Raw genomic sequence first — 288,358 nt, 5'->3', positions numbered from 1 at the left:
CTTTTCCCAAGTGACTTATCACCATTTATTATAACATTAGCATTTTTTCCAGTGAAAATCATCTACTTTCCTATGTTTAATTTACTAATCATGAAGATGTTCATAAAAGCTCAGAGTAAAGTCAAAGATTATTTTATCAAAACAGAAAAAAACTGAAGAAAACGTGACTTTTTCAGTAAAATCTATCATTAACTCGACATAAAACCAGTGTGTCCATCCACTGTCATCGATCCAACTCCATGGGTTTTAATGGTGAATCAATGTTGTAGAAGATGATGGTGTTTCAATGTTCACTACAGAGCCTCTAAACGTCCAAATGAGTCATATCTGCTGACCATAAAAAGATGAATAACAGAATTTTACACCAATTATTTACATGTATTGATAGGATTAGTGGGTAAACAGTTTAGCTCAGTAGATGCTTTCGGTGGATGTTTGGGTCTTTATGTGTTAAAAGGCTACAACACAACAGCCCATCTAAACTTTGAGGATAATGCCATATAAACAGCATTTTGGCATTGTCCCTTGTCATGAAAGCTTGCCAGAGCTTGCAATTGGCTTACATATATTGGATAGTAGCCATAACAGTGAGGGACTTAGCAAAGGATCACTCTGCTGGACCTCTGTTGAATTAGGTCAGTTGAGTCACTTTCAAGGGGATGAATATTTATGCAATCACTTATATAATTTTAATTTAACAACATTACTTTGCAGAAAATTCTTTTCACTTTATCAGTTTTGTTTTCTTCTTTTCAGAAAGGGGTGAACTGACTGTGATTCATTTTCTAAAAGCAATAAAAGCAGAAAATATCCAAGGAGGTGAATACTTTTTTTATGGGTACTGTGTATATACATAGGCTGAAATAATCCATCTAACACCATCTCTGTGGCACAGATGAACACCACATAAGACGTGTCACAGTTTGAACGGTCTTCTTTCTTTCTTATTATGCATCTGCAGGTCGAATCAGGTCTTTAATAGATGTGTACCTTTACATACATGTGCGCAATTAACAGTAATACCATACTATTCTTGTCCTTGCTTCGATATATACTTGGGATATTGCCAATACGTGTTACATTACATTTAGTGCAAACAAGCATGATTATCATATGTATACACACAATCATGTTACAGTCTTCATAATTCATATTTCATCGCTGACTTTTTAGCTACTTAAGAGCTTGTCAGTCTGAATGATTTGTCAGTGGAAGCTGTCAGAGGTTTGTAGGAATACTGAACCTGTTGTGACCTCAAAGCAAAATGGCTGTGTAATTTAAGCAAATGAACCAATCCATACAGAGCGCACCATAGAAGAGGGAATAGGGTAATCAATATTTATATATCAATCATGTTTTGTATACATTTGGCAGTGAATTGGCTTTAATTTCCATCTCATGTGAATTGAGAGTTTGGTATTAAATTATACAGGCAATGAGATCAATGAATTCAGTACTCATTACATTGCTGCACATGGGGCTTTAACATAGACCAATATTAACCCAGGGAAATTTACTGAGCATTGATCAAAAGGAGCCACTTCAAAAATCTGTCTTTGTAAAACACACAAATGGTTGGCTGATCAACATCCTTCAACAGATCGAGTTTTATTGTACAATAATTCACAGACTCATTGCCATGGATAAGAGGGTTTTACATAATGCCGCTTGCTATTCATTCCAAGAACAAAGTGGAGCCCCTCCTCATGTCTCACTCCCAAATCTGCGGGTGAGCTTGTGATTAATGTGTAATTGACTTGATGAATGGGTTTCCCATTCCGTGAATCCATCAAAATACTGCTTGATTAAGCGTCCTCTGCGCCTCTGATTAAAAACCAGCAAGATCAGCTTCATTTAAACACAAGCACGGACCCATCATGTTTCAAAATCTGGTCACGCCCACTGATTATCTCCTTGCAGTGTGGGGTAATCAATGCACATAGAGGCTCTGTATCGGGGGTGACATAGTTGTGGTTGTAAGGGATACTTTGCCGGCAGTGTGGTGGAGGATCGTCTCAGTTTCAGCAATCAGTCATGCCAACAGAAGCAGAATAGGATGGATAGGGGGCGGAGGAGGAGATGGATAGTGGAGCGTAAGAGTTTGAGAGGTGAGAATGAGATAGAATGGGATTCAGACAGGGATGGGGAGATGGTAAGACAGTGTAGTGAAGAAAGTTTGATAAGAAAAGTGGGGAGTGAGATGAGGGGGGGGGGGGGTCGAGATGAGGGAGAGGCGCTGACAGAAGAAATGATGATGAACAGACACATGGAGACATGTTAAGAGGTATTACGAAGAGAAAAATAAGGAAGAACTCACATACGACACCCTGATCCTCACTTCGTTCTGCAGGAATCTATACCCCTGGCTGTCTCGCTGCTCAACTTGTCAGAGTGTAATTACAAACTGATGATGACCAGGAACTAACCTTCACAGCTACAGGGATGACTCACAGCAGCTTCCCCAGTACATCACTACATGTTTCTGGCCTCTAAATGTAATGTTACATTTGTTTTCTAAGCTACTGGTAAACTACAGTAAGTCATTTAATCATTGTATATTTCGCATTAACGTGAATTCAACTTTTCATACGATACATCAGCCATATGGCTACTGTATTGTACTAATTCCCCTGAGGCTTTATGTTCTGTGACTGTCTGATGGAATGCCACGACAGCACCGCCGTACTCACAAGGGTTATAAATACCTGCTGGATACTGATTTCTACATTTGATCAAAGAGAAAAAGAATAATAGGACCATGTTCCATATGGTGCTTTTCCTGTACACAGATTATAGAATAGAATAGAATAGAATAGAATAGAATAGAATAGAATAGAATAGAATAGAATAGAATAGAATAGAATAGAATAGAATAGATCTTTATTGTCACTGTTACAGGAACAATGAAAATCAGTTTAGCAGCTCTTTTCTGTTTAGTAGCAAAAACACTTAGTGCAAAAAGACTGTATTAAAGTATCTCACATAATATCACACAAAATGCTAAAAATGTGGGCATGTGCAAAAAAGCTACAGGACAAAATATTCAATATGCATATGCTACTAAAGTACTAGAAAAAATACTAAAATATACAAAAGCTAACTCTATACTATAGATGAGAAATATGCACAGCAGATAAGGATGAATACAAGCAATACAGGAGATATATACAGGTGAGATTAAGAAGCCAAGGTGCATGCATTGTAAATATTGCACTGTCCATTAGACTGGGGGTAGTGGGTTAATCAGTCAGTGTGTGTATGGGGGGGGGGGGCACATTTTACCACTTGTGGGTAAAAACTGTGCTTGAATCTGTTCTAGTCCTGACTGTTCTGAATCTCCTTCCAGAGGGTAGGGGAAAGAAAAGGGGGTGTTCCAGGGTGTGAGGGATCTGCAATGAGTTTCCTGGCTTTCTGCTGAAGTCTGCCAGTGTAGATGTCTCTGAGGGGAGGGGGGGGGGTTCCCAATCACCCGTTCTCACCCCTTGCTGCAGGTCCTTCCTGTCCTCTGCAGTACAGCAGCTGAACTACACCGTGCAGCAGTAGGTCAGGAGGCTTTCCATGGTGGAGCGGTAAAAGTTGGTTAACAGGGGTCGGGGTAGGGGGGCCTGACGGAGCTTCCAGAGGAAGTAAAGTCCCCAACTGTTGAGAGATGTAAGTGGACCAGGTGAGGTCAGCTGAGATGTGGACTCCAAGAAACTTAAAGCTCTCCACCCTGTCTACCTCCTCCATCGATGTAAAGGGGGGGGCGGTGCTCAGTCTCTTTGGATTTCCTAAGGTCCATTACCATCTCCTTGGTTTTGGATGTGTTTAGGTGCAGGTTATTGTCGACACACCATCGCCGAAGATGCTGGACCTCCTCCCTGTGAACTGACTCATCGTTGTCTATTATGTTGTTAATAGATGTTCCAAACAGAACACTGCAAATAAGCACCAGTATAAGGATCTTCTATTTTGTTTCCTGTTTTGAACAATATTTTTAGAATTCTCCATCATAATTTATGTATCTGATATGATCTGAAAAATGTTATGCCTGACTGGGACATGATTAAAACTAAATACACACATTTTATTTGTAAATCCAACACAGACTCCACTACAGGCTGCTTAGTAAAACACAAAACTACATTACAGCATTAGCATTGGCTTAGAATCATAATACAATCCCTCAGCAGCTCAGTGACAAAAACAGAATAGATGTGAAGCCTAAAACAGAAAATACTTCAAAAATACACACACACGGCATTTCTATCACAACTATGTCTTTTAAATGACCGCTGAAAAACATGTGTAGACAGCTTTTGAGTTATCTCCAACACTTCACCTAAATGTCATCTTTACCATAAAACTGGAAGGTCTCAGTGCTTCTGTCTGTAAGTGTATCTGCACAGTTCTAAGATACTGAGATGGTTTTAACTGGCCAATTTGGTACCTACAGTTGTAGAATATAGTCCCATCTCCACATTAAATATCTTTTTTTTTTTTTTTTTTTTTTAATTCTATTTCTTTAACTCAGCAGGGACTGATTTAATTCACGTTGCTAAGCAGTTGCCAGGGAGAGGGACAGGAAGCAACCTTGCACATCAGGAGAAAGTTGCACAGTACAATGCTGCACGATGGGAAATAAAGTTAAAAACAATACATTTACTAACTTCAGTCCCTAGATATCGGTCTTAATATATTAATTGTCATTTAAATTTGAAAGAATGATTTACCAAACAATACTGATGTCAGTACTTATAAAATATAGACTAACATTTTTCCCAAAAGTCAGCTCTCCCCAGCAAAAAAAAAAAACTACCACATCTAGAGCCTGTGGTTCCCCATGGGTCAACGCACTAGTGTGACAATAATTTCAGTGGCATAAATTTAATGGCAGTTGAAGAAATGCTTGAATCTTGAGTTGCCTAGCAGCTTGGTGGCAGTTGTGGGTGGATGGCGTGTGGTTGCATTACACACTATTACAGAGAGTATCTGAGAGGCAAGCAGAAACATGGGTCATTACATATCTTTCCATCAATATTTCATATTTCACTCTATTTCCAACTGATGTTTACACTCTTAGTATTTTATTATGTATTTAGTATGTATTTACTGTTTTCTGTTTCTGCACTGACGCTTCCGTAGGTGTAAGTGCCTTGCTGTCTTCTAAACCCTCATTCCACATTAGCATAAAACTCAACACTACTCTGTATCAAAAGGCAAGATTTAAAGGGGTCATATTTATCTAAACCCACTTTTATTTGTGTATTTGGACCCTAATAGTTCATAAAGTTTGATTTTGAACCCTCCAGGTGGTGCGAAGCTATGTTTATATTCATTTTGGCAAAAATCAAGTGGATTTCTACAACCTGTTTTAATTCCTGCTTAATTTGTTAAATTTTATAACTAGTTACGTCATGACATTTGCACATATAAGGTCAAGACTTCTGACGAACATTTGTCCGAGTATGACATAACTGTTTGTCAGCAGCAGTGGTTGTAGTCCAAACTGAAAATACAGTCTACTCTCGTTAAACCGCCCGCCGTTATACCGCCATTTTCACTCACCGCCGACCAAAACCATTGCACAAAAATCCCCAATGCATTATTCCATTAGCTACCGCCATTTCCGCCTATCGCCATCCGCCAGCCCAGTTCCATGCACAAACAACACTTATACCATTGATTTCCCGACCGTTATACCGCCAGCGTGATTGCCATCGAGTACACATAAATTTTAACAATGCACTGAAACAAACGCGCCAGACGCTGATCGCGACAAGCTACGAGTAGGTCTACGGAACGGCCACCGTTCATTTATCGCAGAACACTCAGTAGGTCAGGATGTCGGGAAGAGGACGTGGGATTAAGCCAAAGCCTCAAGATGATGGGGTGTCATTTCCCGACACGGTATAATAATGCTTAAAAGGTTTCCCCACTTTAAATGATCCCTTACAACATAACAGAATCAAGATTTATTTAGAAACGCAATTAGAACGGGTTAACGGAGGCAGCATAGACATCATATAGTAAAGACATGCACATTATGGACACAACCCGTTGTAACGCCATTTTCGCTATACCGCCAATTTGGCCGTGAACGGAAGTTGGCGGTATAACGAGAGTAGACTGTATGTCCAAACTTTGAGGTGATAACCTAAAATGTTCAGTTGTTGGTTGTATTAACGAACACAAGTGGCTGAACAGGATAGAAAGCACAGTCAACAACCCAAAAGGGGATGGGGTCATGTGCATTTAAAGGGCCAGCGCTCAAAATGACCTTTCTGGTGTCATTACTCAGAAATAGGGTTGAAGATGGACCTGTGGAGTTGAATTAATGAAGAATTCAGACTCAAGTATAGCATTTACAGTTTATGTAGAGCACAGGGAAATGTTTTAAGATGCATAATTCATTTTTTTTTTTGTTGTTTTTAAAAAGCAAAATATCACTCCTTTAACTACATATGAGTCATACAGTGTCAAAGTCTTGATGTTTTACCATATCTGGAACTCTTCTAAAGAATGTATTTTCTTCAGTTTACATATAGCGTGTGTTTTATCCACTAAAATGAGGCCTTTGATTATCTCAGATTTTCTATAATGTTTTGTCTTTTTGATCTACTCGCTGTTTAGTTTGCAGCAGTTGGAAGTTAATGAGACTTTGGTTAGTCTCTGCATACAAGAGCATTCATTAAGACTCAAATGAGTATTATCTGTGTAAAATCTTTCTTTCTCACTTCTCTCCTCCCCCTCCTTCAACCCATTCAGTTAGAGGTCTTATGTTCCTGGCAGCCATTAGTCAAGCCTGTATTTTTCCAACTGTGTAACCTTTAAACTGTCAGCCTTGCCAGATATGACTTTCGTTGTATGCTTTTTCACATTCTAATGTGCACCCATGCCTCTTATTCTACTAATTTCTCTTTTTAGTTCTATCTCTGTGTAACCCCTTCACCATCACCTATCCTACAACCCCCGCTACTCACTATCGCCCCCCCTTCAGAACATCAAACAGAATCCATTTCCCGTGGAGAGCAGGACTAGCCCCCTCTGAGCTGCTCTTGATGTCTGTCCGAGCATCCCTGTTTGACAGATTACAAATGAGCCTGACCCCTGGTAAACAGGACATACAGCCTTACATGACCACAAGTGTTGCAGTGATTGTAATGTCTGTCATGAAGCAGGACCTTTGCGGAGCTGGCGTCTTTGTCAAACATCAGCTAAGTCTGCTGACCTTTGCATTGATGTCTCACTTTTGACAGCCTGACCTCCAACCCTGTGGTGTCATGGTGGTAGGACATGAAAAGTCTATAAGACATGCACATGTTCAAAAGAGACATGTATGATAATGATTAAAAAAAAACAGTTACCCACTTAGAATACACCACCAAGTGACCATTTATCCTCCCCTAGTGTTAGCCTCTATGTAATTCACTTCTTCAGCATGCACTATCTGTCAGCAGTGCAGCATTAGTATCACTGCTGCACTGTTGAGTTGTACGCTAACTGCGACATTGGCCCACTGTGCCTCCTGACATTAGGTTCACACAGATGCCTGAAAAGCTCCCAACACACTTCTGCTGTTTTGCCCAGGATGAAAAATTCATAGGAAAGCCTGGCAAAAATCCCTGTGCAGCTTGATCCTATAAATATTTATTTGCCTGTTAACTATTGTGTTTGTGGAAGAGGAGAAAAGGGGGCCTACAGGGGCTAAAAGGTCACCAATCCTAAATAAAACCACTTTTTCTAGGTGAGTGACTAAAAGCAAACGACTAAAACATAATTTTATCAACTCAACCATGAAGCAGAACAGGTGGAAAGTAGGTTTTTCAAAGTTTTGTGAAATGTATACTTTAATGTGAAAATAATGAATATCAATCCAATCCCAATACATAAGCACTATTCAGACTGGATTGGTTTTACATTTTACATGGGCATGTGGGGTAATGCCACTTTACCACAGGACGTTGGTAATATTAATGGCCATTTCGCATGGGATACAAAATATCCCTAAAACTACCACAAGTGGGAGGGGTAAATGATAATCCATTAACGCACTGCCGTCCCCTCATGTGCGTATGACGTTACTTCCTTAATTTTAACTCAAAAAGACCCAGTGCTACTTTTGTGGTAGTTCCCAAATGATTTTTTTCTCTATTCTTAACTTTTCTTAAATGATTTATCAACATTTATTCTAGTAATATGCTCAGTATTTTGCATTCTTAAGTGAAAATCAGGTATTTTTCTACATTTAATTCACTGATCATGATTGATGTCCATAAAAGCTCAAATTAAAACTGAAGGGTACTATATCAAAAACTGAGAAAATGGAGGAAAAAGTGACTTTTACAGTAAAATACTGTATATCATTAACTGAACATAAAAACAAGTGTGTCCATCCACTGTCAGGGATCTAACTCCATGGGTTTTACTAGTGAATCAGTGTTGGAGAAGATGACGGTGTTTCCATGGTAACTATAGAGCCTATCTGAACATCCAAATGGGTCATATCTGATGACCATGAAAAGATGACAAACTGCATTGTACTCTATTTTTTTTTATATCAGTAAATGATTTTGGTCACCAGTGGGTGTTTGGGTCTTTATGTTCCCATGCCTTGAAGAAGTGCTTTGGACGTTCTTTTGCTTTTGAATTGTGTTTGTCATACGCCAATTCCAACAGTACACGAGGTTTCACACACAGTTACTTACACCTGCTGGAAAACTGAATGCTTCTTCAAGAGCCTCCATGCTGGACAATCCCAAACCAATCAAAAACCACCTATAAACGGGATTTGAAGGAACATCTACACACACATTAACTACTGGTCTATTTTCACGAGATTAGTATTACCTGGGGTCATTTTCCTGGACCCTTTTACAGAAGGTAAAAGTCGTAGTAATCTTGACTGCCATTGTACGGTAATGATTACTGACGTAGCACATTCGGACAGGACTAAAATCTCTGGCAATTATTATTTTACCCCACGTACCTATGTCAAACTTATCCCATCTGAATAGGGCTATCGTCAACCAAACTTCATTTATTTTGTTCTGGGTCAGAATTCTTGTTATTGCCTCCACCAAGGAGGTTTGTCTGTCTGTTTATCTGTCGATGTGCAAGATAACTCAAAAAGTTCTGGACAGATTTGGATGAAATTGTCAGGAAATGTTGATACTGGCACAAGGAACAAATGATTCAATTTTGGTGGTGATTGGGGAGGGGGCTGATCTGCCTTGGTGGAGGTCTGCGCTCTCCAAGTGCTTTTGTAGTTACCTCCACTAAGGAACGGCAGAGGTTATGTTTTCATCGGGGTTTGTCTGTTTGTCTGTTAGCAAGGTAACGGGGGAGGGAGGGCGGATTTTTGGTTTGTTCGTGTATCTGTTAGCAAGATACCTCAAAAAGTTATGGTCGGATTTGAATGAAATTTTCAGGAAATGTTGATACTGGCATAAGGAACAATTCATAAGATTTTGGTGGTGTTGGGGGGGGGGGGTCTGATTTGCATTGGAAGAGGTCTGCGCTCTCCGAGTGCTTTTCTAGTCTTGTTTTGGGTCAGAATTCTTGTTATTACCTGTTTGTTAGCAAGACAACTCAAAAAGTTCTGGACAGATTTGGATGAAATTTTCAGGAAATGTTGATACTGGCACAAGGAACAAATGATTCAATTTTGGTGGTGAATGGGGGGGTGGTTTGATGACATTTTCAGGAAATGTTGATACTTGATACTGGCATGAGGAACAGATGGTTAAATTTTGGTGGTGTTGGGGGGGTGGGGGGGTGGGGATGGGGGTGATCTGCCTTGGCGGAGGTCTGCGCTCTCCAAGTGCTTTTCTAGTTTGGTTGTCTGTCTGTTAGCAAGATAATTAAAAAAGTTAAAGATGGATTTGGATGAAATTGTCAGGAAATGTTGATACTGGCACATGGAACAAATGATTACATTTTGGTGGTGATTGGGGGGGTGATCTGCCTTGGCGAAGGTCTGCGCTCTCTGAGTCCCTTTCTAGTTCGAATATGAAATAAAAATCCACAGTATGCAGTCTTTGCTTTCACAGCTGGTGAAAGATGCTATCCATCAGTGTGAAAATGACGTGACTGAAACTGTGAAGATTGTTCCCAAAACTTGCCGCTTTATCAAGTTAAATTATTGGCCATGAAGGACCTCAGTCAGTGAGTCGACCTGGGATTCAAAGCCACACTTCAAATGTTTGATCAAGACCTGGAAAGCATGGCCCACAAATGTGGTGTGATGAAACAAAAATTGACCTTCAACTGCTGTTATGTCGGACAGATGTCAGCACAGCACAACTCATCTTTTCCTTAACATCATCCTACTGTGATGCATGCAGGGGGAAGAATCAGACTGCGGAGAGAGGTTTATGGCATAAGGGACTGGGAGACTTCTGATACAACAAGGAAGACTCTACAGACAGAGGACCATGTACCTCCTTTTCTACTGTTTTAAGACTAGTCTAAAAACTGTCCTTTTTGACCAGTGTGTTAAGCCTAGAGTGGAGGTTGGCTCAGGTGATGCTGATCCATCCCTTAGTTCTGTTGAATAATCAACAGAGTGAACAGTAACAAGCACCTCTTTCTCTTTCTCCATGTATTTATTAAGGATGGGCATTTTAATGTAAATCGAACAATGAAGCCAGTATTTGGATGAATCATTCAATTGCTTGTAGTGTCAACATTGGGGGTGGGGGGATAGTATAGTCACCTACCTTTTTAAGACTTTTTTTTTTTATCCTCTCCTTCTATTAACACAGTAACAGACAGCAGCACAGCGTCTCTGTTACCATGGCTAGCATAGTTACTTCTACCTCTGCCTATATTATTTTTATTTTTTATTATTAGGTATATTGTAACATGTGAATATTGTGTTATTGCTCTGCTACTTTATCTGTCCTATTTTTCACTTCCTAATAGAATGGATGTTTGGTGTGAGAGATGACAAGAATCTGAGTTAAATCAAAGCAAGCATGTTGTAATAAATGCACAGACTCACAAAGACACCTTATCTCAGTGGTTCCCAACCTTTTTTGGCTCGTGACCCCATTTTAACATCACAAATTTCTGGTGACATTCAAAACAGAGCCATTTTTAGCTTACCAGCCAACAGGCCGTAAGCTACTGTCATCATGCGGCGTCCGTCGGCATCTGTCGGCATTTGTCGGCGTCTGTCATCCATCGTCCGTTACAAAAATTTCAATCGTCTTCTTCTCCGAAATTACAATTCAAATTGACTTCAAACTTGGTGTACAGCTTCTTTATGATGATGTCAACAAAAGTTAGTGAAATTATTTGGATCCGGATCTGATTCTGGATTTGGTGCAACTTTGAAAAATGTCCCCATTATAACAGATAGGAAGTGGATCGATGCAATAACTCAGTAAATATAAATGATATCCAGTTGAAATTTCTCCAGTCCAGCCCTGATGGGGAGATGACCAAAACATAATGTCCACATGCTGATCAGGATCTTCTTCTGGATCCGGGAACTTATGCAAAAGTTAACATGGGCTCTTATGGGGAAAAAATTTCAACCATCTTCTTCTCCGAAACTCCAGTTCTGATTGACTTCAAACTTGGTATACAGCTTCTGTATGATCATGTCAACACAAGGTATTGAAATTATTTCAATCCAGATCTGATTCTGGATTTGGTGCGACTTTGAAAAACTTCCCCATTACAAGAGATAGGAAGTGGATTGATCCAATAAATCAGTAAGTATCAATGATATCAAGTTGGAATTTGAATTTTTTATAGATCTGACTGGAATATGACCAAAACATGGGATATTTCTGTAATATAATAAATACACATAACTGGGTGATAATAAATGGCATCTTGATACATTTCCCAAAGCTTTTAATTTGGCCGGTAAGCTACAGGGCCATTGGTCCTATTTTTTTTGCTAAAATTAATTTGTTTTTGATCATTTTATAGTTTGCTATACTATGCTGCAAATAAATGGTAATTTTAGACAAATTTAGTCTGTATAATGTATGATATTATGGACGGAGGCAGAAAAGCCAGGTGTAGATTACTGCACAAAGTGAGAATTTTATTTTCCTTGGTCAGGATATGTACAGTCAGTCCAGCTTGGATTTACAAGGCTGACAATTAATACTGAACAAACAACAACTCAAACTATGAATTATGAAAGAGCTGCAGCATCTGAAACTGACCACAATGAACATTTGAAAAATAAACAGTACCACAGTGCTTCAGTTTCAGCTTCACGGTTTGTCTTTTATGGATTGGGATTGTCTCTGTCAACTCACCATATATCTTTTATTATGAAGTTTTGTTTTGTTTTATTTTTATCAGTTACTAGAAATTTTAGGTGACTCCATTTGAATTCCAGGCGACCTCACGTGGGGTACCGACCCCAAGGTTGAGAAACACTGCCGTATGGCTTCATTACCTATTTGCTGATTATCTAACGTTAGATTTGTCTACAGAAATTATGTTGTTGCTTTTTAATGTAATCAAGCTGTCTAACTGTTGAGAAGCTAATCAGTTCAATGTAAAACAAAACACTGAAAATATTAATTAATGAACTGCCAAATAAACAACGAATGATAGAATTTCCATGAACATTCATACTCATCTTATCTCTTTGACATCAATATTAGTCATACTTTCGGGAGCTGCCATTTCAGGGTTTGGATCAGTTGTCCTTTTTGTGCAGTCATGCATATACATGTGTGTATATTATCTAATGTACTGTAATTTGTGTGGTTAGTTGCCTTTTCATCACTGCATTAAAATGTAAACAGCACACATCCCAAAATTAATTTACATCATTAGCAACATGGTTAAGTCAGACTGTAAGATCATGGCAGAGCAAACTAGAGGATGGCCGACTGCTCCACTCTTTATCATTAATGGGAAACACTGCTCGACATATGAAACACTCTAGTACAGGGGTGTCAAACTCATTTTTATTCAGGGGCCACATTAATTTGATCTGAAGTGGGCCAGATCAGTGAAATAATAACATAATAATATACAAATAATGTCAACTCCAACCTTTTCCTCTATGTTTTAGAGCAAAAAAAGTAAAATTATGGGATGAAAATGTTTACATCTACCAACTATCCTTCAAAACAATGTGAATAACATAAACAAACTGGAATTTCTTAAGAAAACTAAGTGCAATTTTAACAATATTATGTCTCAGTTTATCAATTACACATGTTAACTTACAGATCACAGGGTATCTACAAATACACAAAACATTTAATAACAGGCAGAATACTGGTAAACTTGCACTTCAGACATTTCAAAATGTTCATATTTGTTAAGGTCATTCACGTTTTTGGGAAAAGATAGTTTGTTTTAATGTAAATACAGTAAAATGGCATGAAAATGTTTATGTTTACAAAGAGAAAAATTTGGAGTTGTGAGTATTCATAGGTTATTATGATAGTATTTTACTGATCCGACCCTCTTGAGATTAAATTGGTCTGTATGTGGAACCTGAAATAAAATGCTTAATATCTTCTGTGTAATTTTTGCATTTCACAAATTCATCCCACAGGCCAGACTGGACCCTTTGGCAGGCCGGATTTGGCCCCCAGGCTACATGTTTGACACCTTTGCTCTAGTATGTATATGTATCACTATTGTAAGTAGAACTTTACACCTACCCTGTCCCATAATTTGTGCTTTTTTCCTCTCATTACCTGCTTCTTTCTGCTAAATCCTGTTGTGGATGTGCAGTTGTGGAGCCCAAACTGCCCAGCGTTTGACTGTATGGTCCATTCTCTGTGCCGTTTGTTGCTCTTTCTGTGTGCCTCTCTCTTCTAACTCCTCTTTCCATTCATCCCATCCACTCGAGGTAGATGGCCACTTCCCTGGAGCTTTGTTCTGTCAGAGGTATTTCTCCTCCATAAAGAAAGCTTTTCCACACCACTGTGGCCCTGGGTTTGTTCTTGGAGGTCGTGTTGGTTTGTACATTGTATTGTACTGTAACAGCCTTGACCTAAATTTGCGAAATTCTTTTATGTTCATGCCATCACGTGTTATGTTCAGTTCTATAGAAGTACAATTGAATTGAATTGGATTAAGAACTATCATCGTTAGACAAAATCAAAACTAGTTTCAGAACAAGAATTTGAACATCAGTGATTTTTTTAGCCAATCCCCAGAACTGAATGCATTGAAATAGATGCTCACAGATGCTCCCTAAATCTGTGAGGAATAATCAGCAAATATATAACAGAATGCAGTTTGGTTTACCAGACATGCTGTCTGTGTTTTCCTTGCCTGCTACTGAGTTCTTATTAATATAGCCATAATTATGATTTTTTTTTTTTTTTGGCTGATCAGTTTCAAAGATCTGATGCACACCAGAGGATCAAGGAGGGTTTGGAAGGGTTTCATTTCCATTTCTGTAACACAGTATATGCACTGTTGGTATATGATAAAATAAAACAACTAAATTAAATATGTCATTTTTGAGAGGATTACTATTGTTAACATGTTCTTTTATTGGAAGCTCCAGGGATGAGTCTGGATTCAGATCGGTCTCAAAATGGACAAAATTTATTCAGGTCACAAATAAGACGGACATTCAGCACTGATGACTCAAAAACAATGAGCCCCGAACATTAGATGAAGTGTACACTTATTTTCCTTATGGGTGGGCTCACCCGTATAAATGGGTTGGTTTTTAACTTAGCGTTATCTAAAAAGGTCAAACAGATGTGGGGCCTCAACTGTAATTAAACTTATGGCAAAAATAAGTTTCTTTCTTATCACCTATGTTTGACAACACTATGTGTGTGAATATGTGTGTGTGTTCAGACGTGTATCTAGAGGAAGAACAGAACATACTTAACTCTTGTGCAGACAGATGTTTCCTATCTTAACAAGCAACAACCCACTGACAAAATATTTAAACCAAAAAAAACTACTACATAAATCCTGGTCACAAAGAACTCACTATTAATATTACTGAACTAAAACAAATTAAACAAAAGAATCGTATTTCAAAACAATAACTACTTAATACTAAAACAATTCATCCTAAAACTTCAATATCTAAATATTAAAATTATATTTCACAATGAATGACTTCACATTTTGAAGGTGCAATGTTTTCTGTTGAGCTAAAAGCACCTGGAGGTTTTGACTGGCTGCTATGAATTGTAAAAGTAATTTTCAGAGTGTCCCACTGAAATTAAAAGCAAAAACAAACATGAGTTAAATTTACAGAATTTATCAAGTGATTATAATTTTCCCAGTTGACTGCCATTACATTCAGCAGATACAAGGAATCTGTTTATATTTACCAGCACCCTGATGTTTTCCATGGAGCTGATTTCAGGGCTTACGCAGATAATGAATGGTGTTACTTACCGAAGAGAGGCCGCTGTTGAGTACCGAAAGAGAGAGAGAGACGGAGAGAGGGAGAGGAAAGGGCTCAGAGGAAGGCAGATGTGTGTGTGTGTGTGTACAGCCCCGTGGCCCTGAGCTAAACTAGCCTGTCCTGTCTCTTCTAGGCAGGCTCCCTCTCACACACAGCGCTCCTCGACATAACAGCTCCCAGGCACATGCAATTGCACACACTCCTACGCAGCATCTGTCCTCTGTTGGCTAAAGCAGCCCATGAGGTGCTGTAGTGATGAGCGGTTCCAGCAGCGATTTGGCTAAACTGACAGCAGCAAGAAAGCAATGTGTGTATGTGTGAACATGCTCGCGTGTGCTTTCAATATGAAGCCATTTTTATCTGAATCGAGCGTGCTGGTGTTTCCAATAATAATTTGTATATTGTGTGTGTGTTAGTATAACCCCCCCTGACACGTGTATGTTTAGACTGTGTTTACATGTGGATATATATGGATCTGTACGTGCGTGGCTGCAGTCGGATGTGCTATTTACATACAGCATGCCTACGTGCGGTTGTGTTCCTGCTCTATTTTGGCTTCAGGGTTGACAGTAGTGGAGCAGAAGGACCTATAAACATGTATTATAATACGACAGCAGAAACAGAGGTCATCGTACCGTACACCAGTGTAGCGCTAGAGCTGTTTAATAGTTTACTGGATTGTTCAAATGGACAGGTAACGGACTGCCTGCTTGTCAGTTAAAACATGTACCTACAGCGTAACAACCATACACAACCTACACTCTCCCCTTTTGACTTCTGTTGATGGTCGGTTAATGTGGAAGTGACACGGCTGGTTGGTTGTGCATACATGTAAACACATGCAGGTGTTTTATATCTGAAATGAAAACACTGCCAGTGCTGGATAGAGCTTAGAGATTTGTCCCTGTGATTTTCACCTTTATATATATTTTTTTATTATTGTGTGACATCCAAGCACCTTATGTACCGGGTGGGGAAGCAAAATTTACAATATTTTGAGGCAGAGATTGAAAGACAGTGTATGACCAATTAGTTTATTGAAAGTCATGAGAATTTATTTGCCACAAGAAAATTGACATAATAGAAAATGTTTTTATTCTATGTGTCCTCCTTCTTTCGCAATAACTGCCTTCACACGCTTCCTGAAACTTGCGCAAGTGTTCCTCAAATATTGGGGTGACAACTTCTCCCATTCTTCTTTAATAGTATCTTCCAGACTTTCTCCTAATAGTTTTGCTCATAGTCATTCTCTTCTTTCTATTATAAACAATCTTTATGGACACTCCAACTATTTTTGAAATCTCCTTTGGTGTGACGAGTGCATTCAGCAAATCACACACTCTTTGACGTTTGCTTTCCTGATTACTCATATGGGCAAAAGTTTCTGAAAAGGTATGGATAATAGTGTTAGGTATGATTATGACATCAATATATGTTTGGTTGCAAAACAATTGACGTAGTGCCTGTTGAGAAAAAACAACTAAATGTTCATTGTAAATTTTGCTTCCCCACCCTGTAGTTGGACTACACCTACTTTTCAAACCACAGTAGATCACTTAAATCACTGTTACAATTTAATCACTTTTTCACTTTTTATCATTGCCCTGAAATGTGTAAATACAATCAGAAGTCTTTATGTACAGTACTGTACAGGAAGCTCTTTTAGAGGTAGTTCTTTGCAAGTGTATTTTAGAGTATATATACTAACCTTAATGTCAACCTGGTTACTAACCCACTGTTTTTGTTTTGTTCTGTCTGTTTTTTGTCTTCTTGTGCTGTATGCAAAGTTGATGAATACTTGAATTTCCCTGAGTATCAATAAAGTATCTATCTATCTATCTATCTATCTATCTATCTATCTATCTATCTATCTATCTATCTATCTATCTATCTATCTATCTATCTATCTATCTACAGGGTGGGGAAGCAAAATTTACAATGAACATTTAGTTGTTTTTTCTCAGCAGGCACTACGTCAATTGTTTTGAAACCAAACATATATTGATGTCATAATCATACCTAACACTATTATCCATACCTTTTCAGAAACTTTTGCCCATATGAGTAATCAGGAAAGCAAACGTCAAAGAGTGTGTGATTTGCTGAATGCACTCGTCACACCAAAGGAGATTTCAAAAATAGTTGGAGTGTCCATAAAGACTGGTTATAATGGAAAGAAGAGAATGACTATGAGCAAAACTATTACGAGAAAGTCTGGAAGATACTATTAAAGAAGAATGGGAGAAGTTGTCACCCGAATATTTGAGGAACACTTGCGCAAGTTTCAGGAAGCATGTGAAGGCAGTTATTGAGAAAGAAGGAGGACACATAGAATAAAAACATTTTCTATTATGTCAATTTTCTTGTGGCAAATAAATTCTCATGACTTTCAATAAACTAATTGGTCATACACTGTCTTTCAATCCCTGCCTCAAAATATTGTAAAGTTTGCTTCCCCACCCTGTATCTATCTATCTATCTATCTATCTATCTATCTATCTATCTATCTATCTATCTATCTATCTATCTATCTATCTATCTATCTATCTATCTATCTATCTTCCATCCATCCATCCATCCATCCATCCATCCATCCATCCATCTATTATGACCCTGGGTCTGAAAATTTAGGTTTATATGTATATATTTTCTGTTATAGTATGTGTTTTCCCCCAGTCCTGCAGTGGTGCAGTGCTTTTTGTGTCTTTTTTTTTGTTTCCCTTGCAGGAGGAAGCTGCTGATTGGTGGAGCCAGATTACCCTACCATTTAAAAATGGCCCTGGATCCAGCAGCTAGTTCTCTCTTTACTCTCTGCCAGCTCCCAACAAGAGATCCTGTGTGTTTGGTTGCCAGTCATTGTGTTTTCTTTTCTGTCTGTAGTAGTTCGTATGTTGTAAATATAGGGTGTCCCAAAAAATGTATACACACTTTAAACAATTGTAAAGTATGTGTTTATTAATATTCATTTAATTTTCAAAATGTAATAGAATTTACAAAGATCATTTTATTGTTTTGTCACCACCTGTTCTCAAACTGACGTCCATTCTGGTCCAGACACTGCTGACAACGCCAAGCAATGGAATCACACACATCACCAAACAGTTCCCTCGGTATTTGTGTGCATTCACGTTCAGTGGCTGCTCTCAATTCAGTGATTGTTGCAGGTCTCATAGACTTTGTCTTTTAGGTATCCCCATAAAAAAAAAAAAGTCTAGTGGTATGAGGTCTGGTGAGCGTGGAGGGTATTCAACAAAACCCCTGTGTCCAATCCACCTGTTTGGCAAGTTCACCAGAGCACACACCACTAGACTGTTTTTATGGGGATACTTAAAAGATAAAGTCTACGCTATGAGACCTGCAACAGCCACTGAACTGAGAGCAGCCATTGAACATGATTACACAAAAATACCAAGGGAATTGCTTGGTGATGTGTGTGAGTCCATTGCTTGGCGTTGTCAGCAGTGTCTGGACCAGAACAGACGTCAGTTTGAGAACAGGTGCTGACAAAACAATAAAATGATGTTTGTAAATTCTATTACATTTTGAAAATTAAATGAATTTTAATAAACACCTACTTTACAATTATTTAAAATGTGTGTATACATTTTTTGGAACATCCTGTAGTTGTAAATAATGTTTTGGGGTTTTTTGTTTTTTTTTTTTTACAGTCCTAATTTCCTGGTAGGGGAGGGGGGCTCTTTTGTTTTTACCTTTTCTCCTGTTTTTGGTTGAGGGAGTTTAAGTTAGTTCAATATATTTTATTTCTTGAATATATTTTGGAATGGGAAATTTGGTTTTGACTTACAAGAAGACTGTTTGTTTGTTGTTTTAGCTGAGCCCTCCCCTAAACCTCCATGAGTTATTTAAGAATAAACAATTTAGACTTTGATTTTGGTCTGGCATTTGTGATTGGGAGTTGGGAGGGGACGAAGAGAGCTTATTATGTACATCCTGGTTAACCCCGAGGCCGAGACATAACATAATTTTTCTTCAACTCGCTGCGATTACTTCTTAGTATGTATTACAAGTACAAGTATTGATTTGGATTTGTCTAGTGAGGCTAGATGGGAGGGTTAGAGCAAGTAGGGCAGAGATGTAGGGGATGATTTGTTGAGTTGTGAACAGTGTTATGTTTTATATTTTAATCGTTTAAAACAAGCAGTTGTGGACTATTGTTAGCCTAAATGTCGATCATGCCAAATGGACAACGGTCCAAGCTCTGCAATCCGTCACACAGACCTTTTAGGAAAGAGCATTTCTTCATTTAAAACTAGAAAGGTTACAGGAAGAATAGAAAGGTTACGAGAGTAGGAAAGTAAGGGTGCTATTTTTACTTTCTTCAACTATCGCTTTAAGAAAACTAGACATCCTTGTGCACGTGTTGAATAGATTTTTGTGTTGACCATGTGTTCACAGTAATTGTCATGTCTGTAACTGCCTGACGTCAGACTTCCTGATGGCTACTCACCATTTCTGTCTAAAAAAAACAAAACAAATGGAAATGATGAGTGATGAATGACACTTCTAACCAGGCACCCTGGATGTGAACAGCTACCTTGTAATCGCAGTTAGGACTGAGGTATTTGGTTATTTTTAGAAACCAGATCCCTCCCTTCACTGGCAAGACCTGTCTGATTGCTGCAAAGCTGCCAATTCCTCTCCCTAAAATTCTTCACTTTTCTGAATTCACTTCTGTCTAAATTATACATATTTTTTTCTTTTTCACCCATGTCTTCCTCTTCAATCTCTGTACATTTGTGTTCATCTTATTCTGCCACTGTCATTCATGCCTTTGTCTCCCTTTCTCTCTCTACTTCCTATTCCCTCTGTCATTTTTACTTGAATGATTCACCTCTCCTGTACCTTCCCTTCTGTATTTTCAAATCTCCAACCATGCTCCACGAGTCTACCCCTCCCTACCTGTTCTTTCTCCCAAAGTCATCCTAATTAGTGTTTAAAGCCCCTGCTCCCCCACGGCGAGGTCGTCTGTGCCCGTAAGCCACCGCTGCCTTGTCTTTGCCGTGCCAAGTCTAATGAAACCGCCCTATCTGCTGCCATCGCCGCGTGTGTGTGTGCGCGCGCGCGTAAGAGAGAAAAAGAGACCACTCACACATCATTAACAACATTACCTCAATTACACAGTCTGACAATGAGAACTAGCTGAGAGAGATGGGGAGTGAGTGAAAGAAGTGGGGAGGGAGGCAGGTATTGACAGAGAGTAAAGTGAGTGGGGAGGGGGAGGGGAGGGGGATCTGCTCAGCGTAACTGAGGAAACTCAGCAGCCAAATTGTAACTGTTTTACACACCTGTCATGGAAATGTAAAACTGTACACAAAACGGATACCTTGACTGGACCAGATTTAATCCTCTCAAAACAAATTCACTCATATTCAACACATATCCTGGTTTGATTGAATATGCGCTGACACATCACAGTGACGGAGCGATAGCAGTGGGTATTTGCGTGTCTTTGCAGGGGCCTGATGCAATCATGCCGGAATTGTTTGGTTTTTTTTTGTTTTCTCCTCTCTTTGTCTCAACTTCTTGCATGACAATGCTTCCCCTGCTTCCTCAACAACAGTAACTACATTTGTCAAGAATTTACAGCCTCTTTTCCTTCTACATGGTTGGCTTTTTGTGGAAAAAAAAAAGAAGAAAAACATAAAAAGAAAGAGAGCAAAGAAAAGAAAAAAGAAAGAAAAGATGCCTGTCTTTTATTTATCATCAAATTTCCTCTGGGAACAAGAAACCAAACAACAAAGGTCGGATAAAAAAGAACCAAAAGGGGACACGATGGAGGTGGAGACGGTGCCGGTGGAGAGAAAAATGGCACAGATCAATATTGTGAATCTACTGGGATTTGAAATGGTGCCCAGGGACAGTTTAGAAGCAGCATATCCGCTGCCGATTGTGTGTTTCACCCAAGGGGCAAGGCCAGTCAGTGCTGCTCGACCACAGTGCTCAACAAATCAATATTTCTACATTTTGTGTGTGGTGTGGTGTGTGTGCTATCTGCCCACAAGCCCAACGTCCACTGACAGAGAGGGCCAGGTGAAGAATTGACAGAGAGGGCCAGGTGGGTGAAAAAATTGTGCAAACAAGGAAGTTGTTATGGGAGCTGGGGGTAAATAAATGCTACAATAAAGGCCCCGAGGTGAGGCTCATGTGAAGTTTAGGTGCTTCACAATGTATTTTTTCTTTGCGCAGTAACTGACACTTACTTGTAGAGACGAAATTCAGTGAATTGAGCAAAATCACTGACAGTTACCTGTACATTTCTATTAAAACTAGGCCTGTCAAAATTAATGCATTAACGCAGATTAATCCATCATCATGATTAATCTGATGAAAAATGTTAACGCAATTAATCCATCATCCAGAATGACTTTGAACGTCTCTGGCAACGCAATGGGGCAGTTTGTCCAAGTAGAGTTACTGTTGCACATGTGCAAATGGGCAGTTGATCAGGTAGTGACAGGCAGCAGAACCAACCCATAAAGATGGAAGACACTGAACAGCACGTTGGCCCTCTGGATGGAAATATGAGGACAAAAAAACCCAGGACGGAACAGGTGTTTCAAGTTGTTTTGTTAAAACTGTTGAAGGTGTTTAATAAACATGTTAAGTGCATATGTATTCCCTTCTTTTTGAGTCTGTTTGCTCATGCAAAATGAAATGCGATTAATATAGATTAAAAATATAGATTAAAAATATTTAACCGTGATTAATGTAATATAATCCACAGCAACCCTGTGATATAATCTGATTAAATATTTTAACCATTTGACAGCACTAATTAAAACATCACTACAGTCCTGTATAACAGTTGTGTTTTTGATTAGTAATTTAACTATGTAACATTGTTGCGCAAACAATTCTACACATGCAAAAGCATTAGTGCTAACATACAGATGACACTAACATTGCATCAATATCCTTATTACCCATACAGTTAGACAATTAAATGGAAAACTGTGATTTTGACAAATATCAAATAGCCTACATATATTTAATGATGCTATATAAAGCTATTTTAGATCATATATATACTGTAAAAAATGTTATTTTTGCAGACAACTTTAGCATTATTCCAACACATCCTCTGACCTTGCCAACGAACCAAACTGAACTGAAGTCCCTTCTTTCTCATACGAAGCATAGCAGCATTTGATGGATTAGAACCCATACCTGCAGAATGACAAATTACATGAAATTCCAGATACTGCCACAAAGGAAAAGCCTAAAGAGGAAAGAAAAAAGATTGCAGAGCCATTATTGGGTCACGGTAGGAGGACACTTTAGGTTGTCAATCCTTCAAAAAGAACTTGAGGTAAAAATAACAACCACTTTGTCATGTTTACTGCTGTATGCACAGAGCACTCTGTGCTCCTACCTGTCAATACCATGGTACATGCATTGGTCATTCGTTAGGTGTTCATGCTGCACCTCTTGTTCAATATGATACAAAGTAAAATCCTTGAGGCTGATATCATTTAGTCTGAATTAAATATGAGAAGCAAGTTGATATAATTAAAAAACAATTACAACAAATTAATGTTATTTTTTTTATTATAAGAGCTGACAAACAGCTGAGTTAAGAGTTTAAATGATGCATTTCAGGAGAATTAGATTATACTGCAGTGTTTATGCAATGAGATAGACCCAATGTCTAATTAATATTTAATGTTACATTTCTGTGATGAGCCAAAGGGGTAAGTCAAGGGTGAAGTCACACTGCAGCAGGTCACAAATTGGAGTTATCAACCAAGTGGAATTATTGTATCTGGTTTTACAATATTTCAACATGTTAACATAACTCTCCAATTACTTAGCTGATACTGATAAGTTCACTTTCACTGTATAAGCTTTGCAACCTACTAGGTCAAGTAGTACAAACTATGGGCCATTAATATGAGTGAACTGTGTAAGAGTTAAATTCACAATGTATGTTCAAATTCTCTTCATAAACATATTTTAAAAAATCACAAAACAACAATTCACACTAAATTCACAAAAATATACTATAATGTCAGTAGGCCTTTTTGTCTAAACATGAGTGTTGTACACACACATTTATATGCATGTTTCTTTCAAACTCTCCCAATTAGCATACTGTACTGGAGGCAACAGCTGTTGTTCCATACTTGAGTGCATTATCTGTAAGCTAGGGAACAAACACGTGTACTCTGTTGTTGTTTTGCAAGTCAGTATCATTATTATTGCAAAGCTAAAAAGGAATGTGAAAATCAGGCAAGACAGCTGAGGGCATAACATGAGGAACAATTTGCATGTGCTGTTATTTCTATCAAGATTATTCTATTATTCTGTTATATGAAAAAGACACAGTGGAGGGCTTTGTGTGATTCAGAGCACCATCAGTTTGGCAGAAAGCGTTTAAGTGCACAAATATTGCCATTGTCAATACGTTGTGGATCACACAGGGTCAGATGACAAAAGGCTGTGTGTATTTCTTCCTGAAGTCATATATAGACACTCACAGCCATTATATTAAATTAGTCATGTTGCAGAAACTCACAGAATGCAGGTATTAAAAAATAAACTGTTTCTCAAAGTCAAGGACCCTTCTGTTTCTAGCGGGGGCCTTCTGAGTCAGGTCCTTCATAGTCTAAGCAGGACTCCTTCATAGCGATCAATAATCTATAAATGGAACAGTCTAGCGAGTGTGGCGGTTGCATCATTGACAAGGTGCCATGGCCTATTTCATCTTTCAGCAGGGCATATATTTGACACAGTTATTAATAGATGTCAGAAAAACGCAAAATGAAACTACAAATGAAGGTGGTAATACCAAGCCAGCTACATTCAGTCTTAATCAGATTGGATACGTTGTTAAATATTATACATTTACACTGACAGCAGCAGACATTTTTAAATCCAGGTTAAAAACACTGTTCTTTTCATGTGCCCATCCCTTTTTTTGGCCACACTATAACATCTTGTAAAGGCTACTCTCAGCAGGATAATGTGCCATGTCAAAGCTTTCATCACCTGAGACTGGTTTCTCAAACAGGACATGAGTTCATTGTACTCGAGTGGTTCCCATAGTCACAGATCTCAATCCAATACAGTACTTTGAAACAGTAGAACTGGATATTGACATGATGAAAGTGCTGGCCACAGGTATACTGCAACTATGAAACACTATCCTACTGATATGGAAAGTTTCAGCCCCCAAACCTTGTTGAATATGTTGCACAAAGGGTTAAGGGGGTCCAACCTGTTTCCAGGAGATTGATGTGTACATCGGTTGTGGTCAGCTCGGAGGGGAATGGTTTTTTGGCAAACATGCGGCACTACAGCTGTGAGATTAAAGTGTGGTGCGTCCACTAGTTACAGGCCAGTAGTAATTTGAGGTAATTAGTGTTATTTGAGAGTTGATGATGTTCTACATAAAAGCTCATATTGACAAGAATTGAAGGCTAATTGTTCCACTGAAGTATAAGAGTTCAGCAGCAGAGCTACAGTACACCTCCGCTATGTTGAGGGAAAAATTTTGTCAAAAAAGCACCAAAGTTTCATTTCTTTTCCTCCAATGTTTTAGGGCGCTTTCACACTACGTACCCATACATTTGACCCCAAAGTTCGCTTAATTTCCCAAGTCCCAATATAAACAATGGGGTGATCGTTCATTTGCTGTTGCTGCAGCAAAACTGTGGAACTCGCTGCCTCCTGACTTGCGAGTCCTCACTGACCTGCCCCTGTTCAAGTCCAGGTTAAAGGTGCGGGAGACTTTCGTGAGCAATTTTTCATCAAATCTGTCAAACCTCAGTCATAGCCTAATCACGAATCTGTCAGTCTTTCTGTGATTACTCGCCTGAATCTCTTGTATTACGGTGAACAATTTCTTAGTGCCATCCACCATAAACAAACCATGTGTTTACAAACAGAGCTGGGAGGTAACTCGGGCATCTTCGGAATTTTGTCGCGACGTGCACTGTGGGAAGCGAAGGCTCGCGCCGCCGCCTTACAGTGGCAGTGCGACCATGATATTATATGGATGAAACAAACACAACGTAGAAACGGCTGAAACGCAGAAACGGCTGGAGGAATATGCATAGAGGGAAGGGAACTCTTGCCGTTTCCACCTCGTGTCTGTAGCAGCTGCTGCTGCCAGACAGCGGCGCGAACCGCTGTTTCCCACAATGCACGTCCCGACAAAATTCCGAAGATGCCCGAGTTACCTCCCGGCTCTGTTTGTAAACATATGGTTTGTTTATGGTGGATGGCACTTCAAAATTGTTCACCGTAATGCAAGAGACTCAGGTGAGTAATCACAGAAAGACTTACAGATTTGTGATACTTAGACTATGACTGAGGTTTTACAGATCTGAGGAAAAACTGATCATGAAAGTCTCCCACACCTTTAAAGACACACCTGTGTAGACTGGCTTTTAACCCTTAGCACTGAGACGCCATTAGGTTTTAACCTGTTTATGCATATTTATGGTACTTGACTAACCTGTTTCTATATTATAATTTCTATCTTATAGTTTAATCATGCTTTTAGATATAAAGCACTTTGGGCTTCTTTATGTTGTTGTAAAGTGCTATATAAATAAACTTTGATTTGATTTAATTTAATTTTATCCATGTGAATGCAAACGTTCCGTGCTCGAATACCGTACCTGAATCCAGCTGAGAAGGTAGTCCTGGGTACAGACTGTGCGGACTCCAGTACGGTATGCTGCCGTGTGAAAGCGATCCGTGCCCGGGACCAGAAATGACCTAATCACCATTCCGACAACAGAAGTGACCTAATCACCACGAGACCATAGACAGTACTTCTGTTGTCTCCTGAAAAAGCCTCAGATCCGCGTGGCACAGGCTCGCCTTATCGACCGAACCACTCGGTGATATATCAGGGACAACAAAGGTCGCTCTGCTTCACTTTGCCTCAAACAGGCTAACAAATAGACAAATATTACCGCCATTGTAGACAAATGAACAGAGCAGTCGCTTTGTTGATGACATAAGGGTTTGTCTTCTTCTGACTTCCACATTTGTTGAATAGCGACAGAATTCCTTCTGCACCACCACCTACTGTTCCAACCCTGTAACACCTACTCGTACTCGGGCATGGGCTGCGGTACGTGTTTGTGAACGCAACATCTACGGCAAAGGTGTGAACGTATCCCAGTACGGCACGGACTCGAGTACGCTGAGTGTAAACACATTTAACTCTTAGCTGCTGTCATTCATTCATTTAAACATTCATCACAGGGCTGACATATACAGACAGACAATCATTCACTTTCACATTCACACCTACAGATGATTTAGATTGACCTATTTACCTATTAGGGTGTATGTCTTTGGATAGTGGGAGGAAGGCAGAGTACCCAGAAAGGACCCATGCAGACACAGTGAGAAACATGCAAACTCCACACAAAATGAACTCACATTGATAAGAAATGAAAAACATGTCATGTTGGACTAAAAACTGTCATTATCTGTCAGTTTTTGATTTTGCTGTACAATACTCATGAGTATGTAGAAATTGCCATTTTACTGCAGATACTGTATAAGAACTAATGTCTCCCATCTTTCTCACCACCCATGGAGATCTCAAATTGATTTTCCAGCTGCTGAATGCCACCAATTTGCCGTAAGGTAACCATGAAGTGCTCCACTCAACCGCTAGTTGGTCTTAACAGTGAAAAAGAAGTACTTGCCTGGTGTATTTCCCCTTTGGTTCATTTAGCTGAGTAATACAGAATGGGTTGAGGCAAATCTGATGAGTCATCCATTCAAATGGTTTCTGATGGTCCTGCTCTCTCTTCCACTAAGAGAAACATCCTCTGTAATATTGGAGTAAAAATATGCTTTTACTTCCGAATCAGTCTAAATATAATCTAAATTGATCCAATTTATCTGAGGCATTATGGCATCTTTAAACAGATCTATTTTCTACAGCAACCTAAAGCTACATTTATCTTTCCTCAGAGGACTATTGAACAAGTGAAAACCCATTCAAGCAATGTTAGAGGTGGGGGTCTGGCTTTTTGCAGATGTCTGCACTTGCACTGTGGTAGAGAACACAAATTAGTGACAGTACAGCTTTTATTTCTCTGGTGAGCTTTATCATTTATAGACCGAGAAGGGGAGGGTCTGTCACTATGAGCTTTGTTCATCTCATAGACCTTTCACTGAAGTATGAGCTTTTACATATTCCTCCTTTTCAGTCCTCTGCTTTCATATGTTTGCATTTTTTATGACTATTATCCTGCCTTTTTCTGTGTCTGCCTTGTTTTTATTTTATTGCTTTCTGTATCATTACTCCTGTCTGCCATAAAATTACCTTTTTCCTTTGAGGCAGTGTGATGATTGTCCAGTGATTTGTAAATAAAAATAAAATCTAATGAAATATTCATCCAACAAAGGATGTTAACCCTGTCTGCATAAGACACATGAACACAAACTCCTTGTTTTAATAGACTTCCCCTCCCTGATATACACAAAGCCAAAATATTAGTCTGACCTACATGAGAGTGTAGTCTTCCAGCGAGGGAACGCTGCATGTTCAGCGATTCATTCACAGAGGTACACAGCAGAGCTGAGTCAGCAGCTCAAACTGCCAGAAATTCACACCCAGCGAGTTCAAGAGTTGAACTGTAGATCAGTTAAAAGACTTAAAAGTCATTAAAATAAGCGTTTATCTTTGAGTATTTAGAATATTAAGAATTATACACACTCATGTTACTGTATTTTTTCATCCAAAACCAGCAATTACAGGAAGTTCATTCATTCATTCATTATCTGAACCCGCTTTATCTCACGAGGATCGCAGGTCACTGGAGCCTATCCCAGTTACTTATGGGTGAAGGCGGGGTACACCCTGAACATGTTGCCAATTCATCTCAGAAAGGTCCCACCCCCATCGACTGGTGTTGGAACCGAACCCAGGACCTTCTGGCTGTGGGGCACAAGTGCTATCCACTGCACCACCATGTCACTTAATTACAGGAAGTGTTGTTTGTTTTACACAGTAATCAGTAGATTTTTCATAATCGAATACTCTGGTGCTAAAAGTACTGAAGCCACAAAAAAAGTCTGTTAAAATATTAATAGGGTGGACCTAACTAAACAAATACAACATGTTCATATGCTCAGCTTGAATTGGCCAAAAATGTGACTACAGTACTTTTAGCACCAGGGTCTTCAATTATTAAGCTAGGAAAAAAATGGATTCCAGATATTCAGTCAGTCAATAAATGTTTGATAAAGAGTGCTGTATCCATTTGTGAGTTATTCTTCTCATTGACAAGTAGACAGACAGAAGGGAAAATTCAACAAAATCTTTACATATCACCTCAAAGGCCTTAAGGATCTGTAAAATGTAACAAGCTCCATCCTTAGTTTGACTCTTAGTTTGAGTGAGGTGCTCCTTAAGCTGGATGTATGGTTGTGTGTAGCTCTGCGTCACGTAGGTACGCCATATCTGACGACAGTGAATGTGTTCTTGCACTTGAGCGTACTGCAGCGGCTTTGTTTTGAGAAAGTGTTGTAGTTTCTTTTCCAAATTGGAAGGTGGCAGTAGTGCTGGTATTGGCTGGTTTTAAAGATGAAACTCCACTCTGCGGAGTTGTTTCCATGGTTTTGATATTTTCTAGCAGGCATTTCTTGTTTTAGAAGAAGTCAAGGAAGATATTGTTCTTTTAAAAGTATTACAGCATAAGCGACGGAGAAGGAGGCAACGTAGGAGATGGGCCGTGCAACAGCTGAACGAAAATAGGTTAACTGATGGGGAATACCAAAATCTAACAAGTGATTATACTCAAATGAAGGCACAATTTTGTAAAATTATGTGAGTTTTTTTAATGTGCATAACCACACAGGTTTTTCAGGAGCCAAAACTAACAGACAAGAAGAAAAGTGAAATAAGTATTGAAACAAAACCAAATGAACTATATACAGCGGAACCCCACAGCATTTGTTGCTGTATAGTCCTACAGTCACATAATCATAAATTGGCCAACCAGGAGGGGGTGTCTCTGCGTTGCCGTGCTGCGTAGTTACAATCTGGAAGAGGTGCCTGTTGAGCCAACGCACCACTGTCCAAAGTGACGGCGTAGGTAGTGACACCTGATGTCCGCGCAACCATAAATCCAGGTTTACAGGGGGAAAAAAATGGTATAGAAACCTCAGGAAAAGCCACAGAGGAGGGAAAACAATCCCCTGTTCATTCACAATGCTACAAAATAGAGGTTTGGATTCTTTAGATGTGAAATAAGAGCAAGGATAAAACAAAAAAAAACATATCAGATCATATATCATATTGTATCATATCATAGCGTCTTGTTCAGACGTTGACATGCTGGCGTGCTTTGGTGCATTTGAACTCAAATGGTTTTTGATTGAATTTTTCTTACATTTCACCCAGTGATCAATAATGAGCATAAGAGATCCATCTCCTTCCTTTCTGTTGGCCAATCAGCAGTTAGCAGCCATGTGTTTTGCTCAAGGCAGTCCTCAATATTGCCAGAAATCCTATTAGAAATTTCCTATTGGGGAAAAAAAACTAACAGGATCCTCTATTGGTAACAGTTGATGGTGTATTGTGTAATTGCTGATAATGGTTGGTGATAGAGCAATGCTGACGGCTACACCAGAGGACTCTAGATTGTAGGTTGGACGGAGACTGTCAATCACTGTTCACTGTTTGTGACAGGTAGACATAGACAAGGCACACATGCACACACTCACCCATCTATTTCTACATAAACCATTACCCAGCCTCCTCCATAAACCTCCCTGTAATTACGTTCTACGTGTAATTGTGCCAGTAAATGCAGGAAATAACCCATAACTGCCCTGAAAATCACTGACTGTACAATAGCAGACAAAAAGGTCATTAAAAACGACATGGGTCACGCTGAAGAAATCACACCGACGAGGGCATTGTCACTGCTCTCCAGGCAGTATATGTGACGAAGCAACAAGGTCCTGACCTGCTCACCACACACTGATGCTTCAATTACTAGACCATAGGGCCTTGGGGCAGACGCTTTCAGACAGCGGTTTGAACCCTGAATCATTCCCTTAATTCAACTTACCATACTTTCTGTAATACTGATGAACCTGGGTCAACTTCAGATGAGTGTCCTGCGAGGAAAGAATAAAAATGTGAGAAATGTGAGTTGTGTATGGACAAAGATATTCAGTATATATATACCAGTGGTGGCTGTTCGTCTTTCAGAAAGGGGAAGCTCATTGTCAGCTTACATCAAAAAAAAAGTTAAGTTATTTAAACATGAATTCGACCCTCCGTTCCTTTTTAAGAAAATGGTCAACAAGAAAACATTGAATTATGTTAAATTGAAATAAGGAAGTGCAATGAGTGTTTTATTTACAGTGCAAGAAATGAACAAGTAATTTCGTAGTGGTTTCTCTCTCGATTTCACAGCAGAATGTGCGACGGTGTTAAACTGAACTCTGTCAAGTGAAGGAGTAGATCTCAAACTAGCTGTCAGTCAAACAGGATTCAGCCTTTCGACTGATCCTCCAATCAGCACGTGGAAGCCTGGCGTCCAGCCCAGCTGAGCTCCGCCCACAGCTCCATTCACCCCCAGAGATGCTGAGCGTTCGGGGGCGGGATAACATCATGGCATTTATCCAATTACCATCCAGTTTTGAGGCAATGAAAACAACTATTCCACTCAGTCCCATTGAAGTGCATGGACGCTGAGTGTCTACGGGCAAATGAACTGAGCATAGATCGTATGAGAAAACAGCGCAACGGGAATGTATGAGAAGTGAACAACATCGAGTCCATTGATTTGTGATAAAGCTGATTCTGAACAAACTCGTCTGTGAGATGAACGTGTTCTAACACATTTGTAGTCAATGAAATGTCAACACAACCGAACATATTTAACCATTTAATTTTTGTAATTTTAGGGGAAGCCGAGCTTCCCTTGCGGTCTATGAGAAATCGCCTCTGATATATACCTCTTAAAAGGCAACAGACATCATACATCCCATACATCCATGAGTACAGAAATCCTACTGTGTGTATATTGCAGTTTTGGTAGTAATTCTAACTGCATAAGATATCTCTTTTACTTTTTTTCCACATTATTACACTTTACATCAAGCCTTTTTGCACCTGTACTGTATATTTTATAATTGTTAAAACCAGTCCTCATTTAATGAAGTTTCTTTGTTGTACTTTCATATTGTAAATCTCATCATTGCGTAACTGATAATTTAAAATCATTGCAAATACATACAGTATTGTGCAGGGGTCATCCGCCACCCTTAGCTATGTTGTAATGAGCATAATATTTATTTCTCAATCTCTTTATTAAAACACAACAAAACACAGGAGGGTAGAGAGATATATCATGCATAGCATTAAAAACTCACAGAAATATAATGTAAACTACATGGGCTTCTACAAGAAACAGTCATTATTTAGTGTGATCTTTTATATGACCGAAAATAACCGAAACAATAAGAAACATTGAACATGTGCTTCACAAAACTGAAGATTAGTTCAATAAATATCACGTGTGTACAGAAGATTCTCTGTCGTTTTGTTTTTTTTTTGTTTTGTTTTTTTAACTGTTGTTCTATATTTCAGTTGTATATTGTTGCTGAGACTGAGAAATGTGTTTGTACATTATATTGTATCATGATACTCTTGCTAAAACAACAAACCTTCTGTTAACGTGTTCTATTGTTGGAAGCTGTTGGAAGTCTGGATTCTTTTAGGTCCCATTTTTATGAATTTAATTTTGACTTGATCTGACCACAAACAAAAAATCACTCAGTGCTGAGGATCCACACACCAAGCAGGAAATGGATCCAGACATTCTAATGCACATCACTTTTATGATCCTTGTAAACTGATCCCCCAAATAATGGGCTGACCCTATACTAAGTTGGGTCACCAACAATGGGCTAGAGTTCTCTAACTCTTAAATCAAGTAGATGTTTAACCCTATACTGACAGTGTGTTTACATCGTATCTGCTATGGTTTACACTCCTATGTGGGCATATGTATTTAACCCTTTCATGCATGAATTATGAGAACCTTAGTTGAGATTTTTTTCCTGAGTGTTTTTATTCTTCTTTAGGCATGAAAAAACAATGCAATTGATTTTTTTAATAAACCTGTTTTTTTTCTCCCCTTTTTTATGAAGGTAGATTTGTTTCTTTATTGCTTTAACTAAAAAAAAATTCAATTAAAAAAAAAGTGTTTGAATGAAAAAAAAAAAATTTACAATCCAAAAAATTGCATTTGAACACTTTTTTTCTTTGATTGAAGTGACATTATTTTTAATTGTTTTTTTTTTTTTTTTATGAAAATATTTTTTGGGGGTTAAAGCAATAAGGAAACAAATCTACCTTCATAATTTTTTGTGAAGTTCCAAAAATGTCCACTCTGCTGGACACCATATGTTTAATTTTTGAATATCAGAAAGAGATATACGAAATCAAAAGATTTTTAATGTAGCTAATCTGATGTTTTTTTTGGCATTTTATCATATTCCCAATTTTTATAAGCAATTGATTTACACTCAAACATGTTAGTGCAGATCAGGTTTATCAAGAACAGCAAAGTTACAGTAATGGTATGAATGTAAGTGCATGAGATGATGCATGAGTGTCCGCTGTGTTGGCTGATATGGAACTAAAACAACAAAACAGTGAACAGATGTAAAATAACTGTCCACTGGAGTGACCACTATGCATGAAAGGGTTAAAAGTGTGCCTAAGGTAAAACTTAAGTCCTGTGATCATAAATCTGTCAGTTTAGTATGTTGACCAAGATGTGAGCCATACTGTCCTAAGAACTTTACCACTGACCAGTGAAACAAAGGAATCCTGACTACTACTGACTAATATGTGATTAAACTTAAGACTTCAGTTATCTAAATTAAAATAATATTTCACTACTTACAGTGTTTACTTATAACTGGCAGCACAGTGGTTTAGTATTTGTTGCTTGCCAGAGGGTAAGCATATGGGTCAGTTAGTATGTCTGTCTGTTTGTGTATATGTGCTCTAGCCATCACATTTCAAGAACTACTGATATTAAACCATGACCAAATGACTGTCCATGTTCTCTCGTGGACCTGATTAGTTTTGCCAATATTAGGCCAAAGTACAGCTGAGATATAGGCCAAAGTTAAAAAATAGGTATGTCGCCATAAATTCCGTCAAAATCATTGTATCAACTTGAAACCAAAGCCAAATAGTGCATTTTTCCATTCTGCATCCGATGGCATAAATCACAGGTGTCAAACATGTGGCCCGGGGGCCAAATCCGGCCCGCCAAAGGGTCCAATCCGGCCCGCGGGATGAATTTGTGAAATGCAAGAATTACACTGAAGATATTAACAATCAATGGTGTCAAAATCATTTTAGTTCAGATTCCACATACAGACACATATAGTCCAATTAGATTTCAAGTGGGTCAGACCAGTAAAATATTATCATAATAACCTATAAATTATGACAACCCCAAATTTTCTTTGTTATTTTGGTGTAAAAAAGTACAATTACATGAAAATGTTTACATTACTAAACTATACTTTTGCAAAAAAATGTGAATAACCTGAACAAATATGAAAAAACAGAAATGTCTTAAGAAAAGTAAATGCAATTTTACCAATATTCTGCCTGTTACTAAATGTTTTGTGCGATTGTAATGCACAAAAAAATGATAAACTGATAAAACGAGGCAGAATACTGTTAAAATTGCACTTGTTTTTCTTAAGACAATTCAAATTGTTCATGTTATTCGGATTTTTAAGGAAACTTTGTAGATCCAAACCTGATCATAATATAATTTTACTTTTTTCACTGTTATTATTTTACTGGTCCGGCCCACTGGAGATCAAATTGGGCTGAATCTGGCCCCTGAACTAAAATGAGTTTGACCCCCCTGGCATAAATCATGATGTCATAAGGGTCAAGCCCTCACTAGCACCCCAGGGTCAATATCAGTGGGGTCAGTGAACTCAGTTTTCTGAAATTTCAAATGGCTGTAATATCGCATATATTCATCGGATCATACCAAAATTTAATACACAACATCTCTGTCCAAGTCCCTTCTCATATGCCAAATTTTACAACTCTAGGTTGTGTGACTTCCGGTTGCTATGGTAAAGTATGTGTTTGTTGTTAATAACTTCCCTTCTGTTTGTTGTAGCGATTTCAAACTAACGCCATATTATTGGACATTCAATTCTCTGTCCATTACTTACCTCATTTTTCACACGCGTACATACAGATTTTGAGTTACTGGCATCTAAAGTGACCAGGGCTCAAGCACCCAATTTGCATGTTCACAAAATGGCTTCTATCTTGAAAACTAAGATGGATATCAACTAACTTTGTATTATTGACTTATAGGAAGTCAGATATGGTCTTTCATTTGGTACCCATTTTGTTGACTTTCAATGAACTTGAAAGGTTAAACTCAAGGTCATGATTTTCAAAACACCCCATTTTTGACCGTAACTCCCTGAAACAACTAGAATTACATTGTAAAGCATGAAAATATAGATGGACGTTCTCTTTTAAATGCCTCCGGCAAACGCACAGCCTGTGGCAGTTTCATTTAATTATTGCTATATGTCAGATCGCTGTTTAACCCTTTCATGCATCAATTATGAGAACCTTAGTCAAGAGTGTTTCTTTTCCTACTTAGTCGTGAAATAAAACAGTGTGATCGACTTTTCTTTCTTTTATTTTCATGGAGTTACAAAAATGTCCACTCAACTACACCATGCATTTGATTTTTGAAGCAAAGAACCATGTATTTAAAACCCAATCTTAGAAAGTGATATGAAAACAATCAAATAAAAACATTTTTAATGCTGCTAATCTGATATTTTCTCACATTTTAACATATTCTAATACTAGTAATTACTCACTTCATGGAGATAATATATAAAAAATCCTTTTTGTTTAACCCTTTCATGCATGAATTATGGAACCTTTGTCAATATTTCCTGAGTGTTTTTGTTCCACTTTAGGCATGAAAAAAAGAATGCGATCAAGGTTGTTGTTTTTTTTTTTGTTTTTTTTAAGGAGTTACAAAAATGTCCACTTAGCTGGAGATCATGCATGTAATTTTTTGAAGCAAAACATGTATTTAAAACCTAATATCAGAAAGTGATATGGAAAACTATGCAACTAGAAGCACTCGGAGAGCGCAGACCTCTGCCAAGGCTGATCAGTGGCCCCCCCCGTGGGCCCCCCCACGCCAAGGAGGTTATGTTTTTGCCAGGGTTTGTTTGTTTGTTTGTCTCTCTGTCTATTTGTCTGTCCGTTAGTGTGCAACATAACTCAAAAAGTTATGGACAGATTTGGATGAAATTTTGTGGTCTGCACCCCCCCCATGGGCCCCCCCACCCCCGATCACCACCAAAATTTAATCATTTCTTCCTTATCCCATTTCCAACAAACCCTGAAAATTTCATCCAAATCTGTCCATAACTTTTTGAGTTATGTTGCACACTAACAGACAGACAAACAGACAGACAGACAAACAAACAAACAAACCCTGGCAAAAACATAACCTCCTTGGCGGAGGTAATAAGAACGTTTTTAATCCTGCTAATCATATGTTTTCTCACATTTTAACATACTCTAATACTATTTATTATTATATTATATTATATTACACAACTATTTATTATTCACTTCATGGAGATAATATGCAAAAAAACCAAAAACTTTTTGTGAAAAAAACAAAAACAAAAACAAAAAAACACAACCATTAATTACAGCCAAACATGTCACTGCAGATTAGATTTATCAACAACAGCAAAGTTACAGTAATGGACTGAATTGCAGTTCATGGGATGATGCATGAGCGTCCACTGTGTTGGCTGATATGAAACTAAAACAACAAAACCCACAAATATATAAGAGAACAGCTGGAGAAGAACTGTCCACTGGAGTGACAAGTATGCATGAAAGGGTTAAATATCATACATTTACAAACTATTTTGACGGTGGATATTGATGTGAAAAGGGAAAAGCTGTTCACAATAGCTGAGCAAAACAGAAAAGCTCAGTGGGGGATTAAAACAACCCTTTATATTAAAGCATCCAGAATTAATTATGTGGATTTTTCTGTGACAAAGAAAAATGTACAATACAGTCTTGACCAATCTGTTTGCAATTTTTTTAAAAAAAGATTATTAATTTCTTTCCTTGCCAGTAAGTCTCTGTTTTCATGTATTGTAACTGCTTTCTGCATTGTGAAACCTTGGCCTTCGTATTTTATTGTCTTCTCTATCATATTCTTTCCTATGTATGATGAGAAGCGTTTATAATGATGACTGACCTTAAATTATTACATTTCCCTGCAATGTTGGTTATAATTTTTCTATCAAAAGTTCTATGAAAATAATTTACGCCACTTCCTGACACTCTACGTAGAGATTCAACCATTACTAGAGTAGAGTAGAATTTTTTTTTTTTTTTATTCCTGCACTTTTGTGTTTCCCTTTGAATTAAATTACCTCCTTTTTTGAGAGAAACCCACACAATAAAAGGAACAGAGTGGCACAAAGAAGCCGAAGAATAACTGGGTAAAACTGCTTTCAGTGGAGCCAGATAGTTTTTGACACAATTTTGATTAAATACAGTTTTTAACATTTTTATTTTCTTGTGCTGCCATGAAATTCAAACAGCTTCAGCAAATTACAGCAGAGTGAGAGAAATGCGTTGGCAGCCATGCGCGGATAAACAGTAGGTGGAAATACTTCAGCTGCAGTTTACAATCTTAGCAAAGGCAAGGAATAAATGTGTGGTTAGACTCAACAATGTAAGGAGGAAACTTTTTGGAGGGGTGTGCTAGGAATACAATTAGTCAACTTTGTGTTTGAAGCAAAAATCTTATGAAAGAACTGGTTCATTGGACTTAATATGTAGCGTTTACAGAGTAGAAACAGGGTCGCGTTTCTTCAGGATTGGCTAGCCATGCCAGCAAAATTGAAAAAAAAAACTAAAAAAAGCTAAACTGTGAAGGGGTGCTGTGAGTATGTCTGTGTGCGTGTGAGTGAGAGATGCAAAGGGGAGGGGCATCTGCACTGAGATTGAAATCCAGTTGGAAAGTTTGACTGTTTGCCTTTGCATGCCTTACTTGCCAGATGGCCGTGGTTTGTGGTCTGGGACTGCTGTGGCACAGTCCATAAGGCAGCCGTCTCTCAAACCCATGTAAGAATCCCCGCGTGTGGAGTTGTTTTTTGTCCTCTGCAAATTCTTATTGTTTGCAACAGGCTCTGCTGTCTCAGTGCCTGAATAATAGAGAACATACACAAGGAGGACATCACGTCGCTGGCAGAATATATATAACTGATGTATATTTTTTTAATGTTGTGAATATCATACCCTTACATAACTGCATCATAGAAACAAGGTTAAACATACTGGATGAGCTTAAGATGTATGTTTTCTTTCTGTGATCCCATCATAGGTGAGCAAGAGATCAATCCTATTGGATTATGGATTTCCGAGGGATTTATCTGTGATCTGCAAAATTATCTAATGAAGCTGCACAGCACAACTCAGTGTGAACCCTGCATGATAAGTTAAGATTTGATGACCAATATTTAAGCATCAGTTCAGAATATTTCATTCATCAGAGAGACTGCATTAGTACTCAGTTCAGTTTAACACGAAGACTTGCAAAAGCATTCTTAAAAGAACCCCCAGCCCAATGGTTAATTAATTAATTAGCAGATATTTATATAATCAGTACAAAGTGTAAAAATTGCTGTTTTATGGGGGCTGTGTGCTGAATCATTTCTGACTGAATGTAGTATCACTGGGTTAATGAATAATTCAGTGGTATCTCTTAAATTTTCAATATTCTGGCAAAAACACACTTCAGTCTGGCAAGCAAGCTAACTTGGCTGAACAGAAACATAGTCTTTGGCTACAAAACAAAATTGAAATATACACAGCCTGGCCAAAAAAAAGTCACACACTCTAATTTTTCATTAGACCCCCCTCTAGCTTTGATTATGGCACACATATGCCGTGGCGTCATCTCAATAAGCTTATGCAATGTTGCGACATTTCTTTCTGTGCATACTTGCATTAATTTTTAGTCAAGATCTTTTATTGATGATGGGAGAGTCAGACTTTTTCCAGCACATCCCAAAGATCTGCAATGGAGATAAGGTTTCGTGCTCCATGAAACATTCCTTCACAGTATGAGCCTGGTGAATCCTTGTATTGCTATCTGGGAATATTTCTGTGCCATCAGGGAGGAAAACATACATTGATGGAAAACACTGATAATTCAGTATGTTCAGGTAGTCAGTGGGCTTCAATGGGTACGGTTACATGATGTTTTTTAAATCCGATTTATTTTTCCAGAGGAAATTAATCCGGAACCGGAACTTTCTCTTCTGTTTACATGGAAATGTTAAACCCAAATAAAGGTTTACATGAGAAACATTTATTTGGTTCTCGCAGCCCTTCTGTTAGCTTAGCTTAGCATAGTCTCTGCATTTCCATGGTCACATGTAGCCAGTTTTTTTTAAAGGTGATCTGTAGTCTTTTGTAAGTGCTTTTGTGAAATCCGATTCTCCCTAATTATTTCTTTAGATCCACGACTTACTGCACTCATACAATCTTGGGACTGTTGTGTTGACGGAAGTTGGAAAATCTTTTTGTTGGAAGGGATGCATGCACTAAATTAGCTTTGCTTTACCGTTTAAGCTTTGCATTAGTTTTTAATTCCCAAGACTTTATTAGTGTAGTAAGTCACATCACCATGATTTGAGCCTCAATTTGTGATCATATTGACCTCACTGGACTAAAGTAATGATTAGGGAGAACTGAATTTCACAAAATCACTCATACAATACTACAAATCACCTATAAATGCCTGGCTACGTCTGACCATAGGAATGAAGCGATTATGCTAAACTAGGCTAAGCTAAGCTAACGGAAGGGCTGTGATAACAAGCCAATCGGTGCACTGCAGTGCAAACTGATTAGCCCACTTATCGAACTCATGAATTAATAAAAAAACAAGTGGTGAACTCTTCCTTCAGGGTTTTCCAGGATGGTACATTCCATCAGAATAGCCCACTGGAACAGTTTGGGTTGACTAGACTGCAGTGCATATTCTTCCGCCAGTGCAGAATGTGTGCATCGTTGCGACAGGACAAGACAACGAGCATGTGCAGAATGGCAGGAATAAAGTCCAAACAGAATAAAGGGTTTACATGTCCGAGGAATAATTTAGACCGGATTAAAAAGTAGATTAAACCAGTGACTTTAATCGGGTTTAAATTTAATCCGAACTTTTCTTTTTCAACTGGTATAAGGCATTTACATGGGCATCTTAAATAGGATCTAACCTTTACTCCGTTTAAACCAGGGATAAAAGTTGTCATGTAAATACACAGAGTGTTATTGAACCTAGACCTGAGCAACAAAAGTAACCCCAGATCATAACACTGCCCCTACTGACCTGTACTGTAGGCACTAGGTAGGGCTGCACGATATTGGAAAAAACTGACATTGTGATTTTTTGTAACCCTGCGATATATATTTCGATATGAAAAAATACTCAGGAGGATATAAAAGCTGTGTGGCGCTGACGTAATTGGTCAAACAAATTAGTTGTGTTTCCTCTCATTGTGGTGACACAGAACACGTGTTTCAGTATCATCCTTCTTGTAGCCAAAATAATTCCAGATAAATTACAATGCTTTTCTTTTTGGCAGCAAGTCTTCATTTTCGGTGATTTTCTCTTGTTTGTTGCTCATTTTTCAGTGTTGTTACCAGCGACTCAGCAGGGGCGTGGTCTGCACATGGAGAATGATTGTGATTGGTGGATCGCTGTGCACAGTGTGTCAGCTACCCAGGTTGAAATTCGATGAGAACACGGTGAGTTCATTTGCCTCCTACATTACAGGACCTGCGATGTGACTATTGCGCACACGTACATTGCGATGACGATGCTCAAACGATCTATTGTGCAGCTCTAGCACTAGGCATGATGGGTAATCACTGCACCCACCTCTCTTCTCACCCTGATGCATCATCACTCTGGAACAGGGTCGGTCTGGACTCATCAGACCACATGACCTTCATCCATTGAAACACAGTCCAATATCTATGCTCTCTATCAAAGCGATGGTTGTTTAAAAAATGAGAATCTCAATCAAGGTTTAATAACTTGTTCTAACTGAAACATATTCACCACTACTGTATTTACACAATGAAAGTTTCTTACTTATTTGTTATTTTATTTTTATTTATTTATTTGAATGGGAATGTGAAATATCAGCATTCAAGGTTAAACTTGTTCTCCCCTGCTCTGGTAACACTAGTTTTTTTTTTTGTTTTGTTTTTTTTGCACAGGTTAAATTAATCTTAGGAGTCAAACATTAAAATGCACTTGGTCCTTTAGTGGCAGTGTCTAAAACAGTTTCAGCCTTACATTATGGTTGCCCGGTGAGTACACTTGGAAACCACGTTTTTATGATCAGAAAAAAAATGCATATATTTTGGAATATTCCCCTTTTTTTGGGTATCAAGCTCATTTGTTTTTAAAACTAATTGTCACTGAGAAATGGGCCCTAAGACTATGACCCATAGTTTGCAGAACTTTTTCCGCAGCCACTGGGATAGAGGTCACATTGGAGGTTTTTAAGGCATTTATTATCTTTATACCAAAATTAAGAAAACAATGCTGAAGTTGCGTGGAACTATGTGAAAGGGAGCAACCTACAGATGACATTGCAAAATAGGAAAGTAATTACTAATTTCGCAGTTAGTCTGTGCTCCTTCTGACTGTACTCTTCAGCAATAGTTTTTTTTTTTCCTCTTTTTCTTCGCCTTGTCCAACTGTTTACCTCCATTTTGCGTTCAATGCTGACCCTTACTTTTAATATGTTTGTCATATTTTCCCGTCTGTTTGATCACATCCTTTCTTCCCCCTGCTACTAACATTCATCTCTTCCCGTCAGACCCTCCCATCCTTTCTTTATCCATCCATCCCTTTCAGCCTCCCATGTGGACAGGCTGCTCTGACCTGTATCTGTCTGGCATGGATGAGTCCCAGGTTTGGTTTAAATGCCCCAATTATTCTCCTGAATTATGATGTCCTGCTCTGGGCTATGTAGCTCCGTCTCTGTGGCTCTCTTATGAAAGCTGGCAAGGCACAACAGAACCATTTACAGAGGCCAAATTAAGGTCACGTTCACATGAGCAGTTCTTCCTACACACCGGGACACAGAAAGCTGTCGGTAGGTGTGTAAAACTGACCGCATGATGCATTCCGACCTGCTCTCATCTATGGCTGCTGGGCCTCTTTACCATCATGTTCTTTTAGCGGATTATGTCCAGATTAATTGTTCCTCGGTTCAAAGAAATGTTGTAACTGACCTGATGTCAAGCAACTCACATGAAATACACGCCATTTTAACTGTGTTTAAAATGAATGAAATACTCACATGACCATTGTTGAACGGTCTGCTTCACCTATTATGCCCTTAGCCATTTGTTTCCAGTAGGAATCATTTCAATGTAACACAAAGCAATGGCGATAGCAGAAGTGTCATTCATATTAAACAAGTTATAAGTGGGAAAATAGCAAAGGTAAGACTAAATTTATAATTATTACTTCATAATGTAACCTTCATTTTTGCACTTCATCAGCTCATTTAGTGAGTTTTAGTGGTAGAAAAATAATATTATGTACTATTGGACCTGCTTAGCGTTAGCTTAGCATGTTAGCTTGTCCCATTGGTGTGTAGTTGTATGAAATATTCATTGCATACTCTGGTCTTGAACTATTAGTTTATTTTAGATATTTGTCCATTTAAATGCTTATTGTTTGTTTGAGTTGTGTTCTGTTGTTTGACAATAGGTTTTGTTGAGCTTTTAGCTGAAGTTCTTCTACTTACATGGATGTATAGCATGTACATAGCTGCAAGCGTCATGTAGTATTGCCATGGCAACATAGATGGAACTGTGGCTGGCCCGGTATAACAGAACTCCCCCACCCCCCCAGACAACTTCAACCCCCAGGGGAAAGTCCCCCCCACCCCCACCATGGCATCGTGGCATAGCGCACTGTCTTTTTCTGAAAAGATTCAGAAAGTGCACTACTACTTGTCATCACGATCATACCCCAATGGACAAAAAGCGTCTTTTATTTATTATTTCATTAGGAGGTACATGTCTTTATTTATCTAATATACATTGTAATTGGTATAATATAATTGTGATGTAATATCTACCTTCTATCCCGAGGAACAGTTGACCAGGTGGGAGGGGAGTTGTCCGGGGGGGAAGTTATCCTGTAATACCGGTACCTGGGACAACTGGGATTATGGATTTTAATGTTGCAGGTGATTCACTGACTATTGAGTGATACTAGACATTCTGGACAGCTAAAGTCCATTTTAAATCAAATTTTAGCAAATCAGATTTCATGGACAGTAGACTGTAGAACTCAAGAGAATATATTTCAAAACATTTGTGCTGTCTCTCGATTTGGCTTACACAGTAGAAACTAGAAATGTATCCTCACTAGACATCACTGCAATAAGCTACAGTTCCACAAGGTTATGTGCAATTATTTTCACTGTATATTTTTCTGGTCTGTAAATATTTTTAGGTATGTAGATTTTGTATTATTATTTTATTTTAATACTTCATATTTTTAAATTCTTTCCATTCTTAATTTTATTACTATCTTTTCTGTTCCACGAACTTACTTTACTGTAAATGTTGCTGTGACACTTGAATTTCACCACTGTGGGATCCATTAAGTCCTGTCTTATGTCATCTTGTCTAAAAAAAAATATGTTATTAACCCTTTCATGCATGATTTATGAGAACCTTAATCCAAAAAAAAAAAAAAAAAATCCAAAAAATGTGATTTTTTGGATTTTTTTTTCCATCAACCTATTTTTCATGGAGCTACAAAAATGTCCACTCAGCTGGACACCATGTGTTTAATTTTAAAGGCAAAGAAATATGTATTTACTGATATACTGTGTGAAAACTATTAAATAAAAACATTTTAATGCTACTAATTTGATGTTTTCTCACATTTTAACATACTCTAATACTAGTTATAGCTTACTTCATTGAAATAATACGCAAAAAAAAAACAAAAAACTTTTTGTTTAAATATGAAAAAAAAAAAAACATTAATTACAATCTAATAACAATTTGCATTTTTTTTGCACTCAAACATGTTACTGCAGATCAGATTTATGAAGAACAGCAAAGTTACAGTAATGGTATGAATTGCAGTGTATGGGATGATGCATAAATGTCCACTGTGTTGGCTGATATGGAACTAAAACAACAAAATCCATGAATATATAAGAGAACAGCTGTAGAATAACTGTCCACTGTTGTGACCAGTATGCATGAAAGGGTTAATGTTTTGTTATTTCAGTGTTGTGGTTGTTTGGTCATGTCAGGCCATAAGGTTTGTAATATGCTTGCTTTGTGCTCTATCTTAGTCTTGTCTCAGCCCATCATTGTCTCTGTCTTAATACACTCTAACCTCAATCATGAATTGGCCTTGGTCTAGGTGGTCTTGATTACAATACTAATGGATATTGAAATAAACTGGCATGTTGAAGGGAGCATTCTGTACGGGTAAAGCTGGAAGGGGTACAGAGCTCTGTCAAGACTCTGTCTATGTAGTTAATGGTGCCCATGCTGTTACCAAAGTAGCCCATGTAGATAGATTGGTGATGTCTGGACATACAAATTCAGTCTAATCACTGGTACAGAGTGCACTCTGATTTAAAATATCTGATTTAAGGAGCAAATCTAATTTTCCTACAGTCCGAGTACAGGCAAAGTAACTCAATCCAATGCCCCTGTTGTGCAAACATGTGGTGCACTGGTCACTGATCTCTCTACTAGAAAGCACAGAAGACATTCACCTCACACTTGGATAAGCCCAATATACCCTAACCCTCCCATCCTTTCAAAGCAACTGTGTAATCCAGCCTCCATGGTTATATTCCTCATTTTTACCACCAGCGTAATCCTACATTACAACTGAACCCACTAAACCTCGGGTGACATATGTTCTACACTCTGAAAGGTAGTCTAATCATCCAGCTCTTTTTCTTCACCCTATAATTGATCATATCGCATGTGGCCTTGATTAAACACCCACTCGCACTTCAGAATTAATCATGCATTGCATGAACTTAGCATTAATCACGGTATAACCCCCGCTCCATCTCCATTCCTCAGTCGGACTGTAATGGGATATTCATCTCTTCAACAATTAATAACATCGGCATGGGGGCTCCTGCTCACCAGCCCCATTCTCTCTGTTCCCACAGTGTTATTTTAAGCTGGTCGCGGGCGATGATTGAGGGGTCACAACTAGAGCTTAAATGGGATTTATTCGCGTAGATGCCAGAGGTGAGGAAAGGAAAGAAGATGTGAAGAAGCAGTGGGGTGACTGAAAAATCAGATGAAGCAGAGAGAGGCAAACAGAGAGCAAGGGGAGCAAAAGAATGAAGACCTAGAGGTGATAGAGTCATTGGCATGTTTTCACGTGTGCGTCTGCTGCGGGGACATCAATCTTCTTTATCTCTTTTAGATATTTTATATCTCTGTGTTTTTCTCTCTGTAATAACCCCCTGCCACCTACCAGGTGATTCATCGGAAACACTCCATGGCATAGCTCCTCTGGGGTTCATACAATACCTGCCACTACGATCCATAACAGTACATAACGACACACGCACAAGGAAATAAGAGAGCTGTAAAAGAGATTATTATGCTCTTCTGAAAGCTTTACCTGACCATAACAAAATGAGGGTGGCCTATCACGCACACTGCTACAGACTATAAACGATGATTTTTTATTAATTTTTTGTTGTTGTTGTTGAGGTCAGATACATCTGATGAGGTTTTGATTCACAGCTCCTTTAAATAATAATATGGATTTGGTTTAGCAATTTTAAAGGCTATTATTAAGAAATTAGATTTTTAAATGAGCAGTTGGATTCATCTCAGGAAAATGCATTCATCCTCATACCAGTGATGTATGTGTGCTCCTCCAGTCGAATATTTTTAATGTATGTTTGCTCTGTATGCCACTTTACCCATCTACTGTCTTAATTCTGTTTGTTTTTCTTCATGTTGTTGTGGAAATGTTCAACTGATAACCCACACACAAAGACGAGGAGAGAAAGTTAGAGTTAAAATAAATAAATGCATTTATTGAGAAGTCAATCACAGAGAAACTCTGTAAGTGAAGTCTGATTAACCATGAAAATATTAAAGATTATATAGACCAAAAATCCAACCCCCCAATGGTGACACCCAAATGACAACCCCATATGTTAATCATACCACTCCATACCAGTCCTTCCGGTTCCGGGGGGGAAGAGGCCATATTGGCCTCTTACCCCTTACCTTGTTTAAATAATATCTAGCATGCAGGCGCCATCACATATCCAAACATTTAGGTGTTTGGGTTTTAACTCAAGGTAAGAACTCCGTTCCCGAGTCGGGGGTGTTACAGAGTGGTAACCATCACACATAAGCATATGCATGAAGAATGACTCAGCATTACTAACAGTATAAAATATTAAAAGTATAAAATATAAAGAGTATAAAATATAAAAAGTAAATTTTTCCACCACAATGTCACACAATACTCATGTAGTGGCAAAATATGTGTCGCAGCATTTATTTAGTTAGTTTTTCACCAGTATCTTGTATTGATGACGGGAGAGTCGCAAAGCCTTCTCCAACATAGAGATCCTCACTGGGGTCCAGGTCTAGACTTTGTGGTGACCAATCCATGTGTGAAAATGATGTTTCATGCAGTGATGCACCCGTCAGTCTGGACTCATTAGACCACATGACCTTTTTCCATTGAAACACAGTCTCTACCAAACAGATGGGTGTTTGAGAAATGAGAAGCTACTATGTCACTTAGGGTAAAAGAACTTGTTGCTGCTGAAATATATTAAATACTGCAGTAATTATCCAGTGGACGGATCTGAATTATTTGCTGCATAAATTAACCCATAAAGACCCAAACATCCACCATCTACCACAATCATCTACTGATATAAACTGTTTAATCCCTGTTGATCCACTAATATATGCAAATCATTGGTGTAAAATACAGTTTGTCAACTTTTCATGGTCATCAGATATGATCCATTTGCACATTCAGAGGCTCCGTAGTTACCGTGGAAACACTGTCATCTTCTACAACATTGATTCACTAGTAAAACCTATGGAGTTTGATAAATGACAGTGGATGGAAACACTTGTTTTTATCTTCAGTTAATGATAGATTTTGCTGAAAAAGTCCCTTTTTCTTCAGTTTTCTCTATTTTTTGATATAACCCTCAACTTTACTCTGAGTTTTTATGAACATCTACATGATTAGTAAATTAAATATAGGAAAATACCTGATTTTAACTGAGAAAAAAAACCCACAAAATACATAAGGTAATATTACAATAAATGGTGATAAATCACTTAAGGACGGTTAAACAGAGAGACATATTTTTTTGGGACCTGACACAAATGTCACACTGGGTTCTAATGGGTTAAGGTGGTGGCTTTTTATTTGGCTGGGTAATGTGTTATTATATATCAGTAAACATGGGCCTAGTAAATATATTTATATACTGTACTACTGCATATATGATAAACATTTAATATACGTATGTCATTTTTGTATCAAGAAATTAACACATTGTGGCAGAAGCTGTTGTTTCTGGTGTTCCATTTTTTATTTTATTTTTTCAAATATAGTGCATTTCTACCACATACAATGCTGTGTCATAGAACACTGTTAGCTTTGTTGTATCTGCAGGACTGAAAAGCCTATATATCTATTAACTAATCTCTTTATTCAAGTAAAAAAATCCATATTTAGACCTACTGTAAAATACAAAGAATGGTTTCTTTCAACTTTATGCATTTTACCCATTTGCCTTATATTCAATTTATATCAACAAAGAGAAATCCATATTTTGCTCATATTGGTAAAACAATCAACCTAATGGTGGCCTAGAGTTTTGTTTTTTTTTTGCAGCATTGTGCAATGGTGAAATAAAAACACTCTGGACAAAGAAATGGAAAAGTTCAGGCTTGATTCACTATAATAAACAACAGCTGTTACACTTCCTCAATTCCTCAAACTATTCATTGTCCTTTTCCTGCATCTATACTATTTTAGGTCCCAGATTCATCTAATGACACCTTTAAGTAGAGAAGATAATCTTAGTTTCTACATTCCATATGAAATTTGCTGTTAGTCAAAAGTTCATATCTGGAAATATTTAGATATGTGTATTTTGTTTGTATCATTTAACAAAAACTCAGTGTCTCAGTGAAAGTGAAAATGAAGTGAAACATATTGTAGGAGGTTGAAACATCTTGAGGCAGCCACAGACACACACCAGGAGATGAAATGTCCAAAAGAGAGTCTTTGCTTACCTGGCATCACCAGACTGGGACATCTCAGTTTATCTTTGATTTTCAAGGTTGGACGTTATCAATGAGCACAGACCAAAATATGTTTCGATGCAGCTGGACAGACCTACAGCTAATCAGAGCAATGACACATGGGATGTTGAGCCAGCTGGTAAATTAAACTCAGCAAATCCTGTTGGAGATATGGGTGCAGTTGTTTTTATTTTTTGTGGAAATACATGGACTGGACCAGTATCATTCAGTACAGAAGATTTACGGGTCCATTCCCTTATTTACCACCTAAAAGCCCATTAGATGCAATTTTGGAATGAGATTGATGTAATTTATACAAAAATGCAAGAATTAAAGCCTGTTTCGTGGGATAAGACTAGACAGGCTTGGGAGCGAGACCTGGTTGTGGATATTTCGGAGGAGGCATGGGGAGAGGGCCTAACGTGCATCCACATCTCTTCACTGTGTTTGCGGCATGGGTTGATTCAATTTAAGGTTGAACCCCCTTTCTGGAACAGGCCCCAGATAACCTTTGAATGTAAGGAATAAATACAATAACAAACACGCCACTTGGTTTCGTCTGTGGCAGCGTCCTTAGCAACGAGCATAGCAACGGCAGAAAACGTTCAACTGTAACAATTTTACGTGAAATATTCATCGTTATAACAAATAAATCAAAGATCATTTACAAAAACTGAATGAATATTGTGAAATTTCAATGTATATTTCTTGCTAGAAATATCACCAAAATGTTTTTTTTATGTCCAAACTATCTTTAAATACTACATTTTCCACTGAGAATAAAAGGAGTGACCGCCATGTTTATATTTTGAGAAGCCTAGCTGTAAGCGGTCACGTGACCAGTCTGCAGGCCAATGGAAAAGAATGGGATAAAAAAAAAAAAAAAAGGTGAACATTTCACAATTTTCAGGCCCTAATTGTGAAACTGATACTTTTTGCACTGTGGATAAACGTAGCTATTTCACATTTTGATATGAGACTGGGTTGTCAATCGCCTACATTATTCAAGAGACAAGCTAGCAAAAGTCTTTCCGAATACTAATCCTGGTTGTCCGAGATGTAATCATAGCCCTGCATCAATAGGACATGTTCTGGATGTGCGCCTCTCTTAACAATTACTGGGAAAACATATTGGTGTTACAGTCACATATTTGCGAACAGACCATAACTCCCAATTTTTACACAGCTATATTTGGCATACCACCCCCCATCTGTAAAATAAATTAACTACAAGCCTCTAACTACATCCTCTTCAACTGGAAATCAGATAAAGCTCCATGTTTCCTACAATGAGTGAAGGAGGTACTCTCCCTACTACCACTGGAAAAGCTTAGATACAGAATAGATAAAAAGTGGAGGGATTTCACTTTAACTTGGGACGCTTTTGTAAACTTTATTCAAGGTATCCCCTTCCAGTAGACTTCTTCATTCCTTCTCTTTTTTCGTTTTTGTCCTCATCTTTGCAGTGACAATTGGTATCATATAACTTAGGGCTGCTCGATTAAAGAAAAAAATAATAATCCCGATTATTTTAGCAATAATTGAAATCCCAATTATTAAAAACGATTATTTGTTAACCTTAAAGTTGTTTATTTTTTTCTTGCAAAACAATGTAAAATATACTCTTTAAACATAAGTAAAGCTTTTAACCACTAAAACAAAGTATGTTCACTTGAATGCAAATAAGTATACTGTAAATTCAAGTATGTTTCCTTTTGTAAACAAATAGTGCACTGTAATTAAACTGCTATAGACTTGCCATAGAACTGTAGCAATAAAAAAAAAAAAAAAAAAAAAAAAACACGTAAAGTGCAAATTATAAATTCAAGTATGTTCAATGTAGTATGAAACATAGTAAATTCAGTGGCGTGCCATGAGGTTTCAGTTAAGGCCTTCTGTATACATCAGCCATATATAGAATACGCTCATTAGGGTTATACGGGTTAGGTTAATACGGGAGTTGCAGCGTAAAGAGATTCGGAGACTGAAGATTGCATTGCGGACGAAGTTGTAGACGGAGTTGTTTTTATGTGTTTTAGTTTTTCATACGATTATGATAAAGGTTGCGGTGGTTAAACTTTAGATCAGGGGTCACCAACCTTTTCTCTTCTGTGGGCTACTTTTACCTAATGAAGTTGCCGGAGGGCTACTCTAATTTAGCAACATTTATTTACATAGCTATTTTTCATACATACACATATTTTGTATCTTACGTTTGTAACATTGTGCTCCTCATTTATTTTATTTATTTATATATCTTTGTTTTAACATTTACAATACTTAAAAAGTGTTAATATGAAACTATTATTTTACTTTAATTAAGAAAATCAGAAGTAGAAAAAAACAAATACAAGCATTTGCTACTGTATTCCTAAATATTTTAATACTATGTCAAAAATTATGAAATGGAACAATCCTGCACATTTTTATAGAATTATTAAAAACAAATAATACACACCTCTATGTGCATTTTTAATACTTTGAAATTGTGAAAACGAACGCTGTCACTCACACAATAAAACTTCACTAGCATGTGCTGCTGTTTTTCTGAAGGATTTGACCTTTTCTAAATTCACATATGCTGTCAAAACATATTAATTAAAACCAGAACTTTGTGCACATAAATCCACCATCCCCGTCACTTCTACAGAGTCATCACACTGGAGTAAAACGCAGAGGCACCTGTTCAGGTCCCACTCCAGCTGTCTGAGCGCATGCGCAGATAGTGTACATATGTTTGCGCTTGTCTAGGATGTGAACCACTTTACTGATGCCTCTGCTGAAGCGCTGGCCTTGGTCAGTTTAGTGAACATGGACTGTTGTTTTTGGACTTTAGTTTTCAGCTCTTTTTCCTTCTCTTCACAGAGGCTGATTCCCACCGGAGAATCTCCAGAAAAGTTGCTGTGAACTTTGGTGAAATTCCGCTCCACGTTGCATGTTTTACTGACTTTCAGGCTCACGCCACAGATCAGACACACACTCATCTTTCACATTTGTCAAACAGAAGTCCGTGCCTCATCGTTGGTGAAAATAACTCCCTGACTATATTTGTCCCACATCGCTGTGGGGCTAAACCCACTACCTGCCTGGCATCTGGCTCATCCTGGGCCCCGCCCCTCTCCAATGACAGGCAGCAAACCAGCGCTAAAGTTTGACTGACAGCTAGTTGACTGTTTCATCTCGGGAGGGGGACACTTGTAATTTTGATTGGGTGGAAATTTAGACCTGTTCTACCAAATGACGAATCAACTTTGTGTTCTTATATTAGTGACCATTGGGGAACCACCGGTAGATCGCGAGCAACATGTTGGAGAACCCTGAACTAGTTCTATTTTTAGAGCAGGCCTGCGGGCGACTCGCGTGGTCCCTGCGGGCGACCTGGTGCCCGCGGGCACCGTTTTGATGACCCTTGCTTTAGATGGTTAAAAAGGTTTGCTGTGTTAGTGGTCAGTGCGGACACAACTACCAAACACTTTTTGCACGTGATGTGTTTTTGCTCTTCGTCTTCGTCATCAAACCCAAAGTGATTCCATACAATTGAATTTGACTTGCCTTTTTTGTTTACCAAGCACTTCTGCTGTGATTCTCCTGCCATTTTTCCAGACCGCTAGGTACAACTTTGGGGTGGACCTGCCGGCTAGCTGGCAGCAGTAGCTTAGAGGGGGGCGGGGCAGAGCAGCTCATGGTAGCTTGCATGCGTGTGAATTAAAACAACTCAAAATTAATAGTCGTTTTTTTCTCGATTACATAATTTTTGTAATCGTTGCGTGTAATAATCAAAATCGTAATTGAATTTCGATTAATTGCACAGCCCTAATATAATTGTTTACAAATAACAGACTATTAACACAACCATTACACATCTGTAATCTTTATTTAAATTTATTTATTTTTCCATGATAAAAGTCAGTCAAACTATGTGCCCCCTTTTCTTTTCTTTTTATTTTGTTTTCATTTATTTTTCCTTCTCTCTGAGCCTTTGGGTGGGTGGGCTTTGATGTTTGCGTGTGTTGTTCTGCCTTGGACTAGTTCATTTGTCCTAAGTTGATGTAGATGTCTATTTGAAAACTGAGAAAAAAAAAAAAAAAAGTCTTTAAAAAAGGAAGAAGAAGAAGATTTACTGTTCCATTCTCATATGCTTTTGATTTTCTTTTTTTTCCTCTCTCTCACCTGGCAATCACAAAATCAATTTTCAGAACTTGATTTTCAAATCCATTGATAATGTCCACATTAAAATGCAACAAGATCATTAGAAGATGAACGTCTCACATTCATAACACAGCTGTATAGAGGGTGGGGAAGCAAAATTTACAATATTTTGAGGCAGGGATTGAAAGACAGTGTATGACCAATTAGTTTATTGAAAGTCATGAGAATTTATTTGCCACAAGAAAATTGACATAATAGAAAATGTTTTTATTCTATGTGTCCTCCTTCTTTCTCAGTAACTGCTTTCACACACTTCCTGAAACTTGCGCAAGTGTTCCTCAAATATTCGGGTGACAACTTCTCCCATTCTTCTTTAATAGTATCTTCTAGACTTTCTCGTAAGAGTTTTGCTCATAGTCATTCTCTTCTTTACATTATAAACAGTCTTTATGGACACTCCAACTATTTTTGAAATCTCCTTTGGTGTGACGAGTGCATTCAGCAAATCACACACTGACGTTTGCTTTCCTGATTACTCATATGGGCAAAAGTTTCTGAAAAGGTATGGATAATAGTATTAGGTATGATTATGACATCAATATACGTTTGGTTTCAAAATAACTGACGCAGTGACTGCTGAGAAAAAACAACTAAATGTTCATTGTAAATTTTGCTTCCCCACCCTGTATATTGCATACAGCCCATTCCTAGTCTGCTCTTTTCACTGACACAAGCCGGCTACCTTTCCTCAGACAGTTAACGGTATAAAAATTGCCTGAATTATGACACGCATCGAGAGCAAGTGGAGGATGTGGGATGTGAGGTGAGCAGAAGGAATAAAGGAGAAGGTATTATTTAGAACATAAAGGTCACTTACATATATGTTCTTCGTGCATAACAGGGGCTTATGCAATAGACAGTTCATATAATCATTACTCAACTGCAAAAAAAGAAAAAAATCTGTAGTGAGGCTTGTTGAGTGCTACCTATTACAGAGTATTTCATTGTTGCATTCAGTGGATTTTCTTAAAGTATGATTGTTATGCTTTCCTAGGCCTAGCAGCAGATAAACAGTGTTGTTAGGCTCAGTCGGATCGATGCCGAGTACAAAGCAGGTTAACAAAACACAAGAACTTAGCTAGTTGTTACAAATTCCAGCTCAAATTTTCACAGTAGAACAACACAGTGGGACAAAGGCTGGGATGCTTTGGATCAAAAATGAGGAGGCACAAAGACAAGAGACCACGCAGATAAAAACACAATGAAGGAAAGGAAGATGAGGTGCAGGGGAAGAAGATAAAAAAAGAGCAGGTAATCAGGCAGGAGGCAATGAAAGATGAAGAGAAGAAAGTAATATAATGAGCAAGCAAGCAAACAGGACAAGACCTCATATAGTAGAAGGCGAAAAATATTTGTACACATTTGACCTAATACCCGACATTTTAAATTAACCCATAAACACCCAACGCTACTTTGGTGGCAATTCCTAAATATATTTTTCTCTCTATTTAACCTATCTTCAGTCATTTATCACCCTTTATTATAATATTTTCTTCTGTATTTAGTGTTTTTTCAGTGTAAATGACGTATTTTCTTACATTGAATCCACTCATCATGTTGATGTTCATTAAAGTTCAAAGTAAATCCAAAAGTTATTCAATCAGAAACAGAGAAAACTGATGAAAAAGTGACATTTTCAACAAATATATCAATAACTGAGTGGAAAACAAGTGTCTCCATCCACTAGCACTGATCAAAGTCTATGGGTTTTACTGGTGAATCAATGTTGTAGAAGATGACGGTGTTTCCACGGTAACTACGGAGCCTCTGAACATCCAAATGGGTCATATCTGATGACCATGAAAAGATTACAAACTGCATTTTACACCAATTATTTGCATACATTAGTGGATCAACAGGGATTAAACAGTTTATATCAGTAGATGATTTTGGTAGATGGTGGATGTTTGGGTCTTTATGGGTTAATTTATGCAGCAAATAATTCAGATCCGTCCACTGGATAATTACTGCAGTATTTAATATATTTCAGTGGCAGCAAGTTCTTTTACCCTAAGTGACATAGTAGCTTCTCATTATTTATATGGATTGATAGGATTAATGGATCAACAGGTATCAAACAGTTTAGATCAGTAGATGCTTTGGTCGTCAGTGGTCGCTTTCTATTGACCCTCAAATTGCGCAAATATAACTTGCGCTTAAAAATGGAAAAACGACAATTTCGCCAAAAGTCTCATTTTTCGATTAAATGTTTTTGCGCTGGCAAGAGGTGGTTTTTTGGGTGTAGCGCAAACGGTATATCACACAAAACTGCAATGGAAAAACCTTTTTTCACAACTAGTCACGTGAATTAAAAAATCGGATGTTGATGTACGTTACAACAAGCGAAGAAGAAACATGTCTCGGTATGTGTGGACACACCAGGAAACCCAATCATTTTTGAATTTAATACGAGACAGAGGGGGGAATTTATAGTGCTAATGAATATATCTGTAAATCAACACCATATTTACATTTGTCGCCATGTTTATGGAATGACTTCTCGTGTCATCTCGTGATAATAAATAAACAAATCATCGCATTTGTGATTTAATGGAAAAACCAACATTACGCACTTCTGTTTTTTCGACATTTAGTAAATCTCAGTAAAGTTTTGCGCAGATGTCCAATGGAAAAGCGACTAGTGGCAGTTTGGGTCTTTATAGGTTAAAACTGAATAAGTACAGATTCTGATGAACTCCATTACCGTACTCACATCTAGAATATAGGTAGTTATAATTAATGATTTCTACCAAAAAAAAAAAAAAAAAAAAAAAATCTCCGTCTTGCATCAGTGGACAGTTTTCACAGCTGGGAACCCACTCTGTCTGCCATAGCTGGTGTGGCACATGATGCCAAAGCAAGGATGTTTCTTGGCGGGAAACACACAATGCCATCCAGCTTCAAAGAATGCCAGGATCTTTGAAGCTCCTTGGCAGCTGCCACCCAGTACAGATGTGCTTCACAGAGCTCCCAACAGACATAATGTGAACCGCAGGGGACAGATGTTTCACTCGTGTTGCTTTTACGGTTTAATTTCTTAATGCTTTTGTTTCAGAAGAAAACAGACAAGTAGGGGTTCAGCGGCTTGCTTCGGGACAGTTCAGTACGGTAAGTGCCTAGTGACTCTATCAGAGTGAGGCCGGCTATTCACTGGTTTTATGTTCAGTGCCTTTTTACTTCAGCAAATGCCTGCAGTCACAAAGAGAAAACACCATGACACCACAGCAAAAAATGTATATGCTTCAATTTAACAGGGCAGAACTTGGAAGTACACACTCCAATAATAAGTCAAGTCAGTTTATCTATATAGAACAGTTAAAAACAGAAACAATTTTCAGCCAAAGTGGTGTAGAGATACAAAGAAAACTGAATTAGTGTATATGCTGTAGGGAGCTGGGCAGCTATACAAGGTGAAAGCAACAAGGGGCACCAACACTGACAGAAACACTGGTATTACTTTATTGTTTCTGAAATAATAAAGGCTTTTTTCAATGTTTGTGTCATTCAGTAACACTGCAAATTGTTCCTTGCTGTGTCTAGAAAGCTATTTAATACCATTCCTTCTTTACACAATACACCTTATGAAACATAGATATAAAACTATCCTAACTATAATGAAATAAAAGAATAAATGTACATTCCAATAAATGTTGTACTTTAATTGATACTATGCTTTTCTGCAGCTGTGGATTGAAATGTTTTGTGTGAAAGTACAGGTCTAGGTTAAAGGGATTAACATTCAACATGTAGCTAAGGAATTTTCTTCATTCATTCTTCACCTGAACCCGTTTTATCCTCACTAGAGTCACAGTAAAGAATATTAGTTTTCCAAATATTGCAGCATGAGTATCGAAGTAGAATCTCATGATATTACACTGTGAACTTCAGGAACCTCAATACAGTGAGGGGCATATTTCATAACAGTGTGAACAGCACAAATCACATAGAAGTTGATCTATTCAGTTCTGATCTTGACTACTTTAGTATGTGGACCTCACAGCACCAGAATGAATGGAATTCATGCAACTCCTTATCACTCTTGACTGAACTTTGTTACAACTCTGCACAGGAGCGGTCATTCAAATCTTATAAAGTACAAATGACTGCAACCTTAAATATGTACAGCAGTAAAATGCAGCATACACATTAAAGCAGTGTTTTTCAACCTTGGGGTCGGGACCCCATGTGGGGTTGCCTGGAATTCAAATTTGGTCGCCTGAAATTTCTAGTAATTGATGAAACAAAAACAAAAAGTTACTCATAAAAATATATGGTGAGTTGACAGAGACAATCCCAATCCATAACAGACATGACAAACTGAAGCTGAAACTGAAGCACTGTGGTACTGTTTATCTTTCAAATGTTCATTGTGGTCGGTTTCAGATGATGCAGCTCTTTCATAATTCACAGTTTGAGTTCTTGTTTGTTCAGTATTAATTGTCAGCCTTGTAAATCCAAGCTGGACTGACTGTACATATCCTGACCAAGGAAAATCAAATTCTCACTTTGTGCAGTAATCTACACCTGGATTTTCTGCCTCTGTCCATAATAATATACATTATATAGACTACATGTCATCTAAAATTAACATTTATTTGCAACACAGCATAGCAAACTATTACATGATCAAAAATAAATAAATTTTAGTAACAAAAAAAAAAAACCTCTCTGTTTTGAATGTCTGGGGTCGCCAGAAATTTGTGATGTTAAAATGGGGTCACGAAACAAAAAATGTTGGGAACCACTGCATTAAAGCAATGACTCAGTTCACGACGATGACTGGGTTCACACTGGATCTGATGTTGACCACATTTAGAAAATAGTGTGACCAACAAAACCAGTCCAATCTGAGCCATAAATCTGAAATGAACACTTAGTCTGTTCCAGTGGTGGTTCAAGTTGTCCTTGTTCCCCACAGTATCTGACCTCAAAGGAATCCCTGCAGCCATCTTAGGGGTTATTCCAGTTCTCTGAAAAACTGAAGTGAACTTGTTGAGACCAACCCTCAGGGGGCTGAGGCAGGGAGCTGACAAAGATGACTACTTCAGGGCTGTATGTCACCCATGATGCACTGCAGTTTAGCACTTGGTGCAAGGTTCATGTATGCACCAGTGTGTGTAAATAAAGCTGTTGATGCCAGAGTTACTGCTAATGACTGAATGAGCAAGGCAGTGCTTCAAATAATATGAAAGAAGAAACATTACTCACGTGTAACAAGCAGAGAACGACACATTTTCACAGACAGATTCATTTATCATAAAGTAATTTTACAATATGGCATTTTTTTTTAAATCTTAACTTACATTTGCATCTGCTTATTTGCTGCCTACGTTAATGTTCTGTGGCATAATGAAACATTCTAATAGCTATGATTATCCTGTATATTATTGTTAATATGTTGTGACAGTAGCGTACACAGGTAGGTGTGTTCCATTTATCCTGGCATGCCTCCAGCTCCATATGTGGCCTCCGCATGACACATGTATTACCAAGGGCCAAGAGGATGTCAACAAAGGGCTGAAACAGTTACTGGACACTAACTGACTGTGTGCTATTGTCTGCTGGATCAGATAGGATGGCAGCGCTCTGCACACCTATCCCCCTTTTCCACTGCATGGTACCAGCTTGACTCGACTCGACTCAGTTTGGTACAGTGCCATCGCTTTTCCACTGCAGTTGGTATCACCTCGGCACGAATGAGATGGGCGTGGCCAGTGGAGTCGAAAATGACAAACTGTATTTTACATCAATTATTTACATGTATTGATAGGATTAGTGGATCAACAGGTATTAGACAGTTTAGATCAGTAGATGGTTTTGGTCGTCAGTGGCTGTTTGGGTCTTTATGGCTTAAAACTGAATAAGTACAGTTCCTGATGAACTACATTACCGAGTCAACTCGACACGGTTTGGTACAGTGCCGTCGCTTTTCCACTGCAGTTGGTATCATCTCAGCACAAATGAAATGGGCGTGGTCAGTGGAGTTGAAAATTTTGAGACGTCGTTCTAGTATAGTAAACAGCAAAGACAATGGTTGACATAGAGGTGTCTCTGTACTTGTTGCTCACTCTGTGGCTTTTTGTCACAGAGAGAGAGCTAGAAACAGATACAAGCAGTTAGACAAAACACGCTTGAAAAGCAAAGGAGAGTTATGAAAGCCATACAGAACTATGAACCCGGAAACCAGTGGATAAGACAGTGTTTTTCAATCTTGGGGTGGGAGCCCCACGTGGGGTCACCTGGAATTCAAATGAGGTCACCTGAAATTTCTAGTAATTGATAAAAATTAAGAAAAACTTAAATAAAAAAATACACGGTGAATTGAGAGAGATAATCCCAATACATAAAAGACATGTCAAACTGTGAAGCTGAAACTGAAGCACTGTGGTACTGTTTATCTTTCAAATGTTCATTGTGGTCGGTTACAGATGCTGCAGCTCTTTCATAATTCATAGTTTGAGTTCTTGTTTGTTCAGTATTAATTGTCAGCCTTGGAAATCCAAGCTGGACTGACTGTACATATCCTGACTAAGGAAAATCAAATTCTCACTTTGTGCAGTAATCTACACCTGGCTTTTCTGCCTCCGTCCATAATAATATACATTATATAGATGAAATGTCATCTAAAAGTAATGTTTATTTGCAACACAGTAGAGCAAACTATTACATGATCAAATTCAAATTAATTTTAGCAAAAAAAATGTCTCTGTTCTGGAGTCGCCAGAAATTTGTGATGTTAAAATGGTATCACGAGCCAAAAAAAGTTGGGAACCACTGGGATAAGAGCTACCAAGAGACGATGTCTAATGGAAATCTAACGCCTTATATCCAATAGATGTCCCATTGAACGGTGCAGTCTGTGTGGACTGAGCCTCCAGTAAAATGATAGAGGCTATTTGAAGATCTTCTCTGCTATCGGTCTTGTCGGTGTTCGCATTTAGACGCTCAAGCCTTGTGCACGTGTGACAACACTCCCTCTGACCAATCAGTGGCTGGCAGTGAAATTTCAGTGGCAACTCAGCCAGGATAGAACCTCGCTGATGGTGGTACAAAGAAAAAGTACAGTTACCAGGTACAACCCCCAGTGGAAAAGCACTAAAACCGTGTCAAGTCGAGTTGAGCCGAGTCTTGCTAGAAAGGTGCAGTGGAAAAGGGGCACTGTGCACCATGGCCTGTGTGACCTGTCACAGCTGAGAATGGTTAAGGCCAAAGTTTCTCACTCAGTACCACATTTATAGATATTCGTCTTGATAAGAATGAATGAAAATCATTTTTAAAAGAAATAAAAATGCAATATCAGATTCTTTCCCTCACACTTAAGTCTTGTCTTACATATGAGAAAACAAAATTAAACTGAAAATTCTGCACTGTGTTTCCGGACTTTCAGTATATTCCCTGCACTGCCACCCACACTCCCACTGGGCCGTGCATTTGAGTGTTATGCCGAGGACGTGTGCATGTGTAATGCAGTGGAAAGGAAATGACCTGGGCTTGTACACTTGAGATACCCTGGAATCTATATTTCATATAACCAGACTACTTTTAATTGCATGGGTACATCCAACCAGAGTTTTCTGTCTAAGTGCTTAACATCCTCTTGCACCCATTAAGTCCATAATTGCAGAATTTTTTTTATTTTTAAATGAGATTTGGCCATGACTTTTTTTGATTTGTAGGCAAAAACATTACTACATGCTACACTTATTGTAGACCAACTTAAAATTAATGTCAATTGGAACAATGTTTTCAGATGTACTCAAAGAACTTTTTGCTCCATTTGGCCACTGCACTGAAAGGAACATTCAACAGAACTTATTTGCATGAGGCTTATACTTCCAGGAATGATCTTAGACACTGAGTTCTTGCTCTGCATATGTCTTGCCTCTGGTGTGTGTGGGCAGTTACAAATGTGATGTGGGGGTGGGGAAGTCGGAGGGTTTAGCATCGGAGAGAAGACTTCCTGGGGCCTCAGGTGTTACTGATTACTGTCTATACCACACACACAATTCTAGATTAGAGGAAGTAAATCCTTGCGAATGCAGCATCATTAAAATATCTACATATTTTTTTAAGATTTCACTGTAGAAATTATCAGAAACTGGCAAAGCAACAGGGAAACTGGTTTGGATAATGAGATGACTCACTGCCTTTCTCCCAAATTTAATGAAAAAGCTACTGCAGAAAATGGAACCTGCATCAGCAAATGTGCTGAACACACTCTTTCTTTCTGTCTTTTTGGTGTATTATTTCTACCAGAAGTTGGCACTGAGCTAACACCAGTAACATCCACATATACTGAGTGCATTGTTCACATGATGTATAATACATCGCATTCAGAATACATGTTACTATAGATACATGTTTGACTTTTAGAGATTCTGTAAACATTTTGTGTCATTAATCAGTGTGTTTTGTGACATTGATCCCTGTTTCCATGTCTTTAACTGTGGTCATAGTTTATCGTTGCTCTAACCATTTTCAAAGAGACTGACGAATGAAAAACATGCAAGGGACTCCAGCCTTTCCACCCCCCTCCTCATCTTAGTTTTATTCTGAGACCTCATGCTCTGTACCTGCTTGTACTTTGAGTATTGCTGAGGAGGATCTATGCTGTACATCTAACCCCACAGTCACCAATCGCTTCAGGTAAGGCTGCAGGGTTTTCCTCTCACCCCTGTTCTGTTGATCTGTCAAATCACCACAGACTGACCTGCCCCCTCTGATCAAGCAAACACTGAAGTAGCCACCAGAGCACCTTAACAGGTCAAGGCATATCATATTCTCTCTCAAAGAATGGATGGACAGAGCTGCCATATCTTTATTTTTTTTCCAACACTAGTACTTGGCGAGAAAGTACTTTGGAGCTGGTTTATCTACTCTAAAGAAGTATGCGATGCTTTTGTTGGTTTCTCAGAAGGACATCAGACTACTTTGTGAATCACTTAAGAATGCAATTCAGGTGATACACGCAATATGACCAAAGTGTGAAGAAGTGGAAAGGGTTAGAGGTTTGCCTTGAAAGTGGTCAAACAATACACAGACAAGCAAAGGCACTTGTTGAGTCAGATAAGAAGTGCAGTATTGGAATACTGAAGAATAGAAGTGATAATCAAATCCTTTGACATATCACCCTGACCCTGAGAGGATTCACAAACTCATTCGACTCTGCTGAAACTACTTGAGACACATACTGAGGTTTGAGAATGAAGCATTGAACATGACAACCCAATCTGTACATGAGCTGACAAGTGCCATTAGTTGAATAGTAATAGTGGGAATGGTAGGTGAATACAGGCTCTGCAATTACATATCAGTTTTTATCTTGAAAAGGTCTGACAACCTGAATCAGGATTACAACAGCTGACAGTTGTATGATGGTGTAAACATGAGGGGCAAAAAGAAAGGTTAACAAGACAGATTATTGGCAATAAACTCCACAGCTTTATTTGTGCCATGTGCAGCTCATATATTAAACCTAGCGGTGGCTGATACTGCATAAGATCCCATGGTCTGTCTTGAAAACACGAGTAAAAATCACATTGAAGTCATGGTCAAAGATATGATAAGAGCTCTGTTTAAGGTCAAAGATAATGTAAGAGGCTGTCTTTCACAGAGAAAAACCAGATCCTTTCATTTCTCCATCTGCTGACTTGTTGATATAGTTTGTACTTATTCAAATGGATGCGGTGCAGGGCAGTAGCTCAGGTTTTGACAACACTGTCAGGACCAATTCTGCTCAAATCGACAAAGGTTACCGCCACTAAATGACCACTGATCTATTTGTATAAAGGAAGATGTTCACTGTAGTTCTTGAGTGTTTCATGCAGTGTTGGCACTTTAAATACACACGGTGGGTGTGTAGTGCGAAACACTTTGTGTAATTACAAGATGCACAGGAACAAAAGATCATTTGCTGTTGCTAAATACATCCTGTGTTTCCTCTGGCTTTTTTCCCGCTTCCCTCTGTTTGTGTTATATGCTCACGTCTTTATCTTTTCTCATTTCTTTTTACTTTTCTCTATTCTCTTCACCCGTGTGTGTTTGTTTCTGTATTTAACTGTTAAGATTATGCCACAATTCATCTACTGCACTGGCTGGGAAAGTGTGTATCTTTGTGTATTTCTATATAGTTTTGTACCTCAGGGGGTAAAATATTTGTCTTTATTAGGGTAGTTTGAGGGTTAACAGGTGGTTTTTTACAACTGCATTGTGCATTTGGTTTATCTTTATTTAAATGGCTGGAGTTTTGGATTTGTGTAATATTTGGATGGGGTTTTTTTTAACGCCTTCATTAAACGTTTCATGTCTGGACAGTAAATATGTACATAGCAGAAAGACTGAAAATTCTTCATGTTTATTTACATTAATGTAAATGAATACTGGAGTTTCATTTTTTAGAAAAGCAGATGAGAGAAAATAGGATTTATCAATTATCTATTCATATAACTAATGATGTGTAGGGGAAAACTCAGGTTGTGTACCTAGCCACGCTTAAAATCTATGCAAATATGTTTGAATGCATAGGTATTATGGCATATGTTGATTTAAATCACTTAAGGTTATCTTTTTTAACCACTAATTTCTCTGTTGCTGTTTAAATCAATCTTTTCCGTGTTCATATTGTTTGTTCTTTTGTCTTTCTATGTGTTTTTTTTACAACACTCATGGGTATTTTTAATGTTTTCATATGTGGGAAACAGACAAGTATTATTGGAGGAGTTGTGTATGGCTGAGGTGCTTGGCCTGGACAGTTTTATTTCTGATATTAGTTTCACACAGTGTATGAAATACCCAGGGGGAATTGGCGTCCCCCCTACCAAATTCTCCATTGTTATGTTCAATATGCAATATACAAGATTTCATGGATGCAAGCCAAAGCAATCAACTCGGTTGTAATATGCTTTGTACACAAATTACCAAGGATAATATCATTAACAAGAAATTGCCATTCACACTGCTGTGATCTTCCCAAAATAATAAAAATTACAATACAAGTAAATAAAATAATAAGCATATTCATTTTATTGCTTTATTCACTCTATGAACAGTCAGTTCTCAGATCAGTCACAATACATAGTACAAGTATTAATAATAACAGTAATATTTGGTCCATTATTTCATTCATAAATGTAAGTCTACAGCTTCACAACCATGCAACAGTTATGCCTTCTTTTACAAAATAATCCACACAGCTCACTCACTTAATTTGACAAACATCCACACACATATCAGAAAAATGCATTTGTGTGTCACATTTGTGTGAAAACAGATCAAAAAAGGATCTTCACCAGCTCTGTTACATTTTCTGAACCAGCCTTTGAGGAACAAATTCTGATTTTGCAAGTAGGGCTGCAAGTCAAGCGTGACCATAATGTCAAAGTGGGAAAATAGCCACAGATTTTCAGGTTGTGCGTCACTACAATACTAGTATGTTCTGGATTTTTGACCACTTGGAACAGTATCATTTGCTGTGTGACATGCTGAGCTTTTAAAACACAATGTTAGCGAAAATAGTATCTTAAAAAAAAAATTCCAGAGACCCCCCTAGACTCCCTGTATTTCACACCCAGGTTTCGCACAGTGATCTTGTTTGTCAGCCTTTTAATAAGTTACGTGAAATAAAACACATTTGGTCCCTAATGCCATATCTCAGAGGCAAAGTGATACTGAGGTAGTTTGCAGTATAACACCACTTCTGACAAGCTGTAAAGTGACTTGATGGCAGAAGTAGACGTGTTCAACACTGGAAAAGAAAGGGGGAAAATCTAGTATATCTCACCAAAGTTTGTACAAGGCTGGGGAGGAAATGCTCTTTTTTTTTTTTTTTGAAAGGATAAATCCATACACTATGCTACAGTATAAGCAAATGAATATGTAAAATTATTTTCCATAACTAAAAATATTATTTGTAGTGATGTAAATATGTTGCATTAACATATTACATAAAGAGCTCTTGGGCCTAAGTGATATGAGATGGAGTCAGTAAGTATTAAAAAAAAAAAACCTGTTTAGTACAACACTCGCAGAGGGATGATTGAGATCCCTGTACACCAAACATAAACGAATGCTCTGGAAAAATGATTTGCTCTTGACATGTTGAGAGTACCGAGCAATTACAAACAACATTAAAAATGTAATCAACCATACTTGCTTCTGGGCCAAAAGAGAGGCAGACCAGTATGAAGCAGAGAGAGAGAGATATGAGTAGAAAGATATGGAACATAAAAGTACTTGATAGAAGGGTGAGAGGGAATAGAAAGACAGGGGAGTGAGTTTTAAAAAAAAAAAAATCCAAAAGGTGTAGAGAAAGCAAGAGGAAAAAGAACTTCAGGGAAAAAAAATAGTGCAACAAGAAAGGCACTAAGATAGAAAGATGTTGAGAGAGTCTGTGCTACTCCTTGAGGTGAATGTTTGCAGTCTACATGTAATGCAGACACTGCCAGAGCAATATAAAAAGGCCTGCGGACACCGAGGGAAATTGGGTTTTTATGGCAGCTCATCAAATATAATTAAAAATTGGGATATACAGAGTGGCATCGGTAAGAGTTTAGGTAGGAGAGGTGGCTTTAAGAATCCCCTGGTCTACAGTAAAAGAAAAAATAGACTAAACACCTTAAGGTAGGAACACACGCCATGATTGTGGATCAGATTATACTGTATATACAATTTCTCCATGGTGACTGATGGGACTGAGTTGAAACAAATCTGTTCCAGTCCACTTGCCTTCTGATCCTGTAGCTGCACCCGAACGTGACTGAAATGTAATATTTGGGCGATGTGGTAACAGCTTAACCTGTGACGAGTGAGAAAACTCCAACACAAGATAAATGTTAGGGACTCCAGCACAAGAAACCAAAACTACTCAATTTTAACACTAGAATTAAAGCTGAAATATTCTAACTTGTAAAGGTTCACTGTAGATGACAAAATGACCGCGAACATCTTCTTCAGTCACTTAAGTCATTGTAAGACAATGACTCAATGATGTCACCAAACATTCTCCTAATGTTTCCGACAGGGGATGTTGTGGTACACCAGAGAAGGTGTCTTAGCTGTGATGGAAGATATTAGTTACACATTTGGTGAGTCTGATTATTTCTATCTGATAAAGAAGACATGAGTAATAAAAATATAGCTTTGGAAAAAAATTAGTGACCACTGCAAAATGATCACTTCCTCTGATTTGACCATTTATAGGTATGTGTTTGAGTAAAATGAACATTTTTGTTTTATTCTCTAAACTACCGATAACATTTCTCCCAAATTCCAAATAAAAATATTTTTATTTAGAGCATGTATTTGCAGAACATGACACATGGTCAACATAACAAAAAGATGCAGTGTTTTCGGACCTCAAATAATGCAAAGAAAACCGGTTAATATTCATTTGTAAACAACACAATACTAATGTTGTAACTTGGGAAAAGTTCACACATCTGTATTTGGTGGAATAACCCTGATTTTCAGTGACAGCTTTCACATGTCTTGGCTCTCCACCGTTGCTGTTGGATGACTTTATGCAGCTCCTGGCAGAGAAATTCAAGAAGCTCAGACATGTTCCATGGTTTATGACCACCCATGTTCCTCCAGAAGTTTTCAAAGTGGGTTCAGGTCTGCAGATTGGGCTGGCCATGACATGGTCTTCATCTGGTGGTCCGTCATCCACACCTTTATGGACCTAGCTGAGGCCAGGAGCATTGTCCTGATAGAAAAACCAGTCCTCAGAGTTTGGGAACATTGTCAGAGCAGAAGTCCAGTAGTTTTCAATAGTTATTTTTGGATTCCAGTTACTTTTGCGGTTCTAATAGCACTGGTTTTATCTATTGGAAGAAGATAGTGATGGCCACAGTAGTGGTTTTCATACTTCTTCTTAAATAAGACATGGATCGGGTGTTTATTCAGTAGAATAAGGTGTGATTGTGTTGGAATTCAACAGACACAGGAATGGAATGGCTGTCATACATGCACACATGATGATTTCACAGGAAATTGCAGTGGTCTCTGATATTTTTCCAGAGCTATACATGTGTGCACCTGGTTTGGCTACATGACAGATGCAACATAAGACACTGACACTTCCTTCACAAAACAGTCTATTTAATTCTAGTGTTATGGGTTCAAGGTCTGGTGACCACAGTAACAAAAAGAATAGTATTTGTAAAATAAAGGTGGAGTCTGACAGTGGGAACGACAGAAGCACCTGTATTTTTGTCCACATTGTATCTCCTTCAACACACATACCGTTTACATTCAGTGCATTCATTTGTCATTTATCAAATATATATATGAAAGTATTAATAAAGTAAATATACTCATCTGGGCTCTTTTATAAGAGCATAAGACTTATTCAAATATGGACAAAGCACCTTAGATGTATATAAATTAGCTTTAGGTTACTGCATTAAACAATATTACAATATAAGTGAAGAAACAGTACATTCTGGGTACTTAAAATACTAATAGTCATGTAAGGAGGTTAGGCAATGAATTGAAGTGACATTCATAAGTATATAACCTTAATACAATGGTCATGGTGACAAACATATCTAGTGTGAGTTGGCGAACTCTTGCAATAACCACATGAACCCTTGCGAGACTGCCTGTGACATACGGTTCGGCTTTCAATAAACTTTCATAAAACTGAGCTCTAACTTACACTTATCATCACAACATTACAGCTAAAACAGAAGTAATACGAAGCTTAAGGCTTTCATCCATGGTGGTTTTAACCAAGCACTGACCTGTAAAATGAAGGTGGAGTCTGAGAGCAAGAATGACAGAAGCAGCTGTATCTTTGTCCAGATTGTGTCTAAAGGGGAGCAGGAAACTGGTCCGCAATACAGGGTACGCACGTGACGTCACCGCTAGCGGAAGTCACCGCGGTTACGTCCACTGAGTGGCAGAAAGAGGGAGATGAGTAGCAGCTTTGGCTTGAATACTGCAAAAACTTTAGAACAATCTAAAAAATCGGGAAGTGCTGTTGTGCCATTGATTGCACAATTAGCTCCGAGTGCTTTTTAAATCTATCGTTTTAGCGGCTACCTAAATCCAAAGACAGAAGAAGCAGATGGATCGCTGCAATTCATAGAAATAACTGGAATCCAGGCAACGAAACCTGGATTTGTGGTTGCCATTTCGTGTCAGGTAACGTTAACTTATGCTGTATTCTTGCGTAAAATCATACCTTAAATTACATATCGTTTTGGCTAACATTACTTCTTAGTAAAGCTCTTAATGTTAGCATCTGTCATTTAGTTCTATATTTCATGACTGAAACGTTTTTGTGTTCAGTTGTGTGATTCTGAACCTTATGCTCTACATGATTTGTAAACTACCTTAAACTGAGGCTAACTTAGTTTTCCAAATAAGAGGGTACTCTATCACAAAGCTGTTGTAGCTGTGTTGGATCAAGTATTTGATGTTAAATCTACTTAAATCTCCACAGTACCAGTAGATCATCCACTCACTTGGATCAATACAAAGGGTTCAACTCCAGTAAATCAGTAGTGAACTGTGAGCACTACTGCTGGGCCTTTACCTTGGCAATCACCGCCAAGAAAATACGTCTGCACTGACACAAAACCTCAAAAACAATAGTATGTTGAATTGAAAGCACTCACCAGCTGTAATCCTCTAAGTAACGATGACGAGGATGTCAACAACTCTTTGGCTTTTGTATGCTTTCAGCCTTTGCATTGTGTATTTTCCCGGTGTTGAAATCAGGTTCATATAAATGTCAGGATACGTGATTTCCGGCCACATATCAATGTTCGTAGACCACTTGTTGTTTGGTAGCTTGTATGGATCCATGTCGAGTCTAATTGTCTTTAATTTCATGTTATATTCCACATTTTTCCAGGTCTCGCTGTAGTTACTGCTATGCTCCACCATGTTGAGCCGGTTTGTTTTTGCCACCCAGTCTGACTTAGAGAGGCGTGGCCCAGGGGGGAAGTGACGTATGTGCATTCCCTCTAGGCAACTGGGACGGACGACTACAGTACCAAAGGTTCCACTTAGCATTATACTCCTTTACTCATCAATATTCACACAGGGCTACATCTCATAAATGTAAAATAATAAAGTTCTTAATTATCAGAGTATATTTGCACAAAAAAAGTCTAAATAAAAAGATTATGTCTCTTATACAATACAGGGGTTGGACAAAATAATGGAAACACCTTCACCTCAAGATGATAATGCCCCAATCCATACAGCTAGAATTGTTAAAGAATGGTATGAGGAACATTCTAATGAAGTTGAGCATCTCGTATGGCCGGCACAGTCCCCAGACCTCAACATTATTGAGCATTTATGGTCAGTTTTAGAGATTCAAGTAAGACGTCGATTTCCACCGCCATCGTCTAAAAGAGTTGGAGGGTATTCTAACTGAAGAATGGCTTAAAATTCCTTTGGAAACAATTCACAAGTTGTATGAATCAATACCTCGGAGAATTGAGGCTGTAATTGCTGCAAAAGGTGGACCTACACCATATTAAATTATATTTTGTTGATTTTTTAAGGTGTTTCCATTATTTTGTCCAGCCCCTGTATATTATACCAAATTTGGTTACACTACACTAAACCTTATCAGATGGCATCATCATTTGCTAGTGTATGGATACGATCATGATAACGATCGCAATAAAGATTGTCTGATTTTCTGGAACCAACAGTTTCCATAAAATATTGGGTTTTTTTCTGGGAACTGAGTGACTTCTCCCATAGCATTCAAACAGAAAAGACCCAGGTCTCCCTTCGAAGACCCCAAGGCCATGATGTGGTAACGCCTAAAGACTGGATTTAGAAAGTCATTGCTGACACTGCCAACAGGTAAAATTCACCCTCGGTTATTTCTCAGTTGCACATGATTACTGTTATAAAGGAATACTCAAGACCCCCAGTTTTTGTCATTTCCCAAAATTATGCAGTCAAAATATATCAAGAAAATGTGTCCATTTACACTTACAACCTATGATGAAGTCAAATTTGCCCAAAAGAAAAGCATTTATTTTTGCATTTGTTACAAATAAATACATTCCTAACATCAGTGTGTTCTAAACCGTCAAGTCATCAGTAACAATTTACAACTCGTAAGAGACAGCTTTATGAAATATGCATATATGCAGACTATTTCTTCTAATTTCATTTAGTCTGATTTGTGCCGACAGTCATACAAAGCGATCAGTATTCATAAAGACAGTTTCATTATAAAGCCAGACAATGAAAATTAACTCATGTTATGGCAAGAGACATTCCTTTGTGAAGTGAAGTATCTACAATACAATTAGTAAGTTTTGTATCCAACAAAATTCTACCCGTATGTGGTTTTAGGTAGACTGTGTAGCATTCCTAGGTGGTTCTAAAGCAGGGGCGTCAAACATGCAGCCCAGGGGCCAAAACTGACGCGCCAAAGGATCCAATCCAGCCTGTGAGATGAATTTGTCAAATGCTAAAATTACACTGAAGATATTAACATTCAAGGATCTTAAAATAATTTTAGTCCAGGGGCCACATTCGGACCAATTCAATCTCAAGTGGGTCAGACAAGTAAAATAACAGCATAATAACCTATAAATAATGACAACTCCAAATTGTTCTCTTTGTTTTAGTGTGAAAAAAGTCAGATTACTAATAGTGATATTGTTTACCATTACAAACTATCTTTTCACAAAAATGTGAAACAACCTAAAAATAAATGGAATTTTAACAATATTCTTCCTGTTACTAAATGTTTTGTGCCTTTGTAGAGCCATTGTGACCTGTAAGTTGTAATGCACATGTGTAAATGAAAAGCTGAGGCATAATAGTGGTGAAACTGTGCTTTTATTTTTTTGCGCTAAAACAAAGAGAAAAATTTGGAGGTTTTATTTATAGGTTACACTGTTTTTTTTACTGGTCCGGCCCACTTGAGATCACATTGGGCTGAATGTGGCCCCTGAACTAAAATGAGTTTGACACCCCTGTTCTAGAGGAAAAACCTGAGGTGCACTATAATACAACTAGCACCCAGTCGTGCTCTGTTGCATGTATAATATGCAGTGACTGACTTTGACAGCAGATCTGTGGTCGGGTCAGGGATATTATCAACTGGCCAGTGTTTCAATGAGAAAAGTGATTAAGGTTTTCATTTAGATCTATGGGAATGGGAAAATCAGAGTGACATGTAAGGAAAAACAGATGAGCACCTTTGCAACTCTGAGAATTTCAGTGTGGGATATGAATGGGTTAACAGGTTAGTCAGTAAGAACAGTCCACTGACACGTTCAGATGGATACTACTGGATGACTGCAGTGGATGTATGCAGCACACGTTTGACAGTTAAATGGTGCAACAACCATGGACATTGGTGTACAGAGATATACAAAGAAGTGACATGGTCACATGGTTGCACATGTGTTGTGTACACCAACAGAACCCTCCAGGCTTGAATGCTGGATAGTGAGGGGATGTGATGGATCTTTTATGCCATGGGGGAATTTTGCTACCAACGTTGGAGTCCTGTTTTTCCCTTTAGGTGAAAGAGTCCATACAAATCAGTAGAAAGTTGTCTGCTGCAAAGATCACCTTCATCTTACGTTAAAATGATTTTGTCAGACCTGTGTGAGGTGTTTGCTAATGTTACTCATAAAGTCTGCTTTGTTGACATGTACTTGCTTCATCACTAGGTCAGCTGTTTTTATTAGCATTCCCAAATCAAGCATTTAAAACCCAAGTGGAATTGGAAAAAGTTAGAAATGTAATCATTTTGCCATTAACAGATGTGAATAAGTGCAGTGGAGAATAGATTTATTTATAGATTTTATTTAAGCGTGTGCATGTGTGGAGAGATAAAGAGACTGCAACATTCATTAATTAATACAAGAAGCAAATAGAAATTCCTTATCAGGTGGAAACAGCAGTAAGGCACCAACAAGTACAATATGAAGAGCTGCAAAACCAATGTTAGACAAATGCTTTGACAAACTGGAATAGTTGCAAACACTACAGGGTTCATAAGAGTGGTTTGCTTTGGGGCCAAAGGCTGAAGTCCACTTCAAGTTTTTGTCAAAATACCTTCACTGATCATCTGTTTCAGGAGGATATTATTTGGTGGAATACTCTAAGTGACAAACTTTCAGGCCATGATGATGACATGATGAAGCTTGTAATATCTGCATTGTAATAGTAGATGAAAACACAAATAGTTTCACATTTTCAGTAAAAAAAATGTGATATTCTTGCATAGAAACCTGTCATTTTGTCTTTTTTTTCTTGACATGCCAGTACATGATGAAATACCTGAGTTTAAAGAGAGCAAAAGATGAATGACATAAATGTATTTAACATAAAGACATCACAAGGAGAGTGCAACACAAGTAAAGTGCATGTGTCAAGGATCTAGAGGAAGAAGGAAGACCACCCCCCATCCCCCCACCCTGGATGACACGCAGATGTAATTCAGTCATTTGTCAACTGCACAGGCAGTATGGCGGGCTAATGGACTGGGAAGACATGAGAGACACCAGCTCAGGGAATCCCTCTGTTGTTATCTGCAAACGACATTATCAGACCTTCTTACTGAGAACACACCGACACCAGAGCTGACACCAGGAATGACACTACAGCCAGACCTGATAGAGAACATGGCCATTCATTTATGGATTACAAAGATGAAAACATTACTGTAATGTGTGTGATCTGATAAAAAAAAAAAAAAAATGCACTGCCCTTGAATATGTTGCATAAAATCATGTTGCTTTTCATTAGAATCAACATAAGTGTGTGGTTTTATAAGGGAAAAGTGTATTTATGTGAAAATAGACAAATCTTACATAAATGCAGTGGCTGCTAAAATAAGCAGTTGCTATTTAATTTCACTGACAAGACAGCAACAATCACTGCTGACATAGAGGATGCCTAGCACATAAAATCTGACTGCTGCACTGTTTTTTGTTTTTTTTTTTTGTTTTTTTTTTACCAGGTGTGATGCAGTTAAATTGTGGCTGAATTTATTTCTGTGGAAACTCAATGTCGTTTCTCCCCTGTGGCATAGCACAGAGTATGAAAAGAGTTCAGAGTGCTATCACTGTAGGCTGCTGTTCTGAGCACCACTGACAAAATAAAGAGTAGTGGGACCTCAGTCTTACACACACCCCAGCAGCCAACAGAAAGTGTGGGAGGCACTTGTGGGTTTATTGCAGTTTTAACCCACGTTATTCTCTTTATTCGCTCATTCCTTGGTGAATTTTATACAATATGAAAAGCTGTAGTTGAAATGTCATATATCATTTACAAATACTGAAAAGTAAAAAAACTATCACGGTTGGATTCCTACTGGTGTGCTTAAAACACATTTACTTGAAGAAATGTGTGACTGAAGTCCAACTGCAATGCACTAGTATCTTGGATGTACAAACTATGGAAAGTGTTTTGAATTTGTTTTTAGACTAGGGTTATCCACTGGCTGAGTGCTTCACAAATACAAACACTGGATGTGGTGTATTTTCACAACCCAGCAAACTCGATCTACCACATAAGGGAGAGATGACATTGGTGTATAAATCAGAAAAATTCCTGCTTTTAGAGGAAAAACTAGATTCTTGGGCAACGTGAATTAAAACAGTTGTCTGTTGTGTGTGTTTTAAACATACACTGACACTATTTGAGACAAAGACCACGCCTGGACACGGATTACTGCACAGGCTGGCCTCAGCTGCACGATTTTAAATTTTCCTAAACAGAAACGCCAAAAATGGCATATTTGGCCCATAAAACAATTAAACAATTGATTGGATAGATGTGATCCACATGTCAAATCTATCTGATCCATTGCATTGGTCACATCATGTGACATGTCAGTTATTTTTGATTGACGTTGCTGCCTTCGACAGAATGACAGCAAAATTTCTGACGGAAAGTGTGACAGTGGAGCCTCGAAGCGAAAACAGCAACGTTTAAAAGAACAATGCTGCCAGAAAGTCCAGTAAGAAAAAAATCTAAAGGTAGGAATCTGAAAAATCTGAATATGTACTTATTTATTTTTCTGCTGCAGTTTCATTTTTGCAGTTACTATATACTTTATCATACGCTGCTGCTGTGTTTATTATGGATTTGTTTTAAACAGTTTGATGCGTTGCACAGTGGTTGTGTTTCAGTAAGGATGTTGAGATTTTGTCTAGAGGGTGTTCTGCACTGATACATGTTATAGCCAAACTGTTGGTTTACAAAAGTGGTAGGTTGCGTGTGTATATATATATATATATATATATATATATATATATATATATACACACACACACACACATATACACAGGGTGGGGAAGCAAAATTTACAATGAACATTTAGTTGTTTTTTCTCAGCAGGCATTACGTCAATTGTTTTGAAACCAAACATATATTGATGTCATAATCATACCTAACACTATTATCCATACCTTTTCAGAAACTTTTGCCCATATGACTAATCAGGAAAGCAAACGTCAAAGAGTGTGTGATTTGCTGAATACACTCGTCACACCAAAGGAGATTTCAAAAATAGTTGGAGTGTCCATAAAGACTGTTTATAATGTAAAGAAGAGAATGACTATGAGCAAAACTATTACGAGAAAGTCTGGAAGATACTATTAAAGAAGAATGGGAGAAGTTGTCACCCGAATATTTGAGGAACACTTGCACAAGTTTCAGGAAGTATGTGAAGGCAGTTATTGAGAAAGAAGGAGGACACGTAGAATAAAAACATTTTCCATTATGTAAATTTTCTTGTGGCAAATAAATTCTCATGACTTTCAATAAACTAATTGGTCATACACTGTCTTTCAATCCCTGCCTCAAAATATTGTAAATTTTGCTTCCCCACCCTGTATATAAATCATGATTTAAGGAGCTCCTTCTATGCACTGGGCCCTCTGCTTGTTTTGTATTTGTGTTTTGTTTGTAATGTCTCAACTATCTCAATCTCTACTAGCTGTGATAGGGTCATTTTGTGGCGGTCCAACAACTCGAATGAATGTAGAGGAAACACTTCAGTTTTGGCTGTCTCTATGTTTGTGTATGCCAGTTCACCTTATGTGGGCCATTTATGACAATAAATACATTTTCTGGTAAAGCATGATGAGTAAGGGGGGGCCCAAACAAAGAGCAGGCTAGGGGCCCATGACCACCTTAATCCTCCTCTGGCCCATGCCTGACAGTTCTCTTAGACAATCACCTGCAAAAACTGGTACAAGAGGGCAAACCTTTGGAGTTAGACACTATAATGGACTAAACACTTTACTTCCACCACTGTTATGTCCCGTCACTCAGAATTAAAAATATAAGGCATAATACCCTGAATTTAACACACTGATACTGAAGAGGATTTTCCAGAACCTGGGTCTGGGTTTAAAGTACTTTACCACAAAACAAATGACACACTTAGCACTCATAAATGACCTGTATTGTTACACTTATGTCATGGTACAGGTGGTCTTACTGATCAAAATGTTTATTTAATATTTATTTAGACTAAGAAATTGTTGATTCATTCCTGAAACTAGATCAATCAATCAATCAAACTTTATTTCTATAGCACTTTTCATACATGTTACATGTAGCACAAAGTGCTTCACAACAAAACCCCCCACAGTCCCGCAGTTGCAAATAAATAAATAAATAGATAGATGAGGTCAGCTGTAGTTCATAATGATTCTGAGTTATCTGAGGACTGGTTTAGTTCTGTAAACATGTTGCTGGGTTCTTCCATGACGCATCATGCAGAGTCATTTATAGATGAGGACCTGGTTAGGTTATTTCGACCCAGCTGCTGGTTCATTCATGTTTCCATTCCACTGGTCTCCTCAGTCAGAGTTTCATTCAAGACTCAGTGGACTGAATTTTAAGGTGGGATAGTGTGAATACATTTGATTTTATTAACCTGTGGTAAAAATGTTTTTACCAACACCTAAACAAAAAAAAGAAAAAAAAAAACATGCAAACAAAGGGGAAGTCGTTTTCATTCTAAAACATTTATGATTTTGCTACATTTTCCATTAGACACTACTGCTAGCTATCTGTAATGGTTATGCTATATCCTTTTTAATTTTACATTTTAATGTTTCATTTTTTACTGTTCATTTGGCTTTTGCCTTCAGACTACATACTTGATCTTAACAGTTTTAGGTAATGTCAGCTATCATTACACATGGAGAAGAGTTTCATCACCTAACAGTATAAGGTCAAGTGGACTTGAGCTTTTTACAGAATGTTTAATTATCTGGTAATGTTTAGCAATGAATAAATATATGTTGGTTAACATAAATGTTAGCCTTTAGCTGTAGCAGGCGAAGCCTTTAAGGGCCATATGTGCTCATCTGGTGTCCTACTTGGGAAGAATTCACATCTGATATATTAAATATTGTCTTTATTATGTTAACATGCGGTAATGATTAAAAGTAATGGTTTTTAGTAACCTAATCGTTAATTCGCCCCCAGCAGTATTGTGTCCCTGGGTCCATAAAGCACATTCATTTGTCAGCTCATAACAAATTCTTATCCTGAGGAGATCAGACTGGCTGTAGATATTGTTCACCCACCGAATGAACACAGTATGAGAGACAACACATACACAAAAAGGCATCCAAGGCACCGAGCTGCTGCAACTATGTACTCCAGCCTCTTCATGATTCAGTTTTGCAACATGAAGTATGAAGTGGTGCCATGCACTTCTGCAAATGGAGGAGCTTAAAGAATATTGGACATTTAAAAGCATAATCTAGGCCAAAACCAGGTAAACACTGACTCTGGATATTTACACTAATCACTCTTTTTGAGTTAATAAGTTAATTTAGCCACTTCTGAATCCAATCTGGTGCCTCATGTGTCCATTTTCTTAACATGCAAAAATGCTCTTTAAAATCCGCATACAACAACTCAGCTGTACAGACTCAGACAATAGCTGGGTTTCCACTACCCTATTACAATGACGCATCAAAAGCCAAACGCTCTTCAATGGAAACACCTACAAGTAGCACTTTGTCAAAGTTGTAGAAGAATCGCTTTTATTTTGCGAAAAACTGTGATGGAAACCCAGCTATTGACAGTTGTATATGATAACTGGTAACTGAATATATTTTTGTGAAACAAGGTTCCATGGAGCACATCCAGGTGGAGCAGGACCATGCCTCTCAATGTCTGTATTGCAGGTTATTCCTACTGTTTATAATGAAGAGAGGTGATCAACAAGCACATCCAGAAAATGAGGGGTGTGCAGGATCCCAAAAAATTGGATGAAAAAAATTAAGTAAGGTCCACACAACCTGTGAGCTCCCAAAGAATTTATTTCCAAATGTGACGTTTCGGGCTGACGCCCTTCATTAAACGATCAGACTATCATCGAGTCTGATGAAGGGCGTCAACCCGAAACATCACTTTGGGAAATAAATTCTTTGGGAGCTCACAGGTTGTGCAGACCTTACTTCATTTATTCCTACTGTTTAGACTGAATGAGAATATTAGGACTCCAATGAATGATTATCTTTGGGACAATGAGTCTTTAAGTTCCAGTCGTCTCCTCCCTACACTTTAAATCCTAAATCGGCTCTTTAGCCTCCTGTTAGGTGTCGATGTCTTAAGATGAAGGTCTGATGTTTTACCTGTGACACTGTCTAGGATTAAACAGCAGCTGCTTTCTCATGCTCCTGGACAAATAGTGTACTTTTAACAAATTACCCAAATCCAGATTTTCATACAGAAATGGATAAATGTGTTCATGTGCTGAAAAAGCACTCTTTGAATGAAAACTGTTGAAGGGACTCAGAGAATTTCAAGTAAAAATATTTAGAATCCGGTTAATACACATTTTCTTATTTTATTTCTTCAATCTAACTGGTTAATTTCAAAGATTGTATAAGTTTCTTGAGACTTCTTATGAATAGTATGACAGACGTACTTGGGCAATGGCAAATGAGATGACCAGGTGCAATACTGATCAGATTTAATCCTGCAACAGAGTTGATTTGATTTGGTGTGGTTAACTGAACAAGCCAAGTTCTGGAGTCATGTCAGTCCAACAAAGTGCATGTCAGGTCTCAGTGATGATCAGCAGTCAGGTTGAGGCTGGGTTAAAAAATAACCCAGCACTTTTTTGTGTTTGTGAAACAGGGTAAAGCCTGTAAACACAATGTTCTCACATTTTTCTCTTGTCCTTGTTTCTGCATGTCAATCATCCTGAAGACGGATGACAACTTTTGACCCACTCTAACGCTGCAGCTCATATAACCAGCTTAGTAAGAGGGAAATAATAACAGTGGAAAGCCTATCTTCTCTCTGTTAGTTTGCCTCTGTGTGTGTGAGTGCGACTTACTAAGAAACACAGAAAAAATAGAGAGAATCGAGGGTGGGGTCATAAGGCCCCGAATATCCACTTAAGTCGCATGAAAATGAAAATTGTTCAAAGTGCTCAAACCTCATACGTTCTTTCTGCTCTGCTTTCAACACTGGCAGTGACTCAGACCTGGATTGCCAGTCATTTTTATTGGCAGCCAAATAGAAATCCAGACTTTGGAGGCAGTGGCTTGATGATCACTGACATTGGGAGAGCCCTGCTCAGTGACCCCTGTGACCCACAGCCTTAAATCTCCAAATGGAAAAAAACGAGAGGAGGAGCAGTTTATGATATCGCACTTCAGTGAGCACCGGAGAAGAGAAAAATAAGTAGCAGTTTTACGAGGGGCTCTAAATCAGGATGGGTTTGCAGAGACGACTTTATCGTTCAATCTGGCCACCCGCTCTGGAGGTGTTAGCGAGGTTAGACAAGCAAGCGACGAGCACGCCTGCCTCACCATAACAATAATCATCTAGCTAAGCCGCAGCTCATGACCTGTAAATTGATTAAGGAGAGGATGGTGACAGAAAGATTTTCTGCGAGGTTCTCGGAGGCATTGTGCGATGAATTTTCAGGCCTTCATTAGATAGACAGTCTGTCCGAGCGTGCTGAATCTAGAGTGGAGATGATGAAAGGGTGTGAGGGGGTAATGGGAAAACTCCAAACTCATTGGCGGTGTTTATACGAGCTGTCTACCATGAAGAGAAGGGCCATGGCCCGCTTTGTCCCGAGATGAATAAAAAAATCATCTTCTCTGTCTTTTTCATTACAGAGAATCATTTCTCCCAAATCAGAGCAGATAAATCATTTAGGGAAAAAGGAGGGAGGGGGTGTGGGTTAGTGAGAGGCTTGGAGCGCCCTTCTGTGGATGTGTTCAAAAGCTTGCGTGAAGAGCTGTCTTTTGTGTCTGTCCGTGTGTCTCACACTTAAAAAGTTATGTGTGTAGGTGTGTAAACATCCATGTTCTTGCATGTGTCTGTTTGTGTGACTGTCAACTTGAGAGTCAACAGACGGCGAAAAGAAGTGGATGGTTATTTCTGTATCGGGGGGTCTTGCCTGAGGAGGCATGATTAAGACGCTGAATCAGACTCCCTGTTCCAACATCACAGCAGAATCATGCAAGTTTAACTTCTTTCAACCCACTGACACAAACAAGTTAGACATGAGTCCATCCAAAATTTATCAGCCCCTGCAGGAAAGGCTAGGATGCTGCAACAGAGGACATTTTTATGCGAGATAAACAGTTTCCAACAGATACGGCAAGCTCTTGCAATTTAAGCTTTTAACGCACGAGTCACTATTTCAAAAATGACAAAAGGTTTAAAAAAAGAAAAAAGAAATCATTTATTTATTCCAGTTACATATTTTATTGCAAAAACACCCAGTGTAAAATAAGATCCTAACTTCTACTAGGGACTAGAGTGCATAAGTATGACCCAACCAGTTCTCCAACATAATGACCAAGTATGTCATTTGTTCTCTCTCTCTGATGACAAAATTTACACAAAATGCAGACAGTAAGTGATACTGCAAAATAGCACACATGTTAATATGTATTAAATCTCTGTTGCAGCACTATTAATTACTCCCCATCAACGTAGAGCTGTTCAAAGCTGCATTAACTAGCACCGTGGATGAAATTTCAACTAGAGTCGTGACTTTCTTTTTTTTTTCTAAAATATCTCCAGAGGCTACAGTACCCTCTGGCACAAAGCTAAAAATCCCTAATTTAATCTTTTACCAACAGACATGTTTCGTTTGATTTTCAGCCCTGCCAGCACACCAAGGACACTGTTGTTTTTTGAGAGAACAGACATGGTTCAAGTTTCTTTTTTTAATATCCCAGGGGAAGTTGTGCTACACTGTTACAGTTGATTCTTAGTGACACTGAGCCACTGGAGCAAAAGAAGCAAAGAGGGTCGCTAAAAATGAGTATGGTACTATTTCCTGTATGTAATATTTTACTTCAAAATAGAGCCAAACAGATGGTAATATCAGTCAAATTTCTGTGGAGAAGTACAACTACCACTACACCTTAGCACCTGTTGCTGCAGTTCATCCTCATCCTACCATGTCAGCACCACTGCATTTAGCCCACACAGTTTGATTTAGTGCCTAACAATACATTAAAATGCATGTAAAAATGTTTCAGTCTGAACAGCCTGTTGCAATCCATCAGTACGGGACTCACAGCATAGTAATTTGGATTATTATATACTACATGCTGGTCTGAAAATTAGCATTTGACATTTTCTGCTGTGAAACTCTACTGTGGTAACTTCCTAGAGCTGTAGAAGGGAATAACTCACATGTTGGTAATATTAAATGTTTGACTATAGTGGTGACTTTGTGACATGGGGCTACATACTGCATAATCACTGTTAGATGTAATATTAAGATCCATTACCTGAATAAAAGCTGCAAAATCGCAGTGCACACACATACAAACACACAAGCTATAAACACAAATGCCTCTGCATGTAAAGTACCTCTGCTTTTCCCAATGCAAAATTCCAACAAATGCACAAATTAATACGAAAAAAACAAAACCACACCATTCCTGAACAGCTGGGCATCTCATCCACTTAAAGACTATATTAACCTTTCCACAGATGTCAGTATAAAATAGGTTGTACGGTGTACCACATGCTGGCATTTGTCTTGAATAAAGTGCAGGGGTCCACCTGCTAAATGCCACCAGTAATGAAGCAGGCGGTGTTTGTGCAGTCTATAATTTGCTATTAATGTCCCTCTAAAGTATACCTATGGAAATATGTGTTTGTGCGTGGGGTTAGCTGAAAAATAACTGTTTACGTCAATGAATGTCGTTGAGGAAATCAGTGTGTGCCTTGGCTGAAGATAATGGATGTATATGACATAAAGGTGACTCATGGCTATGTATGAGTTAGTAAACTGAACATTTTTATCTGTTATTTAGCAGAAATAAGTTTCATTTCTGTCATTTCAGAGGTGCTTGCTTGCCTCGCATAGAGAGATGTAATTTTTGGTTGAACAGCCATTAGCAGCATTAGCAACACTTGTTCATTCGTTTTTACCTTATTCACATGCAAAGCAAAAGTGGGGACTTAATAAATACTAGTTTATTATAATCTCTTGATTTCACTTTACATACATTAAATATGAATGCATTTGTATTTTTAATGCAACTGATGCAATTTCTGAAGTGGGGAGGGGGGGTTATAGTTCACTCTCTATGATGTAGAAAATAAGAGAAAGACTCATAAAGGGCAAGGGCACAAGTCTAAGCAAAATGACATGATTTCTGATTAGTCAGACGACAACAACAACATGAGCAAAAGGTATTCATCTACACCTGATTGAACTAATGATGACAAATCCCAGTAAAGTCATTTTAATCTCAGTGCTTTTCATTTTGCTATCTTACCACAATTATAATAACTGAACTTAATACTGAAATGTAAAGTTTTCAAACCATCATGCATGACATTTTACATATTTCATCATCTTAATCAGTCTATAATAGCACTTCTTCTCTATTCCCTGTATGGATGTATCTCTTCTTTGAACTCTGCTTCATTTCATCTTCCCTTTTGCCCAGCCAACTCACATTAGAAGAGGTGAAGCAACATGGCTCTCAGCCTTTACTTCTGCATTTTAACTCAGTGGATCACAGATCGACCCATCAAAGCAATGAACCAAGCGTGCAAACCAGTGAGTCATGTGACCAAGTGTTTCAGATGCCAGTGTACTTTTGCTGGATGAGTCGATGTTTGACTGAGCAGAGGCTATCGAGGTTGTTCGTAAAAAAGTACTGACTCTAAAAAGTAGTTATTTAGCTATACAGGCTCAAAAGTTGGTATGTATTTTTGCTGGTTTATTGGTTTTATGGAAACATCCAAATATGAACAAAATATACTGTTATGTCTAAGCATATCCTGAAAATAATAGTGATTTTCATGAAAGACAGCAATGTAAGAACAGCTATGAATTGTGTAAGATGTTTACACTTGCATGCGTCTTTGCATAGTATAGATGACACAAGTAGACTTTTATCTTAGTCTTCTACACTCAGTGGTAACAGGTGCTTCTTGGAAACGTAACACATTTTCTTCTGATTCCAACAGTGGCAGGCAGGCAGAACACTTGTGGAGATTGACTTCACAGTTGAAATTTAGAGTATGAATTTGAATATGAATTTAGGGTAAAATGTCACAGAAAATACCTTTTAATTGTCAAAGGGACTTGATTTTCAAGTTGATCACAGTTAGAGCATCTATATTATAAAAGATAAGTGGACTCTGTGTGTCTTTGAATCACACAAAATCCGGAAAGAGCCGACTGCTGCAGTTTAGCATACTTATGTATTTTTGGTCAAGGAAGAGACTAGCAAAAACGGAAAGTTGACAGGACTGATATTTTGGGAGATATTAGTAATTTTGGAATATATTGGCCTCCCTATGGCCAATTGCATTGCTATGTCCAGAATTAGAGGATCTAGAACCCATGGTTCCCCACAGGTCAATGCACCTGTCTATATTACAAAAGGGAAGTGGACTCAAAAACAGCAATTTAATAGGACCAATAATTTGGGAGATATTAGTAATTTTGGAATAGAATACCCTTTCAATCATGTCGCTATGTCCAGAATCATAGAGCTGAAGTGGGTTACCTTGCAGCAGATAAACAATAGGGCCACGTTGCCATGGTGTCAAATTTCATGTACAGAAACAGACATGCCAGCCGAGAGGTTATTCAACTGCATAACAGCATAAAAACTACCACGTCGAGAAACCGTGGTTCCCCATGGATCAACATGCTAGTTGAGTCTTAAAGCTTATGTATATATGCCTCTTGCACTGAGTATTCACAGAAGAACTGCAAGAATATGTGCTGACGGTTGTTTCATTATCAACCACCCTCTTCTGTTGCTGCTCTGCTCTCTGGTTGCTAAGTTGTACTGACCAGCCAGAGCAGACAAGAGGACCCTGTGGGCCTGATGAAGTACTCCACAGATACTACATAAACTAAAGCTGCTACACAAGGAGGGTCTGCACCACACTGCTACAAGAAAACAAAACATATACTGTGTATTACTGTGTCAAATGTTTGCAGATCATTTTAGACTGTGCAACACCTTTGCTCACATAATGCATCACGAAGTGCCTGGAACCTTTGGACTGTATTCACACAGGCGACTGCATGAGTTTTATGGTTTGTTCAGTACTTACAGCATTATGTGTCAAAGATAGAGGAAATTTCAAACTTGTGAAAATAAAGATGTAAAAGTTGCATGTTCAGCATATTACAAGGCATATTACAATATGTTGAGTGACAGGAACTCATGTATAATTTCCCATCTGGGCATACAACAAGATAAGAGTAGATGGAGCAGCACTGTGCAAATTAGTGATTGCACTCCCAAATCATTTGGTACTTCCAATATAATACAACAGCTAAAGAAAGAGGGAGTGAAATAACGAGATGAGACCAAGAGAGAACATCTTGTGTCAGTTTCTAATATACAATTAAAGTCTGGAAATACATGTTCTGGTACAGTACAGAGAGAGAATGTGAGAATAGAAATGTGGCAGATGTAGGAGTTCACTGCTGGGGCACCAGAAACTGTCAGTTCAAGAACACAGGAGCCACGATGACTGAGGCCACCATCTGACCCAACATGCCTACTCAGGCTCTCATGATCCACATGGACTTGATTTTATCCTCCTGGCTTGTCTGAGGTGAGAGTTACTCAGCTCAGTCGGTCAGACTCCATCCCTGTCTGCATATGTTAACAAAATGACTTCTTCCTTTCTTATCTCTATGTAGCTAAGAAGGGATTTTTCCCTTTTGAATAAACCATTCTTTTACATATATCCAAATGGAAAAAAGCCTGTAAAGATAATACTGCACGTGACATGCATATGATACGTTCCACATTTATTTTGTATCTAGCACTAGCTGTATTAGTACTTTACATTAGATTCTTGTCCCAAGCCAAATGCAACGGAATTTCGTTCTGTATACACTTTGTACATACCTGAATGACAAAGTTTGTCCAAGTTTAATCTATTGATAGAAACTTAACCCTTTATAGTTCACTCATAGAAATACTTTCAGATTCAAAATTTCAACCTTAGTGTGTTATTGGAGGACAAAACTTGATTACTTTTGTGAAATTTTCCAATGTTTTTTTTTTTTTTCATGTAGTTTCATGTCATCAAGGTCAGTGAAGTTACCATATTTGGCACCTAGCTTGTAAGTGGCAAAAAAATTCCAATAATTGTAAATAAGAAATACAAGAAAAACACATGTAGTGTGAAAGGAACACTTATTTTAGAACATTAGTCCAACATAAGTACCTAACAATAACCTAACAAAGCATGTCCACTCACTGTTCATGGGGAGGTGGACCTTACAGACCCTGTAGACCACACTGGACCTGAGATCGGTGACTCACTGTCCTCACTGGAACTCTTGATGTCACTATCTTGAAATGTGTGTGTGGAAATGACCAAAAATAGACACTTGCCTGATGAAGGGTAGGAAGTTCCAGGCCCATAAAATCCAATACTCCATCAAAATGTGGTAAAATATTTCTGGTGTGCAACTCCTGGATCTTTCAGGTCATTAGTGAATATGGAAGATAAGAAAAGACTCACTGGCTTAGATGCTGTGAAATCTGGACAAGGAAAGACATGAATAGTGTGCTCCCTCCAGTCTCTCAGCAGCTTCTATCAAGGTGTGAAAGGCATCAAACTCCCAGCAACATCAGTGGAGAAGCTCTCTGGCCCACAGCACAAGACTGCTGTTGCACTGGACAGCTGTGAGTGTGTCTGTAACATGATGTTTCTGAAAAAAAGAAATTATGCTCAAACAACATAATATTAATGGGCAAAGCACAAGAAAAGTAGTGATTTCCCCTTAAACTGCCAGGTTGTCCATTATTCCTGCCCTGTGGAAATGAAGGGGAAGCCAGCTGGCGTGAGACCTCAACAATAAACAAACACAACATTGTCTGGCTTGAACAAACAACCTGCAGTTTTCCCAGAGCCAACCTTTCCTCCCCAGTGATGATGAATATTCTCTGTCTCCTGCAGTCATATTTTTCTGTTGGCTGTGGTGGGTTTTTTGGCTGCAGGGCCGGATATTGATAAAGCTGGAACAGGATTTTCTGCACTGTATAATGTGGCTATCGCTCAGTGGTGTGTGAGGAATGCACTATGCCACTGTGGATATAGATACCCAACCTCAGGCTTTGACACATACGGTGACTGAGGTTTATGTGTGAACATTAGAGGAGTGTGTGAGCATGTGTGTCTCAATAATCATTTATTTCATGTTATGTCTGACCACCGAACTGTCCTGACACACGTATGATGATATGATGTCCATGGTAGTTACATTAACCCACAAAGACCCAAACATCCACTGATGACCAAAACCATCTACTGATGTAAACCGTTTAATACCTGTTGATCCATTAATCCTATCAATATCATGAGCATAAGCGGTGTACAATACAGTTATTCATCTTCTCATGGTCATCAGATATGACCCATTTGGACGTTCAGAGGCTCCGTAGTTACCGTGGAAACACCATCATCTTCTACAACATTGATTCACCAGTAAAACCCATGGAGTTGGATCAACGACAGTGGATGGAGACACTGGGTTTATGTTCAGTTTATATTTGCTGAAAAAGTCACTTTTCTTTCACTCTCTGTTTTGATATAATAATATTTGAATTTACTCTGAGTTTTTATGAATATCTAATTTAAATACAGGAAACTAAATGTAGAGGATACAGAGGATAATATTCTAACAACTGTGTGCGAGGCACAACAAACCCCGCCCCTCGCACATATTGTAGCTTATTTTGGCATCGATCCAGCTGATGTCATCATGTCTATGCATGTGCCGATGTCAGCATATCAGTTGCCTCTATATATGTGCCAAGTTTGAAGTAAATTGAAACAAAATTTATGTTTTTATAGACATTTGAAATTTCATCCATTCTAAGTAAATGGAGGAGAAAAAAGATTTTAACAACTGATAAAAAATTTGAACTTTGACCTACTTTTCTCAAAATGTTATCACATCTATTCTGGGTCACTGGCAATTTATAAACCCAATTTGGTATGAATTCAACCAATAGTTTTGGTGCTAAGGACATTTGAAATTTCACCGATTATAAGTAAATGGGGAATAAAAAGATTTTAAAAATTAATTTAAAAAATTTAACTTTGACCTACTTTTCCCAAAATGTAATCACATCTATTCTGGGTCACTGGCAATACATAAACGCAATTTGGTATGAATTCAACCAATAGTTTTGCTGCTAGATTGTTAACAAACTAACAAACAAACCAAACCAAAAACAATGCCCCTTGCCTGCCTTTTTTTTTTTTTTTTGGGGGGGGGGGGGGGGGGGTAATAAATGGTGATAAATCACTTAAGAAATGTTCAGTTGAGAGAAAAATTCATTTGGGAACAGTCACAAAAGTAGTACTGGGTCTTTATGGGTTAAAGGTTACCCTAATTTTGATGTACCTCACCATGCCATGAAAATAAAGATGTCAGATTCTGAACGCATAGCAGATACACATAGAAAACAATAATGATAATAAAAACCTAGTTCATGCTGTTGTATTTGAGCTATTTACTCATTTAATCCCAGTATGTATGCTGTGCGCTATTCCAACTGGCAGTAATGAGCTGTGGTTGGACCCTGCTGTGTGTTTCTGCGTGTGTGTCTAAATGCGTCCTGCAGCGAGGTCTACGGTGTAAACCATGTCGAGTCACCCAGCACAGCTTAGCATAGTGGCACCTCACTGTGGTGTGTGTTTGCATGTTAAGAGGGCCACTTTTCATCACTCCTCCTGTGCCTCATTGAGTCTGCTAAAAAAACATATACATTCACCACCATGCACGCACGCACGCACACACACACACACACATATATAGACTTTATTATTTCAAGAGCTCTGGGCTACAAAAGAGCTAAAAGAACATCACTTTCACTGCTTGTGGTTATGTAGCAGCAAATAAATATAATTACTGTCTGAAGCTACATTTTCATTCAGGACATAAGTTCAAGTACTAAAGAGTAGTTCTATTTAAATGCTTCTTTCATTGGCCATTGTGTCCCAGCAGCAAATACACCTAGAAAAACTATCTGAGCTGAATAAGGGTTTAAAATGTGTATAACTTAAAGAAATGTACTGTGATGTTGTAACTGCTTAGGGCATGCAGGGTAAGAATGTGGTAATATTTTATCAATAGGTTGTGTTAAAAGGAATCAGCAGGCACCGACGTCTACAAAGGGCTTTTTTTTGACAGTCTTGATCTTGAACATTAATACGTTCTTCTACATTCTAAAGCAAACTTGTACAGTATATAGACAAAAGAGAATAGAGGCTGTGACTAATCTAAAATGAACCAAATCAGGGCAAGCATATCATGACATCCATTTGCTTATTAGTTAGAATTTTAGCAAAATAAGACCTTGTTAAAAGAAAAACTCTTAAAACCAGTGGAGTAGACATTTGAAGGTCACCTGCAGCCACTAATAGTAGAATGTGTACTGAATATGAAGCCGTGGCGTCACTGCAGCAGCAACCTGGGTTTGAGTCCAACACTGGCCTTTCACTGAATCTTATCCCCCTCCTCTTTCCCCCTTATCACACTACCATCAACAATGAATAAATAATAGATGCTGAATGAATAAATAATCAGCAATTAAAAAAAAAAAAAAAAAAAAAAAAAAACGTTTACTACCAAGAACATTTGTGCCGCTGTTACTGCCCCATGTTTGGACTGACTGTGGAGAATAACTTGTTACATGTTGAAAAATTGTGTATTGCAAGAACAGCTCAAGGTTTATTGATATATTTTTATATGACCTACCGGTTTGTTTACTTTAGGAACATACAGTCGTAAAAAATTATATAACCACCCTTGTTTTCTTCAGTTTCTTGTTCATTTTAATGCCTGGTACAACTAAAGGTACATTTGTTTGGACAAATATAATGATAACAACACACATAGCTCATAAAAGTTTAATTTCAGAGCTGATATCTAGACTTTTTCCATGTTTTTCTTGATAATAACCAAAATCACTTCCATTCTTACATCAATATCATTGGCACTGTACTGACAGAAACAGTGCTTTTAGGCATTCCATGTTTTCTTTTCTGTCTGTTTTAGTCACATGATACACACAGGAGTTAGTACTTGATAGCATAACCATTGTTTTTGATGACTTTTGATGGTCTAATAATTTTTTCCGCGACTGCATGTGCATCTGGGGTTTTTCTTTACCCATAAAAAACCCAAACATCCATTGGTGACCAAAATCATCTACTAAACTAAAATATTTAATACCCGTTGATCCACTAATCCAGTCAATATCATGAACACAATTGGTGTACAATACAGTTTTTCATCTTTTCATGGTCATCATATATGACCCATTTGGATGTTCAGAGGCTCCGTAGTTAACATGGAAACACCATCATCTTCTACAACATTGATTCACCAGTAAAACCCATGGAGCTGGATCAATGATATTGGATGGATATTAGGGCTGCACGATTTTGGCAAAAAAAAAAATCCCGATTTTTTCCTCTAAAAACTCGATTTTCGATTTTGATTTCGATTTTTGGGTAAAACTACAAAAGACAACAGAAGTCAGCATGTCGTTTTCGTGAGCAGCCCACAATGCAAGGCACTGCTCTGACCTCAAATCTGTGATGGTATCACGTGATGAACCCACAGAAGTTTATTTTTTCTTAATTAAATCTTTATTGAATTAAGTAGAGTATACAAACAATGTATACAACAAGAAAATAACATAAGTTTGCCAGGGGGAATACACTATAATACAATGTCCAAATCAGAGCAAATACTGATTGTTTTTACACCTTTTTTATATCTGCCTTTTTGTTTTCAGATTTATTTAACACCTTTAAAAAAAGTTCAACATCTTTCAAAAAATAAATAATATTTGGTTTTGTGTTCCAGAACTTACATTTGTGAATGAAAAATTTAGCAAGTAAGAGGACTAAATTATTTATTTATTTATTTATTTATTCATTCTGGGTATCTGGGCCCACAGAAGTGATACCAGTGTAAGTCAGTGACAGGCATCAGTCGTGCGTGCGTGGACCACGTTAATATGAGTGATCCACATGCGGTTCTATTTAAACTGTGCGATCTGTGCGTGGAATAGACCGACCCAGGACACGCTGGAGGGATTCTATGTGTGGAGCTGGTGGATGTGTGTGGGCACAGGGCTGTCTGGGCTCCTCTGCTGAGGCTGATGACCCCGAGACCCGGACCCGGATCGGAAGAAGACAGTACGGATCCGGGACAACGGAAGATGAGTGATCCGCATGCAGTTATATTTCAGTTGCGGGATCCGTGCGTGAAGCCACACCTTACATTGCTATAAGTACTGTGGGCTCATTAACACATTTAAAGTCCGGTCATTACACGGACTTCTGTGACAGACCGCTGTCACTGATAGGAGGAGGAGCCTACGGGAGCCCGCAAGCGCGCGGCCCGCAGGCACGAGAGAGATGAAATCGATTTTACTATTTCCCTTTTTTAAAAATTGTCCTAATTAAAAAATCCGATTTCGATTTAAAATCGATTAATCGTGCAGCCCTAATGGATATACTGGGTTTATGTTCAGTTAATGATATATTTGCTGAAAAAGTCACTTTTTCTTCACTTTCCTCTGTTTTGATATAATCTTTGGATTTACTGAGTTTTCATTTATGTCTAAATTAAATACAAGAAATTAAATATAGGAAAATAAATGATTTACAATGAAAAATGCAAAATACAGAAGATAAAATTATAATAAATGGTGATAAATCACTTAAAGTTAAAGAGAAAAATTCATTTGGGAACTGACACAAAAGTAGCACTGGGTCTTTATGCGTTAAGGCTGGGCACATATGGATTACTTTATAGTTTGTACATCAGTGAATTAAGAACTAGATTTTTCAATCTCCTTCATTCAGCAATCTTGTCTCTCGAGCTTGTTCCAGTAAATGTTGTTGAAGTTGTACTTATGCAGAGATAAGACATATAAAAACTGACAAAACAAATGACATATCTATTGTGCAAAACAAGAGGAAAACACAAGGACTGTTGACAGCTGCAATAACACCTGGAAACATGCGTGAACAGAGACCAAAAACTGCAGTGTGAGCCTCTTTCTGCATCATCAGTGTTAGTGGTTGTGACTGAAGCCACAGGTGTGGAGATCTCAGCTGCCTAACCTCAAACCCAACATGTCCTCTGTGCTTTACATGCTGCATTGATAATGGAGATGATGTCCTCTAATGACGAACATGTACATGTAATGTAGCACATCAGAGGCCTTGGACCAAATAAATATTTAACAACATATTACACTTAATGGCTGACTGGCTGCTCACTGATGAGCCACTGGAATGCATGGCATAATGAGTTGTTACTTCTTCTCTGCTCAGATCACCCGGACTAAAACCATTATATTATGCATGAAAAGGTTCAACGAAAAGCTGCAAATTGCCACAAAACAGACATGTTGCTTTACTAATGGTTGGATTTATGATGCCTAATGGTATCTTTGCAATCTGGGTTCTATTTAGATGGGCAATCTGTAAAGACTGAATTAAAAAAGAATGCATTAGATTAAATCACCGTGATTTGGAAAAAAAAAAAAAAAAAACACTGCCTTAATGGAAGATTTTACCCTTTGACAAATGTAGATAAATAAGAACAAATATTTTCATTATTTTCATCACAAGGAGTCCTTGCAGTCTTTCAGTATTCATTCATTCTCCAACCTCTGTTGCATTGACTTGAGCAGAAAAAGAAGAGAAATGGGTCAGGGCGTGACATGCTGTGTAGGAACATGTACTCTGACTCATACAGTAGGGAAATCCCGCTTCTGTTCGTTGTGCTGAGCCCAACCTCCCAGTGGTGTGACTACCAGCTGCTGAAGTGCACAGGCCTCTTTTTGGGGCAGTAGTTCCCGATGGATGCTACTGGTTACATACTCTGTCAGCAATATTTCTGCCTTGATGGACTGAAAAACCTGACCAAAAACATGCGAAAATTTAAATTAACACTACGTTCTTGAAAAATTAGATGGTTCACTTTTACCAGGATACAATCCGCTCACAGTACAACAGCAGGAATCAAAAATCTTTCAAACAGCTGAACAATATAGAGGCTCAGTGAGTAAGATTTAGGGGATCAAATATTATCAATATTTCCATAGGTCTTTAATATTGTGGTGATACAGTACCACAGAATAGAGTTTGTCTTCTTTTCTCTGTAGACAGTGGAATCCAACATTAAGATTCAATAGTGATACCTACTATAGTATGTTTGAGTGTGGATCAGAATTAACCCCTAAAAGAAAGTAAGAAAAGTCAAAACTTATTTTATCAGAACAGAGAACACTAAAGAAAAAGTGACTTTTTCACAACTAAAACACTGCAGCACTTCTATACCGTCAGTTCTATGCTTTGTACAGTTGTGCTCATAAGTTTACATACCCGGACAGAATGTGCATGGGATGGTCATGGATGTTCCAACATGACAACGACCCAAAACACAAGGCCAAGTCGACCTGTCATTGGCTACAGCAGAAAAAAGTGAAGGTGAACGAGTGTCCATCTCAGTCTCCTGACCTCAGAATGACTGAACCACTCTGGGGAGGTCTCAAACATGCAGTTTATGCAAGAACACCCAAAATCTTCAAGGAACCGAAGGAGTTTTGCCAAGAAGAATGGGCAGCTTTACCATCTGACAAAATAAAGTGCCTCATCCACAACTACCACAAAAGACTTCAAGCTGTCACTGATGTTAAAGGCCCCAAACAGTGGATTAAGAACTAGGGTATGTAAACTTTGGATCAGGGTCATTTGGATAGTTTCTGCTGTCAGTATGATTTAAAAAGAGCAAACATTTGTTTGATAATTAATGGCTTCATCGAACCACTAACCATAAGTGAAAGAAAAGTTTTTGTATTCTCATTCATATTCTCTGAAAAATGGCCAAAGAATCACAAATTCTGCTACGGTAAACTTAAAAGCACAACTGTATCTGCTCATCTGCAATGTATGCTACAAACAAAATGTACACAACTAATGCAAAACCGAAAAAAAATTAAAACAAAAAAATTTCTTTTTCAACAAAATATGTCATTATATGTCATTGTTTAGTTAGTATGTTATTAGTTTAGATGAGTAGATGCCTTTGGTCATCAGCAGCTGTTTAGGTCCTGCTTAGGGTTCATATCCCCTTATCAAAAATCCTGGAAGGCACAAACCAAACACAAGCTCAAATATGGACCGTTCAGTATTTTTATTAACCACTATGGGATAGGGGGTATTTAGCTGACCACAATCCACCAGTAGACTACACAATATATTACACACTAAAGCTGTAATTTATTGGGCGTGTAGTGTGTCTGTGTGCTGTGGTTAAAATGAGGTTAAACTGAAGTTAGGACAAAAGTGCATATTACCTACAAGAAGATTATGACCCACTCACATTAATGAAACCTCAGCAACAAAGTAGCAGGCGTCAAAGTTTTACTCATAGACTGACACTGTGCTAGGACATGGATGTAGAAAGAGCAAGTCTCCATGGTTACAACAGCTGCTGTCATCTTCAATCCAGTGACCTTTTATACACCGCAGATCAATAACACCAAGGTACAGTCTACTACGTAAACAAGGGAATAGGAAGACAGCTGACAGGAGTAATTGCTGACATTTCCCAGGCAGATTTCTTCGTCAGTCAGTAAAGCTCTTGGCTGCAGCATATACACTACTGGAGACTTGTGTAAGAAACTTTGGGCATATCTTTTTTTTTTTTTTTCTGTGTCTGCTCCAGAATCACATCACAGCAATTCTTTTTTTTTGCTCATTTGTGGTTCTGGGCAATTTTAAAGAAGGTGTGATAAAGTGACAAAACTTTAATCTACTGTCAAGTCTGCTGCACCATCTTAGTCTCAGCCAAGAATCTATAGCATATTGTAAGGGTGGGTGTGTGTGTGTGTGTGTGTGTGTGTGTGTGTGTGTGTGTGTGTGTGTGTGTGTGTATGTATCTGCACAGTTCTGAGAAATACAAATGTTTTTAACTGGCCAATTTGGCACCTACAGTTTAGGAATAGTCCCATCTCCATATTAAATATTTCAGCACATTTGTAGGACCAATATTTTGGGAGATACAAGTCATTTTGGAATGCAATGGCCTTACAATCACGTTGCATTACCCATGATGGTTGACCTGAAGCACAGTACCACACTGCATGATGGGGAATGAAGTTAAAACTGGCTCCCTGTCTCTCAGAGAATAGACTTCAAAATTCTCTTACTAGCATATAAAGCACTGAATGGTTTAGGCCCAAAATACATCAGAGACCTTCTAGTCCAGTATGAACCATCCAGACCACTCAGGTCATCTGGTGCAGGTCTGCTCTGTGTTCCCAAAGTCAGAACTAAACATGGAGAATCAGCGTTCAGTTTCTATGCTCCAAATATCTGGAACAAACTACCAGAAAATATCAGGTCTGCTGAGAGTCTGAGTTCTTTTAAGTCAAGGTTAAAGACTCACCTGTTCACTGCTGCCTTTGACGTTTTAAATTTTATATTCTCTTTGGAACTCTGCACTGCAACTCTTACTTTAATATGTGCGTGTTTTTATTTTTATTTTATTTTTATTCTATTTTTTTTTTAATTTTATGTGTTGTTTTCTTACTTGCTGTTTTTAATCACCTTTTACATGTTTCTTTTATAATGTTTTAAATGTGTCTTTTTGTTTCTTTTATTTCAATGTCCTGTGTGAAACACCTTGAATTGCCTTGTTGCTGAAATGTGCTATACAAATAAACTTGCCTTGCCTTGCCTAAAAACAGGAACGATTAATTTACCAAGGCTGTTTTCACACAGCGCACTCAAGTCTGTACTGTACTTAGATACGTTCACACCTTTACCGCAGATCACAAGCATGTACTGCGGCCTGTCCCCCGTACAAGTAGATGTTACAGGGTTGAAACAGTAGGTGGCGGTGTGGAAAGAATTCTGTCGCCATCTATTCCGTCCCCTGCGTGCGTGGCTACACAAAGTGACAGATAGCGAAACGCTAGTCTTTAAAGTTATAAAGCGAATGTTGACTGAGACATAGAAGTAAACTGAAGGCTCTTTACTGTTGGTCTTTTCACAGCATCTTCCAGTATCAGAAGACTTATTTTTTGTGAAACTAAAAGAAACAGATACAAAGACATGTTCATATGTACAAACTAAAATATGAATTTTTAGCATTCACTCATAAATCTTAAGAATTATGAAATAAACTGACAATATTCACAAACTATGAACTGTACAAATATTATATACAAGATAAACTTACAAACAAAGCTTCTTCAAGGCTCAACAGTGATGGATGCGATGGATTACAATAGGATGCTCTTGAGCACATTGCCATATATAACCAACAAGATGGCTGCTATGAGCTTAGACCTTAATCATGTGACTGTAACAGCCAATAGAAACGGAGTACTTTCAAACTAAAAGAACTCCCTTAAACTACCACCAAGAGGCACTGTGCAACATTAAACTATCCAACAAATGTGGAAGTCAGAGGAAGACAAACCCTTACGTCGTCAAATGAGCAACTGTTCTGTTCATTTGTCTACAATGGCAGCAATACTTTATCTGTTAGCCTGTTTGAGGCAAAGTGAAGAAGAGCGACCTTCGTTGTCCTGATATAGCACCAAGTGGTTCCATTGTTAAGGCGAGCCCGTGCTGAACGGATCTGAGGCTTTTTCAGGAGACAACAGGAGCGCCGTCTATGGTCTCGCGGAGATTAGGTCACCTCCGTTGTTTGAGAGGTGATTAGGTCACTTCTAGTCTTGGTAATTTCACACAGTAACATAAAATACTGGAGTCCGCACCGTCCATACCCAGGACTACCTTCTCAACTGGATTCCGTTACAGTACTCGAGGACGGAATGTTTGCATTCACACTGATAAAATTAAGTGGACTTTGGGGACAAACAGACTCGGATACACTGTGTAAAAGTGCCCTAACTCCAGCCCCTAGATACTGGCATTGACCCGGTGTTCCCCACGGATCAACACGCTAGTTAAGTATATTTCTCTAGCAACGAAGTGAACAGCATCCGAGGAAGTAATAAATCCAACGTCAAATGAAACGGAGATTATAAATGTAGCTATACTATCCTTCTTTAGTACACCAAAGGACTTCAGATGGAGCTTGCATTTATTTAAACTCTTCTCACGGGCTGTCTTAGAGCAAGCGATGCAAACCCTTGGCAGAGGAGTAGGGGTTGCCTTGGTGAGGCTCTGTTTGAAGTCATGAACTCCTAATTTGTTTTCCTTCCTAGGCTGCCGAGCCAAGCCTTTTCAAGATGCCTTTTCAAGCTCCTCATGGATGAAGTCGCTTAGGTGCAGATGTTGGTATGAAAAGAGAGCAGAGACTGAGATGGAAGGTGGGAAGGATAAGAAAAAATAAGGGTTTGATAGAAACAGTGGGAAAAGAGTAAAAAAAAAAAAAAAAAAAAAAAAAATCTAATATGAAAAATACTGAGAGAAAAAGTGGTGTGGATTGAATATCTGTTACACAGCAGGAGAAATAAAAGACGTAACGGGAAGATTTTATAAAAGAGAAAATGTAGTTTTCTGTCTCTTTTTACTAAGAAATTTTATTCCTTGTGATTCAGAAGGCTGTTTTTAGGTTCTGGGGGATATATTTATTGCCAACTGTACTATAGCAACCTTAGCAAAAATTTAACAAATAAATATTCAGCAGGATATTAAATTAAAATCCACAGGCTACTTGGTTTTAAAAACGGTGAGTTATGAGGCTGTCTTGTACTTGTGTCATCATGTTTGTATTTCTTCCTTCACTAGAATTACTAAATATTTCATATAGTGAGATCACCCCCAATTTGGCTGAAAAAAATAATTGCAAAAAGGATGGAAAACCAAAGCAGCAGAAGAGAGCACAAGTACAGTGTATTCATGCATAGTGTATTTCCATCCCGTTAGCAGAGCCTCTGTGTTGTTGACAGAACCCGTGTCCAGCGTACAGCAGCCTTCTGACAGCAACAAACCTTCACAAACAAGGCAAACACCGAGCAAATGCTGTACATGGCACCTCCGTTTTTCACATTTCCACTCATGTCTGACATTTTCACTTGTGTCTAACACTATATTACTTCCAACCTGTTAAAATTAACTCAAAAATGAAGTGCTAACATGGCTGAATTGCCATGGAAACGACTTTACCTGTATGTAGCCTTCTCCGTACATTTACTTTTCCTTGAACATTTTATTTCATACAGTTAAATGTGCAAATGGGCACATTAAGCCACAGGTAGAGAGCACATAGACACACCACTGTCTCACATTCACACATGCAAGCCCCTCACACAGCTGGAATCCGACCAGCCAGGAGCACAGCACAACATAGAGGAGAGCAAGAGCGCTAGTACATGAAAGGTGGCCTTATTTTAGAGTGCAGTGTTCACAGCCAGGAAAGAGTTTCATACCTAATTTCAATTGCAGTGATGAGACGGTGACTCGGTAGGGAGTCGGAAGCATGGCAGAAAAAAGCTGCCCAAGAGAAGCAGAGCATCACATGGGAAACAGAGGGTCAAGCTGCTGTTCTGTTCACCTCCGAAGCCTCTCTCAGTGAGGGGGAAGGACGGCCACGGCTGCTCAGAAGAACGGCCAAAGAGCCATAATTAGTGTGAGAGTTAGAGAAAGGTCAAGGAACTAAAGGGCTGCTTTGACAAAAAAAAAAAAAAAAAACTCAAAGTATAATAAATGTCATACTCCTCATTACCCTAATATTATTCTGCATTTGGACCATAACTGTAAAGGCTTTGGTTTGGTTGGTAACTGATTGGTACATTTTAAGTTACTTTTATTCATCTTCTAGCAGAGAGACTATATGTCACCGCAGATTCGTCTGACACCATAAGTATAAAGCTAAACACGGCTACAAAGCTAAGCTATTGTGAAGAAAAAATAATAAACTGACATATCACGAAGACAGAAAGCCAACTCTAAAATTTGCTGAAGTCTGTAACCTGTATTTACTGAAGCCAAGAGTACAGAAAAATGAGCAACAAGTTGTTTTATTCTCTATGAATTTAGGTTTTCAGTTACAAGGAACATCCAAAAGTTGGTCAAAAACTTATATTCTGATAAATTATGTTTTACAATTGCAATTTGTACATGTTTTCTGTCATGATTTACAATAAAAATTTAAGTAGTCTGTTCTGTGGAATTAAATGTAAGTCCCTTATGCACAGTACTTCTTTTGCGGGAATATTTCACCTTTACTCCGGAACGACGTCCGTGTAAATGGAATGGTGTATCCTTTGGTCCCACCTCTGTCACGGCTCTGTAACACCTCTGGAGGTAGTAACAGAGCAGTGATAAAGGTGGAATCGTGATTCCGAAACACTATGTAAAAGGAACACCTCCCATTCCACAACCAAGGTGTGACATTTTGATGCGTGTGCAACCCCCACACTGGGAGAATTTAAAAATGAACGTGGGCTGTGTACCATAAACAAATATATCAACGCGATCAGAAAGATGTCGAATGGGGGAGACACTGAGATCTGCGATATGTTGACACTTCGGGCAGAGGACTCTATTCATGCTAACATTTGTGGGACGGTGAAAGACTCTGGAGAGGTTAGCAACATCGCTATGCTCGGGGCATTTCCAACGCACAAGTTACACTATACGCTGCATCACCGCACCTTTGATTCAGGAATGTAGGACCACTGTGTAAAAGTCTACCCTGTCTCATCTCTGTTAATCCTTTGGCTTGGCTGTGGAAATCGGTCAATGGTGGGAAAATCCATCTCAGCTTTTTTCTGGGATCTCTGTGTAAAAGTGGCTATAGTCTGAATTGGGTTGTTTTAACTCTTTTTCATAGTCCTGTCTGAACAAATCCAGTTACATGTAAGAACAGCATAGTGTCCTCTCACACCACATGCCCACATGCAGTGAAAAACGCATAAGTAACAAAAAAGCAAAACAAGACATAGAAAAACAGGCAGAGCACAAGAAAGTACTTCTGAACAGTCAGGGAGAAAAGGAGAAATATCCCTGTCTGTTTAACTGTCATTGCTGTTTTTTGTTTTGTTCTGCATTCAGGATTTCAGGTATATTAACCTGTTATTTAGTTTTAGTTGACGGAGAACATCTTGCTGATTTTCTCTAACTTGGTGAGATGATGTCAAGCTCCTCTTGCTTAGTGTCAAGCTCAGCTGCAGGACAGAGACAGGTATGGAGTGTGAGTGAGGGGGGTAGTGTTTACTTGTCAAACTGTTGGCTGATGCAGAGCCCACCAAGACATAGACACATCTTGTAGCTGGATGACACTGCAGAACTGTGGTTGACAATGGCATGTTTGCAGTCAACAGACTCTAATGATATGGAAATTTCAGATGGAAGTCAGGAAGACAAGATGGACAAGATCCTGGAAAAGCCTCTGCTAGTTTAGACAACATTACACAGAATATTTGCACAGAAAGTCACAACACATTTTGGACGATCCTCATGTTGTGAAGAGGAGTTTTTCAAATAACTGTATCAGCGACTACAACGACTACTGCAGATGACAAAATAACAGCCATGGATTAACTTAAAGGTCCTGTATAGAGAATCTGTTTAAAGTGGATTGGAGTGACTCCTTCGGCTGCAATCGGTGGTGTTTTTAAGGGGCAAAGACTCCGCTTCCTCAGTTCTCTCCATCGGTTCAAACCAATGCAGGTTTACCAATGTTTTAGCCCGTGCTCTATCACTCTCCTGTTTAACTTTCTTTTTCTCTCTGCCAGTCCAGCTCCAGTGTCCACCATTAAAACAAAATAAATCCAAGAAATCCCTTTCTTTCGTGGTGTTGTCATAGTGACATAAGTCTGCTGTAAATCAGTCCAGTCTTGTCTGACCCAACCAGGGAAGTTGGAAATAGCATCTGGAAATAACCTATTTTGGTGATGACAATCTCATTTTAAATTGCAAACTACGATCAGGCATACATCTAAAAATGAGAGTTTTTCAAGATCACACAGAAAATCTGTACAGGACCTTTAATAATGCTGCAGCGCCTTAGTATTAACAGCATAGGTGTTCACTCAGCATTGCTGGTTTCACCAATCTCAGGTGAGGGTATGTTTCAGAGCTGCTTACTGGATACACATGAAACAGCCTGAAACAGAAGATACAAAACACCTTTTAAATAATCCAGTTTTAGTGATCAGTCCACTTTCAGTGTTGATATTAGGTCTTTTCATACCTAAGGCTGCTGCTGCTGCAGCACTTTGAAGTCATTTTGTCTTTAAGAAAAATTACAGTAAATTAATACACACAGGCAAAACTGTTCTCATTAAACAAAGTGATGTTTCATAAAGTTATACATCCAGCAAGTGAAAAGGCAAAGGAGAAAGGAGAGGATTTCAGAGTTTCTGCAGGCTTAATTAAAGCAATTTGACAAGAAAGAGAAGGCAGGGTTTGAAAAACTCAATCTGTATCTGTGAGTCTGCTAGGTTGGACAACCAGCAGTAAATATGAACAGAATAAACCCACACAACTTTCACAATAGTCACGTTTAACGTAATACACTGTCCAGCCAAAAAGAGTTACATGTGATATTTAACTGGACTGTGTTGAGCTTTGATAATGGCAAAGACCATTCAAGGCTTATGCAATCTCATAATAAATATAATTTACTTTTGTCCAGAGTTGCAGTCATTTTTCACAACATGGAAGTATCAGACTGCTGCGTAAAGTGGTCTCCAGCATTTCCTAAAGAATGGGGTTCAGGTCTGGACTCATGATGTCTTGTGGTCTCTGAACCACTCTCTCAATTTGAACCTGATGAATCCATCCATTGATCCATCAGTGTTCAGACCTGGTCATTCAATACATTCAAGTTCAGCTGATTTCATTTTATGGGGACTTGGGGTGTATTCAGATATATTTTATTTGGTCCGTTTAAAATGGACCAGAGCTTGTTTCCCCATAAAGTCCAGACTTTTTTGAAGTGTGAATACAAACATGCAAACTCTGATTCAAATAAAACAAGCAGACCAGGTCTCAGTCTGCTTCCAAAAGGACTCTGGGCCGGTTCACTTCTGGTGTGAATGTACCTGGCCTCAAGCCCAAACAAACCGAGGAACCATACGCCTTTTTGTGCTTGACGAGCCACCATAGCCACTGGAAGTAGTCAGAGCTAACAGCAGCAGCCATGAGCCGTGGACAGATGTGAGGCAATGAGGAGACTGAATGTCTCACTGACATTTGGTCAGATGCCTGTATTACCAAACTGGCTCCAAATGTGTTGTTCTTAACAGTAAAAATTATTTTAATAAATTTGTGTCTGTTAATATAAAATACATATTCCAAAAACAATAACTGCATGTAGGACCTCCCTGTTTGTTTTCATCAACACCCGCCGTCTCGGATTCCCCCTGCCCCCAGCTTTTCTGTCCAATGCTAGCACAGTTCGTCACATGCGTGCTTCTGTTTACAAATTTTGGTCCACTAGCAAGTATGAGTATGCTATCTGATCCAAACGAAAAAAATAAAGTCCACATTCGATCCAAACCAAATAAGCAGACCAAAGGACTTTCCAGGTGTGAATACAACCTAAATGTTGCTGAACCTAGACCTGACAAACTGAAGCAACCCCAGATCATAACACTGCCCCCACAGACTTGTACTGTAGGCACTAGGCATGATGGGTAATCTCTTCATTCTCCTCTTTTCTTACCCAGATGTAGGGCTGTGCAATTAATCGAAATTCAATTACGATTTCGATTATTACACGCAACGATTACAAAAATTATGTAATCGAGAAAAAACGATTATTAATTTTGAGTTGTTTTAATTCACGCGCACGCAAGCTACCATGAGCTGCTCTGACCCGCCCCCCTCTAAGCTACAGCTTCCTGCTAGCCGGCAGGTCCACCCCAAGAGGACAGTTGTACCTAGCGGTCTGGAAAAATGGCAGGAGAATCACAGCAGAAGTGCTTGGTAAACAAAAAAGGCAAGTCCAATTCAATTGTATGGAATCACTTTGGGTTTGATGAAGAAGACGAAGAACAAAAACACATCACGTGCAAAAAGTGTTTCGTAGTTGTGTCCGCACCGACCGCTAACACAACAAACCTTTGTAACCATCTAAAGTTTAACCACTGCGACCTTTATCATAATCTTATGAAAAACTAAAACGCATAAAAAAAACTGTCTACAACTTCGTCCGCAATGCAATCTTCAGTCTCCGAATCTCTTTACGCTGCAACTCCCGTATTAACCTAACCCTAACCTGTATAACCCTAACGTATGTATTCTAGATGGCTGATGTAAACAGAAGGCCTGAACTGAAACCTCACGGCACGCCACTGACTTAACTGTTTCATACTACATTGAACATATTTGAATTTATAATTTGCACTTTACGTGAGGTTTTTTTTTTTTTTTTTTTTTTTTTTTTATTGCTACAGTTGTATGGCAAGTCTAGAGCAGTTTAATTACAGTGCACTATTTATTTACAAAAGGAAACATACTTGAATTTACAGTACACTTATTTGCATTCAAAGATTTTTTTGTTTCGTACAAAAGTGAACATATTTTGTTTTAGTGGTTAAAAGCTTTATTTATGTTTAAAGAGTATATTTTACATTGTTTTGCAAGAAAAAAAATAAACAACTTTAAGGTTAACAAATAATCGTTTTTAATAATCGTGATTTCAATTATTGCTAAAATAATCGTGATTTTTTTTTTTTTCTATAATCGAGCAGCCCTACCCAGATGTGTCCATCACTCTGGAACAGGGTCAATCTAGACTCATCAGACCACATGAGCTTTTTCCATTGAAACTTAGTCCAATCTTTATGCTCTCTATCAAACTGATGGTTGTTTAAGAAATGAAACTGCATCAGTTAAAGGGTTAAAGAACTTAATGCACCTGAAACATATTGTACCCCTGACTCATGTCTAGTAATTTAAGATAATTCACAAGTATAGACCAGTTTCTAGGTTCAGAAGGATTAAAATAGGAATTAAGGTGAGTGTGGAATGAAATGGCTGGAGGCAGCAAATGAGCAAGAACGACTATTATTCTTTTGTAGAAACATGAAAATAGAAATAAAACAGTACACAAATTAACAATAACAATAAGATGACATACAAATAAAATAATAACACCCCATAAAAAGTCCTATTGAGCTCAATGTTTTAGTTTGTCCTTTTAGTCAGTTAGTCAAAATTCTGTTTAGGTCAGAGTTCAGTTCTTTACCTGGGTGGTAGTTTGAGTTGTTACCATTTTAGAGTTTCCATACTGAAGAAAACAATGATGATCTTCATTGGAGGATTTGGTTCAGTTCTGGGCACAGGCTTGCCATCTCCATCCGGAGAGAATCCAGGAATCCAATCCACGGTTTTCTTTATCAGCAAGAACAAAAAAATCTAGCCTGCACAACAATAATGGTATTATTGTACAGAGCTAGATAAAATCCATTCTTCAATTCTTTTCTCATAGCTATAGCTTAGTTTTTATCTTCTTTTCTCAAATCATATTACCATTGTAACAATACATAGTAATACTGTACATGCATGCTTTTAACTCAAAAGAGCCTTTGTTGTACATGAAATTAATTTAAACCCATGTAAAACACATAAATACATCTCTCTTATATCAATGTATTTAATTCATTATGAAATTGTGATTAATATGTTCCAACCAATTTAATTATTGATTTCATAACCATTTTTAAGCTTTTGTAAATCATGAAATGAAATACAATCAATTCATTACCTTACCAAGGAGGTAATGTAACAATAGCTTCCAATATTCTCCTTGTAAATCATCCTTTGTGTCAGTAAAACCCTATCTGGGCTACTATGTTCAGCATTACATTGGATTGGTGTAAGCTTTCACATGGTAAATCATCAAACTGTGCATTTAACATTAAAATAAACATTACATGCGACCAGAAATGGTGCAAAAAGAACCAAGAGTGCTTCGTAACACTTTTGTGAACTTAAATCTCCTTTGACAAAACCTTACATTAAACAGAAATAGCATTTTCATTGTTTTTAAACAGAAAATGTCCACTCGCGATTGGCGTTAGCATAACGCTAACAGCAGCATGACGCTAGCATGTTTTCGCTAGCAAGTACATGGTCACGAGCACAATGGACAGTCACATGGCCTCTCTAGCTCGTGCTCCAACCAACTTAACAAAATAACTATTTCCAATTAGCATTCGGATAGTGCAAATATATGTTAAAACACTTTTCTGAATCACAACTCACCAAGTTCAGCCATATATTTCAACACGGACCGTATAATAGTCTTTTCCGGTCATTCTTAGAGCGCAAAAAACTGAGAAACTAATACATGATTCCGCCCCCTGTTCGGAAGGCGGGACTAATACTCTGAACAACAATGAGAAGGTCATTATCACCCAACGTGACCAATGAAAACAGGAAAATAAAGTTAGATAGAGAGGATCAAAGTTCCGCTTTTCAAAATAAATGGGTTTCAAAATAAAATGGTGCAAATGCATTAAAATAAAAGGAGAGAAATTAGGTAGATTTCTCTACTGGGTTACAATATTCAGGGTGTAATTTGTTGGGGGCAATGGGGGAGATCACCCCACCCCACCCCCCTGGTTTTTACATCCCTACTTCTGCTCAATGAAGTTCATCCTGGGGGGGGGGGGGGGGGGGGGGGGGGGGGCAACCAACCAATGTAAATAACAGGCAGGTTGTCACAGTTTGTTTCCACCTATATTTATTTTTTTATTATTAGATTTAACCTTTATTTACCCAGGCAAGCAATTAAGAACAGATTCTTATTTACAAATGCAGCCTGATCAAAGAGCCATAGCTCCTTGAGGGGTAGGGGGTGAGGGGGCTAAAAGTAAAAACAAGGTCAAACAATTACAGAAACAAACAGTTAATAAATAAATACATTACAACAATAACAGTGAGACATGTAAAAGACAAATACTCAACAGGTGCAACAGTCAACTAAAACTTGTTCCAGGTTTTGCTTAAAAACAGTGAGAGATGTGAGGACAATGAGTTTGAGGGTGTTTTGTCGGGTGTTCCAGTCGTTAGCTGCAGCAAATCGGAAAGCGCTGCGACTTATCCTACATTACTGGCACTAATGTTCACCTGAACCAAACTGTCGGCAGTCTCAGAATTCGTGAATATCCCCATGCACTGGGGCGCTGTAAAGGGGGGGGGGGGACTTGACAAATTCATGGGGCCCAGCATTTGTGTGTCCAGTGGATACAGGTTAGAAGTTGTGAAAATTCCGTGTAGAATTGAGGAATACAGGGTGGGGAAGCAAAATTTACAATATTTTGAGGCAGGGATTGAAAGACAGTGTATGACCAATTAGTTTATTGAAAGTCATGAGAATTTATTTGCCACAAGAAAATTTACATAATAGAAAATGTTTTTATTCTATGTGTCCTCCTTCTTTCTCAATAACTGCCTTCACACGCTTCCTGAAACTTGCACAAGTGTTCCTCAAATATTCGGGTGATAACTTCTCCTATTCTTCTTTAATAGTATCTTCCAGACTTTCTCGTAATAGTTTTGCTCATAGTCATTCTCTTTTTTACATTATAAACAGTCTTTATGGACACTCCAACTATTTTTGAAATCTCCTTTGGTGTGACGAGTGCATTCAGCAAATCACACACTCTTTGACGTTTGCTTTCCTGATTACTCATATGGGCAAAAGTTTGTGAAAAGGTATGGATAATAGTGTTAGGTATGATTATGACATCAATATGTTTGGTTTCAAAACAATTGACGTAGTGCCCGCTGAGAAAAAACAACTAAATGTTCATTGTAAATTTTGCTTCCCCACCCTGTAGAACCTGGGAGTTGGATGTTGAAAGTATGTAGAGTTTCACTTTCATTTCACGTCACCCCAAGTATGTAACTGCTGCCCCACCCCACACCCAACCAAAAAACAAAAAATAACATCCCCTCCTCTGTGTTTTTTTTTTGACAAATCGCACCCTGAATATATTAATCACTGCAGTAATTTTACTGATGGAAGGATGTGACCTATTTGATTAGTTAAAGCCAGGTGTGGATTTTTATAGGCTGGGCAGGGGCTTGAATTACTGCTTTTGCTTTCTGCTCATAAATTGAATTCAGTGGCAGTGGCAGGGGGTGGACAGTGTTAACTTACTCCTTAAATCCAATCAAGTTTTGGTGTATCATAACAATCCTAATTTGCTTCTCCTTCATTAAGGATAGTTTGTGCAAGTTTTAAAAGATTCTTACTCTATTTATCACATTGTATTTTTGTTTACCATCTCCGCTGAGAACATGACAGGATTTCGCCTGAAGCATGATTTCCACACTCACTCCAAGAGTGTAACCAGCTGTTACTGTGGAGTAACTCAACTTCCTACCTTAATCAGATCCACAGCTTTATTTGACATGGAGCAATCTATCATTTCTAAATGTGACCACGGTGGTAGGAATAGCTGAAGCCCCTATAGTAGAAACAATCATGAATGTTTCAACTTATATAAAATGTCAGCATGCAAAATGAATATCTACAAATGAGACCATATGGATGAACTCTCAGACATGGATCATTATTAGCAGGAGTCACACTGTTTCGGATGGAGATCATCCAACATCCAACAGCACAGTTCAGTGTGTATACTGTGAAGTCATGTGGAATCTGTGGAGTCCTCTCTGTTCTCAGTAGGGGTTCCTGCAAATGCTGCACATGGAATCACATCTGTTAATTAACATTTTGGTGCACTGTGTGGAATGTGGATGACGGAAAGGAGGAGAAGGTGGAAGCAGGGAGGAGACAGTGGGAGGAAGCTGGGCAGATTTCAACACTACCGGCAGCCTCCCGCTGAGACGCTGCCTGTTTCGTTTCAGGCTCTAAACACTTGAGCTAGACTATAAATGTGTGCACAAGAGAGAGGGGATAGATGAACTGAGACCAAGAGAGTGGGAGAAGAAGGAACAGACGAAGGAGGATGAAGGAATGTTTAGCGAGGAGGACGTGGAGACGAGGGGTGTTGAAGGGAAAGAGGTGGTTGGAGGGTAAGAAAGAGCACAGGGTAACAAACAAGATTTCACAGTGCATTCTCCCTGCAAGAGTACCAAACTCAACCCACCAGATTAACACTATTCATTTGTACTGTAGATTTCCACACTTCAGTGGATGATTTGTTCAGGCGCCCTGGTGGATTGCACCGCGGATGGGGTGATCCGTTCGCCTCAGATTCAGTCATATCAGTTATGATAGATACAAATATCAAAAATGAGAATATATTGTATTAATTGGTCTTTTTGCCTTTTTTCCTGTTGATTCTGTGTGTAGAAAGGCTATACCTCGTGCTGAAAGGATCATTATTCAGTCCAGTGGCTCAGGGAGTCCGTGTTGGAAGCATGTTTTTATGGAGCTCATGCATGACCACAAAAAAAAACATGAGCCAGGCGTACTTCACAGAGCATAACAAATAACACACTGAGCTCAATTTTTCCATCCCCTGTGGCGTGTGTGTGGTGTGAAATCAAGCAGACATACAGGATGAGAAGGAAGATCACCTGTTTACATGTAAGAGTGTTTGCAATATCTGAGAAGTAGTCGTAAATCCAGTAGTACATCCAGTTAATACAATACGCAATATTGTATGTAATAAAAAGTGACAGATACAGATAACAAGTGACAAATACTGCATTAAAGTTTTCCAAATTTAAGTTCAGTATTTAAAGCAAAATTAGAATGCATGCAAAAATGATAGTTGCGTGTATTTAGTCTGGTCTCAAGTTCAGTATTAAAGTACATTATTGATGCGCTTGTACTTGTTATGGTTGTTTTTTACTGCATTATTTATGTATCATTTATTTTTATTGCACTCTATTTAAACTCCACATCATTATAGTGAAAAACATTGACTCTGCTGTGATGGATAATCACTTCATCCACCTCTCCTCTCACTCTGAAGTGTCCATCACACTGGAACAGGGTCAATCTGGACTCATCAGACCACATGACCTTTTTCCATTATAACACAGTCCAATCTTTATGTTCTATGTCAAAGTGATGGTTGTTGAAGAAATGAGAAGCGACTCACTGCATCAGTTAGGGTTAAACAATTTGATGCACATAAACCATATTAACCAATGCAGTAACTTTCAAACACCTTTGTTGAAGAGAAGAATCTTTATTTTGTCAGTATATATTGTGCATGTAACACACACTGACACAAATGACCCTTGGATTATGACCCATCACTTGCTGAACATGCAGGAACACACCACATGCTGCAGACTAGGCGTGTGTACACTATCCTTGGTGGTGTAATGTCAGGTATCCAGGGAGCAAATGGGGGTTAAATGCCTTGCTCAAGGGTACATTACCCAACAATTTCTCTGCATGTCTGGGGAAATTAAACCAGCAATCCTTTATTCACAAGCCATTTGTAGCCCACCACTGCCTGGATGTGTGCATGTAGACTACTGACAATATTCTAAATATATAGCTGGGAACTGTGTTTTTAGGAGATGCTCTAATATTCAATTTTGGCAACAAAAGATGAAATTTCAAAAACTTCACGGAGTTTTAATTTTGTCCTTTTCTTTAGCAATAGGTGGTTATGCCTAAAAATGTATTAGTCTGGAGTGTTTCTTTGATCGTTATTATTTGATAAATATTAAGCACCTTGTTGTCTCTTTATAGAAAAATGTGGCTTCTTTTCTTCAAATTTACCAAAAGCTTTTGTGAGACTATTTTATTTAAGCATCATTACAGATTCAAAGTCCTGAAAAACATCCGTTTTAGAATGCAGCTTATTCAAAGATTAATAAAGGGGAGATCTTAATACTCTTTGCAATTCATTTAGACATCAATCACCAGATATTATACATGTTAGTACACTGCCTCTTAACATTTCCAGAGAAGTTGTTTACTTAGGTTTGCGAGCAGTAATTTCTGATGTGGTGGGACTCATTTAATCAAGTCTGAGGTGATGGTTGTCTGGTTATGAGAGAAAAATGAGGAACCAACACTCACCAGTATGAGAAAGTGTGCCCTGACACCCATGAGCTTGCCTTTCTGCTCCTTGTGAATTTTGTGAACCAGGACCAAGGGCCCGATCAATATGCGCTCTGCCCTTTGCATCATGTGCAAACTGGGGAGAGGAGCTGGTCAGACAGTCCACTGTGACCTCTTCCAGTCTTGTGCTGCCTTTGTAATGTGAAAGTGGGTAAAAGGTAGCACTGTTCCGTGCCAGGTTCACGTTTCTCTCTGTAGACATAATGAACATTAGCAAGTCTCTGTTACTGCTTCTGTTGAGCCTCTGGTCAGTTACAACACCAGGATGCAGGTAGATTTAATGTCCTGCCCGTCCTACTTTTGGTCCCTAAAGTGGCTGATGAGACGCAAGGACATCTCCTTCAGAGGAGAATCTGAAGTCTAGTCTGGTGCCAGATCTGTTTCTGCAAGCACTGACAGACTTGTGTCGTATTCTCTTTTGTATCTGAGTATCCCAGCCTTGTCCTTACCTTTTTCCTCCTTCAGTGCCCTGCCGTGGAGAAACCCCTCTGAGGATTACCCAGTAGGCCTCATCAAAGCCTGACAGCCAGACTTCTGTCAGTAAAGGCTCTAAAATGCTTAAGTAAAGAAAAGACATTCAGCAGCACAGGCTTTCATTAGTGCACTGTATTTCTTGACATTTCTTAAGACGAGACACCTCATTTCAGTCATGAACCCATGGTTATTTACAGACATTATCTGTATCTGTTTTTGTTTCACATAAGCCTTTGGCCTTAATCATATTACAAAATTATGCTAAAAATCTTATGTTGTATTTTGTCTCAGTGCACATATTCATGTGCTCAGTATGAACACATTTCTTTAATAGGCCTTGACTGTTTCTTGACCAAGGTGACAGCCGTAGTATTTTTCTTAAGTCCACAAAGCATCAGCTTTCACAGATTTAGAAAGAAATGAATGGTTTGGAATACAATATGTACGGCAAGTCATGGGAGGTTAAGTCACGATGCCACACAGTGGTTATATAAAATATTCCAACTTATCATTTTATTATTTTGTCATACAGAACAGTACAATTGTACAATGTTCAGTCTGTTACAAAAACTGAACATTTCTATATTGTCATGATTGATTTTGCACGTCTTTCAAAACCTGCAAAAGATCCCCTAACTGGTCCCCTAACCTTTTCCTGTAAGCAGATAGGCCCATGGCATGTGTGCTGCTTCTGTCCACAGTTCTGTGTCAGCAGGGGGACAGGGTACCAGTCTACACAGGATAGAACCAGGGCACTGACTGGATCTGTGGTAACAGACTAATGAGAAATTAGTCCCACAGGACTGTGGACATAGACACTTCTATAAATACATTCAGTCGATCTTTATTATTTACTTTAAGGAATGGTGGCACATGTTACAGTAAATAAAGTCAAATATTTGTGGTGTGGATATTGGTTATATTTTCATTTTCATGTTAGTTTGGTTTGAACATGTTCACTATGGGACAGACAATTACTTTGTGTAGTATATGACATACAGAAGCCTTGAGGAAAACACTTACCTGTTGAATGTCTGTTCATCTTCAGTTCACATATGGTACTCATCTAGCTGTTTAGAAGAGACAGCCTTGAAGATATAGAAGCACTGAAACATTTTCCTTTTAGTGGTGCAAATGTGAAGTGGAGGAAGCGAGTGGTCAAGTTGACCATCAGAGGACAAACACATCCTGTGGATAAAAGCTTGAGGTAACCATTCACAGAGTCAACAGAGGGACATCTGTGTGTGTGTGTTCAGAAGACAACAACAGGTGGGCGATGCATCACTTAGTCTAACACAGACAGAAGCTTAGGATTTCATATTCAAGACATTCTTTACATGGTCGTTTCCATTGTTGTATATGTTAATATTTTTTAAACAGACACTTCATGGTTCTTGAGTGCATCGTTGTGTCAGTCTTGTAAACTCTGTGAGGCCTGCAGTGATCTGAGACAGAGTTTTGGGATGTTCCTCATTTTCAGTTCTGTAAATTTTATCTACCACATATATTTCATTTGCCATTTTATATATATATATATATATGTACATCAGACTTCTGGTGATGATACAGCCTCAGAGACTTCTATTAAATCACTAAGAATAAAATCCAAGTCTGTAAATGAGAGTTGCTCCATGGCAACTGGTGAGAACGTGTGTGTGTGTGTGTGTGTGCTGTACAAAGATGCAAGCAGCAAATGAAATTTCTCAGTTGTTTTCAGCTGTGGGTGTTACACACAACTTATAGAAGGATGTGGATTCGACTGAGAGTTTTTTGTGTGCTGAACACAAAAATGGAGGAAAAAACACCATGAACCTCTACAAGAGGGTAGAGACCATATCAGTAGATCAGGGTTAAAGCTGCAGATCACAGACAACTGTATCTGATCTCACAAAAAACTAAAACAACATGACAATAAACATACCCTTTTTATTTTCCTTTTGATTACATTGCTTTTGATCTATTTCTGTTTAGGTGCTTGTATGAAATTGGTCCCTGAAAACAGGACATGGGGGCTAAAAATTCAAACCAGATCTAGACTAATGTTATGACGCAAGTTTGGAAGCACTTTGGGTCTATTTTAAAAATACATATTTACTGAGATAGAAGAGAAACTATTTTTCAGATAAAACACATTTTTATATTATTCTTTATATTATTTTTATGTCAATTTTATACAAAAATCTGCATGTAACACAGTCAAAGTGACCCAAAAATTACATGCTGCTATTTTTTTGAATATCTTTTTATTCTCTCACAGGTAGATTTTGGGAATTTAACTAATTATGTAAAACAGAGTGTTTCACAAAATGACCGCTGTTGCAAAATTATCTGCGATTTATATGCATTTACCTGGGCAGGTATGTGCATGTAATACCAGTGGACACGATGGGTTACATACAAAACCTGGAATGACACTGAGATTCATGAAAAACCTACACGTCTGGATTAGAAAAACCACTAGGATCGTCACAACTAACACAGTGTCTTTATTTATAGCAGTATACAAGACCATTTACAGCCATGTTTTCAGATCAACTGACTCCTAGGTAGCTTTTCATGTCCCAGTTTGGGTCCTATTTTTGGCCCCAATATTTTATCAAAAAATCATTAATTTTGGGATGGCTCAGAGCAAGAGTATAATTTTTTTGCATTTATCTGAGGTCATCATTAGGTATATCCTGGGGGGAAAATAAGTCTACATTTGTCTTGTATAATTGGGTCTAAAAAAGCTGGCAAAGTGTCAGATACCAAAATAAACCCAGTTTCATAGAAGCACCCATTCCTTTTCTACATTGCTGTTTTAAATAAAATTCAAATAATTTTACTTTATTAAAGATGTGTGACTTTATGAATGTATACTTATATAAATATTTCAACTCGTCTCAGTTGCATGTGTGTCCCCTGGATTTGCTTTGGTTCCTTTTTATTTACCATATGGTCTTTCACAGGTAAACACCACATACCTCTACCAGCTGTTGCTCTCTGACTGGAAGGTGGGAGAAAGATATAACCTCAAAAACTCTATTTTGGTTTCATTTACAAAATGGCATGCTGAGTGGTGGAGCTGCAGAAGAAAGAAGAAAAACACATTAGTCTCTTCTAATTAGCCATGCATGATAGTATTCAACCACAAGGGTTTTACGCTTGAGAAACAAATCAATGCTGTCCATAAAAGTCTCATTGTATTTCATTTACAAAACAGCATACATCATTATTAAACATAAAAGCACATATTTGAAATAGTCCTTATTTGTCACAGCGAACTAAGCTCTTCTTTTCAAGACAATATGTGCACAGTTGGCTGCGAACTAAAGCAGATGCTTGTTAATTATCTGTCTGATGCTTTACCTGGAAGAACTAAATGAATGGGAAAAAGGATTCAGGAGTCAGGACCGACAGAAATCTGGGGCACTTTAAGTTTCAAAGACCATGAGAAAAAGCTATATTCACAAATGGGCTTGGCCAAGCGAAAGTGAACATCAGGGTCTATTTCTTTTATCTCTAATACTTTTGATTACTCAGCATGAAAGACATGCAGTTGTGGAAAAAAATATTAGACCATCAAAAGTCATCAAAAACAATGGTTATGCAATCAAGTACTAACTCCTGTGTGTACCATGTGACTGAAACAGATAGAAAAGAAAAAAATGCCTAAAAGCACTGTTTTTGTCAGTGCAATGCCATAGATATTGATGTAAGAACTGAAGTGATTTTGGTTACTATCAAGAAAATCATGGAAAATGGATGGATATCAGCTTGGAAATTAAACTACTATGAGCTATTTTTGTTGTTATCATTATATTTGTCCAAACAAATGTACCTTTAGTTGTACCAGGAATTAAAATGAATCAGAAACTGAAGAAAACAAGGAGTGGTCTAATCATTTTTTCCATAACTGTATATCTCTAGTTTCTAAAACTGTTTATTTTCTCCGCCAAGTAGGTTATGTTTACTGATCTGCCTTGGCGAAGATCTGTGCTCTCTGAGTGCTTCTCTAGAAAAGACAGCGCAGACCTCCACCAAGGCAGATCAGTGGGCCCCTCCACCCCCCCACCCCCGATTACCACCAAAATTTAATCGTTTGTTCCTTGTGCCAGTATCAACATTTCCTGAAATTTTCATCCAAATCTGGGGCACTGATCTGCCTTGGCGGAGGTCTGCGCTCTCTGAGTGCTTCTAGTTTAATTTGTACCTGAATTACTATTGGATATATAAGAAAATATGTGATAATGCAGTGTAAATGAAGAACAGTAAAGGTTGTAAATGAATGTATACAGCATAAATTCAGAATGTAAATAGCAATGTGTAAATAAATATGTTTAATATATATGCCTGTGTCTAATTTTATATTTGATAATAATAATGATTTTGAATGTTATTTATTATAAAAATGAAATAAAACATAAAAATGAAACGTGTCACTAAAGACTGATAATTTGATCAGTTTCGTAATAATATCTTTGATTATTATTATCATTCTGGTGCATCACACTGAACAAACACCTCACTCTGTTACTTTTTTGGATTCCATCTCTGTTACCAAACTAAAATAAAAATGACATCAGTTTAATTTTTGGATATAATGTGTTCTCATATATTTAGAAAAGTGTGGTATGCTAAATATTTGCACTTTCCTTGAGTAACTGCACTTTTTGGTATTTTTTCCAAACTTTGAATAACTGCTGTATATTTTTCCTCACTCTGTCACTTTGTCAATTATGATAAATTCATGTTTTTATTAAATATTTGGTTATTATTTCTTAATGGCATGTTAAAGTACTTACCTAGACCTAGGGCTGTGCAATTAATTGAAATTCAATTACGATTTCGATTATTACACGCAACGATTACAAAAATTATGTAATCGAGAAAAAATGATTATTAATTTTGAGTCGTTTTAATTCACGCGCACGCAAGCTCCCGTGAGCTGCTCTGACCCGCCCCCCTCTAAGCTACTGCTGCCAGCTAGCTGGAAGGTCCACCCCAAGAGGAAAGTTGTACCTAGCGGTCTGGAAAAATGGCAGGAGAATCACAGCAGAAGTGCTTGGTAAACAAAAAAGGCAAGTCAAATTCAATTGTATTGAATCACTTTGGGTTTGATGAAGAAGACGAAGAGCAAAAACACATCACGTGCAAAAAGTGTTTCGTAGTTGTGTCCGCACCGACCGGTAACACAACAAACCTTTGTAACCATCTAAAGTTTAACCACCGCTGCCTTTATCATAATCTCATGAAAAAGTAAAACATAAAAACAACTCCGTCTACAACTTCTTCCGCAATGCAATCTTCAGTTTCCGAATCTCTTTACGCTGCAACTCCCGTATTAACGTAACCCTAACCTGTATAACCCTAATGTACGTGTTCTACATGGCTGATGTATACAGAAGGCCTGAACTGAAACCTCACGGCACGCCACTGAATTTACTATGTTTCATACTACATTGAACATACTTGAATTTCTAATTTGCACTTTACGTGAGCTTTTTTTTTTTTTTTTTTTTTTTTTTTAATTGCTACAGTTCTATGGTAAGTCTATAGCAGTTTAATTACAGTGCACTATTTATTTACAGTACACTTATTTGCATGCAAAGATTTTTTTGTTTCATACAAAAGTGAACCTACTTTGTTTTAGTGGTTAAAAGCTTTATTTATGTTTAAAGAGTATATTTTACATTGTTTTGCAAGAAAAAAATAAACAACTTTAAGGTTAACAAATAATCTTTTTCATAATCGTGATTTCAATTATTGCTAAAATAATCGTGATTATTTTTTTTTTCTATAATCGAGCAGCCCTACCTAGACCTACAATTTGAGCTATTATAGTTGCTGCTAAATTAATTTTTAAAAACAGATATGGAATGATTAGTATTGCTGCACAGTGCTTTCTCACTCCGTTACTTGCTTGGCCAGGCCTTAAAACAATAAAGGTAATCTGACGGTACTAAGACCAGTCCAAATAAACCCAAACTAGTGACGCTAATATTCTCACACTGAATGAATTCAAAGCCCCGGTAGCTGTCGAGCAGTGAGATTAACATCGGAAATGTACACAAGCTCTTCAGGACTCGAGTGTCCAGGTAGATGCATCACTTCAATTAGTTCAACAGGAGCCAAATGCACTACACACAAGTCAACAAGCTCCCTCATCTTCCCTTGATACAGTTCTTTTTTTAGGTTTTATTCCATTCTTGTCAGGAAAGCTCTTTGTAACAACTATTATATTTCCAGTAATAAACTAAGCAAGACATATTGTGCCAACAAGGTATCACAAAGGACTTATTCTGACATCACAGCCTCCTACACAATCCGATCAACTTGGTGTTTTGGAATGACGGCCCCACTCTCCTCAGTGTTTAATATTAAGTGATATATCTGTCAACACATCAGACATTTCCTTTTGCTTCTGGGTTTCAAGCATGATGGACAAGTGAGCATATGTTAAACAACACATTTGCACAGACATGTAGCAAAATTCAACAAATCAAACTTGACTTGTGCAACCAAAAATACAGTTTGAGTGACATATATGTTGAAGGCAGACGCAGATTAACATTTTTTTCCAAGCCTGTTTTTTTCATGATGAAGACCTCAGACACAATTCATGCAAGTCGACAAATGGAAACTCCTCAACCTAAGCAAGACAGTGTGACAGTGTGTGTCATCAGTCAGTGTATCTTTTGGTAATTGGATTTTATTTTCAGAAACAAAAGAAAAACTAGTGGTTAATTGATTTTCATTTTAAATAGAAGAATTAAAATTGAATTTCAAGGTGTTTTTTCTTTTTCAGAGTCAAAACAGATAAACTAAATTTAAAAAAGCAGGCTGATTTTTGTTTTCTCTTTCTGATAACAAAAAAGAAAGTAACTACCTGACAGAAATGGAAAAACAGACCAAAAACAGCTGTTTTTTTTTTTCCATTTTCTGAGACTGGATGTTGTGATTTTTAAGGAAAGAGTGCTAATGCCATAGTCACAAAGATTCTTACGAACGATGGGTTTGTACAAATCTTCCCCTTTGTATTAAATCTGGACATCGTAGACATGCTCCCGAACCCCAGATTTCCAATCCAGTCCAACTTTATTTGTAAAGCACTTTAAAACAATCACAGTGGACAAAAGTGCTGTATAAGAAAAATGAATAAAAAACAAAGTAACAGAGTAAAATACAAGAATGAATTAAAAGACACAGAACAACTGTAAAAATAAAATAAAATAAATTAATTAATTAATAGATAAAAACACTAGTGCTGGGCAGTGATTATTTTTTTAAATAGCAATTAATCACGTGGATTTCTGCGATTAATTGTGATTAATTGCATAGTTACATGGGGGGGGGTTGCCGGCATCAGCAGCGTATATTGCCTGTAAGTGATATTTCAGACTGGAAGTACTCCGGTGATAAAAATAATTCCACACTGCAGTGCTTCCAAGCAACTTTGTCCTTCTCAACCCCACCCTCTGAAGACATTTAAAATGAAAATGTCCATGTAAAAGACCTGTACTTTTCTCCATGTTTATGCCCCCCCACCAGTTTATTTCCACTTGTGAGTGATTGACAGGAGTCTTAAGCCCACTGATAAGTACTAATACTAATAAACCCAATAATATGTGATGTTCAGTTGTTAAAAGCAAACGAAGGGGGTCCTCTAGTGGTCAGAATAAGTTGCACTAACATATGTTTTGTCCTTTCGGTGTTACCGTAGTCAGTTCGGACATAAGAAGACACGTTTCTTTCACTCTGTTTGTATGGCCCCAAAAACGTTTGCCTGTGAGTATTTTATGTTCAGTTGTTGTCAGAATGAATAGTATAAAATATCTCTGATGTGAACCTTTGTTGCTGGATAGAAAGACGTTGTAAATCTTAAATTAATCTATAAATGCTAATCGTTAGCGTGTCTATGGATTTTCCCATTCAAGTTAGCATCGAGCTAATCACATAGTAAATAAGTAAAGGTTAGTTCAAAGGCTGGCATATTATACCTAAACACAACCAATGAATTTACATAAACCTAGCATGAGCCTGCATAAAGAATTAGCAACCCATCTCCGACTGCTAGCATAAACGAATTAGCTTAAACATGTTAATAACACATTGTAATAAACACATCCAAAATAACGTCGTAAACATGTTTCTAACGGCACGTTTGCATGTGAAATTATTTAGCAAACAACAGAATGATTGATACATACAGGGGTTGCTTCTGCAGGAGTTAAACAAAGTTTGATTCAGCATTTCTTGGAAAGTTTTCTCCTCTCAGCTACATGGGCACCGGCGCTTGGTGTGTGTGGAGTGCCAAAATAAAAGCTTGAGTTTCAAAATAAGAGTCCGTATATATAAATGAACTACGACTTGTTTGAAAGACAGAACGGCATTAACGAGAGATAAAAAAAAAAAAAATTGTCGGCGTTATTTAATGAATGCGTTAACACAGTAATAACGCGTTAACTTGCCCAGCCCTAAAAAATACAGAAGAATGGATAAAACATAAATAAAAGAATAAAATACAAGAACACATTAAAACATGTAAAGTATTTCGTACAGCTGTTTGTTTTGTACAAACCCATCGTTCATAAGAGTCTTTGTGACCTAGCCATTAGCGCATGGTACATTAGCACGTAAATCCAGGACCTTCCTCTGTGAGGCAACAGTGCTAACCACTGCACCAGCACTACCCCAAGTATTAACAACATTCCTCATGCTTACAACATCCTTAGTTTGTCTAAGTACTTTTTTTTTTTCTTTTTCTTTTAAAGACTATTTTTCAGTTTTCAAATAGACATCTACATCAGCATAGGACAAATGAACTAGTCCAAGGCAGAACAACACACACAAACATTAAACCCCACCCACCCACCCACCCAGAGGCTCAGAGAGAAGGAAAAAGAAATGAACCAAACAAAAGAAAAAGAAAAGAAAAGGGGACACACAGTTCGACTGACTTTTATCATGGGAAAAGAAATAAATTTTAAAAAAAGATTACAGTCTGATGTGCAATGGTTGTGTTAATAGTCTGTTATTTGTAAACAGTTACATGATACCAAAGGTCACTGCAAAGATGAGGAGAAAAGTGAAAAAAGAGAAGGAATGAAGAAGTCTGCTGGAAGGGGATGCTTTGAATGAAGTTCACAAAAGGATTCCAAGTGAAACTGAAATCCCTACGCTTTTTATCTATTCTGTATCTAAGCTTTTCCAGTGGTTTGTCCCATTACTTTTGAGGCTCTGAAAAGGGAAGGACTGTGTTAAAAATGGTTCCACTTCCTAAATGGTTAATGCAAAATCTTTGTTAAATGCCTTGAATAGTGGAAAGTCCGGATATCAATCACATCTTGATTGCTTAATTTAACCCTTTCATTTATAGTGGTCACTACAGTGGACAGCTGATCTCTTGTATATTCATAGATTTTGTTGTTTTAGTTCGATATCAGTGAAATAAGTGGACACACACACTGCAAAAATCTAAATGTTACCAAGTGTATTTTTCTCATTTCTAGTCCAAATATCTCATCACACTTAAAATAAGACATTATCACCTAAACAGGAACTTTTCAGTGAGATGTAAGAACAGATTTTTAGACAATAGATCTGGAAAATCTGATTTCTAGAAATCTTACCAAGATAATTTTCACTTGTTCCATTGGCAAATTTTTTTTGCTTGAATTAAGTAAAAAAAAAAAAAAAAAAATTACTCTTTAGGTGATTCCGTCTTATTTTAAGTGTGATGAGATATTTTGACTAGAAATGAGAAAAATACACTTGGTAAGATTTAGATTTTTGCAGTGCATGCACCATCCCACACACTGCAACTCATACAGTTACTGTAACTTTACTGTTCTTGATAAACTTGACTCCTTCACCTCTTTGTCCTCCTCTTCCTCCTCCACCTTCTCATTCTCCACCTCCTCCACCTCTTCTTCCTCCACCTCCTCCACCTTCTCATTCTCCACCTCCTCGTCCACCTCCTCATCCTCCATCACCTCCTCCTCTTCTTCCACCTTCTCCTCCTCTTCTTCCTCCACTTCCTCATCCTCCTCCTCCACCTTCTCCAGCACCGCCTCCTCCACCATCTTCCCCTCCTTGTCCTCCACCTCCTCCACCACCCGCCTCCTTCATCTCCTTGTCCTCCTCTCCTTTCTCCATCTTCTCATTCTCCACCTCCTCCACGTCTTCCACCACCTCCCCTCCTCCACCTCCTCATCCTCCACCTCCTTCACCTCCTCCTCCACCCCCCCTCCCCCACCACCTCCTCCTCTTCTTCCACCTTCCCCTCCTCTTCTTCCTCCACCTTCTCATCCTCCTCCTCCACCGCCTCCTCCACCATCTTCCCCTCCTCATCCTCCACCACCGCCTCCTTCACCTCCTTGTCCTCCTCTTCCTCCTCCATCTTCTCATCCTCCACTTCCTCCACCACCCCACCTCCCCCACCTCCTCATCCTCCATCACCTCCTCCTCTTCTTCCACCTTCCCCTCCTCCTCTTCCTCCACCTCCTCATCCTCCTCCTCCACCTCCTCCATCACCGCCTCCTCCACCATCTTCCCCTCCTCTTCCTCCACCTCCTCCATCTTCTCATTCTCCACCCCCTCTTCCTCCTCCTCCACCTCCTCCTCATCTCATGTAGCGGATTGAATCACAGTTTGGCTCGTTAGCAGAAATGATTCATCTTCATTTGAATTTCAGACAAGAGCTAAACTGCCGCATTTCATGGAAGTGCTGGTTTTAGGGATTGGCGGGGATTTCAAGATTGTTCAGGCTTTCTGTAGAGACGACTTGAATATAGTATCGAGCAGAGCAGCTGACAGTTATTTAGCGCTTCATTGCATCACCAAATGTACAAATAAAAGAGGTGGATAAATGCAATAGAAGTGAGCAGGTACTGTATATGGTCAGCTGTGCCAGCACATATTAGCCCAGTGGCCCCGGCTTCTGGAGTGTTTGTCCTTGTGCTGGTGTCAGCTATTTAAAGTTCCTCGTCTGTTCAGTGGGCAACAGCCTGAACACTGTTTAGAGCCCAAGGTCATTGACCATTTTCCTTCAGCTGCCTCGTTCAAAAGTAAAGTTAAAAAGAGAAGCCTCACCTTGAGATACATCTAGGTGGGACTGACAACAGAGTTTCTCTCCCTCCCTAAAGAGACAATCCTTTAATGCTCTTCCAGGAAGTGCCTTAAACTGTGAAGCCTACAACAGTACAGCAGATGCAAGAGCCCCAGTTTCTCAGTTTTGGGATGCCCTGCAATAAAAAGATACAGATAAGTTTATGTGTTTGGACAGGGGTATCAGTTTAGTGACTTTGAAGTGGAATTTAACCCTTTCATGCGTTAATTATAAGAACCTTAATCAAGATTTTTTTTTTCCTGAGTGTTTTTATTCCTCGAGGCATTAAAAAAAAACAATGCAACTGTAATAGTTTTTATGAACCCCTTTTTCTTGGAGTTACAAAAACGTCCACTCAGCTGCACACCATGCATTAAATTTTTGAAGCAAAGAAACATATTTACTGATAAACTGTGTGAAAACTATGAAATAAAAACATTTTTACTGCAGCTAGTCTGATGATTTCTCACATTTTAGCATACACTAATACTAGTCATTACTCACTTCATGGAGATAATATGCAAAAAAAAAACACAAAAAACAGTTAATTACAGTTTAATAACAATAACAAGCAATTGATTTACACTCAATTGATGGAGGAGGAGGAAGAAGCGGAGAAGGTGGAGAATGAGGACGAGGAGGAGGTGGTGGTGGAGGAAGAGGAGGAGGTGGAGGAGGTGGAGAACGAGGACGAAGAGGAGGAAAAGGAGGAGGAAAGTTTTGGGAGCAGGAGACAGGTTGTGTATAAAAGCAGCTGAAGGCAGAGATGGAGGAGGAGTGGATTCAGAGGTGCAGCAGTGTCATTTTCACTCTAATAGGCCCAGTCAGTGTGTGTGTGTGTGTGTGTGTGTGTGTGTGTGTGTGTGTCACATCCATGTAGTAATGGGATTATGGCTGAGTGTAAAACTCTGACCCACCAGTGTCACCCCGGGCTGAATAAGCCAAAGGGTCATTTTTAATACTGGTTCTCCTCCTTCAGTTATATCATACATGTTCTTTAGGCTTCAACAAACACACAAGTAAGAGATCTGAAACCTGCACATGATTAGCAAATAAGAAGAGTTAGAGTTACATCTGAGCCACATTTGAAGCAATATTCTGTTTCATGCCAAGTAAACACATAGGTATCTGGAAAAACAGGTATTTTCTCAGGGGTATTTACCTTTCATCCACATGAAAACTCACTGAAAATGATTATTTCTGAAAACTCCTGCAAAAGGGGAAATTTTGGACACGACCGTTACACCATGTAACAAAAAAAGACCATCAGTGCATCATCATGTGTGCTGTCTTTATTTAACCCTGTGGTTCCCAAACTTTTTTTGGCTCATGACCCCATTTTAACATGACAAATTTATGGCGACCCCAGACATTCAAAACAGAGACTTTTTTTTTTTTCTTTTTTAGCTAAAATTAATTTGTTTTTGATCATGTAATACTTTGCTATACTATGTTACAAATGAACATTAATTTTAGATGACATTTAGTCTACAATGAAGCCAGTATTTGGATGAATCATTCAATTACTTGTGGTGTCAACATTGGGGGTGGGGGGGTAGTATAGTCACCGACCTTTTTAAGACCTTTTTTTTTTTTTATCTTCTCCTTCCATTAACACAGTAACCGAGAGCAGCACAGCATCTCTGTTACCATGGTTACCATAGTTACTTCTTCCTCTGCCTATATTATTTTTATTTTTTATTATTGGATATATTGTAACATGTCAATATTGTGTTATTGCTCTGCTAATTTATCTGTCCTATTTTTCACTTCCTAATAAAATGGATGTTTGGTGTGAGAGATGACAAGAATCTGAGTTAAATCAAAGTAAGCATGTTGTAATAAATGCACAGACTCACAAAGACACCTTACCTCAGTGGTTCCCAACCTTTTTTGGCTCATGACCCCATTTTAACCCTTTCATGCATGAGTTATAAGAACCTTAATCAAGATTTTTTCCAGAGTGTTTTAATTTCTCTTTAGGCATGAAAAAAACAATGCCATTGATTTTTTTTTTTTCTTTTTTTTAATGAACCTATTTTTCATGGAGTTGCAAAAATGTCCACTCAGCCAGACACCATGCGTTTGATTTTTGAATCAAAGAAACATGTATTTACTGACATACTGTGTGAAAACTATGGAATAATATATATATATATATATATATATATATCAGCATCCTAACAGCAGAATGGTAATCTGGCTGCCGTTTTGTGCTGAACAAATTTGCTGTGCCAAGGGAAACGTCAGTGAGGCTCTCCTTGATATTCTACTGTCTTTATTATGAGTTTTGTTGAATTACATTTTGATGCCGGACCTGAAAATGAAACATGTATTTACTGACATTGTGTGAAAACTATGATTTTTTTTTTTTTTTTTTAATGCTGCTAATCTGATGTTTTGTCATTTTAACATACTCTAATGCTAGTTATTACTCATTTTATGGAGATAATATGCCAAAAAAAAAAAAAAAAAAGTTAAAAAAAAAAAAAAACCTGTTAATTACAGTCTAATAATAATAACAAGCAATTGATTTACACTCAAACATGTTACTGCAGATCAGATTTATCAAGAACAGCAAAGTTACAGTAATGGTTTGAATGTCAGTGTATGGGATGATCCACTGTGTCAGCTGAGGTGGAACTAAAACAATAAAATCCATAAATATACAAGAGAACAGCTGGAGAATAGCTGTCCACTGTAGTGACCACTATGCATGAAAGGGTTAACATCACAAATTTCTGGCGACCCCAGACATTCAAAACAGAGCCTTTTTTTTTTTGGCTAAAATTAATTTGTTTTTGATTATGTAATTCTTTGCTATACTATGTTGCAAATAAACTTTAATTTTAGATGACATTTAGTCTATATAATGTATATTATTATGGACGGAGGCAGAAAAGCCAGGTGTAGATTACTGCACAAAGTGAGGATTTGATTTTCCTTGGTCAGGATATGTACAGTCAGTCTAGCTTGGATTTACAAGGCTGACAATTAATACTGAACAAACAAGAACTCAAACTATGAATTATGAAAGAGCTGCAGCATCTGAAACCGACCTCAATGAACATTTGACAGATAAACAGTACCACAGTGCTTCAGTTTCAGCTTCACAGTTTGTCTTTTATGAATGAATGAATAAATTTATTTTTGGTTTTACATCAATCATTGTACTCAGTACATCAATTGTAATAAACATAAAAACCAAAAAAGGAATAGGCTAGAAGCAAAAGCTTATTTTTTGCCTATCCTTTTCAACTAAAACACTGCTTACGTCAACTTTAATGTGTACAGCATCAAGTATTTACACCATAATAATAAAAAAAAAAAGTCAACAACAAAAACACATCTACCATCTCAATTCAATATTTCTGAATAATTTAAACCTAAAGTACTCCTTTTTTTTTTTTTTTTTTTTAAACTTCGCCAAAGGAGTGGATAACTTAAATGCATCATAAGGTTTATGGATTGGGATTGTCTCTGTCAACTTACCATATATTTTTTATTAGTATGTTTTTTTTATTAGTATTATTTTTATAAATTACAAAAAAATTTCAGGCGACCCCTATTTATTTGAATTCCAAGCAACCCCAAGGTTGAAAAACACTGGTTTATCCTAACCCTAACCTCATGACAGAGTTCTACTGTATATTTATACCAGTTTGGGTAGATGATTCCTGATGTGTATAATATTACTGAAAATGGAGGTAGGGGAATATTTGCTAAATGTTTACCTGGCCTCAGATACGCACTAAACACAGAAACCTGAAGACGCTCCCTTTCAAATAAAGTCTAATAAATGTGTGTTGACCGTACGATCCTATATGTAAGGGTGAAAACTGCAGGCGTTGAACTCACAGGGAACAGCTCCACCTCTCACTCCAAATCCAAAACCTAAAAAGACCCGATGCTCTTTCATACTGTTATGGAAAAGCAACAGCACTTTTCCAAGCCTCCACATCAAGACATGGATTAAAGCAGTAGAATCACCCAAAAATATGATCGGCAATCAGTAATTCCAGCTGCCAGTCACATATTCAGCCTCTCTACCTGTCTGAAAACCCCTGTGATTAGACCCAGTCCTGCATCACAGCTGATTTTCTTCAGCCTGAAAACACATGGAGGAAGTAGACCCAGAAGTCTCATGTCCTCTGAACAAACTTGAATTAGAATATTCTGATAAGTAACTGTGGGTTTTTTGCTCAATGATGCTTTGACCATTTAACATTTATGAAAAAAAAAAAAAAAAAATAGGATGTTGAGTTTAGAAGCATACACACACCTGGATTTAACTCAGCAAATAAGTGAGTCTTCATTGGATAAATACTGCAGTGATTAATGTTTCAACTGCAACAAGTTATTTTACACTATGTGATGCACTGCAGGTTTGTACAAAATTCAGAAATGAATTGAGAATGAGCCCTAAATTCAAATTCAATTCTTGAATTGGAATATGAATTGAGATTGAAAACAGAACATGAATTGGCAAGTCAGATTCAAATTGCAGGAAGTAGAATTAAAATTCCATGAAATGCAAACACATTCATGATACAGAATTAGGTGAATTTAACATTAGTCACTTTTCCATTGGACATCTGCACAAAACTTTACCGATATTTACGAAATGTCGAAAAAATAAGTGCGTAATGTAAGTTTTTCAATTAAATCACAAATGGGATGATTTGTTTATTTATTATCGTGAGATAACACGAGAAGTCATTCCATAAACATGGTGATGAATGTAAATATCATGTTGATTTACAGATATATTCATTATTATTATATATTACCCCTCTTTTTTTCCCTTTTTTTTCTCCTTTTTTTTCTTTCTCCTATATATTACCCCTCTATCTCATACTAAATTAAAAAATGAGTCAGTTTCCTGGTGTGTCCACACCATGTTTCTTTTAAAACTCTTCTTCTTCACTTGTAACATCTGTCAACATGTTTTTTTTTTAAATTCATGTGACTGTAGTTGTGGAAAAAGGTCTTTCCATTGTAGTTTTGCGTCATATACCATTTGCGTTACAACCTGAAAAACCACCTCTTGCCAGCGCAAAAACTTTTAATCAAAAAACCAGAGTTTTGGCGAAATTGTTGTTTTTCCATTAGGTAAATTTTTACGCAAATGTTATTATTCACACAATTTGAGGGTCGATGGAAAAGTGACAAATGAAGCTTTCCAGTATATACTAGATATGACTAGAACATGAATTTCATACAGATATTCAGACCAGAACGATGTCACCTCAATGACAAAACATTTGAGGAACTGTTGACCATTAGATGTAACGTTACCCTGTAAAATACTTCAATAAATAATAATTACATTTACCAAAATGTTGATTCATTGGATTGCTTTGAAATGAAGAGATTGTTAATTATTCAACATTAAGGGAATGTATGCTTATTGTTAGTGTCTGTACTTCCATTTGGAGAAAAAAATGTATGTTCAAAGTATCACACTCTAATTAGTCACTTTTCCATTGACCCTCAAATTGTGTGAAAATAACTTGCACATGAAAATTTACCAAATGGAAAAACAACAATTTTGCCAAAACTCTTCGATTAAAAGTTTTTGCGCTGGCAAGAGGTGGTTTTTCAGGGCATAGCGCAAATGGTATATCACGCAAAACTGCAATGGAAAGACCTTTTTCCACAACTAAAGTCCCAAGAATTAAAAAAAAAAACAGATGTTGACGGACGTTACACCAAGCAAAGAAGAAGAGTTTTAAAAGAAATGGTGCAATATGTGTGGACACACCAGGAAACCAAATCATTTTTTTAATTTGGTACAGGATTGAGGGGTAACACATAATAATAATAATGAATATATCTGTAAATCAACACCATATTTATGTTTGTCACCATGTTTATGGAATGACTTTTCGTGTCTCGCAATAATAAATAAACAAATCAGCACATTTGTGATTTAATGGAAAAACTGACATTATGCACTTTTGTTTTTCCAACATTTAGTATATATCAGTAAAGTTTTGCGCATATGTTCAATGGAAAAGTGACTATTGATATGTGATAAGAATGAATTTCTCTGGATTGCAATGAATACAATTCCACTTCCTGTAATTCCACCTCCAATTCAATTCAACATCCTGTAGGGTGGAGTCAATTCAAATTCAAATTCATTCATTGAACTGAATTAAATTCTGCATTTTGTACAAACTTGATGCAGTGAGTAGCTTCTCATTTCTTAAACTACCATCAGTTTGCTAAAGAGTATAAACACTGAACAACACCAGGATTGATCAGCATCATCAGACTGGGAACGAGTGGTTCAGTCACCCCAGAGTCCAGACCTGAGCCCCTTTGAGAATCTTTAGGATGGGATGGAGAAGAATTTACACAGCGGTCAGACTCTCCCATCATCAATCCAAGACCTTGGTGAAAAAATGAATGTAACTAAGGACAGAAATAAATATTGTGACATTTATCTTGACATTGCATAAACATGGAATGGCATAAATGATGCGACAGTGAATGTGTTCTGTCAGCTATAGGCAGTCCACTGTGATGAATCCAGGCTCTTGAGATGAGATGCTACAAATCCATCCTCTGCATCTCCAGTAGAGACGGCTCACTAATGAAGCAGTTCATGACACCATTAGACCAGAGGTAGGTCCAATCCAGGATCTACTAACAATTGGCAAAAAAAGAAAACTGAAATAGTATGGACATGCTACCAGAGCAGATATCCTGCAAGGTACCACAGCAGGTGAAATGAAAAGAGGAAGACAGAAGGAAAAAAAGGGCAGAGAACATCAGAGAATGGAGTGGAAAATCATTAGATGAAATATCGAGGATGGTCCTGAAATATTGTTTTAATTTAGATAGTTGAAGTCTTAAGTTTAATCACATATTAGTCAGTGGTTTTGTTTCACTAGATTTCTTTGTTTCACTAGTGAGTGGTAAAGTCCTGCACTGGTCCACTTTTCCAAACCTGCACCTGCCCGTACCCACAAGGCTGATTACCACAACCTGACTTGCAACCCACATTTTTTTCATGTCCAATCTGCACCCACCTGTACCCGTGTAGATTAGACCCGCAACCTAACCCGACCTGTGACTGAACATATTGTCTACACAGTAAGTCACTTTTAAGGGCTTATTTTTGGCTAAAATATACGCCATCAATAAATCTCTAATATGTTACATATACATCACTCACAAACACAAGCAAGCACACACTTGGCAATAAAACATTTGTAAAGAATTCCAAGTGGCGATACACAGTCCAAAAGTACATACAGGGTGGGGAAGCAAAATCTGCAATTTTTTGAGGCAGGGATTGAAAGACAGTGTATGACCAATTAGTTTATTGAAAGTCATGAGAATTTATTTGCCACAAGAAAATGTACATAATAGAAAATGTTTTTATTCTATGTGTCCTCCTTCTTTCTCAATAACTGCCTTCACACGCTTCCTGAAACTTGTGCAAGTGTTCCTCAAATATTCAGGTGACAACTTCTCCCATTCTTCTTTAATAGTATCTTCCAGACTTTCTCGTAATAGTTTTGCTCATAGTCATTCTCTTCTTTCCATTATAAACAGTCTTTATGGACACTCCAACTATTTTTGAAATCTCCTTTGGTGTGACGAGTGCATTCAGCAAATCACAAACTCTTTGACGTTGGCTTTCCTGATTACTCATATGGGCAAAGGTTTCTGAAAAGGTATGGATAATAGTGTTAGGTATGATTATGACATCAATATATGTTTGGTTTCAAAGCAATTGACGTAGTGCCTGCTGAGAAAAAACAACTAAATGTTCATTGTAAATTTTGCTTCCCCACCCTGTATAACACAGTAAAAGAAAAAAATGTTAGTCTCCATCAACACATTTTGTCACAGAAATGACAGAGGGAACATTATCACTAAGTGTTCAGGATTTGAATCAGAACAGAAAAGATCCTTCTTCTGATTGAATGAACACCATTGATCACGCCATCCTCTTAGACAGACTCCAGAACTGGGTTGGTATCACTGGTACAGCACTGAACTGGTTCCATTCATACTTAACAAACAGACACTTCAACATTCATATCAACAACCAGGTATCCTCCTCTGCTCCCCTCCTATGTGGAGTGCCTCAAGGCTCAGTACTCGGCCCTGTCCTGTTCTCCCTATACATGCTACCCCTTGGTCAACTACTCAGCCAGTTCCATGACATATCCTGTCACTGTTATGCCGATGACATCCAAATCTATTTCTCTGCAAAAATCAACAACCTTAATCAACTATCCCCCCTCCATGACTGTTTAGCTGCCATTAAAGACTGGATGTCCCACAATGTCCTTCACCTAAACCCGAGTAAAACAGAAATTCTCATAATCGCACCAGACACCTTCACCTCTTCAGTTGAACAGTTTTCTGGTTCCGTCCACTCCAACATCATACCCACTGTTAAAAACCTTGGCATCAACTTTGACCAACATCTGTCTTTCAAACAACATGTCACTAAGCTTGTCCAGTCCCGTTTCCTCCAACTCAGAAATATTGCCAAAATCAGACACATCCTCTCCCCTTCTGACCTCGAGCTCCTCATCCACACCTTCATTTTCTCCTGTCTAGACTATTGCAACTCATTCTTCACCTGCCTCAACCAGTCCTCCCTTAATCGTCTACAGTTAGTTCAAAATTCAGCCGCCAGGTTGTTAACACGCACCAGTTGTCGGTCCCACATCACTCCAGTACTCGCATCCCTATATTGACTTCCAATAAAATTTCGCATCCACTTCAAAATACTCCTAATTACTTTTAAAGCCCTGCACAACCTCGCCCCCAGTTACATTTCTGACCTAATTCCCTACTCACCATCACAACTACTGTGTTCATCAAACATTAACCTCCTATCCATCCCCCGCTCTGACTTCTCAACAAAAGGTGACCATGGTTTTGCAGTTCTGGCCCCAACCCTCTGGAATAGTCTTCCCCATTACATCAGATCATCAGATTCTATAGACAGCTTCAAGTGACTCTTAAAACCTCACTTTTATAAAAAAGCATTTCATTAAATCTCTTCTATTTACGCCCTAGTGATTTCATGTTACTAACTTGACTTCTTCCCTGGAGTCTCTGTGCTTTATCACCTCACAGGTTTTCCTAAGATCATCTCTGGACCTGCTGCTGTGGTCCAGCCTCTCTCCATCTTTATCGTCATCACTCACTTATCCATATAGTTACGATAGCGTTTATTATACTGTTCTATAGATGTTCTAGTTCAGTTATCTGTGCATGCGTCTCCCTCTACCTCCCCCCTCTCCCCCTGTCTCTCTCTATCTCTATCACTCTCTCTTTTCTCCTCCTTTACTCTCTCTCTTTAACCCCAACTGGTCAAGGCAGACGGCCATCCTTCAGGAGTCTGGGTCTGCTCGAGGTTTCTGCTGTTAAAGGGAAGTTTTTCCTTCCACTGTCACCAGTCACAAGTGTTTGCTCCTGGAGGATTCTGTTCGGTTTCTGTAAATTGGCTTAAAACTTGATTTGATTTGATCTATCTCCCCTTTATGTGAAGCACTTTGTAACATGTTGTTTTAAAAAGTGCTATAAAAATAAAGCTTTACTTACTTACTTACTTACTTAAATACCCTATATCCGGCAGCAGCCTACCTGACTACTAAACATCTGACTTGGCCTTCGAGGATGTATTGTCCACAATTGTATATTCGCCGCTGGCTATCTGTCTCTTCATATCATCCATTGTGATGCTCTGGCTCTGAGTCGCAACTTCTACAGTGCTTTTATTTTTCACCTCCAGTGCAGGCTACCTGTCTGCACTGCTCAGTGACGTCTGTGCCTGGATGTAAACAGAGGTGAAGCTCACTTCAGAATAAAACAAACTGGATTAGATGGCCATCATCAGTAAATGTCCTGCAAATTATTTTCATCCATGAATCTCCTTTTATTTTTTCACTGCCTTTCCTGCTACCTGCCCGCATTTCGATTAATTTTACCTGTGCTCGTACCCGTGAAAATTCTTCTTATGTTTTTACCCGCCCCCACATGTTTTTGCGGGGCACCCGTCAGGTATCCGTGGGTACCCGACCCAGTGCAGGACTCTGGTATGGGTCACATCTTGGTCAACATACCAAATGGACAGATTTATGTTCACAGGATTTAGGTTTTACCTTAGGCACACTTTTAAATACACATGCCCACGTCAAGGTTATAATAGTTTTGGATTTTTCATTATAGTTTAGTTTTATTTAGTTTTGACTTTTTTTTCTCTAATTCAGTTAGTTTTAATTAGAGCAGGTTTACTAGTTTGTATTAGTTTTCGTTATTTTCTAAATGCTTAGTTTTAGTTTAGTTTTATTTTCTTTATATCTTTTATCTTCTTCACCGTCAAATTCAAATAAATCCCAGACAGGACTCTGCTGCTTTCTCCCAACTTTAGTCTGCATGTTTCCAGGTAGAGTGGGGACGAAAAGACAACTCTAAACGACAAGTGATGAGAAGTGACGGACCGTGAAGTACCGTATGGTGCCGCTAGCTAAAATTGCTAGAGCAAAATAAATCACTTTCGTATCAGTCCGACACTGATCGAGACAAAAACGAAGGGAATTTTATCCATCATTTTTAGAAGTTTTAGTCAGTTCTGTAAGCACAATATACAGTTTCAGTTAGTTATCGTTCTTTTCTTTTAATTATAGTTTTTATTTATTTCAGTTAACGAAAATGTCTTTTCAATTCTAGTTTTCGTCATTTTGTTAGTTTTCGTTAATGATAATAACCTTGGTCTGGAGTTTGAACCTGGATGCTCTAATTGTTTCAGTCAGTCTTTTGTTTTTTTTCTTGTTTATCTATGATAAAATGTGGAGATAAAGATAAAGTATATTAAAAATAAATAAATAAATAAATAGATAGATAGATAGATAGATAGATAGATAGATAGATAGATAGATAGATAGATAGATAGATAGATAGATAGATAGATAGATAGATAGATAGATAAATAAATAAATAATAATAATAATAATAATAATAATAATAATAATAATAATAATGGCGACACGGTGGTGCAGTGGTTAGCACTCATGCCTTACAGCAAGAAGGTCCTGGGTTCGATTCCAACACCAGTCGATGGGGGTGGGACCTTTGTGTGTGGAGTTTGCATGTTCTCCCTGTGTCTGCGTGGGTTCTCTCCGGGTACCCCGGCTTTCTCCCACCATCCGAAGACATGCACTGATAGGTTAATTGGTTAATCTAAATTGTCCATAGGTGTGAATGTGAGAATGATTGTTTGTCTCTATATGTTCAGCCCTGCAATGAATTGGCGACTTGTCCAGGGTGTACTCCGCCTTCACCCCTGGGATAGGCTCCAAGCGACCCCTGTGACCCTAGTGAGGATAAAGCGGGTTCAGAAAATGAATGAATGAATGAAGGAATAAAAAAAACTAATCCAGACTTATTCTTGGAGCTTCCAACTAAAGAACACGTTAACAGTCCATAACCATGACCTGTGGAGACAAATGAAAAGGGGCTCAGCGACTCAACAACCACATCAAGACTAGTACTAGTGTGTAAAATACAGAATCTATTCAGAAACACAAAACTGAGCCATTCCAAGCCATTTTTCCACACATGTTGTCTATATTAAGAGCATATTTTTTATATATATCATGTAGTTTGGCTCATTTCTTCCTTCTCAGTAGTAAATGACTGTTGAGCGCTGGTGCAGACCCTGGCAGCCTGCCTGGTTTTCAACATATTCCTGCAAAGGTGATCTGTAAACAGCACAACAGGCCCTCTTAAAGCAAAAACGGACACATTAGCTCAGTGTTGTTTGTTGGAGAGGCTGCTGTATAGACCACTGCTCCTCAGCCTTTTTCTTCAGCCCTTTTCTTCAGCCTGGTCCAGTGGGATTGTAAAAAGGTCGGGGGGTGATGGGGGGGGGGTTACCTTACTAACTGCAAAGTGTCTGCTGAAGCTGCTCACTGCCCTCTGTTGGCCTTTGTAGACTGATAGAAAAAGCAAACAGGCTGTTAAAACATCTTAAGTATGTATCTAAATATAGAGAGACATAGTCAAACAGTTTGTGTCTGTTTTTTTCATCCAGTGTTGGAAGTGCATGTCTGTTTGCACATATCTAATAAGCTGCAAACAGAATACAGAGCACAAGCCCACGAACACACAGTCTACTGTTTATCATCTGACTGAATCAGACAGCACAGAACGTAATGTTGGAAAGAACAGGAGGTTTTTTAACCCAAAAGGACCCAGTGTGACTTTCTAAATGAATTTTTCTCACTATTTAACCTTTCATATGTGATTTGTCACCATTTATTATAATATTATCTTCTGAATTTAGCATTTTTTCCAGTGAAAATCATCTATTTTCCCTTGTTTAATTGACTGATCATGTAGATGTTCATAAAAACTCAGAGTAAAGTCAAAGGTTATTATATCAAAACAGACAAAACTGAAGAAAAAGTGACTTTTTCAGGAAATTCTCTCATTAACTGAACATAAACCCAGTGTGTCCATCCACTGTCACTGATCCAACTCCATGGGTTTTACTTGTGCTACTTTTAGGGTAAGCTCAGGTTAAAGTTGAGGGTTATTATATTAAAAACAGAGAAAACTGAGAAAAAGTGACTTTTTCAGCCTAATACTGAACATAAAAACAAGTGTCTACAACCTTATTTTGTAAATTTTATGTTAATTTTTTTATCCATTTTACTAATTATTTTATGTTTTTTTTTTAAATGTTTTTGTTCATTTTGTTTATTTCCTACATTTTGTTGCCTATTTTATTATCTTTTTCTTCAGTTTTGTTCAATTTGTGGCTTATTCTGCTTATGTCACATAGTTTTGTTGATTTATCATTCATTTTAATGATCATGTTGGCTATTTTTTGTTAATTTTGTTGCTTAATTTTTTTCTTTTTTTAGGCTTTTTTCACATTGTTCATTATTTTGTAAATTTGTATTTTTTTTTTTTTTTTCATTTTATTCATTATTTAACATAAAACTACATGTGTCCATCCGCTGTCATTGATCCAACTCCATGGGTTTTACCGTTGAATCAATGTTGTAGAATATGATGGTGTTTCCATGGTAACTACAGAGCCTCTGAACATCCAAATGGGTCATATCTGACAACCATGAAAAGATAAAAAAAAACCTGCATTTTACACCAATTATTTACATGCATTGATGGGATTACTGAAGTATACATCAGTAGATACTTTTGGTTAATGGTGGATGTTTGGGTCTTTATGGGTTAAACCAACCTTGAACTAAAATGGATTGATCATAATAGAAAAGATAACAAACCACTGCTTCCTTTATTGTTTCAGTAACATTTTTCTTTGTTCAATCAGTAATATGACAACCGCATATATATTAAAATGAGTAAAATGTGTTTACCTTGGAAATTTAATCTCTCTTCTGTATAGTTTAGCTTTGCATCTGCATTTCTGTTTATGAATTTAATTAAATTTAGCAGTTGGTTTCACTCTGAGCTGATACTAGAGACACCTCTGTGTATCTCTGAATGCATTATTAAGGCTTAATTTTTTTAAGTCTCACATTTTAGAGTTTAAAAGTTACTGCTACAGGATATTCAAGGGTACTCCATAATCATCAATCCATAAACAGCGACGGCGTCAGCCATCCACAAGGTTACATCTGTGCTAATCATAATTATGCATAATACCTGCGGTGTCATATCCAAGGGTGACAGAACATTTCAGTTATACTTCAAAGGCCACCCAGTACAAAGTTGTGCTTTTAATTTAAGTGTCAAACTTTTTAAAAACTGTTAGCTCATTCATGTAAGATGTCAGTCAGATGCATAAACGCACCACTTAATCATGTTAGAGGCTACACCTAGACTGGGGATGCACACAGACAGATGCCATCATAAGTGTTTGTTTATTTGATTCTTCTTGTTATATATCCTGCCATAGGTGCCACGGAAATAAAGAAATCTTAATTATCGATGTAAATATAGGCTAAGTGAGCTATTTTAAAATGTATGCAGCCCCTCATCACACCAGCACAAATGAAATTATAGAGATTTATTGTTAGAATCCTGTTTAGACGGTGTGTTAATTCTTAGAGAAGCACTAAGGGCACAGCCATGTGTTCATTGCTTGTCATTTAGCCAAGAAAAAAAGAAAATAACCACTGAGTGATATTTTTCTCACATTTATGAAACAATCTTTAATATGACAAGAAAAAGTCTTCTAGCGTTAGTGAAATTATTAGTGCTGTCAAACGATTAACATTTTTAATCAGATTAATCACAATTAAATATAATTCATTTTTAATCTATATTAACCCTTTCATGCATACTGGTCACTACAGTGGACAGCTATTCTACAGCTGTTTTCTTGTATATTCATGGATTTTGTTATTCTTTTTGTTGTTTTTTTTTGTTTGTTTTTTTTTTTTTTTTTTTTACACATATGTTTATCAAAGTTTTAAGACACTACATATCTTTTCTGACATGAATTGGTAACATTATGTAGATCTCTCCTGAGCATAAACCCCCAGAATCACAAGCGTTACCTATAGTTTTCACACAATTTATCAGAAAATACATGTTTCTGTGTCAAAAATTAAACGCATGGTGTCCAGTTGAGTGGCCATTTTTGCAACTTCATGAAAAATAGGTTCATAAGAATTTTTTTTTTTCATTTTTTTTTTTTTTTTATGTATTTTTTAATTTTTTAAAAATTATTTTTATTTCATTATTATTTTTTAACTGTTTTTTTCTGAAGAAAGTCTTTAGTCACAATGTTTTTTTTTCATGCCTAAAGAGGAATAAAAACACTCAGAAAAAATTTTTGATTAAGGTTCTCATAATTCGTGCATGAAAGGGTTAATTGCATTTCATTTTGCATGAGCAAACAGACTCAAGAAAGAAGGGAATATATATGCACTTAACATGTTTATTATACACCTTCAACAGTCTCAATAAAACAACTGGAAACAAAAGTCTCGTCTTTAGACTCACTTTTATTCTCTGGCTTTTAACTCTGCATGAGCTGTGTGGTCCTCTGCGTCTTTTATTTATTTATCTGTTTTTACTGATTTTATTACTTTTAACTATTTGATTGTATTGTTTTATTTAGAGCATTGTTGTAGTTTTATGTACTTATTTATTGCTTTTAGTATTTTTCTATTAATTGTTTTATTGTTTTTATGATGTGCAGCACTTTGGAAACGTTCTTATTGTTTCAATGTGCTATATAAATAAAGTGGATTGGACTGAAAACAACTGTAAACAATTGTTCCATCTTGTTTTTTTGTCCTCATACTGTATTTCCATCCAGAGGACCAACATGCTGTTTTGTGTCTTCCATCTTTATGGGTTGGTTCTGTTGCCTGTCACTACTGCATCAACTGCCCATTTGCTCATGTGCGATGTTAACTCTACTTGGACAAACTGTCGCAAATGCGTTGGCAGAGACGTTCATAGTCATCCTGCTGCAGGTGGGTTAAAGGGGTTAAAATTTTTAATCAGATTAATCATGTTGATGGATTAATCTGTGTTGACACGTTCATTTTGACAGCCCTAGAAATTACATGTCATAAACCTTTTATTTCTTTACCTTACCTTATATATCTTCCTCTCCTGTCCTCTATATGATGAACTGAGAGGCTCTTTATTTGATGACATGTTTATTCGAAATCCTAATATGTTCTGGAGCGCTGATGATGACAAGATGAAATGGTCCTTTAGTTCAAATGTATATAAATTAGCATTATTTGTTTGTAAAGCTTGGTAAAAGCAGCAGATGTGTTTGTTTAAATAGGTCAGTACATTATATTGTTTATATCTATTGTGCCTATTGTCTGGTATTTGGTCTTTGGTTTGTATTTTTGGTGTCTTATAAGCCCACCTGCTCTGCCTCCCAGTATTTTAATTCAAATGTGCAATAATAATGATAATGATAATAATAATAATAATAATAATAATAATAATAATAATAATAATAATAATAATAATAATTATGTTTTTACCTTCCAGAACTCTTATTATTTTTACCCCCGCCAAATGAAATGGTGGAGGTTATGTTTTCATCTGGGTTTGTCTGTCTGTCTGTCTGTTAGCAAGATAATTCAGAAAGTTAAGGACAGATTTTCATAAAATTTTCAGGAAATGTTGATACTGGCACAAAGAACAAATTATTGAATTTTGGTGGTGATCAGTGTGTGTGTGTGTGTGTGTGTGGGGGGGGGGGGGGGGGGGGCAGATTTTGTTTGTTTGTCTGTCTGTTAGCAAGATAACTCAAAAAGTTATGGACAGACTTGGATGAAATTTTCACGAAATGTTGATAATGGCACAAGGAACAAATGATTAAATTTTGGTGGTGATCGGGGAGGGGGGGTGATCTGCCTTGGAGGAGATCTGCGCTCTCCAAGTGCTTCTCTAGTTATTATTATTACTTTTTTCTTATCAGTACTCTATTTTACAAATGTGTATTTGTGTGTATCTGCGCAATAACTGATTTATATGTCTTAGCTGTGTTTATGTTTTGTTTATGTTTTTATTCATGTCTTTTTCTAACTCCGTGACTCAGGGAAACACACAAGAATTCCAATGTACCTATACTGCCATGTATCTATGCAAATGGCAAATAAAGGCTATTCTATTCTATTCTATTCTATTCTATTCTATTCTATTCTATTCTATTCTATTCTATTCTATTCTATTTGTGTAAGGGCTGGGCATATTCTTATGCAGGACACAACAATAAAAATACATTCATTCATTCATTCATATACCAATGACTAATACCTAAAGTCCCCACATACAACATCATCACAAATACATAGTCTTCACACACAGACACACAGTCCTGAAGCCAGTACACACATGATCAGCTTGTCTTTAGTTTAAAACTCTATTTGTGTCTTTCCCAGTTGATCCCAAACACAGACACACACTGTGGTAGTTTGCCAGGTGGCACACTTTCACAGAATTAGATTTTAGGGTGCTAAAGGCAACGCAGCACGGCCGTCTATAAACTTCCATCTGCAGAAAGAATGACAAGACTAAGACAGATACTTCAGTCACTTAACCACAGGCTAAGTATGTACACACACATGTAGGAGCACAATCACTCAGTTCTACAGATGCACTTAAGGCAGATGGATGAATACAACCAGGTGAAGCTGCAGAGTTGAGGTTGGAAGACTGAATTGTAATTCATCTGGTAAACCTTAAACTAATTCAAAAAACCATTTGCCATTAGTGTGTGTAAGTGAATTTACCGTCCAGCTGGCAGGATTGAACCGGTTAAGCTGCCAAATGAAAAGCTGGAGTAGTAGTACACACACTTACACACAGACACGTACACACCAGTTAATTACACATCCTGTGTGTCATTGCTAACCATTCTGTCTTTATCGCTACAGAGTCACTTAGGCTTAGGCCAGCGGGGTCGGCTGCTATTTTAGCTAACGCAGCAGCTTGGTGGACTAACTCTGATAGAGGACGTGCACACATTCACATAGTGCACACACATACACCCCAAAATATGAGGGTTAAGACATTCCTACTGCACTTTTTAAATTGATGTGGGCTTGAAATGCTGCGTTTTTCTGCTTTTACCCAATCGCCTCAAAAAACAGCCACCCCAGCATTGAAGGGATGAGAGCAACCTTTTAACTGTAGGTGCGGCTTATGTATTGCAAAAGCCAAATTCATTCCGGAAAGATTGAAAACTTGTTTTGTTGATGTGTGTAAAACTTCCGTCATTGTCAGTCTACTCTGTGAAATATATATTCATCCTGTAAAAAGCACATTACAGTGAAACAGGAGCATGTGTTCCTTTGCAACTTTCAGAGGTGTCAAGTCATCATTAGTCAGCTTACTGCTCACCTCATGTTCTGTTACAAAGTCACGCATTTTAGACCTGTAGACACTAGGGTTAGAGCTTTGAGCTGTAGACGTGTCCTCTCTAAAGGACAGATATGAATAGAATAGAATAGAATAGAATAGAATAGAATAGAATAGAATAGAATAGAATAGAATAGTTGATCCATTTCCTTCATCTACTGTTTATTTGGCTGTTGTTTGTTTTCATATCCAACTAGTTCTGTAAAGCCCTGTGAGGCAACCTTGTTGTGATATAGGGCTCTACAAATAGAATAGAATAGAATAGAATAGAATAGAATAGAATAGAATAGAATAGAATAGGCTTTATTGTTATTACACCAGTTGGTTGCAGGTGGTCTGTGCTAGCGACAGTGCACTTACATCTAAATAACAACACAATAAGATAGACATATCTTTAAAAAAGGGTATAAAATATAAAAGTGAGCAATTGAAAAACATGTGCAAATCAGAGATATACTGAATGACAGACTAAGATTTTAAAAATATAAAAGTAATAGAAAATGTGCAAATGTAGTAGTAGTAGTGTAAACAATGTAAACACACATGTTTCAGTGTAGGCAGTGCAAATGTAACAGGGTAAACGTGAAACATGCATGTAAACAGTGGCTGAGAGACAGTCAAGAATGTGACCTTGAAATAAGATTAGATCGAGCCTTGTGCAACACATTTATATTTGTGTATAGAGATTGTTTAGATTTAGTGGATCCTTCAAATAGAGCACTTGGGTGTTTCTGCTCAATACTTTGTGTCAGCTAATGGTGTGTGCAATAACAGATGAATTTTAAATTATTTTATTCTAAAAGTCTGTGCTAACATTATCCCTGGTGTATTTTATGGTATCTGTATTTAACCCTGTGAGTATTTTTTGTGTTTTTGTGTAACATCAACCTGACAGGAGGACTACAGATGGAAATTAGCCTTAGGCTATAATCTGGCGTATTAACTTATTTTTTTAATGTTCATTAATATGCATTCTTCCTCCTTTTCTTAAATACATAAATAAGAAGTGCCAGACATGGGGCACATGTTCAGAGGTTGGTTATTGCACATTACAGTGAGGTATGGTATGTGTTAACAGTCTGCACAGCCCAGGGGAAGAAACTGTTCATAAATCTGGTGGTGTGGGATTTGACTGACCTAACGCGTCGCCCAGAGGGCAGCAGGTCAAACAGGTGATGGGCAGGGTGGGAGGGGTCTCCTGTGACGGCCTTGGCTTTGCTGAGGCAGCGGCACTGAGCCAGGGATGACAGAGGGCAGCCGATGATGTTTTGGGCTGTGTTTATGACCCTCTGTACAGCCTTCTGTCCTCAGCTGTGGAGCCGGCAGACCACACCCCCTGGCAGGAGGTCAGGAGTGATGGAAGGCCAGCAGCAGCTTCTGGTCCAGTCTGGTCTTCCTGAGAATTCGCAGGAAGTGCAGCCACTGCTGAGCCTTCTTCACCATGGCCTTGGTGTTGGGTGACCAGGAGAGATCTGCGGAGATGGGTCTTCCCAGAAACCTGAAGGTGGTGACCCTTTCCACCTCTTCACCATTGATGAGGAGGGGAGCGTGGTCCTGTCTGTGTTCCCTGAAGTCCATGATGAGTTCTTTGGTTTTGAGGATGTGTACGCTGTCTCATTTCTGTTGGATATATGACCAACCATGACGGTATCATCAGCGAATTTGATGATGGTGTTGGTTTGGGGGGATGGAGTACAATCCTGGGTGTACAGGGTATACAGAAGAGGGCTCAGGACATAGCCCTGAGGGACACCGGTGCTGAGTTTGAGGGTGGAGGAAAGGTGGGGGCTGAGTTTGATGGTTTGGGGACGGTCTGTCAGGAAGCTCTTTACCCAGGTGCAAGTGGGGGGGGTTTTCATGGCGGTCATTTTGGAGACCAGTATGTCCAGTATGATGGTATTGAATGCTGAGCTGTAGTCCACAAAGCCCATCCTCATGTAGCTCTCCCATTTGTCCAGATGACTCAGAGCGCTGTGAAGTGTTATGGCCACGGCGTCCTCCGTGGATCGGTCGGCCCTGTAGGCGAACTGGTGGGGGTCGAAGGTGGAGGGGATGTAGCCTCTGAAGTGTTGAGGGACACGCACTTCATATTTGTAGATGTCAGAGCATCAATACTGAGGGTGACTGTGTAGTGTTAACTGTAGGTGTGAAAACCATGTGTCATTTTATGAGTAATCTAATGGTTGTACCCATGAGAAACACTTAACTGTAGTTATTTCATCACAGGGAGCCGGTGTTTATAATGGTTTAAAATTACCTTGATCTGCAGATTGGTCACAGTTTTATATTAGCAGGAGGTAAAAAGCACTATATTACATTTTCCCTCTGCGTCATAGAGATGCATTTACAGCCTTTGGCATGTTATCAGAGAAAGCAAGACAAAAATGACTCCTGAATTGTCTGGTGTTGTTGGATATATGGGTGTACAACGTATGTCAACCCTTTGAAATCTGCTAGTTTTCAACATGAACTGGTCATCTACAGTCACCAAACAAATTATTATTATTATTATTATTATTATTATTATTATTATTATTATTATTATTATTATTATTATTATTATTATTATTATTATTATCAAAAGTCTTCAAAAACAACAACCAGCAACTGCTTAGCTGGCTTGTCCCACTGTCTTGTCTTCCGTCTGTTTTGTCCTGTCCCTGTACACTGTCGTCTGTGTGAGTCCTCCCTCTATGTATATGTACGTATAACGTGAATATGAAGTTGCACTGTAAGCCCAGAATCTGTATTTACTAAAATGCTTTAATTACAAATGCACTTAAATGATTTAAGTTTTATGATGTTACTATAAAATGTTAAGTATATTCTACTAATTTGTAGACATAGTTGAAAGTACGAAAAAGTTTAAGTTGAATGGAATTAAATCACTAAGTTTTAGTCATTACCACACCTTTTTATCTCTGCATTGCATTGTGGGTATTGGGGATGTTGTTGAAAATATGTTATTTTTCTGTCCAGGGGTTCAGCTGGGTTGTGGTGTTAGTGTTAATTTGGATTTAATGTGTGTATGGGAGTGTTTATTGGCCTTTTTGTGTTTGTTTTTGTATTTTTGTAGAGCTGCACCATGAGTCACAGCCATAGGAAGAACAATGGCTCTCCTGTTCATCTAAGACTGTCAACGCACATTGGAAATCTTAATATTTTGTCAAATTAAAAGCATTTCCTATACTGGCAAATGACATTGAGTCAACTTCCATTCATGCTACATTATGTTGGGTTGAATAATTTTGTAACTGTTATGGTCAAGAAGAGGATTTGAGTTTGAATAATTAAAAAAAAAAAGTGGTTTAATCAATGATAAATTAATCTGGCTGCAATTGAGAAAATTAGTCAGTGTGACCTAAAATGCTGAGTTGAATGGTTGGATAGTGGGGTTGGTTTTACAACAGATTTAAAGTACCAATAATTTGTCTTTTAGTGTTTTCTACTTAATAGTTTAAGTTCAATACTTTTAGCATTAAAGTTGAACCTACTTAAACCAACTGATTAGTCGATCATTACTCAAATCATTTAAGTGCAATCACTAGCCTCAGTTTTTTTGAGTAAACTCTACTTATCCGGGCTTACAGCGTGGAGATTGTTGCTTAAACACAAGCTGTAATTAAAAATAAAGTTGTCCTCTGAAGAGGGGTGGTGGTGTAGGTTTAAGAAAAAAAAAAAGTCATCAAAAACAGTCAAATACCAGCTCCTGTGTGTATCATGTGTAAAATCCTTGATACACAAAATGGTGGACTCAAATGCATGACTCACTGAAAACTGAAGATTTTAACATAAGTATTTTAATATAGAAAAAGTGATTGAACAAAAAGCGCTTCCAAGGAGGATATATAAAACTACTCAAAAGAATCTCCATGATAAACAAAATCCTTACAGAAAAACTGAAGCAAAACTGGCAAACATGAAAAAACCTGGTTTGGACGCTTGACATGAACACGCTGACAGAACAAGACGAACTGGCACAAGACAAAAGGAGACAGGGACTATTTCTACATGAGGAAGGGGAACACAGGTGACACCAATCAGGGGTGGGGTTAACAATCATACTGGGGAGAAAAATCACACAAAGGGAGGAAGTCAGGGTCAGAAACGAGAGGGAAGAGATGATGATGATGATGATGATGATGATGATGATGATGATGATGATGATGATGATGATGAAATTCTTTATTCAGTCATCACATAATAATACAACCAGTGTTAACACTATAAACATTGCCAACAGGTTAGTGACTGAAAAGGCCCAGGCAGAAGCAGAATGCTTCTATTAATGCCTGTCCTACAGAACAAATTCAGCTACCCAGCATTTGTTATAGGAAAAAGAAAAAAAAAAAGACAACAACAATGCATACAATCAAAAAAACAAGCAAAAACATAAAAAGGTGAAAATAAACCGGAAAAATAGACAACTTAACCAAACAAATAGTAATTTAATGCAGAATCAACAATGAATTATTTACCTATCACTTATTAGAGCTTAACAATTGTATCCTTCAAAAATTGCCCTAAGTACCATTTTTTTTAAATAACAAAAATGGACTACACATTCTTAAATCCATCCATTATTCCATAGTTTAACTCCAACAACAGATATATATCTTCTTTTAGTCTCTTTTTTAGCTTTTTGTACAACAAATTTACAAACATCTCACAAATCATATTTAGACTCATGTGTTGAGAAGAACCTTTGTACACAGACAGGGGGTAACTTTAATTTGGCTTTATACATTATTTGCATTGTTTTATAGTAAACCAAATCATTCAATTTCATAATATGGGATTTCATAAACAATCCATTCGTATGTTCATAGTAGCCGGCCTTATTAATAATACGTGTGGCACACAATATGACATATAAGGAAGTATAAGTGAACAGTAAATTATATGAAGTGCCTTGTGGTTGAGTATATTTCTGGACTTATACAAGATTGCCATTGACTTTGCAATCTTCCATCCATCCATTATCCTCCGCTTTATCCGGGGCCAGGTCGCTGGGGTAACAGTCTAAGCAGGGATGCCCAGACTTCCCTCTCCCCAGACACCTCCTCCAGCTCTTCCGGGGGGACCCCGAGGCGTTCCCAGGCCAGCCGAGAGACATAGTCTCTCCAGCGTGTCCTAGGTCTTCCCCGAGGTCTCCTTCCGGAGGGACATGCCCGGAACACCTCCCCAGGGAGGCGTCCAGGAGGCATCCGAAACAGATGCCCGAGCCACCTCAGCTGGCCCCTCTCGACGCGGAGGAGCAGCGGCTCTACTCCGAGCTCCTCCCTGGTGACTGAGCTCCTCACCCTATCCCTAAGGGTGCGCCCAGCCACCCGACGGAGGAAACTCATTTCGACCGCTTGTATCCGGGATCTTGTCCTTTCAGTCATGACCCAAAGCTCATGACCATAGGTGAGGGTAGGAATGTAGATTAACCGGTAAATCTAGAGCTTCGCCTCTCTGTTCAGCTCCTTCTTCACCACAACTGACCGGTACAACGACTGCATCACTGCAGACGCTGCACCAATTCATCTGTCAATCTCATGCTCCATCCTTCCCTCACTCGTGAACAAGACCCCAAGATACTTAAACTCCTCCACTTGAGGCAAGGGCTCCCCACCGACCCGGAGAGGGCAAACCACCATTTTCCGGTCGAGAACCATGGCCTCGGATTTGGAGGTGCTGATCCTCATCCCGCTTGCTTCACACTCGGCTGCAAACCACCCCAGGGCACACTGAAGGTCCAGGTTCAATGAGGCCAACAGGACAACATCATCCGCAAAAAGCAGAGATGAAATCCCGTGGTCCCCAAACCACAATCTTTCCTTTTATATATCTAATATGTGGTTTCCATGTTAATTTGTGATAAATAACAACCCCTAAAAATTTTATATCAAACACTTTCAGTTTTAGCATCACATATTTTTATTAATGTAATGTCCCCATCAATTTCTTTTTGATTTCCAAAAACCATAAATTTAGTTTTTTTAATATTAAATGACAATCTATTGACATCAAATGTATGTATACAAAATAAAGCAGGAAGTGCAAGACAGGACCAAATGTGAACGACACTAACATAACATAAAGTGATTAAATACGTGACATGAAACTCTAAACATTAACATGACGAACACACGACGAGACATGACATCATGTGACTAAAACAGACAGAAAAGAAAACATGGAGAGCCTAAAAGCACTGTTTTTGTCAGTACAACACCATAGATGATGATGTAAGAACTGAAGTGATTTTGGTTATTATCAAGAAAACATGGAAAATGTCTAGATATCAGCTCTGAAATTAAACTCGTATGAACTATTTTTGTTGTTATCATTATATTTGTCCAGTGTTGGGCAGTAGCGTCACTACTTGTAGCGAAGCTAGTTACTTACTACAATTCTCCGTAGCTTGGCGGTAACGTCACTATTTCCTGAATCAAGTAACGTTTCAGTAGCTTAACTCTTTTATTGATCAAGTAGCGGTAACGACCACAGATGTTATTTTTATATGGATTAACACAGTGGAGAAGCAGTTTGTAGTCTAGAAGAATTCTATTATATAATGCACAACATAAGCACTTAAGATCGTTCGGAACGGGGCCACACACTCTATCTGCGCAAGACTCATTATAAACCAGGCATTTCGCCCGGAGTGGGCGTGGTTTACTGAAACATCGTCATGCACATTGTTGGAAGTGCCGTGCCCGCGCTTATGGACCGTGTAGCAGAATCTGGGCAGTGATGGAGCTTTTCTCCACTTCCTTACTGATGTTCCGTACCTCCTGCCACGTCGTTGCTGTCTGTACCAGTGAGCGGACAGTGGATACAGGATGGAGTGGACCAGGTGCGTCATGTGGGGCTGAGTTTCCATGAAGGAGTTGGAAATGAGACCTGCACCACACACCCGGTATCACCCTGGAGCACCTGTCAGATGACGGCGTTCACTTTAGTGCAGAGGGAAACGGTGTTCTGCTGAACATCGGATGGTTGTTGGCTGAGGTGTGGACGTTGATCACCACAAAGGCTCGTTTCAGAGCCGCCGAAGAACTGCTTCAAGTTTCTAAAGTGGAGTAGGCAATTAGAGCATTTATGTTCATAGACCATTATTATTACCCTTTTTGAAAAAATGTGGGCCTGCATGATGTATGGTATTTACCTGATAATGCACTGAATTGTGCAATCACATTTATTGTAAAGTGTCTTTGACTACTTAGAAAAGCGCTATATAAAGCCGATGTATTATTATTATTATTATTATTATTATTATTATTATTATTATTATTATTATCATTATTATTATTGTGTTTTTCTGAAGGGACTGATTTTTTAAGCATAGCTAAAACATGGCTTTAACATTCGTGAGGCACAGGTGTTAGAAAGAAAATTACTTCCTGCTTTGCAAAAGTTAAGTAGAACATGCCTTTTCAAGGCTATTAGAGCATTTATGTTCATAGACCATTATTATTACCCTTTTTGAAAAAATGTGGGCCTGCATGATGTATGGTATTTGCTTGATAATGCACTGAATTGTGCAATCACATTTATTGTAAAGCGTCTTTGACTACTTAGAAAAGCACTATATAAAGCTGATGTATTATTATTATTATTATTATTATTATTGTGTTTTTCTGGAGGGACTGATATTTTAAGCATAGCTAAAACATGGCTTTAACATTCGTGAGACAGAGGTGTTAGAAAGAAAATTGCTTCCTGCTTTGCAAAAGTTAAGTAGAACATGCCTTTTCAAGACCATTATTATCACTGCAGGAAAACACATTTGACTCGAGCGTTGATTTTCTCTCCAACATATGTTGCAAGTTAGTTCAGTTGGCCACAAGGCCACTTTTTTTTTTTCCCAAAAGCTATATTTCTTAAACAGTTTATTTCAGATCCAAAGTTATTGTTCCCAGGGATGCACCACATCCTGAAATATATGTACATACTTAAGTTGGAGGTATTACTGTCATGGCTTCACTGTAAAGTCACTCTGAGTAAAAACTGGTACAATTCACCCCATTCTCCCCTACTGGCCACACAAGCAGACTGCATGAATGTAAATGTATTCAACATGAGGAAAACATGGTGTTTCAGTTATTTTTGAACATTTATTTAACTAAAATACTTAAATCTGAAGTTGACAATGCATCCTTGTTCATATTTCACCTTAAATAAATCATTCTCTTCCACACATCAAAACCAATCAGATAAACTCAAAAGTGCACTTTCTGTGATGTACACAATGTGTGTCATGCAGGACATAGAGCCCCGCCCACAGGGTGAAACGCCTGGCTGTTAGTGAGTCCCCTGTTTGCACCATAGACATATATACGTAGACTGACTGTTATTGATAACTCAATGGAATTAACTTTGCGTGAACTTGGTAATTTAAACATGTAGTTTCGTATGTTTATCGCCATGTTAAGTTGATGCAGCTTAAAGTAGCTTCACATGTAGTGAGATACTTGTGTGGTGTTTGTGTAACTTAGCTTGCTACATTTGACTGGGTGGTAGCTTCTGTGTAGTGAAGCTGCTTTCATGGCAGAGTAACTGGTAGCTTTGCTCTCTACATTTTCCAAGTAGCTTGCCCAACACTGTATTTGTCCAAACAAATCCAATCCAACTTTATTAGTATAGCACTTTAAAACAACCGCAGTGGACCAAAGGGCTGTACAGAAGAATAATTAAAACCAAAACAGAAGAAATAAAATACAGAATAGTTTTAAAGACATAGAACAGTACAAAAAAGAAAAAAGTGCTGTACAGAAGAATAAATAAAACCCAAATAAAAGAATAAAATACAAGAATAAATTAAATAACATAAAAAGCCATACAATTAAAAACAACAAAATAAATCAAATAAATAGATAAATAAGAACAATAAACCACTACCAAATAAAAACAATAGAACAAAAATAATAAACAAATGTACCTTTGGTTGTACCAGGCATTAAAATAAACAAGAAACTGAAGAAAAAAAGGGATGATCTAATATTTTTTTCCACGACTGTATATCTCTTGTTTCTAAAACTGTGTTTATTTCATTTGCACCTAAATTACAATTGGATATATGAGAAAATATGTGAGAATACAGTGTAAATGAAGAACAGTAAAGGTTGTAAATGAATGTAAACCGCATAAGCTCAGAATGTAAATAGCAATGTGTAAATAAATATATGCCTGTGTCTAATCTTATATTTCATAATAATCAAACACTATAATAATTTTGAATGCTATTTATTATAAAAAGTAGCAGAATGATGTGTATTAAATATAGTAATGAAACATGTGTCATCAAAGACTGATAATTTGATCAGTATCTTAGTAAAAAAAAAAAAAGAGGTGGTCTAATAATTTTTCCAGGACTGGATGTCTCAAGTGTTCTTAACCCAATACTAAACAAACAGCTGTTAAACACTCACTCTACTGACGGAAGTTGTCACCATATCCTCAGGGTTATGATACAAAAAAAACTGATTGGATTTATGAATTTGCAAACCTGAAATCCAATCAACAGAGTAAAGATTTGGGGAGTGGAGCTACTTTGGCGTCAAAAACAAACAAACAAACAAAAAAAAAACACTCAACGCTATTCACAAGAAGCATCTGCTCAGGTCAGCCATGGCTCACACAGAAGAGATCTCTGAAGATGTTTGGTAATGTACAGTAGGTCTGATCAATGACATGTTTTGTTTTTTTTGTTTTTATTTTATTTTAATTTGCATAAAATATGTTGTATTACTTGTTTCATGTGTTTCTTATTCTTAGTGCCTGGGCCCCTCTCAAAAAGCTCTTCAGTTTCCTAGGGTATCCCATTACACATAATGTACTTTACACTTGGTTCTTTTAATAGATATGTGGATAAATAAAATAAATAAATGAATAAATGAAAAGAAAAGAAAAAGAAAAGAGGAAAAAAGAAAATATAAAAGAAAAGAGGAAAAAAGAGAGAGAAAAAGAGAAGAAAAAGAAAAAAGAAAAGAAAAAAGAAAAAAAGGGAAAAAAAGAAGATAGAGAAAAAAGAAAAAAAGATGAAGAATAAAGAGAAAAAAAAAGAAAATATACAATATTCATATGTAACACTAGTGTCAGATATTTTTCCTCAACAATAATCTACCATTGTAAGTTGATTTTGCTACTGGCTCTCTTACCTCAGTACCTCTAGATGTAAAGTCCCTTCTGTCTTGTCTATATATGTTTGTGGGTCTGTATGTTTTGTGTATGTTGTGTGTATTCTTGTAGGTTATGTGTGCATTTTTATTTTTTGTGTGTGTAATTAACCTCCTAAGACCCGGCTATGGGTTTTCTGTCCACATTTGTGGACAAGAGTTTCACAACTTTATAAAAAAAACAAAACAAAAGCAAAAACAAAAACTGTCCACCACAAAGGACATTCCATAAAAATTTTAAAAACTGCATCTGAAAAAAATGTTGCATCATGATGTTTCCAATACAGGCACTTATTTAATAAAAAACAAAAAAAGCTTGTACTTTGCTGACATTTCCTGGCTCTTAGGAGGTTCATCTGACTTTTTCTTACTTTTCCTTTTTTACCTTTATATTATCAGTAGTCGTTTTTCCATTGACCCTAAAATTGCGCAAATATAGCTTGCAAAAAAAAAATGTACCTAATGGAAAAACGACAATTTCACCAAAAGTGTAGTTTTTTGATTGAAAGTTTTTGCGCTGGCAAGAGGTGGTTTTTAGGGCGTAGCGCAAATGGTATATCACGCAAAACTGCAATGAAAAGACCTTTTATCGCAACTAGAGTCAGGTCAATTAAAAAAACGGATGTTGATGGATGTTACAGCAAGTGAAGAAGAAGAAGAAACATGTCGTGGTATGTGTGGACACACCAGGAAACCCAATCATTTTTTAATTTAGTACGACATAGAGGAGTAATATATATATATATAATAATAATAATGAATATATCTGTAAATCAACATCACATTTATGTTCGTTGCCATGTTTATGGAATGACTTCTCATGTCATCTCATGATAATAACATTACGCACTTCTGTTTTTTCGAATATTAGTAAATATCGATAAAGTTTTACACAGATGTCCAATGGAAAAGCAACGACTGTATTCTTTGGTATCTCATGACACGTTCTTACGTCTTAGGCCCACTGTTGGTATACTTGCTCTGAGAATCCATTCCAGTGATATCGTATAACCTCAAATACCTCTGTTTGATTTAATTTGTTAAATGAAAATGAAAGTAAAAATTTGATTGCAAAAAAAAACAAAAAACAAAAAATAATAAGCTAACATTTATTTGATTCAGTTGTCAATGCATAACAGTTTTGGTGCTAATCATAACTTCATATATTTCTAATGCAAATATCAGAAAACCATTTCAGTTTGATTGGTTAAATTGACCTGCTTATGCATCCTTTTAAAGCAAGGGTGTCAAACTCATATTCTTCCGGGGGCCACATTCAGCCCAATTTAATCGGAAGTGGGCTGGACCAGTAAAATAATAGCATGATAGGCAATAAATAATGACAGCTCCAAATTGTTTTAGTGCAAAAAATAACATTAAATTATGCCAATATTTACAAACTTTACAAACAAAAACTTATCCAAACAAAAAGGATGTGAATAACCTGAAAAATGAAATTTGTTAAGAAATGTAAGTACAATTTTATCAATATTAATGCTTAATTTTCTTTAGACATTTCAGGTTGTTCATATTTGTTCAGGTTATTCACATTTTATGGTTAAAGGATAGCTTCTTAATGTAAATATTTTCATAATTTAGTGTTTTTTGCACTAAATCAAACAGAAGAAATTGTTTTTGTCATTATTTATAGGTTTTTATGATATTATTTTTGAGTTCGATGCCCTAACTTGCACTTTGAAAATTCATTCCACGGGCTGGATTGGAACCTTTGGCGGGCCGGTTTTGGCCCCCGGGCCGCATGTTTGACATCTGTTTTTTAAAGTGATCTGCATTATAGAACTGGTGAGTCATGGTTGTTTTAGGAACATGGAAGAATAAAATGCAGACTATCTATGAAGGCCAGATGGACAAACTGAAGACGCCAAAATACTGCACAGCAATTTATGTAAGTCCAAGACAGGATTTTACACTTAAAGTTGCCACAGCGACAGTAATTCCATCCAATGCAAGCTGTTAACTAAACAATACCAAACCACGGCGCCGTCTGTCGATCATGGTCACCAGGACGTTCCGAACGAGAAGATGTGGAAGAGACTGGAAAGTAGGTCAGCTCTGTGGAAGTTCAGCTTGATGTGGTGGATTAATTTGGGGGTTCAGTGCTCTATATAGGACTTAAAAGCCTCCAGAGTCAAGTATAAATATTCACTATCTTTTAAATCTTAGGTACCGAAAAAGACAGAGGTGCTCTCGTGTCATGGAGGTCAAAGAGGTGTCATGTCAAAGTGTTGTGAAGTTGTGTAATTGCTGCACAAAGTCATCAGGCGCTGAGACTTGAGTACATGACTAAAGAAATTAAAGGACAGTTCTTTGTTGAAGAGTTCAAATAAAGTGCATCTTTAAATAGCATTGAAATTTAATCTCTGAAGAACACACTGTTCTACATCTGAGAAGCAGAGAAGGAAACGAAGTCCCAACGTATTTAACCCATAAAGACCCAAAGAGGCACTGAGACCAAAACCATCTACTGATCTAAACTGTTTCATACATGTTCATCCACTAATCCTATCAATCCATGTAAGTAATTGGTGTGAAATCCAGTTTGCCATCTTCTCATGGTCATCAGATATGACCCATTTGGATGCTCAGAGGCTCCGTAGTTACCATGGCAACACCGTCATCTTCTACAACATTGATTCACCGGTAAAACCCATGGAGTTGGATCAATGACAGTGGACGGACACATGTAGTTTTATATTAAATCATGAATAAAATGAACAAAAATAAACACGAATTTACAAAATACTGAACAATGTGAAAAAGCTTTAAAAAAAGAAGAAAATAAGCAACAAAATTAACAAAACTAGCCAACTTGATCATTAAAATGAACAATAAATCAGCAAAACAATAAGCAGAATAAGCCACAAATTGAACAAAACTGAAGAAAAACATAATAAAATAGGCAACAAAATGTAGAAAAATAAACAATATATGTAACAAAATGAACAAAAACATAAAATAAGTAGTAAAATGGATAAATGACCCATTCGGACTTTCAAAGGCTCCCTAGTCACCGTGGAAACACCGTCATCTTCTACAACATTGATTTACCAGTAAAACCCATGGAGTTGGATCAATGACAGTGGATGGAGACATGTAGTTTTATATTAAATAATGAATAAAATGAACAAAAATAAACACGAATTTAAAAAATACTGAACAATGTGAAAAAAGCTTAAAAAAACAAAGAAAATAAGCAACAAAATTAACAAAAACAGCCAACTTGATCATTAAAATGAATGATAAATCAACAAAACAACAAGTGACATAAACAGAATAAACCACAAATTGAACAAAACTGAAGAAAAACACCATAAAATAGGCAACAAAATGTAGAAAAATAAGCAATATATGTAACAAAATGAACAAAAACATAAAATAAGTTGTAAAATGGATAAATGACCCATTCGGACGTTCAAAGGCTCCGTAGTTACTGTGGAAACACCGTCATCTTCTACAACACTGATTCACCAGTAAAACCCGTGGAGCTGGATCAATGACAGTGGATGGACACACTGGGTTTATGTTCAATTAATGAAAGATATTTTACTGAAAAAAATCCCTTTTTCTTCAGTTTTTTCTGTTTTTGATTAAAAAACAACAACAACAACTCAACTTTAATCTGAGCTTTTGTGAACATCTACATGATCAATAAATTGAATATGGGTGTTTCTATGAAACTGGTCCCTAAAAACAGGACAGAGGGGCTAAAAATTCAAACCAGATGTAGACTAATGTTATGAAGCAAGTTTGGAAGCACTCTGGGTCTGTTTTAAAATAAATATTTACTGATATAAAAGAGAAACTATTTTTAGATAAAAACACATTTTTATATTATTTTTTGTATTATATTTATGTTATTTTTATACAAATATCCACATGTAACAGTCAAAAGGACACAAAAATTATGTGCTACTATTTTTTTTGAATATGTCTTAATTCTCTCACAGGTACATTTTGGGAATTGAGGCTGAGTGTTTCACAAAAATGACCACTGTTGCAAAATCACATGTGATTTATTTGTGTTTAAATGGGCAGGTTCTGCATGCAACGCCAGTGGACACGATGGGTTACACATGAAACCTGGAAGGAAACTGACATTCATGAAAAACTCAAAAGTCTGGATTAGAAAAACAACTGGGATCATCAAACTTAACACACTGTCTTTATTTATAGTCTATATAAGACCATTTAGAGCCATGTTTTCAGATCAAATGCACTGACACCTAGGTAGCTTTTCCTGTCCCAATTTTGGTCCTATTTTTGGAACCAATATTTGATTAAAAATTAATTAATTTTGGGATGGCTCAGAGCAAGCATATAATTTTTTTTACATTTATCTGAGGTCATCATTAGGTACATCCTGGGGGGAAATATGTCTAAAGTTCTAAAGTTCAAAAATCCACATGTAACACAGTAAAAAGGACACGGAAATTACATGCTACTATTTTTTTTTTTTTAAATATCTTTTTATTCTCTCACAGGTACATTTTGGGAATAAAACTATTTATGCAAGGCAGAGTGTTTCACAAAAATGACCGCTGTTGCAAAATCACTCCCGATTTATCTGTGTTGAAATGGGCAGGTTCTGCATGTAACACAAGTGGACACGATGGGTTACATAGAAACCTGGGATTAGACTGCCAATTGTTGAAAAACCTGCATGCCTGGATTAGAATAACCATTTGGATCATCAAATTTAACAAAGTGTCTTTATTTATAGTCTATATAAGACCATTTACAGCCATGTTTTCAGATCAAATGCACTGACACCTAGGTAGTTTTTCCTGTTCCAATTTTGGTCCTATTTTTGGAACCAATATTTGATTAAAAATTCATTAATTTTGGGATGGCTCAGAGCAAGAGTATATTTTTTTTTTACATTTATCTGAGGTCATCATTAGGTACATCCTGGGGGGAAATATGTCTAAAGTTCTAAAGTTCAAAAATCCACATGTAACACAGTAAAAAGGACACGGAAATTACATGATACTACTTTTTATAGCTTTTTATTCTCTCACAGGTACATTTTGGGAATTGAGGAAGAGTGTTTCACAAAAATGACCGCTATTGCAAAATCACTCCCGATTTATCTGTGTTTAAATGGGCAGGTTCTGCATGTAACACAAGTGGACACGATGGGTTACATAGAAACCTGGGATTAGACTGCCAGTTGTTAAAATACCCACATGTCTGGATTAGAATAACCATTTGGATCATCAAATTTAACAGTGTCTTTATTTATAGTCTATATAAGACCATTTACAGCCATGTTTTCAGATCAAATGCACTGACACCTAGGTAGTTTTTCCTGTTCTTTAGTAGTTTTTGGTCCTATTTTTGGAACCAATATTTGATTAAAAATTCATTAATTTTGGGATGGCTCAGAGCAAGAGTATAATTTTTTTTTACATTTATCTGAGGTCATCATTAGGTACATCCTGGGGGGAAATATGTCCAAAGTTCTCTTTTATTATTGGGTCTAAAAAAGCTGGAAAAGTGCCAGGTACCAAAATTAACCCAGTTTCATAGAAGCACCCATATAAGAAAATACCTGATTTTGACTGAAAAAATGCATAATACAGAGGATAATATTATAATAAATGGTGATAAATCACTTATGAAAGGTTAAATAGAGGAAAAAAATCATTTAGAAACTGAAACATAAGTAGCTCTGGGTCTTTATGGGTTAAGCTACTTCCACTATTTTACAAGCTCAGAGTAAAACATGCATCTTAAAGTATTAAAATGTAGTATATCTAGTTTTTATGGCTCTTTTTCTTACCAGCTCTTGCCCAGTCATAGCAGATAAACTTTTACAACCTGTACAGCGCTGTGATATTTTTGACCAGCCAAAAAGTCTACAGTCATAACTCAGTTTTGTAAATGTGCCGATTCCCAGCGTGATGATGGGTTTACCTGTGTGGGAACCTTGTAAAACATGAAACCCAGCATTAAGACCTAGAATTTAACAGCATGCTAAGTAAACCAAAACACCTGTGTGTGATAATCTTTCAGCTAAACTTAGCCATGCCTGCTGTGTTTCTTAGCTGAGAGATTATCACGGTCAGTCCGCAGGTGTTCTCATTCAGTATTTGGATGAGAAATGAAAATATTGTCTATATGGAGAATTTAATGACACCGATGTGAAGAAATGTACGAGGCTCTGTGCACACTTCATTAAACAGTATATACACTTCTGTGATGAAGACATGGATTAATGACAGATTTTTACTGCTTTGAGAAAAGATCAGAATCAGAATCAATCAGAAAAAACGTTATTTATCCCTGAGGGGCAATTAGGAGGGCGAAGAGCGGCACATTAAAAGAACAAAAGAAGAAAAAAGAAAATATACACAAAGGTGGGAGGGCAAAAGCTGCAGATAGTGTGCAATGGCAGACCTGCTGCAAGGAACAATATTAGCTGCTACAGAGGTAATGAGGCACAAGTGTCCATATAAGTGGTGAGATGTGTAGTAATATATATGATAAATACTTTAAAAATGTAAAATAGATAAATAAATAATGTATAACAGAAATGAAATTAAAAGCAAGCAATTTAACCCTTTCACGCATGAATTTTGGGAACCTTAGTCAATCATTTTTCTTGTGTGATTTTATTCCTTTTTAGGCATGAAAAAACAACTTTTTTTTTAATGGAGTTACAAAAATGTCCACTCAGCTGGAGACCATGTGTTTAATTTTTGAAGGAAAGGAACATGTATTTAAAACCCATTATCAGAAAATAAGATAAGACAAGATTAGATAAGATAAGATAAGATAAGATAAGATAAGATAAGATAAGATAAGATAAGATAGACTTTATTGATCCCCCAGGGGGGATATTCAAGTGTGTACAGCAGTTCAAGACAGTATGTGTCAATAGAAAAACAAAGAAATAAAAATATAAACAATATAAACAAGTTTGTGAAAGTTGCTAAAGTGACAAAAAATATCAATAATAATAATAATAATAATAATAATAATAATAATAATAATAATGACGTTCATTTTGTTTTCTGTTTATGAAATTATACTTCTCTTTTTTCTTTTGTTCAGACAAGGTATAGTTTTTTTTTTTATGTTACCTGCTTGACAGTTTCAACTGTGAGTCCAGTCCTACTCAGAAGCGTCATCCGATGTGCTGCTGACGTGTCATTTATCAGCTGGTCGGCTCGACGGACCAATCAGAGCCCGTTGATTTGACTGCGCTTCCTCTGCCTTGAGTGGTCTCTGGAAGACTGGAGTCACAGTCGAAACTGTCAAGCAGGTGACATCTAAAAAAACTATACCTTGTCTGAACAAAAGAAAAAAGAAAAGTATAATTAAATAATAATAATAATAATAATAATAATAATAATAATAATAATAATAATAACAAAGTGATATTCTGTGTGAAAACTATGGTATAAAAACATTTTTCCTGCCGCTAATCTGATGTTTTCTCACATTTTAACATACTCTAATACTAGCTATTACTCACTTCATGGAGATAATATGCAAAAAAAAAAAAGATTGATTTTTAATTGATTTACACTAAAACATATTAGTGCAGATCAGGTTTATCAAGAACAGCAAAGTTACAGTAATGGTATGAATTGCAGTGTTTGGGATGATGCATAAGTGTCCACTGTGTTGGCTGATATCCAACTAAAACAATAAAACCCATGAATATACTAGAGAACAGCTGGAGAAGATCTGTCCACTGTAGTAACCACTATGCATGAAAGGGTTAAAAGCAAATATATTAAAAAACAGCAGAATAAGCAGCAAATCTGACGACATAGTACTACTGCACGAGGATATTGCACAAAGCTTGAATTTTGAAGTTTTAAAGCTGAGAGTATTTTGGAGACTGCATTAAGTGCATAACCTACAGTAGGACACACAGTACAGTCTAAATCATACACATCCTCCACTGGATTTGCAGAAACTTGAAATTGAAACTTATTTACATCCCAGTTGCCGGTGCCTCCACAGTGCGTGTAAAATCCTCTCTGGAGACCTTTTCAATCTGTGCGTTATCCTTCATTGTGACAATAACGCCCTTGCTCTGGTGATACTTCTTTCAAAAATTGATTTCAACCACGGGTTTAAAAATTCCATGAGAAACGGCGTGAAGTCTGCCTCGTCATTTCTGCCTTACTGATCCCAGAACCGCTGTAACATTTGCCGGCATGAACCCTTCACGAAAAGGACTCACACTGGTGGTTTAAACTGCAGCCACAGTTAAAAGAGGATTGGAAGGTAGAATAAATATTACATAGCTGCACTATGTAGAGAAGAAAACGGCCAGAGTTAACAAGTAAAGGTGGTTGCTTTGTAGACACTTCTTCCATTTTTCCTTCACTTGCTGCCCCGGTGCATGTGTGCATGTTATGTGTGTTTGCACGTGCACAAGTGGGTGCCTGCGAACATTGTTGGTTTTAATGTATTTTTAATTTCCCATGAAGTGACTGGAGTCCTCAGTGACCGGCACTCCATAATTGGCTGCCTGTGTGAACATCAGTCAGCCTAACGAGAGAGAGAGAGAGAGAGAGAGAGAGAGAGAGAGAGAGAGAGAGAGAGAGAGAGAGAGAGAGAGAGAGTAGGATGCTGCATGTGCACACAAACACAAAGGTAAGCACCCACATTTACAACTGAATGCTGAATGTGGTCTGGCAGACTTTTTTTTTTGTGTCTTCCCATCTGAAACACACACACACACTGAGAAAGAAAGTCTCATTAACCAAGCTGGTGCAGCCATTTCCTCCAGAGGGAACAGACAAGAAGTGTTTACCTGTTAGTGTGTGTGTGTGTGTAGTAATGGTGTATGAATACACGCAGTACAATTAGCGACATACTGCACATTTGTACAGCTGTTAGCCATAGTTCACTCACGGCGCTGGTTAATGCATGCACCGACACACTTGCACTCTAATTGTATTCATTATAAGCCTATAACAAACAACAACAGTGATTCTGGGTGTGATTTAAAGCATCTGCGTGATTTCTGCATTTTCATTATAGTGGAGAATTTTACTCCTGCACACAGGGGTCCAGATCGCCGCTCTGCAGAAATGTGTTTTCTGGGGCTGTTTAGACAGAGAGGCACCGGGGACATGATACTCTGAAACATATACCTTGAGTTTAATAGACAACAATTGGGTATAGAATATTTAGAGCTGCATTCAATTTCTGTCTGCTCATATTTTACACACACACACTCTAGAGCACAGGTGTCAAACATGTGGCCCGGGGGCCAAATCCGGCCCGCTAAAGGGTCCAGTCAGGCCCTTGGGATGAATTTGTGAAATGCAAAAATTTAACTCCGATATTAACAATCCTTTTAGTTCAGGTTCCACATTCAGAATAATTCAATCTCAAGTGGGTCAAATCGGTAAAATACTATCATAATAACATATATGTTATTACTGTTATTATATGTTATTAGGCAAGGCAAGGCAAGTTTATTTGTATAGCACATTTCAGCAACAAGGCAATTCAAGGTGCTTCACACAGGACATTGAAATAAAAGAAACAAAAAGAAACACATTTAAAACATTATAAAAGAAACAGGTAAAAGGTGATTAAAAACAGCAAGTAAGAAAACAACACATAAAATCAAAATAAATAAATAAATAAATAAAACAGAATAAAATAAAAATAAAAACACACACATATTAAAGTAAAAGTTGCAGTGCAGAGTTTCAAGGAGAATATAAAATTTAAAAAGTCAAAAGCCTTTTAGTCAAAGGCAGCAGTGAACAGGTGAGTCTTGTCGTGGAATTTACCGTTCAACTGTTAACTCACACAAAGAAAAAGGGAGAAAGTTAGAGTTAAAATAATAAATGCATTTATTGAGAAATCAATCACAGACAAAGCTCTGTAAATGAAGTCTGCCTAAACAAGAGAAAACTAAAGATTATATAGAACCAAATCCAACCCCCTCAAACTATGCTGTCATTCCTTACGTACATCGTACCACCCCATACTACTCCTTCTCTGCTCCGTGAAGAGGTCATGAGGACCTCTTCACTCTAACCTTGCTTGAATACAGGCGCCATCCTCTATCTACACATTCAGACATTTAGGTGTTTGGGTTTCAACTCAAGGTAAGAACTTCGTCCCCAAGTCGGGGTTGCTACAGAGTGGTAAACATCACACATAACAATGACTCAGCATGTACTTAACAGTATAACATATTAAAAGAGTATAAAATATAAAAAGTAAATTTTTCCACCACAGTCTTTAACCTGGACTTAAAAGAACTCAGACTCTCAGCAGACCTGATATTTTCTGGTAGTTTGTTCCAGATATATGGAGCATAGAAACTGAACGCTGATTCTCCATGTTTAGTTCTGACTTTGGGAACACAGAGCAGACCTGCACCAGATGACCTGAGTGGTCTGGATGGTTCATACTGGACTAGAAGGTCTCTGATGTATTTTGGGCCTAAAACCATTCAGTGCTTTATATGCTAGTAAGAGAATTTTGAAGTCTATTCTCTGAGAGACAGGGAGCCAGTGTAGAGACCTCAGAACTGGGCTGATGTGGTCCACTCTCTTGGTCTTAGTGAGGACTGGAGCAGCAGCATTCTGGATCATCTGCAGTCATCGAATAGACTTTTTAGGGAGACCACAGAAGATACTGTTACTGTTATTACTATCATAATAACATATATGACTCCCATCCTTTACGAGGTGAATTTCAACTCCTTTCCTCTGGACGGAGGTTCTTAGTCCCAAGGTGCAGGACACAGCGTTATAAAAACAGCTTTGTTCCTGTCGCCGTCACTGAGCTCAATAAGAAATAGTGACGTTGCACTTTGCTAACTTATTTAAATTTATTTCATTTTTTTTGCTCTATTTATTATTATTGTGACTTCAAATTTTTAAATTGTTTTAAATTTTATGTTCTTATCCTGGTTTTTATCCCGGATTGTTTTTATCTTTTCTGGTTTTTATTGTGTTTTTTTGCATCTTGTTTTTATTTATTTGATCTTATCTATTTTATTCTTTTACTTATCCATGCTGCTATACCGATGAATGGTGGAACACTGAGCACTTTTTGTCCTGTCTGTAAGCGTGATCAAGTGCCTGTCTTGCATGTTTAATGTATGTGTTGTTGTAATGCCAAGGCAATCACCTACAGGGTGGGGAAGCAAAATTTACAATATTTTGAGGCAGGGATTGAAAGACAGTGTATGACCAATTAGTTTATTGAAAGTCATGAGAATTTATTTGCCACAAGAAAATGTACATAATAGAAAATGTTTTTATTCTATGTGTCCTCCTTCTTTCTCAATAACTGCCTTCACACGCTTCCTGAAACTTGCGCAAGTGTTCCTCAAATATTGGGGTGACAACTTCTCCCATTCTTCTTTAATAGTATCTTCCAGACTTTCTCCTAATAGTTTTGCTCATAGTCATTCTCTTCTTTCCATTATAAACAGTCTTTATGGACACTCCAACTATTTTTGAAATCTCCTTTGGTGTGACGAGTGCATTCAGCAAATCACACACTCTTTGACGTTTGCTTTCCTGATTACTCATATGGGCAAAAGTTTGTGAAAAGGTATGGATAATAGTGTTAGGTATGATTATGACATCAATATATGTTTGGTTTCAAAACAATTGACGTAGTGCCTGCTGAGAAAAAACAACTAAATGTTCATTGTAAATTTTGCTTCCCCACCCTGTATATGATTAAAGCTACACCGTATGATGTGGCATTTTTACACTTTTCTTTTGTCATCTTAAAATGCTCCTAATAAGTGTGTGTCAAACTAAAATGTAAAAGAAATCCACCAGGTATTGAAACTCAAAAATGTTTAATTGTCATATATTTCTAATAAAAGTCTGACCAATCATTTTAGTCGGTCCGAATATAATAATTGGCCGAACCTGACTGAGCCTCCTGTCAATCATCCATTACGGCCATCCAGCATCCGATCCATTATCTCCGTCTCACATCCGATGTGTGTCCGTCTGAATCTGACACTTCACTGGTGCTGCTTCTCCTGTCACTGACCACAGTCTACTGTCTAGGATGTGTTTGGATAGAACTGACATGCACATGTGGAAGGGAAAAAACGGATTTATGAACAGAAACGACAACTGAGGGGCACAAACGGGAGTCTGATGAATGAAGGATGGAGATAAAAGTCCGGAAGTCAGCTGTACTGGACTGAACAGGTCTGCATAAAGCTCAGCTTTTATGACGGTGGGACTCATACAGGTACATGTACATGGTGTCACACATGTAAGATGATGTAGGATGATAAATGTATGGACTATGACACTTCAAATGTCCACGGAAAATTTGCGGAGGCCGTGTGTTCACAGTGCGCGCACCCATCTCCTGGGCACTGCAGTGAAGACACTGACCCAGTACTGCACAGACCAGGTCTACTGATGGAACAGGAGCCGCGGGCCCGCGGCAGGTGGATGATGGATCTGATTACTGAGGGAGGGGTCCGCGGACACGCCAAAACGGACCGGACCTCCACCTCTGCTTCCTCCTCCGTTTCCATCACGCATCAGGAGAGAGGAGGAGAGAGGAGGAGGAGCCTCAGAGCTCAGGCAGAGGGAAGGGGGCGGGGCTTTGGAGGGAGGCGGGTTGTTCATGTTCAAACTTTTACTAAATGCTGAGAGAAATGCCACATCGGTAGGTATAGCTTCAAGTGTTATTACACATATATATTGGTTTATGTACATTTATATAATAGTTTTAGAAATCTTCCACTAAATAGAACCTGTAAAGTGAATGTATTCTAATGTGCAGACAGTGTTTTGAAGCAGATCTTGTAGCTCTGAGACAAATATTCCTTTTGAGTCAAACCCATTCTCTCGTTAATTCTTGAGTTTCACATTTTGACCCAAGGCTGTATCTTGGAAAGTTCAGCCAACCAGCATTTTTGACTTGATTTTTCTTTATCACTGACTCTCATGTGGTAAAATTTCATTACTTTTGTTCTGGAAGCATTTTCCTTGTAGACCAGTGTTATTTATATCTTATTATTTTTCTGCTTCGGCCCAAGTCTGCTCAAATTTAGCTGAATTTGGCCCCTGAACTAAAATGAGTCTGACAGCCCTGCACTAGAGGACACACGACACACAACACGAGGCAATTTTGTCATATATAGGATTTATTTACACTTTGTATTTACAGATTTCCATTTCAAAATCTTCTCTGTACACATTTTTAAAGAACTACTACGCCTGTCACCCGTTCGCTCTAGTATTATCTGATTTGCTTTGAGTATTTAAGAGGGAAAAGACACAGGGGAGGATTTTCTTTCAGTTTGGTTTTCCTAAACATATTTTCATGTCTGAAGAAGTATAGCGCAAAAAAAAAAAAAAAAAGGACTCAGAAATGAAAGCAGATGAAAATATTACTTAAGGATACCCTCCTGGAAATGATGCTCCAAAGAATGTTTGAAGTTTACTTGAGTGTTTTGCTTTTTGTGTGTTAATACAGAGTGGGTTCCAGCCAGATACCTCCCAGGCCTTCATTGCCATGGAGACGTGTGCGCTTGGAGGCAGTGGCTTACGGGCAGACGAATTTGACATCGGCCGCATGATAATGTGTGTTTGTTTATTAAACAATCTCTTAAAAAAAAAAAAAAAAAAAAAGTCTGAGTGGGCAGGTAATATTGTTGTTGGAAAGAACATTAATGATCTGCCACAACAGCGAGACTGGAGAAAGATTTAGAAATAAAGAAGTGGAGCCCAACTACTTAACACATTCTGCCAAAAAGCACACTTCAGAAACTGCAGAAAGTTGTTTTTTTGATGGTGAGTAGGAACATCAAATCACACTGAATGGATGAATTCAGATTACCCACACAAATCCACAGAAAATGCAGCAATGTTATCAACCTCCAACATTATTTATTTCCACCGGGCATCTCTGGTTACTTCTTAACCCACAGTATACAATATTAATGTGTGCAATAAGGCAACTTAACTTCTTGAAAAGTACTACTTTGGATAATGAGCACAATAAGTGAGCGTTTGCTAAACCCCGTCCCCCTTCGTTGCTGCTATAGCTGTCAAGCTCTCGGCGCGTCTGCATTTCATAACAGTAGAATTTACCTCTCTAAACACTTTCTCCTTACCTCATGAGCTAAATTGAAATCACCACGAACATATTTTGTTAGCTGTCGTAAGCTAGGCTAATTAGGCTAATGATAGCTCACATCTGCACATTTTAAAATGAGGCTAAAATGGATCTGAAATACAGTCGCGGAAATAATTATTAGACCATCCTTGTTTTTTTCGATTTCTTGTTCATTTTAACTAAAGGTACATTTGTTTGGACAAATATAATGATAACAACAAAAATAGTTCATAGCAGTTTAATTTCAGAGCTGATATCTATCCATTTTCCATGTCTTCTTGATAATAACCAAAATCACTTCAGTTGTTACGTTAATATCTATGGCATTGTACTGACAAAAACAGTGCTTTTAAGGCATTCCATGTTTTCTTTTCTGTCTGTTTTAGTCACATGATACACAAAGGAGGTAGGACTGGATTGGATAACCATTGTTTTTGATGACTTTAGATCAGGGGTGTCAAACTCATTTTAGTTCATTTCCACATTCAGCTAAATTTGAGCTGAAGTGGGCCGAACCAGTAAAATAATATAACATATAAATAATGTCAACTCCAAACTTTTCTCTATGTTTAAGAGCGAAAAAGTAAATTTACATTATGAAAAGGTTTACATCTACAAATCCTTTCAAACAATGTGAATAACATGAACAAACTAAAAAAAAATCAGTGTAATTTTAACAATATTCTGCCTCAGTTTATCATTTACACATGTGCATTATACCTTACAGATCACAGTGGATCTACAAACACACAAAACATTTAATAACAGGCAGAATATTGTTAAAATTATACTGATTTCTCTTAAGACATTTCAAGTTGTTCATATTTGTTCAGGTTATTTACATTTTTTTGCGAAATTATACTTCGTTTTAGTGTAAATACATGAAAATATTTACATTTACATAGAGAAAAAATTGGAGTTGTCATTATTTCTATGTTATTATGATAGTATTTTACCGATTTGACCCACTTGGGATTGAATTGGTCTGAATGTGGAACCTGAACTAAAAGGATTGTTAATATCTTCAGTGTAATTTTTGCATTTCACAAATTCATCCCAAGGGCTGGACTGGACCCTTTGGCGGGCCGGATTTGGCCAGATGGTCTAATAATTTTTTTTGCGACTATAAGAGCAGGTGACAAGTCTTGGCCAAAAACAACACATTTACCAAGTAAAGGCCAGGTCGATGGTAGTTCACGATAAAAGCGAATGTATTGCCGCTTCAGTAACTTACATAGTTGGCGTTTTTAAAGAGTATGTTTAGCATTGAAAGAAAAAAAAAAATGCTACAGGGAACCCACTAGATAGACATGATGGAAGCTAAACATTCACGATTCACAGCTTAGCAAGTCTGCTTTGATTAGATACAGCTTCAAGGGGGAAGAGTTTAGCCCACTGTCACTTGCTGGAAATATATTTTGAGTATATAGGATAGATTTTAACCCTTCATGTTGGTGGCTGACAAACCCAAAAGCTAGATGTGCAAAAAATTATGTATTCCCCGTCCCTTCACAGCAAAATCAAAATGTCATAATATTGCTTGCAGAAATTTAAAGAATCTTTTAAGTTAATTTGAGGTTCAACTCAAAACTAGCGCGTCCTCGAGTTTTCAGTCAGGCACAAATTAATAGGCTTGTCATGTAAACAGCATAAAAAAATAAAACTGAAAAAAAGAAGAAGACAAATATTTAAAATGTCGATTTGAAAGAATAGATCTCGTACAAAAAGACCGAGGAGAAAAAGGCTGTAGACTGTTAAATTAAGTGCAGTTTTTCTTTTGTCAGAGAGCATGGGAGATGAGGGGCTTGGGAAACTGGTGCGGATCGTGGAAAGAAAACCCAACGTATGATCAAAGACTGACGGCTCTCTCAGAAAAAGCTGAAATTTCAAAAAAAAAAAAAAAAAAACACAACTCGCTCTATTTCTCCGTCTATATCCCCCTTCACAAACGTGCACACTGTAACGCTGTGGACTTGGGTGACATTAATGGATCCTGACGGAGTCGCGACGGGATGCTCCAAATGTGAACAGCTTGACGTTATGTCATGAATGTCTGATTACACCCCCCCCCCCAAATTCCTCCCAACATTACACCAATATGGTGCTTCTGGTATCGAGATAGACATCCTGTGTGCTCTTTACACAAGACAGCAAAGTAATAAATGATGGAAAAAGAACAATGAAGACGTAACAAACAGGAAAATACAGACGGAGGGGCCTTTTCTTGGGGTAAAACTGCCATGGGATAATGCATGAAAAACTGCACCTTGCACCAAGATATGCAAAAAAAAAAGATAACTGTTGATTAAGAATGAGCTCAAATTTGTTACCACAAGTATTAACCAAGAACATTTTAATTGCCCTACCTGAATTTAATGCAAACAAAACCATCATGATTATGCTCCGCCGTGTTATAGTATTATTTACAGCAACTTGTTTGTCACTGTTGAAATAAAAATGCATAAAAAAAATTGTCAAACTCCCTGATGCAAGCAGCTACAACTGATTGTTCTTTGTAACAGAGGGAGGATCAACAATTGCTGAAGCTGGGATGTTACAGTCTCTAGCATTTCTGATTATTTGCACTGCATAAGCTGGGAAACTGTGTAGAATACTAAACAATACAATCCTACTCTGAAGTGTTCAATAGCACAGGCATTGTTTTGTTATTTTTTTACTGAAGACTTGTGTTGTTCGTGCAAGATCAATTAAAGTTGGTAAACTGAAAGCCTTTTTTAAAGATCGAGGCTGCAAAAACAAAAAAAAAAAAAACACAAGCCAGGGAGGATTAAAAGTCACTGACAGAGAGGAGTTTTTGGGGGGGTTTTGTCACATATTAATCTTGAGCTAAAGACTGCCATTCTCACCATAAGATGAATAAAAGTAGAATTTCTTGGATGGGAAGTTTTGTTTGAAGATTTAATCGGCAAATGTTTTATAAGCTGCTAATTCTAAGTTCTATTTTCAGCAAAATGTCAGACTCCTTCCATCCATCTATAAACCACACACGCTGTGCAAATAAGGATCGTATCAAGTAGGCAGACAAGTCAGCTTTGAAATAAAACACCAAAAAAAAAAAAAACCTGCATGGATTAAGACAAAGAAATACACTAACTTTGTACCCAAATTAAGGCAAAACTCCACCTGTTACTCTACCCATAGTGTCAATATTGTGTGAGTTTTTGGTGTGTAAATGCCTCAATAAGCGGATCTCCAGTTCTGGCTACTTGTGTGTTAATGTGAGCACTGAGGTAGTCCTAGTTTAAAGAGGAGAAGTAGCTAATATATAAGTCACGGCCTTTCATATATACGGGCAGGTCTGAGGATAACGATTAGATAAACGCTTCCTTACTCCTCATGGCTTATTACTTTCTTTGATGTCGATCTGTGTGTGTTTGAGTCTGCTGACTCTGCAGCCTCTAACCGCTGCTTGTCTTACACTGATGTCGGAGTGTAGGTGGGAGGGGTGCTATTAGGAAAGGGCTGAGCTGGTGTATATGTGTATATGTGTGTGTATGTGTGTGGCTTGTGGAAGGAGGGAAACATGGCTCCCCTGACAGACGGACAACCTCGTCCTCAGTAAAATTCTGTGTGTTTGTTTGTCATGAAGGTAAACAATCTGTGTCCTTCCTGGCACTATGGAGCGTAAAAAAAAAAAATAAACAAAAATACGAAAAACATGTCATGTTTCTTCAGGTTGTGCAGTGACCAGGAGAGGGGCTCAGATATGTAAACCATCTAGCACAGTGGCCTTTTGCTAACTTTCTTTGTCTTTGCAAACTAAAAAAAAGGTCACATTTTTGCCACGGGGAACAAAAAAAACAATGTATTGCCATGGTATTGGAAATAAAAATAAGCAGAAAACATCATTTTCTCAGAGTCTGACAGAAACCCCAGGCGATGTTGAGCAACAGCTCATGGTCCTGCATCAGGCCTGAGGTTAGACTTTGAGGTGTCAGCTTGAGCGGACAGGACTCCCAACAACAAGTTGTGGTCTTCGCTGATGATGGAGTCTTCACCAGACACGAGAGCGCACATTTGCGAGTTAATCAGAGAAAAATAATTTTAAAAAGGCTCCACATGAACGTTAGATGCTACACCGCACGTCCTCGCAGTCATCGGTTGATTTAAATCTCTTAGTAGTTCGAAGGCCCACAGGGCGATGTGGGAAGAGGTGGGGTTAAGAAAAGGAGGCGGTCCTTCCACGTGGCCTCTGCTTCAGTAGAGGAAGGATAGGACGAAGGGGAAAAGGAGGAAGAGGAGGAGAAGGGAGGGAGCGGCCGCTGTGAGCCACGCTTATCATCTCTTGTAGTGGTTGGGCGCGTCAGCGAAGGCAAACTTCAACCTGTAGGCTTCAGCCAAAAGTACGCTCACTTCCTCGTTGCCCCAGTGCATTGTGGGTAGATTCTGCAGCAGGATCATCAGTCCCTGTTAAAAGAGCAACAAACATTTTAGAGGACTGAGAGAAACCCAAAGCGGCAGGCGAGTGAACAGTAAGAAAAAGCAAAAAGCAGTGTATCTGTTTTAGAGGAACAGGAGCAGTGAAATCCTGAACAGAGGCGGCTAATGTGAGAAGACTGTAAAAGAAACGATGAATCAGCAGCTGTTCGATAGAATAAAGGGTAAAGGAGGCGAAAGGGAAAGGGAAAGAACTCACACTGCGTTGGCAGAAAATCGGGGAATTTTATTATACTATAAAGCATAATGTCAATGCAAATGAAAGTAAAAAAAGCCATACAAGCTAATTTTCAGATGTAGCTTGAGGTTAAACCAGGCTTTTATATTAATGTTTTGATTTGAGGTAATTACAAATGTATTTTTGCAAAGAAATAAAAAGGACATTTGTATTTGAGCAGATGGCAGTGCATGAGTCAAAAGGGAGATAAAAGTTAAACTACATTTTACAGTCTATTAAATATTTATGTTATGTTTTCAAGCAGAAAAGCCAAGCATTTGCTGATTCCAGCTTCTTACATGTGAGCGTGTGTTTTTCCACAGGTATATGTCACTGATGACTGACATCAGATGAAAAGTCAGAATCAGTTCAACGTGTCTTCTCAGGAGACCATGAATGCACATCAGTACTATTTACAGCCACACTGCTGACATGGCGGCAAACATGATGTATATTAAAAAACTTCATGTATAAATGAGTGGAAGTGAGGAGCTTTTTTGACCTGACATTAACCTGTGTTTTGTGTGATCTGTGGACTGATGTTCACACAAGAGCTGTTTTCAGGAATTCCAGGGATGGATATCATAAGAAATTATTAAAACTGCAGTGGAGAATTACTCAGCATTGCAGTAAATTCCGTCATAGAGTGATGGCTTTTATGATTCACACATTTAAGGAACACAAGCATAATCATAACATATTAAAGGGAATGGTGAGGATGATAAAACAGAACATAGAACAATGTAGCAACAGGGCTCCCACAGATTCGAAATGTCAAAATTCCATATTTTTCCAGACCCTAATTTCCAGACGTCTTAGTAAAAAAATTCCAACCAGTCTTTATATTTGGGATTTATGAGCCAGTCGTCAGAGAATTTCCATCTACCCATTATGAGTTCTGCCAACGATCATATAAGGCATGCTGAATAGCTCGCTCATGAACAGTGTGTGGACATCAACTGTCTGTCAAAGCAGCAGTGAAACTTGACGACACCTGGGCGGGCCTTAAAATGGGTTGGAGGAGGATAACAGCAGAAGGCGGGGCATTCAACCTGTCAATCTGCCAAAATGTTTTCTGGGACGTGTAGCCTACTGTACAGGGTGGGGAAGCAAAATTTACAATATTTTGAGGCAGGGATTGAAAGACAGTGTATGACCAATTAGTTTATTGAAAGTCAGGAGAATTTATTTGCCACAAGAAAATGTACATAATAGAAAATGTTTTTATTCTATGTGTCCTCCTTCTTTCTCAATAACTGCCTTCACACGCTTCCTGAAACTTGCGCAAGTGTTCCTCAAATATTGGGGTGACAACTTCTCCCATTCTTCTTTAATAGTATCTTCCAGACTTTCTCCTAATAGTTTTGCTCATAGTCATTCTCTTCTTTCCATTATAAACAGTCTTTATGGACACTCCAACTATTTTTGAAATCTCCTTTGGTGTGACGAGTGCATTCAGCAAATCACACACTCTTTGACGTTTGCTTTCCTGATTACTCATATGGGCAAAAGTTTCTGAAAAGGTATGGATAATAGTGTTAGGTATGATTATGACATCAATATATGTTTGGTTTCAAAACAACTGACGTAGTGCCTGCTGAGAAAAAACAACTAAATGTTCATTGTAAATTTTGCTTCCCCACCCTGTATGTGCTCACACAAACATTTTAACTGCACTAGCAAGAGCCTTAAAAAACAGATCGATCCATTTCTTTTTTTTTTAAGACATTCATAATTTTATGTTTTAGAAAATTGAACAGTGGTAACAGTCTGGAAACAGGAATATTTTTCCATATATTTGTTTCCATTTTCCATACTTTTCCAGACCTGGAAATTTATAAAATCAAATTCCATACTTTTCTGTACTTGCGTAGCAACCCTGTGGCAAACTGAGCGGTCTGAATGGTGTTTTAAATCCAACAACACGACTTTACAACAGCACTGAAACACTCTACAGAACATTCTGCAGGTTAAAGGGAATGAACCCTACATGTTGGGTTCTGAGACACAAAGGGACCTGTTAGCTTTACCACAGTAATACAGGTGGAGTGGAACCAGCAGGTCATGGACAATGTCATGATACTCTCTGTGAAGGAGTAGTAAAACAGGAGGACCACTTATGTGTAACTAGCATGAGAAAAACTGTCTAGTGTTAACTCCTGCATGATTACCTGATTACTCATTGATGTATAGTAAAAATTAAAAAAAAGTGAATGTGTAAATATTAAAATTGCCAACCTGATGTCTACCTTCTGAATGAGTAATCAAATCAAACATGTGGTTCCAGACCTAAATCTAGACCTTACTTTAGAATGTGACATTGTAAATGAATCAGTTGGGTATAAGTATCAACATGAAAACAATGACCATTATTACTGTTTTTATTTCATTGTAATGTACGACATATGCTATTGTGATTGTATCTTTAAGCACTGAAAACATATCTATGAATTAAAATGGATTATGCAAAGTAAATAATACACAAACTACAAATATATGTAAATATTCTCCTCAAATGAAAAAAAAAGAACATGTTGGAGCGCTATAAATACAAGTATTCTCTGGGTTGTTGTATATAGATAAGAAAACCATTCACATTTACACCTAGAGGCAATTGAGAGTCACCAATTAATCTATTAACCTATACGTCCTTGGACTGTGGGAGAAGCTGGAGTAGCTGCAGGGAGAAACGCAGACAAAGGGAGAACATGCAAACTCCAGAACCTTCTTGCTGTGAGGCAACAGTGCAAACAATCATATTGCCATTAAGTTGTCAGATGACTCTAAAATGGTTTAATATGACGCTGTTGGGACTTAGACAGAGGACATCAGCAGGGTCTGAGTGATCGGGTCTCTGCATGCCCTCAGTGCCTCTGGACTCTTTGGTTTTCGCTGTGTCCAGGACACAGGTTAACAGCAGGAAAGAAGAGAAGCTAAAGCCTAAAGTATTATGTCAAGAGGTATTGTAAGCTACACTGAGGATCCTGGGATATTAGAAAAACAAAGTTACACAAAGACTGCAAAGAAGCGGCTCTTATCAAAACAAACTCACTAGTGATGGATATATTTGGATGTACGCGGTGAATGTGTATTTGTGTGCATATGTCTTAGAGAAAGAATTTGTGTGTGTGTTAAACTGATGTAACACCTTTTTGTTTTGTATTTTCTTTATATACAGGGTGTCCCGAAAAAATTATACACACTTTAAATGATTGTAAAGTAGATGTTTATTAAAATTCATTTAATTTTCCAACTGTAATAGAATTTAAAAACATAATTTTATTGTTTTGTCACCACCTGTTCTCAAACTGACATCCGTTCTGGTCCAGACACTGCTGACAACGCCAAGCAATGGAATCACACACATCACCAAACAGTTCCCTCGGTATTTGTGTGCATTCACGTTCAATGGCTGCTCTCAGTTCAGCGACTGTTGCAGGTCCCATAATGTAGACTTTGTCTTTTAGGTATCCACATAAAAAAAGTCTAGTGGTGTGAAGTCTGGTGAATGCAGAGGGTATTCAACAAAACCCCTCCGTCCAATCCACCTGTTTGGCAAGTTCACCAGACCTCACACCACTAGACTTCCAGTGTCTGGACCAGAATGCACATCAGTTTGAGAACAGGCGGTGACAAAACAATAAAATGTTTGCAAATTCTATTACATTTGGAAAATTAGCATGAATTTGAATAAACACCTACTTTACAATTATTTAAAGTGTATATTTTTGGGACACGTTGTATACAATATTAATGGTCTTTTCTCCTATATACCCCAATTATTCTGTTACGTACTTACCCATCTAAATTGAATAACATCAGCCTGTGCAGGGACAACAGGTGGAAATTAGCCTCAGCTATAACCTGGCACCAACATCTTTCTTTCTGACTCTGTCTCAAGGTTACACTGCTCTGCAATTTTTTAGAAATGATTTGTTTCAGAGATTAAATGTGCTAAATGTTACGTATTTTAATAAGATTAATTGGAAAATAAATGACAAAAGTGCTGGTTTGCTAACGTTTTCAAGGTATATGATTAAGTGTTATTACACATATATATTGGTTTATGTACATTTATATAATAGTTTTAGAAATCTTCCACTAAATAGAACCTGTAAAATGAATGTATTCTAATGTGCAGACAGTGTTTTGAAGTAGATCTTGTAGCTCTGAGACAAATATTCCTTTTGAGTCAAACCAATTCTCTCGTTAATTCTTGAGTTTCACATTTTGACCCAAGGCTGTATCTTGGAAGGTTCAGCCAACCAGCATTTTTGACTTGATTTTTCTTTATCAGTGACTCTCATGTGGTAAAATTTCATTACTTTTATTCTGGAAGCAGTTTCCTTGTAGACCAGCGTTATTATCGTTAACGAAAACTAACGAAATGACGAAAACTAGAATTGTAAAAACATTTTCGTTAACTGATATAAATAAAAACTAGAATTAAAAGAAAAAAACGATAACTAACTGAAACTGTATTGTGTGTTTACAAAACTAACTAAAACGGATAAAAATTATGGATAAAATCCCCTTCGTTTTTGTCTTTGTCAATGTCGGACTGATACAAAATCGATTTATTTCCCTCAAGCAATTTTAGCTAACGGTCCGTCACTTGCCGTCACTTGTGGTTGCCCACTCTATGTGGAAACATGAAGACTAAAGTTGGGAGAAAGCAGCAGAGTCCTGTCTGGGATTTATTTGAATATGACGGACAAGAAGAGAAAAGATACGAAAAAACTAAAATTAATACTAAAACTAGAAGCACTCGGAGAGCGCAGACCTCCGCCAAGGCTGATCAGTGGCCCCCCCCCCGTGGGCCCCCCCACCCCCGATCACCACCAAAATTTAATCATTTCTTCCTTATCCCATTTCCAACAAACCCTGAAAATTTCATCCAAATCTGTCCATAACTTTTTGAGTTATGTTGCACACTAACGGACAGACAAACAAACAAACAAACAAACAAACAAACAAACAAACAAACAAACAAACAAACCCTGGCAAAAACATAACCTCCTTGGCGGAGGTAACTAAACTAAAACTAAGCATTTACAAAAAAAATCCAAACTAATAAAAACTAGCAAACCTGCTCTAAAAACTAATTAAAACTAACTGAATTAGAGAAAAAAAGTCAAAACGAAATAAAACTAAACTATAATGAAAAATCCAAAACTATTATAACCTTGCTCTGTCTTTAAGTCAATGTATTGTCGTGCACTGTCCCTGTTTAGATAAAATCATATCATCTCATACTTGCTTTCTCCCTCTGCCTACAGTGTGTGTTGGTGTATGGCAAAGCTGTTATTAACTCAAGGTGCTTTAATAACAGCTTAGTGAGAAAAAACATGCAATAAATGTTTTTAAAGACGTGGGTGGGAGTCTAGACAAAACCAGGAAAGAAAGAATAAAGTGTCAAGTACAATTCAGTCGAGTTCAAGCCTATCCCCAGATTCCTGTTTTGTACATTACTGTGTAAGTAAGAAGACAGACGACAGCAACACACACACAAACACCCACACAAAAGTTCAATCTTGCCGACTAATACCTCTCTCTCCGAAGGGAATGAGGCAGGTTAGCAGTAAGACAGGCTAACAGTGTGTGTGTGTGTGCGTGTGTGTGTACGTGCATGGTATGGATCAGTGTCCCGAGAGCTTTCATCATCAAGGCTGAGATCATTGCCGTGACAACAGGGTTTACAACCAATCACAGTGTTGATAATCACATCGAAGGACAAATCACATTGGGTCTTCTGGTGTCTACACTCAAATAACTTCTGGGCTGGTTTGTACTTCTCCTGTGGCGTCTGGGAGGGCGTGACTCTGATGCCACACTGGTTAGAATCATCAAAAGTGATTCTAAAACGTCTGTGGTGTAACCTTACGCTCAACCTAGTGTGTCAACTCGACTCCATTTTCATGCAGAATCCATCCTCGTCTTTTTACAACTGTTGAGAAAGTCAAACTATTACAAAACTTTAAGCGGTATATTTACTACAGCAAGGCGCTCTGTGTTATTTCACCCTCCTACATATTAAATTGAAGGTGTTTGGCTCCATTAAGTTTTTCCTTCCTGGCTCGTTTTTAATGAGTCGGTGAGACGACCCCGATGACTTTTCAACAAAAGCATTTGTATTCCAAGAGAGGGTGGAAAAGTACAAGTTTTCTTCAACTAATTAGGCTCAAAGCTGCCATCAGACACAGATACACAGAGTAGGATGTAAATATGGTTCAACCTCTGCCTTTTGAGAGAAAAAGTGGACACGGCTGAACATCAGTTTTGACAAAAATTAGATTATTCACGTTTGTTTTTTCTACACCTGAAAAGCAGCCGGCGATCACTTTATTAAGTCTGTTATCAGCAGCTGGGTCTTAATATGCGTTAAATACTGTCAAATGATTATAAAGCAGTGAGTGAACATGGCTAAAGACATTATGAATTTCGGCCTCCGATGCTGTAAAACATAAAACAGGATTCCTAGTTAATGATCTAATTCCCTCTACAGCACTGTAGTAGGTCATTATCTTCAAAATCCAGCAACTTGTTCATTCCTCAGTGGAAAAAAAAAACCTATAAGAGATGCTCATTTGAGGCAAAGATCCAGACCTTAACTTTAAAAGGCTGACCTAATGACTTTCCCCCCCCTCGGTTCAGAAAGACGCACTTCTCTTAAGTATTTTCACTCTGAGGGATGAAGACTGAAGACAGAGAAGGCAGCTTGATCAGAATTCTGCTTGCCTTTCTCTCATCTGTATTCAATAGCGCATCACTCTCCCCTTTCATTGCTTACCCTCTCCCATTCAGAGACGCGCATTCAAGATCCAACCGCTACAGGCATGCATATGAGAGCACGACTTTATGTTTGCCTGTCTCATCACGTGAAAACAATCAGATGCTAAAATAAAAAAAAAAAAAAAAAAAAAAATTATAAAATATGTGAACTGCAGATGTCCCACAGAGCATCTGTTACACACATTAGACAGAATACAAATCACCTGTAACAAATACTCTGTGTGAAAAAGAACAAGGAGAGCAGCTGAAAAGGAAGAAAGAAACACATGGTCAAAACAGATAATTTGATTTGTGTAGGTCATAGGTCTGTACGTCATTAAGAGCACAGTTCATACGCATCTACGCCCTGTATTTATGCAAATGTGTGTGTGGGTAAGCCGAGGATGCTACGCACCACCCTTGTGGTCGTAGATGCCTGGGGCTAGACACGATGTACTTCCCCTACTGTACTCACTGCCCCAGGCTCTTAAAGAATACAAAGGAGGACTCCCAATGGAATAACACTAAAGTATGTCCTGGATGAGGAACAAAGTTAATATATGCTGAGGAGTGACACCGCACTGTAGTCTAGTACAGTTTCTAAATGACTGTTAGACCCCTGATATTAGACTTTAAAGAACTCATCAAGTTTTTTTTTTTTTCTTTTTAGATTATTAAGTTATAGTGCTAAACAAAAAAATTGGACCAATGGCCCTGTAGCTTACCGGCCAAATTAAAAGCTTTGGGAAATGTATCCAGATGCCATTTATTATCACCCAGTTCTGTGTATTTATTATATTACAGAAATAGCCCATGTTTTGGTCATATTCCAATCAGATCTGTAAAAAATTCAAATTCCAACTTGATATCATTGATATTTACTGATTTATTGTATCAATCCACTTCCCATCTGTTCTAATGGGAAAATTTTTCAAAGTCGCACCAAATCCAGAATCAGATCTGGATCGAAAAAATTTCAATACCTTGTGTTGACATCATCATACAGAAGCTGTATACCAAGTTTGAAGTCAATGAGAATTGTAGTTTCGGAGAAGAAGACGATTGAAGTTTTTGTAACGGACGACAGATGCCGACAGACGCCGACAGACGCCGACAGACGCCGACAGACGCCGACAGACGACGCCGACGGACACCGCATGACAACAATGGCTTGTCATGCGGTGGCTTGTCATGCTCCGCCAGTAAGCTAAAAACAGAGTTCTGTACAGTTAGCTGAACAGCTTTATTAAAGGGGTCATATTTTGCTAAACCCACTTTTATTAGTCTGTGGTTCATTTATTTGTGTATTTGGACCCTGATAGTTCAAAAAGTTTGAATTTGAACCCTCCAGGTGCTGCAGGTGGATTTCTACAACCTGTTTTAATTCCTGCTTAATTGGTTATGTCTATAACTAGTTACGTCCCAACATGTGCACATATAAGGTCAAGACTTCCAACGAATATTTCTCACAGTATGACATAACTGTTTGTTAGTAGAAGCGGTTGTAGTCCATACTGAAAATATGTCCAAACTTCAACCCGATTACCTAAAACATTCAGCTGTTGGTTGAACGGGACAGAACAGCACAGTCAACAACCTGGAGGGGGCGGGGCATGAAGTGGCTCATGTGCATTTAAAGGGCCAGCGTTCAAAACGACCTTTCTGGTGTCATTACTCAGAAATAGGGTTGAAGATGGACCTGTGGAGTTGAATTAATGAAGAATTCAGACCCAAGCATAGCATTTACAGTTTATGTGGACCACAGGGAAATGTTTGAAAATGAATAATTCCATTTAAAAAAGCAAAATATCACTCTGTAAATTTCCCTCTAGAATGAATAAAGTATCTATCTATCTATCTATCTATCTATCTATCTATCTATCTATCTATCTATCTATCTATCTATCTATCTATCTATCTATCTATCTATCTATCTACCTACTTTTTTAAGACACAGTTGTATTGACACTAAACAAAAGTTACTGGTGTATGGAACCAAAAAATATTCAGTTTTTCCTCATTTTACTAAGAATCAGGACCAGATCATAGTATTCATGTGTGATATGGTTTATTCATATCAATCTTAGTGACTAATGTCGGTAGCTAAGGGGCTTTAACACTGACAAAAAATAGCAAAAGAAAAGAAAAACTCCATTGTCACTGTATCCTGCAACAACTGATACCTTGTCCACACTAATGCTGATATTTTTTGCAACAGATGTTTTCTTTCTCCATTTTAGAACTAAGACCTTCATTTTACAAAACATCTCCGTCCACTAGACAATACAAAAACTACAAACAAGTAAAAAAAACAAACAAACCTAAACCTAGACTTAAAACTGTGACACCAGGGAAAATACTGGATCTATTGGATACAGGGGCTTTAATCTGTCATGAGGATGTGTAGCAAACAAGACGTTAAAACTAATCTTAAGTGTTGGTTCTGGTTCTTAAGTGTATTATTTACATGAAGTGGATTTGACCATAACGCGGGTCTGGTTCGTTGATGTACAGCGGGTCGTACACTGATTTACAAGCTTGTATTTGATGTTTCAGGTGAAGGTTCATCACATAAAGCAACAACAGACAAGCACAAAATGGGGTGTGTCGCCATCATTTTCCACACTTAAAAAAAAAAAAAAAATCTCAGTATTTGCAACTTAAAACAGCATTTACATAGAGAAAAAAAAACATTTTGCTAAATATCTACATTATAGTGGACAGAATATGACTTCAAGTGTGACAAAAATATAGCTTACGTTTATTCCTCTGTATAAAATTACCTTCGCCAAACAATTTCCCAGAGCACAGAAATGAATGAGCAGGAGGAGGGAAATTTGCCATGTGCTAGCGCATCTTTATAAATCAACAACGTGCCTAAATTGCTATGCTACAGGAAAAGGACCAACCACTGTCTAATCAAGGACTGCTTTGAGTGTTACAGCTGTTAAGCAATGCACCTAAATATACACGATACACACACGACTACACTCCACGCACGCACAGGCAAAAACGTACACACCAACAGTGACTGAGGAGCTTCATTAAGCACATATTTCTGCATGGTAACCATCTGCTGGCTATCACTTCTGTTGGGCTAATGACTTTAATACGGTTTAATTACATACATCTCGCTGTCAGGGGGGAACGGTGTACTCACTCCACTCCACACAGGTGGCAGCACTCCACACCGAGAGGCCATGAGCATCTGTGTGTGTGACTGAGTGAGTCAGCATGAGAGAAAAAGGAATCTGCACAGTCCGTGAAATTCAATGTATGTTTGGCATGTGTTTAGAGGTAGTGAGAGGTGTGTATGCAAGAGAGAATCAAAAGAGACTATTTGGAGTGCTGTTAAGTATAATGCATGCACATTTGCACCTGCGTATGCTTTTGTTTAAGACCAAATAAGTGAAAAAGATGAGACAGGAAATTGAAGGTATAGCCAAAGACATAAAAGGCAAGGTGTGTGTTTGGTGCTTATGCAGCCACCCTTTTTATGTCTGTGGGTTGTGGTTATTCATGCATGAATACCCATTTTTCTCCCAATACTAACAAGTACATTGATCCACCATTGCCGTACACTGTACATCGTTTAAAAAAAAAAAAAAAGCCAATTAGCTCTCCATCTCCTACGCTTGGCAAGGTTTTAACTGGTTAATGGATATTGATATAGTTTGTCAATACAGACTGTGCCGAGGCCCTTTCTTCAGAAACAGAATGTGATAACATGCTTACACAGCGCCTAGACCACATAGAAAAACATTTACTTGCTGGATGTATAGTTATTGTATTACTGGCCTCTAACCACTCATTCGTTCTTTGAAAAAAGGCACAACTTTAAATAGGTGAGGAGAAAATAAAATTAAAGCCACACAATTACTTGGGGCAAAGTAAGTAGATAAATATGAGAACAGCTACAGCTAAACTGTAATGGCACTCAAGAGAACACAGAGCTCCACCTCTGCCAGGACTCCACTGTTCTTCACGTTCTACAATGTTATGAACCCACGAACCAACCACGACGTATGGCGGATGTCTTCAGCTGCCACTGGTTGGTTACCATGGTAACAAAGGTCTTCTAATTTGTCAGTTGGTGACACTTACCAGTACTAAGTTAGCCTGGGGCTCTATATGGCTAAAAAAAGAAATTGAGAAATACTTGCAGCCTCCACCTCTTTTTATAGACTTGCTCCAAAATTTAAGGGGTTTATCCTCAACCCATGACCTACTCTGCGACTACATTTCATGAACTTCGGTGCAGTAGTTTATACGTAATGACAGAGATGGGCTGACAGTGCAGAGGTGATCACACCGTCTGGTTGTTGTAGGTAATAATACACACCATGGAAAGATTTTCTACCTGATTTACATTCATATTCACCACACTAAGTTGGATAAAACTAGGTATATATGAGTGCTAGAAAGTCATAGAGACTCCTTCAGCTACGATTAATACAGAGATTGAAGCTGTCTTCAGTAATGGTGGCTTTGGCTGAACTCAAACTTACACAGGTATGCACAAACACAGACACATAAAGATAAAACACACAATCAAAGCACTCTCTGTGAACCAAATCGGCTGGCAGAATGAGACGGTGCTAAGTGAAGTGAGTACAATAAGTGCCCAAGTCGTGCGAAGGTGCCTTGCTGTCTTTCCTGCGGTGTCAACTATAGCTCCCAGCAGTGAGCAGCAAAAAGCCCTGGAGAAATTAATGGGGAAGAGATGACAGCTGTGATGTGCACAATCTTACCAGCAAACACACTTTTGTGGCTAAAAATGGGAATCTGCTGCACTATCTGTTGTGTTTCTTTGACATGTACCATTTCACCTCCGACCTCCTTCAACCAACACATTTACATGAACACATATACACGACGCAAGTGTGCACATATGCAGACTGTCACCTGTGTGCACAAACTCCAGGTTTCTGGTGGTGTAATGGTGTTTTGCAGCACCCTGTGGTGTAATGGGCTTAGGCACTGCTCTGTCAGGGCCATTAGCTTGCTGTAGTCCGTATAATTACACAAAATGGGCACTCTGGCAAACAGTAGGTGCTAATGTAGGAGGTTTAGCAGAGGTAAAAGCTAACGTAGGATAGCACAGCCAAGTTGTCTTATAAAGAGTACATTCTTTTTCTGATAAAAAGCTAAGGACATATGCAAATGTTGTTGCTATGGAAATGTATTATGTTCCCAAATTATAATGTTTAATTAATGAACAACTCAGCAATAATTGTGACTAAGCTAATTTTTTTAATTAAATGTTAGACAGAGTACCTTCAAATTGTAAAAAGTTAAGCAGAATTAACTCAAACTAAACTAACATATAATTACATCATAAAAATCATCGGAAAATTAAATGTATGCCAAATTCCAAGTCCAAGATTGTGGGCTAGAAACTAATTCAAGTCTTGCCATTTCCTCTAAATGTAAAAAAAAAAAAAAAAAAATAAAAAAAAGCTTTGCTTCATTGATGTAAGCCCAGAGGAGTCAAGTACCGTCAGAAGATGGCACCTTAAATCAATCAAAAACATACACTGAGGCAAGAAAAAATTTATGAACTCTTTGGAATTTATTAGATTTTCATGGTAATTGGTCCTAAAATGTAATGTGGTCTGCATCTACGTCACTCTATAAATGCCTAATAGCTGTGTTCAATAAAGATATGTGGTATTAGGTTATAAACATTGGGTTTGTCTGTACTTTTGTCACATTTTAGGACCAAAAAATGCAAAAAACTATGCATTTTCATGAAACTGAAGACAGATCGACAACTGACAGAACCGCAAGTTTCATGAAAAGTTACTTAGGCACCAGAAAAAAAAAAAAAAAAAATCGAGTGTATTCTAACAATCCCTTGAGATGCACAGATTACTAGATTGTAAAAGGCACCACTCTAGCACATCACTGAATACTCCCGAAACAAAATGATGACGGACAGAAAGACATGCCGACTGCTATATCCTGGGGCATAAAAATGTGAGAGACATGTAAGTGGGTAGAATGTTTCGTGATTTAAATATCGTGGGAGTGTGAACAGGATTAAAGCGTGACAGAATGGATGACAGACTGGTTGAAAGCTTTCAGCCTGCATAAAGCCACAGGTGATGGTGAATTCGTGTTGAGGTCATCATTTGGATACTCCAGCCTCTGCTGACACCTCACAGAAGGTTTTATTTTTACGGTTTTAATTAAAATGCCGGAAAAGTACACGATTACTCTTCTAAAAAATATAGCTCCTGACAGTTTTTGTTTCAAATGAGTAGGTTTTAGCCTTGCACAAGTCAATGCCAACCCAATGACAAGTTCAAAACCCAGAAGTAAAAAAGCAGCCAGAAATAATTTAAGCACTAAAACAGTTATGTGGGCTTTTTCTGTGGATCAATCCATTTCCAGTGATAGATGGCTCTGCTTGAGTAGTTTCAGCATGTACACCTTCCGAGTTCAAAAGCAGTCAATTTGCAACCATTTGCCCCCTCTGCTAAAAATGGCATATGATTTTGTTTTTGCACCATTTCTACCACTCAAGATTTCTGTCAGCAGTGCACGAGTCGATCTAGCACAATGCATTTATCCTGTAGAGCTCTGCTTTTGGAAGACCGGGCTTAAAAATGTTCTTCTGCATTGGAGAGAGATGCACAATGCCCTACAGGGTGTCTTCAAATGCAAAACACCCCTCAAGAGTAAGACTATATTTTTCGGACACATACCTTAGGAATGGCCGAAAAGAGATAAAGATTTAATGAATATTTTGCTGGTGGCCTGTAAAAAGACTATCACCAGGAAAGGGCTATTACAGGAGAGCCCAACTTTAAATGGATGGATGGAAATCACAATGGATATTTATAAAATGGAAAAGATAACAGCATTTCTTAATCACAAATTGGAGCAATTTGCTGCATACTGGGAAAACTGGGTCAACTACGCCACACCCTATAGCAGTGTTTTTCAGCTGTGGGGTCGGCTGGAATTCAAATGGGGTCGTCTAAAATTGCTAGTAATTGATCAAAATAAAAAACAACTTACTAATAAAAAATATATGGTGAGTTGACAGAGACAATCACAATCCATAACAGACATGACAAACTGTGAAGCTGAAACTGAAGCACTGTGGTACTGTTTATCTGTCAAATGTTCATTGTGGTCAGTTTCAGATGCTGCAGCTCTTTCATGATTCATAGTTTGAGTTCTTGTTTGTTCAGTATTAATTGTCAGCCTTGTAAATCCAAGCTGAACTGACTGTACATATCCTGAGCAGGGAAAATCAAATTCTCACTTTGTGCAGTAATCTACACCTGGCTTTTCTGCCTCCGTCCATAAAAATACACATTATATACACTAAATGTCATCTAAAATTTAACGTTTATTTGCAACATAGTATAGCAAACTATTACACAATCAAAAACACATTAAGCTTAGCAAAAAAAATGTCTTTGTTTTGAATGTCTGGGGTCGCCAAAAATTTGTGATGTTAAAATGGGGTCATGAGCCAAAAAAGGTTGGGAACTACTGGTCTATAGGCCTGATTTTATTTTACAAATCAGTGTTTGTGTTGTATGGAATAGATCACTCCCTCCTTGTACATATATAGATATTTTTTTTCTTCTTTTATTTGGGTGTCTGCCTTCTTTTCAATGTTTGGACATAAAACAAAAATATTATTTAGGCATTTAGAGCAGACAACAGATGTATGATATATGTAAATATGATGTACCGAATGCGAATGTCTGATACTGTCAGATATTCAAAATCTTTTATTACCTCTGCCAGGAGGTATTGTGATCACTTTGCTTTGTGTGTTTGTTTGTTTAATTGTTAGCAACTTTACGGGAAAACTATTCCAACCATCTTTACCAACTTTTACCCACAGATAGACCTAGGCCCTGGAATGAACCCATTAAATTTTGGGCCAAGTAGGCCAAAGTTCAAGGTCACAGCAAGGTCACAAAATCTCAAATTTTCCAATCTCTCGTCATTTAGCAATTTTCGAAAATTCATAAAAAATTCAAAACGACTCTGATTAGCCTCCAATTTGATCCACCCGTAGCTTATAACAATATCTTGTATCTGGCACAAAATTGTCCACATCCACTGTGGAACGTGGACTCTGTGGACATTTCAATTTAACATTGAAAATCCCATTTACGACACATTTTTCATTATAATTCAACAAATATTGATTGAAATTTAATATAATTTGACATACACATGACTGGTACCAAGCTTCAACTTTTTCTGCTGTATGGAACAACCTTGAAACTGTTTAATTTAAAAAGAAATAGTCGATCCACACATGCACATCGTTCAGGGCGCTTGGCGGAGGTTTGCGTTCTCTAAACACTTGTTCCTTCAGCTATCACACTTTTAAACTCTGACAGCAGCCATTTTAGTCACTTTATATGAGATTTTTTTAATGTTAGCAAAACCAATAGAGTCTTTCAGTCTGCATTGGTATTTATTGATTATTTATTGTTGATTATTTATTGTTCAATATTTTTTTTATTGTTTTTCAAAACAGCCAAGTAGCTTACAGAAATACAAAGGAAGAATAGAAATTAATAAATACAAAAGAAAGAAAGAAAGAAAGAAAGAAAGAAAGAAAAAGAGAGACAGAGAAAAAAATCATTTTTAGTAAAGTAAAATAGGGCATACAAGTCAAGACGATAAGGTGTATGATGTTGCATCCCTAGTAAACTGGCAGGATTCCACACAAAGAGGTGAGTGGCATGTTATGGGCCACTTCCCAGCCAAGGTCTTCATTGGTTGGAGCCATACGGTCCAAAAAAGGCTGCCAAATCTTATAGAATGTCTTTAGATTATTACTCATGTTGTATCTAATCTCCATGTGAAGCACAGAGGTCAGGTCTGTCAACCATGTTTTGAAAAGAGGCCAAAGGCTTACGATGAGCCTTTTTGCGATCATCATCCCATACATGATAGTGCACTGGGCGGATTGTTGATTATTTAAATGCATTTATTCGTAGTTACTTTCAATGATCTTGTATTTGTACACTGATTTATTTATGTTTGTCGCATTGCACCTTGGATGTGGGCTGATGTCTGTGGTACGCTGCAAATGAATTGTCCCGTATGGGATAAATAGAGTTTTCTGAATCTGAATCTGATACTGAATGTCAATAAAAGAAAAAAAATGTTCCTCTAAATGAACAGTTATGATGGATGACTGGTTACCTCCATTCAACAGTACCATGAACTGGAACATACGACTCAATAAAACAGTGTGTGAACAGTTTAACTGGTGTCAGAAAGGTTAATGAAGAGTTCAGGAAATAAAAATATCAATAACAGAAACGTGTCTGTCCTCCCATTGTGAATAGATACTTCAGCATAAATACCTGAGTTCATGACCCAGCCCATTCCTCAAATCTTTCCACAAATTCTCTGTCTCTGTCTCTTACTCTGGGGCTGCTGAAGTCTGTTTATTCCTTATGAGCAGATCGATAGTGCTGTTTATTTGGCATTTTTGTGTCTTAACTGAGTTGAGCAGGGGGCATGCGGTTAGCTTATGAGCCGATACAATTCCTGCTCTGTTATTTTGTTATCTTAGAGCAAATACAGCCATAAAAGTCGGACACTGCCTATCTCTATTTTCCTCTCTCTTGCGGATAAACCTCAACCAGTGATAGTGTTGGCAATGACAGCAAGCTACTGATAAATGCTTTTGGGCGCCTACTGGCACAGGCAACTTGCATTGATCAAGGGAGCAACAACAAAATTGTGAGCGTGCGTTGTAGCACACTCATTCACTTTCTGTCTGCCCAATGCCATACCATGACTGATCACTACCGACTTTCCAAGCGGCTTTGGTCATCAAAATCATACACCACAATAATTCAGCGTACAGGCCCACACAAGTTACCCTTCCAGTGAACTTTACTTGTCAATGATGGAGAGCATGTAGGTGGCTGAGGATGAAAGAAGGATGTCACAGAATAAAAGGCAGTAATGGGTGGAGGAGTACATAATTACTTCCACTATATTAAGTCCTCTGTTTTCCTCTCATTTTTTCCCCCCTCTTTCCTTCTTGTTTTGGCACAAATGGATTCATATGCCAGATCGGGCGCAACACTCAATCAACAGGGTGATTATTAAAAGTTGTTTACCGGGGGTGGCCTTGTCTCACTTTGAACACTATTGACTACAGTACCATCCATCAGACGAGCTGCAAACCCCTGAGAGGATCTGCTCAATACAGGCCAAGTTTGGGAAGAAAGTTCTTGGAAAGAAATTGAGGAGGTCCTGTCATGATAAATGGGTGAAAACAATAGAAGTTAATCAAAGGAAGGACTAGGCTCTTTACTGGAAATTGCAAGGCGTTGATCTTATCAGGCACATACTGTTGTTCAAATATGGAGGTAAAAACTAAAGAAGTAAATACATAGAAAAGAATACTCAATTGTACAAGCCCTGGTCTGTCCCAAGATTAGTTTCATAGGGTTTACATTTCAAATGTGGTCTCACTGGCGATCGAGCCTTTATGTATAAGTGACATATGGATTTATAGTATTTTTTTTTGTTTGTTTGCTTGTTTTATCTTATCTTATGGACCAAGTTTTTGTGTCCTCGATAAAGCTTGAATGAATGAAATACATCAGCACCAGTGTGTGTACTTGCACATGCAAATTAAATTAAAGTTGTGTTTTAGCGGTAGAAAGCACTAGAACTACATCATTTACAATAAACTGCAAAATTGAGTTGGCATAGTTAAACATCTAGAGTGACCAGATGTCCTGATTAAACTGTGAGAGTTCCAATTTTCAAGCATTTGTCCTGGCGTCCTGACAGGGACACACTTTGTTTGGGTAATTGGACTGGATGGAAATTTTTCCCAAAATAAACAACAACAACAACAACAACAACAAAAAAAACAGATCTTTGTCAAATGTGTCACTGAGGCAAATTATGGCTGCATCAAGACCATAGACAGGGTAAACTTACACTTCAATTAATGTTGTGGAAAAAGCACAACATTTTTTATTACTGTTCTAAAATAAATTCTTTCACTGAATTGCAGCTCCAGCCTTTAAAAGAAATAGAAACAACAGTGATTTTTCTTTTTTTTTAAACGGACAGAATGATGGAACAATCTGTCAAACAATCAAAAGATCAAGAGTACTTGTCTTTGACTTTGGGTTAGGAAAGTGCATGACCAATCTGAACAGTGTCTTGATTTCTTTCCCCACTAAATCTCTCCTCATCATATGTTGCATTGGTCATTCCACTGAATCTTCTTTTGTAACAGTGCAATCCAGTGTCCTTTGAGTTCTAGTAAATCATAGGTGCACATTTTGCAAAAGCTTATTCAGAAAATACAAAAACTACATTCAAAGGGATGCAATCGTTTGTCTTTTACTGCTTTGATGCCTGAGTTTTCCAGTAAAATATCATGTCTGTCTTTTCACAATGAAAAAAAAACTCGAGATACAAAAACTGTGGAAAGTAAAAGAAAAACTTTAATTAATCTTAGGCTAACTAGTATATTCGCATTAGAAATGTGCAGATGTCTCTATCCACTGCTCAGTGTTTCATCTTCTCTGCATAAAATTAAAATTAATTACAATAATAATTCTAAACAAAGTTGTGTTCCCAGTCACAGTGACTGAAATGGTGCTGACATTTCCAGTACACTCTGGTTCCTCTGAGAGCTCTCCTTTCCTTTATTGCCAAGGCCGCCTAACCCAAGGCGTTCTCCACACGTTTTTGATCAGACGAAAGACACTGACATTTACAAAGGTCCACAGTTTTTCACACACCATTAATTAAAGTGAAAACAAATCTTTGTCTCCTTTCACTCTTCTTTCTCTCATTTTCTTTCCTCACTACAGCTCTCATGCATGTATTCAGGGAAGAAGAGATGTTACTTAAACAACTAACAGCTCTGCGGTTACACACAGTTAATATTCAGTTTCACAGCCTTAATGATCATTTTGGAACATGACATGGACTATTTAAGACTCACCGTTAGTGAAATCATAGGTAAAGAGTTAGAAATCCATGATCAAGAGGTTAAAGTGATGATCATGAAGTCCAGGCTTAATTTTGCTTGAAATGTGAGCATGTTCTCATATGCCAAAACATCAGATTGACCTCTAAAATGAAACATACTGTCTAGTAGGAAATTATGAAAAAAAAGACAATAAAATGAAACATTTTTGTATAATCACTGTAACATTTACCTTTACCTGCAAATTACATTGCATTTCATTTAAACACGAAGCATGGAATATACTGCATGTTATATGAGATGTGTGAAAAATAATATACACGTCTTATAGGGAAATGGAGTTTATGTACAATACAATATGTAGAGGGGTTAATTATAAGCTACTGTATCCACATATCTGTACTTGCCAGTAGAAATGATATGAACTGTAGATGTCTCCTAAATAGAATACAGTCTGTACATTGGTTATAAAAGCCTTTTAAAATGTAGACATAGGTGTCAAGGAAAATAGCTGTGAAGAATTCTGGGCTGTTGGCCATGCACAGCGTCTGTATGAACTTAAAGAAGCTAAAGAGAGAAACTGTATGGTTTTTAATATTTTTTGAAAAAATATACAAGTTAGAAATTAAAATGTGCACTAAAACGTTGAGCAAACTCTGTTTTAAAGTTTACTTAACTTTATGCACACAGTAAGCATTTGTATCTCAAGTAATGGAGAATATGGCAATAGTGAAAATATAAATATATTAGTGACAATAACAAAAAAATCTGTGAGAGTGCAGCCACTGGAATAAGGTAAAATCATTTATTTTGCTTTATTTTCTGTAATCTTGAGAGAAAATATAACAAACTGCACAGACATTTGCAGAGTCTGAAACCTGAGGACTTTTCAGTTTTTCATTTGATTACTATTATCTTTTTTTTTTTTTTTTTTTTTACAAATAATTTTTATTCATTTGTTTCTTTATTTGTTATCTTTTAATGGTCCATTGTCATATATTTAGCAGGTACACATCATAAGCAAACAGCTCCGCAAACGCAGATTTAGAAACATGAGTGCACACGTTGTTCATAGTCGTTCAGAGGTCCTTCTACACTAGTCCTATTGGTATCCAGAGGATGCACACACTATGTAAAACAGTGCTGACTGTGCTGGCCGTAAAACAGCGGTGCAAACCCACCACTACACAAACCTCTATTTGCATATGGCTGTGTGTGACAGGTGATTCAGGAATGTGCGAATGGCATTATGTGGTATGTGGATAGAATGAGCATGCTCATGTTAGAGCATCTATGAATAAATGATTTTGAGTGGAGGAAAAACATGTGTGTAATGTATGTGTGCGCACATGTGCAAACTTATCCATGCGGCCCAGGCCAGCAGTTGGTAGTAGTGTGATAGCTGAGGTGGAACGGTAGAAGCTAGATTGCTTGGGGAGTGTTATACTCCTTCCTTCATCCTTCTTTTCATTTAGCAGCTTAGCCAATCCAATCCCACAAACAAGGCAGGAGATTCACACTTACTCGCCTTACTATGTTGATAACAATGCATGAATTATCCATTTTAAATTACTTTCTACATGCATTTTTTAATTAAAACTATTAAAGTGAATCATTAATTCACTTGCCCTCTTAAGACCACAAGCATGTAACTCACGAGTAGTTTGTCATACACCGCTGCTCTTCTCATTTTACGTTTTACATTAAAGCTCACACTTTCAGTGAGTTGCTACAACAGTGACTGAAACTATTTAGAGGATCTGAGTCACAAACTTATCTCAACAAAACAACTACGCATTTATGTCCTTCACATCTGTACATATGAACTTTTGCATCCCTGTTTGAATGTCATGTGTCGCAACTTTGGGAAAAGGAGGAAACCAGTAGAAAAGCACTATGAGGTAAACAAGTTATTAATGTGTACAAAGACTGCACAGCTCCCAAACTCATCAAAGCACAAATCAATCAAAACGACAAATGTACAGCTATGAAACACAACCTACAAGATGTTAATTTTGTACAAAGCTAACTAGCTGTTACAAGTCTAGTTTCCCTCTAGGCTTGAGAATAATAGGGGAAGCAGTTCAGTATAATAATGAGCAGATTGATGAGAACAGGTTGCAAACCTTTATTAAATTGCTGGAAGCATGAGTGTGTATGCGCATGATTGCAAAGGCTGTAATGATTTTTGCAAACTACTTTTGTTACTTGTGTACTAATTGACTTATGCCATCTTGTACACATAAACTAAGGATGTTTTTGCATGTTTTATTAGTTATTAAAAAATGTAAAGTCACGGCTGCATTGAGAGTGTACTAGTATTTGACTTGTGAAAAGTTCTCTTTTAAGCTCCCCAAAACCCTGTCCTCTTGATGTCAATGATGAACCGCCATGTGCCAGAAAGAAGACAGGGGAAGGGGACAGAGAAAGCACAAGAGTAGGTGACAGAATGAGACAGTGAAGAACACAACAAAAGATGAAGCAGCAGAAAAAAAAATAAAACGGCGTCACAAAAAGAGCAGCAGGGAATTAGAACAGCAACCAAGAAGAGGCAACAGACAGACAGTGGGACAGAAAGAGAGGAAAAGCAGACATGAGAGTAGAGGGATGCGAGGGTAGCTGGGTAAAGCATGTGGAGATAAGAGCTGTTCAACAGGCCCTTAAGAACCTGGCAGACCCACGTTTGAACTCTGAGGCTCAGTGGATCAGAGGCAGAAATCTCCTGGAATTAAACCACCAAAGCCGAGAAGAGAAGAAATCTTTACTTTTCTTTTTCCCAACTGACTCTAATCTGTGTCAAAATTTCTTAGGAAATTACATTAAAAAAGTTCAGTCTCACGTACAAGTTTGCATTTTTACATAAATTACTGGCTGTTTTGGACCGTTCATTTCAACATACATCCCATCTTTTGCCCAGTTTGCCTAGCTAATTTGTTGAAATGTAAAATGGTGTGCTCTTAAGACTTGATAGACCAATTGTCATTATGGTGAGTCATATGGGGACTTAGATATTGGTACATTTAAGAGGAACACTGGAAAAAATCTAAATCTTACCAAGTGTATTTGTCCTCATTTTTGGTCAAAATATCTCATCCCACTTAAAATGAGATATAATCACCCAAAGAGTAACTTTTCAGAGAGATGTAAGAACTTATTTTCAGACAAGAGATCTTGAAAATCTTGTTTCAAGAAATCTTACCAAGACAATTTTCACTTGATTTATTGGCAGATTTTTTTTTGCTTAATTCAAGCAAAAAAAAATCTGCCAATGGAACAAGTGAAAATTATCTTGGTAAGATTTCTTGAAATAAGATTTTCAAGATCTATTGTCTAAAAATAAGTTCTAATATCTCACTGAAAAGTAACTTTTTTTTTAGGTGATTATGTCTCATTTTAAGTTTGATGAGATATTTTGACAAGAAATGAGAAAAATACACTTGATAAGATTTTGATTTTTTTCCAGTGAATCAGACACATCTAATGGAGTCAGCCAAGACCTTAGAAAAATTTACTTCCACAACTCACTCTTTCTTCAAGAGAAATAAAAAAAAAAGGAAGATACTACTTTCATCTGTTAAAAATAATTAGAAGCAAATGCAAAGATCTAACTAGAACAAAAGTAACTTTGGACAACATTCAAGAACCTGGTAATGATGTTGGAGGTAACTGGACTGAAAAGATATTATACACAATAAAGAAAGCAACCACAGTAAAATGGTGTTTTCCGGGATATATTTTTATGTGTGAAATGCTCCTAAACTTACCTCATGAATGGTAATAACAGGGTTTAAAGAGACAATAATTTAATTCAAAATTTGTGACCAAGGAGGCGTATAAAGAAAATCTGCAGGAGCATAGGCTTAAAAAAAGACACCACCACAGAATATTAACAAAGTTAATTTGAGAATATAATGAAATAAATAAGAGCTGAAACAGGGCCAAATGAACAGAGGAAATATATACTGAAAAGAAATGCTTAATGTTGTGAAATTGAGTTTGAATACATTCAGCCAATGCGCAGTATATATAAAATTAAGCCCTTATGATAGACAATGAGTGGTGATTTGCTGTATAGTGGGCAGGGGGGCATGTAAGGATGGTATTTGGGCTGTATGTGTCTTTGAGTGGAGACAAAGAAGAGACCACAAAAACACTGCTCATCCACTAAATTTCATGGGAATTGGTACAGTTATTTTTGCAACACCCTGACAGACAAACAGAGGTGGATAATTACATATCCTCCTTGGTAGAAGTAATCAACAGCAAAGAAACACAGGAAATTTAATAAAAAAGTAAAAACAGCCAGGAATTAGAAACCTCTTAGAAAAGATCTTTGTGAGACAAGCTCTAAAGTTTGATGCAGTATCTGTGGAGTATTCCTACCACAGGGTTTTATTAAGGGGTGAAGGAGTGCAGAGTAAAAAAAAAAAAAAAGAAGTAATTCTGCAGGAAAGTTTGGACTGACAGTGGAGTGAACGCCTGAATACATGTTGGAAATACTTACTGCTGACTTGGTTTTCAATAATCTGATCTTTGCTCAACACCACAGAAAAGTTTTAACAACACGAATAAAGGAGAAAATCTTCAAAATAATGTGAAAAAAGCATAGGGTAAGGGAAGGTTTTTGTTACTGTTTGTGACGGTGAAATGCGAAGGTGAGCGCATTGTAGCGACGTAAAGTTCAGCATTCTGTGTACACACTTCAAAAGACTGCAGAAATCCATCTAAGAATAACATATAACCTTGACTTATAACCCTAAGGTCAATGTGAAATGAAATCCACCAAAAAGTCAAAATTCAATCTGACAGTGAACTTGAATTGGAGAAGGGCGAGCAATGTCAAGAAAAGACCGAAAGAAAGAACAGATGAGTCATTTGATGTCTTGCCTTCGAATTCCAGCAGCCTCCAGTGTCACCATCAGAGAATCAGCTTTAATCAACTGTCCTCCACCTAAAACCCAGGATCTTTAGAACCTTTACCCTCTCACTTCTTTCACTTTTGAAGACGTCTTCTGATTTATTACATTGTGGCACTCGCTGAAAAGATGGTATGGTGGGTTTGAATATTAATGTCAGAAACATACATTATGCCGTTTTAACCCCCTTCATCAGCTCTTATGTGTATTGGTTTTAGCCCCTCTTCCATGTGATCCATCCCCCAAGACGTGCAGAGAGTGCCAGAAGAAATTTAGGAGGGTAACAATACAACTCAACTTCAATTAAGTAAATATTAATAGAGCTCAATGGAAATAATCACTGCAATTGGGATTCAGTGTCAGTCACAGCAATTGAGCTTTAAAGTTTTATATGTTCTCACTTCTCAAACCTTCTTATTGCCACCCTGATCCTCTCCTACTTCTTTTCCTCTCATCTTCATGAGGATGGATACTTTGCCCTTGGCAGAGCACTTAGTAGTCTAGATGAGAAGTCAGCTAGTAGGTGAAACTATATGAAATTAGGAGAAAGTTCTTCTTTTATGTGTGTGTCATTATATGTGATTAAAGGTGGGTCGTGAATAAGTGACAGGATCAGTGGAAAACAAAGCAGTATATTCAAAACCGCACACTTATACACACCAAAACAAAATCCACCTTCAAAAGGAAAAAACAAAAAGGAGTGTGACCATGCAGAATAAGTTTCAGTGTTTCACAAAGAATTTTTATGGATTTTACTCTGTGTGTAATCTTCAGACATGGATTACAAAAGGAATCCACCCGTAAAGAATAAATGATACTTTATCTCTAATGTGTCATCGTGTTGTCGGTACTCTAATTAGCTCAAACTGTATGCCAGTTAAGTTTTCTTTTCCTACTTCTCTTCAAAGGCGAGTATTTTTTCCTGCTGCAGCCAAGCGAAACGACTGAAAACACGGTGGAAATCACAGAATAGAGATGGAACGGGTAACAAAGTTAAGTAAAGAGCTGTGAATAGATGAGAAGTAGTAAATATTGGACAAAACACAAGAGAGAACCAAAAAAAAAAAAGGAGAATTTGCGCATTAAAAAAAAAAAAAAAAAAGTAGGAAAGAGGAGCGAAGAGAGCAGCCAAAGAGCAGAGATGATGTTTGTATGTGATGATATTAGACCGTATTGCTACTGTTAAGAGGCCAGGTCCCCCAGTGAGCTGGCAACCAAAGTCACCTTCTGGCAGCTGTCTACTGTCATCTACTAATGCACTCACAACGACTTTTAAACCTCACAGTTAATGACCAGGGAGGTAATGGAGAGGGATGTAGGCCATGAACAGCTCTGTGATATCAGTCTGGGAGACTCTTTAAATGTTGTTTTTGTACACAACCAGGACAACCCAGATTAATGTACATAGATATACAGCTATGTGTATCGCCAGCTGGCCATAAAACATGCATGTTTCGTATGTGGGCAAAGTCTGGGTACATGTCAGCTTGTGCCCCACTTCTAAGTAAAAAATATAACGGTTTACAGTGCCCCCTGTGTCGTGTGTGCTTATTACCTGAAAATCTCTCTCCTCTAGAATCTCTTTCCGCCACCTCACCAGGAAGGCCGCACACACATAGAGGTGGAAATGGGAGAAACCCTCTGGCTCGGCCTGTTTAGGGAGAAATAAAGAAACGTTGAACACGAAACCATCGGAGCTCGTTTGACAGAAAGGAAAGACATGTGTTCCGAATACCACAGAAATCCTCAGCCTTTCACGATTTACATAATTTCAACATTTGGAAGCTTTTTTTACATGTGGTATTTAGTGTGGTATGTATGCAAAAAAAAAGAGGGACAACAGAAAAGAAAAACGCAGAGTATAAAACTTCTTTTCCGTTTAACAATCTGGAAATTTACATATGCGGGACTAGGGAGACAAAAAAAGATACAAATCCTCTCTCCCTCACAGCGTTTTATTCCAGCCCCTTTACGTTTGGCAGCTCACTTTTTATGACTGGGAAATAAGCAGGGGATTTAAACAGGGAGCAAGACAAAGGATGAGATGTTCCTTGTTCTATTCATTTTTCTCCAGAGTCCTATCACAGGGAGGATAATTACTAAAGCCTTTGAATGGGAGTGACTTAGAAGTATATGCCCCTTAAAGGTAGGACACAATATCACCCTAATGTGTGAGCTTTGCTGACATGCTTGCTCGGGGTTTCATTAACCACATGCTACTTTAACTTTAAATCCATGCAATTAAAGCATGAAGCTGCATGTGTGTCTTTAGCTGATGTACTTGATTGGAGGAAATGTAGACAAGGTTTGTAATACTATGAACTTATGAATTATTCTGCAAGTATGCTCTGTGATGTGTCTGTTTTAATAGCCTACACTGGTAAAGAAGCAACACTGCACTGATAAATTTGACTTAAGTATGAATTCATTTTCCTACTTAAAAAAAAAAAAAAAAAAGACTCAAATATAAAAGCTCTTCAATTCTTGTTCATTCAGCAAAGGCAGGGTAGAACAGAACAGACGTCACTGACTGACAGGACTTGAACTTACTGATATGGCATTGCTCATTTCAATGTTTTCTGGGAACTGTAACCAACTATAAGTGCAGCTCTTTAACTGCTATTCAGATTTGTGTAGAACAGCAAGGCCAAGCCATAACTCTGCAGGAATTAACAGAAACTGCCTTTCTGCTGTGATAATTGTATTTCCCTCCAGGAAGGGAGGAAGGAATAAACAGATTAACTGTATAAAGCTTCAACAAAAAGATGGCATGATAATCGGGAAAGAATATTAGCTGGCCTTTGTTGTCCCTCTTCAGTCTTTCTGGACAGGCTGATCCTTCTTAGTTTACCTCCCACTTAGGTGCACCAATTTTCACAGTTCCCTAATAAGAAGAAAAAGCCAATTGGTAGAAGAGAGTGAGATTTGGGGAGGAGGGGGTGGGGGTGGGGTGTTAGTGGAGGAGTGTTTGTGAACAGCGAAGCATAGCGTGATGTGAGTTGTAAACTGGCAGGTGATTGACTTGTTGGTCTAACCTTGCAGCTCCAATCCAAACAGCTGAAGCAAGCAAACACACAGTCGTACAACAGACAAACACAGATGGGCGACTGTAGGACTGGCATATGGGAGCACCATGTTCATCAGTCCCCAAAGACATAATTTAATTTCCTTTCTCCTATGAGTGTAGGTGGATCTCTGTGCGTCAGATTGAGTGTCTGAGCGTGACCTCAGGCTGGGCTGAGCTCTTGAACTTTTAGAGTTACTAAAACCCTAGACATGTCTCCTTCTGTACCCCTCTGTCGACTTTCTCTGCCCCCTTCATCCATCCTTTCTCACAGTCTGTCACTATTATTCCCCTTATTCATATGAACGGAACTGTAAGAAAAGAACACAAATCAAAATGAAATACATTTAATCAAAAACAACCTCATTTATATATTCCTGAAATTTTGATTTCAATCATCTCGGTGGGTGCTCCACCAGTAACTTAACATCTACTGCTTCTATTTGCTGCAGCAGGAATGACAGCCCAGCTAATGGCAGTGTATACGAGTGACTCTGGTAGACACGTTAATGAAAGTGTATGTGTATTTCATTATTCTATATTATAAATACAATTTAAAAAGACGGTTTCATTTAGTTAATCATTCTACACTTGACTGACTCAACTGCACTGTGAAGTATTTCTATGCTTTGCAGAGTTTTCCTAATGTTATTTGTGCTGAAACTGTGTTTATCAGTGTTGATCTGTTCATAGAGAAGCAGAATAATAAGCGGAAGTTTTCATTATGAAGTATTTCTTGTAAACAAACAAAAAAGGCTTAAAGGAGTTTTTACTTTTCAGTTGATCAACTAATTGTTGCAGCCCTATATATAAGTGAATCAATTGAAAAAACAATCAGATGTGTTTATTTGTTTTAAATGGAGTCCCATTAGTTGCTACCAGTGTAACTAGTCTTCATTTAAAACAGCACATACATCATTTTAATGTGTACATTTAATGAAAAGTTTACAAAATAAGCAACAGTGCCTTATAATAAAACACTTAAAACGTACAAATGTTTTGTAACTTACAAATGTATTTAAAATTTGGACAGATTCTTACTTCATCTTTTCTTAAGGATAATTCTAAAACTTCTTATATTGTTAGATTTTTTTCACAGCACAAGGAAAACTATTCCACTGAGTAGCCGCTCGATACAAGACCATATACTACTTGATCATGAAAACACAGTTGCTCAGTTGTACTAAAATGTGTATTTGTACATTTAGTGAAAATGTGAGAGTAAGAATATCAGCAGCAGCAACTCTCCCACATTTCTAGCCTTTTTTCCCTCCGCCCATCTTTCTTTATTCTCCACCCATTTTTCCATGTGACACTCTATCCCTCCCTCCTGTCCTATCCATCCACCGCTGCTGCTTCAGCTCAAGGCTTTCACATCATTATGATCTGTAAAATAAAGTTTGTCATGGAAGTCAAGGTGACTCAGTCAAACTTGTCTCTACCTCTTCTCCTCCTCCATTGTTATGCTTGGTCCTCCACACCCTTGTGTCAGGGCAGCCATATTGGCTGAGACAGGCGAGGCTCTGACTGACAAGCGCTGCTGATCAAAGTAGGGGAAAGAAGGTGGCGGGCTGTGGGAGGGAGCAGGGGGAGAATGGGGTGATGGGCAGAGGAGCCGATTGGGGTATAGAAGTTTCAGGAGTGTGTAAGAGAAGGTGAAAGGGTATGAGAGCAAAAGGTGAACAAAGGAGGAAACAGGATGGTGGAACGCAGAGGGAGAATGAGTATTGTGTTGTCACAGTGTCTTCAAACTGCTGCGCTAGCTGTCTGACTAGTCAAAATGTCTCATCCTTGCAAAACAAAGAGGCCTGACGTGGGACTAACTCGATACTCTGACGAACCGACTCTCGACAAGGTGAAAAGGGGAATGTGGAGACATGAGATGATCAACGATGAGATTAAAACGGAACTGAACAAGTTCATAAACAAAAGAGCAGAATTCGCTGGAGTTTGTTTTGTATGCATGTGAGCGCGAGCATTAGTGATAGACATTTACCTATAGTTGCAGCAGCTGAAATCAGGGGAAAAAAACAACAGAATTTCCAAATATACACTTTCCTTTGGTAGCTCTCTCTTGGTCCTTATATAAGACTAAATATGACCTGACATCATTTTATTCTGTCATGCTTCAATGTAATCATATGAACTTTAGCCCAATGATGAAAAAAAAAAAAAAAAAATCATATACTGCATTCTTTAAGTGTACACATTTTCTCTGAGCATTTTTTTTTTTTACTTTGCAAAGTACAGATGTGTAATTAAATAAACAATGGCTAAGCAGTAAAAAAGAGATATGCTTTAGAATCTTTCTTGCCATGTCTGCTACTAATTTACAGCTTCTGAGTTTAGCTTAATCAGAACAGGAAAAAGTGACAGAATTACCACCTTGTGAAGGCTGAAGTCTGTTTTTAATCTTTGCCGTTTAGTTAAACGTCAATATAAGTTTAAATAAATTTAATTTAGAAATTAAAAAACAAGTTCTAAAAGCAAGTGATGAACTGGTGTAACTGATTACAGAAGTGAACCTGCATGAATGCAAGAGAAAGACAAGCAGCGAGGACAAATTTAGAAACAATATAACTCCACCCAGTACATTAATTCTACGATAAATGCTTCCACTTTGAATCTTACGATGTTTGCTTCATGCTGAGATTCTGACAGAGGGAAGCAATAAAGAAGAAATAGAAAAATATTTATGCTCATACCAGTGGGAGTGTTACAAAGGGACAATGAGAGGAAAATTGCATGCATATGTGTGTGTCCATTTATGAAAGACAGTAAGACAGTGTGTGTAACCTGGTCCTGTCTACAGAGGCCTGTCGTATTGTTTGGAGTGACCAAAGGGCCAACCATTACCACAGACAGGAGACACAGGGGCACAAAAAAGTGAGAAGGGCCACTTCCCTCTGGGCTGGTTGAACAATCTCTTTCTTATGGAGCTGGCAGATAAGTGTCGCATTCATACTCAAGTAATGTCTCTTTTGGTCTTATTTCAGAGCAGCAATCGTCTTTTTGATTTAACAATGCTGTCAAAGAAATCTGAGCTCAATTAATGCAGGCTTCTAACATCTACTAACTCTCAACGGGAAGCACTGCTAAGAAAGAAAGTATTTGCTTGACAGAAATATTAGCCTAGGCTTTTTAAGGGTTGAATGTTTTGTTTTTTTCTTCCTTTATTTATCCCCAAAGTCTCTGAGAGTCTGTCCTCCTTTTTGCAAATGTCTTCATAGGTCATAAGGCCAGGGACGTGGTGCTTACTTTGCCTGCGCCTTTGCTGCATCACACTTGTGCATGTGTTTTGACACCAACGGCATGTTGCTAATGCAGAGCTGCTACTCCTTGACAATGGTCATTACTATGATCTCATTTAGTCATGGTCTGATCTAGTCACTTTATCCATCTGCTGATTGCATTGTTAAATACTTGCACTATCTGCACAGAACCATAACCAGTACCATTATAGTCTCACTCAGCCCACTGGTTTTGCCCACACTGTATATTGTATATTTTGAACTTTATCTTACTTGTTTATTCTCTATCTTACTTCTGTATTTATTTATTCAATTTTTTAAAATTATTTTATATTTTTACTGCATGCTTCTTATTTACTCCATGTTCTATGTATGCACCAAACCACTGAAGCAAATTCCTAGTAATGTGAGCCCTGTTTTCTTACATTGCAATAAACACGATTCTGATCTATAAGAAGAGTGAAAAGTTACAGGAGTTTTTTCCCCCACATCTGTCAGGCTGATATCAAAAACGATAGAAAAATGGGCCATTTATGTAAAATATTACTGACTGATTAACAACAGACATTTTCAATGCTTGTTAAATGGCTGCTTAAAAAGGTCACACATGGAAAATAGGTATTGCTCCAGTGTTCTAGATGATGTTCTGCTGCTACAGCTATATCTCAAATGCAGCTCTTATGCAGCCTGTTTGGCTAATCTACAGTCACGGAAAAAAATTATTAGACCATCAAAAGTCAAAAACAATGGTTATGCAATCAAGTGCTAACTCCTGTGTGTATCATGTGACTAAAAAAGACAGAAAAGAAAACATGGAAAACCTGAAAGCACTGTTTTTCTCAGTACAATGCCTTAGATATTGATGCAAAAACTTAAGTAATTTTGGTTATCAAGAAAACATGGAAAATGGATAGATATCAGCTCTGAAATTAAACTCTTATGAGCTATTTTTGTTGTTATCATTATATTTGTCCAAATAAATGCACCTTTAGTGGAACCAGGCATTAAAATGAACAAGAAATGGAAGAAAACAAGGGTGGGTTAATATTTTTTCCATGACGGTATTCTGTTAACATGGGCATCATAACACTGGGTTACAAAAAAATGTTTTTTGCAAGTTGTCTAGGTTTTTTCAACTGAATTAGGACCATTTTGCACCGCTAAATCCAAAAATGACATCTGTTTTTCTCAATCAGGTCAGGTTTTTTTGCTAATTTGATTTTGAAAAATTTGATCTTCTCATAAAATTGATTACATTTTTGTGACTTTATCAGTTGATTTTTTTATATAGTTCTCACCCAAAATAGGTTTTAAGAGAAAAAAAATCATTTGATCACTTGATTCCTGTTAGGTACAATGGTGTATTCACTACAGATGTAGCAGAATACGTCAGGCTTATTTTTGCAAGATCTTCTAGTCGAAGCCATTTCATTCACCTGTAATATTAAAAAAAACATTAATCATAAATTGGCAAAAGTAAAATCTTCAGAACTCATTTATTGCAAGAAATATGAAAGAATTTTGTATCATATGATGTGAAAATGCCCATAAATGTAAGCAAAAATGTTAAAAAGCCAATATGTAGCATAGTTCAGAAAGTTGGCCTGACTGAGCAAAATTAATGTGATTTTTGGATTCAGCACACCAAAATTATCCTAAATCAGCTCAAAAAACTTAAACAATAAATTTGTTGTTGACCAGTGTAATTAAAATAATTAATAAATACATACATACATACATACATACATACATACATACATACATAAATCTACAACCAATCAGTGCTCCCCAGGTGTTTAAACCTAACCTAAACTAAACTAAAACAAGAGATCATCACAGCCTAAATACAATGGTGATTTTATATATTCCAGTGTTATCTGTTGGATTTTATGCCATTTGTCCTGCTACCTGTAGATAACTATTCAAACACCAATATTGTTCCTAAGAGAAGGTGTGGAAAGACAACATTTTCCTGTTAAGACTGGAGGATGCATTAAACTCTACATGTTAGCCAATCAGAGCCCAACTGTATTAACTCACCTCCTCCATCTAACCCATATCATTTATATCAGGTGGACCATACTAAAGTGTGGTGAGCCCAGACATTTAAGACAGTGAAATATAAATCTTGCTGAAAACACTGCAAAGAAACCTGCATTTTCATACAAGACGCTGATGAACGAAACGGAAAAAAAAAAAGACGATATTATGTTAACTTAAATCAGACAGAGGAGCTGTATGAGTCACAGTGTTCACATAACTAAGAGGCAAAGCTATAACGAACGTTACAATGTCTGTCTGGTGATTTGCAGATTGATTTTGCTCTTTAAATCTCAATCTGCTAATCCTCTGAGCCTTGTTGCTTTAAATGACCGAATTTCACACCAGTAAATCGACACATTTGATCACATCTTACGCAATGGTTTTAAACACGGTCGCTAACAACACTAAACAGCTCCCTGCTTGGTAAATTCGACCATCCATATGGAAAACGACCGTGTTTCAGAGCCTGAAAATGTCATGGTATCCCTTTAACAGCCATGCTAATGCTGCCACACTGAGCTACTTGCTAATTTCATGCTCCACGCAACAGGGATAATTTGGTCCCTGTCTGTCTGTCTGTCTGTCTGACAGGGGGAAGAGCTGTGTGTATGTGTGTGCGTTGGAGTGTATGCTCTAAATCATGTGTCTTTCTTTCCCCATTTTTCATTCTTATTCTCTTGTGGAGTCAAATATTGACAAAAAAAAAAAAAGAGAGAAAGAGAGAGAGAAACGCTGAGGAAAACAGAGACTGAAAGAGGAGCAGAAAGTCAGATAGATAATAACAAGACTGTGAGAGAGGATGACGAAGACAAAGAGGAAGACAGACGGAGTGCTGTCTTGTGCTGGATCAGACTACAGAACAGATGGCCACACCGCAGAGAGACGACCACAGCGGAGACATTACAACACTCAGGTTAAAATCTCCCCTGGAACACATACACATACACATACATAGGCATAGGCTGAATGTTAAAGGGCAAGGTCTTTCTGTTTATTGCTGGCATTTACGACAGACCTAAACCTTTGAGGCTCTTTCCCCTATATGTCCTATATCATATACGTACAGGTAATCTGTCAAATAGCTGTATTAATCTTCTATCCGTATCGGGGCTATTATTTGGTCTAAATGCACTAAATGTTGGACAAATCCGAAAAGCAACCCACAGTTACATGTCTCTGTCATGTAAGCAGAGTAACTTATATGCATGTATTATACATTTTTGAGTAGGTATTTATAAGCACTTTAAAATTATGTGTAACAAAATTTGGGGAGATAAAACATTTAGCTGAAAAACAGCAAATTACTGCTCGGTAACATGTGGACTTGAAACGGACATACAGTTTTAAAGCTTTACGCAAACATTCAAAACATGCGGTTCTCGACAGAAATTGGTATCAAGTAGGACAAAACCTTTTAGATATTATGTTCAACTATGCTGAAAATAAATTTTGGAGTAAAATATTGAAAAGTCTCTGTTTTATTGACATGAGAATGTGGTGACACGTGGACAGGTTGCCACAGTAACACATGGACGACTCTTTACCATTGTATGCATCACTCAAAATGTTGACTTATTTTTAAAAACAACAAGCCAGATATAATCACAATGCTTTATTTAATGTATTTAATACTGATATAGGTAAATTACTGTTTTAATAACATATTGGGGCCAAAAATATTACCAAAGTTTTTCTTATATAGTGCTATAAATAGACATTGTGTTAAATTTGCTAATTTAACACAATTAGCAAATTGTGAAAAACGCTAGTGGTTTTTCATTAATCTCAGACTCATTCCAGGTTTTGCATGTAACCCATCGTGTCCACTTGCGTTACATGCAGAACCTGCCCAATTAAAAGTATATAAATCAGGAATGATTTTGCAAAAGTGGTATTTTTTGTGAAACACTCTGCCTTGCATAATTAGTTCAATTCCCAAAATGTACCTGTGAGAGAATAAAGACATTCAAAAAAATAGTAGCATGTAATTTTCGTGTCCTTTTGACCGTGTTACATGTAGATTTTTGCATTAATATAATGTAAAATCATATAAAAATGTGTTTTATCTGAAAAAATATTTTCTCTTTTATCTCAGTAAGTATTTATTTTTAAAATAGACCCAAAGTGCTTACAAACTTGCTTCATAACATTAGTCTACATCTGGTTTGAATTTTAAGCCCCTCAGTCCTGTTTTTAGGGACCAGTTTCATAGAAGCACCCAAATAAAGAGTAATTTCTCACAGATAGTCTTTTTAAATGTGACCAGTGTATGAATTCAGAAACGTCATCATTCAGAATTTTAATTTCTCAAAGTAATGGACAGTCTTTAGCATGTCTTTTTGTTAATTTAATGCAGCCTAGCAGAAGGTTCGGAACTTCTCCTGTGCTGTGTAAGTGGTATTTTAAAAAGGATAACAGTTCCATAAAATAGAGATCTTTAGCTAAAAAAAATATGAACCAACTTCATAAATGATGTGTGCAAATGTACTTTCCATGTTGATGTTCTCTTTCGCTTGATCAGACCCTAAAGTATATAATAGTAGCAGAGATAAAAACAGCTTACAAAACTTTACAGGCTATACCTTGTGTTGCAACAGAAAGTCTATTCAAGGACTTTTTCTGAAACCTTGAACAGAGATCGAGCTCTTATGATCCAAGAGCCTTGTCCCTCAAACTGGGGAAAATAGGAACATACTCACAAGGATGCTGCTGAGTAAAATTAATTTGGTTTAGTGCAGCATCTCAAATCGGTTTGAGCAGAGAAACTCACAGCGCTTCATTCTTCCCCTGATTCTATGCCGCGGTTTTCTATAAGCATCATTTCAGAGCAGGTATGCGGATGAAAAGGTCAAGAGAGGGAGTACATTTATGTTGAGTTTTAAAGGAGAAGGAGTAGAAGGGAGCAGATGGGAGGAAAAAGGTTGATTCAAACCTGGAGTAAAAAAAAAAAAAAAAGTTTTAAAAAAAGGACAAGAGAAGAGAGCAGAGTAGATCAGACAAGAGCTGCTTTGTGCTTTGCTGTCAGCTCTACTGCAAGTTTCATGAGTGGAAATGGCCTAATTCCCCTACCAGAGAAGGAGTGGAGGTGAGGGACTGTGACAGAGCCTGCCAAAGAAAGGTGTATGTGCATATTTGTGTGCAATATGAAAGGGTGTGTAGGGCGAGTGCATGTGTGTGTTGGAGCTGCAATCCAAACGACATTGTAAAACATAAAATATTTAGAGGATGGATTACAAGTACAATGTGTACTTGGGTTGCTGTCAAGTCACGACAAAAGAACAACACCTTTTAATCATTTACTGCTTGTTTCTTTTTTGGACTTCAGGTAGATGACGGCACTGGCGGTGAACGTGTGTAGTTGAAGGTAAATGTGAAGGTAAAAAAAAAATAACATGTCAGATGTACATATTATTCATGTTCAGTTTCAAACAAGAAAATAAAAACACACATTTTATGTACAGCATGTGCATGGAGAGCACTTTAAAGGGGGTCACATTTTGCTAAACACACTATTATTAGACTTTGGTAAATTTATTTGTGTATTTGGGGACTGTAATACTTCATACAGTTTGAATTTGAACCCTCCAGGTGCTGCAAAGCTATTTTTATATTTATTCCGGCAAAAATTGAGTGGATTTCGACCACCCGTTTTAATTCCTTCTTAATTTGTTAAGTTTACAACTAGTTAGGTCACGACATTTGCACATATAAGGTCAAGACTTCCAATGAACATTTATCTGAGTACGGCACAACTGTTTGTCAGCAGCGGCGGTTGTAGTAAAAACTGAAAATATGTCCAAACTTCGAGCCAATTACCTAAAATGTTCAGTTGTTGGTTGTATTAATGAACACAAGTGGCTGAACGGGACAGAGCGCACAGTCAACAACCTGGAGGGGGCGGGGCGTGAAGTGGCTCATGTGCATTTAATGGGCCAGTGCTCAAAATGACCTTTCTGGTGTTATTACTCAGAAATAGGGTTGAAGATGGACCTGTGGAGTTGAATTAATGAAGAATTCAGACCCAAGCATAGCATTTACAGCTTATGTAGACCACAGGGAAATGTTTTAAAATGCGTAATTCCATTTAAAACAGCAAAATATCACTCCTTCAAAACATATAACACTTTTTCTTAAGAAACTTGTGAAGAAAAGGCAGTTTTTAGTAGTATAGGTTTAGATGACTATATCTAACCTTATGCCACAAAATAAGAAAGAATGTACTGGACAAGCCCATTCTGCTGTAATTTGTGTTACTGAGGTCACTTGTGTTTTAGTTCTTATTTCAACAAAAACAAATAAAAAAAGATGGAAAATAATACTACTGTTCTGTGAGAGTCTGTGTAGCAGTTCTGCAGCTCATTACAGAGTTATATAGAGTCACCTTATAAAGTGGCCCCTCGGATCGTACTGAGGTTTTGTTTGGTCTAGAAGAGACCAGATATAAGCAGCCTATTTCAGTAAGATGATGAACTGATGGACTGTATAATCCATAAAATATAACACAGACAGACTGTAGAGCTATAAATCCTGAGAAAGAAGTGCTTTCATAAAAATATGGTAAAAAAATAATTATTTAAAGTATGACCTTGGTAAGTGTATTTTATTCCCCATGGCCAAAATGTTTCCTGATCCATTAAAGACAATCCACATAAAAAAAAAAAAAAAAAACTTTTTAAATTTCTTTCTTCTTTCACCAAAATGAGACTGATTAGTCATCCAACTCTTATCTTTTTATGTATGAGATGATACATCTCTTTGACACTATGGGTATTATGTGTATACTATAATTACTGCAGGGCTATTCAACTAAAATTGTACAAGGTCAACTAGATGTGCTCCTTTCCAGTTGAGGGTAAGGTTGCTTAAATTGTATGAACCTTAACAAAAGGTATCTGGCTTTGAACACTGCTCGCTTGTCCAGGTTGATTTAGCAAAAATACATCATTCATAAACTCAAAGAAAAAAATAAACATGAATGCCTGAGTTTATGAATGATTTATCTTCACCAAAGGAACTTGGAGGACAGATGACTAAAGTCAGATACATTTATTAAAGTAGACAAAAATACATGGAAATATGGATGTAACTTGTGACATCTGTTTTTACAGTCAAGGTCAATTCTGTCAACAAGAGTTTTAATTTCCCTTTAAAGGACATGTTACTGACTCAGAGGGATGTATTTACATTGCAGAAATTCACTTCAGTCAGTCAGTCAGTGTATAAATGTATTTGTACATGTATGTGTGAGTGTATGTGCATAGGTATGTATATGTATGTGTGTGTGTGTATATACACACATATTGCTGCAGGGGTAAGAGCTGATAAGCTATGCTTCTTCTCACTCCTTTTCGTATCTGACTCTTTTTTTGTGTGTGTTATTATTTCTTGCTTCCTTGAATTTTCATTTCTATATTATGTTGTGCAAAGAAGTCAATTAGTAGCAATCAGGAAGCTTGTATCACTTCCATATTCGAAATAAATCAATTTTAAAAAAATTGTTCTATTTGCAACTCAGTGTCCTTTAAATACATAAAACGATTGTTCAAGCTTCCATATACAGGATGACACAAAAAAAACGGGAACTTTTTAACAATCCAATAAAACCAAGAGTGATGGAAGAAAAATATTTTATTCATAGTAATTGAAACCTTAAAACATGCCATTTAAGAAACAATGATGGAATTTTCATTTTTTAAAAATTAAAACGGGAATTTTTGAACGCTGTGGGCTCCGTAAGACAGACTCGCGTACAACATCAATGTTCTGTGGAGTACAAGCACTTCTTGGTCGTCCTGTTGGTTTCTTCTTTAGGGCAGATCCAGTCTCTTCAAAGTTATTAATCCAACATTTTATCGAGTGTTTTGATGGAACAGCACCATGACGTCCTAAATTGTAAAAACGTCGGAACTCCCTCTGCGCAGCTGTCAAACTATCACCGCTTTTATAAAACATTTTTATGGCTAACGCACGCTGTTGCCTGTTCCACTGATCCATGGTTACTAAAATGGGGGTGTGTTTACTTGCTCAAGGTCACTGTCTCGCAGTGCTGCCACTTGCTCATGTCTGCCAATACGCACTTCAAAAATTCCCATTTTTTTGGGTCACCCTGTATAAGGTTAACATAAGAATAATCTAAAAATGGAGGGAAAAAAGGCCTGATGGTGGTGAAAAGATACAACTTTTTTTTTTTGTCCACAGACTTCATGGTCCAGATGGAAGCTTCTCAGACTCTGGATATGGAGTAGTCTTCCAGTTGGTGACCACTAATATATAGTACATAATTAAAAAGTCTATATGGACAGAGACTATTAAACACAATAGAGCTGGTTCTACCACTGAGTGGAACTGAGTAAGAGTTCAAAAATGTACAACTGTATGCTCATTTATTTCACGAGGTTATTCTGAGTACTATCCGAGTGCCACAGCCAGGTACATGAAAATATTTCATCTCTGTCCAGCTCTCACTGAGTCTTCCAGTCTATCCAAAAATCCCTCAAATGACTAGAAAGCCATGAGTCAGTGTGTGAAACAACCTGCTAAGGTGTGAATAGGACAGACTTGTATTCAGCTGAGACAGAATCCACTCTTTCTGCCATTCCGCTCACTGAAAGCCAAAAACACCTACAAGACATTCTTATCAAGCTCTGAATCATCAGATATGCTTCGCCTGCCAGCTGACAAAGGTTCAGTGAAAAATGCACAGAAAAGAAAAACGTAAAGGAGCTATAGTGTGTTGTGATGATTTTCTATAAATCTTTCATAAAAATCAAATTCGAAGCCAATCAGTAATTATAAAGGATGGCTGACCAGGAGGAAAGGGCATAAAAATCACAGCAGCTGGCTCAACCAAAGCGTTTTTTTCAGAGAAAAATGTGTTTATTTGGCTTTCCAATCACTGCTGCCTTCATAAGTCAGCTGAGTGGGGAGTGACTGCACTTAAACTAGAGGACCTCCATGATTAAGAGTGTTCAACATCCGTTTTTCAAGGTTCATGAGAAGTGCACTGTAGCTGACCCAGCAGCTGAATGTCACTGAAAATAAAACAGCTTTTTTTTTTTTTGCTGGCAAGGATGCTTTTTACAGTCGTATGAATTGTTGAAAGCTAATGATAATGCCACGCATTTGAGATAGCCTTTACTTTCCTCTTATATAACAGTTGGCATAATCTAAACGAGGAAATCATGAAAAAAGCTACAGTAAAATGCAATGTTATAAGACTTCATGTGGGCAGTTTTTAAAATCAAACTATTACTATTCAAGGATTCACAACTTATGAGAATTAAGTGTGAAAATGCAAAAAAATTACATATTTTCCAACCTTTTAAGTCTGGAAAAGGGAAAATAATATTTTCCCTCCTGTCTCATATGCAGGTTTTAGCTGTCTATTGCAATCTGTCATACTGCTCAAAGTTCAGTAAGAGTTCATAAAGATTCATTTGCTATTCATTCCCCCAAGCTATGGTTTATTAAAAGCTGTGTACTATGCACTTCAGGTAAACTAAAACATAGCCATATTTAAATTCTTAAATTCTATCAAGTCTTATTCTTGTCTACTTTTGCCTCCGACTTCCAGCTCTTTCTGCATCTATCCTTCATCTTTGATTTTCTTCAACACTTCACTTAACTCTGTTTTACCCTAACTGTGCTTGGGTTCTGGTGTTGGCTCCTTCCTCCTTTGCTCAAAAGCTCTTTTAATCTCTGAACTACAAACAAAATTAAACTTTATTAAAAAGGTACTTGTTTCTGTTTTGCTTGGTCGCGTTTCTGTGAAAGTGAAACTAAATTTTCTGTTTAATGCCTTACATACTACTGTTGTGGAAATGTCAGACCTAAGATTTCAACTCATGAATGTCAGAGCTCTGAGTAAACATGAGCAACATTAACAAAAGGTTAAAAAGATCAGACACAGAGATTTGAGTTAATTCCACAGCAATGAGTTTGGGAGAAATTAAGTACATATGCAGAAAAAAGTACAAGAGCGTGAGTGGGTTGCTGAAGGAAAAAGAGCAATAGTGATAGACGACTGGAGGCACTGGTGCTAAGATGAGACAAAGTGGCAGAAGTGTCACCAGTGGAGAGGTTAAACTTAATTCTTCAGCTTTCCAATCCCCTCATCTCTCTCCTCATCACTGATCCCACAACTAAACCCGTGCATCAACAAGAAAATCCATTGTATGTACTCAGCCCAGCCCTGAACTATACACACACAGCATATACACACAAACACCACTCAATCAATAGCAGACATTAGGTGTTATCGACAGTGCCAGCTGAGGTTAACTATTCAGTGTAACTATCCAGTGTAGGCACCGCCTATTAAGCTGTGTGTAAATGTAAATAGGCAGCTAAAAGAGCAGGTTTGAATGTGTTTAAATGAGATTACAATCCCACTCTCTGTTAAACATACACATCTAGGTCAACTCTCACAGGAATAAAGAAACAGCAGTCTCAAGATAAAAAGTAAACCATACATTTAATCAGCTAAAAGCTTTGTTCTACATGTAGACAGTGTTACACACATCTTCCATTCCCTGAACTGACTAATCCTTCACTTCAAAAACTTCTAAAACCGCAGACTTTTTTCTCTTTTTTTGTCCTTTTTCCTCATATCATCACCAGCCTGTTTTTAAAGCCTGTCCTTGCATGCTTTCTGTGTGTTCCCTACATGACTATAAGCTCTGTATAATTAACCATCATAGAAAAAGCGGCCTTGTTTGAATCCCTCTTTTAAATATATCTGTATTATGTTGCATCATGCCACCGGGTTGGCGGGAATATAATGGTAGGAATTACAAAAGCACCACTTCGGAAGCAATCATAGATGTCATTATCAGAGAACATCCCCATTTCTGAAATCCCACGCTGAGCCAGATAGATATAAATGGACAGATAACAAAAAGCAGGATAATGTTAGCTTTGCTGTGTGCCTCTGTACCTGGTAGGTGTCCCACAGTCTGATAGTGCAGCGTAGCGGGAGCTCCCTCATCAGGAGGTTGTTCATCCAGCGGAAGGCGAACTGCAGGTACTCCACCTCGTAGTGCTGCATGTGGCGGTGCACAGACTCTGTCAAAACATAGATTATAATCATTTTGAAAATAACGAAAGGAGACAGATTTAAGTTACAGTGCTTACAGTATCTTTGGGTGCCATGGAATGGAAAATTGCAGGGTTGCAGATCTCAAGATGGAAGGTGGAAAAAAAAAAACACTTTTAGAGTCTGTGTCAACAGGTGGATTTATTTATAACTTCCACCCTTTTTCACAAGGAGTGTGTGACTGTGGCAGTTAGTAACAGAGATGTAACTGCAGGTCTATCAGAAGCCGTCTAGGAAAAGAACTGCGATGTAATCAGTGCTGAATAAGCTCTAAAGCCATTACATGTCAGAAGAAAGAGGACTGCATATACTGTAGATTAACAGCACCCAACGTGAGGAACTAAAGTATGCATTTGGACTATACTGTGTTGTGAATATTTAGAGCACCTGTTTTATCTCTTTACATTAACTGCTTCCATTTAAATTAAAAAAAAAAAAAAATTACATATTATACTATCATACAAACAGGCTTGTCCATGTCCCTGTGGAGTTTTCTTACATTTTATTTTATGTCTAGAAGAGACAGAATGCTTTAAATATTGTATTTGCACCATCAAAAGTGAAAATGTGTCTTAGGAGTTAAAATTACATCGTATACATTATTTACTTGCTTCTTGATGCATTCTTAATTTAATGCTTTGTGAATATTTCTTTTTTTCTTTTTAGAGTATGGGGAGGACTTTTTTCGCTTACTGATACTGCACTGACGGGCATTAATGTTACGGTTAAGACGATGCCACGTTTTGATTTAGTCTTTGTTATGTGGGCATTATGAGTCAGTCTTTCTCTCCGTTTGTCTGTCTGTGTACTGGCAGATCAACTAAAAGGGGTGAAAGCTGCCTTTTTTTCCTCACTTTTTCTAACACACGCATTAACACAACATTGTACAGGGTGGGGAAGCAAAATTTACAATGAACATTTAGTTGTTTTTTCTCAGCAGGCACTACGTCAATTGTTTTGAAACCAAACATATATTGATGTCATAATCATACCTAACACTATTATCCATACCTTTTCACAAACTTTTGCCCATATGAGTAATCAGGAAAGCAAACGTCAAAGAGTGTGTGATTTGCTGAATGCACTCGTTACACCAAAGGAGATTTCAAAAATAGTTGGAGTGTCCATAAAGACTGTTTATAATGGAAAGAAGAGAATGACTATGAGCAAAACTATTACGAGAAAGTCTGAAAGATACTATTAAAGAAGAATGGGACAAGCTGTCACCCGAATATTTGAGGTACACTTGCGCAAGTTTCAGGAAGCGTGTGAAGGCAGTTATTGAGAAAGAAGGACACATAGAATAAAAACATTTTCTATTATGTACATTTTCTTGTGGCAAATAAATTCTCCTGACTTTCAATAAACTAATTGGTCATACACTGTCTTTCAATCCCTGCCTCAAAATATTGTAAATTTTGCTTCCCCACCCTGTACAAGAGTAATTATTCATCTGTTTACCCTTTGCATTTTATATATTTTTACTTGGCCTTCATTCCTCATGTAAAATAAACATTTCTTTTTATCTTTTAATCGTCAGTGTTGAGATCCATGCACTCAGTTTGAGTTCTGCCTGACATGATCTTCTGAAGACAATATATACAGAGGAAATAATAAGATAAATTAGCAAAATAGACAGTTATTACCCATCTCCCCCTGCAGCATCAATCATCTCTGAATGTGGCTTTATTTTGTAGTGCCTGTCACATATTGCTTGGATATTCACCTACCACTCTAGCACCACAACGTCTGACACAAAAAAATCTTATGGTGCATTTGATAAATTTGTCTGTAACCTCTATGACAGTGGTTCCCAACCTTTTTTGGCTCGTGACCCCATTTTAACATCACAAATTTCTGGCGACCCCAGACATTCAAGATGGAGACTTCTTTTTTTTTTTTTTGCTAAAATTAATTTGTTTTTGATAATGTAATAGTTTGTTAATTGTTGTTGTTACATTAATTTTAGACAACATTTAGTCTATATAATGTATATTATTATGGACAGAGGCAGAAAAGCCAGGTGTAGATTACTGCACAAAGTGAGAATTTGATTTTCCTTGGTCAGGATATGTACAGTCAGTCCAGCTTGGATTTACAAGGTTGACAATTAATACTGACCAAACAATAACTCAAACTATGAATTATGAAAGAGCTGCAGCGTCTGAAACTGACCACAATGAACATTTGAAAGATAAACAGTACCACAGTGCTTCAGTTTCAGCTTCACAGTTTGTCATGTATTTTATATATTGGGATTGTTTCTCTCAACTCAACATATATTTTTTATTAGTAAGTTTTTATTTTTTATTTTTATCGATTACTAGAAATTTCAGGCGACCCCACGTGGGGTCTTGGCCCCAAGGTTGAAAATCACTGCTCTATGGTGTCAAGAGTATCTTATACTATACACATGAGTCAGGATAAGTGTGTTTTGTTAGTCCCGGTTTTCAACATATGTCCATGTCAGGTGACAGTTTCCATACCTACCTCCTTACGCCCATAAAATGATTTTTAATTTCTTTGTCACATTATTGTTTCAAGTAATGCTCTCACAGCTAATAGCCTGCACTGAAATAAGACAATAAGTTACATCAGGCTGTCTATATCTGATCTCTATGAGGAGTTCAGATGTCAGACAGGCTGGCATAAACATTCACAAGGAGGAATGGATGAGAGGCAGAAATGTCAGCTGAAAACTTGCAGCGTATGGGGCTGTGACACCGAGAACAACTGCCTTTGTTCCTCTCTCTGCTCTTGATAAATGTTTGTTTTATGCTTCTTTACATAACAAAAGATTAAAAATACCACTCAGTATTCAGTGACTCCCTATTTCATAGTCATCAAACCCATGACACTCATTCTCTCACACACACACACACACAGACACACACACATCTCATAATAGAGCTGTAATTATAGAGCTGTCAGAGAATCTGTGAGAAAAGCCAGTTAGGGAGGAACTATAGCATCCTTTTCTCTCACACTCTGTTCTCTTAATCAAGGCTGACTGACATGTGCACACACAGGCACACACACTCCCCAATACAGCATTAATATGGGCTTAATTGTTGAAAACACTACGTACAAAATTTTACATCAAAAGCACATACATTGTTGAATGCTAAGAGACACTTGAATGACACCTGTCCTCTGTTGAACACACACACTTTAAAGAATTGGGCACACACTCCACCACATGAGAAGGGCGCGAAGTAAACACAAAGCTATTATTTCACACTCCTCTCTGCAGTTTAATTATCACATGCTGCTGTAAAAGCATAAACAAGGCAAGCTCATTAACGGTGAATGCATCATGGTGACAGATCTTAGCTAGCTGCCAAACAGAGAGGGAGAGTGTGGAACAACTTTAGACAATGTTAAATTACACTAATGAACTTGCTCTGCCTAATATTAGCAACTTCGCCAAACACAGAAACGAAGAGGCGCACAATGGGGAAGTGATGGGAGCGATTCTCATTTGTCATGAGAGGAGAAGGAGGAGGGGGAGAGGAGAGAGGAGAAAAAAAAGATAAATAAGTCCAAGTGCTAAAACTTGTGACTTCTTAACCCCTGGCTTGTGTCCAGCTGGCATAGTGTTTGGCATGCTGGGAAGCGTAATCACAGGGGCTGAGGCAGGTTGAAGATGACATTTCTCTTCGACACTGATTGACTGATGAGGCTTGTCTTCCTTCCTACTGATGGTTAAAGTTTAGGATGGAGGCCACAATGCTCTCCATGGCAGACTGTTGCCTGTGGCTAGTGAGGTACCAGCAGACAGCGAAAGGTCAGAGGTCATACAGTGACGAGTGAGTAGCTCCCAGGATTCTGCTGATGAGGCCAGTTTTGCCCGCCTTCATGTTCTCCTTGGTCCAAAATGTAATTACAGTGGCACTTTTTTTTTCCCTCTTTGACTTTTTTCCCCCCATAACCGTCCTCGGTATAACAGCCTGCATTTGTCTGTAAATACTAGGGTAATAAGTGAATGTGTAATTCTGACATTATCTGTGGTCCACACGTGTGTTCTGTGCGACAGTTAATTTTATCCCTGCAGCCATTTGAAGACAGGTGGATAGATACGTTGATAATTCTGCACTGTTCAATATGAAATGTGGTACATCAGAGTGTCATCTACTATTTTTACACCAAGTAAATCACATGCAAATGTAATCAGGCTCCTACAAACTTCAACACACGACTTTTATGCCAGTGGCACGACATTACTGGTACTCATCAATCCTGTGCTCTGTGGAACTCTTTTATTCAGCAGTGTTTAATGCGTTATTCTTTAAATATTCATCATCAGTTATGATTGTGATGTACCCTTTTATTATGAGAGATATAGTGGAATTGACATGAAATTGCATTGGACTGATGTGATTACATCAAAGCCTTTGATTCTCTGTCTTCTGGGGCTTCAGTATATTTCAATGCAGTGTTGGTTCTTTAGGCCTACTGTGTTCTGCACCTAAGATACCCAACAGCTACTGTATTTGTAAGGTTCAAAGACAGACATTTGCTTCTAAAAACCATTAACTTATCTGGACAAACATGACAGATAGAGTAAAGTTCATTAAGATCATAAAGCAAAGTTAGGAATTCCAACTTATTTTTCAAAATGTGCAGCATTCAAAAGCAAGAAAAACGCTGGAGGGAACAAAGTCTGGCTCTGAAGTTTAAAATTAATGGGAATCACCAGTGTAGGCAAAATCACAAATTTTCAAAACAAGTTTCCAAAAAAAAAAAAAAAATTGGTATAGGGCATACTTAAATAAATCTACTCTTTGTGTTTTTTTTATGTAAAACATAAAATAATTGTTGGAATGAATAGGAGACTGGAGAACGCTGTAAGAGTTACAACATGGTTGTGGCAGGTAAGGTGAGGTTCAAAGATATTAGAGCATAAACCTGAACTACAGTCTGTGGTTGGGCTAAACTAATTGCACAATTACATAAAAACAACACCCAGGTGAATCACATTATAAAGAACCCAGGTGATCATTTATAAAAAAGGTCTTGTCAAGCAAACACTGAATACACATAAAATAACTAAAGCTGTAAATATACAGAGACTGAATGTTTCAAACCCACTGCAAAGCCTTTCACACAGCAACAGCTGCTACAAAAAGCACATTATCCTTTTTTTTCTCAAACATAAAACATAATGTAGCCCTTTTCTGACTTTCATTATAAAATACAGTCTCACAATACAGCTACCAGCCTTTTATATGATTCAGGCAGACTGCGCGATGTGACTACGTCCCCTCATTTACATACATAAATTCACCTTTGGGCAATTTGCATGTTGATGAACTTGTGCTAATGCACTTGCATGCGCCAAATACAAAGAAAGAGATAAGAGTGAGATAAAGAGATCAGAGGAACATTACAAGCATGATGAAAGCGTTTTGTCTTTTGAGGAGGTACACATGCCAGAGTCAAGCAAGGCTAACTGGAGTTAGCACTTGTTACAAGTGGGATAATTATAAGGGGGGGGGGGGTACCCAAGGGAGGGGCAAGCAGGGGGAGAAACACATTTTCCATCAGCGTCACCCCACTGTTAATAAGTAGAAGTATCGAAATAAAGAAATAAATATCTTTGCTTAACATTCCTCACAAATTGTTGCATTATTTTGCTAAATTCAAGGCAAGAGACCTCATGCCATGGAAATGAATTCAAAGAAAAGAAAAAAAGAAGAGATGATAGACATGACAGAAGAGAAATAAATGAAAAAGAATTTGAGAAAAGTGTGAAAAATAAAGTTTATTTTAATAAGAAAATTGACCAGGCAAAGCATCCAAACCTTAGTGAAAGTTACAGGTTTGTGGAAGAGTATGGTATTTTCACATCATTCTGGGTTATCACAAATATAGAGAGATAATATAAAAGCTTTTGATTTATTAGTGGTTGATTATTAGATCATTCTGCTGCTTTAAATAACAGTGAAAAGAACTTTACATATATTGAGAAGATTGTTCACAAGCTACAGTACAAAAAAAAGAAAAAAGGACATTGTAGAAGAATAACTGAGATTCAATGATTCAACATCTGTTTTCTTTCTCTACTACTGTGTTAAAGTGTGTAGCAGGTAATGAGCTGTGCTACAGTATATAACATTATATAGCGCTCCCCCGGCCCCTCCTAGATGTATAGGGGGAAGGATACATTCTGAGAAGGTGACAGACAAAGATGTAAGGGACAGACACACCTGCATTGTCCTATCCCCGGAGTCGGACATACAAACATAATGCAATGAAAGCCTGAGCTAGGGTCAACAATATCCTGAACTCTGTCGTTCTTCCATCCCGCCCTATTTGTCTCTCCTACCCGTTGTGTTAACAAATAGCCCTGTCTACCTCAGTCTTTACAACTGATGTCCCTGTATCAGATACCCAACTGATACAGGGCTAAAACAAAGCACCATCTTCTGCTATTTTGAAAGGTGTTTCCTCTTTCTTGCAGAATGAAATACACTTGTTTATTTTCAATCAGGTTTCTCTGAAGAGAACTCAAATTAACAAGCATCAAGATTAAGTACAATCACTGCTGGGAAAGTACTAGATAGATGATCATGAATAAAACATTACAACACACAGGAAAAACTATTAAGAAACAATAAAAATCTCACATTTATAACCGCATAAAAATCTTGATTGCATGACTTGAGCTCAGTAGTCCAACGGGCATACTGCTACTACTCCAGCAGACACAAAAACATCTGCCTGTTGAGAAAAGAAAGCGCCCCACCCTTTAAAAAAATGCACAACACTCGAGGTAACCCAGCATTTGATAAGCGCTGATGGGTAATTCTGGAAGGAATGATAGGCCATTGTTCCCAAAACAGATGCTATGTCGACAGCCGAGCGAAAAACAATCCTGTAACACAAGATAAAAGCTATCTGTGATCTCATTAGAGGTGGTAATGTCAAGCTAGCAGGGTATGAAATGGCTCTGCCCCAACTGTGATGACAGGGCACTTATGGAATAAGATACAGTAAAAATGTCGAGTCATTTTTTATGTCTTTTGGAGTTTGGCTGAGGTATTATGACTTTTTTTTTTGGCTTCTCTTCCCGTTTTTTAACACAAAGACATCTTTTTTCATCTGAATTTATACCAGAATAGGTTTAAACGATCATTGTTAGGCTTTAACGCACACAAACAATGAGTACTGGCACATTCAGTGACACGTGCAGTTTCTATAGGAATGTTTATAACGTTGCAACCACACATGGTGAACTGAAAGACGTCCATACACACCGGTTTTCTCTGACCGCCCCCCCCACCCTATAAACACTCGTTCTCCTTGTATCTGAATGCAGCGAGTGAGTCCTCCCCTCCCTCTGGCTGACAGAGCGGGTGACAGGATAGTCGGACAGGACCAAGGTTAGCCAAGAACATGACCATTGTACAAAGTCTAGCTTTGATAAGACCTTGTTCTGTGCCGTGTGTCATCAGCTGGTGACAAAATCAACTTTGCCAAAGGAAAACTATTCACAAGGGTAGTAGTTAGACCATTATTATTTTTAACGAAATACAAAATAGTTTGGAGTGAAAAGGAAAACTCTGCTAATTAACGCTAAGTTGCAAGTGTATGTGAAATGTCATTGAGCGGTGTGTGCATGATTACACTCTCTTTGCATACATTAACTTCCAGCCCTCAGCAGGCCATTGTGTCGTGCTAATAATCAACAGCACGTACACATTTCACTGACAGGCGAGTGGAATGGAAATTAGCACGAGAGGATCGCAGTGACATGTCATTACAAATCGACTGAAACCCTGGAAGTACTGAGGCGTGAAAACAAATGTTACATCCTGGTGTGTACTTGTTCTGACACTACAGTTTAAGCTACCTAAGTAAGTATTAAAACTATGCCGCAAGTCAAATTTTAGGGAAAAGTTCTCATTAAATCATTTTAGAAATGACTTTTTGTCCTTCATCACTTCTTTCTATTCTTCTTACACATTAAGCAAGTCTAAGAGTTGCCCAACCACAATGCCACCCCAAAGCCAGACGTAGCAAACCTCTGCCATTGTAAAAAATACAGATACTTATATGTTGGTAGAAGGGGAAAGGGGGCCCACTGCTGCCAACAAAGAGATAATGGAATGGATGTTACACATAAAATATTCATAAATGAATTTGTGTGACAATTCATATTTTAAGGTTTCACTTCTCTGAATGTAATTTCCTTAACATTCTTCACGACTGAATTAAAACCAATACACCAAACCCTTACGTGCTTTACAGCAGATTTAGGTCATGAAACAGAAATACAGAGGAACGGAGAGGAGAGGAGAAATGAGGAGAGAACAACAACAAGGAGAGAAAAAAGGAGAGGAGAACAGAATAGAACAGAACAGAAGAGGTGAAGGAAAATCGAGTAACAACGGCAGAGCTGTGAGCAGAAAGTACTTTATGGATGGGTGGAAGGATGGATGGATGGAGGCAAAGTAGATGACTCACCATCAATCCTGCTGACCAGCTCCTCCAGGGCCTTGACTTTCCTCTGGATGCCTGGCTGGGCAAATGTATAGTTGTCCTGGGGAGAAAAAAAAAATTAGGATTAGGCAGAGTCAATATGGACCATCTATGGTGTTTAATCCCAAGATTTGGACTGCTACATGGAAGTTCTATTTTTCAGGCATTTTGCTGACACTCAAAGTAAATGCAGGTCTAAAAAGCCCCCCAATGACAATACATAAATCATTACAAGCGACCACCTGTATGCATTCAATTATTTACATTATTTTTATCATTAGAATTTACATCATTGTTTTTATGTATCTTATTTAATATTTATCTATGATTTATTATTATGTATTTATTTATTTCAAAACATTAGAAAAATAATACTCCATTAACCTAAAATGACCACTAAAACTGGAAGAAAAGCCACAAAGACAGTTGTAAGATGATCTAATAAAGGAATAATTTCCATATTTCACTGGAATTTCTTATAAACCTGTAATGGCAATACTTGGCTGAAAAAAACTGACTTGGTTGGTCTGACATTGGGGTTTTTCACTGTATCACAGTATACATCGAAAGGGTATGAATTTTCACATTTTAGTCCTGATAATTATTTTTAGAAAGGTGCTGTAGCTATAAAAGTGTTATATTAAAGTGAGGCTGACTGTGAGAGCGGCTCTTAGAATATAAAAGATCAAAAGCGAATGTGTTGCGGCCACATAGTTGGTGTGAAAAGATGAAGAAAATGAAAGGGTCTTAAGAGTTCATCATACCATTTCACTAATGCCCTTGAAGTAAACACTGCGCTTTGTCACAACTCATCAAACTACACGCTTGTTACAAAAGCAAACGAGTTGGTAAGAATAACAGTTTGTGTTTCTCTTTACAGCACAGTTACAAAAAGCTAAAATAACACAGCCATATTAAATCCCCTATGAAGCTCAAACTGCAGAAGGCATAAAACGGGGGGAAAATCCCACCGGAATTTAAGCAAAAAAAAAACTTCTTTGCGTAGCCAAATCAAACATTAAATCTGAGTGTTTTGAAGATGAAGACCTGATGCTGTTTTCTAATGCAAAAGTGGAAGGTGTTATGTTGTTTCTGAGTCTTAACTGACACACTCAACAGAAGTCAGTAATTACAACTGTAACATATTTCAACCCCTTACTCTCAGAAAATAGTCACAATCAGCCAAAAACTGAATCAATTCTCTTCAGCCTGTACATGAACTAAAGAGGAAGAGCAGCAGCCTCACTGATCCATGGCAACATATCTTTATATTGTATGTGTATGTTTATGCACATTTGTGAGGGTTGATTTTATTTAACTTTATGCTCCCTACTTAGGTCTGACGTATTAATACTTGCCTCTGTTGTATTTGATTGATTGATTGATTGATGTATTTATTACAAATATGAATGTCAAAAAAGCAGAAAAATAAATAAACAAACAAAACATTTAGACATAAGACATATAATACATATTCGAAAAGGAGTGAGAAGAAGTATAACTTAGAAACTCCCACCCCTTCTCCTTAAATAATTAATAACAATAATAAGCTTCCTAGTCTAAACATATCTATACTCAAATGCTTGATATTTACTGTTAAATAATTTTGTTTCTGGCTTTATATTATTACGGACAAATATAATATAATTTACATAAACACATGATACAATAATCCATATATATGTACATACATATAATGAATGTACAGGGTGGGGAAGCAAAATTTACAATATTTTGAGGCAGGGATTGAAAGACAGTGTATGACCAATTAGTTTATTGAAAGTCAGGAGAATTTATTTGCCACAAGAAAATTGACATAATAGAAAATGTTTTTATTCTATGTGTCCTCCTTTCTCAATAACTGCCTTCACACGCTTCCTGAAACTTGCGCAAGTGTACCTCAAACATTCGGGTGACAACTTCTCCCATTCTTCTTTAATAGTATCTTCCAGACTTTCTCGTAATAGTTTTGCTCATAGTCATTCTCTTCTTTCCATTATAAACAGTCTTTATGGACACTCCAACTATTTTTGAAATCTCCTTTGGTGTGACGTTCAGCAAATCACACACTCTTTGACGTTTGCTTTCCTGATTACTCATATGGGCAAAAGTTTCTGAAAAGGTATGGATAATAGTGTTAGGTATGATTATGACATCAATATATGTTTGGTTTCAAAACAACTGATGTAGTGCCTGCTGAGAAAAAACAACTAAATGTTCATTGTACATTTTGCTTCCCCACCCTGTACACAGATATATATACATACCACATACTTGTACATCCTTGTAACACTCAGTGATACCCAACACCTCCCTCATCCCTGTACCTCTTAAATAGTCTCTTTGTTTCACCTTTTAAATTGTTTCATGCTTGGACTTTGCTTTAACTCTATATTGAATCTGTTCCACAGTCTCACCCCACTGACTGAAACCCTAAAACTCTTCCTGGTTGTTCATATTAAGTGAATATTAAAGTTAATTTTCCCTCTGAACTCATAACCTCCCTCATGAATACTGAATAATTTCTGTATATTTGTTGGTAATAGGTTATTTTTAGCTTTGTACATTATCTGGGGTTAGGGTTAGTCCACAATGTCTGTACATTTGAGTCATTTTGACTGTAAGAATAATGAATTTGCTCCTGGTAGCCAACATTTTGAATGATCCTGAAGTTGTTTCCGGTTTAAGTACGCAACATTGTTAATTGTGTTGGAAATTTGTCGTATATATAAAAATACGCTGATACTAACAGGAGTCAGAAAAAAGTCAAATGAGCTGGTGTCAAACAGTGACTTCTATGTCAAATTATAGCAAGTTACAATAACATATTCAACATGTTTTGCAAATATAAAAGGTAAAATGTACAAAAATACACTCCTTCAACACTTTGGTTAAGAATAAAAAAATATGATTAATTTGGGGCGGGATAAAAATAAGGATATTTCAGGGCTTTCATTGGGACATGACGACATTAACTGAGGTTGAATATGATCAGAGGAGTGGACAGTGGTGGTTAGTTGACCTGAGCAGAATACAATACTTGTGAGAACAGCGCATAAGCGTTTTGTGTATGTGTGTGTGCACCCAAACACACACACAACAAGGATTACGTTTCCTTGAGGGGTCATTTCAGTGTGGCTGGAGAACAGCTGATGTGGCAAACTATCCAACAGATGGAGAGAATGAGAGAGAAAATGAGAAGGAGAAAGAGAGGAGAGAAAGAAAGAAGAGGAGAGGGGGGAGAAGAGAAGTCATTTAGCAATAAACAGCTCCAGTTGTCCTTCAGGCTCAGCAGAACCAAGGCGCGTGTGTCCTCCTGAGTCCATCAGTGGCTCGAAGGCTACAAACCGCAGTCTCTCCTGCCTTTTTTTTCCACCCATTCTCCATCTATCTCTATCCAATGCTGCAATCCTATCACTGCCCTTAAATGCGCTCTTCACATCCTTCTACACTTTTCCTTGCCTGTTAGTTATATGAAAGAATAACCGATCCTAATACCATTTAATCTGTAATTATGGTCAAAAATTAACAGCAAATACTAAAGAAATAAATTCATACCATCCCCCAAACATTCCCCAAAATATAAACAATATGGTGATGAAACTCATTTATCTGCCAAATTCTCTCTAATTGTTTTACTTCCATTGGTCTTTAATAAGAGCCCAAACTGATATCTTCAATGTGATCGGTTTTTACTCAGCAACTAACTAATATACAGGCAAAACATAATCCAAAACCAAAAGACATTAAACAGATTGATATAAAAAAAAGAATAATTTAGCTTGCAGTTTTCCATTTTTTTTCCACTAATAAAAAAAAATATATGAAAATAGTTGATGATTTTATAATTAACAAATCATCAATAATTTAACCGTGTCGCTCTACAGCAAATTCAGTGCAGCCAAAGTGGAATACTGCCAAAACAACATCCAATGCACAACAAACATTCTCCAGAGGAGCACTTAGGACAAGGGCATATATAACAAATGTGGTAACTTAATAATGAGCTACTGTTGGAGCCTTCAAGTCACTCATCAGCTCCTAAGGGGAAAAAAATAACATTAATTCAGTCCTTATGTGTCTTCCTTTTTCACTCTGGATTACAGTGCTGTGTATTTCTATACGTAGTCTCCATTTCCTGGAGCTGCTCAGCACTCTTGCTTTCTGTCTCCCTCTACCAGTCCAGTCTTAATGTGGTTAGGTGCGATGTAAGTGTGAGGGCCAGTACAAGTAATTACATTTGCATTATTGAAGCTGCTGGCTTTAATCAACTGCCCTTCTCCCTTTTCTCTGTCGACATTTTCCCTCCTCACTGCAAGTCTCGTCTCCAAATCACCTTTGCTTTCTCTAGTTCTATATCTTGCTTTGATGTCGTGGTTTTTTTCCCTCCCATTTGCTCATTCTCTTTGTAACTTTTCCTTGGTTGCTATGTTTACTGGTTTCAACCCATCTAATATTTTACTTCCTCATTATCTCACTGTTATTCTCACACTTATTCATCCTTCTTGCTGAATCCTTCTCTCTAACTTTGTCTTGCATTTGCTGTATTTTCTATCTCGCTCCCCTTTAAATTGTCTGTCGATGTCTGACACAATCTCCACCCTCTTGCTTAAAAATGATTGCCTACAGAAAACACCACGTCGGTTGCTATGAATGTCATGAGTCATCATTTTTATTAAAATAGCGATTCAACATATTGTGTTTGTTTTTCACTTTTCACATTTTACATCCTCTCTCTTCCTTACATCTTTCCAGTGAACGATTCTTGGCCACACAGGAACTTAAAGATTTTATCTTTATTTTTCATATTTTCATCAACAGCAGAGTATTTGGACTGAATAGAATAAACGGAAGAGGGACCAGGTAACTTGTATGCTTTTATGCATGCATACAGCCATCACTGCTGCAGATTGAAACTGTCACAATTTACACAGATTGAAACATTTTGACCAAGGTTACATGTTTAACTGTTAGTCTTTTCCATTTTTTTAAAAACAGATTATTTCCTCCTCTGATGAAACATACAAAAATGGATTTAGAACAATTTTTTAAAAACCTAGAGCAGTGGTTCCCAACCTTTTTTGGCTCGTGACCCCATTTTAACCACATAAATTTCTCGTGACCCCAGACATTCCAAACTGAGACTTTTTTTTGCCAAAATTAATTTGTTTTTGATCATGTAATAGTTTGTTATACTATGTTCCAAATAAATGTTAATTTTAGACACATTTAGTCTATATAAGGCAAGGCAAGGCAAGTTTATTTGTATAGCACATTTCAGCAACAAGGCAATTCAAAGTGCTTCACACAGGACATTGAAATAAAAAGAAACACATTTAAAACATTATAAAAGAAACATGTAAAAGGTGATTAAAAACAGCAAGTAAGAAAACAACACATACAATCCAAAAAAAAAATAAAAACACACATTAAAGTAAGAGTTGCAGTGCAGAGTTTCAAAAGAGAATATAAAATTTAAAAAGTCAAAAGCCTTTTAGTCAAAGGCGGCAGTGAACAGGTGAGTCTTTAACCTTGACTTAAAAGAACTCAGACTCTCAGCAGACCGGATATTTTCTGGTAGTTTGTTCCAGATATACGGAGCATAGAAACTGAACGCTGATTCTCCATGTTTAGTATATAATGTTTATTTTTATGGACGGAGGCAGAAAAGCCAGGTGTAGATTACAGCACAAAGTGAGAATTTTATTTTCCTTGGTCAGGATATGTACAGTCAGTCCAGCTTGGATTTACAAGGCTGACAATTAATACTGAACAAACAATAACTCAAACTATGAATTATGAAAGAGCTGCAGCATCTGAAACTGACCACAATGAACATTTGAAAGATAAACAGAACCACAGTGCTTCAGTTTCAGCTTTACAGTTTGTCATGTCTTTTATGGATTGGGATCGTCTCCCTCAACTCACCATATATATTTTTTATTAGTAAGTTTTCATTTTTTATTTTTATCAATTACTAGAAATTTCTGGCAAACTCATTTGAATTCCAGTCGACCCCACGAGGGATCCCGACCCCAAGGTTGAAAAACACTGGCCTAGAGTATCTGGAAGTTAGTGGTTTAAGTTCTTAAGTAACACCATTAGAAATATCAGGATTTGTATACCAATTCTTGTTATTATTGAAGTGGAACTTAAATTTGTGTTTGTTTGTTTTTTGGCATTTCCTCTTTTTCCCTTTTCTTTTGTCTTCAAATCAAATGCTTTTGTTCTCCCTTATCCCTCCTTTTCTCTTTTGTCTCAGCTACTTTGTCCCACACATCTCCCTCCTCCTCTTCCTCTCATTTCTTCCTCTATCACTCTCCAACTCTTCCATCACCCACCTTCTGTTTTCCATTTCCTCGTCTATTTTCATCACTTTGGTGGTGCTAATGAAGCTAGACTTGACTAAGTGTTCTGAACATACTATTATGTCACCACTGCTTTGTTCCCTGGTGTTTCATTCTCTTCCATGCTGTACTGTGGTTTATTTTGTGGCAGATTTTCATTGTGTTTTATTTTAGTTAGATGTGGGCTTTTTTTTTTTTTTTAACATGAGGCATGGATCTAATGGATGCCTAAAAGAGAAATCTCTTTTGTTTCATTCCATCTTCAACTGCTCAGCATATTTGAAGACCAAATTACATTCATCCCTCTCAATCTTCACACGTTTCCTCACCTCATATCCTCATCACCCCCTCCCCACTCCATTTCACCCGCTCAGTTTCTTTATTTTTTGTCACATTTCCAATTTTCTCCATTCTTATGCCTTTCCTTCTTCTACCAACTCCTTTTCTTTGTCAAAACCAATATGTCGGATCTTTGATCAGCTGAGGCAACAGGAGGAAATCAACTCTCACTCCTTCATTATTCATACATTCTCCTCTTCTCCCACCATCTGTCCATCCACCACATCTGACCCAGCTAGTCTATGGAACTTTCTCTGATTCGTACACATGAGTGAATGGACAGTCTATCTTTCCCTGCCAGGTGTCAACAGCGTCCTGTTCTCCCCGTCTTTGTTCAAGTTGTCTTTCTCGCCCCCTTTTCGTGCAGTCAGCCAAATCAATAGCTCCTCTTCACCTCTCTTTCCATTCTATTAGAGACAACAATGGCTGCGCGCTGGACTAAGATTGCCTCCTATTGTGGCATCGGATGTCTATCAGCAAGTTGGACGGAACCAACACGACAATGCTGCAACGGGTGGTGTGTTTGTGAGACAGAGAAAGAGACATAAGGACAGTGAACAGAGAGAGAGATGACAGGTCGAGATAAAGGGTAGACAATAACGGACATGCAGTGTTGTATAGAGGACTGAAGGACAGGGCAATGATCTGTCATTCACTGGTACGTGTATGTGTATGTGAGAGAGATAAAAACAGAAAGTTAATATATATGAGACAAGTGATAAGGTGTAGACAATAATGTAGACAATTACAGCTGTTCAGAGCAAAGGGGGGACTGGCCAAAGTGTGTGTATTTGCCCAGATTTATAGTGTCTAGCCTAAATGACGTAAGGTGGTTGACTGTGGATTGCAGTCGATCCTCCTGAGTCTATAGGACATTTAAGAAAGCAGCCTGTTACAACTCATAGTATTGTAAGGTGGCATCTACCAGCAGTGCCCTGAAATGTTTAAACATTACTGACAATTAAATGTCAATAAATCGACTGGACTTTCATTTTCCATTGCAAACTAAAAGAACCATAAATCAACATATTTCTTTTAACCATGAATGTTTGGAAGCCATAACCATGTTAATTACAGACAATACAGGCGTTCTGACTAGTACAAAGTTCCTTTTTTTTTTTTTTTAACCACATCTATGACCTTTCTCTAAACTTCACCCAGTTGTGGTTTCTGCCTAAACCAATCCTTTGCCACAGATTTTTTCAAAGCCTAAGCAGTGGTTAATCAGTACATTAAACAGGTTCTTCAAGTTGGACATTTAGATGAAACTGTAAATTAAATAAATGTACAAAAAAAAAGTAATGTCATGCGTTATTAATGAGTATTTATCAGTGATTGAGCGACCAAATTATGACGTGATGAAATAACATGCGACAGAGTGTACTATCATATCATTTAAGTGATGCTGCTTCTGTGTATTAATTCTGCCTCATAAACAAACATGCCTGCCTTATGTGACCCCTGACGTGTTTATCACTTTTCTCTCCGCTAACAAGGTTTTCAGCCAGAATAACAGAACAACCATATGTCTTTCTGCTATTCTTATTACATAAATGTCTGTTTCTATCTCCCTTTGCCTGTTTTCCCAGCCTTAGTCCTTATCATCACCTCTTCTCTGCAGCAGCTGTTACTGCTTTCATCTCCACTGACCTGCATGTAAGCAAGCCTAGCTAACATGATGTCCTTTAAATTATTTGTCTGCATAGAAGAAAGTGATGTTGCAAGGGTATAAAGTTTGTCAGAATAAAAATGATTATTAAATAAAGATGGTAAGGTATGTTAAGAGCCAAGTTGTACAGCAAATAGAGTTGAAAGAAAAGCAATTAAAAAAAAACAACATAAAAATATACACAAACATGCTGTTACGCTTCTCAGACACACAGACAGACCAGCTGGCAGAACACTCCTCCTGTGTGTGTGTGCTGAGGGTGGATTGAGTGACAGCATAAGGTGACAGGAGGGAACCCTTGGGGAAACCAGAACAGGACATAGCGTCTGGTTTGGTCTGGCTACCGTCTGCTAGACGTCGGTGCTCGGACCCTGTTCCCACTCAAGGGAGACCCCATCACTAGCTGGCACCCTGGAAACAGATGGTTGCCTTGACAATGAACAGACACACTCTGATTGGCTCATGCTCCGAGGCAGCTCAGACACGGAACAGCAAGAGAGGGAGCTGTTTGTTTATTTTGTTGGCAACTTAACTACAGAAGAGTTCATGCAATGAGCATAAGCACAGTAAATGTGGGTCCTAATAGACGGCCTTTCCAGCTTCTGAAGAATCTCAACCGTAAGAGGCCATGAGAGTACCTGACACACAGTACTTGATTTAAACCAAAACATAATCATGTTGATGAAAAGTAGGTTGCAAAACAGCACTTGAATTTGCATAAATATTTTTTTTCCTGCACTCAACAGCCACTCCTTCCTATTGGACTATAAATAATAGTAATATTGCAATTCAATTACAATATACAAGTTTATGCCTCATGGACACAACCAAGATTCCCTAATAAGTCTGCATCTTGCAACAGAGCAGTGACAAGAGAAACAATCTAGAGGCAGAAGCTTTTTCATGTCAGACCCCCGCTTGTCAAGGCTACAGTTGAAAATATAATAAGTTCAGATCCTAGGGTGAAATTAAATTCCTCAAAGTTAGGTCCTTTGCAGAGAAAATACATTTAAGAGCCCCTGCTGTAAAAGGCGTATCTGCAGAATTAGCATAAAAGGCAGGTTTTCATCTGCTAGCTTTAAAACTGAGAGGCCTCGGGGGTGTGCTAGCAGAATAATGGACTTTTTAAACTTTTTGACTTCATTTCCCTCACTGACACTGGCTGTCCACGGACACCACATATGCTACATATTGAATGAACCGGTTGGGAACACTTCCAGCTGTCTCAACCTAGACAATGTGACAAAGATTAAATTACTGTAGCTCTGACTGACAGATTTATTGCTGATGTTAATAATAAATTATGATTTTGGATTAACATAAATGTTTAAATCAACATCACAATATTTGCCAAAGATGACAGTTCCATTTAAATTCATTAAAACACCAGATAGGAAATCATTTTAACAAGTTAAATTAGTCAAGTTTGCCAGAGGCGCTGTCCAATTTAGCACAGTACAGGACTAATTGGCTGCTGAAGACTGGAGTATCATTGGGGTCAATTTAACAGAGTTGTGCCTGAAATGGGCAAATGTACTGATCTGCAAAGGTTTTTGTAAATTTGTGTGTGTTGTGGATTAATGGATACTAAAGTCAAAGGTAGAGTTGCGCCAAAAAAGCACTTTGCAAGATAATCAAAAACAATACTAAACACTGGTCTGTTTGATTATGACTAATGTTGCTCTTTCTAGTTCTGCCATGTTTTTTGATCATGTCAGATAGATGAGGCTCTTATGGGGTGCCTGTTTGATTTGCAAATGTGCTGTGCACTTATTTGGTTGATTATCCTGTGATCACACACACATGCCAATGCTTGTCTAGTTAACAGTGCCTTATACATCATGCCAGGACAAAGAAATAGCTGTCTTTACTCATTTAGCCCTGAAACTGTCACTCACTGTAGACAGACGCAAAGGAGGGGCATGTTCAGTGTATGGGTGTCAAGTCCTGGATGCCAGCCTAGACTTCAGCTTTAATTTCATCAGTAAAACACCAGTTAAAAATGGTGCTCTTTCAGTCTGAAGACATTAAAAGGGTGATCCACGGATGTGACAATTCAACACTTTACAGCTTTTGAACTGGAAATAAAAATCACAAAAGAAAACATCATTCATAAATTATTTTTCCAAGTCATTCTTATTTTGTCAATGCAGACATTTGATTTTCATGGAGTCAACTGATGCTACTGACTTAGTTTTTATCCTAGACAGCTCCTTTAGAGGAGGGGGCTGCTGTGCTGCCAATTAGAGCTGAAGCTCATTAAAGAAGCTGCTTAAGTGAATTGACAGCCAAAATAGCACTTTTAGGTGGGAGAAGACCATGGCAGCGAGACACTAAAACCCAAGCTAATGGCCAATTTACTGTATTAAAAGATAAGAAAAAAAAACTTTCTAAAGTATTTCCACTGAATACCAGGTAATTATATTAAATTGTAGGAAAATCACAGCAGCTGTGGTTTGTGAATAAATGGGGTAAAGTCAGTTTCTCTGCCCACAATCTCCCAAGCAAGGAACAAATTGATGAGCACAGGCGATGCGTTATACAAACTAGTCTAAAACCAGTGGATACCAGTGTGGCACCATTCCAGAGAAAATACTGGTACATAAGGTGCTTAAAAGGCAGTGAGCAAATGTAATTTCACGGACAGACTCTAACCCCCAGACCCCACCTTTAGGCCCTCAGTTAAGTGTAATAGTGTATGGTGGATGTGAGAGGGTTTGAGACGAGGTCAGAGCAAGGATCACTAACTAATTACGGCGCAGAGGCACTCAGCCTCCGTCAGATTGTTTAGAAAGCATTAGGGGGGAAACATGGGCTTCCCTGGTGCATTGCACATAATTAGTTTGTAGCCAAGGTCGCAAACAAACACAAGCATGGGGACAACATTGTACATACACATATAAAAGCATACACAAAGACACACACTCTATTCTTCTCTCATACTTCTGTTTTTCTCAAGCTCTGCAATCACACCATCTTCCTCTCTCAGGGGCAAGAAGGCTCAGTGTCTATTAATTTCTCAAATTAATAGCCTAGCAATTGAGTGTTATTTATGGTCATTCGCACTTTTTCACAACACATACTCATTACTATTAATTACCTTTGCTGTTAGGCTATATGATATATTGACTTTACTTTAAGTGTTTTATATAAAAATTGAAATTACAGATGTATTAAACAACATACAGCATGTATTAAAACCCTTTCCCTGCTAAATACTAATACTTCAGTATCAATCATCTTAAACTACTCCACTAATTTCCATGCAACAATAAGCATATTGTCTTTTCAATACATGTTAAGACCAAACTGCTCTAAGAATTCCTGCTAAGTGTTACTTTAGATTAAGGTTATTGACCCAACTGGCACATGCTTCTATAATAGTGCCAGAAAATAGTGACTGGAGTAATATCAAGGCTATCTGAGCCAAACACGGTTAAAGAAGTACTAAATGTGACATGAAAAGACATTTTTAAAAAGGATTAATGAAATCAAAGTGGCTACTGACACAGTAGTGTGGCACGAAATATTGGTTTGTTTATTACCATAGAGCTAGTTAGCGCCCTCTTTATATCATGTCTAGACCGGTAACTTGATACATCCCAAAAAGTACCACAGCAATCAGATAGCAAATAGGTCGGACATAGAGACAGCAGAGATTTAGCTCAGTTGGTAAAGTTTCAGACTACAATGTGGAAGCCTTGGATTCAATTCCCAGTCAAAGTAGCATTTAATTCTGCAGATTTTTTTTTTTTGGGGGGGGGGGGGGGGGGGGGGGCAAGAGTGCTGACAGGTAAAATCTGACATTGATATAAACCTGCTACTGGGACAATGTTCAGAGTACAGAATTCAGACCACAGCACTCAATACACAACTGACACAGAACTGAGAAGTAACACAGCACACTGCTGCATCTAACATGTAGCTCCGCCCACCTTCTCCAGCCTCACTGACTGCACAGAGCAACGAACACCATAAAACAACATATAGAGAATTTCGAACAATATTTCCTATTCTATACTATATACTATCACTAATTTGTTGTTTCTTCCATCAGTTGCCACAGTACTGTGGTAGCAAAATGCACAAAAGAATGAACTGAAGTATATGTCATATATCACCACAGTACTGAGGCAACAAGATGTTGAGTTGATGGAACAGTATCCATGATTGGCTCTTGTACAAATGCTAACATTTGATTGGCTCTGTGGCAAGAGAAAAAAAAAACAATATTTCGTGCCACAGTACTGTGGCAGTAGCCACTGCCTAATTAAATATTCCCCTTTTTGACAAATATATGACCAGTTCTATTTGTTCTAATCAGCAAAAGAAATAAGCTAAAAAAAAAGAAAAAAATATAAATAGAGGCATTGTTTAGGATGGGAAGTGCAGTGTTGAGGGCATATCTACTACCAGCCCTTGCGAACAGGCACATTTAGAATTGACAGATGGCTCAACCGTGACCGCTGAGAGCAAGGTCGATTAAGAGAACGGGTGGGCAAAGGGTTTGGGAAGAAATGATGAAACAAAATGAAGTTTGGTGCTGTGGTCTGTGTGCAATTATCTGGTCTCCAGACACCCGAGCCTGCTTTAGAATATGCAAGACAATCACATTTCTTAAACCCACACAGAAAAGCTGCTTCACACATTAATGCACAACACTGACATTCACCATGCACACTGAAACTGAGCTTATAAATGCAGAGAAAAACACAAGGATATCATGAGGACTTCCATATAAATTCACTTGTGGCTTTGTGAAGATTATAGAAAATGACATTCTGTCATGTTATGTGCACAGGTGTGACCTTCTGACCCAACATATCTTAGTGTTCGTGTATATGCATATCACAGATGCACTATGTATGCTTAGGTGGGCATGTGCAAGTGCACGTTAGCACCTGTCTCTTAAAAACTCAAAGTACATGGTGTTGCCAGTTCATCTGCCTTTATTAACACATGTAAAATAACCTGGTCTAAAAGAATTAAACTGTAACAGACCACATGTATTTCAGATCACTGTTTCTTCTTGGGCAATCTCTCCATCTTTTGAACACACATGCTTACCTGGATGCCGTCCAGCAGTTTGCTCATGCACCAAAAACTGTCAGCCTCAATGTTCCTCAGAGCCTCTTCTTGAAGACTGGACACGTCAAAGTTTTCCACTTCCTCCTCTAGAGAAGAGAAAGAGAGAGAGGTAGAAATAAGCAGGTCATGGTAAAGAGATGGACAAAGAAAGAGACATGGTTACAGGAATGGCACAAAAAGAAATTGTGTGTGTGTGTGGGGGGGGGGGGGGGGGGGGGGTCTGAGGAAAATCAGGAGATAAAGTCTAAAAAAAAAACAGATAGAAAGGATTCAGATCTACCAGCATAAAAGAGACCCACCACTCAGACAGAGAACAAGAGAGATTGAGCTGGTTTTAGAAGGATGTAGAAGGAGTTTGATTGCGTCTGGTCTAACACAACAGTTGAGTTACAACATTGAAAACGGCAGTTTAACCTTTAGTCCAAAACAACTTTGAAACATTTAGAAAATGTCACAGCTTCTCTGCAGAGCAGCAGACACTGACCAATTTATAGGACAAACAACATAAACTGTGCAACATTTACTTATTTTTCTAGAATTTTATTAATTTATTTCACTTTTTTTTATATTGGTTGAATTTTATGAGTTTAGACACATTTCTCATAGTATAGTCATTGAAGTTATTAACACACTTCTCAATATAAAATGAGCCAGACGATAGAAGGCCTATAAATGTATGACTGGATTAGGTAGTATTAATGCATATAATGTATATAATGACAATAATTTATATGAACATAACTAGTTTCAGATGAATTCTACGATGCTGTGAGACTGCACAGCAGAAATAATTTCCGAGCTGCAAGCACAGCGAGTCCCCAGTCATCTCCAGTGGGTGACTTCAACAATGGGTGTCATCAGATGTCATTAACGGCAGCAGTGTGTGACGGACTGCATGAGCTTTGACGGGCTTTTGACAAGCCACTGACAGGCAGTGGAGAGGAGATGGGACGAGACTGATTAACAATGATCTAGAGAGGGGAAAAAGAGAGAAAGGGGAGCAGAGAGATGCAAAGAGAAGGAAAGGGGAATGAGAGAGAGTGAAAGAAATAAAGAGCAAAAGAATGTGTGTGCGTATGTTGTTACATTACCAAAACACTGGAGTTTGGTACATAATGATTTCTGATTTTGCGCATACACTCACACACAAACACAGTATTTGGCAGCTCTGCTTGGTATCCCTGGCAACCCCAGTGGAATGTTGTCAAGGTTGTAATGAGCATGCTCAGTCTGACATACAGACACACAGTCCAGGAACCGGCAGTGGGCCAAGACTACAAAGCTACAATGTGTGTGTATGCTCATTCAACACCCTGCCATGCTCTCATCATTGTCTTGTCTGCTTGAAGTCAGGTAAGAATAGAGAGAGAGCAGAGAGAGAGGCTATAGTTTCTTCATTTCAGTGAGACCTTTCATCCTATCACTCCAGGACAGATGAGGGTGCCCAGATGCACACAAATCACATTTCACTCGCATGGCTACTAGATCTGATAATACAGATATGGAGGTAGTCAGGTCTGCATTGTGATTAGATGTCAGTATAGTTCATCTTACCTGCAATACTAACACGACTGTAGAGAAACACTGAGAAGTACAATTAAATATGGCTGCAGGACACGTATCAGACCAATATTAGCACACGCTTACAGAGATATAATCTGATGAAATCCTATTGTTACGACTTAATCTACCATCCCATTGCGATGACAAGTGTAAACATAACCAGAGAGGAACCGACCATATATCAAGAAAATATTACAATCAGATATAGCTGATGAAATAAAACTGTTCAATATTTTCTCTCTTTTTAAATTGAAGCCACAGCAGACTACAATCAACTAGAAGAAGCAAAGGAGGAAAGCATCCAACCAATTTGGAGTCAGCATTTAGTTTGATAGCTCATCTGTAGTGATGCAGAAAACAATGAGGGTACATGAATACAGACTTCTCTTTGGGATGCACTGGCTCTGTCCAATAGTGACGGCATTAAATTTGTAATTGAAAAGATTAATTGCGAACAGGCTGGCTGGTATTTTGCAGGGTGTTGCTGCTGATTAACAAGGTGGTGAAGTGCCATTGCTCTGCTGTTTTGGGAGACCCAGAGTGTCCCAAAGTCTCAAATCAGTCTTTGTCGTGGCTAAAGCCTAGCTGTCAGGCTTAGTTCCAAACCCAGACCTTGACTCAGGAGCAGATTACAAGGGATGGCATCCAAGAGTCCAGTGGTTTGTATTGGAGATAGGTATGGCTCATCCAAACCACAAGGACACACATGAGTAAGGGATAAGCGGAGGGAGACCAACAAACAGCTTTATGTGGTCAAGTACACTCGAAACAAACAAATATTCACGCCATTAGACATTTTCATGCTCTGGTGGTCCAAACAGCTTTTGTTTTTAGTTTGTTTTGTTTTGTCAGGATACAGCATCAAAGCATATGTATAATGAATTTATAAGTGGACCCAGCTTTGATGACCACATGATCCACCTTCAAACTATAAGCCTCTTGGTAACATACATAACAAAAAAGCATCATTAGGCCACACTGAATACTTCAACAAATCATGTGTCTCACATGACCTAACTTCAAAAAGAACAAAATGCTAATTAGTTCCTATAGAGCCACGCACCAGTAAAGACTCTTCAGGATATTCTCTTGGTGATTTCATTTGCAGCTTTGCCTTCAAACTAAGGACCAGCTGACAATACATGTCTGGGACATGATCCGTGTCTCTGAAGAAATGCTTTACAAAGAAGAACCATGGGAATTTCTGGAGGTTCAAGCTTCACTGAACCCCACATCAGAGAATGGGAATCTCACTGGCATTAGTTCTGTGTGAAATGTGCCTCCAAAATAATCTTTCACCAAATAATACTCTAAAGCTCTTCAGAGCTAGTGTCAGCTGCAGGGAAACTACAATCCGACACAAGCTCACCTTGAGAATGCAGAACTTGTTGGGTACAGACAACTTTTGAAAGAAACACTAGTTTGCATGTAGCACCCAAAGACCACCTTGGAAGACAGGCGATGTGTGATCAAATTGGCAGAAGAGTATACACAGACCACAGACTGAGAAACATTGGCAGGAAGCACCACATGCACACACAAAAATGTGTATACACACAGAAAAAGCGAACACGCTGATCATGGAGCAGTAATTATTTGCGTGAAAGAGGAAAAACATCATACACTTTCTTTGATGTTTGATCTCTGTAGCGACAGACAACACTCCCATAAAAACAGCAGTTAAAGAGAGATTTAATTTTGGGATGCAGCTGTCTCCAAGAACTCATATTTCAGTTGAGCTCTTAATCTCAATTTCAGGTTCAGCTCTGCCACTTCATGTCTCTATCATCAATGCATCACTCATTTCCCTTTTTCTACCTTGACTTTCCTGTGATAGTCTCTCAATCTCTCCTTTGGTGTGTCAGTAGTGTCTTCTCTCTTGTTCCCTTCTCTTCACCTAAACAACACTTTGACACCTCTTCTGCTGCTATTGCTATCGGGTCTATCCAAGCTGTTCTCCTCCCCCCCCCTTTCTTCCCACTTCCTAACCTCTCTTCCTATTGGCTGTAGCCAGTTTCCTGCCAGGCCCCAGGGCTCATTTCCTGTTTGTCCTGGCGCAGGGGGCAACTTGTCCAGGGAGACCAACTGCTTGGTCGCTGCCAGCTGCGAGCACTTGGCACAGCTTGGCATGCAGAGCCGGGTTACACCTCCAGAGACTGAGTGCGTGCACCTACATATTCAGTCACATGGGCGCGCACAGGTACACACAATACACACAATCATGCAAGTGTTGCCATCTGCCCTCTACAACTATGGGCCACAAGTTAATGTGATGTAAGATGATAAACGAGCTAGTTTAGCCTGATGTAATCATAAAGTGTGTGTGCTGAGCATGAGAGGGAGTGTGTGTCTGAGCAAACAGCGAATGGCAATAAAAAAATACAGTCCCGTTTGACACCCTTCTGTTTGTTTAGATTAATCACAAGCTAACTTAAGTTGCATACCGCCAGAGAGCATGCTGTTGGTTTTAACAAGATTTCAGCATCCACAGCTTACAATATCACATGAAGTGAAGCAGTCATTACTTACAATTTACAGCTGTGATTCAGGTTAAATCTAATGACCATAATGATGTACAATTTTGTTGTTGACACCAAACATGTCACAGCCCTCCTTCCACCTTCAGAATGACACCGAAGTGATGCAGCAGAAGGCACAGACTTAAAAAGGAGACACGGGTTACCTACTGGCAAGTCACGCTTCCACCACCTTGTACTTCTGACATCCCTCCACCCCCCCTTGTCACATAGGCCTCTGCCTGAAACATGTGATTTCCCTACCGTAACACAATTAGTGTGATAACATAGCTGTTAATGAGAGGAACATTTTCCAGAGAGGTGGCATTCAAACAGTTGGATAATTAAGAGGAGACTCAACCTGGCAGTTTTGGTGTCACCAACACACTAACAGCACGTACAGAAAATTACAGTCACAAGCACAAACACACAAATGTATGCTGTCAAAGAAGATTAAAGCCAATGAGAATGGAATTATGATGGTGTGAGACACAAGATGTGAGAATATGAAAATAGACAGCTGGAGGTGAAAGAAGGGAGGGAGGGGTAGGAGTGTATGTGTTTGATTGTGAAAGAACAAGAGAAAGTGATATGAGTAGAGCTAAGAAGCACTGTCTTCATTTTTGATGTGTTGAGCGAATATTACTTTCTCTTAAAACATATACCTTGATTTACACAAACCTTTGGGTTTTTAAGATTTATCCGAAGCCCACTGTCTACTTTCCAAGGGGGCCAGTCAATAGGAAGTTATCCAGTGTCTTTATTTCATAGTTCTAAGAAGTTACAAGGATTTTCCTCAAAGAGCACCACTAAGCTTACTCATTCAAAGCATTGAACTTCAGCCTCACCAGTGATAAGGAACGCTTTAGGCCATAAAATCTACACAATCACTCCAGCAATGTTCTCATCTTCAACTATCTGCACTATAAGCTGTGTGTCCATACATCAAACAGCGGGCTCCACAGCTGTTGGCAAGATAATGTAAGTCCTTGACATCAAATGGAATACAGCTATTAATACCATATCTGCCTATGTGCACACATAATGATCCACTTGCCCTGAGGTATGATGGAGTCTTGTATGAGGACGCTTAAAGTGTTTAATGTTGATTAAGGCCACCACAATGCATTAACTGTTACTATAGCAGCCAATATCTTTACTCATACTCCAAGGCTGTCACAACTCCACCCTTCATGCTGGCCTGAGGTGCGATTGTACAGCACAGATGTCTGCAGTATATCTGCTGACAGGCCTTAAAGTCATACAACCATGGTGACACCAAAGATACACTAAATGGACTGGGATTTCTATTGTGTGTATTCTGATCCCACTTTCTGCTTCCACAGAAATTGGAAAAAAATACCTCGAGCACCAGAATGCTCAAGAGATGATCCAGTTAGTTATAATTCATAACGAACTCTCACATGAAGTTCAATGTCAACACACTTTTCACTAAGAAAGATGCAGAGGTCTACCAAAATATCACTGTGGTAGTAAAGTGTGGGTTTCAAAATGCATATCTGAATTGGACAAATAAGAATTTATCCAAAGCAACCTCCAATTTATGTGTACGCTGCATGAAATGGATATGCCATTGAGTTCAGTAATGCAAAGACAAATACATTGTTCTCTCTTTTTAACCTGTAATTTATACGCACATAGTAGGGTAATGCCTTCTTGTCATACCGTAAGTATACAATATTATCCTACCTTCAATACACAGTATAAAGTCTTATTGAGCTATTTTAGCATTTAAATAGAACGCAGCAAATGCATTTTAATGAAAAATATCTTATCCATTTAGCTTGAGTAATCTGTATATTTTTTTGATATGGAACACTGGCTACAATCACAGTAATTTAAAGACAACAGAGACAACTACTCTGTTTTGGTGTTTCTATTAGTAACAGGAGCTTAGTTTAAGCATACGGGTGTTTAAACAACATTTATCTAACTGTCAACCACTGGGTTGCATTTTTAGTATGAATTTCATGCAATTCTAATTTCCCCTTTTAATGAACAATGAGTATAGATAAGCAAATTATATGTCAAGAGATATGGTTTACAATACAGGTATTAAACAGGGAAGAATCCAATCATGTTAAAATAAACGAGTTAAATGTAACCTATAAACCTTTTTAATCATTAAAAGTTTCCATTACAGTTGACACGTACTAAATCTGCCTGCCTAATGCAGGAGACACATTTGGGAGTAGAACGAAGGTTTCCTGAGATGTAAGTGAAGGATCAGTCCATTAAGTCATTAGTGTGTGTAATCTGCAGGCTTAGTTAGGAAGAAAAAACATTAGCGGATCAGTAATAAGCAGACATTATGAACGGCAGCAGACACGTTTAAACACATAGACAGTCGACGTGCAGAGCGGTGAGAGACACCTCAAGGGAGGCACATTCCTGCACTGCCACATACACAACACTAGACCATACGGGTGTTGGAGATGTGTGTGAGTGTGTGTGCTTGTCCAGATCCTTTGTGTGTGCCTTCGTACATGACTGCATTTGTTTCAGAAGTGCCCAGAATTCTGTGTCTGTGTTTGTCTTTGTGCGCAAGTGCATGTATGAGCACATGGACATGATGCAACTCAAAACACCACACACCACCAGCGCAGCAGCACGGTAAGATGACTGTTTCAATTGCCTCCAATTGCATCAGGTCAAGCGGAACGCGTCTCGCTGGTGACAGAATGATAAAACAGATTTTTTTTTTTTTCAATCACACGGCTGACAGAGAGAACGAGAAATGGAGAGATCTGAAGCTTTTCGTTGAGGAGAGCTTCAATTTATGGCTTTTTATAGTCAAGTAATTAACTTAATCTAAAAATATTCAATAACCCCTGCGATTATTCACAGAAGATAAATCATTTTTTGACAGAACTATTTCTCTGGATCATTTCTGAGCTCTATTGCTTTTTATCAGGAGCGATGAGAGTATCTCTGGTAATGCTGGGAAATAAGATCAAGCTGGATGCAGATGAACTATTGATTTTAAGCTTCATATATCCTATTTTCAACCACTGACAGTGATCTTTGTGGTGTCCACCCCAGGCCAAATAAGGTTAATAGCACCCAATTATTCAAAGAACAACAACAAATGAAAAACATCCCTTGGTAAATTGCAGTTTTGTAATAATACTTCCATTCTGACTGCCTGAAAATGCATACTCAGATGTCAAGAAAGATATAGGCTAGATGTATGGGGATATCTAGCAACACCTATTTCATGTGACAGATGGAGAAAATGAATGTAAATGACAATGATCAAAAGTCTAAGGGTAAAGAAGATATTTCAGAGGAATAAACGAGACATTCATGCCGAAAAAGGTAGACAAAGACTGAGACTGAGGGTCAAAAACACAAGGCCGATTCAATTTCTCCAGGCCAAATGCTATTACTTAACCTGAGAAACACTGTGATTGCATTCTAAACCAAATATAAGAGTGGAGACCAAGACTAGACTCAAGTCGAGAGAGACACAAAGAGAGACAACGTCAAAGAAAATTGAAGAACAAATCTCAACCTGTCTTGAGTAAAACAATGCCTTCGCCAAATGATTAAAGCAGGAGAAATTAGAGACAGCAGAAGTAGATAAGTACCAAAGTAGAAAAGACAGTGTTCCTGCTGGATGTCAGCAGCTGTGCTCGGGCAATCACTAAGCAGCTCATTAGAGCTAATAACAGCCGTTAATCAGAGAGAGACTTGGAATAGAAGGCTCGACCAATGGTGGCCAGACCATGGGGAGAAAGAAGCCGATATTAGTTAACAGCCTACTGGCCGAGATTCACTCCACAGATTGTTCAATCTATAGATGGACAAACAGGCAGATGAACAGAACGAGGGAAAGAGGAGAGGATTTCTGTAATAATGATACTTGAACATATCAAGTGCTCAGAACTCAGTGCTGTCCTTCTATGACCACCCATGTTACAGGGCAGTTCATTACTATAATCCCCTGAAGTGAGGATTCAGTGGAAATACAAATGAACATAGTATAGCGCAGCATGATATGGTACACTATGTACTACAGCCAAAGCTCCATGCCAGTAAATACACAACAGATCAGAGAGGGAGTAATGTGACAAAGGGAGACAGGGAAAGGTATGGGAGAAAACAGATGGCAATGAATTTTAAAAGCTTGGCCTTAAACAAAAAGAGATTTGGTGCATTTTTGTTTAAAAAAAAACAAACATTTTAACTCGAATCAGGGTATTTCAGTTAAAGAATCTATGTTTCTTCCCATGTATAGATGTCACCAGCTGTGGTCTGTGTTCTGTCTGTATTTTCTGGAGTTCAACTCACTGGTTTGTGGCCTGTGTGTGTGTGTTTGTGTGTGTGTGTATGTGTTTGGTGTTACACTCCTGCAGGCATTTCATCACAGCTGACTGACAGTATGTTTCCATCTTCCCAGCTTTGTCCCAGGGTGCTTCACCAAGCCAGTCTATCTGCAATGCCGCACCCCTGCTCACACACAATGCAGAAGTTGTGCGTGTGTGTCAGTATATAAGTGATCCAGGCCACACACTGACTGTGAGAGAACACGGCCAGTTTCTGTTCAAAGGAAATGAGAGTGCAGTCCTTCATAGGGATATAGGTTCTATTGTACCATACGTGCCACATTAACAGCTTTTACATGTCTTTCCAAGACAGCCCCTGTAGCGCTCTCGCATTTGGAGACTGCCAGATTAATTTGCAGCAAAGCATAATGAGAGAAGGCTAAGCATTGTACTATGTCACATATGGAAAAAACCATACATAAAGACCAGCACAAGCATTAAGATGAATAGACTAATGCACACACAGAGCAGGATATGTTCAACAATCCTCCTCTGTATCAGAACAGTTTGCTGCAATTAATCACGAAAATTTGCTTTTTTTTTCTTTCTTCAATCTGAAGCTTGAAAAAAGGAATGCTAAAATAATACTACTACTGAAGTATTACAACTAATACAAAAACTAGTATTTAATAATGCCAACAAGGGATGTTTGTTTATGGATAATGTTGTATTGATAAATATGATGTAATTATTGAAGAAAATTGCTGAATTGTTGATGTCTGTTTGAATGACTGTACTAACATGATCATACTGTTGTGCATAATTCAATTACTGCATTATGTTGTAGTTGTGGGTGAATGCTAAATTAGGAAAAATGTATTGTTTGATTCATGTATTAAGTAAGTGGTAAAGGTGTAAAACCACTTGAGGGGTTGGATTAAATAAGTTTATACTTCTTCCTGCTCCTTTTCGACCATGCACATTCAGACTCATACTTGAAGACAGATTCTGTACATTTAAATGTTATTTTACTTTGTTTTGTTTTATTTTGTTTCTTTGCATGTTCTAAATTAATAAATAAATAAAATAAAATGACTACTGCAGAGTCAATACAAAGGAAGTATATTCAGATCTTGTTTAATAGCATCTTTGTACTTTAAGAAAGAGATCATCTTCCATGAGTCACCAATTTTCAATAAAACCATCAAAGCCATCAACTGATCGTCATCCTCTGAAACACAAACAAAAATAATAAGAAAACCCAGGCCTACATGTTAAGTGTGTCTGAATTTCAAAACCATCATCATATAAATTACAATTAGAAACAAATGTGTTGAAAGTGTTCATTAAATTCCCACCACAGTCCAGAAAATAAAACAAAGTAATACTGACATTTTTTTTTTCCTCTCTCTGTTGACTCAGACACAGGGACACACAGTCTGTTTATAATATCAGGTAACAAACATAGCGTCATATGAAAATCTTATGTTGCTATCAGATATTTATACGCTGGTGCTTGGCGGTTGAGTCTCATAAGTTATGCATAATTTCATTTATTTCAGAACATGCATATGTATTGCAGCACAAAACTGGAACAGAGTGAGGGAGACAGAGACAGAGGGATACTGGCCAAGCAAGCTAAAGAGCAACAGCAGTATTGGCCAGAACAAAGTTAAATCACAGAAATAAAAAACTATTTCCTGATTGTTTCACAGCAGTTATGTCTACACAAATAACTAAACCCACACTTTCGCTTTCAGTTACAAACATGTCTGTACATTACCCATCGTACAAATGTCAATATTTGACAAAAAAAAAAAAAAAAAAAATGTCATCTCGTTTTCAAAAAAACAACACCAGGATTTATTTGTAGTACAGCAAATATGAGAGCGAAATTCTACAGCAGCATAATTGCTCCACTCTATTTCTAGAAACATAACAGGGTCACTGCAGTCAACATAAACAGAGACTGACTTTGGATCCATAAAACTGTGTACAACAAGAGCTGCAGTTAACTTACACAAAAACACATAAACCTCATCTAATCTTAACAAGAGCCCCGCTGCTTTTAAAGCATGTTTTGCTCCTGAAGTAAACCATTTAAACCCATGTAAAATACTTACAAAACTGGATGACAGAAAATTGTGACTTCCTAAGATCTGACTAAAAATTTCATGCATCTACTGCAAATGTACCTGAAGAAGATGTGTGTGGCTATAAAGCTAAAGAGCAGGGTTTTTTTCTCCATTTGGGAAAGCTTTAAGTAGCTTCTTGAGGACATGTGTGCATCTAGGGATCTGAGGAGTCTTGGTTTAAAAAGGAAAGGCAGACTAAAGCATACACATGCACCAATTTCCACAGCACTCTAGTTGCTCTGTCATACAGAGATGTCGCACTTCTTGCTCCTTATCCCCTCCATCTCCCTTAATACCTACAAGGACACATCTCTGAACCTTTCTGACTTTGCACATACCTCTAGTTGGACACAACATTTTTTTTCCCTTACCTCTGTTTGCCCCATACTAAGTGATGTCTGCTGACTTGTGTAAATGCCTAAAGTTTCTCTTTTTTTTTCCCCTTTCCCATTTTGAAATGAGCCTATGCTTCAATTGCAATAAAATGCATTTAAATTTGAAGACATACTTAACCATGTACATTTTAATTTTGACTTCATCCATTTTGTAGGAATCTCTGACCACTAAGTCAACGACAACATATGCCACATGATGACAGAGAATACATTTTTTTTTTTTTTTTTTTTGCCTCACACAGAAAAATTGCTTTATTTTTTTTTCATTTGATTATACTGAAAGAATACTGTGGCATTTCTTCTTCTTTATGAGCAATGTCAAGGATTATTTTTGTAACTGACAAAACACTAACTAAAATGTGTGTATGATATTAACCCATAAAGACCCAAACAGCTACCAGTGACCACAACCATCTACTCCAATCCAGTCCAACTTTATTTGTAAAGCACTTTAAAACAACCGCAGTGGATCAAAGTGTTGTACAGAAAACAAATAAAACCAAAATAAAAGAATAAAATACAACTGGTCTATTGGTCTTAAATGTTTAATAACTGTTGATCCACTAATCCTATCAATACATGTAAATAGCTGGTGTAAAATAGTTATTCATCTTTTCAGGGTCATCAGATATGACCCATTTGGATGTTCAGAGGCTCTGTAGTTACCGTGGAAACACTGTAATCTTCTACAATGTTAATTCACCAGAAAAATCCATGAAGTTGGAGTAATCATAGACATTGGGTTTATGTTCAATTAATGATATATTTCACTGAAAAACTCACTTTTTCTTTAGTTTTATGTTTTTGATACAATAACCCTCACCTTTAATCTGAGCTTTTATGAACATTTATATGATCAGTGAATTAAGTAATGGAAAATACCTGATTTTGACTAAAAAAAATTGCAAACTACAGGGACAATGTTGTAATAAATGGTGATAAATTACTTAAGAAAGGTTAAATAGAGAAAAAAATTAATTTGGGAACCGACACAAAAAAGTAGTACTGAGTCTTTATGGGTTAATATACAGTATGTGTGTGTACTTCAACACAAAATACTACTATTTATCTCAAAAAATCCACAAGAAATGATCGATAAATTCCAGAAATGTTAAACAAGGTGAAAAACATGGAGAAAACTCAATGGAGAAAACTGATTATGCACCAAACACAAAAATCAAATGAGATATGTTCAGTAGCCGCAAAATGACTAAATATAAATGTTGATAACAATAAACATTTGTCACAAATTAATTAGATTATTTAATGCGCCCTAATATTTTACCATAAAATCCTATGTTTGCCAAGACAAACCTTTCAAGACCTAACATGAAAGTGAAATAAAAAGATTGGTGCTCTTTCTCATGTTAAATGTTTCTTTGAACAAATTCTGACACTATCTTATGTGTCATATAATTTACAGTATCATCTGTGAAACATATATTTTACTCTATATAAAAAAGGGAAAAATATGCATATATTAGAAAACAACAGACACTATGTTACTTTGGATTCGTTCGTGAGGGTCAGCTTTGTAGTGAGACAAATACATCCTTTGCATATGAAACACTGTGTAAAATTTAGTGAACTCTCCTACTTCATGAAATACTGACAATAGAGACGGTGTTGCTAGCTGGTTTATGTTTGACACGACAAGTACAACTTCAAAGTGGGGGACTGTGATAGGGTGCACTCGGCTTCATCTCTTCATTGACAGGAGGAAGGACGGCCTGGCTGGGATGTTTCCTAACAGCGTGGGGGCACTTTTTGTTTCATTTTCCCCTTTTGAAAATCTTGTTTTCCTGCCCTGTTGTTTGTCCCCCTCTGTCAACCCCCATGCCCTCACTCTCTCTTACTCTTAAGCCTGCCAAGAGACACTCTGGCTGCTGTTATTTTCTACTACTTTGTCTCCATTTGGGTTCTGGTTCTCTTTCACTCAAGGCTGTGTTCTTTCTGTCAAGCCATCACCTCTCTGAAATAAGTGAAAACCTATTTCAAATATACTACCTGGGTCTCTTTTCTCGTCTGTCTAACTTGCTCCCTTGTTCTCATCTTTCTTCTGTGTGGATCCATACTTAGACACTGGCATGCAGATTACATTATGGATCCACGGACCAATCAATGGCCGCTTCACATTAAAGGAGGACTGGCCCGACTCCTTGGCCTGTCATGGCCCATCCCGGCCTTAATTAGATGACTTTTATTGTCGGCTAATGGGAGAGGTACTACACTGCGGAAGATAGGGAGAAGACAAAAGCAAAGTAATATCTGACAGCTGGGGAGCAAGAGCAATAGACTCACCAAATCAATGGCTGCTTTGGTAAGCGGGCGCGTAGGTAGATTGCTATATTCCATGTGGATACACAAGTGCAGTGCTATTTTCCTTCCATGGCATCAGAAGAGTTTATCAATAACCTAACAATTTGAACTTTTCAATTTGGATTAACGGTCAAGTGTTAATGAAATTTGGTGACAGGGAGAAAAAAAAAGGAGGAGTGCTGTGAAGTGCTTAAAAGGTCGAGCTATCGCTCTGTATTGCATCATCAAAAGGGAAATGGAGTGGATGGCAGCGGAACAAGCATTCTGATTCAAGGCTGTTATGTGGCAAAAGAACACAGAAACAACTGAGAGCAAGAGAGCTAAAAAAGAAAAGTGAGAGATGTAGACACTGGGACAAAAAAGGGACGTAAACTAAAACCACACATGCTGTATGGAGGAGGTTGAACACAACAACCTGAAATAAGCCCTCCTTCACCTTTTGTCATTTGACTTGTTACTCATTACTAACTTGTACTTGTTCAGTCTTTATATTTCTTAAAAATATGCTCATGTTTGCTTTGATTTGACAGATCAGTCTTTGACCTAATTCAGAAAAGGAGTCACATAGATGTTAGAGAGGTTGCATGCTTCCAAAATGTGCAATAGTAAAAGTGTAATGTGTCTTGAACATATGAATTCTGACATGAGAGAGTAAACATCCTGATTCAGATTGCATTCAGCATACTCACAAAGCAAGGAGGAAAAGACAGAGAGAGGATGGGGGAGTGTAACGTAATAGAAGAAAGAAAACAAGAAGGCAAGAGAGCAAGAGAGACAGCCGGAGAGTGCAAGAGAGCACCGAAACATGAGAGAGTATGAAAACATGAGAGAGTATATCTCACAATTCCTACCCTTCCACAAAGGAGTAGAATTAGACCCACCTCATGAAAGAGCCAAACCTCTCTCTGTTTTGGCTCTCTCTCCATCAGAAAACAAGAGCACCTAACAACAACGACACAGTGCATCAACCCACCATGTAAGATGGCAACCAGGCACGTTTGAAGGTTTGTTGGCTGTGTATGTTATTCAAAGCTCATCAGCACATGGAGATGCAGGGGAACAAAGCATGGGGTAATGCTTTGAAGATCTGACAAGAGTCTCTCACCCACAGAGAAAGATAAAGAAAGAAGAGAAACAAATGCAGAGGGAGGTATGGATAAAGAAAGGACAGCGATAGAAAAAGGAAGGCAAAACAAGACACTGGAGAACCTGCTAATGAAGAAAAAGTGAGGGACATGAGAGGCTTAATGAAGAAAAAACAAGTCAACAGAGTTTCTCTTTCACATGTACTGTGCTTACAAGTAGTCAAGCTGGTTTGGACATTTCATCAGTGCTATTCAAACACTGTAAATTAGCCCCAAATTCTCAATTCAAGGAAAAATTGCTTCTTAAATTTGGTGAGATTCTTTTAAAAAATGGTGCCAAATATATTTTGCGTAAAATCAATGTGTGACACATGATGCATAAACAAATCATAATCACAGCTAATCTTATTTTTAAGACACCAATTTTCAGAAATGCACTGAACACAGGTATGAGCTGCTACTTGCTGATGGTAGTGGCTGATATTTACCTCTTCTGCTATTAAAGGTGTGAAAATTTCAATAATTGGATTTGTGCTCATTCAAAGATAATGGAAGGGCTTGAAGATTCAGTTAACCACAGTTCATATGCATACAGTAACCGGCCAATTGTAATTTTAAGTATTGTCCTACTCCATCAATCGCTGCATCCTAAACAGTTTTGTGAGTAAATATTTAATGGCTGTACAGAACCAACCTTGTGCTTTTTACTTGGTCTACTCAACAGTAATGTAAATTAGGGGTGTAATGGTAATGGTACACTCGTTTGTACTGAACCGTTTCAGTTCGGGGCCTTCGATAGAATATGGAGGTGTACTGAACAAATACTTGTAGCCTATGTAAAGAACGCAAACACTCAGGAGGCAGAGGATGGCAGCAAGCTGAACCCATTCTGAGACAACAGAGAGTATAACAGAGGCACAGAAGCCAGGTTGGACATTCGAAGTGTGTGTGTGGTCACAGATTGTATTGCCTTGGCTTAACTCGTGTATGTTTCATTGAAAGGAGAACAGAACTTTACTGGGATCCAATGTAAAAGCATTAACATAAACTTTAATCCACAGTATGCTTTTATAGAAACTTTAACTTGGCGTTTTCCTGGTCATCAAACAATACTATGGTAAGAAAACCGTATGGCTCTATCCATGTAAAATTCATGAGTGACAGAGAGCTCCTGAGCCAGCCGTTCACATGCCAACAAGAACCCTCTTAAAGCTACAGTAACCTATTTACACTGTTCCAGCCAATGTTAATATAAAGCTGTATATCACAAAACGTATTCTTAAATCATCATGAATTATATAAAAAAAAAACCTTTCAAACAAACACATTTTCTCTCATTATTTGACTAAACAAACTCACAGCCAATAGCCCCCCCCCCCCCCCCCCCCCCCCCCCCCGGTCTCCTTCACTGTACCGAAAATGTATCAAACTCAAGACCCCTGTACCGAAAACGTACTGCACCGCTACACCCCTAATGTAGATAGACTCTTTTTCTATCTAAAGAACAACCAAACACTAATTACCTCTGAATAAAGTGCAGTGTGCTAAACACAACACAGAGCAGTCACCTCAGTCAACCTCTTGCATGCTTACCAGCTTAACTTTTGGATGCTAATTGTACCTCAGTGAACACATTTGGCTCAGAGTGGATAAGGGAATCTGAGCATTGAGTATGGTTTCCATTAAGTAATGGCTTTAAAGGAGACGTGGGGGGACAAAAAGAGAGAGCAATTTCTTTTTTGCAGTGTCATGTGGGTTTCTCCTCTGACATGACCAAATCACCAATCTTCTAAAATTACATTTTTCAGACACACAGAACAGGAGAGAGTATACAGGCCTGACTGTGACTCAGCAAAAGATTTAGTGTAACGTAAACCTTGTCTAAGGAGGTAAAAACAAGCAAGTAAAGTAAAAAATAAAGTGAGATTATGATAAAATAGCATGAGTTACCTGATATAATACGATATGATACGATACGAAACGAAACGATAAAATATATGATTTACCTCCCATGCGCTCAGACTCTTCAATACCGTAGTGTGAGAACTGGTTGTTACCTCCGCCAGGAGGTATTGTGATTGCTTTGTGTGTTTGTGTGCGTGTGTGTGTTTGTTTGTTTGTTAGCAAGATAACTCAAAAAGTTATGGACAGATTTTCAGGAAATGTTGATACTGGCACAAGGAAGAAATGATTAAATTTTGGTGGTGATCAGGGGTGGGGGGTTAGGGTTAGGGTTAGGGACCTGCCTTGGTGGAGGTCTATGCTCTCTGGGTGCTTTTCTTGTTTACTTCTGTATTTTTCTTTGTCTTTCTTTTTCTTGACATGATGGAGATGTGAATTTCTCCCTGATGATGAATTAAGTTTATCTATATCTGTATCTATATGATGTTTGTATTATTATTGTGCTTAGACCATATATCAGCCACAGGAAGTTCACTATAGGATTGACTGCATATACGCTAAACCATCTTTGTACAGTGGATCTTTGATGGTATCCAAGGAACTGACAGGGAGGTCAGCAGCAGATGACTTGCATTCATAAAAATAAGACAGAAACATTCAGTTTAGAAACCAAGACAGAAATTTAAAATATACATCAAAGGGTAACAACCCAAAGAAACCAAATGAACATACCATAGATGTTGGTGGGATAAACACAGCTAATGTAGAATACTACATTAGTCAATAAGACAATATTATTTGAGTCATTGATATTTATTATTCTAATGCACTTTTGGAGATCAGTTAAATTCAGTGTACATACTAGTCATTGAGTCTGTGTGTGCTGGATTAATAGAGTAATGCATGTTTATACTGTCAAAGTGATGTGAGAAAAAACTAAGACATTTATCATCCTAAATGTGGGACTTAAACTCACACAGCGGGAGTGCTCTGGAGAGAAGGATGTGGTACGCATAGATGAGCACACATACGCCTACACGTTATGCCAAGTAAACACTCAGTTCAATCATATCACTTATAGAGGATGTTTGGGGATAAACACATTTAAACACAGGTTGGCAATGAAATGTACACATAAATGAGAAGAAATGGAAGAAAAGAGAGTGGTATACAGGGCATAGGCTGCTGTTCAATTGCCACAAAGTTGCAAGACAATCTAGATGCTGCTACGGTTGATTCTTTGTGACTTTTCGAGATGACCCAGCAAGTCTACAGAGATGCTACTCTGCACTTTGGAGAGCCGCACTCCGGGGAAAATATGATGACTAATTCTCCTGTCAATAGGATATTGTGCCGAAGTGAAAGGTACAATTGGCAAGTGACAAACTGAATGTATATTTAATTAAAAATATCTTGGCAAAAACACAACAGGCAAAAAGATAGGGAAGAAATAACACTCACCAATGTATTCAAAGACATAGACGACGAAGAACGGTGTGACCAGGTCATTGATGCCTTGTACGTAGCCGCTGGCAGGGTGACGGATGGCCCAGATAAACAGGATGCGCTCAAAAATCTTACAAACATAAACAGAGACATGGCATTACCTCTGCAGTCTATGGAGAAAAGCAATAAATAATTAAAATAAATAGAAGTTCCAAAATCACAACATGATTATTTTTTGTTAAGTATTCATTTTTTTTGTTAACTAGTCATTTTAACTTCCACACATTCAAACACATGTTAAAAACATTACTTTCAAAGCAATTTATGTATGATAAAATTAGAGCTATCAGTCATAAAAGGGTAAATCTGAGAAAGTGAGTGAGGTATGGAAAGCGGTAGTAAAAATCAGTTGCAATCTGAGGCATGCCAAGCTGGTAAAAGGAAAGCAGCAATATAGACACAGTCCAATTTGCTGTGGGAGTGTGGTTTGAACAGTACACATGGGGATAAAGCTGTTAAAGGCTAAATTTATTTATTTTAACCATGATAATTTCTCTCCAATCATCTTTTTACATTAACGGAGAAAGACAAGGGATTCACTGAACCTAATCAAGGCTACAGATGGTGGAAAATATTCCAGTAATTGCTCTCAATCCTGAGACTTTATCATGCTACTTTAGATTTTAATCTATACAATATAAAACCCAAGGTTTTTTGTTACAAGTCCTTACATGTAAAAGAATCTTAAAATATCTCTTGCTGTTTTCCGGTTAGGTTATGACACTAGCAAAAATCGGCACTTTTCTGGATGGTGAAAAACACCTCACAATACAGCTGCATTTTTCCCCATACACAAAAAGCTCACTTTGAACTTTGTTTTCTTTGGTGCTGGTCTCCTCCCTCCTCTCATCTTTTTTTCAGTCAGTTTGTCTCTGTCTCTTGCTCCTCTCTCACTCTCTTCCTGCTTCTCAATATTTTTGCAAGGCAAACACTTCCATCTTCGTTATGGGTGGCTGTTTAATGCTGTCAGCCTCAGTGAATTAGAGGCGGCTTGATGTTTAGCTTGTTTTTTTTTTTCTGGTGTGCAAATGGATTTCCCCAAAATACACACACTCTCTCGCAACTTGATGTACCACACCCATCAAGTACTTTCTTATTTTTTGGGGGGATATGTCATGTTTGTCACTTTCTAAATAACCTCATATCTCATTGTTTTATGGGAAAAAGCATGGCCACGGACAGGTTTTTTGGAAGGTGTGCATGCAGTCCTACTCATTTTTATTTAACGTAATTCAATCAATGTTTACGCAGTCTGAGAGATTGGTAAAATGTATTTCTATCTGGCTTTCCCTTACACTTTCTCCTTTACCTGGCTCCACATCTCACACCTCCTCTTTCCTTATCAAAGTCCCATCCATCAAACAGAGAGAGGTGCTGGTGTTAGCAGGGGAGCGGGTAATGGGACTTTCTTTTCATGCAACCTCAAAAGCTGACATGAATATTTCACACTGGCACCTACACACAGAAATGTACTGCATGAAAATGCACGTACATCCATGCACAAATCCAAACCCACTTTTCCAAGGCCAAAGAGTCCCACCAGACTGTGTTTGTATGTGGTAATGTTTGTATGTGAAACATACAGAGACACAGATGGCTTCAAATGCGAACTCAACTATCATTTTCAGGTTTAACCAGAGTTCACTGAATTCTCGCAAGGCAGCAAACAAGATTCTTGTAAATCATGTTAATCTCACATTAATTTCCACGTTCCACTCATAATGTGGTACATTTCTAGGGCAAGCAATCAGCTTTCATGTGTCTCCTGGGTCATAACACTATGGCTCTGTTCCATTAGAACCAAGCCCCCAGGACCCAAATAAGAATAATATCAGGATGTAGGAAGGAAACTGATACAACAAAATGTTTTACACACACAACGTGAGAGGGGCAGAGAAAGGTTCTGGAACTTTAATACGATCCCAGTGTTAAAAGAACGCGGGCTCCATCAACTGCCACACTAAAGTGCTTCCTTTGCACTAAGTCCTGGCAATTAATTTGAAAAGCATCAGCTAAATGTTTCAAATGTAAAAAGAAAGCAAGGTTCTTAACACAGCAGACACCAAGGACTATGACGAATCCTGCTCTTTCAGCCTGTAATTACAACTCGAGGGCTGTTTTTCTTTTCACGTCTCAAACTTGTAATTGCTGATTATCAACATCTCGTGAAGACTGTATTGTTCTCCAAAAGAAGAAAAACTCAAACACTTAGATGCCACTTAGGAAATCACTGTAGAATTGCTTCAGTTTTCCTCCTTCCCCAGAATGGAACAGACTGTTGACTGCTTTCTATCTCGACTAAATCTCTTTGGGTCCCATGAGTGTAGCACAGACACAAACAATTGAATGAAATGAAGCAGAGGTGATTTTCAGGTGGTGCCGCAGCAAGCATAACCATATAAAAAAGGCCCTTTGGAGTCTGTTGCATACCAAAATATATGAGAAGCACGCAGCTTGAATATTTCAATGCAGACTGGTGGCTTTCATTGTGCACACAAAGAGGGCAGACTCGGTGAAAGGGGATGCAAGGGAAAGAGACAAGAGTTCTGGGAATATGAGAGGAGACAGGAGGTAAAGGGTGAAATACAAAGAATATATACAGCACATACTGTACATAAGATAGAAGGCAAGAAAAGAGCCATAGAGAGGTATGAGTAAAGAGCCACTCTGCAGAGCTTCCTCCTGCCATGGCCATGAACTGCATAAGACTGTACAAGACAGGGGCAAAAAGCGCTGCCACTGCCAGGGGTGCCGAGTGTGACAGAGGTTGTCTCTGTGCGCCCATAAATGTGCTTGTACATGTCTGAGTTTGTGCATTGATAAATGCTACAATATCTCCTTGCTTGCCTCTCTGTATGCCTCCAGTAGAATATACATTTGCATTTGCTCACACGTCACTGCAGGTGTGTAGACACAGCAGTTCACAGGCAGGTCCACCTCATTAGCCTGCACCTCATTATGGGATTTTCCTATCAATGTTTTCAGTTCTCTGCTTCTCTGTCAGTGGTTCTGTGTATGGCCAAACCTCCCAGAAGCACTCGAATAATAACATCAACTTAACCCCATAGATCTTCATGGCATCTAGTTAATTTCCATGTTAAGCCGGTGGTGAAGCTGCACAGACAGTCCCTTAGGTCTGTCCTATACACATGCTCAAGTTTTCTTAACACTGCCACAGAAAAATGTGCCTTGAACTTCATTTACATTTTAAGTGTTTAAGTAACACTGATATCCAAAGTATTGGGTTAACAATGAAGACTCCAGAAGTGCGTCTAGCTGTGTGTTTTCCTAATATGCCCTAACTACCACCAAAACTTATTATGTTATTAAACATGGTGTGTAAGAGATTTTTAAGATAATTAACCTATATCCACACATAGTGTCCCACAGTGTTTTGTTAAGTAACACCATCAAAACAAAACAAATGGTGCTAATCATGCAGAGTGAACATCTTTGTGTGTGTCTGACCATATGTGTGAATGCACATATGATATAATACTTTAATGTTTGCACATAGTTTATGTGTTATGTGTTTTTGTGTGTGGGTGCATCCATGCCAGTCCATGCAGTGTGCTGTAGCAAAGGTTTCCCCCTCCCAACTTGATGGCAGAGAAGAAAAACAAACTGTCCATTTGTATTCTTCTTGTCATGTCTTCTTATTGAATATTTTAGTTTTATGACAATATACACAGAAAGCAATACTTTCCTTTACTCTGACAAGTTAAACCCATCTTCAATCTACTCCGATACATATTTGCTTTATCTTTGTTTCAAGTAAAAAGTCAGTGCACCGCACAGCCACTGACTGAAGTTGCCACCAATATTTACCCCTAAGCAGTGGGGGAAAACCCTGCTACATGAGGTGGTGTGTGTGCAGCAGGGAGGGGGTCTCACCTCTTGGACAGAAGCTTGTTGAAAGAGAGGAATAAGAGGATTAGTTCTCGGTATGTCAATGTGAATCTGCAGAGAGAGAAAGAGAGAAAAAAGACAAACACTGAAGCAACGGGCAGGTTAGCGGGATTTTGCCATCACAAGACAGAGACGGAGAGAGATAGCAACAGTTAGTGTATTGGTGTTCTTGATTGAAGGCAGACAGGGATCGGTGGTCTGAAATGGATAGCAGTGGTGGTCTCACATGTGTGCCTGTGTATGTTGAGCTGTGACTGTGATAAAAGTGCATTAGAGTGTATTTATATGTTTGTGAGATTGTGTTTATGTAGAGTTTTAGACCACCCTTATGCCATTTCAGAGAGTCAGCCCCATAGATGAACGATACGACAGCAAGACAGATTTGTCAAAGGGAGTCAGACGGATGCAGGCCAGCAGCTGGAGCCAAGCCAACTGAAACAGCCCTGACAAGGCCACACTGTTTGTGAGAGTGTATGGCTTGTTACTGACAGGACTGGGGATTGAGCCGTATCCACAGTCCTTTCCACTCTGTCCACCTTACCTCTGTCACCTTTGGCTGCAGCACCAAAGACTCAGGGCTCATCCTAGGAATGTCTATGTGGATCTGACAGCAACATGGGAAAGAAAGGTGTTAGACATACACACAAATACCATCTAGAGTGCCACTGTACAAATCCACTTTAAGCTCATCTCCTTGTTTTACTCATTTTTAAAGGTCTTGCTCAAAGACAACACTTGCATACCTTCACAAGTGCGCACTCTAAAACAGTTTCCACGAAAAGGCCCTGAAATTATGCTCTCTTGTTGCAGTTTCAGTAAAAGAGATGGGGGAATCATTGCTTTGTACTAAATGAAGAATTTCAAAAGCTAAGCTTAAAATTGCAGTTACCTTATCATTCTCTTCAGAGGCCTGTTCTGGGCCAGCTACAGCAGAAAAAAGGTCTACACCATGAGGAAAGTCTGTGATGAACACCAACTTTGTTTGATATGTTGATGCTATATTAGTCATACAGGTCTTATGTCTACCTGCTGTAATAGGTCCAATATTAACATAGACCCTATAAAATCCATTTGGCATATTTTACTACCTGTATTTACAACACTTTGTGTCTCCTGAATCAAAAATAATTCCAAATTGCAGAAATGTTGCACGTTTTCACCACAAGATCTTTGCCAAACACATTCTCTTTGTGCTCAGCCACTGTGATAGCTAAGTTTACTGAACTTAAACATCTGTATCACTACAACCACAGACTGAGAACATGGAGTTTGTTGCAGTGAGTTATTTTGGATTGTCTGCAAGTTAAGCAAAAAAAAAAAAAAAAAAAAAGGTTTGTTCCCCCTTATAAAAATGTACTATGATTACACAAGCAAATTGTACTGAAACAGCATTGTGACAAAAACTACATGAGTAGCTGGTTAAAAGAGCTGATCAAAAAGACAAGCAAATGTTAAGTTTAGAGTCGACAGGTGGCCAAGAGAAGGACTTTAACAGGCTGCCAAAGTTTTGCTTGTGGATGTTCATAAGGCAACTGTTTACTTAAACTTTAGCTACAAACATTTCATGACTGCATAATAAAACAAGGCTTTAATGTTGAGATTGTTCTGGTGTCTTTTTGACATCTAATGATAGTGGATTCATGTAGTTTAACAGTAAAACTAAATTAGCTGGTTCAAATACACAACTCTGCATGTATTTTAATGAACAAGCTTCCACACTATTCCACACATCTTCTGATGGTGTAAAAAATAGAAAAAGTTCAATTTTCTAAATACTTCTCTAGGGATTGAGAAAAACTGCACTGGTATATCAAAAAGCCTTCAATGCAAGCTGGGACTTCTACAATGGCCACTCCATATGTATCTGTATTTACACACCCAAGCTGTTTGGGCAAGTTACCAACAACATAAACAAATAATAAAAAAGAGACAGATGGACAGACACAAGAAAAGACACAAAGTACAAAGGCAGATGGAGAGATTCAGACCAGCTGATGGACCACCCGATATGAACAAGGAGACACATAGTAAGACACAAAAGGTACATATATATGCAAATCCATACATCTTTAGACAAACATACTCCATGAAAGTTCCTAAAAACCATCTGCCATTTGAAGTCACTCAGGATGCAAAAGTAGCATATGTCCAAACACACATAATCACACACACTGAAAAGAAAATCACTCAAAATCACCACTCATTTCGTCAGCACAAGTAGTGCTGCAGAATTTGGCAGAAAAAGAAGCTTCAAGACACGATCCAAACAATCATCAAAACAAAGTATGCCAGCTTTCTGGCACAGAGCAGAGGAGATCAATGGGAAATTGGACAGAATATGAGAAATGTGTGTTTTTGCTATCGACAGCCTACTTTGATGTTTCTTATCGGCCTGAAATGAATGGGAAGTAGTGGAGTGTTAAAATAAAATGTGTATGTAGGGTTGGAGAGAGAGCAAGATAGCTACATGAAGGAGTAGGAAAAATGACTGAAGAGGGAGAAAAAAAAAAAAACAAGAAAAAGCACTTTTGGCCAGATAACTGGTTCCAGTAATCCTGTCTGCAGGGTCCAATCCTGTCAAAACAGTCTCTCTTAGACATACGTACAGGCATAAACAGATTGGTGTCCAAGATTTGTGCTAAGAGAAAACATTAGAGACAAGAAGTTGTTCAATAAGTACAGATTGTGTGTATATATACCTGTCTGTACGTGTCTTGGTGGTGCTCGTCATTGCGAGAATCATAGTATTGCTGGATGAAGCCAAAATATTCCTGCCTCTTCCTCTGTAGGACACTCTCTCTTCTTTCTGCATTAGCTGGCAGGTAACCCTGTGAGAGAAAAAATGAGAAAGTGAAATGGGGGGAAAAAAAAGAAGAAAATGAGAACGAACACAAATCAATATGATTAAAAATGTATTTGTGAATACAAGTGATTCAAGACTTTGTGGATTACAGTATATTGATGTAAAATAAAGATGTGACAAAACTGACATTGAAATTCTTACAGTTGAATTCATTCATTTTTACTCTGCAGGTTTCCTTTTCACATCTACATGGTATCATTACTGTTCTTTTCTGCATATTGTCCTTTAATCAAAGTAAGTTATGATAGGATCTGAAAAAAGAAATCAGCTGCTGAGTGGTTGTGGTCGTAGCAGCAGTGGAAAATATACTTAAATAGCTTTTAACCCTCTAGATGTTTTTAGGAACATAATGACTAATATCTAAATACATTGTATGCTTCATTCTGAAAATTGGAATTTTTTTTTCGCACAATGGATGAAATGAAGTCTCAAGTGACTATATTGATATCTGCTCACTGAATAGTAGCAAACGAGAAACTAACACACCTGTCTGGTAACAAACATACAAACGCATATGTGGGTTCCACCAGGGACTCATTAATTCAGCTTTGTAGATATTAAACAAGACAGTCCTCTCAGTTCCTCAAACCTTATGGTGTTACCAGTTACAGTGGCATACTCTATGACTTATTTGTCTGCATAATATACATTATTTAAAAAGCCTTTAAACTAAAAACTAGCTCTGGAACCTTGCTTTGAGTCTGTAAACCAAGTTAAATCGCAAACCAGAGCTCACCTCGAGGGAATATACATAGTCTGTAATGACACACTTCATTTTGCAAAGAAAACTGTGCTGCTTAACCAAATATTCTGCCTATTACAAGAGCTACCTTTCTCTGTGTGTGCATGTGTGCACTGCTGGGACTGTTTGTCAGACAATTTATGCAAGTATAACTTCATGAAAGTATGTACTTCCTTGTGCGGTCAGGCTTACGCAATGAGGAGAAAGTCAACTCCAGTGACTCTAGTGAACAACAAATCTAAAGCCTATTAAAAGCAAGAGCTGCGACCAGGGGCTTTAAAATATTTACAAAGTCAGAGTCTTCAAAACAGAACTCAAGTTTATGACTCTTGACGGTGAAAGCTTGTTGTCCCCGAGATCAAAGGTTTGCTTATTTTGCATCGATATTGTATTTGTTGACATTCATCATCATTATTCCTTACACACGGGATATAACAAAAGTATAAGGTAATTTTTACGATAAGAGACAATATGATATGAGACAGTCTGACAGTGTCTTATTATCACATCTGAGGTAATTAAGATTGGATTTTACACCTAAAACAATAGTTACTAGTATTGAAACACATGAAAGGGATGATTTTCACAACTTTAACATCATAACAGTATTCTGTAAATGCTTTATTTGGACAACACAAAGCCGGTACAATGTTATTAATGATCAAATAATAAAGCTGCATAAAAAGTAAAGTACTTTCTGGTGCTTTTTAGACAGCCTTGCACACAATTTTTTTGCTACATATCCCTCTACAGTAGTGGTTCACTGTATGGCTGTGGAGAAAAGACTGGGGAATGGTCTCTGTGATAAAATTACAACAGATTTTGAGTGTTTTTGACAGACAAGGTGTGCATGCTTATCAAGAGGTCCCAAAACATAGACTGGGTTCATCTCCCTCTGTTCTAGATCAGGGGGAGATAAAAAAGTCAAGGCGCACATCAAACATCTAGCCTGAAGCACTGCGATTAATGCCTATGTGCAAGCTGTTAAAACTAAATACTAAAAAGTGTCATCACATACAAATAAACATTTATTATTGCACCTGTCTCCTTCAGTCTCTCTTGCAAAGTGCCCTTTCACTTATCTGTCATTTCCCTTCTGTCTGAGTAGCGTTCTAATGGACGGAAAATGGAATTTAGGCTAAAAATTTGATTTTAGACACAAAAAGTAAGGAAGTCAAGCAGCCAAATTAAGTTAAATGTGTGTTTTGTCTGTCTGTCTGTCTGTCTAACATTCTCTAATCCCCCATTTCAGCATTATGTATAGCAATGCACCTATAGGAACCCTCTAATTTACCTATGTTTGTTTCATCATTTCACACCACAGTGGCCCACTTGCTTAGCTGTGGAGCTAACAGTAATTATATTTCGACACAAAAAAAGTGTTATAGCATACAGTGCATCCTGTGGTAAATGTAGGGCTAAAAACATTTCATGAGCGATCAATACATTTATATCAGGGTGTTGTGAGTGAAATGTTAAAATATTTGTTGGGGGGGTATCAGTATTCAAAGAAAAACTGTGCCTAACCCTCTGAAAAGCTAGCGTGAGGATGTTTGACCTTGAGTTTGATAAATATGTACACACACACACACAAACACACACATACACATATACACACACAGAGTTTCCAAAAGTCTGAAAAGAATCTTCATCCTCAAATCTGAAAGAAATCCTCAAGAAGGTTTTAGTCCATCAACAGATCCTGCAGCGGCTCTGATGCTCTTTTCATCAGGGTCGTTCTCTTACATTTATTTGTCAATACTTTCAACTTTTGCTGCATTTTGCTGGAGATACATTTGGCTGCTGTTTAGTCACATGTTTAGGACTTGTTTTGGTGGAGGGGGTCATGTCACTAACCTCATCTACCTGCATTAACAGAACATAAACAGAAAGGTCCGGACACCATTCAAGGGACTTGGCTTGATGTTGACGGTGTGTGTTTGCTATCTATGTGCATCATTGCCTTTGTTATGGCTCTGCTGTTTGCTGTTTATTTTTTTTAAACCTTCTAGCAAGCAAACACACATGTACCAAACACAACCTATCAATTTTGGGAAATTGTCTAGAGGAAAATCAATAAAAGCAACAAAAAGTTGTCTTTTTTTTTCCTTTTTTTGTACTTTTTTCCTTTTTTTAGCCAGGCATGGCCCCGAGAGGAGCATGGAGAGTCAAGAGGCTTATTTGTTGCACAAAACAACTTTGCTTGCAGAAACTCACACACCTGGCTTACACATACAAACCCCAGAAACAGACACAGACAAACAATATAGTACAAAAAAAAAAAAAAAATACACATAAATCCACAACACTGTTTGTTATAACAAAAAGCCACACATCACATTTCATATTCTGTGTTTGGCTATCCATCTTTTCCACCAAACACAGGAAATATTTCTCATTCTCTTTATCTAGTGCTTTCAGTCACTACCCCTGCAAAGAAAAAAAACACAACTGTTGTCAGACTCTTACAACCAAAACACAATGAAGAAGGCAGACTCCTTACTCATCCACGCATCCTTTCTCCACCCGACTGCTGCTTCTCTGGCTTCACTGCCAGTCAGCCAGACGGTCACATTTGTGCCTGTGGAAAACCAGGCTAAGCATTGACTGTGACTTTTTCTTTTTCCCCAACAGCCACTAACTGCCAAAAAAGTCTGCGTCAAATGTTGAAACTGCTCCATATACAAACATGCACAAACACAAAGCACGACAGGCGATCGACAAAGCAGCGGGCTCCGGTGTTATGTGTTCTCTGCCAAATGAAGGAGAAGAGAGCATGTGTGTGATGAAGGTTAATGGACAGCTTAGTGGAGGTCAATGACGCAGCAGCTGCACTACAGCTTGATAGGACAGGACCACACACACAAGGGGATTTGAAGACCATAAAGAGGACACAAACTGTGGCAGCACAGTTAACAGAGGCTTACACTACACAGTGAATCTATTAATTAATAATTAACAACTTTTTGGCAACATGAAATGTTTCTGTGTGTTGGCTGTGATGTCTGGACAATAATTTTGGATTTTCTAAGAAGAGGAAGCCTATTATTGCATGTTGTTTTTTTGTTTTTTTTAAACATAACAGGCCACTCAAGTGTAAAAACTAAAGGACAGAAAGAAGAAAATGAACCAGAACAATACTAGTTGCTTTCAAACCAGTTACCAGTGGCAAAATAAGTATTGAACTTGTTAAATCTGAACAATCTATAAATCATTAAAGCTACTTGTTTTGCAAATTAACTAATTTCAGTGGAAAAGTATCAACCTCCTGAGACCCAGCAATGCATTTAGCCCCTGTACGGGACAAGAGTCTATAATAATAATAATAATAATAATAATAATAATAATAATAATAATAATAAATCTCATATTGTCTGAACAAAAGGGTTGCAGATATATTAAGTACAAAACGAGGACACACTAAATACCTTTCTCTTTGGTTTATAGAAGCTGTTTTTTATTTCCCTGAAACATTCATTTTTATTGCTGCACATCCTCTCCATATATCCAGATTGTATCTTAATACAGAAACTGAGAAATGCATGGTCATTAGAACTTTACTAAACCAACAAACCTAATGTTGACCTAAGACATTTGCACAGTACTTTGTATTATATAATCTTTAAGAATTGTAATTACAGGTTTTGTGCATATGATTTAAATAAATTGCACTCAACACAAGAGGTGCTTTACTTTTCAATTAAAACACCACTTCAGTCCAGGCAGTAATCAGCTAAGAGTGCTTTGTAACGGTAGAAGTCTAAGGACATTCAATTACAACTTTGTTCATGTGTGACTAACATTTGACACATTACACTAAGGTTACGTTCCATTACTCCATTAATCTACAGAGTTCTAATGTTCTAATTGACTAATTAGTGAATCACAAAATTGAGATTATTCTTCTGAAGATATTTCTCACTTGACAAAAATTGTAATATAGAACTTGTGTTTCTCCAGTCATACATGGGATAAAGTTTTAAACACAAAAAAACCCCAAGTATTTCTGAATCAAGTCTTCAGTTCCCAAAGCTGAAGTCAGAAAAAAAAGATAAATATCTAAAAAATATAAAATAATGAAACATAATCAAGTTTTTATTCTTTTTTTTTTCTATATCACCCAGCGTTAGTTCTAGTGAAAAGCTACTAAAGCTATCAGATAACTGTGGTAGAGTAGAACTACTTTAAAACATGATGGAATACAAGTATAAAGAAGCCTACAATGGAAAATCGCAAGATAGAAACATCAGTGCATGCTGTAATCAAGTGTGAGACATTTGTAATATCATACAACATACTTCTACTGCCTATCCCAGAGAGACTTTCACCTCAGTTTTGGTCTACTGGTTAAAAAAGGCTGAGCAAAGGTTTAAAAACCAGAGAAAGAAATGGAAGAATGACAGCAGAGCATATGCATGACAGCTCTCCATGACCTGACAGCAGCAGTGTATCCTCCTGCCTCTGTTAATCAGTCTACATAAACCTCATCTCTTCATTCTTCCTTGCATCAATGGATTCCACAGTCCTTCCATCCCTCTAATGGATCCTCCACTTCAGTAAACTCTCAGTGAAAAACAGGGAAAATATGCTAGGGGAATCCATTTGGGGAATTTAAATGAAATAGTTTTTCTTAGCAAGCCTTCTCACAATCTAAATTGATTTCTACTTAGCAGGAGCACATTATCCAGGAAGCAGACTGGAAACAAACTGTCCCACTACAGGCCCGGCAAAAGTTGAACCAACAAAACTTTTTCCAAGACGCTCTTATCACTGTCTCTTCGTGTGTATTTCACACTTTTTATGACACGTCGCCAGGCTGCATTTTTACATGCTGTTCTTAAGATCCACGTGAGAATCAATTTCATTCTCACGGTCTCTTAACTTCAAGCCTATAACTGTGGACAAAATATAATGAAGCAGTTCCTGGATAACTGCATGTCCTCTATACGGTCGGCGTATGTTACAATCCAAACTGAATAAAAGAGAGTGGTCTCAAATTTAAATGTCTCAAATCTTCATGACAAAAGATCATGATGTTACATTGACAATAAATTCTTTTGCAGGAATGGAAATGGCATGATGAAATGATATTTACATTTTTAAGAGTTACAATTTACACAATGAATGCAGGGTTCCTACACATTTGAAATTTCAAAATTCCATACTTTTTCCACACCCTAATTTCCAGATGTCTTGGTAAAAAAATTCCAACCAGTCTTTATATTTGGGATTTATGAGTCAGTTGTCAGACACACACAAGAATTTACATCTATCCATTATGTTGAATAGCTCACTCACGAACAGTGTGTGGACATCACCTGTCCATCAAAGCAGCAGTGAAACTTGACGACACCTGGGTGGGCCTTAAAATGGGTTGGAGGAGGATAAGAGCAGAAGGCTGGTCATTCAACTTGTCAATCTCCCCAAATGTTTTCTGGAACGCGTAGCAGACTGTATGTGCTCTCACACAAACATTTTAGCTGCACTAGCAAAACCCTTAAAAAAACAGATTGATCCATTTCTTTTTTTAGATATTCAAAATTTTATGTTTTAGAAAATAGAACAGTGGGAACAGTCTTGGAAACAAGAATATTTTGCCGTATATTTTTTTCCATTTTCCATACTTTTCCAGACCTGGAAATTTATCAAATCAAATTCCATACTTTTCCATACTTTCCATACTTGCGTAGGAACCCTGTGAATGTAAAGTTCATGGCTCATACACATTTTTCAAGGTCAAATTCACTTGCACTTTTCGGGGTCATTTTCAAATTTTTCCAGCATAGCACTTTATTGCTGGGGTAAAATACACATCTACAATAATACGTATACTCACGTTAATTTTTTTCACTTTTTATCACAATGATATACATTGTATTATGCTATAAACATCTAAAATTTGGTTTCATAATTGCAAAAAGTTTAGAAATTACAAGACAACACAAAATTTTATCCAAAAAAAGGGAAACCACTTTGCATTCTTCAGGCGCACTCGCACCGATTCAAAGATTAAGATAAAAATGTACCTGGAGTCGACTTGAGAACACCTGGGAATTAACTTTTTTGACATTAAGTTTTATTTTTCAAAATGTAGCACCTCTTTGCAAGTAGCTTTAGTTATAATTCCAAGCACTTAAACTAAAATTCAAGCACTTTTCAAACCTTGAAAACACAACATTGAAATTCAAGCATTTTCAAGGATCTCAAGCACCTGTACAAACCCTGAAAGTTCCTTCTCATGTCATCAGAAACACACACACACACACACACACACACACACACACACACACACACACACACAAGGCAGGTAATATGCACCTTTCATATGTCTGCATTTGCAAATTGAACACAACAACATTCTTATAAATGTCTTGACTGTCTCATATGAGGCTTTTTTTTTCTTTTTTTTTTTACTGCTGTACTATATCTATACACCAGGTCTATCTTTGCCAATACAGCTCATGTGTATCAGTACATATATACTGTAGATGTATACAATATATATTCTACATTTACTGGTAACAGATCTAATACTGGCAAACAAACAAAAAATCCAAATCAAACAAATTAGTATAAAATGAACTGATTTACTCATCGGTGCTCTATGGGAAAAAGATTACTGATATACATATTTTTTTCTATTTATGTCATCAAAAATAAAGAAAATGTGATTGAAAATGTAACTGCATATTTCCTGTAAAAGCAGGAGGAAGAGTGAGAGGAAGGCACAAAGAGGGATGAAGGTGGAAAAATATGAATGTAGTGGACAGAAGAGGAGACAGCAAGAGGAAGCACGAGAGGGTGAGCGGTCACAACAGCTTTGTTTCTGACAGCCTTTGAGTGGACATGAAAACTGTGGCGCAGACGTGACTGAGCCGGACTGGAGGCGAACATGATGCAGCATAAGTTTACAACGCATAATCATATTTGTCAGCAACTAGTCGACATCACGCTATTAGCTTGACTCATCTGCGAAACCCTAATATGCACAAATCTTTCTATTAGTGTGCTTTTGTTGATTGATCTGTGATGAAATTTTATTCATTTATTTATTTTTAATATACTAATTCATCAAATACTTTCATGATTAGTGCTTTTCATGAGTTTATTAGTTAAAAAGTAAACTAACGAACTGAAATTCCATGTAAAACTGTAGTCATGGTGGCTTTAATGCGTCACCGATCTAAATATAATCTCTTGCATTTCTGATGTCAAATTCATTCAACAGTTACAAGGAAAGAGGAAATGAGTGGGGGAAAAGGAGGGGAATAGCATGAACTCACTAACCAGGGACACAGCAGTCTGCTTTCATAAGGTTTGTAATAGTGTATTTCAGAGCCAGAAAAAAAAGTTGACTGTGGAGTCTGTACCTCAGCGGATTTTAAGTTGTCAGATGGGTTTTGATTCAGAAACCATTAAATATGCATGAAATTTAAGGTTTGTTTACAGACGGCTTAGTTAACTAATCTGTGGTATGTTTCAGAAGAGGAAAATTGCACACAGTGAGCAGTCGGTAGCACTGCTTCTGACTCATCCCAGCTTTTAAGGATGATCCATCCTAAGTAATAAGGGTGGCTTAAATGTAGCAATTGCAGTTCCCCAATGATTTACAAACCAAATACAGACATACAACAGGAACATCTATCAAAAGACTGTACAAGAGGCCACATGCCCAGGCCTGTAGTGCAGGAGGCTGACTGACCATGGACTACAGTAATATCAAAATGGCATGAAGGAGCAAACAGCACAGAACTCTGAGACTCCAAAGGGATTTTTATACAATGAAATTCAACAGATGCCAAAAAAATCATGTTCTTTTCTCTCCAACAATAATCCTGTGCACTGTTATATGGTATCATTGAGGCTATGTTTAGACGGTAATGATCTGAACTGAAAACGCAAAAGTGGCGTTGCATTCTCACTTTTAATTCTGCATTTAGACGTGCACGCCAAGTGGCTAGGTGTCATCACCACCACCATGACCAAGCACCTGTGTAGAACCTCTCGACTTCTCTTCCTTTCTCTCCTAGCGCCAAATACAATCACAATGTGCGTCCTCTGCTCTCTATAAAGATTTGCGACAATTGCTGAAATGACTCTTGGATGTAAATTAGAGTGGCTAGGGCTACTTGAAGGTCTGTTGCAGGGAAATAATCCGACATGTTGTTGCTTTCCTGTACTGGCGCGTGCCTGTGATGTAAACTCTACATGATGAGAAAACACAGTTTTGTGTTTTCAACCCTTTAGACTATAGTGGAGCATTTTTAAGATTTCCACTCTGGAAGGTGGTTTCAGTTTTTTGCATTTTCACATCCAAAAACGCTGTTGCCGTCTAAATGTAAGGCACATCTGATAAAATATTTTCTCGTTCTAACCCGAGAGCGTTGTCGTGTAAACTGGGCCTTAGACGTAATCTCTAAATCAGTCACCTCAGCCGAGGTACATCTCATATAACCCTTTAGCCTTATCAATATTTCCACAGCCAGTTAGTTTTCTCCTTTCTCCCCACTTCACATTTAACGGCTACACTTCATTAGCAAATGTACATATTGCCACAGGCTGACATTCTTTCACCAAGCAGAACAGCCACTTAATTTCTTCTTTTCTCCTTCAGGCTTGGACACCAAGTGCTCTTTAAACAAATGAAATAATACAGTATTGTTTCTGAAATAATAGGAAGTTCAACCAGATGCGTTTCTGCAGCCGGGGGCAATGTTTGATCACATACTGAAAAGAACAAAAGAGAATCAGCCAGCATAGATGACGAATATCCTTCTGAAGCTGTTTGTTTTGAGGATATGCCTTTTGCTTTGTGATTTCCACAATGGTTAATAACTTCTGAGACAGGTACATATGATTTCTAGTGGTAAATGCTGGCTGTTGGGGGAGCATTACTGAGCTCCGACCGCAGTGGGGAAACTTGTTTCTCATCTTTGTCAGGTAAAGATGAGCGTGGCTCAAGCATGCCTGCTGGAGGGGAGAAAGAAATCAAATAAGTTGGTGCATGCCGGTGAGCAGGAGAAGGGCACAAGGGACACCACTGGAGTGAAGTTTTATTAGGTGCCTCTGCCAAGTTTATGGAATACAGTGCAGGCCGCGAGTCTGAATGTGTGTATGTGTGTGCAGTGCCAGACGGAGAATAGATTTTTTGAGCCTGATCCCTCCTATCTATTTCTCCACTGGATCATTCCAAAGACAGGACAGAGAAAGCAGTCAAGTGTTATGACACTTCAGAAGATATGAGTGCTTCTGACACTGTGCACACTTTTAGCCTTAATCTAACCCTTGGATTTAGCCCAGGGATAATTCACACTGCACACGGTCCCGAGATTTACAAATCTATTGAAAACTTTGTAAGGTGGCACTGAGATAACTTCAGACATGGATCATAAGTTTTCACAATCAAAACACACCACATGTTTATGAACATCATCAGAATGTCCTCAGGAGTTGTATCCCATTGAGCCGGATTTCAGATTAGTGGAAGTTTTGTTTTGTTTTTTTTCTATCAGTCTGTCTGGGATTGTTTGTGACTGTGTTAGATAGCAATGCAGGACCTTGGAGCATGAACATGTTTGCTGAAGGTGACAGTGAAGCTCCATATTTGGCATTAGTTTCTAAAAATGATCATTTGGAATGCACTGATGATAAGTTAACCAATAACAGATTGCTGTATTCTAGGATTTCTAAGATGTTAAGTTAGTGCTGTGAGGAACAGGAAGGACAGAAGATGTAGGAACATGTGAAAGTGGAATTATCCATCAATTTTGACCTCACGTCTCAATTTCTTCTGTTTCATTTCCACTGTGAATTTGGTATGAGTCAGACTCACACTTTGGTTTTTTTTTCACATTTTTCCTTGCTTCCTTGCCATCTACACATCTCAGTCTATGCTACCTCCATCTTTTTCTCTGCAGGGAAGCTGAAGTGGTCCAGCTCACCATTGAAATGGGTCATATACAGAAAAAATGCATACAAATAAGCACACAAGTGTAAACATACTGTACAGTTTATGAACATTAATGAACATTTCACGATCACAACAACACAAGACTGAACAAACCATTAATATGTTGTTATCTATGGTACATTACCTAAAATACCAGGCACACACATACAGGTACACACAAACAGACAGCTAAAGCGCTACGGTACCCATCAACCCCCCCGTGTCCAGCTGCCTGTTCAGCAGCCAGTGCTTTGCAACTACTTACAGCATTATGAGCCCTCACTTCAGCCGAGTACCAAACAAAGCAGCCATTAATGGTTAAAGTGCCCAGTTGGTAACCTCCCATCACCAAAAACACAAACAGGCGCACACACACAAACACACCTTTAATGACATCTTTTCTGCAGCACATTAGCTATTGTGCAGTAATTAATGGGAGAGTCATGGTGTTCAAAAAGGCAGTCATCTCTCTGCAGACTGGGAGCTGTACACCACAACAATGGCTTAATGAGTAAACACACCGCGCGTCTCATGAATAAATTATTTGTGGCTCGTAATTAATTTTCCCAATTGAAGTTTTAAAAAAAGCACGACTGTTACCAGTCTTCATAAATCAAAAAAGGGAGGGAGAACATGACAGCGACTGTGTTTGTGTGTTGAGATGATCTGAAATGTGTTTATTATTTGTGCAATCTTCTCTGCAGGTGTGCACCTGTGTGTACAAGAGTCAGTGTGTGTATTTGACATATCTGTGTTTTCACTTTTGGGATTAAGTGTGAGGTTATGTAGCTTTATGTCTCAAAGTGTGTTGGTATGCAGGTGATGTTCTGCAAAAACCTTCAACAGTTTAGGTGTGTCTGGTGTTTGGAATAGTAACACTTACTGAAAGGAGTTTCCATGTAATCGGTCGAACCTGTCTTGGGATTCCAGACCAGCTAAGTTTCCGTAGCTCCTCTGTAAGACAGCAACAAACAGCAGAGGGTACACCTTAGGGTACATTTCATTTCGGCTTTGATTTGTCATTATTCTCATTATTAAAGCACATCCACATAGAAAGAGAGCAAACAGCCACAAGCACGACCAACTGTAAATACTTCAATGTCACATTTTCATTGAAGAAAAGCATTGTTTGTATAAATATCCCATCTTTCTTATCATAAACCAACCCCAATATTCCAATAAAAAGTATTTTCCAAACCAATATTGGATCGCTAATTCATTTATGGACAGCCAACTATCCATCCATCCAAACTGCCATGTACTCGCTGTCAAATGTTCCTTACCGTCTCTTTCCCTTTATTGAAATTAACTGATGGAGATCGAAGTGGATTATTAACTACATTCTCCTATGGTCAGGTGGGAAAGCCAGCAGGCTATAATGTAAAATAAAGCTGATGGAGAAGTGCAAATTGAACTTTTAAATTGGTGGAGAGTAGTTCCCTTTGGGTCCATGAAGACCCAGAAAATATGGCTTAATACTACACATTACATCCAGCACAGTCTCAGACCCCCCTCTCTCTCTTTCTCTCTCTCTCTCTCTCTAACACACACATTGTCAGTAAAAGGCGGTAGGTGAAGAGGATATCATGAGTAGCCCAGCAGAAAATGCTTTGTCTAGCGGTATCTAGCAAAATGTGTCTTCTATTTCATTCTATTTTCAGTGAATTGAACATAATAACAAGACAACAATAAAGGTGTGGGATCTCATTTCCCTGCAACAAGACAAGATCATGTTCATAAAAAGAGCTGAAGTCATTGTTTGGTTCAGTGCTGTGAGCTCAAATTTGACCTTACCCATGATGTCTCCACCTAGTTCATTATGTCACTAAATGGATACTAACCCAGCTCGGATCTTTTCCTGAGATACACTTTAGATCATGTCTGTCTTAATATAATCCATTGGAAAGTGCTCACACATTTCAAAGAAAATGTCCATCAGACTGCGGTAATAACCGTGAACAATCCATGAGACATTATGAACTATAGATATATAGTGACATAAAATAACAGTAGAAAAATTAGAAAAATCAATAGTTGACCTTTTCTACCTCCACTGCCAAACGGTTTTGGATGCTCAACAAATATGACTGAATGATTTCCAGAACTATTTCTTAAAATGGTTTTTAGGTAGGCTCTAACTAACATTAACTCATCCATTATTCACAGATAGGTCTCCTTCTGCCCTCGCTCTGTAAGTCTACAAACCCCCATTAGCATTCAAAAAGACAACCCCAGCCAAACGGAGACAAACATAAAAACTCAATGGAAATCTCCTCACTTGTAATTGCAATGCCATTGTTTTACCTGCAATTCAAGAGTGAAGGAAAGAGAGGAAATTGATTCCAGGGCAAATTAAATGGCACAGCCTTACATACCTTTTAAATAAAAAAAAGAAGAAAATGTACCTAATGAATAAGCCAAATTCTTCTTTGACTCTTATTCAAGGCACTTGCTGGAAATTGATAAGCCCCTTGCACAGAGTGAACAGTATTGATTAATGCTGCCAAATGAGTCGGCCTTGCCTGTTCTTCAAGGAAATGCAATGGAGAGTCAGTGACAGATAGCAGAATAGGAAATAGCAATCAGCTAAACAGCAATGGGCTAAGTCCATTGGCTAAATTGAGTGAAACGCATTAGAGCTTGTTCAGCTGATGGAAGTAGCTATTTATTCGCTATAGTTCGTGCGCATCTTCCACTTAAAATTTCTCCCTTACCTTGTCCCCTGTGAGTTTAATTATATAGAAATTCAATACTGTGATCTAGTGTGCAGCATGGCTTTGTTGGTTAGAGGGGGTCAGAGCACCAGAGTATGGGAATGCTTCGATTACCCCAAGGCTACCTGTACAACAGTAAGCTGCATTTAAAAGCATATTAAAAATCTCCCCAAGACAAGACACAGAGCATGAAACTTGCAAAATAAAGGTGCTGCAGATTTTTTTCCAAGCATTCTCTCAGTGTCCCTTTGCTCTTTAAGACTACAACTGGTAGAAGGAAACATCTATGAGAGTGTGTGAGTATCGCTGACACGTTAGTGTATTCAGGCAAAAGGAGAAAAGCACAATCTTTCTCTTTTCTCTCTCTCGGAAAACATAGCTCTCAACTTTATCTGATATTGCAATTAACAGAAACAGAAAAAGCAGGATTGCCAGTTTTTAGTGGCACTTTCGTCTTTTCCAAGAATCCTTGCACCTGAACCTCTCTGCCGTGTAACAGCTGATAAAGTAAAACACAATATTGACCTCAGACAATCAAGACTGATTGGTATTGGTATGATCTTTGCTGAAATCAGAGCTCATCCCAGTCCTGGAGTGGTTTTCTACATCCTGTTTTGAGGGCTTGTGAAAGACTGATTCAGAATTTTTGGAGACTGACTGACAATATAGCATATCAAAAGCATGTGCCGACATTTTCATTTGATTCCACAGACCCCAATTACCATAAAGCTGCATGAAGTGCACATCTGTTGATTCCCACAGTTAGTACCTGTGAATATGTGTTGGTGTATGGTGTGTATGTAAATCTGCCATTAAGCTGTTTGCAACCAGCTATTACATATGTAGAAAAGGACAGTTGCAATAAAGCTATCTGGAAACCATTTTCAACTAAATGCAACTCTTTAAGGGTGCAATCGTTACCCCGTGTGCAGCTCTTCATTCATTATGCTCCTAACAACTAGTCAAGGGTGCCTCTACTCTTTCCTCGCACCCTTTGAACCTTCATTTGCACTGTCAGGCAAAGAAATGAGTCCATGAATCTTGTGGGTTCGGGTTTAATTAAACTATGTTATACTTCCCCCACCTGGCATTAATCTCACCATAGGGGGTATAGAGAGGAGGGGTGAAGAGAGCGTGAGACACAAGTTGGCTAATAGTCTTTACATCCTGATGCTGCAGTGATCTCTAGAAAGCCCTGTCCCCTCCAGTCAAGCACTTATGGATACTGCAGGAGTGACTTGAAGGAGAAAGGATGTGTGCATGAGTGTGAGTGTGTGGGTATGTACAAGAGAGTGGAAAGTGCAAAGGGCAAATATTTACTTGGCACCATGTGGTTGTTAGAACAAGCAGATGTGCCCATTAGCCCCTATACATTACATACAAAACCACAAACACAGCCTCTCCTGCTGGAAATCGCTATCTTCCAAACACTTTCATGCAGAGAGCCAATCCACTGCAGAATCCAAATCACAGCTAACCCCAAGTCAAACAGAACCCCTGCTTTGAGTATCAATGCATTGCACTGGTACATGAAAGTACAATGGTGTGTTCAATAACTTCTTCACCATTTTCCCTTTGTAATATTTTGAAGACTCCTGAGCCAAACGGCTACTGTGATAAGAATAAGGAAGTATGTAATCCATAATCTATGTTTGAAATAGATTCTGTAGTGATGCTTAATTCTAATGCAAATACACTTACGTGAGAAAAGTGTCTCAATTTCTTACTACGTAGATGAGCTCATCTCAATTTCTGAAGGAAAAAAACTCCATTCCCCACAGTGGGCAGAGACAGAGAGGGCAGCATGTGGATGGTTGACACACAAGCTAAATTGCAGATGTCGTTTCATTAGTGTGAGGCTAGCTCATCTCTCAGAAAACGCATCTGACTCTCTGGGGCATCTCTTGTGCATTATGAATGAGACAGCCAAGCCCTATCTCCACTGGCATAAATTAAAGGCATTTCATGACATTTTGAAAATTAATCTGTTGTTTTTGCTCAGCGGGCACTTGTCACAACGTGGGCGAAAAGTTTCTCCAACTGTCCCAAGGCGACAAGGGACTAGCTGTCCCCGTCAGTTTTAGTGAACAATGTTAACAATGCAAACAAGCCATTTTAGATGACTAATTTGTCACTCCTCCCCACGCATACTAATCTGTACAACAACAAAAAAACAAACCTCTAATTGAACTTGTGAAGATAGTCCTTTAACAGGTCTAAACAATGCTGATGGAGCTTGTTATGGTAAAAACACAATTTACAGTCAATTTATCCCATGAGCGATGTTTTTAAAACATACAGAAGTGCAGGTGTGGGCAAGCCAAAGCAGAATTTTCCTGTAGGGACCAATAAATATCAAATTATTATATACATGCTTTGGGATTAGTGTGATCAGCAGTGGGGGTGTTTATCATGCTGGCAGGCACAGGGCTCAGGGGATTGGTCTGCAGAGACAGACTCAACCCTGGAGGAAGCTGTATTCCTCACCGGCATGAAAAACACCTGTAACATCAGCAATGTGCAACTCAAGGGCAACTGCTGCTAGTCTTCCCTGTGTGTTTTGGTTTACTGTATTCCATTATGCATGAACTTACAGGAGTGCACTTTGTCTTGGCTGAAGTTAAGCTGGGGACCACAGGGGGTGATTAGGACACCATGTACCTTGGTTGAACACCCACAACAGCTGCTCTGATATGGGACCCTCAGAGGTAATGAATGTTCAATGACTCTTGCAACATTCAGAGGGCAAAATATAATGAAATATCATGTTTGTATTTATTACAATATTTTTAAACAGCCAAAACAACCAAATGTATTCTGAAAAAGCAGCTTGAGAGCAGTAACAAGGGGAAAAAGGTCATATCAGATGTAGACAACATGGTGTTGCCCAGTTACGGACAGCGACACTAGTGAAGCAGAAGGGACTGGGTGCCTCATTAAAAGCCACCATAATGATATTTGCTGAGAGAGGAGAGAATGAGGAGGAGAGAATTCACCTCTCTGGCCCAGATTCTCCAGGCCCACACTGGGATACAAACCACTTCCATTTGGGTCAGAGTATCATCTCAAAAATTTTGGCTACATATTCCCATTTTAATTATGGTCTGACAGTTTGCCATCCATTTAAACAAAAAGCAAGTACACAGTAAAGTGGCATGAGTAGAATTGTGCTTGGATGCATAAAGGACTGCCCAACACTGGAGGGGACTGAAAGGATGAGGCTTAAGGACTTGAACTGACCCAGTGAGGGCTCTGAAGCAACCAAGCAAAATGAGGATGTTTTGTTTGGGACAAAAAAGAAATCAAATAAAGTCTGGATGAGAAAGCGTGAATATTTATGATTGTAGTGTGAGAGAGTGTGTACCTGCACATCTTCCATGTCTGCCTACCTGCCTGTCAGTCAGTCAACCTGCCTGTGTGCATGGTTCTGTGTGAAGGCCGGTGAGAAGAATAGAAGACAGCGAGAAGTGCTGTCAGTCAGTGCTGGCTGAGCAGGGAGCTGATGGGAGCAGGAGGGAAGCCGGTTGGCGGGCCGAAGCCATGCACTATTCAGGCATCATTCATTCGGAGCGCGGCCACTGGGGCAAAACACCACAAGGTTCTCAACAGCACACATATACAGTGCACTGATAACGCACTCACACACCTGCCAAAACTGGGGGCTTGTATTTTACAATGAGGGTTTCCTTGGCAAATCCAAAAGTAAATAATGGCACTGAGGATCTTAACATGTAATGTGGTCCAAACAGTAAGTAGCATGACAATCACTAATCTTATCTCTACACAATGATGTATGGTTCATATTAGGACACAAGCAACTAGTAAGATAAGAACAGCCCCTAACTTAACTACAATCAGAGGCAGCTCGCCAATTTCTGTGTACCTCATTAATTGTATAGAATATGGCACCCTGCCATAGTCGATTTTGTTCTGCTATAGTCGTAGAAATCTAAAATATGGGTGAAGAGTACATAACCACTCTTAATTATTTGATAATTTAAATTAAGTTAAAAAAATTTAACTAAAAATATGTTTTGTGCAAACAACATTTGACAGCATACACAGATTGGCATGTATAATCACCACTGTGTTAAACAGCTGTTTAGACTGTCAGATACATAGCAAAACATGCAGCAGAGCCAGAACTTCAACAAGAGGTACAGCTGCAGAGAAATCAACCCAACTCAATGAGAGAAGCCATCTACTGTTGTTAAATGTTACTGTTCTGTTGTTTATTTGCTACCTAATAGCTTTCACAGTGAGCTGCCCCAGCATCCTATCTTATTTGGTAACATTAATATTTGTCTGAACATGAACATTTTTTGTCAAGACAAATTAGATATCTGATAATCTGCAAGTAAGAAGCTAACGGACACACTGTGTGACGATATGTGTTTGTCACAGTGACTGATGTTGCACGACTGAGGGAAAGAATGTGACTTTGTCTCCTCTTCATGCCTTAGAAAGCTTAGAGCTTTACAGAGTATATGTCAGCTGGCAAATGCTGAAGTCAGAGCCAAGAGTCTCATGGAGGAGTTTCACCTGGATAAAAGAGCTATGATAAGAATTAGGTGAAAGATATCAGTTATTCCCCTCGATGCAGTAGCAGCAGTCTCATCTGAAGCTATTTTGTTAGTGAGGTCAGAAAAACAATAGTATCAGGACAGACACCTTTATCATGCAGTGTATTAAAAAGTTAAGCTCCCCTCCTATAAACCTTGAATGCTGTGAGAGAGTTCTCAACAGTCTAACTCATCTAAAGGACAAAGTGATGGCGCCAGGGAGCAGACGGCTCGTAAACTAATGGGACTCTTGTAAAAAGATACTCCCCCCCGGATTATACCTGCTCAGGAGGCCTGATGGATGGCCCAGATGGCTAGGAGAGGACACAGCATAGAGGAGCGTACAGGTGTGAGAAAGTGTGCGTGGGAATCTGTGTGTTCTTGTGTTTTCTGCCAAGGACTTGTATAGTTAAATCCATGAAGTATCCCTTGGAATTTACTGACGTCGCGTAGTCTATAAAATATCTGGCCAAGAGACATATTTCAAAACAAGTAAATGAATGTAAGAAAATGTGCAGATATTGAATTTCAGTTGTGGAAATTTGTTAAGAAATGGTTATACTGAAAAAAACAGAAAGGACAAACACTTCTTATCTGTGTCAAATTAAACCGATTCTCATTTGTGGAAAAATTAACTGTCAATATGTAACAGGGGAATTTATTTTAAAATAACAATATTGCTAAAATGACTGTAAACAAGGTCAGAAACAAGTTGGCAAATTCTTGAACAAAAAAGCATTGTGATTTGAAATCATTAATCTGTCACTTCAGGGTAAAAAATCATTCCCAGTAGTTGTGTATTTTAAAATAGTGTTTTAAAATATAGACGTCTTTTTTGTCCTTTACAATATGCAGTTAAACTGCCAGTAATTGCATCTGTCTGCAGTCGTGTCTTCCTCCAAAATTATGTCTCATTGTTGTCTAACCTGGTTTTGGTTTTGAGTGGAACAGTAAACCTGCTCAATATGAATAACACAATAAAAATGACTTATGGATGAGCTTAATATTATCAAGGTTATATCTTACTTTGCTGTCAACTAGATGAATTGGCAGAGGTGTACAAAAAAGAATAAGTGTGCTATTAATCATATATAAAGATATAATGTCATTTTTGGTTGTAGGTAGATTGAAGAGTATTCATTTAAAAAAGGCCTTTATCTATGCCAGACTGTCATCTGGGGGCCTCTTTCTTTTCTTAATCCCGGGTAAATAGCTAAAAGAAAGTTAAAAGTCAATAATGGAAGGATTAGATTAAAACTGTGGCCGTGGGCTAAAAACATCTACCCCTGCACATATAAATCAGCTCTCTGCTTCCCAGTGGCCAGAAGAGAACAGGTGTGAACTGAGAGGGCTGAAGTGTGTTCATTCAACCTTCCCATAAAAAAGAAAGCATGAAAAATTCACATGGAGGACCACATGGTGTAACATATGAATAAACTAAGCCAGACAATCTGGTAGACTACTGACACAGGAGACAGCTTGTGGTTGGACCAACCTTATTAAGTCAGGTGTTTTGCCTGGGGATGTGCCAGGAGGCAGCAAACACACATGCGTATTTATGGACACATGGATGTATACTTGAGACTTGTGACACATGCAAGACAATCACAGCGGAGTACTTTTTTAAAAACGGAACAAACAAAACACTGTGGCTTTAACACCGTCATTCTGGAAGTATTCACATCTTTGGAAATGATTATTTTCTGTAAGAATTTAATGTATCATGCCTTCAACATGACCTTTTTATATTCTGTTCCATGGTCCATGGACTATTTTTTCAACACCATTATGTTCCTAATCTTTTCATTTTACATATGACATAAGTGGGTTTTTGTCATTAATTTAATATGGTTTATTTCTTCATTAAATTTGTAAAGCATGTGACAGTTGCCTCATATTTGTACGTTAAAAAAAAGCATGAAGCTTTCACTACTTTGTCACAATGGTCCAATGTTTTTTTGTTTTTTACCTCCGCCAAGGAGGTAATGTTTTTGCCGGCGCTGGTTGTCTGTCTGTCTGTCTGTCTGCCCACTGATCTGCCTTGGCGGAGGTCTGCACTCGCTGAGTGCTTCTAGTTTTTCCAATGCTGTAATTTAAGAATATGATTCTGAAACAGATGACATCTGAAATCTACTTATGTAATATGATGGATGTCACACAAAATGGAAACTTCACATGGAAATACTTCTTGTGCACAATCCAACTTTTTGACACACCTCTGAAAGCATCACACAGGGACCATGGTTTCAAATAAAGCATTAAGACTCAGTTCAATTGACTTACATTACCACTTCCCACTTCGATAAGAGCTATTAACTTTGCAGAAAGTGCTGATGGTTAAGCCTATCATATGGTGCCTGCTGTGTCACAGGATTGCAGATCGTAGTGTTACAGAGTGTGGTGGGAACAACTGTGGTAGAAGTAGCAACCATCCTCGCCGTAACTGCTGCAGTGAGGGTAATGGCAGTTAGAGACACGCATACTGTAGCGGTAGAGGTGTAACAAAGTGCTGCAGCACCCCCAACAGAGGAACGCACCAACAGGCAGCAAGGCAAACAAAGGAAAGTGTTTAAATGTGTGTACATGTGTGCATGTGGTCCATTTTTTGTTGCTGATTAGCAGCTGAATTCTCATATGTCATTTATGATGTCATTGGGCCGTGGATGTTCAGCGTGGGTCTGTGAAGATGCGTGGGAGTGTGTTTGAGGTGGATTCTGTATCATATAATGACCGCACAAAGAGCAAATGAACAGTGTTTTAAAATGAAAACAAGGGCAAGAGAAAAACAAAAGAGGAAAGGACCAGATGAAAAAGGGAAGTAAAAGACAGTAAGTATAAATTGCCAGGAAATAGGAGAGGAGAAAGGAGCATTGCCATAGCAACAGCAGTATTCTGCCAACCAGCAGTGAGTGCTTGATGTCAGATGCCAGTTCTTGGTCTTAAAATCTATTAAAGAAAAAAAAAAAATATGCAGAAAGTCTGTAAAATCTGGCAGTGAGGACTGAAGCCCATCATAGAGCAACTAGCTTAAACACAGAAGACAACACAGTCTGTGGTACTAATTCACAAGTCCACAAATTATACTTTAGTGATTTCTTTTTACATTTTGCTAAACATTCTGTTCACATCAAGGTGCGATTTGATTTCCCCAAAAAATGTCTTGAAAGGCTAAAGATTGAATTGCCTATTGCCTTAAAGTCATTTTCATATCATTCCATGTCATTGTGAAATGAGTGCAGTGCTCTACAAATAATACAATTGTGGTAAATGTTGCATGACACAAAGCGAAGTGAAACTGCTTATGTGGCTCCCTGTATCAGTCTCTTTTTTTGGTCGCTGCTGAACATATAGCGGGGTGCTGCGTTCAGGTTCACTCAACAGACAGGCTCGCCTCAGGACATCAGGAATAATTAGCAGAGATCAGCCTGACATCAATCACCCCGCTCTCTTACACACACAGGTCATCACCTCCTACATGACCTTACATGCTAAACAGACCTGCTGTCACAACCTGTAGCAAGGCTCACAGGAGAAAGAGAGTGGTAAAGAGACGGGGGAAAAAAACCCAAAACCTGACAGGGACGTGAAGAATCCGACTGTTGTGGAGACGGTGAAAGTGACTTGGGCAGATATGGCATGATCAAGGAACTGAATAGCAGAAACAAAGAACAAGTGGAAAGAATACCTGTCATTATTTTTTTTTGGGCACAGGTAAAGTTTCAAAATACTCTTTGAGGCATGAAGAGTGCAACTTTATCCCTCTCTGCGTACTATGCAATACCTTCTGACCAAATTAGTTAGGCGGTAACACAGAGTCAAGGCAGCTGCAATGCTAAGTCAATCGATTTTAGAAACACAATCACACTGCCCAACACCGTGAGCAGCAGACAAGCACACCTGTGGACTCCAGAGACTGGCAGCCCTCACATGTCGGGGGGGGTTGGCCCAAAAACACGCCTGCCTCTGCCATTAATTATGCCATTCAAGTGAGCAAATGGCCAATGGATCATCCGGGACCCCCTCCTTTGAGCTCAAGGACGGACGGGCGAAATGTCTTTTACACAAGGGGGCGTCGTCCCCACTGACAGCATCTATGTGTGTAGTATGTGTGTAAATTTGTAACTTAGGAAAGATGACCTCTTCTTTAAGGACAGGGGGGTTTATCTGTTTTGTCACATTCCTATTCTCATTGTCAATCTGTGAAAACTGCAAAAGTGTTCACCAGCAATTACGGAAAAGCTCCAGGTTCATTTTAAAGGGGAAATGTAAAATAAGAATCTGATAGGATATTTATATGACCTTAACACAGCTCTGTAAACAAAGAGTTGAACTTGGCTCATAACTACAAGCAAGCAATGATATTATTTACTTTTTCCCAGTAATATTTGTTACTCGGACTGAAATTCCAGATTGTGTGGATTTTTTTTTTGTGTGTGTGTGTGTGTGTGTGTGTTGTAATCTATATCCCATTCTTTGCTGCTGTAAAGACCTAATTTCCCCATGGGGATCATTAAAGTTTCATCTTATCTTATCTTATCTGCCCCTATCCCTCTCCCTTTCCCTATCAGCACCCCCCACACACACACCTCCCCCCTCCCCTTATCCTTCACTTAATTATGTCCCGTGAATGAAGTTCATCTTTCATGCTGCCAGCAGCCGGCAGCATGGCTCGCCCGTTCTGGGCTATCTAATCATGGCGCAGAGACTAAACTAAATTTAGACAGGCGGCTTGTGATGCCTGGCAGGCCCTAATGGGGGCTGACATCTCAAGACACTCTGCTGATGTACAGGATACACTCTGCCCGCGCGAGCCGCTACCACAGTTGACTAACGCTGATGACTCGTGAACCAGTTTGTTTTGTTCGAAAAGTTTTCAAGGGGATCACACATAGAGGTGAAGTGGAGCTGTGCTGACTAAGGCCATTCAAACTTAATGAAATCCAACATTTACATTTTAGGATCTTAGCCAATGCTTGTGTGTGTAGCTCAAACTTATCTACATGTAGCCAGCCAGGTAGGGACAAAATGGACTGAAGGGATACATATTCTTACATTTGTATTCAAGGTGCAAACCATTCAGCTATGTTTCCTAACAGAATATGAAACCATGCCAGTCAGGACAGTCTAAAATGGGCAATTTTTGTTTCGATGTTTTTATGTTATCTGTTAAAAACAAACAAACAAAAAAGAGAACACATTAAAAACATTACTGAGTTGTTTGTCGGATTTGGTATTGGTATGAGCCTAAAAATATTTCATGAAAAAAACCTACCAGGGAGGTGATTATACCATCTGATACACTGGAAGTATTTTAATTTATAACAGATGAAGTGTTGAGTTTGCTCTAACAGCAAACAGCTGCAAAAGCAAATTATCACATCAACTTCAACGGATGAGAAAACTGAGAAGATTCACACTAAAATAGGACGGAGTATATAAAAGTCTGGAGGAAAAGACCTGTGACAAGTAATAGCCTGTCTCAAATAAATGCCAGTTCTCAGTTGTGGTAAAATAAGAGCATAGTAAGCATTTAAGAATGGGGCTATGGTATTTAAACTGTGTCATTTCTGCGGTGAAATATCTTACACACACTTTTTTGTGTTTGGCATATTTGGGGTATTTCAACATGCATATAACGCAATGTCGTGTTCAGGATAGTACATTTGTAATTCTTTAGTCCGGCCTCTGTCAGCCACTTGAAGCATGTACTATACACAGCAACATAAATACAGAGTACAAATGCCAAAGAGCATGACGCTCCTTTTAATATAAGAAAGATTAGAAGCAGAGTGGCTTTTAAAATGTTACCGTGCATCCTCCTGCAATAATGTACACATCTCGGGTGTTATTTTAAAATTCAGTCTTGAAGCTTTTACTGTTTTATTTTTAAACAGACTGAGGTTGGCATAATAAAATGCCAAGTGCAATTTACAGCTATGTTTTTGCTCCATACTTTCACAGCATGGTTTCGACAGAATTCAAGGAGGAAAAGAATAATGTGGATAAATAAGAATTGCTTAGAAACAAAAAAAGTTGGAAAGTATACTTGCTGCCTTACAAAGTTGGAATATTTTTGATTTTTTTAAATGTGCCTGTATGTTGACACCATAAAAGGGATATTTGTATCTTATGACAGCTCTGGATCAATATGTTAATTGAAAAAAAGGCACATTTAGACTACCTTACCTCCTCTGAAGTTCTTTGATGTGCAACTGTTTGAAAAAGATTCAACGCAACAAGTTGGCAGTTTGAGAGTACACAAAGTCAAACACTGCGAGAGAGGTCTGCAAGTATTTCAGGGCCACTGGGGTAACAGCGATAGGAAACAAAGTCTCTGGGGTTGGATAAACAATAAAGGCCTGTCGTTTGGATAGAACAAAGGCCTGTCATTTGCTTTTGTTGTTGGTGGTATTTTTCCCCTTGTAATCTGCATGTCCAGATGGCTGGATGACTTTCCCCCTCACAGCATCGTTAAAAGCCCTGCACAGCTGGCAGACTGGGAGTGAGTAAACTCAGACTGAGAAGCAAAAGAGCGCAAGGAAATAAACTGAGAAAGATAGCAAAAACCAAAAAGAGAAAGAAAAGAACAACAGAACAAAAGCTGAGAGATACAGAGGAAGTCAGAGTAAAGTGAAATAAGTACCACAGCACAGATTGTAACACACAGGAACTTGAAGTGTTAGATGAGTATCTCTTACCCAAATCTGTGTTAGGCCCAGCCAACAACTGCTTGAACTTATCCAGACGGGATGCCTCCCTCTCTGTCATTGCCGGGGTGCCAGATGTGTTCTGGTCAGCCATGCGAGCCACTAGTGGGATGACAGGCGGCCGATGGGGCAAAGAACGTTGTCTGTGGAGGGCTGCACGCTCACCTGCTGCATCTGGAGGAAGATAAGTAGATGTGAGAAGGTAAAAGGTTGCATAGACACAGGCAGTAACAAAGTGCTGCCTGATGCTGTTGCACAGAATGTTGTGGGCATGTTGAAGGTTTTATTCTTTTACTTTAATTTGCACACCATCTACACCAAGAACAATAACTACGGCTGGAAAGTAAGGCTGGGTGATACATCGAATACACTCTATGTACTGCAGCTTATGCTGTGTGGGATGCACTAAATGACTACTTTGCCAACATCAAGTACAACTTGGTATCAGTGTTTTACTTTTCTCTTTCCTACAGGTCTCTTCATTTCACAGAAACACATTCATTTAAAATGGACAAGTAACAATTCTTTGGCACAAAAAGTGTCTGGTTCAGCAGTTTTAACCTGAGGCAGTTTATGTAACATGTTTCACTATCGCTATGGAGTCATGACAACTGAAAATAAGTTCAGAAACTTTCTGAATGGCTTTATGACAGATATAACACAAATGATAGCTCAGATGATGAGCTCAGACAAACAGAATGAAAAATGTTAACTGTCAGAGGGAAGGGACAGACTGCAATAAAATCTGAGGAAAACCTTAATGTGCTCGTTATAGGTTCTGTTGCATTTTGTAGTTCAACATGTCACCTCTCTTCACCGTGTTCATCACAAATGTGGCTTTGAACTGTCTGGTTACCTTGTTACCATATTAATTACAAAAGGGCAGTACATGTCAGAAACAGCTCATTATTTTCCTGTTTTGTTTTAATATGTCACAACATTTTTATTCCAGTGTTGCCTCAACTTTTATATATATTTGCAGAATCAGGCCTCACATTTTTGTCTACATTTAATTATTGTTTAATTTGTATGTCATTCTTAATCTGTAGTCTAATTGCCACAACATTGAAAAAAAAACACATAATACACAAAACACATTAGAAATTACACAACGTGAGGACTACATATCATTTGATGTAACTTTTATTTATCTAATTCTTAAAAACATGATGAATAACAACAAGAAAAGAGGCATGCAGCCCACTGTGCTGAGCCATTAAGGTGATGAGAGACTAAGTGCACTCAGAACGATGAGGACAGGGAGTGGATAAAAGGTAAAAAAAAACACACATCAACTTAAAGTTTGTGTCCTACAACAGGCGATCAATATTCATTTTGGAGCTTTGACACAACTAGAGCATGCACTGTGTGTTTGGTACCACTGTTTACAGAACATTATCATTCAGCAGTGTGGATGCTCGCAACATTAGCATTATAGTTACAATTACAGTTCTTGGTTCTTGGAGAGCCCTGTAGTTTAATGCTTCCCACATAACGTACAAAAGAAAATCAATGTGTCACATCAGACTGAGAGCCATAAAACCCAAACAAGCAGACACAGTACGGGGTCATCCAGCGCCTGCTGCCTTGCTAAATAACATAATGGTTTTCTGGCTGTTTTTTGATTTATTGCTTGCACTTTGTTTTGTCATTTAACATTACAGTGAACATTAAATTCTATCTCCACTATTGTCTAATAATTGATATCTATTTAACATTTTATTTACTACCATACCTTTGCTGATGTTTTAATTCTTGCCATTTTATTCTTGCGCTTTCCATGAGGCATATGTGCCAAAACATTATGTGTTTGCTGGCATAATTATAATAAACAACAAAGATTTTAATTCTTTCTGATACTATGTAACAGTAGCCAATATTTATCTGCGTTATTATTGTTCTTGGGCAGTTCGTCTTTTGGCCAGGTGGTATTGAAAATAGCTTCTGTTAGTGGGCGTTTATGCAGAAAACCTCCGGGAAAGCAGTAGTTGTGCCTCTTGAAAACTTCAGATTCTGTGTTGCATTTATTACTGGTAGACTAACACATTCATTCAGTCTGCTCAGGGCCACATGTTCCTACAGATGTACTGAAAAAAGGGCAGGAAGAATAAGGCAGAATAAAACAGGCGCAGGACACAGACAAGTTATGAACAAGCTGCTGAGGTCAAGACATCAATGTGATGAGGGATGCTCCTTCTTCTGCACTGAGCATGAAGCAAAAGTTTATAAAGAAGCTTGTGAACAGCCCTGCCAAGATTTCCCCGTGCAACAGCAAACCATAACACAAAAACTCTATAACAATTATGAAAACTGGATTGCTGCCTATTTTAATATCCCTTTCAGTTTTTACAAGAATGCATAAAAAGCTACAAATCTGTTCTCAACTGCTTTATTTGCACTTACAAAAATTAAAAAAAGATGTTTAAAGTCTGCAGCAGCTTCTTTGTATTGGGACCTTTTGTGGGTTTAACAATAAGCCCTTTTTACAGTCGATTTAATAACTTTTAACTTTTAATGAGCTACCAGGAAAGAGCCAAGTTGGACCGAGTTGGTGATGCCCACATCTGTTACAGTATACTGCATACACCATGGCAAACAAATATAACAGGGAACAAAAAACATCCCTACACATCTTTTTGTCAAAGGCCCAGTGATCAGCAGTTTGTCATTCTGAATGTGTTTGTGTTCCCTTTAATCACACCTTATCCTACAGTGAAAACAAAATGCAATGTGTGGACCTAACTAATTAAATAAATACATTCACAGAGAAAAATACACTAGTATACACCAGTAAGCTATACGATGTATGTCAGTTTGTTTACCTGCATACCAAGTATTTTGACTGCATGTTGTGAATTTGTATTTGTAAACACATGGTCTCTAAAGGTGCAAACAGCGTCATCTTGCATATCCCTGTATCCATGTGTGACACTGCAGTGCATGTTAACTGTGTCTTCTATGAGGAGATAAGAGGAAGCGCCTGAAGGCAAAACCCTGCTTATGTTATCTGTATCTAAACACAGCAACAAGCACAAAGGTAGACAACCAGGTAGACAGGAAGATGACCTGCCATGCAGACCAACAGGCAGCCTCATATTTATGACATGCTGCTTTTGCTTAGCTACAGTATGTGTCCAACCGGATCCATCTCTTCACGTCACTCTCTCTTTAAAAGAAAATAAAAATCAGCATAAGAGTACAGTGCTGCTGTTTGCTGCTTTGAGTTAAAAAAAACAAAACTTAAAATATTATAGTGACATTTTGAACAGGTCCTGAGCAGTCAAGCAGCAACAGCAGGAACCGTGACACAGCGGTAAGCAGTTGTTGTGTGCTGCGGGGTTAAAACGATGTGCTCAGGGAAAACAGGCTCACATTGAAGAGGAGGAGGAAGGGAGCTGTCTCTTTCTACTGTCATGGGACGTTTGTGAGTAAAGAAAGGTAGAAGCAAGAAGGGGCAGAAACTGATGCCTCAGGGATTCTTACTTAAAAAAAACTTCACATCTACAGCTTTTTCCTCTGTTGCTCGTATAACAGCAAAGTACACCACTAAGCTTCACATGAAAAAGCATTTGTCTTTGACAGACACACAAAATGCGTAAATAAGGATCTCTTGGCAGACTTTGTACGATCCTTTGATTTTACACGTTATGTGTTGACTGTTCTAAGACTGTCAACAAGTAAGTCAAACCAAAGCACAACTTTGGCAGTGAAACAACTACAGCTTTACATATGTCTACCAATTTTTCTGCCATTTCAAACTGATATTTTTTATGTGGTAGCAGCAAGCAGTGGTATAGCTTCACAGATACTTCCATTAAACAGGTGTAATGGAAGTTAAAGCCGTACAAGTTTCAGCATGCAGGTAAGTGCAAAAACTTTTTGGACACTGAGCAATGATGTTCACTAACCTTTAGGTGACCCAATTGGAGCTTCGCTGTGGGACTTCACTAGGCGGCCATCAGTGTAAGGGCTGCTCTGGGAGGCAAACGACACCTCTGGGCTGGTCACATCACCCTCCTCCACTCTGTCCTCCTCATCCTCCTCGTCCTCCTCCTCGTCCTCTGCCACCTCCTCCTGTGTGTCCTCTTCTCTCTGTTCCACCTCTGTTGTATCGTCCTGCCTCTGTTTCTCTTGCTGCTTGCTGTGATTCTCAATCACCTGCACAATGGATAGAGACAAACAAGATATGTAGTGACAGGTCTTAGGTTTTGCTGACTTGGAACAAACACTGCATAACAACAATGAAACTATGCAATTTTGAGAAACAGTGCAAAATAAGACTGAACACTTTGTTGAAATGTTATTGATATCATAATACAACCATGTGCAATGTGGAGCAACAGCCCTTTTTGAAAAAGTAAACTGTGACACAATATAACATCATAAATGACACACTGTGGTGGAACAGAAATGCCAGTCTACAAATCATCTTCTTTAAACATATGGGAACTTGAAAATAAAATGTCTTTTTTTTCTGTCTGTGAACCTGAAATGCAAAAATCACCATTTCAAGTAAAATCATTATTCATGCCGCAATCACTACATCTGTCAAAATACAAAATACCTGCAGTTAGGGCTGCACGATTAATCGATTTTAAATCGAAATCGGATTTTTTAATTAGGACGATTTTTGAAAAAGGGAAATCGTAAAATCGATTTCATGTCTCTGTCGTGCCTGCGGGCCGCGCGCTTGCGGACTCCCGTAGGCTCCTCCTCCTATCAGTGACAGCGGTCTGTCACAGAAGTCCGTGTAATGACCGGACTTTAAATCTGTTCATGAGCCCGCAGTACTTATAGCAATGTAAGCTGTGGCTTCACGCACAGATCCCGCAACTGAAATATAACTGCATGCAGATCACTCATCTTCCGTTGTCCTGGATCCGTACCGTACTGTCTTCTTCCGATCCAGGTCCGGGTCTCGGGGTCAGCAGCCTCAGCAGAGGAGCCCAGACAGCCCTGTGCCCACACACATCCACCAGCTCCACACATAGAATCCCTCCAGCGTGTCCTGGGTCAGTCTATTCCACGCACAGATCCCCCAGTTTAAATAGAACCGCATGTGGATCACTCATATTAACGTGGTCCACGCACGCACGACTGATGCCTGTCACTGACTTACACTGGTATCACTTCTGTGGGCCCAGATACCCAGAATAAATAAATAAATAAATAATTTAGTCCTCTTACTTGCTAAATTTTTCATTCACAAATGTAAGTTCTGGAACACAAAACCAAATATTATTTATTTTTTGAAAGATGTTGAACTTTATTTAAAGGTGTTAAATAAATCTGAAAACAAAAAGGCAGATATAAAAAAGGTGTAAAAACAATCAGTATTTGCTCTGATTTGGACATTGTATTATAGTGTATTCCCCCTGGCAAACTTATGTTATTTTCTTGTTGTATACATTGTTTGTATACTCTACTTAATTCAATAAAGATTTAATTAAGAAAAAATAAACTTCTGTGGGTTCATCACGTGATACCATCACAGATTTGAGGTCAGAGCAGTGCCTTGCATTGTGGGCTGCTCACGAAAACGACATGCTGACTTCTGTTGTCTTTTGTAGTTTTACCCAAAACTCGAAATCAAAATCGAAAATCGAGTTTTTAGAGGAAAATATCGGGATTTTTTTTTTTGCCAAAATCGTGCAGCCCTACCTGCAGTGATACATTTTTTCCTCACATCATTCATCCCTGATCCAGTTGGTTGTCCCTCAGGATGTACTATACTGGAACAACTACACCACTGGACAACAACTTCATCTGCCTTTCTCCTCCTGTGTGTATTCACATGTTCAAAATCCTGCTCACTACATAAGAAAACAATGTCAACCACCAAACTGCAACTGCATGCCAAAAAAAACTAGAATGTTTAATGTGGCTTTTCATTTTGTAGGGATTATATCATTGCAATACCACGGTTCATTTCTCCATATTTAAATGTTCCACAAACACAACTTCACTGACACTACTTGGCAAAGGCACTGACACTGCATCCTGCATGTAGCACCACCAATGATGAGTTTGATTTATTTAAAGGAATTAAAACTAGCTAAACAGTGCATTTTTTCCCAAATCCAGAGTGATGGTGTGGTATGAGGTCTATCAAGTGCTGGCACAGCATTGACCAAATGTGGAGACAGATCTGGATAAAAGACTAGTAAATAAGCAAAAAAAAATGCAACACATGTATCAAAACAGGAAAATAATCACATGTACCCAAATGCACTACACTATATACAATACAGAGACCATCTGGTACATTTCTTTATGTACCAACCTCAGATCTGACTCATTTATTGAAGACAGACAGGTCATAGGGATTAGGTGCAGCATCCAAGCTATTCTGAGTATCCCCTCAGCCAAATTTGTGGAAAATAAATGTGGAATGCATTTACAAAAAAAATGTAAGCATGTTTAGTTTTTAAGCTTTTCCAAATTTTGGACACTTAAAAAATTGTGGAAACTTTCCAAAATTTCTCAGTGACTTTTAATACAATGTTTTGCTTACTGTTATAAGGCTAAGCACCTAAGACAAATGTATATAAAATCAAAGTTAACAGCATTAAAAGTAGCTAAATAACTTTTCTCAAGTCTAATATTTGGTCCCCAAAGAACATATTTGTGTTTTTCTTTTTGTATGTCATTTATTTATTAGCTGCTCTTGCTTTTCTAAATAGTGTACACAAGTATGATAATAAAGTTCCATCATAATTTAATTCAAAATTGTATGTTTCCCCACCACTAGATTACACAACAGATAAACCACCTGCAATTCAATTAAGAATTAGTGGCACGAATTTCTTTCTCCAGCTCAAAACTAACCTTATTGGCTGTCTCCATGACAACCTCAATGTTGAGATTCTGTGCTGCCATGGCCAGCAGTTCATCATCATCATCCCCAACATCCCACGCATCACTCGTAATGCTCTCAAACTCCTGGAAAGTGGTAGCTTTCTTGGGCTTGCCTGGTGTGGCTGGAGGAGGCTTGTTGCCTGCTTTAATTAAACTGGAGGACAGAAAGAACACCAAAAAACAGAGCAGATAAGGAAAAAGGAAGAGAATAAGGAAATTGAGAGAACAAGAGTAGAGTGGGTGGGGTGGGGTGGGGTGAGAGCAATAAAAAAATGGGCAGAGAATGAGCCATTGTGGAGAGATAAAGAAAATGACAATAATAGAAAAAAGACAGAAAAATACAAAGTGAAACAACCTGACGCATGCAAGTGTGCAAAGAAATAAATGTTCTCTAACTTGACATAATAATTAACATTTGGTCTGTACAAAGGATATTAAATATTCACATTTTACAATGGATTGTGATTTAAAACTGAATGGCAAACACCTCTACATACAAAAGCCTTTAACCTTAAACACTTCAATCAAAAGCAGTTCTTCAACACTTTACAAACTGAAAATGGCCATACTCATAATCAAAAATGTCATGTTGCTTTTTGTCTACTACAAGGACACTATTCAAGTAATGCAGAAGAAAAAGAATTCAATTAAACTAAAACCCCCCTGTTTTCATGCAAGGAACAAAAATGGAAGGAAGAAAGACTGTGATTTCTTACAAAAAGATTAGCATGATAAAAGAAAGAGGCTTATCCATTTTAGCTTACTTGACGTCATAACTTGGAAGGGAAAGAAAAATCTGAAATTATACCCTCACAGAAAAACCAAACCAATTAAAAGCCAACCTCCTGTGGGAGTTCATTTAATTAAGCATCAGTGGAAAGAGACAATAAAGTGATTATTACTACATATATAAACTGGCTTTGACTGAGAGAGAGAGAGAGAAGCAAGATGGCTAAATATTAAAAAATATTGCCTTTCTGGAAATTAAAAATGAGGACATATTAAAAATAATTGAAAGAATTTAAAAATTCAAATTTTCAGCAACATGATACTCTTATTCACAGAGGTTGGCCAACATACACACACTTACTAATTTTCATATACTGTACTTGCCAAAACTCTAACTTTTTTTTTAATACTTAACAAATTTCAAATAGTGTAACAAGAAAGAAACATGCAATTCATAAACAAAAATAAATAAAGTGATAACTGAAATGGAAGAATTTCTTCTAATCTATTTCCCCAGTGATTGAAAGATAATGTTTTTTGGTAAATTCACTTCCTCTGACAGAAAAATAGAAAGCAAAAGCTAATTCTAGTTACAAAAAAAGGACCATTACAGGAATCAGCACATTCAGATTAACCTGTCCACACATCCTGTGTCCATGGCAACTCAAGAGCTGTTTGAAGGTGCAATAAATATCCTCACAGATGTGTGCCTTGTTGTACTATAACGTGACAACAGCAACACAGATGTTTATTTGAACCAAATTATTAGGTCAGTACTTATGCTTATCAATGTAATCAACACAACATTCACCACACAATTTAATTAAATAAAACAAATATTCAGCACCTTTTCAAATGGGAGGCTTTGATTAAATCTAGCAGATGGATCTTTCTGTCTAAAGTGATAAAGAAAGATATTTTCACTAGTGTTTCACGCTGATGAATTTATAATGTTAAAGGTTTTTTAGGAGCATTGACAGAAAAGCACCAATGATGTAGTTCAGCTTGAACTCCTACCATCTGCAGGAGCCTATCAAAACAGAAACAAAACAGGCCAAGTCCCCCAACTCCCAAACTAGTCAGAATGCTAGATGATACATAAACAGTATGGATGAGGGACATTTAACTTACTTTGCATGAAGGAGGGGGTCAAATGGTGGGTGCTGGGCTCCGTACACATGCTGAATACTGAGGAAGTAAAGCAAGGAAAATGTAAATGAATGAGCTAGGTTAAATCATGACTGTCAAGCTAGCCATGTCAGCTTCCTGGTATTTGAGCAGTGCTTTCTAATACTGTAATACGACAGCTATTTTAATTGAAAACGACGTTAATTCTCAATATGACCACAACTCTTCAATACATTACACGGCTCACTATGCTTTTACTTAGCTACAACTCTGTGATTACGACGTGGATAAACTATTAGCCGCTGTTAGCAACTTAGCTCTGAGGAAGCTATCAGCAGCAGGCTGTGAACTGTGCCTATTAGTTTAATTTACACAGACCACAAGAACATTAACAGGGGCAAAACTCGCAAATGTAGTCCGGTAGACTTTAATTAAACTGAAAGTGGCGCTTAAAGATCAGCAAAGGAGCGTTTGTGGAGTGAGGCTAGCCGAGCTAAGTTAGCCATCAGCAGGGAACACGTCACTCACCTGCCAGGAACCTTCGCTGCGTTTCTTTTCCAGAACTGTTTTTTGTTTCCGTCACTCGACATTTTCCCTCTACGGTCCAACAAGTCCTAAACGCACACACCCGACAGCTGTCGTTACCAATAAAACCTGAATTTTGTGTTTATTTACACCAGGTCTCCCCTCCTCCAAACTCAGAAAGCTGCCATGTTGATAGTGCCTAATCGGCCAGCAAACCGGGCTCTGATTGGCTAGAACGGCAGCTCTGCACCCTAAGCCAATCAGAAGTGAGATTTGATGTAGGGTGGTCGGGGAAGTTGCTGACGTCAAGGTGCACTGTCTGTTTAGTTGACAGAAAACTAAAAGCGATGTGTCAATCAAAAAACAGACCACCAGCATCAGGACCACAGCCATCATTATTACACTACATATAAAGTCTTATGTGCAGTGTTCATATATTTATATAAGTATATAAATCAGCAGATAAAACGTATCAGCATTCATAGATAGCACAGTAATCTTTTTCATAGAAAGTAAAAATTGCAATTTTTAATGGTGACTGATGTCATTACAAACCACAACAAAACTATTGCTAAGCCTCTACCTTAATACACAAATGATAGAACATTTAACACAATATTAAAACTTAGAAAAAAATCTAAATTATTGTAGATACCTCTGGGTTTTTTTTTTTTTTTTTAAGATCTAAAAAGTTTACATGTATATAGATTTTTTTCTTAATATACTTTTCTTACATTTTTATTTACATTCTACAAGAGAGACAACTGCTGACCAAGAATTCCGTGTGTGTGTTTATGTATATGGCAAATAAAACAAATTCTGTTATTAATTCTGATGTAAATGTAAATATCAAATTTAAACATGATTTTTTTTAATACTTTATTTTTATTTGTTTTATCAAAAGACAATACAACACAAAAACAAGGGGCCACTGGTTGAACACAAAATATTTAAATGACAGACAATAGTAATTATGGATTGTTTTGTTTTA

The 288,358-nt window shown here is 38.0% G+C and overlaps 1 protein-coding gene and 2 long non-coding RNA genes across 4 annotated transcripts; 1 reads left to right on the top strand and 2 right to left on the bottom strand.

Moving 5' to 3' along the window:
* Window positions 1-17,995: 17,995 nt before the first annotated feature.
* Window positions 17,996-34,838, bottom strand: LOC115430156 (uncharacterized). The gene is made up of 3 exons (XR_003936886.1): window positions 34,633-34,838; window positions 32,192-32,194; window positions 17,996-18,008 (listed from the first exon to the last, which is right to left on the bottom strand). It is a non-coding gene; the product is annotated as an uncharacterized LOC115430156 (long non-coding RNA).
* A 127,525-nt stretch (window positions 34,839-162,363) lies between these two features.
* tbc1d22a (TBC1 domain family, member 22a) lies at window positions 162,364-287,561 on the bottom strand. 2 transcript variants are annotated; one of them, XM_030149303.1, is made up of 14 exons: window positions 287,371-287,561; window positions 286,846-286,902; window positions 284,956-285,139; window positions 282,036-282,285; window positions 278,119-278,301; window positions 265,028-265,098; window positions 253,290-253,418; window positions 251,132-251,194; window positions 246,637-246,751; window positions 228,951-229,057; window positions 215,514-215,589; window positions 206,886-207,013; window positions 191,148-191,243; window positions 162,364-165,693 (listed from the first exon to the last, which is right to left on the bottom strand). In XM_030149303.1, exons 1-14 carry the CDS (start codon window positions 287,430-287,432, stop codon window positions 165,565-165,567), a joined length of 1,650 nt encoding a protein of 549 aa, XP_030005163.1. In that variant the 5' UTR covers window positions 287,433-287,561; the 3' UTR covers window positions 162,364-165,564. The 2 variants fall into 2 exon arrangements, with proteins under 2 accessions (XP_030005163.1, XP_030005162.1); XM_030149302.1 differs by lacking the exon at window positions 251,132-251,194 and adding an exon at window positions 250,576-250,641.
* LOC115429667 (uncharacterized) lies at window positions 193,425-203,827 on the top strand. Its single transcript, XR_003936817.1, has 3 exons — window positions 193,425-193,435; window positions 202,117-202,121; window positions 203,688-203,827. It is a non-coding gene; the product is annotated as an uncharacterized LOC115429667 (long non-coding RNA).
* Window positions 287,562-288,358: the final 797 nt, after the last annotated feature.

Source organism: Sphaeramia orbicularis, chromosome 12 (genome assembly GCF_902148855.1).
Source record: "Sphaeramia orbicularis chromosome 12, fSphaOr1.1, whole genome shotgun sequence".
Taxonomy (NCBI): domain Eukaryota; kingdom Metazoa; phylum Chordata; class Actinopteri; order Kurtiformes; family Apogonidae; genus Sphaeramia; species Sphaeramia orbicularis.
This window is presented reverse-complemented; position numbering and strand designations above follow the sequence as displayed.

What these genes read in the sequence shown, in the direction of transcription:
- tbc1d22a (XM_030149302.1), bottom strand. Translation starts at nt 287,432, where the DNA reads ATGTCGAGTGACGGAAACAAAAAACAGTTCTGGAAAAGAAACGCAGCG. An exon ending in TGGGCCTAACACAGATTTGG is followed by an intron (nt 265,099 to 278,118) that starts GTAAGAGATACT and finishes GCTGTCTTACAG; the next exon opens with AGGAGCTACGGAAACTTAGC. An exon ending in AACAAGCTTCTGTCCAAGAG is followed by an intron (nt 246,752 to 250,575) that starts GTGAGACCCCCT and finishes TATGTTTGTAAG; the next exon opens with ATTTTTGAGCGCATCCTGTT.